Source organism: Drosophila obscura, unplaced genomic scaffold (genome assembly GCF_018151105.1).
Source record: "Drosophila obscura isolate BZ-5 IFL unplaced genomic scaffold, ASM1815110v1 contig_187, whole genome shotgun sequence".
Classification (NCBI taxonomy): Eukaryota; Metazoa; Arthropoda; class Insecta; order Diptera; family Drosophilidae; genus Drosophila; species Drosophila obscura.
In genome coordinates, this window is record NW_024542775.1 from 12,314 (window position 1) to 297,208 (window position 284,895).

General features: G+C 37.3%; 13 protein-coding genes and 3 long non-coding RNA genes across 73 annotated transcripts; 8 read left to right on the top strand and 8 right to left on the bottom strand.

The window, feature by feature from the left end:
- Positions 1 to 12,485: 12,485 nt before the first annotated feature.
- On the bottom strand, positions 12,486 to 82,540 carry LOC111070766 (calcium-dependent secretion activator). 12 transcript variants are annotated; one of them, XM_041593369.1, is made up of 26 exons: positions 82,158 to 82,393; positions 75,830 to 76,214; positions 61,047 to 61,557; positions 57,770 to 57,937; positions 54,865 to 55,040; positions 54,528 to 54,759; positions 54,222 to 54,472; positions 54,116 to 54,130; positions 51,731 to 51,961; positions 51,526 to 51,670; positions 51,358 to 51,464; positions 51,122 to 51,297; positions 50,852 to 51,058; positions 49,553 to 49,689; positions 49,294 to 49,481; positions 48,952 to 49,241; positions 48,777 to 48,889; positions 32,732 to 32,944; positions 31,074 to 31,230; positions 26,391 to 26,532; positions 25,850 to 26,017; positions 20,854 to 21,163; positions 20,414 to 20,794; positions 15,706 to 15,845; positions 15,431 to 15,640; positions 12,486 to 15,302 (listed from the first exon to the last, which is right to left on the bottom strand). In XM_041593369.1, exons 2-25 carry the CDS (start codon positions 76,171 to 76,173, stop codon positions 15,442 to 15,444), a joined length of 5,001 nt encoding a protein of 1,666 aa, XP_041449303.1. In that variant the 5' UTR covers positions 76,174 to 76,214; positions 82,158 to 82,393; the 3' UTR covers positions 12,486 to 15,302; positions 15,431 to 15,441. The 12 variants fall into 12 exon arrangements, with proteins under 12 accessions (XP_041449303.1, XP_041449301.1, XP_041449300.1 ...); XM_041593367.1 differs by lacking the exon at positions 82,158 to 82,393 and adding an exon at positions 82,447 to 82,540 and having other exon boundaries at positions 12,486 to 15,640; XM_041593366.1 differs by having other exon boundaries at positions 12,486 to 15,640; positions 82,233 to 82,393.
- Positions 67,789 to 68,708, top strand: LOC111070767. The gene is made up of 2 exons (XR_002607402.1): positions 67,789 to 68,347; positions 68,414 to 68,708. It is a non-coding gene; the product is annotated as an uncharacterized LOC111070767 (long non-coding RNA).
- A 362-nt stretch (positions 82,541 to 82,902) lies between the features above and the next one.
- On the top strand, positions 82,903 to 94,406 carry LOC111070802 (putative dual specificity tyrosine-phosphorylation-regulated kinase 3 homolog). Of its 6 annotated transcripts, XM_022361746.2 has the most exons (7): positions 82,903 to 83,294; positions 83,392 to 84,943; positions 85,009 to 85,892; positions 92,243 to 92,843; positions 92,913 to 93,290; positions 93,347 to 93,580; positions 93,641 to 94,406. In XM_022361746.2, the coding sequence occupies exons 2-7, from the start codon at positions 84,526 to 84,528 to the stop codon at positions 93,646 to 93,648; spliced, it is 2,523 nt and encodes an 840-aa protein (XP_022217438.1). In that variant the 5' UTR covers positions 82,903 to 83,294; positions 83,392 to 84,525; the 3' UTR covers positions 93,649 to 94,406. The 6 variants fall into 6 exon arrangements, with proteins under 6 accessions (XP_022217438.1, XP_022217436.1, XP_022217437.1 ...); XM_022361744.2 differs by having other exon boundaries at positions 85,033 to 85,892; positions 93,347 to 94,406; XM_022361745.2 differs by having other exon boundaries at positions 85,036 to 85,892; positions 93,347 to 94,406.
- A 2,235-nt stretch (positions 94,407 to 96,641) lies between these two features.
- On the top strand, positions 96,642 to 104,782 carry LOC111070790. Of its 5 annotated transcripts, none has more exons than XM_022361703.2 (12): positions 96,642 to 96,747; positions 100,104 to 100,204; positions 100,277 to 100,369; positions 100,515 to 100,660; positions 100,985 to 101,145; positions 102,700 to 102,927; positions 102,989 to 103,402; positions 103,503 to 103,648; positions 103,712 to 104,185; positions 104,257 to 104,399; positions 104,473 to 104,554; positions 104,606 to 104,782. In XM_022361703.2, the coding sequence occupies exons 1-12, from the start codon at positions 96,657 to 96,659 to the stop codon at positions 104,606 to 104,608; spliced, it is 2,082 nt and encodes a 693-aa protein (XP_022217395.1). In that variant the 5' UTR covers positions 96,642 to 96,656; the 3' UTR covers positions 104,609 to 104,782. The 5 variants fall into 5 exon arrangements, with proteins under 5 accessions (XP_022217395.1, XP_022217396.1, XP_022217397.1 ...); XM_022361704.2 differs by lacking the exon at positions 96,642 to 96,747 and adding an exon at positions 98,786 to 98,928 and having other exon boundaries at positions 100,070 to 100,204; positions 104,606 to 104,780; XM_022361705.2 differs by lacking the exon at positions 96,642 to 96,747 and adding an exon at positions 98,786 to 98,928 and having other exon boundaries at positions 104,606 to 104,780.
- A 1,123-nt stretch (positions 104,783 to 105,905) lies between these two features.
- Positions 105,906 to 110,444, bottom strand: LOC111070799 (phosphatidylinositol 5-phosphate 4-kinase type-2 beta). 3 transcript variants are annotated; one of them, XM_041593388.1, is made up of 10 exons: positions 110,315 to 110,444; positions 109,749 to 109,906; positions 109,588 to 109,685; positions 109,174 to 109,423; positions 108,991 to 109,121; positions 108,764 to 108,932; positions 108,367 to 108,518; positions 108,216 to 108,310; positions 106,123 to 106,187; positions 105,906 to 106,067 (listed from the first exon to the last, which is right to left on the bottom strand). In XM_041593388.1, exons 2-10 carry the CDS (start codon positions 109,884 to 109,886, stop codon positions 105,951 to 105,953), a joined length of 1,215 nt encoding a protein of 404 aa, XP_041449322.1. In that variant the 5' UTR covers positions 109,887 to 109,906; positions 110,315 to 110,444; the 3' UTR covers positions 105,906 to 105,950. The 3 variants fall into 3 exon arrangements, with proteins under 3 accessions (XP_041449322.1, XP_041449323.1, XP_041449324.1); XM_041593389.1 differs by having other exon boundaries at positions 109,749 to 109,910; XM_041593390.1 differs by lacking the exon at positions 110,315 to 110,444 and having other exon boundaries at positions 109,174 to 109,376; positions 109,749 to 109,840.
- A 6,358-nt stretch (positions 110,445 to 116,802) lies between these two features.
- On the top strand, positions 116,803 to 132,453 carry LOC111070801 (microphthalmia-associated transcription factor). 7 transcript variants are annotated; one of them, XM_022361740.2, is made up of 10 exons: positions 116,804 to 116,904; positions 116,997 to 117,391; positions 126,340 to 126,679; positions 126,734 to 126,853; positions 126,923 to 127,357; positions 128,925 to 128,945; positions 129,970 to 130,129; positions 130,184 to 130,425; positions 130,501 to 130,674; positions 131,162 to 132,450. In XM_022361740.2, exons 2-10 carry the CDS (start codon positions 117,213 to 117,215, stop codon positions 131,747 to 131,749), a joined length of 2,259 nt encoding a protein of 752 aa, XP_022217432.1. In that variant the 5' UTR covers positions 116,804 to 116,904; positions 116,997 to 117,212; the 3' UTR covers positions 131,750 to 132,450. The 7 variants fall into 7 exon arrangements, with proteins under 7 accessions (XP_022217434.1, XP_022217432.1, XP_022217433.1 ...); XM_022361737.2 differs by lacking the exons at positions 116,804 to 116,904; positions 116,997 to 117,391 and adding an exon at positions 125,628 to 126,234 and having other exon boundaries at positions 131,162 to 131,702; positions 131,775 to 132,453; XM_022361742.2 differs by lacking the exon at positions 128,925 to 128,945 and having other exon boundaries at positions 116,803 to 116,904.
- A 2,805-nt stretch (positions 132,454 to 135,258) lies between these two features.
- Positions 135,259 to 136,261, bottom strand: LOC111070753 (ADP-ribosylation factor 2). Its single transcript, XM_022361581.2, has 4 exons — positions 136,085 to 136,261; positions 135,682 to 135,944; positions 135,494 to 135,619; positions 135,259 to 135,437 (listed from the first exon to the last, which is right to left on the bottom strand). Exons 1-4 carry the CDS (start codon positions 136,149 to 136,151, stop codon positions 135,351 to 135,353), a joined length of 543 nt encoding a protein of 180 aa, XP_022217273.1. The 5' UTR covers positions 136,152 to 136,261; the 3' UTR covers positions 135,259 to 135,350.
- Positions 136,262 to 148,623: 12,362 nt separating this feature from the next.
- On the bottom strand, positions 148,624 to 151,651 carry LOC111070752 (polycomb protein PHO). Of its 2 annotated transcripts, none has more exons than XM_022361578.2 (7): positions 151,373 to 151,651; positions 150,746 to 151,019; positions 150,484 to 150,655; positions 149,570 to 150,357; positions 149,231 to 149,513; positions 149,044 to 149,163; positions 148,624 to 148,971 (listed from the first exon to the last, which is right to left on the bottom strand). In XM_022361578.2, exons 2-7 carry the CDS (start codon positions 150,861 to 150,863, stop codon positions 148,830 to 148,832), a joined length of 1,623 nt encoding a protein of 540 aa, XP_022217270.1. In that variant the 5' UTR covers positions 150,864 to 151,019; positions 151,373 to 151,651; the 3' UTR covers positions 148,624 to 148,829. The 2 variants fall into 2 exon arrangements, with proteins under 2 accessions (XP_022217270.1, XP_022217271.1); XM_022361579.2 differs by lacking the exon at positions 151,373 to 151,651 and adding an exon at positions 151,121 to 151,187.
- Positions 151,652 to 156,181: 4,530 nt separating this feature from the next.
- Positions 156,182 to 164,328, bottom strand: LOC111070751 (kinesin-like protein KIF17). 8 transcript variants are annotated; one of them, XM_022361568.2, is made up of 7 exons: positions 164,142 to 164,328; positions 162,955 to 163,179; positions 162,275 to 162,898; positions 161,393 to 162,198; positions 161,121 to 161,331; positions 157,086 to 157,221; positions 156,188 to 156,923 (listed from the first exon to the last, which is right to left on the bottom strand). In XM_022361568.2, exons 1-7 carry the CDS (start codon positions 164,232 to 164,234, stop codon positions 156,805 to 156,807), a joined length of 2,214 nt encoding a protein of 737 aa, XP_022217260.1. In that variant the 5' UTR covers positions 164,235 to 164,328; the 3' UTR covers positions 156,188 to 156,804. The 8 variants fall into 8 exon arrangements, with proteins under 8 accessions (XP_022217269.1, XP_022217268.1, XP_022217260.1 ...); XM_022361571.1 differs by lacking the exon at positions 157,086 to 157,221 and having other exon boundaries at positions 156,798 to 156,923; XM_022361575.2 differs by lacking the exons at positions 162,955 to 163,179; positions 164,142 to 164,328 and having other exon boundaries at positions 161,393 to 162,143; positions 162,275 to 162,367.
- Positions 164,329 to 166,562: 2,234 nt separating this feature from the next.
- Positions 166,563 to 174,642, top strand: LOC111070750 (glutamate receptor ionotropic, kainate 2). 6 transcript variants are annotated; one of them, XM_022361562.2, is made up of 16 exons: positions 166,609 to 166,697; positions 166,941 to 167,079; positions 167,152 to 167,565; positions 167,623 to 167,789; positions 168,014 to 168,067; positions 168,143 to 168,307; positions 168,366 to 168,527; positions 168,846 to 169,049; positions 169,121 to 169,324; positions 169,386 to 169,490; positions 169,618 to 169,875; positions 170,015 to 170,140; positions 171,263 to 171,604; positions 172,906 to 173,103; positions 173,808 to 174,198; positions 174,257 to 174,641. In XM_022361562.2, exons 2-16 carry the CDS (start codon positions 167,037 to 167,039, stop codon positions 174,532 to 174,534), a joined length of 3,111 nt encoding a protein of 1,036 aa, XP_022217254.1. In that variant the 5' UTR covers positions 166,609 to 166,697; positions 166,941 to 167,036; the 3' UTR covers positions 174,535 to 174,641. The 6 variants fall into 6 exon arrangements, with proteins under 6 accessions (XP_022217257.2, XP_022217258.2, XP_022217254.1 ...); XM_022361564.2 differs by having other exon boundaries at positions 166,662 to 166,762; XM_022361563.2 differs by having other exon boundaries at positions 166,663 to 166,806.
- A 1,245-nt stretch (positions 174,643 to 175,887) lies between these two features.
- LOC111070836 lies at positions 175,888 to 196,231 on the bottom strand. 2 transcript variants are annotated; one of them, XM_022361793.2, is made up of 7 exons: positions 196,129 to 196,231; positions 180,640 to 180,756; positions 179,638 to 179,891; positions 179,454 to 179,570; positions 178,818 to 179,222; positions 178,306 to 178,738; positions 175,888 to 177,834 (listed from the first exon to the last, which is right to left on the bottom strand). In XM_022361793.2, exons 2-7 carry the CDS (start codon positions 180,658 to 180,660, stop codon positions 177,568 to 177,570), a joined length of 1,497 nt encoding a protein of 498 aa, XP_022217485.2. In that variant the 5' UTR covers positions 180,661 to 180,756; positions 196,129 to 196,231; the 3' UTR covers positions 175,888 to 177,567. The 2 variants fall into 2 exon arrangements, with proteins under 2 accessions (XP_022217485.2, XP_022217486.2); XM_022361794.2 differs by lacking the exon at positions 196,129 to 196,231 and adding an exon at positions 191,366 to 191,557.
- Positions 196,232 to 217,635: 21,404 nt separating this feature from the next.
- Positions 217,636 to 231,133, top strand: LOC111070757 (calsyntenin-1). Of its 2 annotated transcripts, XM_022361588.2 has the most exons (12): positions 217,636 to 217,844; positions 218,323 to 218,492; positions 221,660 to 221,802; positions 221,853 to 222,353; positions 222,420 to 222,527; positions 222,697 to 223,740; positions 223,804 to 223,858; positions 224,375 to 224,926; positions 224,990 to 225,073; positions 225,153 to 225,283; positions 230,865 to 230,988; positions 231,043 to 231,133. In XM_022361588.2, exons 2-12 carry the CDS (start codon positions 218,366 to 218,368, stop codon positions 231,114 to 231,116), a joined length of 2,943 nt encoding a protein of 980 aa, XP_022217280.1. In that variant the 5' UTR covers positions 217,636 to 217,844; positions 218,323 to 218,365; the 3' UTR covers positions 231,117 to 231,133. The 2 variants fall into 2 exon arrangements, with proteins under 2 accessions (XP_022217280.1, XP_022217279.1); XM_022361587.2 differs by having other exon boundaries at positions 222,697 to 223,858.
- Positions 231,134 to 234,714: 3,581 nt separating this feature from the next.
- On the bottom strand, positions 234,715 to 265,094 carry LOC111070758 (paired box protein Pax-2a). Of its 10 annotated transcripts, none has more exons than XM_022361592.2 (14): positions 259,498 to 259,639; positions 259,316 to 259,408; positions 256,745 to 257,117; positions 255,781 to 255,921; positions 255,677 to 255,715; positions 248,668 to 248,833; positions 246,990 to 247,187; positions 244,142 to 244,623; positions 241,951 to 242,036; positions 239,333 to 239,579; positions 239,082 to 239,180; positions 237,507 to 238,037; positions 236,764 to 236,871; positions 234,716 to 235,903 (listed from the first exon to the last, which is right to left on the bottom strand). In XM_022361592.2, the coding sequence occupies exons 3-14, from the start codon at positions 257,109 to 257,111 to the stop codon at positions 235,743 to 235,745; spliced, it is 2,625 nt and encodes an 874-aa protein (XP_022217284.1). In that variant the 5' UTR covers positions 257,112 to 257,117; positions 259,316 to 259,408; positions 259,498 to 259,639; the 3' UTR covers positions 234,716 to 235,742. The 10 variants fall into 10 exon arrangements, with proteins under 10 accessions (XP_022217288.1, XP_022217289.1, XP_022217290.1 ...); XM_022361591.2 differs by having other exon boundaries at positions 259,316 to 259,413; XM_022361589.2 differs by having other exon boundaries at positions 259,316 to 259,433.
- Positions 260,044 to 260,555, top strand: LOC111070760. Its single transcript, XR_002607401.2, has 3 exons — positions 260,044 to 260,188; positions 260,257 to 260,372; positions 260,465 to 260,555. It is a non-coding gene; the product is annotated as an uncharacterized LOC111070760 (long non-coding RNA).
- Positions 265,095 to 267,637: 2,543 nt separating the features above from the next.
- On the bottom strand, positions 267,638 to 268,653 carry LOC111070829. Of its 6 annotated transcripts, none has more exons than XR_002607423.2 (4): positions 268,435 to 268,653; positions 268,156 to 268,386; positions 267,926 to 268,042; positions 267,638 to 267,861 (listed from the first exon to the last, which is right to left on the bottom strand). It is a non-coding gene; the product is annotated as an uncharacterized LOC111070829 (long non-coding RNA). The 6 variants fall into 6 exon arrangements; XR_002607422.2 differs by having other exon boundaries at positions 267,926 to 268,045; XR_002607420.2 differs by having other exon boundaries at positions 267,926 to 268,351; positions 268,435 to 268,643.
- A 4,114-nt stretch (positions 268,654 to 272,767) lies between these two features.
- Positions 272,768 to 280,706, top strand: LOC111070834 (inhibin beta chain). The gene is made up of 6 exons (XM_022361792.2): positions 272,768 to 272,881; positions 273,853 to 274,973; positions 276,204 to 277,214; positions 278,084 to 278,340; positions 278,410 to 279,055; positions 279,119 to 280,706. Exons 2-5 carry the CDS (start codon positions 273,953 to 273,955, stop codon positions 279,052 to 279,054), a joined length of 2,934 nt encoding a protein of 977 aa, XP_022217484.1. The 5' UTR covers positions 272,768 to 272,881; positions 273,853 to 273,952; the 3' UTR covers position 279,055; positions 279,119 to 280,706.
- The last annotated feature ends 4,189 nt before the right edge of the window (positions 280,707 to 284,895 follow it).

The following is a 284,895-nucleotide window of genomic DNA, read 5'->3' on the forward strand; positions in this document are numbered from 1 at the left end:
AAAAGATAAATTAAAAAAACAAGCGACCTTCTGCTGATTTCTGTTCGCCTGGTATCTCAGATTGGAATTTAACGGTTTTCTGCCATTTGAGCGGTGGAAAGTGGAGGCAGAACATGAGAGAAATTAGATCGAAAAAGAGAGCAACCAAATACAAAGAGAAACAAGAAAAAACGAGAAATTAAAAAAACCAGCGACCTTCTGCTGATTTCTGTTCGCCTGGTATCTCAAATTTGAATTTAAGAATGTTCTGCCATTTGAGCGGTGGAAAGTGGAGGCAGAAAATGAGAGAAATTAGATCGAAAAAAACAGAGGAGCGAAATACAAAGAGAAACAAGAATAAACGAGAAAGTAAAAAAACCAGCGACCTCCTGCTGATTTCTGTTCGCCTGGTATCTCAGATTTGAATTTAACGGTTTTCTGCCATTTGAGCGGTGGAAAGCGGAGGCAGAAAATGAGAGAAATTAGATCGAAAAAAGAGAGAATCGAAATACAAAGAGAAAAGAGAAAAAACGAGAAACTAAAAAAACCAGCGACCTTCTGCTGATTTCTGTTCGCCTGGTATCTCAGATTTGAATTTAACGGGTTTCTGCCATTTGAGCGGTGGAAAGTGGGGGCAGAAAATGAGAGAAATTAGATCGAAAAAAGAGAGCAAAGAAATACAAAGAGAAAAAAGAAAAAACGAGAAATTAAAGAAACCAGCGACCTTCTGCTGATTTCTGTTCCCCTGGTATCTCAGATTTAAATTTAACGGTTTTCTGCCATTTGAGCGGTGGAAAGTGGGGGCAGAAAATGAGAGAAATTAGATCGAAAAAACAGAGCAGCGAAATACAAAGAGAAACAAGAAAAAACGAGAAACTAAAAAAACCAGCGACCTTCTGCTGATTTCTGTTCGCCTGGTATCTCAAATTTGAATTTAAGAATGTTCTGCCATTTGAGCGGTGGAAAGTGGAGGCAGAAAATGAGAGAAATTAGATCGAAAAAACAGAGGAGCGAAATACAAAGAGAAACAAGAATAAACGAGAAAGTAAAAAAACCAGCGACCTTCTGCTGATTTCTGTTCGCCTGGTATCTCAGATTTGAATTTAACGGTTTTCTGCCATTTGAGCGGTGGAAAGCGGAGGCAGAAAATGAGAGAAATTAGATCGAAAAAAGAGAGAATCGAAATACAAAGAGAAACAAGAAAAAACGAGAAACTAAAAAAACCAGCGACCTTCTGCTGATTTCTGTTGGCCTGGTATCTCAGATTTAAATTTAACGGTTTTCTGCCATTTGAGCGGTGGAAAGTGGAGGCAGAAAATGAGAGAAATTATATCGAAACGAGAAGGAACGTGTGAGTCGTTTCTGGGGACACGACTCTACTTATACCCGTACTCAGTCAGTATATACATTATTGAGATTATGATTTTTTAGAATTTTAGAAAAAAAAAAAATTTTACATTTTACATTTTTTTGCTACATCTGCTATCTGAACGCGGCAGAGTGTGCGAGCGAGAAGGAAAATGAGTTTCGTTGTCGTTTGAGGGAGGGGGGGGGGGGGCAGGGGAAGCAACTGAAAATTAATTTCTTCATTCTGGCTACAATTATGATCCGATCTGATTCAGATTCGGCTGTCTGGTAGATATGGTCATTCTCTACGATACTGCGTTTTTAGTTTTATCGTATCTTTAAAACTGTGCCTGCCACAGATTTTCGTCCTTTGTGTGGGCCGAAGGGGGCGGGGCGAAATTTTGAAATACACTTGTAGCAGTGTGATATCACATGAGTCTGGAAACCAAATTTGTTTGCTCTAGCTCTTATAGTCTCTGAGATCCAGGCGCTCATCAGGGACGGGACGGACAGACGGACATGGCTAACAGACTCGGCTATTGATGCTGATCAAGAATATATATACTTTATGGGGTCGGAAACGTTTCCTTCTCTGCGTTGCACACATCCACTTTTACCACAAATCTAATATACCCCTTAACTCTTTTTTGAGTACGGGTATAAAAACAGAGCAGCGAAATACAAAGAGAAACAAGAAAAAACGAGAAAATAAAAAAAAACAGCCTGGTATCTCAGATTTGAATTTAACGGTTTTCTGCCATTTGAGCGGTGGAAAGTGGAGGCAGAAAATGAGAGTAATTAGATCGAAAAAAGAGAGCAACGAAATACAAAGAGAAAAGAGAAAAAACGAGAAATTAAAAAACCAGCGACTTTCTGCTGATTTCTGTTCGCCTGGTATCTCAAATTTAAATTTTAAAAGTTTTCTGCCATTTGAGCGGTGGAAAGTGGAGGCAGAAAATGAGAGAAATTAGATCGATAAGAGAGAGCAACCAAATACAAAGAGAAACAAGAAAAAAAGAGAAATTAAAAAAACAAGCGACCTTCTGCTGATTTCTGTTCGCCTGGTATCTCAGATTGGAATTTAACGGTTTTCTGCCATTTGAGCGGTGGAAAGTGGAGGCAGAACATGAGAGAAATTAGATCGAAAAAGAGAGCAACCAAATACAAAGAGAAACAAGAAAAAACGAGAAATTAAAAAAACCAGCGACCTTCTGCTGATTTCTGTTCGCCTGGTATCTCAAATTTGAATTTAAGAATGTTCTGCCATTTGAGCGGTGGAAAGTGGAGGCAGAAAATGAGAGAAATTAGATCGAAAAAACAGAGGAGCGAAATACAAAGAGAAACAAGAATAAACGAGAAAGTAAAAAAACCAGCGACCTTCTGCTGATTTCTGTTCGCCTGGTATCTCAGATTTGAATTTAACGGTTTTCTGCCATTTGAGCGGTGGAAAGCGGAGGCAGAAAATGAGAGAAATTAGATCGAAAAAAGAGAGAATCGAAATACAAAGAGAAAAGAGAAAAAACGAGAAACTAAAAAAACCAGCGACCTTCTGCTGATTTCTGTTCGCCTGGTATCTCAGATTTGAATTTAACGGGTTTCTGCCATTTGAGCGGTGGAAAGTGGGGGCAGAAAATGAGAGAAATTAGATCGAAAAAAGAGAGCAAAGAAATACAAAGAGAAACAAGAAAAAACGAGAAATTAAAGAAACCAGCGACCTTCTGCTGATTTCTGTTCCCCTGGTATCTCAGATTTAAATTTAACGGTTTTCTGCCATTTGAGCGGTGGAAAGTGGGGGCAGAAAATGAGAGAAATTAGATCGAAAAAACAGAGCAGCGAAATACAAAGAGAAACAAGAAAAAACGAGAAACTAAAAAAACCAGCGACCTTCTGCTGATTTCTGTTGGCCTGGTATCTCAGATTTAAATTTAACGGTTTTCTGCCATTTGAGCGGTGGAAAGTGGAGGCAGAAAATGAGAGAAATTATATCGAAACGAGAAGGAACGTGTGAGTCGTTTCTGGGGACACGACTCTACTTATACCCGTACTCAGTCAGTATATACATTATTGAGATTATGATTTTTTAGAATTTTAGAAAAAAAAAAAATTTTACATTTTACATTTTTTTGCTACATCTGCTATCTGAACGCGGCAGAGTGTGCGAGCGAGAAGGAAAATGAGTTTCGTTGTCGTTTGCGGGAGGGGGGGCAGGGGAAGCAACTGAAAATTAATTTCTTCATTCTGGCTATAATTATGATCCGATCTGATTCAGATTCGGCAGTCTGGTAGATATGGTCATTCTCTACGATACTGCGTTTTTAGTTTTATCGTATCTTTAAAACTGTGCCTGCCACAGATTTTCGTCCTTTGTGTGGGCCGAAGGGGGCGGGGCGAAATTTTGAAATACACTTGTAGCAGTGTGATATCACATGAGTCTGGAAACCAAATTTGTTTGCTCTAGCTCTTATAGTCTCTGAGATCCAGGCGCTCATCAAGACGGACAGACGGACAGACGGACGGACAGACGGACATGGCTATATAGACTCGGCTATTGATGCTGATCAAGAATATATATACTTTATGGGGTCGGAAACGTTTCCTTCTCTGCGTTGCACACATCCACTTTTACCACAAATCTAATATACCCCTTAACTCTTTTTTGAGTACGGGTATAAAAACAGAGCAGCGAAATACAAAGAGAAACAAAAAAAAACGAGAAAATAAAAAAAAAACAGCCTGGTATCTCAGATTTGAATTTAACGGTTTTCTGCCATTTGAGCGGTGGAAAGTGGAGGCAGAACATGAGAGAAATTAGATCGAAAAAGAGAGCAACCAAATACAAAGAGAAACAAGAAAAAACGAGAAATTAAAAAAACCAGCGACCTTCTGCTGATTTCTGTTCGCCTGGTATCTCAAATTTGAATTTAAGAATGTTCTGCCATTTGAGCGGTGGAAAGTGGAGGCAGAAAATGAGAGAAATTTGATCGAAAAAACAGAGGAGCGAAATACAAAGAGAAACAAGAATAAACGAGAAAGTAAAAAAACCAGCGACCTTCTGCTGATTTCTGTTCGCCTGGTATCTCAGATTTGAATTTAACGGTTTTCTGCCATTTGAGCGGTGGAAAGCGGAGGCAGAAAATGAGAGAAATTAGATCGAAAAAAGAGAGCAACGAAATAAAAAGAGAAGCAAGAAAAAAACGGAGAAAAAAAAACCAGCGACCTTCTGCTGATTTCTGTTCGCTTGGTATCTCAGATTGGAATTTAACGGTTTTCTGCCATCTGGGCGGTGGAAAGTGGAGGCAGAAAATGAGAGAAATTAGATCGAAAAAAGAGAGCAACGAAATACAAAAAGAAACAAAAAAAACGAGAAATTAAAAAAACCATCGCCCTTCTGCTGATTTTTGTTCGCGTGGTATCTCAAAATTTGAATTTAACAGTTTTCTGCCATTTGAGCGGTGAAATTGGAGGCAGAAAATGAGAGAATTTACATTGAAAGAAGAGAGCAACGAAATTCAAAGAGAAACAAGAAAAAACGAGAAATTAAAAAAACCAGCGACCTTCTGCTGATTTCTGTTCCCCCGGTAGGTTAGGTTAGGTTGAGGCGGTTGTCGGGATCCGTGATCCCTCATAGATCGTTCCCTCTTCCCTCGTGAGACACTATGTTATCCATTGTCCCATCCGGATGCCCCTATGAAGCCTGCGATCCGTCTGGGACTGATTGTAGACATGTCCGAAATGTCAATTAGAAAAGGAGCGCCCAAGTATTGCAGTCTCCTTCTACTGAGAGCCGGACAGGAGCAGAACAGGTGTTCTACAGTCTCCTCCTCGTCCTCATCTCTACAGCTTCGACAGAAGTCGTTATATGGGGCGCCCAGCCTGCTTGCATGTGTGCCTATTAGCCAGTGTCCCGTGAGGGAGCGTATGACTGAGCTGCACCTACTCCTACTGAGTTTGCAAAGCTCATCGGTGCGCTTCCTATTAATGTTAGGCCATGTTTGCTGAGTTATGCGACATAGTGACACGGTTTGCCATCTGTCATTTATTAATCGCTTAAAATGTTCTTTTATTTTGAGCTTGCAGGTGGCCATTGGCATACGAATATCCTCCTTATCATGGAGAAGGGGGATTGTTGTGCCAGCTCTGGCCAGCTCGTCCGCTATGCAGTTGCCTTCAATGTCCTGGTGGCCCGGGACCCATATTAGGCTGATGACGAACTGATAAGCCATCTCATGAAGAGATTTGCGACAGTTTGCCACGGTGGCCGAGCTTGTTGTTATCGCATTCAGCGATTTGATCGCAGCTTGGCTGTCACTGTAGATATTTATATGAGTTGCCGCAGGGGCTGTTTCCTGAAGACAGCTCAAAGCCTCCTTGATCGCTATGACTTCTGCTTGGAAGACACTGCAGTGATCCGGGAGCCTGAAGGACTGTCTTATGTTCAGCTGTTCGGAGTAGATTCCTCCTCCGACCTTGTTGTCCAGCTTTGAGCCATCAGTAAAGATTCGAATGGCTCCCTTTGGACCAGGTGGTCCCTCAAGCCAGATGTTTCTGTGAGGGATGATTGTTTCGAAGGGGGTATCTGTATACTCCCTCGGAACGCAGTAGTCCGTTTTTGTGGGGACGATTTTGTTTCCATTTAGGATGGACGCATGACCGGTGTGATGTGTCACCCATTGGTCAGAGTCTCTAAGACGGATTGCTGCCATTTCTGCCTGCTCCTTACCTGCAAGGTCAAGGCTCTGCAAGCATAGGATAGCATTTAGCGCATCCGTTGGTTTTGTGCTTAGAGCTCCACTGATGCATAGGGCTGCAGTGCGCTGCACCTTGCCCAGTTGTTTAGTGATGGTCCCCTTCGATAGGGCAGGCCACCACACTGCGACTCCGTAGAGTAGTATTGGTCTGACTATTGCCAGGTAAATCCATTGGACTATTCTTGGGTTCATGCCCCATTTTAGCCCAATGGCTTTCTTGCAAGTGTAGAGGGCTATCGTAGCCTTCTTCACTCTGTCTTTGATGCTCAGGTTCCAGCTAAGTTTTTTGTCAATTACCAACCCTAAGTAACTGGCACTGTCGCTGAAGGAGAGCCTACATCCGTTTAGTATTGGGGGGTTGAGGGACGGGATTTTGTATTTGGTTGTAAACAATACAAGTTCCGTCTTAGAGGGATTGATTCCCAGTCCACGCGACTCTGTCCATTCTGAGAGTCGCGCGAGCTTTGCGGTCATTAGATCGCAGAGTGTTTGAGGGAATTTTCCCGAGAAAATAATGTCAACGTCGTCCGCGTATGCTACCACCTTGCAGCCCCCCCTTCCAGGTCACACAGTATCTTATTGACTGCTATGTTCCATAGAAGGGGAGACAGGACACCATCTTGCGGGGTGCCTCTGTTGACATACCTAGACTGAGTGGACGATCCCATTGATGATGTCACTGTCCTGCATGTGAGCAATTGATCTATGAGCATCATCAAGTGACGATCCACTCCCAGGTCAGTCAGGGCCTCTGTGATGGCTCCTGGTATGACGTTGTTAAAAGCTCCCTCAATGTCTAGGAAAGCGATTAAGGAGTATTCGTTGACTTGTAGAGATTTCTCTACCGCCGAGATTACTTCATGGAGTGCCGTTTCCGTAGATTTACCTTTCCGGTAGGCATGTTGTGGGCCTGCCAGCCACTGCGGATTTATGGTTGTTTTCAGCTGCAGCCCGACTAGTCTCTCAAAGGTTTTGAGAAGAAAGGACGATAGACTTATTGGTCTGAAGTCTTTTGGGGTTGTGACTATTTTAGCCTTGAGCCAAGCGCGGGGGATTTTTCCCACTGTCAGTATCTTCCTGATACTTTGCAGATACTTTGCAGCCAGTTGATGGCCATGTCCCCGGCTTTTTGTAACTGAGCCGGAATGACTTGGTCCGGGCCAGGCGATTAGAAGGATTTAAAGCTGTTTACTGCCCAGCTAATATTCCGTTTTGTGAGGATGTGAACCATCGAGGTTTCCGGGCCTCCACTAGGGGGGGGAGTAATTCCTCCATTTTTGCACTATAAATATCCCAGTTGGCTTTTCTGGGGTTAATATAGTTAGTAGGTTTATTGGTTTTGAGAGATAGGACTGTCTCGATATACATGTGGTCGGAGAAGAAGTGGTCCCCTAGGACTCTCCAACTCTTCATTATGTCTAACAGTTTGTGAGACAATAGAGTGGGGTCAATAACCTCTTGACGGTTTTTTTATAATGAATGTGGGGTCGTTACGCCGATTACCAATAACTAGGTTGGAGTTTAGGATGAAGCTGAAAAGTGACTCACCCCTTATATTTGTATTCGAGCTCCCCCATTGGATGTGGTGAGCGTTGGCATCGCAGCCTATTATTAGGCCTGTATCCGACCTTTCGCTGTCGCTGGCTACCTTGCGAACGAGGTCACTGGGAGGATCACTTTCCTCGTGAGCCATTTAGGACGACACCAGGTTCAGGCGTGTCCCCTGTAGCTCTAGGCTAGCCGCCGTGTTGTCGCCATTGCTAAAATTGTGGAGCAGAAAGATATTTAGGTGTTTTCTTGCTAGAATGCAGGTTCTAATTTTACCTTCAGTTTGGGCTACAATCAGCTTGTAGTTCTTCGTCCTTGCCTCCTACCACCCAAGGCTCTTGGATTAGGACTATGTCCCCTCCGCTCGCGACTAAGCGGAGTATTAGGGCAGCGGATGCTGCTTTACAGTGGTGGAGACTTATCTGCAGAAGCCTCAGAGACTTCATTAGAGTTGTTCTCCACCATTGTTATGTCGGCGTCAGAGTCGTCGAGAATTTCGTCACGACACAACGCCTCAAAATCGAGCATCAGCTCCGTCTCCCAGGAGTAGCTCTCCAGGGCGGGCTCCGGGTCTACGTCGGGTGCCTCGATCTCCGGGGCAACGTCCTGCTCAACTGGGTTGTTGACAGGACGCGCCTCGGCCGCTGCATCCGACTTGTAGACCTTGATGGTCACCGAGCTGAACCCGAAGTTGAGCTCTCCCTTGGCTGCCTCGATCGGGGCTAATGACTCCTTATTTAGGATTATCACTGCCTGGTTAGTGGGGCCTTTTGATGCCTCAACTTTGACCACCTTCCAGTCTGAGGTTGGCAGTGCTGGGTTGCATCTCTGCAACATCCTGAGGATCCGTTCGGGCTCCTTAAAAGTGGCCGGCACCCATATACGAGCCCTTGGTCTGCTGCGCACCTCGATCCAGTCAACAGCGACGAGCTTCGCCCCAGCGTAGACTTCTCCGATTTGCGCCACCGCAGCTTTGTATAGCTTCACGGAGAGCTCATCTTCGCAGGCTACCACTTTGATGCTTCCCTGGAACCATCCCATGTCTTTGCAGACTGGAGGTGGCCCGGGATCCTTCTCGAGAAGCTCGAAGCAGCGGTCGGCCAGTGCCGCTTCCACCCACTTCCATTGGCTTCTGGGTATTTGCCGTTGTCGAGAACGCCTATCAGAGTCCTCTCCTTGGCAATCTGCGCGAAGGATACGTTTGGTAGCACTCTGGAGCGCTTCGCGGCAGGTCCGGGCGTATCTTGCGAGCGCTGCCTTTTCGGTTGTGCAGCCACCTTCTGTGGCTCCACACTGAAGTTGGGCAGCACCGCCTAGGCCCATTCCACCTTTTTCAGACAGTCTGCTGTTGACCTGACTTCTGTGCTGGCGTTCTGCCGACCGAGTATGTGCCCAGCACTCCTCTTTTCGGCATAACTAAATTTTTTGGCTTGGACACTGGTTGATGGCAAGCCATCACCCGCAGTTTCACCGGAAGGTTGGGCAGCCGCAATATTGCTTAGCTGCCCTTCAATGGTATCAGTTTTGGGTGTTGGCTTTCCACCCATCCCAGATTTGGGATGCAGGGGTCTTTCCTGCATCTGAGCGGATCGGGCCAGGCCTTTGGGCCGCTGCCTTCTCCCGCTTGGGATTTCTCCCAGCCGGCGTTTGGGGAGTGCCTTTCTCGTTTTTGTTTTCGTTTTTATTAGTATTTACGTATTTATCCATATGATTCCCACGAGCTGCAGAGAAGGGGAACGGTCCACCCCGGCAGAGCTCCACTTTACCCGGGTAAGGCATAATTAGAACAGGGAGCTGCCAAGTCCCTGAGCTCTCCGTTCACGACTGGGCTAGTTTTTGTACCGGGCCCCCAGCCAGGCTAACTCTTGGCACGGGTCGAGTGACACCTTAGTCCGGCCCGGTGTGAGGTGAGTGTTGGGGTTGGGATGTGGGTAGGTAATGAGTAGGGATGGGAGTGTGTGAGCTCAGAGCCAACTTAGTTGCTTCTCTTTGGGATGCCCGCTTATTCGCAGCTGACCTACCCACTAGGGTAGGTTCGCTATCCGCAACCTGCGACCCGTCCGGTGGCCTCAGCTAGGCCCCCTCTGAGCCACCTCAAAGCCCAATAGGATCATCGGATTTCCCTGGTATCTCAGATTTGAATTTAACGGTTTTCTGCCATTTGAGCGGTGGAAAGTGGAGGCAGAAAATGAGAGAAATTGCCAACATCATGTTGTGGCGGGTAAAATAGTGTGACCATGTCAGAGGTACTGGAAAATACCGAACAATTTGAATTTGAAATTGGCGGGTAAAAAGTGTGACCATGTCAGGGTTTAGTTTTTTTTTTTTAATTCTTTTAAAATCTGGTAGTTAAGTTATGTGAAAAATAGAAGCACTACCTCTGAAAAAAACCATGAACAAAAATACCAGATTTTAAAAATTCTTTAAAAAAATTACACCATAAAAAAAAAATAAAGTACTACAAAAATTGTCAAATCCCGAAATCTATCAGAAAAAGTAATTTTGGTTCACAGCCTAAATAAAAAGTTTAATTTTGTTGAGTAGTGTTATCAACCCCATCTGCATCCGGTTCGAGGTGCACCTGAAACTTTAAAAGGCTGCTGCTGTTGCTCCTCCTGCCGCGATTGCTGTGCCCAAGCTCATGCATTTTAAATCCTGGCGTAGGACTCAACTGCTTGGCCACTCCACCACACGCGACCTCGAAACAAAATGGCGAACGGCCGCAGACAATGTATATATATTAAAAGAGGTATCTAAATAAAAAATTAAAAAAAAAACAAAAATATGCTGAATTCCAGACCCCTAACTTATGTGCCGTTGAAGAGTCCGGAAGCTGACGTACTTATACTAAATCACTTCCTGTGAGCAGAGACTAGTTCGATGGCAGCGAATGACGACAGGTGCACGATCGGAGTTTCACTTGCTAAGAGTTTTCGCATTGCAGGTCAGATTACGGACAGTTTCAGAAATCGATGGCAGAAGGAATATCTACCATGTCTTACTTCACGAACCAAATGGCATCCGAATTGCTTACTTGGCCAATTGTTAAGCTGGCCAAGTTAGACGTGAAGACGTAGAATCAACATGCCGATCAAGACGTAACAAGAAAATTGGCAAACATCACGAAAAGCGACGAAGTTTGCAAAGGGTTGCCAGGTTAAGTTGAAGGGCGCTACAAGTTTTTTAGCTCATGTGTATATTGATCACATTATCATTTGTAAACTTAAAAAATCATAATTATCCACCCGAAAAACCTGTGAATAAAGAAAATTGAATTACCGAATGATCGACTGCAAGAGACTTATTAAACGTACTGCCACCAGACTTCGGGGCGTTGCCCGGCGCGGCAATAATTATTCTTAGTTTAAGTCTGTTACAGTTTAATATATATAGTGAATAAGTTTTTGAAATTTACAACTCGTTTCATCAACAACGCAATTTTTGGTCCTACGATCCGGATTCATTACTGAGAATAGTCTGGAAATAGTCTGGTTTGGATCTCTATATCTTCGGTTATATCCATTTTATCGACACGAATCAAATATCTTGTGAAAGGCCGTTTCATTGGCCGTCCTGTGCATTAAAACTAGATTTAAATGCCGTTTAGTTACCTAAAAATCATGCATAGCTGTTAGTGGTTCTCTTTTTATACCCGTACTCAAAAAAGAGTTAAGGGGTATATTAGATTTGTGGTAAAAGTGGATGTGTGTAACGCAGAGAAGGAAACGTTTCCGACCCCATAAAGTATATATAGCCGAGTCGATAGAGCCATGTCTGTCTGTCCGTTTTGTTTGTCGGCTGGATCTCAGAGACTATACGAGCTAGGGCAACCAAATTTGGTTTCCAGACTCATGTGATATCCCACTGCTACAAGTGTATTTCAAAATTTCGCCCCGCCCCCTTCCGCCCCCACAAAGAACGAAAATCTGTGGCAGGCACATTTTTTAAGATACGATAAAACTAAAAACGCAGTATCGTAGAGAATGCCCATATCTACCAGACTGCTGAATCTGAATCAGATCGGTTCATAATTATAGCCAGAATGACGAAATTAATTTTCAGTTGCTTCCCCTGCCCCCCCCCCCTCCCGCAAACGACAACGAAACTCATTTTCCTTCTCGCTCGCACACTCTGCCGCGTTCACTGCGCGAGCAACCCCTAGCGGAGGAGATGTAGAATCTAAATGGTACATGTACATTGTACAATCTACATGTTAGATGTAGAATATACATTGTATTGTAGATGTAGATATCAGATGTAGCAAAAAAATGTAAAATGTAAAATTTTTTTTTTTTCTAAAATTCTAAAAAATCATAAGCTCAAAAATGTATTTACTGACTGAGTACGGGTATAAGTAGAGTCGCGTCCCCAGAAGCGACTCACACGTTCCTTCTCGTTTTTATTTTAAACGGAAGTAAAATATATGTTGAGGTATTCGCATAAAGATATCTCGATATTTCCAGCTTTATGTTTCTTAAATGGTTTGAATAATGAAAAACATTTGTAAGTAAGAGTACATATGTATGTATATATTTTATCTACCTATATTTTTTTAGGCTTTTTTTATATAAAGATTTTTTAGTATTTTTAATAAAAAAATCATTGAGCCGTAATCACGACAAGCAATGAAAACATTTTTTTTTCAATTAGCTTATACATTTTTCTTTATTAGCCTATGGTGACTGAGAGACAACATACATACAGATAAACTTTCGTAGCCCTTAAAATTTGTTAATTATGTAATTACTATTTAATCTATATGCTAGTTAATTCGGTAACATTTTCAAAAACTCTATTAAGTGTAATTATATGTCTTTTATGGAATTTTTCAGCTCTAAATTATGTGTCTTGTAATGACAGTTGTTTTATGTATAGCACTGTAGACTTTTAAAATTGTAATTAATATTTCTCATAGCAAATATGAATCGAAGAATCCCACTTTTTAATATGGTGCCATCAAAGTAAGCCGTCTAATTATTATTTATAAAGCAATTTTTTTACAAAACTCAAATGTAAATTTGTAAATCTTTATTAATAAGGTACATTTTGTTGTGTTAAATATAGTGCGAACCAATATTGAATATAACATATTTGCATACAGTCATTCGGTATAGCGTGTAATATAAGTAAATAAAGTACATATAATAATGTCATTAATAAATTTTTTGTTCTTATGGTTATTTTCTGAATAAATTATTTTATTTAATTATATTCGTAAACATTTTGTAATATCAATATTTTTAAATGTAATTTAAGAAAGTTTTATAAGTTTGATTAGTTATTAGCATGCTTTTTTTGGGATAGAGATGGATAATTCAATGGATAATTGCTAAAAGCTAATGGATAATTCAATGGTAAAGAGATAATTAAAACTCATCCAATTTTTATGGATATCAATAGCTTATTTTACACGCTTTCATAAATAAACATTTTTTAGCATTAAGAGACATCAGTTAAAAGATTGACATTCATGTCATATATTGTTTACCTTCTTTACTAAATATTTCACGTAAGGTTTAGCTTTCTGGCGTAAAATGACTTTACGTATACATTTTTGGAATCGTCGATGTCAGGTATATATGATTTTTTGTTAGATTTCGTGTTCTATATTTGAAAATTGTTTTTATTATACTATGATTAAGTACAAAATAAATCTAGGACAAATTCCCATTTCATTGATACAGGGTATAGTGTCCACGAAGGTATAAGCATGATACATACAAGATGGCTTTATTTTATTTTATTTTATTTTAACATTGTTTTAATATTTCGTACATTGCCGATTAATTATTTGACATTACAATCTAAAGCCGTGTGTCAAATTAAAAGTGAATTGCAAATATTACATAACATAAAATCAAGAAGTTTTAAAAATATTCTTCAATAGCAATACGTAGAAAAAGAAAGTCACTATCCGGAGTTGGCAATAATGAACCTGTTAGATGATATATTTGACCATGAATCTTGAAAGTTGTCATAAAATTGTTTTGAATAACTTTTGTTGTGCCAACTGACGTCATCTGAAAGCAATTATTATATTATTACATGAGTCAAAAAATGATTCGAATATGGCCCATTTCCTGAAACCAATGAATGCAGTGGCTCTGGTGGCGGTACCAATGGTATCAATTTGACTTGACCGCTCGCGCAACACAATCCAGTAGCTTGATTTTTAAGCTTAAATGCCTTGCAGTATTGGCACACAACGTTCATTTGTCTAATAGCAACGATTTGCTGTGAACTATAATCTATGAATCTATAACCACGTTATAATTGAATGCAGCTCGATAGGGGTCTAAAGCAACATTTGTATGTTGTTGATTTCGATTCCATCGATTCCGTTCAACTTCATTCCTCGCTTCGCGTTGCTCGTCGGTTTGACGTGCTCTTCTATATCTGTGACTTGCAGAACTGTGAGTTCTGCTACTTAAGCCTGCACGTCTAATTGCTTTTTTAAAAACGAAAATTCTCTTGTAAATTAAAGAAAACTATTTCAACGCATCATATGATAGAAGTGTTTTGTATAAAAAGCTAGCGTTTCTACTGATAGGTCACTCTGTGAAAGCTATAACCATTTGTTTTTAAGGTTCTTAACCAATATATCGGGGATTCTAGACCCTAAACCTTTCTCCTGACAATAACCAACACAAAAAAAAAGGATTAGCGAAATCGGTCCAGCCGTTTATGCGTGATGCCGGGACCAAAAAATTCTCGCAGAAATTATATACTCTCACAGTTGGACGAGCAAGGAAGGCTTATTTTGCCTTTTTTTCGCTGATTCTCCGTAGATGAAATTAATAAATAATATTAGCAGGATTATTCATTGGTAAATGGTACCACAAACAGTTGAACGAATCGTAGAAGATAACGGAAATGTGCGTAAAGAAATGTCGCAATTGCGTGAAACTTAATCATTCCGCACATCAGAAGGTGTTGATGGGAGCTATGGACCACATTGTCATGCCTTAAAATTCAAACATGAGTCAGATGGTATGTGTTGCACATATTTAAATTGTGACACCCCCGGAACCATTGAACAGTTTGCTCATCGCCACGGATCCAGATTCAAACATCTTTCTGAAGTCCATTCGCATATCTAATTCCAAATTAAATCGTTCGGAGCAACAGAAATAGTCAATTTTACTGCAGCAAAAACAGCATGATGTAAATAAAAGTTGAAAGATATGACACATACCGTGTTAAGAGAAGAAACATCTTCTTGAAGTCCATTCGCAAATTCAATTCATGCTTTCAAATGACATCGTTTGAAGCAATAGAAATAGCAAAGGCAGCCATTTTTTTGAATGGATATGAAAGATATTTTAAACACCAAAATACGAAATCTTTTGTATATAAGTTGAGTGGTTTCATTTTCTATTTTTTTTAAATTAATTACGAGCATATGTTTTTATGGATATGAATAAAATGATGCAAATTAAAAAACAAAACCTTTTTAATACAGGTGATATAGAAGACCTCGGGGTTGGCGAACGTATATATAAATATCTCGTATATTTTTAAAAATTGACTTTTAATACATCAAATAAGTCGCTTGTCCGCTTAATAGAAACGAAATATTAAAACACTTCCAATACTGTCCAAGTTCGAAAAATGACAATTCTCATACTTTTCAAACCTTTTCCTCAAGCCAATAAATTATCCACAATAAAACGTTCATCACTTATTTTGAAACATATTAAAATAATAATATAAAGAGCAGAGAAATAATTTTGTTAAGTGAGTAGTTGAAACAATTTGGGAATGAAAGTTTAACTAATATATTTTCTCAAATAAATAAAAGAAAATACCCTTCCGTTGTTTAAAACCAACTTCCGCTTCCCAGCTTCGAACTTAGTCCTCCGATTCCTTTTCCCAACAAATTTCCAACACGTCCAGCAACAACATTGGTGACAGCAGCAGCTTGAGCGGCAGCTACTTTTGATTTGGGTAAGCCCCTAGACATATTGGATTCTTCTCCAGTATCTTCATCATCCGCTTCTCGAATATCATCACAGGTCCTGTACATGCGAGAATATCTTCTAAAATCTAAACTATAACTTTCTTAAGTAAAGCCACTACTTACTCATCTCCTTCGCCTACTTCAGGCATCGTTAGAGAACAGGTTGCCTCTTCAGTAGCCATACGAACAGACACCGTCTGATAAGCTTTAGAATTTAGCTTGTCTTCCAAAACGCCTTGTAGTTCAAAGTCGGAATAAATTTTCTAAATATAAATATAATATAATAAATATAATATAATATATGACCAAATTTTCTTGTGAATATAAGCGTAATTTTAAAATCCTCTTTCCTGATTCCTTCCTATCTAAATCACTTGACCCGTCAATATGACCTAAGCATACAATTATGCACGAGTTCCTAAATAAAAATTCTAACCAGAGTTAGAAAAAAAATATGCGGTACTGACACTTCAAAAAATTGAATAACATTTTTTCCATTCGCCATCTACATACGAATAGTTCTTTTGATTTCGACGCAATTGCTTTAACTGAAACTGGCTTAATTCTTCCGTCTATGATCATAATATTCTTTCCAAAGTTGATCACTTATAGACTGGACCACCAATCTTTTGCTGGTGGGGTTCTGATAGCGGTCAAAACGGATTTCTGATCTGAGGAGTTCCCATTCAACAATATCTACGGCATTGAATTTATTGCAGTCAAAGCTTGCGTTGGGTCTGTATATATCTATTTGACTTGCTCTTACATTCCTCCCAAGTCTGATGCTGAGGTTTACCTAAGCCACCTTTCATACTTTTGAATCTGCTTTAGGTTGCAACGATCGTATTATTTTCATGGGTGATTTTAGCTTAGCCTTTATTTCTTGGTTGCCTTGAGATGAGTCTAACCTGTTGGCAATGTTCTCGTTCGTTAACTCCAATGAATTTCCTCCATCCCTTTATTATCAGGATAACACAGAATCCTCTGCTGCTGACATTGAAAATGTATTTGCCATCCCTACCATTTACCTCATGCTAACAGCCGTTTTCTATCTTTCTTTGAGGAAGGCAATGTTCTAGACGGTTAATTACACTACTCGACAAAATCGTTCTTTTTTTTTCATCAAGGATCCAAACCGACTTTTTCTGATAGATATGGGGATTTAAAATTTTTTTAAAGAATTATAGTTTTTTTTCTATGGCAGAACTTTTTTTTGAAGAATTTTTGAAGTCTGGTATTTTTTTTAAAGCTTTTTTCAGATGTAGCGCTTGTTTTTTTCACATAGCTCTAGTATCTTACGTCTGGTTGTAAAGAACTTTGCTATTTTGAAAAGATAATTAAAACAGCTAGAAGTTAAGCCCAAACACTTTGTGATTACAGCTTACCGTCTGGGAAATATAAAGCATTGAAATGCAAAAATGATGATTTTTGTGCGGTATTTTTTACGAAATTTTGACTTTAAAAACTCAGGAAAGGTCGAAAAAAAATTATATCCTGTGTCCTCTATTTTTTTGTGTATAGGTGCATTAATTTGGCGTCGTTCAAGGTATCGCTCATCAAAATCTATGGAGAGACTTTGGAGCTAAAATTCGTTAACTAAACCTAAAATAAGGAAAAAATGAACAAAAAATACCTTTTGGAAGGTTGCGAGCTCAACTGCCAATTGGGAACAAAGCAAACGAACCTTTCCTTAGTTTTTAAAGTCAAAATTTCGTAAAAAATACCGAACAAAAATCATCATTTTTGCTTTTCAATGCTTTATATTTCCCAGACGGTAAGCTGAAATCAGAAAGTGTTTGGGTTTTATTTATAGCTGCATTTCTTAGCTTTTCAGAATGGCAAAGTTCAGTAAAATTTACGATATTTAAGCTATGTGAAACGAGAAGGAACGCTTCTGGGGACGCGACTCTACTTATACCCGTACTCAGTCAGCATACACATTTTTGAAATTATGATTTTTTAGAATTTTGGAATTAAAAAAAAAAATTTAGATTTTTTGCTACATCTGTTATCTACATCTACATCTACTATGTATATTTTACATCTAACATGTAGATTATAGATATACCATTTAGATTCTACATCTATTTCGCTAGAGGCCGCTCGCGCACTGAACGCGCCAGAGTGTGCGAGCGAGAAGAGTAGAATGAGTAGCGGGTCTCTTCCTGTAGGAGGCAGGGGAAACTGCTGAAAATTTCTTCATTCTAGCTATAATTATGATCCGATCTGATTCAGATTCGGCAATCTGGTAGACAGATTTCTCTACGATACTGCTTTTTTAGTTTTATTGTATCTTTAAAATTGTGTCTGCCACAGATTTTCGTCCTTTGTGGGGGCTGAAGGGGGCAGGGCAGTGTGATATCACATGAGTCTGGAAACCAAATTTGGTTTCCCTAGCTCTTGTAGTCTCTGAGATCTAGGTGCTCATCGAGACAGACAGACGGACGGACGGACAGACAGACATAGCTATATCGAATCAGCTATTGATGCTGATCAACAATATATGTACTTTATGAGGTCGGAAACGTTTCCTTCTCTGAGTTGCACACATCCACTTTTACCACAAATCTAATATACCCCTTAACTCTTTTTGAGTACGGGTATAAAAAAGAATTACAAATTATTTAAAAAAAGTTCTGCCATACGGAAAAAAATGATTCGAAGCTCCCAATCTATTAGAAAAAGTTGGTTTGTTTCGAAGCGCAAAAAACGATCAGTTTTGTCGGGTAGTGTAGTTCCAATATTTTTTCATTTTTCAATTAGATTAGGTTTTGTGACATAAAAAGCCTTTTACTTTTCTTTTCGATGATAAATTTATTGCGAAAGTGAAAACGGGAGCCAGCCTGATTGTTCTTGTGTGTGGAGTCCACAGTACAAGGAGCAACAGGCCATTATTGAATCGGTCCAAAAACAATTTTTGCCCTAATTAACTTGAACTGGTCCTACCTTCATTAAGCCATTGCTGAATATGTAATGGCGCAATGTTTGTACACAAGCTCTGAATGGGGATTGTGGACTCAGAATCTTTTCTGGGCAAGATTGAATTGACTTTTCCCCTTACACCTACCTGTACCTTCGTTCGCTTCGTTTAGCCTTCTGCAGGTCGAATTACGCTCAACACGATTCTTTCCGATTCTATGTCATAATTATAAAAATTTGTAGCATCCCTATCCCCCCAATTATACCTTAAACATATTTCCTGTAATTATACCATTATCTACAATACTCTAATTCTTAATTATTTATTTTTTTAGTTTAATTACACTACTCGGCACGAGTTTTCCTCAAGGAACAAAATCAACTTTTTCTTAAAGATTTAGGGCTTAGAAATAGTTTAATAATAATTTTTTTCTATGGCAGAACTTTTTTTTAAGAATATTTGAAATCTGTTTTTTTTTTGTAAAGCTTTTTTCAGAGGTAGCGCTTCTTTTTTCACATAACTCTAGTATCTTACGTCTGGTTTTGAAATAGCAAAGTTCTTTACGTAAGATACTAGAGTTATGTGAAAAAAAGAAGCGCTACCTCTGAAAAAAGCTTTACAAAAAAAATACCAGAATTCAAAAATTCTTCAAAAAAAATTTTCTGACATAGATAAAAAACTATAATTCTTTAAAAATAATTTTAAGTCCCATATCTATCAGAAATAGTCGGTTTGGATGCTTGAGGAAACAAAATTTGATTTTTTTCGAGTAGTGTTATTTTATACCTACATACATATATATATATATAGGCAGATTATTTTAAATCATGAGAATCATGTCGAGAATAAATCCAATTGTTCAAGTTTATACGAAGCCGCGTTTTTAATTCTTTTTGAGGATTTTTTCAAACGGTCGGAAAAGCCAGACAGCTCAAAGCCAAATTTTGAACTGTCGCAAATTACACGTGGAATTAATACAGATACTGCCGCTTCAATTACACTAGGCAAACAATTTAGATTTTTTTTCTCCCCCGAACCAAAGCGAGTGGTCTTTGGTCTTTTTATAGCAAGATTCAACAAAACGAGGGGGTGTTGTGAGGCGTGTATAAAGCCGCGCCTCTACTTTTATACCCAGTACTGAGTCAGTTCGATTTTAAAATATTTTATCTGTTTCCATTTTTCTTCTTTTGTTTTTTATTCCGATACATCTGTCTTAGTTGATTTGACAAAAACTCCATAGATTTCTATGGCAGTCGAAAACACCCCGATATTTATATACCTTGCAAGTCTCTTTTCAATAAATTTATATATTTCATGCAGTGGTTGGGCTTTCATCCATTTAGGGCGCCGTAGATGAACCCTTCGTTACGTTACTTCTGACTCATTTTATTGATTTTTAAATATTTATTTATAGAGCTTTTTATTTTGTTCTTTTTTTTTCGAATCTTTGCCGGTCTAACTAGTCAAATTTGTCTATGAAATAGAGTTTTCTTGGGCGGTTTCAGGAAGCAACATGTTTTGAATAGCTAAGAGAGTCTTGTATATTCCTCTGAAACTGTTTTTGAACTGCAAACAATATAGCTGAGACTGTTACACACATATTTTTCTCCACAAATATATGTACAAATAGATATAGGCACACACTGAATCATTTTGTAACATATAGTCGAAACTATTAGACATAGCCGAAGGCTTTCGAGGACAGTGCTACTCAAAATTATTTTTTTTAGTTTAAGTTTAGGACTTAGATTATAAATAATAATAAATAAATAGATATGACTTTTGATCAAATTTTCTGACCATAATTATATGGTTTTGGATAGATACTTTGCTGGAGATACTGCCTTAGCTTTCGTTGTGTACGTGCTGGAAGAGGAAAAAAAACATTGCCGAAAAGAACAAAAACGTTACCTTGATTATATGAGATATAGATGAGACTTGCGCATAGTGCAGGGCACAATCTGAACGTTCCGACAGCCAATTATTGAGCATAATAACTTGATGCGTATACCATTGCTCGAAAAAATTTAGTGTCCATAAATCGTCACCAATTTTGCCACGTATTTGGTCCATGTTATTTCGTAAGAAATTGACGTAGCCCTGTCCCAGATCCTTTCCGGAGCTTGAAACATTCGTGAAACTGAGAATTGAACCAATCAAGCTTCCTTCGTCGTATCGAGCTAATTTTGACAAAGTCGACTCTAGCACTGACATAAGTTTACCACTTAGCCCTTGTGTCATCGCTACATTCGCTTTATCGATTTGGTCGTCAATTTTTGCATGGAATTTATACTGATAAAGAGTTAAATTTAATTTTAAAGTTTCCAGCAATATTTAATAAATTAACTTACCAAGTCAATGCCATCAATAGTCGTCAGTTTAAAGCTTTGATTTTTAGCATCTAATATCACATTAACCATAGCGCACATCTCTGAAGGTATAATATAGTCCGTTGATATGAAAGCAATATTTTTTTTCAGCCATGACTGAAAAGACGAATCAGTTCGTTGTATACACTGCTCAATCATATCAACTGCCATCATTTTAAGCCGCTGTTCCAAATGTTGTCGAAACTCCACATCTGGCCAGTGCAAATCCCTTATAAAGGACTGTAGAGCGTCTAGCTTCCAAAAGAGATCCTCGGAAGTGGCACATCCATTTCTAAGCAGATAAAATTCAAAATTAAAAATAAATCTTGCTATTTAATAATTAAAGGGAATGAAGAATATACTGTATTCTACACACATACTGATGTGTAAAAAAAGTTAAATTAGTTGTAACCTCTAAAAAAAGTGTCTTTATTTATTCGAATCTAAAAGAGCAGCATTCGTTTTGGAAAAAGATTCTATCGCACTTTTGTGTATTTTATTATAATACAAGAGCCCTGCATAATCCACAAAGAAAGCTGGTTTACTCTTTTGCTTTTCCGTTACATCTTCTCAACAATATTCCTTTTTCATTGATAAAAAAAATGTAACTTTCCTAAAAAATTATATAAAGTGGATTGTGGTACCAATGAATCAACATGAAAAGCTTTTAAAAATGCAAGGCTCTTTTTTATACTAAATATATAAAAACATATTGAATCCGCAAAAATTTAATCAACTCAAATCTATTTATCCCTTATACATATAATTGTTGAATGTGTATAAAAATAAAGTCTGAAAATGCGCTACTAAATTCACTTAATTTTTCTATCACCCAAAAAAGTGGACGAAATAAAGCTTTTATAGTTATTTTTCTTAATATTCAGCTGTATACAAAATGTAGCAATGAAATGGATCTAAATAGATACCGGCTGCTATGAAATGAAACCACAGGAATCGAAGATTACAGCGATATTTATGTATATGGATGTACATCTAGTAGAGATTTATCATGACGTAATTCCAAAATGTATATGCTCGTTCCTAAATAGTAACCTTGATTTTAAATATTTATCATTCGATAGCTGACTAAGCAAGCAAAAACTTGTAAAGTAAGTATGAATCTAATAAAAATAAAAGCACGAAAAACCTTTTTTATAAAGCAAATTCTTAATTTTCATTGCTTTATTGTCATTAATTGTTATTGTAAAAGCATTTTTCCTTTAATTTATCCAAAATATGAGCTCAAACAAATCTAGCATAAAGCAACTTAGGTACCGGATATAAAATATTTGTTCGGCCTGGTACCTCATTTCTGATATTCTGCGCACACTTATAAAAAATTCTGTTGTACAATGATATGGGATAAAAATTGACTAGCGATCACGCAGCCGCCGACCCTTTCAATTCCTTCGGTTTCCAGGTTCGCTGATACGATATTTACTTTTACTCAAAAACAAATATAAATAATATAAAAAGTAATAATAACATTGTACTTTGGACGAAACAAAAATAAGGTTGTAGGCCTGTAGGAAATTGTGAAAATTGACAAATTTATGTGGCATCCACAATATTGAAGATACGAGCAATCGAAAAACGCAGTGCCGTAGAGAATTAGGTTAGTCAAAAAAAATGTTTGTTTGGTTACACAGCCAAATAGTGGAAAAATGCATAGATTATCGCCAGTGGTGCAGCAGTAGAGTAAATCCTTATTTTTGTTCGATGTTTGCACTGCCCACTGTACTAAATTGTCATCTACCTACAAACTCATGCACGCATTCATGCTCCCGCCCGGCAGCAGCCTATGCATCCGTTCTCTTTCGCCTCTTCATCTCGCGCCTTTCTTTCTTTCCTTTGCTTTGCTATCACTCTCTCGATCTGTCGCTCTCTCGCTCGCATTAGGGTACGGGCGATTCGGCCCGCCTGCCCTTTAATTCAGTCTGGATCTAGCAACCACTGCACATCGTCTTGGAATCGAGCTATTCAATCCGACACCGTCTTGTACCGACCCCCGCGTCTACAATCTGACCCCGTCTTGAATCCAGCTTACTCTCCAACCGACTCGTCATCAACCTAACTCGAACCTTTCGATATTCCTTTGACTCTGTATCGCCTTCCACAACAATAAACCATATTTAATCTGAACAACCATCGTCTCGTTAATAAACATATCCAAAAACTACGCTATTGAAAAAGCTCAGTAGCTCAAGAATGTTTTTTGAAATTTAAACAGGACACACCCAATTTTGTTTTTTTGGGTTTGATGGTAATATTAAAGTTTAAATTTTTATTTAAAAAAATTTGTTTAGAGGTTGCTACCGAAAATTTTGTAAGCAAGCAAATTTAACAAACATTTGTTTTGCGGAAAGAATTTGATATAGCGGTGAAATCTATTGCATATACATATATTGATACCATTATTATCGTCATTAATCAGTTATTGGCAGTAAAAAACCTGCACAAGTTTTTGCGAACGAGTTAAATAAATATATCAACCTCAGCTGATCGTTAACTTTTTAACAGTAACTAAAAAAAACCCAAAAAAAAAACCAATGGTATTATCATTATAAACTAGTTTCTAGGTTTCAATATAATTAAAAAAAAAAAACGACGAATTCACCAAAAAATGTTATTTTCTTTTCGTGGTAGCAGCCCCTAAACATTACAATACAAATTTTAAAAAAATTGTTTTCCGAAATTATTTGGGAACTACTCTTCTGCTACCGCTCATCAGACAGGAATTAATTCCTGAAGAAGAAAAAATATAATTTTTTTATGTGTGCATGTATTGTTGCAATTTAACGGGTACAAGCTCTGTAAGAATTTCGTTTTAATTGCTGTCAATCGGTCAAATGTCTTTTGTTTTTATGTTATAGATATATATGTTGACTGGTAGCTCGACGATTAACGTGAATTCGCATAAATGGTTATAAATGTCCATTTTATTCGGGACTTTTTTCAAATGACCTTTCTGTTCGTTTCTACCACTGCTCAGTAGTATATATTTTGGCAGAAACAAAATTTTGTTTGTAATTTAAAAAAAAAAAAATGGTTAGTTGCAAACACGTCAGCCGATTAAAAACACATTTTCCAAACAAATTTAATTGCAGCCGTGTGAATTTACGAAAAATAAATTTCGAGTAAAGAAAAGGGCGATCTAGAGCGATTTATTATCTATTGTGAAATTAACCATTACAAGTTTTTTATCGACCAAAAAATAAATAAAAACTGATAATTTTCATAGGAAAATAAAACGAGAAGGAACGTGTAAGTCGCTTCTCGGGACGCGACTCTGCTTATACCCGTACTCAGTCAGTATATACATTTTTGAGCTTACGAATTTTTAGAATTTTAGAATTAAAAAAAAAATTTTACATTTTACATTTTCTTACTACATCTGTTATCTACATCTACATATTCTATGAATATTCTACATCTCCTCCGTTATGCGCTTGCGAGCATAACGAGGCAGAGTGTGCGAGCGAGGAAGAGAATGAGTAGCGGGTCTCTTGCCGGAGGAGGCGGGGGAAGCAACTGAAAATTAATTTCTACATTCTGGCTATAATTATGATCCGATCTGATTCAGATTCGGTAATCTGGTAGATATGGACATTCTCTATGAAACTGCGTGGAGGCGGAAGAAGGCGGGGCGAAATTTTGAAATACACTTGTAGCAGTGTGAAATCACATGAGTCTGGAAACCAAATTTGGTTGCCCTAGCTCTTATAGTCTCTGAGATCCAGCCGACAAACAAAACGGACAGACAGACATGGCTCTATCGACTCGGCTATATATACTTTATGGGGTTGGAAAAGTTTTCTTCTCTGCGTTACACACATCCACTTTTACCACAAATCTAATATACCCCTTAACTCTTTTTTGAGTATGGGTATGATTACCCACAAATCCATTCGTTCTTTGTTGCTCTAGCTCTAGCTCTGAGATCAAGGCGCTCATCTGGATGGACCTAGCGACAAAAAAAAACTGCACTCTGAAGCTTCATGCATTTGTGACTTCTATAACTATTCCTAATATTCGTCTAAGTTTTTTTTTTTGGCGTGAGTCATAGATAGAATAATAAAAGGGGATGTGTTAGAGAAAGAGGAAGAAGAGGCAGGGGGCGTCACATATTTAATAATACTTTTCGTAAATTTCATTCTGCGACGTATTAAAAAAATCGGGTATAAAAACCGTTAAACATGAACATTACAATGTTCATTAAACATCAAGAACATCTCAATGACGATTACTATGCAGATCGAAATGGTTAGGTATTGAGACTCTGATATCACAATTTGCAGATACAAAACTCTATCATTGCACATACATATGTGGTCGTATACACAGAATTATCCATCGATCCGTTCAAAGCACGGTTCAAATTATGTATCAATCTTAGGGGTATAGAATGTGCAAGTTTGGTAAAAGCTTTTAACATACAAATAAAACGAAGACGGCCTCCAAAATAATTTTCTGCACCAAATTTGAGCAATCCTTCAGATAAATATATTAAAAAAAGCGAACAAATTAAATTTTTTTTGTTGCACCTGCCACAATTTCTAGTACATATATGGTATATGTATGTATGGTTATTTTAAAAAAATGCTTGCTTATGTTATCATGCCCTTGTCAGGGAAATATTAAGCAATAGTATTCGGATTTAAAAAATGAAATTTCAAAAACAAAAATATGTATTTAAGAAACTCTGTAAAAACTAAGAACAAGAATTTGTATATACTATATATATTTTTTCGGTTATAATGAATAAAATTGTGAACGACTAGTCAGCTACAATGCAATTGACATTGGCGGTTTTTTATTTAATTTATATTTTGTGATATGCATATGAATTATGCTGGCAAGTGGCAAGAAACTTTTGGCAATGCATACAATTTGGCAGAAAACAAAACGCAAAACGAAATGCAAAGACAATATTTTAATCTACGTATATTTATAAATGGAGTTTTTTTTATTTAAAAACCTCATATCGTCGGTGGCAGCTGTTGCAACTGATTGCCTTGGTAGCTTCGGCAGGTAAAAATTTACTTGATCTTTCTTGCCGCTGAGTAGCGTTGATGGGTTGAGGGCCGCTGTATTGAGCGCCTGGGCTGCATTGTTTAATGCTGCAGGGTTCAAAGCAGCGTTTATCCTATATATTCATAGAATAAAAAATAAATAAATACAACATAAACTCTCCATTTAAAAGATGAATATAAAATGATTCAAAGCAAGACGGCCCTTAAACAAAACAGTCATTATTAATTTTTGTGCGAAAGCCTTTCGACTTTTCAATCTAACTACCTGTTTTACCAATTACTTCCAATCCCAAAGTAAGATTTTTATGTGTAATCATATAAATAATAAGCTTCTGCATCTGTGTGCATATTTATACTTTTTAACATTAACATTAACAAATTGTTAGTAAAAATAGTTATTTTGTGTAATTGATTCTTAGGTAATTGCGCCTTGGTTTAAATATTTTACTAATTGGCATGGGACATTGAAATTTGTTTTATACATACCCTTTGCTCTCCCAGCGTTCTTTCTCAAATCCTTTATGAATAGATTGGGCTATTGAAGATTCCATAAGATCCACATATCTCACAACTAATGGTGCAAAAGTATCGCGAAGGTGTTGATGAAAGCGACCATTGCGCAAGTTATCTGTAATCGGACTTTTTGTATTAATAATACTCAAACCTCCACTATATTACAGATTTGCGGGACTAATTTATGAAAATATATATACACCAGCGGGAAAGTACCCTGCACACTCGCTTAGCTCAAGCGATCTGTTGATCAAAGCGAGCGAACCGGGTGTTGACGTGAATCTAGTGCGCAGGGGGCTTGCCCCCTAGTTATGTTATATAATAAGAATATCTATATATATATAACTCGTGTCACGGTGTTTGTGGTTGAACTCCTCCCAAACGGCTCGACCGATATTAGATTAGTTGTCAGTGTTAATTTCTGATATAATCTCGAGCTAATATCTTTCTGTGTGTTTGTTACGTTTGTTTGTAAATTTTGTTATTTTGTAATTGTGCTAAAGTAAAAAATTCCAGCCAGACGGATGGGGGCTCAGTTGCACCGTCGAACAAATAATGATACATTCATGCGACATAGTAGAGCAGAAAGAACAGTCGAACAAGTCGAAGAAGATAACGAAAATGAACGTGAGGGCATATCACTTGAGTGAATCTCAATCACAAGAGGTACGAAATGAACACGAAGACGTGGGCGTCGCTACATAGCTGAGAATATCAGAGAAAATGACCGACAACGCCAACAAATACATAGAGAATTAACATCCACTTCGTTCCTTTGTATCGCATACGATCCAGATATTGAATATTGCGCACATCAGAAAGTGTTGATTGGTGCTATAAACAAGGAATGTCCCCATTGTCAAGTATAAACATGAGTCAAGTGGAATTTGTTGCGCATCAGGAAAAGTACAAATACCTGCAATTGAGACACCACCGGAACCATTGAACAGCTTGCTCATAGGCACGGATCCAGATTCAAACATCTCTCTGAAGTCAATTCGAAAACTCAATTTATGCTTCCAAATGACATCGTTCGGAGCAACAGAAATAGTTAAAAATACAGCGGTGAATGGTCAACAATACAATTCCACATTTAAAATCAAAGGAAAATTGTACCACATAGTAGGATCTTTAGTGCCAATGCCAAACGAAGCACATGAGTTTTTACAAATATACTTCATGGGTGGTGAGGACATAAATCGCGCACTCAACATTCGCGTAGATGCACGTTGCGGTTACCATAACCTCAGTTCGGCAATAGCCAGGCGCATAGTTGGAGAGGTGGACGAACTACTTAATCATCACAATGAATTATTGAAATTATTCATCAAGATAAACGAGAAGGAACGTGTGAGTTGCTTGTGGGGACGCGAATCTCTTTTTTTATACCCGTACTCATTCAGTACTTATATAAATCTTTGAGCTTATGATTTATGTAGAATTTAAAAAAATTTTACATTTTTTTTGCTACATCTGTTATCTACATCTAAAATGTATATTATACATCTAACATGTAGATTATTTATTCTGATCAAGAATACATATATACACTTTATGGGGTCGGAAACGTTTCCTTCTCTGCGTTGCACACATCATCTTTTACCATAAATCCAATATACCCCTTAACTCTTTTTGAGTACGGGTATAATTACACGTATTCAGTCAAACAAAACGTATTCAGCTTAAATGCAAAAACGTCGAGGGAGCAGCGGGCTTGCCCCCTAGTGTATATATATTTTTTTGCAATAAGAGCGTAGAAAACTCATAAACCAAAGATATGGGTTTATCTCTTTGTTGAGCATCTGATCTTCTTCAGAAGCTTTGCTTCGAGTCGCAATCTATTTTTCAAAGTCGGTGATTGATTGCTCAGTTTAATCGTTCGAATAAGTTCGATTTTATTCTTGGCTTTTCGCTGCATTGAGTTTATATTTGATGTGTTACCGTTGCATGTTTCACTGGTCTAAATAACCTAGCGGGCACCCGTTCTGATAGCACGAAGCAGCCCGAAACTTGGACGGACGGTCGATCTGATCTGCAGCATCGATCGTTTTCCTCGACATTTCCTGTCAGATTTTTTTTTTAAGAAAAAACGAGAAGGAACCCTTGTGTCGCTTCCTAGACGCGACTCTAATTTTATACCCGTACTCAGAATATAAATTTGTGAGCTTATAATTTTGAAATATTTAACATTTTACATATTTTTGCTACATACATTATACATCTAAAATGAGTTTCTACATACACAATGTAGATTCTACATCTCTGCACAGGGCAGAGTGAGTGCGAGCGAGAAAGAGAACAGGCAGAATAATATAGCGTCAGCAGAGCCGGAGGAGGTGGGGGAAGCAAATGAAAATTTATTTATTTATTGTAGCTATAATAATAATCCAATCTGATTCAGATTCGGCACTCTGGTAGATATGGTCACTCTCTACTATACTGTATGGCTGGTTGGGGTCGAAATTTTGTAGCAGTGCGATATCACAGCAGTCTGGATACAAAGTTTGGATGATCTAGCTCTTATAGACTCTGAGATCCAGGTGACAAACAAGACGGACAGACGGACGAACGGACAGAGAGACATGGCTCGGCTCGACTCGACTCGACTCGACTCGGCTGTGGTGATCACTTTATGGGGTCGGGAATGTTTCCTTCTCGTTACACACATCCACTTTTACCATAAATCTAATATACCCCTTAACTTTTTTTGAGTACGGATATAAAACGAGATACTAAATAATTTTTCAGTTTTATTAAGTCTAAACGTAATTCCTCCCAATTTCCTTAATCTCTACACCATTATGACATTAACGCTGTAACGATCGCGATATTCTTCTATTCTCACATCACCTAATGTCTTTTGTTCCATGCAGTCAAATCCTATTATCATAAATTGTTCAAATTCCATCTATCCCCCTTCATTGATTATACATAATGGCCTCTCGAACAATTTAAAGTCATGAAATTGTTCTACTGGCCCGATATGGTTTCCAGTGTTGTTCTTTAACTTGTGCTGATTCTCTTTCCGTACCCTTCCTCAAACTGTTTAACCTATCTCTCGAGCTCGGTGATTTTCCCAGCGTCTGGAAAGTGTCATACATAATTTTTATTCACAAATTTTCCAATTACCGTAATATTTCCAACTTATCTGCCGTTACTAAACTCTTCAAAAAAATTATCACTTCTCAGCTCGGACACTTTAGTAGTTACTTCTATTCTGAATCTCATTGATTTCTCCACCTTCGTAAAAGCGTGTTTCGCAAAACAGTGTCGAACTGATGTTGTTTAAACTGAATTTTGTAAAACCTTTGGTTCGGTATCTTTTTCCACAAACTTCTACCTGAATTCCATTGCCTGTAGTAGCCTTATTAGCATCGCTATCCCGTCCCAACCGACTAGGGATTTCTTTCCTCTTTATCTTTAACTCTGTCTTACTAATTTCTCTGACTGTGAATATTTCCGTAGCCTTTGCCGTAACAACAATACATTTCTCCATTTTTTTTCCTTCGACCTGTACTGTTAGGTTCAAACCTTTGTTAATGAATTTAATTTATTCTTTGTTTTATATATGCTGTCGGCTATTCCCTGATCTCAACTTGCCTGTGAGTTAGACCATAGCGTAGCCAATAAATCAGAACCATCGGTTCACGGGTAATTGCCATAGTCAGTTTGATTTGTATTTAGCAATTTTTTTCATTTAGCTTAACTCACCATAGTTGAACCTTAAACTATAAACAATATAAATATAAGTTCGTTCGAACTTATGCTCTTTCGGATAAAACTAATCTCGTCAGAATAGTTTGGTTAATAAGAAATATTTCACATTATAATAAATAATCGTATTTTTGATTAGTTTTACATAGGATTGTAGAAACAAATAAACGCCTTTTGAAAAAAAAATTAAGACCTCAGATTATATACAATGTTGAAATATTGTTTTGAGCAACTGAACTAAACATCCTATTTTTCTTTGAATAATGTGAATAATTCGTTTTCTAAAATGGCATATTCAATTTTCAGATTCATATGTATTGTTTGGTTACGCAGCCAAATAATCAGTAGATCAGTCAGTGGTGCAGCAGTAGAGTAAATATCTATTATTGTTCAGAATTTTTACTGCCCACTGCTTAGCTTTGACATCTACATACATATGTACATATTCATGCTCCCGCACGGCAGCAGCCTATGCAACCGTTCTCTCGCGTCTTCAACTCACACCTTTCTTTCTATCGCCATTCGCTATCACTCTCTCGCTCGCATTAGGGCACGGGCGATTCGGCCCGCCTGCCCTTTGATTTAGTCTTGATCTTGCAATCACTGCACATCGTCTTGGAATCGAGCTATTAAATCCGACACCGCCTTGAACCGACCCCCGCGTCTTCAATCTGACCCCGTCTTGAATCCAGCTAACTATCCTTTCGACTCTGTATCGCTTATTTACTTCACCACAATAAACTGTGAATATATATAATGAACAATCATCGCCTTTTTAATAATATCGCAATACAACGCTACTGAAGAAGCTCAGTAGCTCAACAAGTATATTATTTATAATTATTATTATTTCTTAGATGAAAGACACCGTTAGAAAATGCGGTTCTTAAACAGTTTTTATTCTGTAAGGGCTATTCAAACGTTGGACAATGTACTACTTACCATCTGCCCTTAAATAATCATTAAGAATTTGAAATAAGGGAAACGAATCCCACGTATCAGGAGCTTGCTCTGATAAAACGCGATCCATGTCAACCGCGAAAAGAGACCAAAATATTTCCGCATGTTCGACTAGCAGATCGCTAAACCAAGCAAATGCCTAAAGAAAGGAATAATGATTAATGTTTTTTATATATAGAAGATATGTCAAAACAAAATTTTTGTATATCTCTTTGAAATTTGTTTTGCAAACAAACACTGAAGCTGCGTACTAAAACTACATGGAATGATATAAAATTCGTAGCTCTTAATTGGAAGCTAATCAAAAAATTTCAATCAACAATTTTATTTAATTCAGTAGAATATTAACATTATTAATATTAACCATTAAAATACCCATATTGAAATTATAATAACTAAAAAAAAAATCCGTCTGGACAAATTTTAAAAACCATTGCAGGTGTATTTGGCAAAACGGCTAAAATTATTATAATATCAAAATAAGGTAAAGTATTTTAGTGCTCCACTTTCAGCTGTGAAAGTATTACAAATAAATATGAAAAAATTGTTTGCCTTAATTAAAATTTAAAGGATTACTCCTGGGTTCCAATTTTAATAACGTATCGCTGATCTTCAGCAATATTTAAGTATTCCGTTAGCCATCGAACATTTAATATTTAGTGTTAAATTTTTTTCAATAAGGAAAAATCTAAAATCTAAAAATACCATATTGTTGTAGATTGAATAAGAAAAACTGTATGGTTAATTAAATAATGAAGAACCAAAACGAATCAAGGGAATATTTGGTGTATTCTTTTAATCTATGTTGTATAGTTGCTGCTGAAAGCGTGGCGTGAGACCGAAGCATACTCATCCGAGTATGACATGGTATTTATGAAAAAGGGGATGAGTGGCAAAATCAGTCTGAAAGTCAGTTAGAGTTAGAGAGACGAACGAAACAATTGGATTTACAACGCTACTAAAAAGGAAGAAATGAAAAGTCAAGATGGTTCGCGAAAAGAAAAATAGAACCGACTCTCCGACACACAAAAATTAAAGTAAATAATGCAAACCAAATAAATTGGGCGAAAGTAAAAGATAGATTGATCCAATTGGTCCAAAGTTTTCAAATAAAAAGCGTTAATTAAGCAAAGAAAATTTTCACCAGACAAGAACGGACTTTTGTGATTTGAATTAAATAGAGATCCAACGGACAGGAGAGAGAATATGAACAATATTGCTATGTATGTAAGTATATTATTAAAATTAACTCAGATAGCCAACATTTATGGACACAGATAAACATACATTTTTGTATCAGCGGACACATGCACTAAACTTTGTACAAATTTTAAAATAGAAAAACATTCAGTTTAATCTAAAATGATAACGAAAGATAATGCATGCAGTGCATTTGTCAGTTTTTTAATAATATACCAATAACAATTTTTTAAAATAATTTTAAAAAAATTATAATGATTAAAAACTTTGAGCAGAAAAATTCGCTTATGTTTACAGTACAGTGCTCTGTAAATAACAATGCGAGCTCATGGATATTCGCGTGTATGTATGCATGTGTATATAATATACTTATATTGTATAATATCACGTTGATTTAATCCCTATCCCTAAAAACGTATTTTTAACTGGTTTGTACGTGCCGTTGGTACTGGCGATGTGTAGACCGCGTGTGTTGGCATACAGTAACGAAATGATGATCCATCAGAAGAAGTTCCTGCTGCTATAGCCTGTTCAGTTGTGCCAATGATTCCATGACTGACGGCGCAACCAAGCTCGCTGATATCGTGTTCTCCTGAAACATCACCATCTTCCTTACGCGTTCTAATTTTTTCCACTTTATCGTGTCTGCGCAGCTAAATAGATCGGGCATATGGTGTTAAATAGTTGTATGTATAATAAAAAGGCAATCCTTTCACAAAGTTTTATTTATATAACATATAAATACATATGTATACAAATATTGTTATACATTGTTCTATGTAAAATCAGGATGAGGTCTTTTGTTTATCATTTAGAAAAACAAATAAAATTAACGATTGATTTACCGAAGAAAACTGGCATAAAAGTGACCCCTTAGACATGATAAAATGGCGTGAGCTGCTATCATTTTTTGTGGAAATTGAAAAATCTTGTACATCGTAAAGAATAGTCTAGTTATTTTAATTTTTGTTAATAGTTTAAATATTTAGTTAGCATCTGTAAGTTAAACATAGTTTATATTTAAATTTTTTTTTATGTATGTATATGTATATTGCTCCAAAAAATATTTGATAGTTTTTTTCAGGTATGCGAATAGAGATGAAATCTGTTACAGCAAATGCCACTTACATACAAAATAAAAGACTATTAGAAATATAAGACAATATTGGTATATATATCTATTAATCATTCATTAGTATTCGGCATATTTATATACAGAAAATAAAACATACATACATACACATTATTATTACACACATTATTAAGACAAATAGCAATCGTAAAATACACGTGATACACACATGTTTAAAGTATACAAACCAAGATTTTAGAGTAGTGTTAAGTGATAATATACATCCATTAATTTAAAATATATATTTAAAAAAAAATTTTAATTAATTGCAGATATATATACAAGTTAACAGGCCCACCAGATTAGGAATGGGGATTCGCGCTTTTTAATTTGAGTGCATGTATGTACAGCCCAGTTCCAGATTTCACATTTAAATATAGCTTCCTTTTGTATTTGACAACTACTCCCGTTTTTTAAAATCCGAATTATTTTTTAAAATTAGATAATTAAAGTTCAGGAGCTCACTAATAAGGAAAGTACCCGACGGCTGAGAAGCATAAGTTTGTTTTAAAGTGGGTAGCAACAGAAGAATTGGTTCGAAGAAGTTGCTTTTCAGAATACACATTTTTCTTTCTGTCTATCAAAACTCGAATTCTTTGAACACAGCAGATTCGACGAACAAATTCGACAGTGGACACTGACCATTACTTATTCAAAGCAGTGTGATTCGAAGCGAAAACTGGACCTCTTCCAACCGAAGCTATTATTTAAATATTTTAAGACATAAACGAGAAGGAACGTGTGAGTCGTTTCTGGGGACACGACTCTACTTATACCCGTACTCAGTCAGTATATACAGCTTATGATTTTGTAGAATTTTGGAAAAAAAAAAAAATTTTACATTTTACATTTTTTTGCTACATCTGCTATCTACATCTACATATACAATGTCTATTCTACATCTAACATGTAGATTGTACGTGTTCCATTTAGATTCTACATCTCCTCCGCTAGGGGTTGCTCGCGCACTGAACGCGGCAGAGTGTGCGAGCGAGAAAGAGAATCAGTAGCGTCAGCAGCGCTGGAGAAGGAGAGGGAACCAACAGAGAATTCATTTCTTCATTCTGGCTATAATTATGATCCGATCTGATTCAGATTCGGCAATCTGGTAGATATGGTTATTTTCTACGATACTGCGCTTTCAGTTTTATCGTATCTTTAAAATTGTGGCTGCCACAGATTTTCGTCCTTTGTGGGGGCGGAAGGGGGCGGGGCGAAATTTTGAAATACACTTGTAGCAGTGTGATATCACATGAGTCTGGTAAACAAATTTGGTTGCCCTAGCTCTTATAGTCTCTGAGATCCAGGCGTCAAACAAGACGGACAGACGGACAGACGGTCAGACAGACATGGCTCTATCGACTCGGCTATTGATGCTGATCAAGAATATATATACTTTATGGGGTCGGAAACGTTTCCTTCTCTGCGTTACACACATCCACTTTTACCACAAATCTAATATACCCCTTAACTCTTTTTTGAGTACGGGTATAAAAAGCTTTTCCCACAAATACTGGGTTTTACCCGATCCGATATAGGCCGTATTATATAGTTAGTGATTCGATCTTAGCAGTTCGAACTCATTTTCTAAAGCAAAACTAACGGTAATACTTGCGGTATTAAGTACATTCAGAAAGAGTAAAACAGACAATGGCGAATATTATGCCAACTTATTGGATCGATTTAATGAGAATGAGAATTCTAAAAAAGAATTTGTCGAGTTCCTCAAAATAGGGTTTTTTGGGACTCCTTGGATTCATATCTCATTCCGCCGAGCCATTTTTTCAGGTTTGGAAACAAGAAATAGTCACTAAGGACTAAATCCAGAGAATAAAGTGGGTGCCTAATTCATGGATTTTCGTAAAGGAAACTGCATATGTTTTTTTTTTAAATCCTCATTAAATCGATCCAATAAGTTGGCATAATATTCGCCATTGTCTGTTTTACCCTTTCTGAATGAAGTTAATACCGCTAGTATTCCAAAAACATTCGCCAAGACTCTATTGCCTAAAAAACCCCAATTTGGCCTTCTCTTGCCTAGAATCATCCTGAGGAACCTAATGTTTTTACTGTTTTGGTCTCTGGTGTGCTGTGATGGATCCACGCTTTATCCACGTTTACGAAACGGCGAAAAACCTTTTGACAGAAAAATGATTGCCATATCAATTAAGCAGCGGGAAATTCAAAAGGTCTCGGACTTGTTAATCCACCCTAGTAACATTGCGAGCTCATGGATATTCGCGTGAATGCATGTGTATTTAATATCCTTATATGCATAATATCAAGTTGATTTAATCTCTATCCTTAAAACTTATTTTTTGCTGGTTTTTTATACCCGTACTCAAAAAAGAGTTAAGGGGTATATTAGACTTGTGGTAAAAGTGGATGTGTGTAACGCAGAGAAGGAAACGTTTCCGACCCCATAAAGTACATATATTCTTGATCAGCATCAATAGCCGAGTCGATATAGCCATATCTGTCTGTCCGTCCGTCTGTCCGTCCGTCCGTCTTGATGATCGCCTGGATCTCAGAGACTACAAGAGCTAGAGACACCAAATTTGAGTTTCCAGACTCATGTGATATCACACTGCTCCAAGTGTATTTCAAAATTTCGCCCCGCCCCCTTCCGCCCACACAAAGGACGAAAATCTGTGGCAGGCACAGTTTTAAAGATACGATAAAACAAAAAACGCAGTATCGTAGAGAATGCCCATATCTACCAGATTGCCGAATCTGAATCAGATCGGATCATAATTATACCCAGAATGAAGAAATTAATTTTCAGTTGCATCCCCTGCCCCCTCTTTCCAACGACAACGCAACTCATTTTCCTTCTCGCTCGCACACTCTGCCGCGTTCAGTGCGCGAGCAACCCCTAGCGGAGGAGATGTAGAATCTAAATGGTACTTGTACAATCTACATGTTAGATGTAGAATAGACATTGTAGATGAGATGTAGATAACAAATGTAGCAAAAAAATGTAAAATGTAAAATTTTTTTTTTAATTCTAAAATTCTAAAAAATCATGCTCAAAAATGTATATACTGACTGAGTACGGGTATAAGTAGAGTCGTGTCCCCAGAAGCGACTCACACGTTCCTTCTCGTTTTTTTTTCGTTCGTTCTCTTTCGTAGTGACCAGACGTGTTTTTGTTTTGCGCTCCGCATTTTCCTTTTGTTTAACTTAAACAGCCGGTGTTTTTTTTTTTTTTTTTTTTTTTTGTCTGGACGTTGATATGCAATGACTGCACCATCAAGTGGCCCATGCGACACCAAGCCGAAGCCTGTTACGCGCGGAACCCAGGCAGAAACGCAGCCCTCCTCCCGCCCAACCGACCGAGGGGCGCTGCCGCATGACGCGCGACGCGTGTTACCGAACCGATCGCGAGCATGCAGGAAAGATAGGTGTTAGACTAAAATTCGAGGAAAATTAGAGCTAAACACAACTCAAAGAGCTAAGCATGCAAAGATAGCTAAAAAATATAACTAATTACGGGAAAGGTATGTTAGTATTAGTGATTTAAGAAGAGGAAGGGAATTAGTAGTTGATATTATGTGGTAAAGGGAATTGAAGTCCGAGCAAAGTACCCTAAATGGTTCGTGCAAGGAATAATTCGATCTACAAAGCGGAAGGAAAAGAGGAATGAAGTTTCTAGTAGATCTAATAGGAATCGTAAAGTTTATGCGGCTCAACAAGTCAGGGCTATCTACATCACCCTTGATCAGGTTGTGCATAAAAATCACACCAAGCATTTTTCTACGACTAACTAAGGTTGGAAGGTTTATTAAAAGCAATCTACGAGGATAAGATGGCAGTCTCACACCTGCATCCCAGTTAAGGCCACGCAGAGCAAAAAGTAAAAAGTTTTTCTGGACTGATTCTATACGGTCCTGGTGTACTTTGTACTGGGGGCACCATACACAAGAGCCGTATTCTAAAATCGGACGAACAAGCGAGATATAGAGAGTCTTTGTTATATAGGGGTCGTCAAATTCCTTTGACCACCTCTTTATAAACCCAAGCACACCCATGGCCTTATTTACCATGGTAGAAATGTGTTCAGAAAACTTCAACTTTGGGTCTAATTTAACACCAAGATCATCAACCAAGGTAATTCTCTCAAGAGAACCACCGCAGAGGCTATAAGGAGCCAATAGGGGGCTGGAGCGATGAAATGTCATTACTTTGCATTTCGAGGCATTTAGGTGTAACATATTTGCACAACACCATGACTGAAAGTTATTGAGATCGGATTGCAAGCGAGAGTGAAATGAAATGTCCTTATACTGGACACAAAGTTTAACATCATCCGCATACATGAGTACTCGAGAGTTTGTTAATACTGAAGGCAGATCATTAATAAAGAGTGTGAATAGTAGGGGGCCTAGATGGCTGCCCTGTGGTACTCCAGAAGTAACCTTAACAGGTGAAGAGAAGGAGTTTTTGAAGAGGACTCTTTGAGACCTAGAACAAAGGTAGCTAGAAATCCATCTCAAGAGATTAGGCGGAAACCCTAAAAGGTCAAGTTTTTGTGCTAAAAGGGAATGGTTTACAGAATCAAATGCTTTACTAAAATCAGTGTAAATGACATCCGTCTGCAAGTTACCTTGAAAGCCTTTAATGATAAAAGAGGTAAACTCTAATAAATTTGTGGTTGTTGATCGTCGCCTTATAAATCCGTGCTGGGACGGAGATATAAGTGATTTGCAGAGATGTTGCAAGTGCGGAGTTAAAATTTTTTCAAACATTTTAGGAATAGCGGATAACTTAGATATACCCCTATAATTATTTGCATCAGACTTGCTACCTTTCTTATGGAGCGGAATAATAAAAGATTCCTTCCAGATGGGGGGGAAGCATGAAGAGTTAATAGATAGGGTGAATAGTTTAAGCAAGGGTCCACACAGAGCGTCGGAACAGTACCTGAGTACACAGCCGGGAACTCCGTCGGGACCTGGTGAAAACACCGGCTTAACTAGTCGAAGATCATGAAGCAGTGAGCTTTCATTTAACAAGGGGCTGAAGATGCCATTCGACCTTGGTAAACTGTATGGATACGGCTGACCAGAGTAGCTTTCATGAGAATAGGTTGTTTGGAAAAATTTGGCAAAAAGATCGGCAATTGCCTGATCATTGTTTGCTGACATATTGAGAAAAGATAACGAGGATGGATGTACGGACGTTCTACGCTTACTATTTACGAAGCTGTAAAACTGTTTAGGGTCCTGTGAAAATCGTATCCTGCATCGAGATAGGTAGTTCTTATAGCATTGAGCGTTAAGAACGGAGAAATTTGACCGAGCTATTACATAGTGAGAAAGAGAAGAGGGAGAACCAACTTCTCGAAATTTTTTATAAAGTCTTGATTTTAAATTTTTTAGACTGGATAACTCCTTGGTAAACCAAGGAGGTTTTCCAGATCTAACCGGACAAGAAAGTGGGACACAAGAATCAAAAAATGTGTCAAGTACATTGTAAAAAATGTGTGTGCCTTTCATAACGTCAGTGCACAAGTACAGAGCGGACCAATCAAAATCCCTAATAAGGTTATTAAGCTTCGTAAACTCGGCTTTACGAAAGCAGCGGACACGTTCGGATAGCCTACTCATTCGATCCAATACAGTAGGGCCAATATCGACTGACACTTCGAATGTAGGATGGTAGGAGTCTTCAGGTATACTGAGCGGAAGGGCTCGGGTTAACAACGCTATGGTCGGATCCGAGACAAAGCACAGATCAAGCAATCGACCCAAGGAATTTTTCACATGGTTGACTTGAGACAGGGATAGGTCTAGCAAGCCGTCGATAAAGTCATGTCGTGACATGGGCACAAGGTTATTAGACTCGTTTACCGAAGACCAAACAGCACCTGGCAAATTAAAATCACCAAGAACTATCATATGGTCTTTATCTGATAGCGAGGAAGAAACAGTTTTTAAAGCGGTCAGGTGATGCTCGTATATTAAGATATCCGAGGAAGGTGGAATATACGAGCAAGTAATGAAAATGGAAAAGCCTGGGAGAATCAGTTTTACGCACAGGAATTTATCTATAATTTAACTCTCTAACTAACTTACATTAAATTCATACTTTTACCGCGGGTGCATGCCTGATAATTGTGTAAAAACACAACTTATTTAATAAATTTTGCGTCGGTTAGTCGTGTGTTTGTGTTGTTGCTTTTCGTAAGTACGCCCTCTCATTACATTTAGCCGCTCTTTGTCGAAGTTATTGCCATCTATCACTCTCTCTATCACCTAACTCTCAATAACTGTTCTTTCGCTCTCGCTCTTGTAACTTTTTGTGCAGTAACGCTCTCACTTATAAGCTGTTGCTGCAACCACTCTCCTCTCTCATCTTTTACCGATTTCGCTTTAAGCATTGCCTAAGCATTTGCTCTGCACAGTGGTCTGATTGCTATTTGTTTTGAACTTTTTTTTCCCAAAGTAAAAAAAAATAAAAGACATAAATATGGAATTTTCTGTCGTCTGTGCCAAAAAAACCTGCAAGAAGCAGATCACCCATGACCAGCCCAATATCCCCTGCTGGCTTTGCGAAAGCGTAGTGCACGCAAAATGTGTAGGGATCTCGGGCCGTGTAGGAGACGCCATTTCCCAAAACAACGGCCTACATTATAGTTGTGAGGAATGCCGTGCTGTGGAAAACGACATGCGTTCGTTCATGAGGCAGACGCGGAGTGGCTTCAAAGAGCTGATCGTAGGCTTTAAACAGCAATATGATCGGCTCTTGGCCATGAACACTCAATTCAGCAGTTTACAGCTGCTGGCTGAGTCTCCGAGGCGCAAGAAGTCTACTCCGCGGGACTTGCAAGTGCCGACTGCCTCATGTCCGCCGGCATCTGAAAAACTTACTCCTACCACTCCCTTAGTGCAGCAGTTGATTACGTTTGCTACTCCAAGGGCAACGATCGCTGCTGGTGATGCAGATTCGCGAGCGTCACTTCGGAGAGTATGCAGTTAGAAATGTCTGTAGAGTCCGTGTCCATCGAGTCCGCACCCAACCCCTTAACTATCCCCTCAGTTTTGCTCCCACCAGCTAATAGATGTCCAGGACCACCGGATACTGCCATCACAGGTACTAGGCCTGTGGTGCTAAGACCACTGGAGGAGTCCCACCAAAGCGACAAGTTTTTGTCTCGCGGCTAGCCCCTGACCTCACATCCAATGATGTGACCGCTTTTATACAAAGCAAAATAAAAGCCGTCGGCTTAAAGGTGGAAAAATTTAACTTTTCTTACGCCAGGGAGATATCTTCCTTCAAGATAAGCGTCTCCCCAACTTAATTTGAAACCATTTGTTCCGCCAAGTTTTGGCCAGAGCATTTGGTGGTTAAAGAGTTTAAGGCTATCCCATATCCCAGGCTTTCCCATTTTCATTACTTGCTCGTATATTCCACCTTCCTCGGATATCTTAATATACGAGCATCACCTGTCCGCTTTAAAAACTGTTTCTTCCTCGCTATCAGATAAAGACCATATGATAGTTCTTGGTGATTTTAATTTGCCAGGTACTGTTTGGTCTTCGGTAAACGAGTCTAATAACCTTGTGCCCATGTCACGACATGACTTTATCGACGACTTGCTAGACCTATCCCTGTCTCAAGTCAACCATGTGAAAAATTCCTTGTGTCGAGCCCTTCCGCTCAGTATACCTGAAGACTCCTACCATCCTACATTCGAAGTGTCAGTCGATATTGGCCCTACTGTATTGGATCGAATGGGTAGGCTATCTGAACGTGTCCGCTGCTTTCGTAAAGCCGAGTTTACGAAGCTTAATAACCATATTAGGGATTTTGATTGGTCCGCTCTGTACTTGTGCACAGACGTTATGAAAGGCACAAAAATTTTTTACAATGTACTTGACACATTTTTTGATTCTTGTGTCCCACTTTCTTGTCCGGTTAGATCTGGAAAGCCTCCTTGGTTTACCAAAGAGTTATCCAGTCGAAAAAATTTAAAATCAAGACTTTATAAAAAATTTCGAGAAGTTGGTTCTCCCTCTTCTCTTTCTCACTATGTAATAGCTCGGTCAAATTTCTCTGTTCTTAACGCTCAATGCTATAAAAACTACATATCTCGATGCAGGATACGATTTTCACAGGACCCTAAACAGTTTTACAGCTTCGTAAATAGTAAGCGTAGAACGTCCGCACATCCATCCTCGTTATCTTTTCTCAATATGTCAGCAAACAATGTCAGGCAATTGCCGATCTTTTTGCCAAATTTTTCCAAACAACCTATTCTCATGAAAGCTACTCTGGTCAGCCGTATCCATACAGTTTACCAAGGTCGAATGGCATCTTCAGCCCCTTGTTAAATGAAAGCTCACTGCTTCATGATCTTCGACTAGTTAAGCCGGTGTTTTCACCAGGTCCCGACGGAGTTCCCGGCTGTGTACTTAGGTACTGTGCCGACGCTCTGTGTGGAAACTAAACTTAAACTATTCACCCTATCCATTAACTCTTCATGCCAAGACATCTGGAAGGAATCTTTTATTATTCCGCTCCATAAGAAAGGTAGCAAGTCTGATGCAAATAATTATAGAGGTATATCTAAGTTATCCGCTATTCCTAAAATGTTTGAAAAATTTTAACTCCGCACTTGCAGCATCTCTGCAAATCACTTATATCTCCGTCCCAGCACGGATTTATAAGGCGACGATCAACAACCACAAATTTATTATCGTTTACCTCTTTTATCATTAAAGGCTTTCAAGGTAACTTGCAGACGGATGTCATTTACACTGATATTAGTAAAGCATTCGATTCTGTAAACCATTCCCTTTTAGCACAAAAACTTGATCTTTTAGGGTTTCCGCCTAATCTTTTGAGATGGATTTCGAGCTAGGTCTCTAGGTCTCAAAGAGTCCTTCAAAAACTCCTTCTCTTCACCTGTTAAGGTTACTTCTGGAGTACCACAGGGCAGCCATCTAGGCCCATTACTATTCACACTCTTTATTAATGATCTGCCTTCAGTATTAACAAACTCTCGAGTACTCATGTATGCGGATGATGTTAAACTTTGTGTCCAGTATAAGACCATTTCATTTCACTCTCGCTTGCAATCCAATCTCAATAACTTTCAATCATGGTGTTGTGCAAATATGTTACACCTAAATGCCTCGAAATGCAAAGTAATGATATTTCATCGCTCCAGCCCCCTTTTGGCTCCTTATAGCCTCTGCGGTGGTTCTCTTGAGAGAATTACCTTGGTTGATGATCTTGGTGTTAAATTAGACCCAAAGTTGAAGTTTTCTGAACACAATTCTACCATGGTAAATAAGGCCATGGGTGTGCTTGGATTTATAAAGAGGTGGTCAAAGGAATTTGACGACCCCTATATAACGAAGACTCTCTACATCTCGCTTGTTCGTCCGATTTTAGAGTACGGCTCTTGTGTATGGTGCCCCCAGTACAAAGTACACCAGGACCGTATAGAATCAGTCCAGAAAAACTTTTTACTTTTTGCTCTGCGTGGTCTTAACTGGGCTGCAGGTGTGAGGCTGTCATCTTATCCTCGTAGATTGCTTTTAATAAACCTTCCTTAGTTAGTCGTAGAAAAAGGCTTGGTGTGATTTTTATGCACAACCTGATCAAGGGTGACGTAGATAGCCCTGACTTGTTGAGCCGCATAAACTTTACGATTCCTATTAGATCTACTAGAAACTTCATTCCTTTGTTCCTTCCGCTTTGTAGATCGAATTATTCCTTGCACGAACCATTTAGGGTACTTTGCTCGGACTTCAATTCCCTCTACCACATAATATCAACTACTAATTCCGTTCCTCTTCTTAAATCACTAATACTAACATACCTTTCCCGTAATTAGTTATATTTTTTAGCTATCTTTGCATGTTTAGCTCTTTGAGTTGTGTTTAGCTGTAATTTTCCTCGAATTTTAGTCTAACACCTATCTTTCCTGCATGCTCGCGATCGGTTCGGTAACACGCGTCATGCGGCAGCGCCCCTCGGTCGGTTGGGCGGGAGGAGGGCTGCGTTTCTGCCAGGGTTCCGTGCGTAACAGGCTTCGGCTTGGTGTCGCATGGGCCACTTGATGGTGCAGTCATTGCATATCAACGTCCAGACAATATGAAAAAAAAACTTCATCTCGTTATTCCCTAAATGTCGTTTTAATGGCCGGTCCTGTAACCCAACCGAAGCTTTTCCATATTCTTACTCGATTTCGGTCACATGCAGTTGCGATTACGGGAGATATTTGCAAGATGTACCGATGTGTAAGGGTCTCACCTGAGGACAGTAACTTGCAGTGTATTCTATGGAGGAATTCCATACAAGAGGAGTTGCGTGTGTTCAAGCTGGACACCGTTACTTATGGGACGAAGCCTGCCTCGTATTTATCTGTGCGTGCGATGCATCAGCTGGCAATGGAGGAACAGACAGCGTTTCCTATTGGGGCTGAGATTCTTCGCCGTGACTTCTACGTTGATGACCTGATATCTGGAGCCAGCTCTCAGGAGGAGGCTATCCGCATTCGTGAGCAAACTGCAGGAATTTTGACTATAGGCAAATTCCGGCTGAGGAAATGGTGTTCTAACGTCCCTGCTGTCCTCGATGGGGTTCCTGAGGAGGACAGGGAAACTTATTTGAAGTTCGTGGTTCGTGCTTATTCCGAATTTTGAGCTAGAAATTCACGGATTTTGCGACGCCAGCATTGAGGCTTATGGTGCCTGCATTTATGTTGTGTCTAAGGGTCAGCGGTTCAGCAGCCACTTACTCTGTGCAAAATCTCGTGTGGCTCGATTGAAAACACTTACTGTACCAAAGGTGGAGCTTTGTGGAGCGGAGTTGCTAGCTAGACTCATATCTGAATGAAGGAATGAAGGTATTCAAAGGGAAGTGTTACTGTTGGTGTGATTCGTCTGTTGCGCTCTCTTGGATTCGGGACGAACCGTCCAGATTCAACGTATTTGTCGCAAATAGAGTGGCAACGATACAGGAACTTACTGCTCAAATGGAATGGCACAGCATTTCCCACAGCATTGAACCCGGCCGACATTCTCTCTTCCAGTACAGTTGAGCGAGTCACCTCTTTGGGCTCATGGACCTTCCTTTCTTTGCGGATCCTGATGACTGGCCACCCACTGTACTACCTGTTAAGCCAACCCTGGAGCTTCGTCGGAAGGTTCTCCTGGTAAAATCGCCCTACGTAGAAATCGTATCTGAGTTCAAGTATGCGAACATGAAGATACTGTGTGCTAAGGGGGGATCTTCTAGTTCCCTCGTATCGTTGAATCCTTTCATTGATCATTTCGAACTTCTAAGAGTTGATGGCCGGCTGAAGAACTCGTCGTTGGATTTTGATGGCCGTCATCGCATCATCCTGCCCAGCAGTCATAGGCCAATATTGGCCTATTGGGGGGAGGAAACGGTAACCAAGGCAGTAAACAAGTGCGTAAGATGCTTTCGAACGAAGCCTAGAGTATTGGAGCACATCATGGCGGATCTTCCGAAGGAGCGGCTAGACGGTTCTCATGCCTTTGAGATCACAGGCGTCGACTTTTGTGGCCCTTTTTTCTACAAGCCAGAGGCACGCAACAAGGCTCCAATCAAATGCTACGTCTGCGTCTTCATTTGCTTTGCGACTAAGGCTGTTCATTTGGAGCTGATCAAGGATTCGTCTACAGTCTCCTTTCTGCACGGCCTAAAGCGGTTCATATGCACAAGACGAAGGCCGCGACAAATTTGGGCAGATAACGCAACCAATTTTGTCGGCGCCAGGAATGAGCTTTTGGATCTAAAGCGCCTATTTCTCAGCGACGACCATCAGAAGGCGGTCCTGGAATTTTGTTTGGTTGAGGCACTTCATACCGCCACGCTCCCCGCACTTTGGAGGCCTGTGGGAAGCTGCAGTGAAGACGGCCAAGTATCACTTCTATCGTGCTATAGGCACCTCGGTGCTTGGATTTGAGGAACTGCCTACGCTGTTATGCCACATCACGGCAGTTATTAATTCAAGACTCTTAGTATCCATTTCAGAGAATCCTGCCGATCTGGACGTTTTAACTCCAGCTCATTTCTTGAATTCGATCGCCTGAACGAATGGCAGTGCGTTTCATATTTGCAGCAGATCTTCTGGTCCCGATGGAAGGAAGAATACATCACATCACTGCAACAGCGCTCAAAGTGGCGCACGCCGAAGCCTAGTTTGGCAGTCGCAGATGTGCTCCTTGTTAAGGATGAGAATCTGCCTCCCATGAAGTGGCCACTAGCTAGGGTGGTCGAACTATTACCCGGAAGAGATGGCGTCGCCCGAGTCGCTGCTCTGAAGACTGCATCTGGAATCCCCAAGCGAGCCGTTAACAAGCTTTCCCTTAAAGATGCTGTTGAAAGTCAAGCTTTCAACGGGGGGAGTATGTCGGGTCATGCATCATAACGCATATGCCTACGCCCGGCAGCGGCTGTTCTGGCAGCTGTCTCCCGCTGCCTTCGTGTTGCTGCTGCACCTGCTGCGTTTAAGCAGCTCTATTGCTCTACTCGGCTCAGAAGTCGATTCGAACTATGCCATAATGCTCTCACGCTCTCGTTATGCATAGGGCACGGGCAGTCGGCCCATTTTGCCCTGCGAGTCAATTATTGATCTTCAGAACCGTCGGTCTATATACCTTTAGCAACCATATTAAATACGCGTACTGCCGCTACTAAATACTAATAAATTGATATGATAAATTTCTCGGCTCTGTTCTTAAAGTTAATTAAAATAGCTATTAAAAACGCTTAATAGCTCAAACACTAGGACTCTTTTATTTCTATATGCTTTTTCCAGAATTGTTCCCATTTTTGTATCCTTTTTCAAAACTATTACTTTTGTGATCCCCAATAGGCCAAATGGTCAGTTAATAGGGACTAAATCCATACAACAAGGTAGGTGATGGAGCAATTCGTAGCCTTATTCATAGATTTTTTTAATGGAAGCTGCACCCTTTTGGTGGAAAACATTTTTTTTCTTGGCCAAATGCTGTCGTTTCTTTTTTTAAATATTCGCCATTGCATGTTTTACCCTTTCTGAAGTCAATGTCAAGTCAATGCGAGCATTCCAAATAAACGTTCACCATGACTTTATGGTCTGAAAAACCCACCTCGGCCTTCGTTTGCCTATAATCACCCTGAGAAACTAACTATTTGACTGCTTTTTTTTCATAACTTTTTCATTACAAATTTTCCGGTCAATATGCGATGTACAGCGCTTTATGAAATACCTACACATTCAGCTGCGAAAATGTAAGCAATGACTAACAGGCTTCCACACGCTGTTGGCTGACAGTCTTCCGACTGTTCTGTACTCAGAAAAAGGCCACAAAGTATACAATGCTATGGGATCATACAAAACGTTTAAAAACGTCTAGTTTTTTTCAAGTACAACTTTCTCCCCAAAATTTCCATAACAGCTTCTATGAAAAACATAGCCAATATATTTGTATTTTAAGCATTCATTGGATTTAGTAGAAGCAGTCACAAATGACCACGCTTCATTGTTTTTAAAACAGATATCCATTCTAATATTTCATCCATGTACATGATTATGAATATGTACAATATTTTGATGCTGAATCACATTCACAACCATTGCAAGAAAAGTAAACAAGTTTTCCGCTTTACCAAATTCTGTGCATCAGCTGTTTTTCATAGATGGTGCCAGTGGGAATCGGAGTTTCACATTTGTCAAAAATTCACAACGTTTCCCCCCATAGATGTGCTATGCGGGAAAAGGCAATAAGGTAGAATCCAGCTCAGCTTTAATTTTGGATGGACTAAGACCTTTCAAATGAAAGTATTGAATCACATAACGATGAACAATTGTGTCCAAGTTTGCAAATCAATTTAGAGCTTTTTTTTATCAAATCGACCCAAAAACAACTGCGCAAGGTAAAAGCACCAAACTTTAAACTGAAGCTTTTAATAGTCGGTACGGTACTTCCCCTTTTTAATATTTTTTGTGAAAATTTTCCAAAAATACTATGTTGTCCCTCGTATCAGGCTTTTGAAAAAAATTATTTTCTTTCATTTTCCGCTCGTTTTAATATTTCTGCATAGCCACTATGACCCCTCCCTCTGAAGTAGAAATCCCCAGCGGCAAAAAACGACTAAAAATAAGTATATACATTTTTAACTTATTAATATAAACTTACTATCCAAATATAATAATCGAATGATTTTGGTGTAGTGTTGAGATTTAAAAAAAACCTGGTCGTTATTTCGATTTTCCTACTAATCCAGAAACTATAAATCCCTTCATTTGTAGCGTTGCACCAAAATACCGCCTAGAGTATTTGTACTCTAACCCCCTACTGCAGAACCACTATATCATCGTAGTATTTAATTATATTAATTAAATTTTTGTATAACTTAGCTGTACGTTTTCTGTACAGTTCTGGTTGGTTTGGTTTTTTACCATTTATATAACTTTTGTCATTGTGCGTCCTAACATACAAAAACTTATTCGAATCGACATACGTGAAACCGGAAACAGGCATGAAACATACATATACAGGCAGGCTCCGGCTTTCACTTACTTCTGCGTTTTTAGCCAAAAGTCATACTTTTCATTGCAAGGCGCTCTGATATTCGCAAAAGTAAGGTTTATTTCCTACTGTACTGTTAAGCGAAAAATTGTCTGCTGTTATACCCACGTGTTAGTGCCAGCTCATACAAAAAGTCCTCTGTTATGTTTAACAGAGATTAATTGATAACCAAATCGGGCTGCCACAGCTATTTGGATGAATACACTATTTGTTGTTGCAATGCCCAATTTTTTCAGATCCTGTTTTGAGTTTGGTTTAAATAATAATTTTTCATAATAAAGGCACAGGCTCAATCGCCCTGGTAATGGTGTCAAATTCATATCAATGCTTTTTTAAATATGACTCGTTTTCTTGTATTAAAAGCCGTTTACTTTTCAGTTCGGCGAGGAATTTGTAGCCGTTTTGAAAATGGAAAAAATTTGCGTTTTACGATTGCCGGAGCGACTAACTTTCCGTTTTGAAAAGTAAATCGGAATTTTTTGCGGAAGTGAAAACCGGAGCCTGTCTGATAATTGTTTACCATTTTTTTTCATATTTATTAAGAAAATTCGAACCAGTTTTTAAAATTCAGCAACTTTTAGACTGAAACAGGCGTTAAACAAAAAAATTCAATGAATCTCTCGCTAGTGATTCATCAAGTATAAATTTTACACTTAAAAGTATTTATGTATGCGTGTATTTATCTAAACATATAGATGTGGATGCATTTTTATACTTATCATTGGATAATAAACTGAAGACAGTAGTGAAACAAAGTCAAGCGATATATTTGACTTGACAAAAAAGACAACTTACTTCTCCATAGTGTTCTTCGTTTTGTTGTAGCAAATCAACGCAAAGTTCGGCTAGGTGTATTAAGTCCTCTAGTTTTTTTGGTGGCGGTACAATAATTTCTCCTCGCAAGTCATCTAAAGGCGGAATATTTTATATAAAATTTCATGCATACATTCATTTATATGCATATAAACACCTTCAATTTTTGCTTTATTGGAGAGTCGTGTGTAATTAACAAGGGCAGCTGTTTCTAAGCTTTTTTTAATCATATGTCGAACTTCTTCAGGTGGAACAGGAGTGACTATATCTTTCATCAGTACTCTCTCTAACAAAGATAAGGTAGCTTTTAATGCACCTTCGGGACGACCAAAAGGAAAGCAATATCTAAAATTGGTTATTTGAAATTCGAGTAACTGACGCAGGCGTTCTTTGATCTCGGAAAACTTCTCTTTCTCTTCATGAGTAATGCTTCCCACTCCATCAGGTCTATAAAAATGTTTGAAATTGTATTAAATTACAACCAACAACGCAATCTTACCTATTGCCGTGGACATGACTAGCGCAGAATGCAAATGAATAATGAATTAGCGTCGGATCAATCATATGCTGTTTTTCAGCACGATCCAATAGGTCAGAAAGATAACATAAGTGTCTATAGCATCCCCTTACACCATAGCGAGCGCAATATTCATCTAAAACAAAAACTTGACCAGGACTAAACCATCCCTGCACAGATAATTGCATATTTTTATTAAAATATTTCATAAATAAAATAAATATATAGTTAATCTACTTACCAGAGATGCATACGGATCGTTAAGACGGTACTCAAGTGTTAAGTTTTGTAAAGTTTTAAAAAGCGTAGCATGGTCATAGGTACAAGGATCAGCACTTATATAATCCTCCATGCCATGTTTTCGTGCTTTATCTGCATCTAAATGTAAGAAGAAAAAAAAGGAATAAATTAAGATTTGACGTTATTTCTTTCTGTTTTTGTAGGTACTCGGCAACATGTAAGGAATGTGCCGAAAATAAACTGCACAATCGACAGCATCGCACTGCAAACTTTTGATTATACACCGTTAGAAAGCTTGTAAAATTCTGCGTTGCTTGCATGTTCTCTTTTTACTATTACTATTTACTAGCACTGTTTAGTTTCAATGTCTCGAATTGAAGAACAAGTTCCCAAAAAAGTACACAACTTCTGTACGGCAAAGAGAAAGGTGTGTCGTACAGACAATTAGCTAAACGCTAAAAAAATTAGTGTTAATAGTGCCCTAAATATTATATTTAATTTTGGAGACACATGTTCTTTAAATGATTTGCCAAAAACTGGAAGAAAAAAAGGTACAAGAGATCAAGGTATGTATTAAAAGGTGTTGGCCCTAATCCACATCCGATATTGATATCCGTTCAAAAATGGGCTGAAAAACCGAAACAAATATTTGAGTGGTTTCAGCAACAGTATAACATAAAGACATTCAAAAAACAAAAAGTAGAAGTTGGCAAAACGAACGATCAATGATCCAGCTGGATGCATTTCTATGAACGCCAGAGCTAATGTTAAATTGGACTTTACACGACCATCAGTTTTATACAAAAATATAAAGATGTTGGTGTTGGTGGAAAAAGAAGATAAATTTGGCGAGAAAGATCCGATACCTTTGCATCTCTAGTCGGTGGTTTTCTCAAATGTTATTTTTGTCGATTAATTTAAATTTTTGCTATCACTTAATCAATTAGAAACAAAATTCCATTCTAGTTTTTGCTATATCATTGCCATAGCCATATACATATATTTAGAAAACAATTATTTTTAAGGTCAAACTTTTGAAGCTCCTTTTCGGTAACTTTAAATTTTAGACTCGTTAAACTTATTTAAATAGACAAACGGCTTTTTACGACAAAGACAAAATTTTTTCCATAAGTGCAGGATAGCTTACAAAATGCAGGACGAAGAAAATTTTCTGTTGATGGTAATCAAAGCGAGAAGGAATTTTTAAGTCGCTTCTATGGACTCGAATCTACTTTTATACCCGTACTGAGTCAGAATCTATAAACGATTTGAACGTGCTTTAAATAGTTGTAATACATACCACCTTGTATTTTTGACATGGCTGAATTTTTATCCTGAGTAATGGGTGGCGTAGGTTTATGGGATTGCCCTGTGGCTCTGTACATTGCCATGACCCACAGGCTACACTCGTTCTCATCATCGCAGGCAAATGAGATACTATCACCCTCGCGAACAGCGTTAAAGAAATAACGACCACCATTTAAATCGATGCCGAACATAAGATTTGCTATATAAAAATAGGGGAAAGTTTTATTTTCTTGTACATTCTTGGATTTTAGTTTAAATATACCGCTAGCTGCCTCGATGTAATCTACCGTATATCCATCAAGCTGCATCATCTCAGACGGCTCCGATTTTTTTTCTTTGTAACTGCACATTGCAAATGTATACTGGGAAACTTGAACTAACACAAAATAGCGCCGCTTCCACTTTTTCCAAACAGATTTTCCAATTGCATAAAGATGCCTGAGTGTAAAAATGTATTTCAAATCGAAATATATGTCATTACAATAATATCTTACATACCCACAATGTTTCATATTTAATGGTTTATCGAGTCTGCATGCTATTTTAATACGTATATCTTGATCTGGCAAGTTCTTCGGTATAATCATACGGTGCCATTCTGGTGACTTGTACCAAACAAAAAAAAGTTTTATTTACGATAATTGTTTATGTTTATGCAATGCTTACTTTGGATGAAAGTGGTGTAGGTTTCAGGGTTACTTTTCCTAGTTCTTTATCCTCCAACGCCAGCATTCCAGGGTTTTCTGTATAAAGCTTCACCTTTACAACAGGTAATGGATGTGTAGTAGTAAAATCGCCTTGAGTGTCCCACCTATTTGCAAAAATGTATTAGATCAATTCACATCAGATCGCATAGTTGCCATTTTCTCACATTGGTTTTGATGCTTCTGCTTGATCCGTTTGAAGCTTTTCGCCATTTTCAACTTCCATCGTGCAATAAACAATACGATTGGGAGCTAGCGATTTAAGACCCTTAACTTCCATTACAATGACTTCTAGTTGAAATGTAAGTACAACGTCCAACTTTGTTAATTGAGTAGAACCATCCTCTGAGTCGCCCTCCAGTTTAGATAGGGAGCCATGGGAGCGCAATATAAGTTTCCTTTTTTTTTTTATAAATTATGGAAAAATACATATTTAAAACAAAAAAATTCTTTGCGAAATATCTAAGCATGACATTAAGAATTGGATTTTCTTTAAAGTAGTTGTTCACCTATTAAAAACTATTTTTTTGGTTTGATTTTATGTAAGGATTTTGAAGAGCTCGCAAAACTACTACAAGGTACACCAAGCCCTCGGTTAAAACGATTCCTTCCTATAATACGTCGTTTTAAGCGAACACGTTTTAAGCTGATATATGAATTCAGTACAAAATAAGGGGTTAAAAAGGGTGGCTGGTTTATCAATTAAATCAGTAATTTTAGACGGTTTATTGGTCGTACTCAAAAAGTGTTGTTGGTTATATTAGATTTGTGGTAAAGGTGGATGTGTGTAACGCAGAACGGAAACGTTTCCGACCCCATAAAGTATATATATTCTTGATCAGTATCAATAGTCGAGTAGACTTCTGTCCGTCTTGATGAGCGCCTAGATCTCAGAGATTATAAGAGCTAGAGCAACAAAATTTTGTTTCCAGATTCATGTGATAATACACTACTACAACAGTATTTCAAAATTTCCCCCGCCTCCTGCAGCAAGAGACCCGCTACTCATACTCATACTCATACATACTTTCTCGCTCGCACTCTCTGCTTCGTTATGTACACAAGTGCCTCTAGCGGAGGAGATGTAGAATCTAAATGGTACATGTATGATCTACATGTTAGATGTAGAATATACATAGTAGTAGAACATAAGCTCAAAAATGTATATACTGACTGAGTACTCACGTTCCTTCTCGTTTTCACATAAAATAAGTATCTGAAAAAAATTTTCGATTCTAAAAAGCTAGTGCAGCTAAAAATTAAACCCAAGCACTTTGCGGTTTTAGCTTACCGTCTGGGATATATGAAGCTTTCAAATGTAAAAATTATCATTTTTGTGCGGTATTTTTTACGAAATTTTGACTTTAAAAAGTCGAAAAATTAATTCGGCGTCGGCGGATCTAATATAGGTTGATCAACCCTCCGAATATTAAAAATACCGCACAAAAATCATTTTGCATTTGCATCTCCCAGACGGTAAGCTAAAATCACAAAGTGTTTGGGCTAAACTTCTAGCTGTTTTAATTATCTTTTCAAAATAGCAAAGTTCTTTACAATCAGACGTAAAATACTAGAGTTATTTGAAAATAGTAGCGCTACCTCTGAAAAAATCTTTAAAAAAATACCAGTTTTCAAAAATTCTTCAAAAAAAAGTTCTGCCATAGAAAAAACGAGAAGGAACGTGTGAGTCGCTTCTGAGGACGCGACTCTACTTATACCCGTACTCAGTCAGTATTTACATTTTTGATCAAATGATTTTTTAGAATTTTAAATTTAAAAAAAAACATTTTTTTTGCTACATATTTTATCTACATCTACTATGTATATTCTGCATCTAACATGTAGATTCTACATGTACCATTTCGTTTCTACATCTCCTCCGCTAGGGGTCGCTCGCGCACTGAACGCGGCAGAGTGTGCGAGCGAGAAAGAGAATGACCAGCGTGTCTCTGGCTGAAGTAGGCGGGGGAAACAACTGAAAATTGATTTCTTCATTCTGGCTATAATTATGATCCGATCTGATTCAGATTCGGCAGTCTGGTAGATATGGGCATTTTTTACGATAATGCCACAGATTTGCGTCCTTTGTGTGGGCGGAAGGGGGCGGGGCGAAATTTTGAAATACACTTGTAGCAGTGTGATATCACATGAGTCTGGAAACCAAATTTGGTTGGCCTAGCTCTTATGGTCTCTGAGATCTAGGCGCTCAACAAGACGGACAGACAGACAGACAGACGGACGGACAGACATACATGGCTATATCGACTCGGCTATTGATGCTGATCAAGAATATATATACTTTATGGGGTCGGAAACGTTTCGTTCTCTGCGTTACACACATCCACTTTTACCACAAATCTAATATACACCTTAACTCTTTTCTGAGTACGGGTATAAAAAAAAATATCATCAAACCAGCCCCAAATCTTTAAGAAAAAGTTGGTTTTGTTCCTTGAGGAAAACTCGTGTCGAGTAGTGTAATAGATAAATAAAATGAAGCATATGTTCAACTTTAAATATTATGTTAATTTATGTAAAATATGTAAACTTACAAAAATGAAGGTGTACTGTAACACAATAAGTGGAAGATCAAGAGACAGAGAAAAATTATTATAAAATCAATATGAGATTATAAAATTTGATATTAAATATATTCACCTATGGTTATAGCGTTTCAGCTTTTGTAGTCCATATTTACTGTCCATATTACCTTTCGATACCGGAAGTGACTCAAGATTTGCCATTAATAGATTTATAGATGACTTTAACTCCTCAATATAAAGAGACTCCATTTCTTTAAGAACAAATTTGGGCATAAGTTTACGGTTTTTTTCCATTTCTCCAACCCGTTGCATTCGTCCATCCAATTCCCGTCGTATTGCTGCTGCTTGTTCATCTGCCGAGTCCAACTAAATGTTTTGTAATATGCTATTAGTTGCGTTTTAAAATTGAATTAAAACATACCATTAAAGCGTTAAAAAGAATCTGATGCTCAAATTTTTTTACAGACAATATTTGTTGGAACATATCATACAACTGCTCCTTAGAAAGTATTAACTCGCTGTTTAGTGACTGCTGCATGCGTGTAGGTCTCTTCGAATCCTCTTCGCCACTTCCCTTTAATATAATGTCGAATTTTGCCATCCAAGAAGTTAAAACTGTTTCTTTACTAAGCCCATCTATCTCTGGTAAAGATCTTAAAACGGAAAAATTAATTTAATTTAATTGTAAACTTATCATTATCATTAAAATTTAAAACTTTAATTAAATACTGCTAAAGCAAATATTTTTTTATATATACCTCACACGTTTCTCAATATTATTGCGGAACACTTCTCGAAAATCGTGTTGCGAAGATGCTCCAGATTGAACCATTTTTAATACACGCTCCGATTTTAAAAATACATCATGATAACTCTGCACAGCATTTTGAAATGCCTCATCAGCCATTATTTGTGTTTCCCCCTTAAGAAATGCCTGGAAGTTTTAAGAAAAATATATATCTATACTATACATTTTTAGAAAAAAATGTGTGTGTTCTCCGTTCTCTGCAATGTGTGGACCAAATTGCATGCAAATTATATAATAGCCAGGGTATGTGGCATGGTTTTTATACAAAAATTTGTTATTTAATGTGTTTTTGAACGCCTCTTTCATTTTGTATCATTCTGTAGAACGCAACATTTTATGATAGATTTTGTTTGTATGTACCGACGGCAACAAAACAAAGAATATTGTTACTCACAAAGCATTGCAATAAATAAAATATGTCATTACATACAAATTATCATTGTTTAATTTCGATGAATTGCTTAACATTAAATTCATATATGATATTTTTTTTTGGGATACAAGACTCATACTATATTACACTACTCAACCAAATTGAACGAAATTGAAATTATTTACGCTTAGAATATATTATAAATAAATATAAATAAATAAAAATATAAATAAATATTATAAATAAGACCTTATCTTTTTGAAGTTTCAGCTTACCGTATGGAAAATATCAAGCTTTCAAATGCAAAATGTATAATTTTTAAGAGCTTTCTTTTACTTAAAAAAAAACTTTAAACTTTAAATAAAATTATATGGAGAACCGGCTGAACAAAAATTGTTTGAAAAACCCTCCAAAAACCACATTTTACCGTTTGGAATAGAGCTGGGAAAGTCTACTGACTTTCAGTCGAAGAACTGAGGCACTCCTTGAGAAAAAATTATCTTTTCCAGCACACAACAACCGAGCCAGCAAAATTATATCCTCAAAGTAAACCATTCGATACATTCTGCCGCAGCACTGCTCCTAGCTCAACTGTAAAGTCAGCTTGATGCATATATGTATCTCGCTTTGACTGCAAGCATTTCTCATAAGGCTATACCTTATTATAAGGTACAGATCCCATATAGTGTTGTGACATTACACTTGGCCAATTTTTCTGCGTAGAGACGTTAGCATCAAGCGCGTACAAATGAGTAGGCAGGAGGTCCAGCAAGTTTTAATACTTCAAAACAAAGACAACACTTAAATTTTATTTGTTTTTCCCTTTGGAAATTATTTTTTCATGAAGTTTAATAACTACTCGACAAAATCGAACTTTTTTCCCCCAGGAACTATACCTACCTTTTCTGATAGCTTTGGGGCTTTAGGTATTTTTAAAAAGAATTATGTTTTTTTTATAGCAGAACTTTTTGTTTTAAGAATTTTTGAAACCTGCTATTTTGTAAGCTTTTTCAAATTTAGCGCCTTTTTTCTTTACATAACTTAAGTATCTTACATTTGGTGGTAATAACCTATGCCATTCTAAAAAGTTAACAAATGCAGCTATAAATTAGACCCAAACACTTTGTGATTTCAGTCTAATGTGTGGGAAATATTCAGTTTTCAAATGAAAAATTATAATTTTTGTGTGGTATTTTTAAAGACATTTTTACCTTACAAACTGAGGAAAATTCGAAAAATATGTGATTTTTGGGTTGGTCAACCAATTTTAGATAAGCCGTCTCTCCATAGATTTTAATGAAAACGAGAAAGAACGTGCGAGTCGCTTCTGGGCACGCGGCTCTACTTATACGCGTACTCAGTCAGTATATACATTTTAGAGCATATGATTTTTTAGAATTTTAGAATTAAAAAAAAATTTTACATTTTTTTTCTACATCTGATATCTACATCTAAAATGTATATTCTACATCTGTTTCGCTAGAGGCTAGGGTCTCTTCCTGTAGGAGGCAGGGGAAACTGCTGAAAATGAATTTCTTCATTCTGGCTATAATTATGATCCGATCTGATTCAGATTCGGCAATCTGGTAGATATGGTCATTCTATACGATACTGCGTTTTATCGTATCTTTAAAATTGTGCCTGCCACAGACTTTCGTCCTTTATGGAGGCGGAAGGGGGCGGGCGAAATTTTGAAATACACTTGTAACAGTGTGATATCACATGAGTCTGGAAAGCAAATTTAGTTGTCAACAAGACGGACAGACAGACATGGCTATATCGACTCGGCTATTGATGCTGATCAAAAATATATGTATATACTTTATGGGGTCGGAAACGTTTCCTTCTCTGCGTTACACACATCCACTTTTAACACAAATCTAACTCTTAACTCTTAAGGAACAAAACCAACTTTTTCTTAAAGATTTAGGGCTCAGAAATGGTTTGATGATAATTTTTTTTTTCTATGGCAGAATTTTTTTTTAAGAATTTTTTAAATCTGGTTTTTTTTTTAAGCTTTTTTCAGAAGTAGCGCTTCTTTTTTCCACGTAACTCTAGTATCTTACGTCTGGTTGTAAAGAACTTTGCTATTTTGAAAAGATAATTAAAACAGCTAGAAGATATTCCCAAACACTTTGTGATTTCAGCTTACCGACTGGGAAATATAAAGCATTAAAATGCAAAAATTATGATTTTTTTGCGGTATTTTTAACGAAATTTTGACTTTAAGAACTCGGGAAAAGTCGAAAAAAAATATATCCTATGACCTCTATTTTTTTGTGTATAGGTGCATTTATTAGGCGTCGTTTAAGGTATTGTTCATTAAATTTATAAAGAAACTTTGGAGCTAAAATTCAAACCTAAAAAATGAACAAAAAATACCTTTTGGAAGGTTGCGGGACCAACTGCTAATTGGGATCGCGATCAGGTACCAAAAATGCAACCTCTTTTCGTTTGCTTTGTTTCTAATAAATTTCCTTACCTGGAATCGTTGGATAATTATCTCTAATTGTTGTTTCGTAATTTTTGCTTGCCGTTTTGTCATATCCGTGGGCTGTTTAGCATTAAACGGATATGAAATACATCGCGATATAAATACATATAGCTGAATTCGGCGTTTGCGTTCTTCCTCCTCGCGTTCATGTTTATCCTAATAAATATAAGTTGTTAATTTCATGGAATAAAATACTTGGGTCTTTTAGATGTATTTAGTAAGTAAGTAATTAGTATCTTTACTGAGTGTACCGAATGTATTTTTATATAGAACTAGCGGACCCAGCGAAAGTTGTCTCGTCCCTTTTTAATGATTTTCAGATAAACTCCAGATTGGTAATAACAAAAAATAGTTAAAATTTCCATATTCGAAATTTCATAGAGAAACGAATACTGGCTCCAGCGGATGAGTCAAAACGGGCAATTTTACCTTTCCACCAGCGCAGCATATGCCGGGGGTTTCCGATTGAAACTTCAATGCATTGCAATGCTGGCATACGACAGACAATGAACCGATATCAACGCAGCGAAGATAGGCTATTCGCAATCGTATTCGAAAACAGCGCGATTCAACAAGCAGACCCGGCGAACGTTGCCTCTCCCCTATTTAACGCCTTTAGATTGATAATAAAAAATAGTTCTGTCATTTAGAGTGGGCTGTTATGTTATAAAAGCAATTACTTTCGGTAATAGCTGCGCGGATTGCATCGCACACTATGTGTGCGTAGATCGCCAGAAGCACCCACGAGTATAACAAGGTATTCAAAAGGCACATTATGTTGATGATTATATCGACACCATAGACAACGAACGAGAGGCTCTAGAAGTATCAAATCTCGTTCGCGGAGTGCATCAGGCCGGCGGCATCGAAATTCGAAACTTGGCTTCAAACTCTGACAAGGTTCTTAACCAACTCATTAATGTTGTCTCTGCAGTGCATTTGAAAGTCCAATTCGGTGACACAGAGAAGATCCACGGTATGTAATGGAAACACCTTAAGCTCTGTACGACAGCTGGCGACAGTGGAAATGCCTTTAACCAAAAATCAAGTCCCTTGAAATACCCATACAAAATATATACAACGAGAGAGAACGTGCGAGTCGCTTCTGGGGACGCGACTCTACTTTTACCCGTACTCAGACAGTAAATACATTTTTGAGCATATGATTTTTTAGAATTTTAGAATAAAAAAAAAACATTTGACATTTTTTTGCTACATCTGCCATCTACATCTACAATATATATTCTACATCTCCTCCGCTAGGGGTTGCTTGCGCACTGAACGCGACAGAGTGTGCGAGCGAGAAAGAGATAGGTATAGCGGGTCTCTGGCAGGAGGGGGCGGAAGAACCAACAGAAAATTAATTTCTTCATTCTAGCTATAATTATGATCTGATCTGATTCAGATTCGGCAATCTGGTAGATATGGGCATTCTCTACGATACTGCGTTTTTAGTTTTATCGTATCTTTAAAATTGTGCCTACCACAGATTTTCGTCCTTTGTGGGGGCGGAAGGGGGCGGGGCGATATCACATGAGTCTGGAAACAAAATTTGGTTTCTCTAGCTCTTATAGTCTCCGAGATCCAGGCGCTCATCGAGACGGAAAGACGGACGGACGGACATAGCTATATCGACTCGGCTATTGATGCTGATCAAGAATATATGTACTTTATGGGGTCGGAAACGTTTCCTTCTCTGCGGTGCACACATCTACTTTTACCACAAATCTAATATACCCCTTAACTCTTTTTTGAGTACGGGTATAAAAACGTTGTATAACGTTTTCTAAATAAATCATTTATAAATTCTTTTATATTAAAGTTTTCAAGTGCTTTTGAATCAGAATCAAAGGTTTTTCCATTTAAAGAATTGTGAAGAGTGCAAATGAAAAAATGAGAAGGAACGTTTGAGTCGCTTCTGTGGACGCGACTTTACATTTATACCCGTACTCAGTCAGTATATAAACTTGTAAGCTTATAATTTATGTAAAACTTAAAAAAAAAATTAAATTTTACATTTTTTGCTACATCTGCTATCTACATTTACAATGTCGATTATACATCTTATCCGCAAAGGTAAGGCACAGCACAGGGCAGAGTCCGAGTGAGAAAGAGAATAAGTAGCGTCAGGAGAGCTGGAAGAGGTGAAACTGAAAATTACTTTCTTTATTCTGGCTATAATAATGATCCGATCTAATTCAGAATAGGCAATCTCGTAGATATGGTCATTCTCTACAATACTACGTTTTCACTATTCTGGTATCTTTACAATTGTGCCTGCCACAGATTTGCGTCCTTTGTGGGGGCGGAAGGAGGCGGGTCGAAATTTGTAAAATACATTTTCGACCAGTCGCTGATCTCAAAATCTTAAAAACGAAATTTTTGCACAAAATCCTTGACATTTTCGTTAATTTATTGCAATAAAGTAGATGCCGAGAGCCATCATTGGAAAACGCAAAATAGCGAACACAAAACGTTATGCGGTTCGTCCAAAATTTAAAACGACGAGGAACTCCAGAGGCTACCATACTAAGAGACGCAAACAACTTTTAATTTTTAAAATTAAGCTTGTTCTGTAACACCTGACGTTATACGTTATAAATATACGACATTGGGTATATTTATGTTCTGTAACACCTGACGTTATATTACTTTCTTTATTCTGGCTATAATAATGATCCGATCTAATTCAGAATAGGCAATCTGGTAGATATGGTCATTCTCTACAATACTACGTTTTCACTCTTCTGGTATCTTTACAATTGTGCCTGCCACAGATTTGCGTCCTTTGTGGGGGCGGAAGGAGGCGGGTCAGGTGTTACAGAAATTAATGTCGACCTAATGTCGTATATTTATAACGTATAACGTCAGGTGTTACAGAACAAGCTTAATTTTGTTGGGTTACAAATAGAGAATTCAAGTCCATCTTAAAAGACAACTTCGGCAGTTGTCTCCAGTTTCCAATTCTGAGAGACAGGAAACATGTTTAACGCTAATTGGGTATAACTTTCTATTGCCGTAGATATGTAAAGGCTTGTTGGCTCCTTACTCCCTCTGCGTAGTTTCTCTTGAACACATTTCTACCATGGTAAATAAGACCATGGGTGTGTTTGGGCTTATAAAGCGGTGGCCAAAGAAATTTGATGATCCCTATACACCACTCCCACCCCCTTTCTTTATCTAAATCACACACAAAGAAATTATTTGAATGTAAGTTCTCGCGATATGCCAGTTTATATATACTTTACTTTTTATATGTACTTACATGTGGGTCTCCTGTTTCAGGCTTCTCGCTGTTAACGGATGGTGATGGTGACAAAGGTCGTGGCAGTGAGTTGGCCCTCGACGATCCAATGCTCTGATTTAATGTTTCTTGCGAAACACCACTAGATGATGATACCAACAATTGATTATTACTTTGTATTACCTCCTGGAATTGAACATCCACTGATGACCGAACACGGGTAATGCTGCTACTGTACAGGTGTGACTGAGTTTTATTCCCAGGTATATAGGATACATCAGTCACACCCCTAGCAGCAACAACTTTTTGATCGGTGAAACTTTTGTGCAGGTATGGCTCTTCAATAGTGAACTTTTCATGTGAATTGTTTATTTGTTTCTGCTGATGATGGTGATTGTGATAAGGAGAAAATGTTGATTGTTGTCTTTGGAGATTAGCTGACGGGCTTAACTGCTGTATTATGATTCTATTTTGTCCAGAGATGTGTTGCTTGTAGCTGGATTTACATTCACCAAATGAGCTAACCAACTGACTGTGTCATTCAATTCACATTTCAAATATATATTGGCAATGGAATGTTACGTTCATTAAGTGTTTTTCACGCAAACATATTTCATAACCATACATGCGTTTATATTTAAAGCCGATTCCGTTCCATCACAAACCATTCACTCAATTGAGTTCACGAATTTTTGTTCACGTAGATAAGATAGGTGCGGTGCATAATTAGTTTCATGAATTTAAATAATCAAATTAAATTTCGTTGTGCCAATTATGTGTTTTTTTTTAGATTATAGATATACACATGTGCAGTTATTTATGATTTGCATGATCGTACCCAAAAGAAAAATATTGAAACGAATACAAGTTCATTATTGACAACAACATATGTAGGCTAACTTCGACAGACCGAAGGTTTCAATTTCCTCTCAAATAAAATTAAGCGGTATCACAACGGATCGAAACCGGCCTAAGTGTTTCGGGATCCTATACGTACAAAATTGCAAACTTTCAAAATGCAGCTATTTTACGGTATTAAAATCTTACAAACTCATTCTTTCAAATGAAAAATTTATCATTTTTTTAATGTTGAATTTAAAAACTCAGGAAAAGAAGCAGCTAACCGACACCATTTTTCAACAAGAAACCGAAGCGACTTTTTCTGATAGATTTCTACGGCATAACTTTTTTTAAATTAATCTGTACCATTATGGAAAGCTATTAATACAGCTATAAATTTGACCCAAGCACTTTTAGGTTTCAGCTTACCGTCTGGAAAATACTAAGCTTTAAAATTAAAAGAGAAGAAACGTGTAAGTCACTTCTGGGGACGCGACTCTACTTATGTATACCCGTACTCAGTCAGTATATAGATTTTTGAGCTTATGATTTTTTAGAATTTTTGAATTTTACATTTTTCAGATTCAGAAATCTAGTAAATATGGACATTCTCTACGATACTGCGTTTTTAGTTTTATCGTATTTTTAAAAATGTGCCTGCCACAGATTTTCGTCCTTTGTGGTGGCGGAAGGGAGCGGGGCGAAGTTTTGAAATACACTTGTAGCAGTGTGATATCACATGAGTCTGGAAACCAAATTTGGTTGCCCTAGCTCTTATAGTCTCTGAGATCCAGGCGTCAAACAAGACGGACAGACGGACAGACAGACATGGCTCTATCGACTCGGCTATTGATGCTGATCAAGAATATATATACTTTATGGTAGGGGTCGGCACACAGACTCACACATTTTTTTGGTGCGTTTGTGTGCGAAAACAACAGACACGAAGTCAAATACGTTACTTATTTCTCTGCCGCTGCGAAAGCCGAAGAATTGTGCATAGGGCACACGAATGCTTCTCTGCCGCTGAGGCAAGCGGGCAGAATATGAAGCCGTTTGTGCATAGCCCGAAACATGTTTCTCTGCCGCGACGTCAGCAGAGCAGAATTTTCTCTGCCGGTACGTCATCAGGCAGAATAACGAAACCACACGAAGTCTTTACGCTGTGCGTGTGCCGACTGCGCTGCCCGAAATTTTTTCCTATGCACAGTGCATACGACGCTGCCGACCTCTGCTTTATGGGGTCGGAAACGTTTCCTTCTATGTGTTATACACATCCACTTTTACCACAAATCTAATATACCCCTTAACTCTTTTTTGAGTACGGGTATAAAAATGACATACTGGCCAACGAATATGTCGCGAACTAGTTTGTTGGATTGACTACCAGGTCTTCGGTTCTGGCGTTCGGCTCGTGCCGCGTCACCATGAGCCAGCCAGCCAGCCCAGAACCGCATTTAGAAGTTTGTATGACACACACAATATGTCATATGTGATTGTATGCATTTTTTCATCGTCCGCGCTGTTTTGTTTATGTTTTCTCTTGAAGTTCCTGCGTATTTTAATGCATGGGTGCTTACGTATTCTCACATCAGCGTTTATAGGTTTTACGATTGCTGGCATTTGTGGACTATTTCATTTTCGCTTTCTGCGGTCAACCTTTTACTTCAGCATTTTAAGAGTATTATGACACTTTGAAGAAGCTTTCCCAAAAAATCAGAAGAACTGTTTTTTTCCTAAGTTTGACATTGTACGAAATCCATTCTCGGATAACATTTCCCTTAAAAGAATTCATGGAGTTAACAATTTATCGGCCATTAGAAATTAAATTTTCCGAACTAGAGATAGCATATTTTCAACTCTCAGTACGGAACACTGCTTTCGGTATTTTTCATTCAAATCTTTTGAGAAACTTTATATAATAAAAGAAAAATCTTTAAAAATGTAATCTGCAAAAGTACATGCTGATACAATGTCTAGAAGCAAAGACTATAAAATACCAAGATGCTGCATGAGGACCAAAGGCCCATTAATTTTTCGTTTGACGCTTCATGGTACGGGCGCGCGGGGCTATTAATTCGATTCTCTTTTAATCTTTGAAATGCTGCTGGCTTTGACCATGCTAAAGCCATTGGCTGGGCACAGCGGGGACTGAGCCGAAAAGGGGTTGCACATGTCAAAAAATTGTGGAGAAATTTTCAGAACTTTCAAAAATTGTATTTTAAAGATAATTATACCCGTACTCAAAAAAGAGTTAAGGGGTATATTAGATTTGTGGTAAAAGTGGATGTGTGTAACGCATAGAGGGAAACGTTTCCGACCCCATAAAGTATATATATTCTTGATCAGTATAGATAGCCGAGTCGATATAGCCATGTCTGTCTGTCTGTCCGTCTTGTTGAGCGCCTAGATCTCAGAGACTATAAGAGCTAGGGCAACCAAATTTGGTTTCCACACTCATGTGATATCACACTGCTACAAGTGTATATAAAAATTTCGCCCCGCCCCCTTCCGCCCTTACAAAGGACGAAAATCTGTGGCAGGCACATTTTTAAAGATATTTTAAAGATAAAACTAAAAACGCAGTATCGTAAATCTGAATCAGATCGGATCATAATTATAGCCAGAATGAAGAAATTAATTTTCAGTTGCTTCCCCTGCCCCCTCCCGCAAACGACAACACAACTCATTTTCCATCTCGCTCGCACACTCTGCCGCGTTCAGTGCGCGAGCAACCCCTAGCGTAGGAGATGTAGAATCTAAATGTTACATGTATAATCTACACGTTAGATGTAGAATATACATAATATATGTAGATTTAGATAACAGATGTAGCAAAAAAATGTAAAATGTAAATTTTATTTTTTAATTCTAAAATTCTAAAAAATCATATGCTCAACAATGTATATACTGACTGAGTACGGGTATAATTAGAGTCGCGTCCCCAGTAGCGACTCACACGTTCCTTCTCGTTTTATTTTATGAGATATAGCACTCAATGTTGAAAATTAGGTCAATGTAAAAAAGTTTACTGAACTCTTGTTCGCTTAATACAAATCAACGATGCAACATCGCTGACGAGTCGTTGTCGAAATTATTTTTTTTTAAATTAAATAATATTAAGTAATTATACGTAACCCAAAACATGGCACCAAAACCGAAAAACGTAACATTTAAGCGCGGGGGTTAACTTTGTGGACCCTTTACAAGGATATGACATAATATTGGTGAAAAGTCAAACGCAGAGACCGTTATTTACTGTTGAGTTTTTTTTTATGGAAAAAAAATCATTTATAATCATTATTTTAAGCGTACACAAAAAGAGTTAAGAGGTATATTGTATTTGTGGTAAAAGTGGATGTGTGCAACGCAGAGAAGGAAACGTTTATAATGTATATATTCTTGATCAGCATCAATAGCCGAGTCGATATAGCCATGTGTGTCTGTCCATTCGTCTTAGTGAGCTCCTAGATCTCAGAGGCTATAAGGGCTAGAGAAACCAAATCTTGTTTCCAAACTCATGTGATATCACACTGCTATTCTGGTCAGCCGTATCCATACAGTTTACCAAGGTCCAATGGCATCTTCAGCCCCTTGTTAAATGAAAGCTCACTGCTTCATGATCTTCGACTAGTTAAGCCGGTGTTTTCACCAGGTCCCGACGGTGTTCCCGTCTGTGTACTTAGGTACTGTGCCGACGCTCTGTGTGGACCCCCGCTTAATCTATTCACCCTATCCATTAACTCTTCATGCTTCCCCCCCCAAAATCTGGAAGGAATCTTTTATTATTCCGCTCCATAAGAAAGGTAGCAAGTCTGATGCAAATAATTATAGAGGTATATCTAAGTTATCCACTATTCCTAAAATGTTTGAAAAAATTTTAACTGCGCATTTGCACCATCTCTGCAAATCACTTAGATCTCCGTCTCAGCACGGATTTATAAGACGACGATCAACATGTATTTCTACTAGAAACTTTATTCCTTTGTTCCTTCCGCTATGTAGATCAAATTATTCCTTGCACGAACCATTTATGGTCATATGCTCGGACTTCAATTCCCTCTACCATATAATATCCACCACTAATTCCCTTCCTCTTCTTAAGTCACTAATACTAACATACCTTTCCCGTAATTGGTACAATTTTTTAGCTATCTTTGCATGTTTAGCTCTTTTAGTTGTATTTAGCACTAATTTTCCTCGAACGTTAGTCTAACACCTGCCTTTCCTACATGCTCGCGATCGGTTCGTCATGCGGCTGCGCCCCTCGGTCGGTTAGGCGGGTGGAGGGTCTGCGTATCTGCCTGGGTTCCGCGCGAAACAAGCTTCGGCTTGGTGTTGCATGGGCCACTTGATGGTGCAGTCATTGCATATCAACGTCCAGACAAGTGTATTTTAAAATTTAGCCCCGCCACCTTCCGCCGAAGGTACGATGAAACTAAACTACGATAATAATCAGTATTGTAGAGTATGACCATATGAGTATGACTACCAGATTGCCGAATCTGAATTAGATCGGATAACATTTATAGCCAGAATAAAGAAATTAATTTTCAGTTCCCTCACCCCCTCCAGCAAGAGACCACGACCACTCTACTCATTTTTTTTAATTCTACATAAATCATAAGCTCACTAATTTATATACTGACGGAGTACGGGTATAAAAGTAGAGTCGCGTACAAAGAAGCGACTCACACGTACCATTTCGTTATTAAGTAGAATTTTTGTTGATAAAAAAAAATGATTATGTGTAAAGTTTATTAATTACTCAAAAATAATGATTACACTAGTCAACACGACATTTGGGCTGTTCCCCAAAATGACTTTTTCTTATAGATTTGCTTTTATTTTTCACATAACTTAAGTATCTTATATCTGGTTGCATAGAACTTTGCAGTTCTGAAAAGCTTACAAATGCAGCTTAAAATCCGACACAGACACTTTGTATCTGCAGCTTAACGCCTTTCATTATTTTTTGCAATATTTTTTTTGTTTTTTGAAATTTTAAAACTCGGGAAAAGTCGAAAAAAAATTCTTGGCATGCATTTTTAGTTTTAGATAGACGCATTAATTAGGCGTTTAAGGTATTGTTCATTAAAGTTTGAAATTTGAAAGCTTAATATCACAGGATATAATTTTTTTTCGACTTTTACCGAGTTTTTAAAGTCAAAATTTTGTTAAAAATACCGCAAAAAAATCATCATTTTTGCCTTTCAATGCTTTATATTTCCCAGACGGTAAGCTGAAATCACAAAGTGTTTGGGCTTAACTTCTAGCTGTTTTAATTATCTTTTCAAAGTAGCAAAGTTCTTTACAACCAGACGTAAGATACTAGGAGTTACGTGAAAAAAGGAAGCGCTACCTTTGAAAAAAGCTTTAAAAAAATACCAGATTTCAAAAACTCTTCAAAAAAGCCATAGAAAAAAAACCATAATTATTTAAATAAAATTTAAAGTCCCATATCCATCAAAAAAAGTTGGTTCGCATCCTTGAAAAAAAAAAATTGGATTTTGTCGAGTAGTGTAATCATCTATACTATAAATTTGTAGAAAAAAATCAGTGTGTAAGCGGCTATCTCCGCAACGCGTGCACCAAATTGCATGCGGTTTTTTTTAAATGATAGCGAGAGTATGCGGCATTCTTTCTTTACAAAAGTTTTCACTTTTCTATAAATAGGTTCCACAAAAATTTAAAATTAATAAAAAAAAAAATCTCAAATTTGGTCTAAAAATGTGTGTTTGAACGCCTACTTCATTTCATTTTGTGTCATTCTGTAGAACAAATTTGGTCTAAAAATGTGTGTTTGAACGCCTATTTCATTTCATTTTGTGTCATTCTGTAGAACAGAACATTTGATGATAGATTTTGTTTTTTTATAACTATATGTGTGAAAATTTGTTTTCTGAAAAAATTGCAACTTGTGTATATTTGTTGCTTTTGAAAATGTGTGCGTTTTAAACCAACCTGTGTGGTTTTTAAAGTTAAATGTCGAGACGATTAAATTTGGGTCGGCGAACGAGAAATTCGTTTCAAGTTGTGGCTTCAAGGATCCGTGAAAGTAGCCAAGACATAATCGTCTACGCACAGCAAGGTCCCGTTCAAATCAACGGAACAATGATGCAACAACAACTGCAAATGAACGTCGTGATATTCAAAATCTACAAGGTGTTGCGTTCGCGTTCAGTAGTGTCACCGATTACGCTTCTCATAGGCAAATTATAATTGGTCCAATGAACGACCGTTGTCGCCATTGTCAGGATTTAAAATTTAAAGGTGAAGCAGATGGGATGTGCTGTGCGGGTGGTAAAGTAAAATTGCCTGAATTAGGCAGCCCACCACAACCATTGAGCCCATTACTTAATGGATTGACACCTGAGTCTAATCATTTTTTGAACAATATACGAAAGTATAATTCGAGTTTTCAAATGACATCATTTGGCGCCACAAATATTATAAGAGACAACTGCATGCCAACGTTGAAGGTAATTAAATAGTTTTGTTTATGCAAATTGTACGTTTGTTCTCATTCTATCATATATTTTATTCAGATTCAAGATCAAATATACCATCGAGCTGGCTCTTTGTTACCTTTCGACAACGCAGACCACCAATTTTTGCAATTATATTTTATCGGGAATACGGAAGACGAAGCTGATCGTCGGTCTGCCATTATTACCAACACGCGGAGACAAATTATTTTCGATTTGCAAAATATGTTCCATGAGCACAGCGAATTGGTTCAGGTTTTCAAAACATCGCTTGATCGAATGCCATCTGACGATCATAAAATTGTTATTCGAGCTGATAAAACACCGGTTGGCGAACATGCAAGGCGTTTCAATGCACAAGCATTTGACGAAGTGGCAATAGTCATAGTTGGTGAGCAATTTTATAATCGTGATATTGTGCTTCATCGTAGAAATAAACAACTTGAACGTGTATCCGAGACTCATCGCTGTTATGATGCACTACAATATCCCATATTGTTTTGGAGCGGACAAGATGGCTATAATTTCAACATTAAAATGATAAATCCAGTAAACGGTCGAGAAGGAACAAAGAAAATTAGTGCAATGAATTATTACGCATATAGGTTGCAGATACGGCAAAATCAAGACAACCACATATTGAGGTGTAGAGCACTTTTCCACCAGTACATGTCAACAATAGTATGCAAAAATTGAATCGGAACGGTTAAATTTTCTTCGATTCAACCAAGCCAAATTACGTTCCGAAGAAAATGTTCATTTGCGTGATGCCATTAACAACGATGGTAATGCACAAAACGTTGGAACTATGATAATATTACCGTCATCGTATGTTGGAAGTCCACGTCATATGTTTCAGTACGCGCAAGATGCGATGTCATACGTTCGCCGTTACGATCGACCAGACCTCTTCATCACCTTCACGTGTAGTCCGCAATGGGAAGAAATCTCGGAATTATTGTTTGTTGGCCAAACATCGAAAGATCGCCATGATATTTTAGCACGCGTTTTTAGACAAAAATTGAAATCACTCATGGATTTAATTGTCAAACACGGGCCTGCTCAATGTTGGATGTATTCAATTGAATGCTGAAACGAGGTTTTCCTCATGCGCATATTTTAATTTGGCTGATTGAAAAAATAAGGCCGAATCAAATTGACGATGTGATTTCGGCAGAAATTCCAGATCCGACAGTGGATCCTGAATTGTTTGAAGTGGTCACCAAAAATATGATTCACGGTCCATGTGGTGCGTTGAATTTGAATTCACCCTGTATGGTTGAAGGGAAATGCTACAAACGTTTTCTTGGCATTTGGTTGGCATTTTTAGTTTTAGATAGACGCATTAATTAGGCGTCGTTTAAGGCATGAAAATACCAGATTTTAAAAATTCTTTAAAAAAATTACACTATAAAAAAAAAAATAAAGTACTAAGTCCCGAAATCTATCAGAAAAAGTCATTTTGGTCCACAGCCTAAAGAAAAAGTTCAATTTCGTTGAGTAGTGTAATCATTGTTTAATTTCGATTAATTCCTAAACATTAAATGCATTTTGTAAGCAGAGAAGCGCGCGGGTCTGCTAGTTACCATATAATTTTTTAAATATAACTTATAATGATTACGGTCCTTGGTTGAAATACAATGGCTCTGGCGGATGAGTCAAAACGGGCAGTTTTACCTTTCCACAAGCGCAGCATCTGCCGGCTGTTTCCGATTGAAACTTGAATGCATTGCAATGCTGGCAAACGACAGACAATAACCCGACAACCGCAGCGAAGATCTTGGTAGGCTATTGCGGAATCGTATTCGAAAGCAACGCGATTCAAGTCTAGTGGTCGAATTTGAGGTGGTAATTGTGCAGAGCGAACATGTGCAATATGGGCATGTCTGCATTCATTTACTTTTGCACGTTCCTCTTGCGTTAATAGCGACATTCCGATTACTCATTGCCTCTTCACCTACTTAGCAGGCATTAGTCAAGCAAATAACTCAATTTATCAATAATTATAATCATAATCAATAATCAATAATAATAATCATAATCAATAATCAACTATGACAATTTCCTCTTCGACTACTTCCATCAAAGAAACAAATACAAAATCACTTTTTTCGCGATCGTAATACCATTCTTCTGGCATTTCGTATTTACGAACACTGAATAAAAATTTAAGCCAAATCTGCCCACCCGTTTTCACGTGCTGATGCACTATACATTTTTTATCTCTCCATTTTTATACCCAAAAAGAGTTAAGGGGTATATTCGATTTTTGGTAAAAGTGGATGTGTGTAACGCAGAGAAGGAAACGACAAAAGCAGTATCGTAGAATCGCGAGAGAGCATGAGTAGCGGCTGCTGCATGAAAGGCGGTGGGGTAGGTAATGCAGATTAAGTTTTTTATTCTGGCTATAATAATGGTAATTTTCTACGATACTGCTTTTGTCGTGTTCTCGTATATTCAAAGTTGTGGAAACCACGGATTTTCGTCCTTGACGTGAAATTTTGAAATACGCTTGCAACAATGTGGTATCACATGAGCCTGGAAATAAAATTTGGTTCCTCTATAGCTCTCACAGTCTATGAGAACTAGGCGCTCATCAAGACGGACAGACAAACATGGCTGTACCAACTCGGATATTGATGATGTTCAAGAATATATATATCTACTTTACGTGGTCGGAAATGTTTGCTTTTTTTGCGGTACACACATCTACTTTGACCACAAATCCAATATACTCCTTAACTCTTCGAGTAGGGGTATAATACCGTATCATTCCAAAAAAAAAAAAAATCGATTTTGTTTTCTGGTGTTATTTACATTAGGTGGCAACGTTCAGAGGTACTCTGTGTGGTTTAATTTCTCTTTATAAAATAAAAAACAATAGTTAAGGCAAATGTAAAAGGATTTGATTTTTAGGTTTTTGGTTATAATTGTTTAATAGAGGAAGGCACGTACCAGAGCCAGTCCCAAAAGAATGTATAAACTTTTTACCCTGGTTTGTTCTAATTTCTGAAAAGTTATACAGACAGGCTGTTACATTCACTTTGCGTTTTACTTTTCACTAAAAGTCATACTTTTCATTTCAAGGCGCTCTGGAATCCACAAAAGTTGATTTATTTACTCCCTGTACTGTTAAGCGCCAAATTTACTGCTGTTATACCCACGCGTTAGCTCATACAAAATAGCCTTTGTTATGTTTAACAGACATTTATCGAATTCACTATTTGTTGTTGCACAGACCAACTTTTTTTAGATCCAATTTTGAGGTTACTTTAAAAAAATTATTTATAAGAAGGGCACAAGCTCAATTGGTAATTGTTTCAAATTCATGTCAATGCATCAATAAGTCATATTTTTTTTCTTTTGCAATTAATATTCCTTTTGTTGTATACTTTTCATTTCGTCAGAAATATGTAGCCGTTTTGAAAACGTACCTATAGCCTTTAATTCAGTTATCCGATATGTGTTTAATTTAAGACGTTTCGACCATGTGTCACACCTGACTAATAAAATACTTGATCTTAACTTAACCACTTGGATAGATTTAAGAACCTTGGTATACCTTATTAAATTTGTGACGACCCAAGAACCGATTTACCATTACCGCAAACTTAACCCTGCATCGCAAAGAACTAACAACTATTTATGCCTTCGAACTCAAAAGCTTTGCTCTCAGAGGTAGTTCAGTTAGTAGTTACTAGTAGTAGTAGTTATCACTGCAATCCGCTTATGGAACGGTCTTCCTCATCAACTTAAGGAGCGCAGCTAAATTTCAAAATAAAACGAGAAGGAACGTGTGAGTCGTTTCTGGGGACACGACTCTACTTATACCCGTACTCAGTCAGTATATACATACACTTTTGAGCTTATGATTTTTTAGAATTTTAGAAAAAAAAAAAAAATTTTACATTTTACATTTTTTTGCTACATATGCTATCTACATCTACATATAAAATGTCTATTATACATCTAACATGTAGATTGTACATGTTCCATTCATATTCTACATCTCCACCGCTAGGGGTTGCTCGCGCACTGAACGCGGCAGAGTGTGCGAGCGAGAAGGAAAAATGTGTTGTCTCGGCGGGAGGGGGAGGGGAAGCAACTGAAAATTAATTTCTTCATTCTGGCTATAATTATGATCCGATCTGATTCAGATTCGGCAGTCTGGTAGATATGGTCATTCTCTACGATACTGCGTTTTTAGTTTTATCGTTTCTTTAAAATTGTGCCTGCCACAGATTTTCGTCCTTTGTGGGGGCGGAAGGAGGCGGGGCGAAATTTTGAAATACACTTGTAGCAGTGTGATATCACATGAGTCTGGAAACCAAATTTGGTTGCCCTAGCTCTTATAGTCTCTGAGATCTAGGCGCTCATCGAGACAGACAGACAGACAGACAGACGGACAGACAGACATGGCTATATCGACTCGGATATTGATGCTGATCAAGAATATATATACTTTATGGGGTCGGAAACGTTTCCTTCTCTGCGTTACACACATCCACTTTTACCACAAATCTAATATACCCCTTAACTCTTTTTTGAGTACGGGTATAATAAAAAACTTAGAATTAAGTAAAATAAATAAACTCAACATTAATAATAAACATAAAAATAAATGTAGGAAAGAAAAAAAAAATCAAAAAGTAAATAAAACAAAAACAACAAAGTTAACAAAAACGAGAAGGAACGTGTGAGTCGCTTCTGGAGACGCGACTCTACTTATACCCGTACTCAGTCAGTATATACATTTTTGAGCTTATGATTTTGTAGAATTTAAAAATTAAAAAAAAAAATTTTACATTTTAAATTTTTTTGCTACATCTGTTATCTACATCTACAGTTGTGTTCAATGAAATAGTAGTGCCGCACCTCACTACTTTCAAAACTCTTTTTGAGATATTTCCAGTTATCCAAATTGAACAAATGATACCTTTTTAAATAGACTGGACTGTTAGCATTAGAAAACTGAAGAAATATCAATACATTTGAATTCCATTTTCTTGTTTAACATGACATAAGCCGAATACCCATGAAATTTGCTGTTCAATGAAATAGTAGTGTTTTTTTAGAACATTGAAAAAAACAACGAATCTCAAATAAAAACATATATTTCATGATCTTCATGTTTCTTGAGCTTTAATATTTAGTTTTTAATCAAGTTGGTTTTCATTTCGAACTTGCACCGGCCGAACATGAGTCATTAATCTTTTGCCAACGCTTCAATAGGATTTGAGCCAATAATCCATGAACCACTTGATAAAACTTGGCTCTGGTTGACGAATTTGAAGTTGCAACAATGTATTTGGTATTCTCCCATAAGATTTCGATGAGATTTATATCCAGTTGGACAGTTGGCCATGGCAAAACATCGATCCGTTCCGATAACAATTAATTCCTAGCGAGCTTTTATGAGTGTTTCAAGTCATTATCAGGTTAAAATATCCTTTTAGCAGGAATTTTTCAACTGTAATATGAATGTAATTTATTCTAAAGTATGCCTACATTCACAGTTATGCTCAAACCCATACTATACTCAAACGCCAGGCCAGAAAGTACTAGCTCATATGAGCTGGGCCCCATAAGGCTTAGCCTAGCATGCCCAATGCTATATTTTTCATGATTTTAAGTGGTCATCGGATTTCTGTGAATGTCAAACATATTCTTTTGAGTCTATCTTACCAAATAATACAACTTTACTATCATTAGTCCAAAGTATTTTTGTCACTGTGACACAGGCCATTCCACATGCGTTTTTCCAAACTGAAGTCGTGCACCTATGTACTCTCAGATCCAAACGCGGATCTTTCTGGGACTTCTTGCATTCAAATAATGTATAATAGACCGTCTAAGAACTGTCACATCACTGACAGAGCGATTTAAAATTTGTTTCATAATTTTTGAGGATATTAAAGGCCTGGTCTTGCCTTCGACCATCGCCGACCATCCTCTAAAAAATAAGTTTTTCGCATACAAAATCGATTTCCAGTCTACTTCTTTTAGTTAATTGGGTTAAATACAGTAGTGAGAGTGCCTACAACTTAGTTTTCAATCCCATTATACCTCCCCTTAAGTTTTTAGTCTAAATCTTAGATCTCCTCTTCTGGACGGAGCAATGATTTCTTCAACGCTTCAAAATCAAAAGTACCGCTATGTCCAAAACTTTCTTTCATCAAATTATTCAATAATCAAATTGAGCTTACGGGTGGTGACTTATTTAAATTAATTTGCTTTGTTTTTTCATTTTTAAAAATTAATTTATCCCAGCACTACTATTTCATTGAACAGCAGATATCATTGGTAGTTGTCTAAAGTCATGAAAAACAAGAAGATGGAATGCAAATGTAACAGGGTTTCTTCCAGTTTGTAATGTTTACATTCCAGGCTTTCCGTAAAGGTATCACTTGTTCAATTTGAAGGACTAGAAATATCTCAAAAAGAGTTTTGAAAGTAGTAAGGTGCGGCACTACTATTTCATTGAACACAACTGTACATCTACAATGTATATTCCACATCTAACATGTAGATTGTACATGTACCATTTTTATTCTACATCTCCACCGCTAGGGGTTGCTCGCGCACTGAACGCGGCAGAGTGTGCGAGCGAGAAAAAGAATGAGTAGCGTCAGCAGCGCTGGACAAGGAGAGGGAACCAACAGACAATTAATTTCTTCATTCTGGCTATAATTATGATCCGATCTGATTCAGATTCGGCAGTCTGGTAGATATGGGCATTCTCTACGATACTGCGTTTTTAGTTTTATCGTATCTTTAAAAATGTGCCTGCCACAGATTTGAGTGGAAACCAAATTTGGTTGCCCTAGCTCTTATAGTCTCTGAGATCTGCTGATGATCAGCATCAATAGCCGAGTCGATTTTCAGATGCTTCCCCTGCCCCCTCCAGACGACGACAACACAACTCATTTTCCATCTCGCTCGCACACTCTGCCGCGTTCAGTGCGCGAGCAACCCCTAGCGGAGGAGATGTAGAATCTAAATGGTACATGTATAATCTACATGTTAGATGTAGAATAGACATTGTATATGTAGATGTAGATAGCAGATGTAGCAAAAAAATGTAATATGTAAAATTTTTTTTTTTCTAAAATTCTAAAAAATCATAAGCTGTATATACTGACTGAGTACGGGTATAAGTAGAGTCGTGTCCCCAGAAACGACTCACACGTTCCTTCTCGTTTTAGATATATTTTTTAAAAACAATAAAGATTGACAAAAAATTTCTTTTCGAAAGACTAAAACTTTTCACTTCAATTTTAAAATTTCCGCGTCAGCTCCGAAATAACGTGTCCGAAAAGGAAATTTCCTAAGACCCTGTATATCATGCGGATTTTTCGGGGGATTTAGTCAACCTTTTGAGTCAAAAATTCTTATATATTCTTTGGCACCCCCGGATTAATTAATAGAAAAATTTGTGTATTTAGAAAATATTTTGTTTGCAAAATATATACGAACCTGGGAATGCCATTGTTTGGAACCTCAAGGTTGCCACCGTCAGTGCGACTACCATGTAATTGGTCATTTTTTGATGGCCCTGACACCATTCCCCCCGCGACAGTAACATTTCCAGCATCAGTGCGATTGCCAGCAGCAATGACATTAGATGGCTTATGGTTTCCATCAAAATCACCGTTAGATCCAGGTACGGGAATGCTAGATCCTACTGCGGGACTTGAAGTACCACTTGTTAGGGGAATGCCAACCGCAGGTTTAGGTGGTACTGCATGTCGGCCTTTAGTTGACACATTTACAATGGGATCTTCTTCGCCCTCCTCTTCGCTAGAACTAGGATCAATCATGATACGAAAGAAAGTCGGTGCGTCAGGCGTTGTACTCAAACCTGTAATTTAGATTTTTTAAATAAAAATGTAACGGTTAGTTGGATTGGTAGAAATTTGTATTATAACATTAAATATATACATATATCGAGTGAGTGTCCCTAATATTATTATTTCTTATACTAGTCACTAGTCAACACTAGAATTAGGCAATAGATTCTTATAGATTTCGGGGTTTACAATTTTTTAACGAATTATGTTTTTTTTTATGGTGTGGTTTTTAAAGTCAAAATTTCGAGAAAAAAAATACCGCAAAGTTGAAATTTGAATTTGAAAGCTTAATATCTTCCAGGCGTTAAGCTGCAGATACAAAGTGTCTGGGTACGATTTATAGTTGCATTTGTCAGCTTTTCAGAACTGAAAAGTTTTTGCAACCAGATATAAGATACTTAAGTTATGTGAAAAATAATAGCACTAATTTCAGGTAAAATTAGTTTTCAGTCGTTTTGGTCAAACGGCTGCAAGTTCACCGTTTATCCATAGATTTTGATGAGCAATACCTTAGACGTCGCCTAATTAATGCGTCTATCTAAAAACAAAAATGTTGGCCAAGAATTATTTTTTTTTTTAACTTTTCCCGAGTTTTTAAAATCAAAATTTCGAAAAAAAAAAAATACCGCAAAAAATAATGAATAATGAAATGAAAATAGAAGCACAACCTCTGAAAAAAATACCAGATTTTAAAAATTCTTTAAAAAAAATTACACCATAAAAAAAATAATAAAGTACTACAAAAATTTTTAAATCCCGAAATCTATCAGAAAAAGTCATTTTGGTTCACAGCCTAAATAAAAAGTTCGAGTAGTGTAATTATCGAACCTGCAAGGGTAGCAGTTATCTTTATTCTGCCTGTAAAATCCTTCCGATTGCAACGATTGTTAATATGTGTTAATTTATGACCACGTATCAAATTTGTGGATCCCACAGAACTTCAGAATTCTAGGAGGCCAAAGGGATTCAATATTTAAAAAAAAATATGTACGGGAGATGTCCCGGCTGTGGACATAGTTTTGTTTTTGCCTCATAACTTTTGACCAATTGCATAATATACAAACGCCCCAATTTAAAGCTTAAGGTAATATCTAACTATTCAGAAAAATTTTATCAAGAATTTAGAGTATTTTTTTCGAGAAAAAAAATATAGACCCTGTTGTGGACACCCCTGAAAAATCCGCTTAAAATTAAAAAATATGAAAGAAAATCACCACAAATAACGAGAAATTATTTATTTTAAGAGCCACTGGCATAAAGAACAAGAAGGATGACACTTTTTAACATCAATCATCGGAATCAGAGTCGCAATGCTTGCAAGTGAAATTACTGGCACGCATATTAGCGCACTTCATATGCACCGGACCATTTATTGCCATTTATTGCAATCGACGGAATAAGCGGCGGTCAATTTTCATAACAGAAGGTGCAGACAGATGATGCAAAAATCCTGATCATCATCCGAAAGAGGGGTGTCACAGTCCCCGGTCCACAACAGAGACCTCTCTCCTACTTACAGGGTGGCTAATAAAAACTGTCGCACTTGATTAAAGCGATTCTACTCAAAAACAAATATACTCAGACATGCAGCCATTATGAATTCTTATTCTTACGTTTATTGTGAATTGATTCCACATAGATATTTTTTGACCAGTTCATATTTAAAGCTGATGAAACAAAACTATCCTTTGTTCAGAATTTACATTGCAAGGCAAAAAAATATCCTAATTTAATCCTAATCGTAGGATCTATCACTCTATATAGGTTCAAGGCAACTAGAAGAGTTGAAATATTCCACATAGCAGATCAAAAATTTACCGTTACAAACACTGAGAGGATAAAAGTATCTAGAATCAAATATGGACACATTTTTTTAAAGTTTTTTGAAGAAAAATTGTTAAAAAAGCTAAATTTGAGCCGTATGACCTTAAGAAATTGAATTCAAAATTAGCTTAGGATGAAAGCTTACAAAAACAAGTATTCAAAGTCACATTGAGGGTAAAAAAAATATGCTTCTGTGGCACCCAACACGATAAAGACAAGGAGTTTTTTATGCTGCAGAGAAACCACAGATCAGAAAATGATAAGATTTATCCGAAAAGCATGGTAAATATTCTAACAAATAAGAAAGCAATTGAGAGGTATCAAAATATGATATCAGTTATTTTTTCGGGGCCATATACGTTATATGAAAAACACATTATACATGTTTTTCAAAAGCATCTCTTTTTTTGTTTTGGAACTTTTGGGAATATTTAAAAATCTATAAAACATGAGTTGCAGTAATTCAACCGCCAATTAAAAAAAAAAAAAAAATGGTCTACGAAATCCCCGATAAGGGGCCGTGCCGCTTGCATCTATATTTTTAAACGCATAAAGCTATTACGTATAGCTAACGGGGAAAGACCGAAAATTAAAAATTTGTAACCAAAGAATATTTATTAAAATACAAAAATAAAACGAGAGGAAACGTTGTGAGTCGCTTCGGTGGTACTTTCGGTACTTTTATAACCGTACTCAGTCAGTACGTGGATTTTTTTAATATTTAAAAAATGTAAACAGTTCTTTGCTATATTTATATGTCGGATCATAATAATATTCCCAGTGTATTTTGGTCTGTCGGTTGCCTACGAATCCCCTTTTTGATCGTTTTTGATACTTTTTTTTTGATACTTCTCTCTTTGTCGTATGTCTCATCTGCTTGGTCGAGTTGCACTTGTTTCTATGTCGGCCCAGGTGTTCAAGAGCGAGTGTGGAACTCGCTCAGAGAGGATCAAAGGAGCGAGAGAAAGTGAGCGTACGTCGAGCGTGTTCCTCTGCGGTAGTGAGTGTAAGGGGGGCACATATAGAGACCAGTGGAAATTGCGTGACGAGCAATAATTGTCTCAGAGCTCTGGTTTGCAATACCGAGAATGTAGATTCTCAGTGTGTAAGCGAGAGAGAGAATGAGTAGCGGCTGCTGCGCTGAAAGGGGGTGGGTAGCCACTGAAAATTAATTTCTTCTTTCTGGCTATAATAATGGTAGTCTTCTACGATACTGCGTTTGTCGTTTTCTCGTTTCTTTAAAGTTGTGGAAGCCACAGATAACACTAGTCAACACGACGCCTAATTAATGCGTCTTTCTAAAAGTAAATATGTTGGCCAAGAATTTTTTTTTCCGACACTTCCTGAGTTTTTAAAGTCCAATTTTCAATGAAAAAAAAAAAAATTATGAAATTTGAATTTGCAAGCTTAATATCTTCCAGGCGTTAAGCTGCAGCTACAAAGTCTGGGTCGGATTTATAGCTGCATGTTAAAATATGGAGCACTAACCACTAACCACTAAAAACCATGGAAAAAATACCAGATTTTAAAAATTCTTTAAAAAATAATTAAACCAATGAAAAAAAGTATTACTACAAAAATGTTTAAATCCCGAAATCTATCAGAAAAAGTAATTTTGGTCCACAGCGGAAAGAAAAAGTTTATATTTGTCGAGTAGTGTAATCGTCCTTTGTTGGGGCTGAAGGGGGCGGGGTGAAATTTTGAAATACGCTTGGAACAACAAAATTCCAACAAAATTTGGTTCCTCTAACTCTTACAGTCTCTAAGAACTAGACGCTCATCAAGACGGACAGACGGACAGACAGCCATGGCTATACCGACTCGGCTGTTTAAGAATTTATATACTTTACGGGGTCGGAAATGCTTCCTTTTTTGCGATACATAAATCTACTTCGTTCCAAAAAAAAAAATCGATTTGTTACCTTGTGCTATTTACATTAGGTGGCAACGTTCAGTGGTAGTGTGTGTGGATAAATTTCCCTTTATAAAATTTAAAATTCTACGAGTATATACGAGGGCGGTCCCAGAAATAGCCGACCTAACCACTAAAACACAGATATTTTGAATTTTTTATTTTTCTTTCTTCTTCAACATAGTATCCTTTAAGCTCTATATGCCTTTTCCAGAATTTTTCCCATTTTTGTATCTTTTTAAAAAATTATGATTTGTTAAGGTCTTCAAAATAGTCATTTTTTAGTGTGATGACTTCATCATTGGACTTCAAATCGCTTTCCGCTGAGCCACTTTTTCAAGTTTGGAAACAAGAAAAAGCCACTAAAGACTAAATCCAGAGAATAGGGTGGGTGAGGGATCAATTTGTAGAATAATTCATCGATTTTCGCAATGGAAACTGCACCCTTGCATTGATTTGGTGGGAAAGCCAAATGCTGTCGCTTATATTTCAAATCCTCATTAAATCGATCCAATAAGTTGGCATAATATTCGCCATAGCCTGTTTTCCCCTTTCTAAAGGTAATCAATGTGGTTAATACGGCGAGAATTCCAAAAAAACGTTTGCCATGACTTTATTGGCTAAAAAACCCTTCCATCTTTGCAGCTTGAACGACCTCGCTTAAGCTAGCTATTATTATCAGCTATTATTAGACACCCTGTATATACTGACTGAGTTACATTGGGAGTTCGGTAACACTAGTCAACACGACAATTAGGCTGTGGCCCAAAATGACTTTTTCTTATAGATTTCGGGGTTTAAAATTTTTTAACGAATTATGCTTTTTTATGTAGTTTTTTTTTAAAGGAATTTTTTAAAATCTGGTATTTTTTTGATGTTTTTTTTTCAGAGGTAGTGTTTTTATTTTTCACATAGCTTCAGTATCTTATATCTGGTGGCATAGAACTTTGCAGTTCTGAAAAGCTGGCAAATGCAGGTATAAATTGGACCCAGACATTTTGTATCTGCAGCTTAACGTCTGAAAAAAAAACAGATTTTTAAAATTCTTTAAAAAAAAATTTACACCATAAAAAAAATAAAGTACTACAAAAATTTGTAAATCCCGAAATCGATCAGAAAAAGTCATTTTGGTTCACAGCCTAAATAAAAAGTTCAATTTTGTTGAGTAGCGTAATACCAGATTTTAGAAATTCTTTAAAAAAAATTACACCATAAAAAACAAAAAAAAAGTACTACAAAAATTTTTAAATCCCGAAATCTATCAGAAAAAGTCATTTTTGGTTCACAGCCTAAATAAAAAGTTCAATTTTGTTGAATAGTGTAATTAGAGCCCCAACAAATTAGAACATTCCAGAAATTAGAACCGGACATTTCATTGCATTGGCGACTCTGAAATTAGAGCCTGTGATGCGCCTGTGGAAATTTGTATTAGTTAATGACTAAAGGACAAAATAAACATTAAAATTAAAAAATTTAAAATAGCTAAATTAACTTTTTATATGTTTAATTAACTATATTTTAATAAGTTAGGTTAGGTTTTGTATAAAAATAAAACTTGATCAATTTTTTTTAATGTAGTTTTATCATTTTCTGAAAAAAAAAGTCCAGATATTAGAACTTTTTAGAAATTAGAAACACCCCAGAAACCAATGTGGTTATAATTTCCGAACTTCCACTGTACTGTGTATAACGTTCCCCCTCGTTTTGTCCTGTGTCAGTAATCAGAACATTTAATTATAATGTTTAATCGAAGGAAGCTTTTCCTGAATTCAGTTACACCTGCATGGTTTAGTTAAATTTTGTAGGTATGTTTGTTTTGTAGGTATGTATTTCTTATAAAATTAAAAATTGGTTTTTATTTGAATGTATTTGGAATGAATGAATAAATAATGAAAATACTTTACCATAGCTAATATTTTTGTTGATAAAATTGACTATTTGTGGTTTGGGAATGTAAATGATAATTTTCAAATATTTTCATATGCTGCCATCCACATTTCATACTTTAATATACTTAATGCTTGGTTCTTGTTAATTTTTATAACCAATATAATTTTTTAGTAACGGAATAAAACAAAGGTACATATCCATATATATGTACATATATGTATATACATTTTTATATATTTACATACATGTATGGATTTTTGTCACCCTTAAACACGACTTGTCAAGCAATTTTAAATACAGAAATAGTTCAATATTTTTAAAATCTTACATCCTATTGTTGCAACATTTTAGACCTGATATTCACTGAATGGGTGTGTTACGAAATTATGTTTAATTCACGTACATATGTACTCATTGTTTGTATGTATTGAACGATTGTAAGCAAGGGCGAATAGGGTGGTAAGGCACACACACTTCACGATACGCTACTGTCAACATATAATTTATCACTTCATGATTTATAATTGTAGACATATGTATATATACTTTTCTTTCGGAAATTAACAAAACGTTTAAACCTTAAACAAGTTGGCATTTAATATATACAATCACCGTACATATTAAATTTCAAAATACTCGGATTTTCTTTTAGTAAAGAATAATCTTTAAACGGAGAACATTTTTTTTAATTTTTGGGTGCAACGGCACATAAGTAAGGTTTCATGCAAACATATCGATATATCGTTAAAAATTAAATAAGACATGTAGGGTATTCCTGAAACAGATTTGGATTTCTTACATTTTAATCACCGTGGACATTATTTATATATTTTAATGAATTCAGTTACGTCAGCATAATTTAGTTCATTTGATGGTAAAATTTTGTTTTATTTTGTAAATACATATGTATTTTTTATTCATTATTCTATGTATGTATGTATTAATGGTATGGTATGTAACACATTTCATACAAACAATATGAAATATAAAATAGATATTTATTTACTCCCAGTTCATGAAGTTTATCCGGCTCAAAAAGTTCTGTATTGACGTGGGGATACTGACGATATTTCACAGCAGCATTGTTGTCGGTGCCCTCTATGAAATTTTCGTTTTTGTGCCACCCTATATTAAACCATTCAGCAATCTTTGCTTGAAAATTATGTATACAAACGTAACTTGAAAGAAACAATATTAACTAATAATATTAAGCATAACTATATTACTACTACATTTGTCAAAAAAGAATCGGAAACTCTTTAATTCAATATCGCTTGTTAGTCCCATTTTTTTTTGCAAATGTCATTTTACGTTTGTCTATATACGTGTGTGGAATGTATTTAAAATAATCGGAATGTACATGCATTGAATAAAATATCCAAGCTGAAACCACATTCTTCGGGACTGCACTCTTGCATTTGGGACCACTCATAATGGATACATAAAATGGTTGGGGTCTTTGTAGGTACTTACTTACATACATATATACATATGTTCCGTTTACAAAGAAAACAAACTAGCCTCAAACTGAATAAAGTTATATTTTTCTTTTCGTATTTCAGAGCACACTCAGTAGAAATTATATATATGTATGGAGTCTGGATTGCCCCGAAATAGTTTAAGACGTGAGCAACTAGCTGAACATATTTTTGTAAATGTTGAAGCTGAATAAGAATGATTGGATGCCACGGAAAGGCTTTCATTGAAAAACGGCAGAACCAAAACGGATAAGGTTGCAAAAAACTTGATAATTTGTTAACCAATGCGTCAACAAACAATATACGCAAGCTATCCGATTTCAAAGTCGTCTTATGCTTTCTTCAATACTGCATTACCATTAAAATCTTTTAAACGAGGCACTACTTCCAAGGTGCGACATTGAAAACAGGCCCTTGTGGTAGAAATAGGCACATCAAATCCAATAATATATTACCACTCCCGGTTTGTATTATTATATCTGTGATCGGAAATACGGAGTCTCGAGAAGTTTCATATTTTACCTATTAATTTAACAAATTATTAGATTTCGTGAAAAAATCCTTCCTATTTAAGGGTGCGTCGACCTCGAACGTACCTAAAGACAATCCCAAATTGCCGTTCCTCAAAATTTTCAAAAAACTTCATATTGGCCTTTTTGGTCTTAAAGAAAGAATGCCGAATATTTGCCTAGTGTAATGCAGATATAGAAATTGCTATTGATTTATCAAGCAAAACATTCCGTAAAAAATGTTGAACTCGTTCCAATGACACTTAAAAAATGGCTTATTAACATTAAACAAAATATATTTAATGCCTAAATCAAAACTATCCATTGGCTAACATTTGCATTCAGTAGTGAGAAACTAGTAATGCCAATATTTAATGAAGCAAATCTGATAATACCATATCTTTAATATCGCCTGAGGGTATAGATTTGTTATACAAATTCCTGGCAATGTCTTAAGAGAGAAAAATTCTTCATATGCATAAACGAAGCCCTGAAAAATGAAAATTTAATATCAGCTGTATTGAATAGTTTGGCAAACAACGAACAATGTGCAACTGAAACTGTTCATCTCCTACTCAGTTAGACCGCACAAGTCGGTCCATTTCTGTGTTTTAGCTTCAGTAAAACTAAGTCCACTTATAATCATAACACGAACAGGTTGAAATAATAACGGAAATTCTGATACAAAAATACAAATATATTCGCCACTATGGTTGGTACACAACAAAAAAGTAGTCATATTCAATTATCTGGAACGAATGCAAAACGTGATGCCAACACTTTTCCCGGGAAAAGCGACATAAAAGCAGCGCCCGTTGTACCTCAAATCGGAAAAGCATCTTCACCTACAATATCAATACCAACACCTCAGCCCAAAGTCAAGATGATCAATCAAAATCCGAAACAGGCTGGGATCACTCATACCAATTCACATAATTTAAGCCATCACTCTTGTCACGGAAACATGGTGCAATATTATAGTAGTAGCTATGGATCACCGGGAATTTTTCATGATAGTAAAAAAGAATTGCAACCCACAGAGAAACTCGCCAATTATACTGGAGATGACAAAAATATACAACGTAGTTTAACCATAGATGGATGCGAAATTTTAGGACCCATTCAAGGTGACTATATATGTGCATATTTATATTGAAAATAAAAAAAACATGCATTTTATAATATATTTTAGCAATCTCTCTGCCTAATGTTACAGCAGTCTCGCCAAAACCCGATTTTATTGCTGGCCTAATTTCCAAAGATTTGCCTTGCAGGGGTGCTATTCTACCCAATTATAAATTACAATCGGAATCAGAAACCCTCGATTTATTAAAGGAAAAAGCTCAACCTGTCATAGAAAACGACTCTTTCACCTTTCATGAGCAAATAATTATGTCTGGCCAACAAAAAAGTGCATTACAAGAAAAACCAAAAGTACTCGTTGTTTCCCCACAACAAGTAATGATATTGTACATGCATAAATTAACGCCCTATGAGCGAACTGAAATACTCGCGTATCCACAGATTTATTTTATTGGTGCTAATGCAAAGAAACGCCCTGGAGTGTACGGACCAAACAATTCGGACTATGATAATGAACAAGGAGCTTATATTCATATACCGCACGATCACGTAGCGTACCGATATGAAATGCTCAAGATAATTGGCAAGGGCAGTTTCGGTCAGGTGATAAAGGCCTATGATCATAAGACTCACGAGCATGTTGCCTTAAAAATAGTGCGCAATGAGAAGCGGTTTCATCGGCAGGCACAAGAGGAAATTCGAATTCTTCATCATTTGCGTCGTCACGATAAATATAATACTATGAACATCATACACATGTTTGACTACTTTACATTTCGTAATCACACTTGCATAACATTTGAGCTTCTCAGCATTAACCTTTATGAATTGATTAAAAAAAATGGATTTAAGGGCTTCAGCCTACAGCTTGTGCGAAAATTTGCACATTCGCTACTCCAATGCTTGGATGCACTATACAAAAATGAGATTATACATTGTGATATGAAACCAGAAAATGTGCTTTTGAAACAACAAGGTCGTTCTGGTATTAAGGTAAGCCTATATATATATCTATATATATTTAAAATCTCGTGCCACGGTCCCAAACAGCTAAACCGATTCTTATGACATTTTTGGTGTATATTAAGTAGGTCTGTGAATAGGTCGTGCAGCAAGACGCAAGTTTTTTTTCAGGGTTTATTATGTAGGTTTATTGTATCAATTATCACAGACAATAAAGTAAAATTACTTAACTGTTACTGTTGATTAGCAACTTTTGTTAAGGGTCAATGACAATTTCTATTTACAATTTACTATTTTAAGTTAAATGCGAGACCAACGGACGAAAACGGTGATTGTGCAACAATAATTTATTTGTTCCTGGTGGCCAAGTCGGACGGATGGATGCCGTTTAACCTTCGCCTGGTTCTGCTCCTTACCAATCTTCTAGCGAGGACGTTCGAGTGGCTCTTTAGTTTGGTGAAGTATCTTGCGGCTTGTTCATTAATATTGTCACCGACTGAGAGGACTCCAAGGCGATGTCTCTATTACGGACATACCATTCAGCACCTTTCTAGCCTTGCTTTCTAAGGCGCTTCTGATTATCCTTGTGTGGTTGCCAAAGGTCAGGCGGGTGTCCAGCATAATTCGCAGGTACTTATGTTCCTTCCGTTGCTCCAACAGCTCGCCATCAAGAAATACCCCAGGGCACGTTCCTTTCCTAAGCGTGTGTGTCACTACCACACACTTCTCAGGGTTCACACTGATATTCCACCTACATGCCCAGTTCTCAAACCTTTAAAGGTACCGCTGGAGGTTTTCCGTGGCGTCGTAAATGCAGTTGTCCTTTGACAAGATTGCCGTGTCGTCTGCAAATGTGGCAAGTTTCACATCGATTGGCTGGAACGTATTGTCAACACTATTCTTAGGCATGTCGTGCGTGAAAAGGCTGTACAGCGTTGGCCCTAGCACGCTGCCTTGCGGGACTCCGGCTTCAATCACCTTCACCGTGGAAACTGCTCCGCTCTGTCCAACTTGGAACGTTCTGGGGGTTTATCAGGGGTTTTATCTTCGCAAGTAATCCGATGTGCCAAACTCTGTCGAACAAGGAACAAAACCAAATTTTTCTTAAAGATTTGGGGCTTAGGAATGGTTTGATGATATTTTTTTTCTATGGCAGAACTTTGGGATCAAAGCAAACGAAAAAGGGTTGTAAATTTGGTACCTGATCGCGATCCCAATTCCCAATTGGCAGTTGGGCCCGCAACCTTCCAAAAGGTATTTTTTGTTACATTTTTAATTTTTTAGGCTTGGTTAACGAATTTTAGCTCCAAAGTCTCTCCATAGATGTTAATGAGCGATACCTTAAACGACGCCAAATTAATGCACCTATACACCAAAAAATAGAGGACATAGGATATAATTTTTTTTCGACTATTCCTGAGTTTTTAAAGTCAAAATTTCGTAAAAAATAACGCACTAAAATCATCATTTTTGCAAATCACAAAGTGTTTGGGCTTAACTTCTAGCTGTTTTGATTATCTTTTCAAAATAGGAAAGTTCTTTGCAACCAGACGTAACCGCTACCTCTGAAAAAAGCTTAAACAAAATACCAGACTTCAAAAATTCTTCAAAAAAAATTTCTACCATAGAAAAAAAACCATAATTCTTTAAAAATATTTTAAAGCCCCATATCTGTCAGATAAAGTCGGGTTGGATCCTTGAGGAAAAAAAAGTTCGATTTTGTCGGGTAGTGTAATCTGCAAAGAATGCAGCGCTCCAGGAGCTTCCCAAAAGTGGGGAGCAGGCTGATTGGCCTGTAATTGGCCAGGTCGTCCGGGGATTTTCCGGGTTTATGCAGCATGACAACCTGCGCGGCTTTCCATGCTTTGGGGAAGTGTCCCAACCTCAGCGTTGCATTCAGTATTTGGAACAGGTACAAAAGCGCTCTGAGTGGCAGCACATTTGTCACTGTTATCTATATTGTCCTTTCCTGGGGCCTTTTTATCTTTGAGCATCTTATCTTTGTCTTTAGTACCCGGTGGCCCCAATCACACTCCAGGAACTAAAGACGCAAGGTGAAACAAACATGCGAAATAGTATAACATAAAGAACAGGCGAACGAATTCAGGAAGATAACTAAACTGTGCGTGTGGGTATGTCGCAATTCAAATTCAAACATGTGTCCTATGGTAAGTGTTGCGCATCAGGAAAAAGTGAAACTGCCTGAAATTGAAACACAACCAAAGAACCATTTGCTTTCTGATCGGCACGGAACCAGATTCAAAACTGTTCCTGTTCTGTTGAAGTCCATTCTCTAAAGCAGAAGAGTTTGCCGGGCCAGCTATGAAAAATTTAAAAATAGTATTTTTTGTCTAATTTTTTCCTTTTTGAGGTTTGGTTAACTAATTTTAGCTCCACCGTCTCTCCATAGATTTTAATGAACAATACCTTAAACGACGCCTAATTAATGCGTCTATCTAAAATGCATGTCAAGAATTATTTTTCGACTTTTCCCGAGTTTTTAAAGTCAAAATTTCGGGGAAAAATACCGCAAAAAAATGATGAAATTTGAATTTGAAAGATTGATATCTTCCAGGCGTAAAGCTGCAGCTACAAAGTGTCCGGGTCGGATTTATAGCTGCAATTGTCAGTTTTTTAGAACTGCAAAGTTCTATGCAACCAGATATAAGATACTTAAGTTATTTGAAGCACTACCTCTGATAAAAAAACAATAAAAAAAATACCAGATTTTTAAAAATTCTCTAAAAAAAAACTAAACCATAAAAAAAACCAGAATTCGTTAGAAAAATGTAAACCCCGAAATCTATAAGAAAAAGTAATTTTGGGCCACAGCGTAAATGTCGTGTTAACTTTAAACTGCGATTTTAGTGGTTTTTTTCATTAAGTATTGCTTTGATTTAGCTGTCAGTGTGTTTTGTGACATAACATGTTAAATATATTTTCAAAGTAGTGCCTTGATTTAGTTGTCAGTGTTGATTTGTGATATAATCTTGATCTAATATATTTCTGTGTGTTTATAACGTTTACTTGTGAATTTGGTTATTTTGTAATTGTGCTAAAGTGAACGAGAAGGAACGTGCGAGTTGCTTCTGGGGACGCGACTCTACTTATACCCGTACTCAGTCAGTATATACATTTTTGAGCATATGACTTTTAAGAATTAAAAAAACATTTTACATTTTACATTTTTTTGCTACATCTGATATCTACATCTACAATGTATATTATACATCTAACATGTAGATTTTACATGTTCCATTTAGAATCTACATCTCCTCCGCTAGGGGTTGCTCGCGCACTGAACGCGGCAGAGTGTGCGAGCGAGAAAGAGATAGGTAGCGTGTCTCTGGCTGGGGAGGCGGGGAAAGCAACTGAAAATTAAATTTCTTCATTCTGGCTATAATTTTATCGTATCTTTAAAAATGTGCCTGCTACAGATTTTCGCTATTATGTGGTGGCGGAAGGGGGCGGGGCGAAATTTTGAAATACACTTGCAGCAGTGTGGTATCACATGAGCCTGGAAACCAAATTTGGTTGCCCTAGCTCTTATAGTCTCTGAGATCTAGGCACTCAACAAGACGGACAGACAGACAGACGGACAGAAAGACATGGCTATATCGACTCGGCTATTGATGCTGATCAATAATATGTATACTTTATGGGGTTCGGAAACGTTTCCTTATCTGCGTTACACACATCCACTTTTACCACAAATCTAATATACCCCTTAACTCTTTTTTGAGTACGGGTATAAAAATGCCAGCAAGACGCAAGGGGGCCCAGTTCCACCGGACAAACCATGCAACATTAATGCGACATAATAGAGCTGAAAAGCAGACTAACAAGTCGAAGAAGATAACGAAATTGTGCTTGAGGGCATATCGCAATTGAGTGATTCTCAATCACAAGATGTATGAAATGTATGGTATGAGACGTGTGCGGCCGCCGCTGGGGCCGCATCATGTTGCAATCTTTAGAGTGGTGCTAAAATATATTAGGCCAAACACACTGCATGAATACACTACAATCCGCTTCGTTCCTTCGTATCGCTTTCGCATACGAGCCGGATATTGAATATTCCGCACATCAGAAACTGTTAATTAGTGCTATGGACAAGGAATGTCCCCATTGTCAAGTATAAGTCAAGTGGTATGTGTTGCGCATCAGGAAAAGTACAACTACCTGAAATTGAGACACCACCGGAACAGCTTGCTCATAGGCACGGATCCAGATTCAAACATCTTTCTGAAGTCAATTCGAAAATTCAATTTATGCTTCCAAATTACATCGTTCGGAGCAACAGAAATAGTTAAATGGTCAACAATACAATTCCACATTTAAAATCAAAGGACAATTTTACCACAAAGTAGGATCTTTGATGCCAATGCCAAACGAAGCACATGAGTTTTTACAAATATACTTCATGGGTGGTGAGGACATAAATCGCGCACTCAACATTCGCGTAGATGCGCGTAGTTGCGGTTACCATAACCTCATTTCGGTAATAGCCAGGCGCATAGTTGGAGAGGTGTACGAACTACTTAATCATCACAATGAATTATTGAATTATTTACATAATTACACGTGTTCAGTCAAACAAAATGCTGGATGGCAAAAACGTCGATGCATATTATATATTAAAAACAAACAAAACGAGAAGGAACGTGTGAGTCGCTTCTAGGGACGCGACTCTACTTATACCCGTACTCAGTCAGTATATACATTTTTGAGCATATGATTTTTTAGAATTTTAGAATTAAAAAAAAATTTTACATTTTACATTTTTTTGCTACATCTGTTATCTACATCTACATATATTATGTATATTCTACATCTAACATGTAGATTATACATGTACCATTTAGATTCTACATCTCCTCCGTTAGGGGTTGCTCGCGCACTGAACGCGGCAGAGTGTGCGAGCGAGAAAGAGAATCAGAGGCGTCAGGAGCGCTGGAGAAGGAGAAGGAACCAACAGAAAATTAATTTCTTCATTCTGGCTATATTTATGATCCGATCTGATTCAGATTAGGCAATCTGGTAGATATGGGCATTTTCTACGATACTGCGTTTTTAGTTTTATCGTATCTTTAAAAATGTGCTTGCCACAGATTTTCGTTCTTTGTGTGGGCGGAAGGGGGCGGGGCGAAATTTTGAAATACACTTGTAGCAGTGTGATATCACATAAGTCTGGAAACCAAATTTGGTTGCCCTAGCTCTTATAGTCTCTGAGATCTAGGCGCTCAACAAGACGGACAGACAGACAGACAGACAGACATGGCTATATCGACTCGGCTATTGATGCTGATCAAGAATATATATATTTTATGGGGTCGGAAAATTTTCCTTCTCTGCGTTACACACATCCACTTTTACCACAAATCTAATATACCCCTTAACTCTTTTTTGAGTACGGGTATAAAAACAATATTGATAATGGTTGACGTGATAAAAATCAACAACGTAGACATTGATATTGACAATCGTTCTGCAGTTCAGTGCAATCTCTCAAATATATTTTCAAGTATGTGAATAAAGGCAGCGATATGATTGTGTTTCAAACTTTGATATGATGCCACTCGATTAAATGCAAATAATACGAGACTATGTTTTTTATGGATATGAATCAAATGATTCAAATGCAAAACAAAAAAACTTTTTAAGAAAGATCTATAAAATTTTTATTTGTGTTTTATTGGTGTTATATACAGGCAGGCTCCGGATTTAACTTTCACAAAAAAAAAAATGTGATTAACTTTTCAAAACGAAAAGTCGAGCACTCCCGCGAAAAACGCAAGACTTCTGTTTTCAAAACGGCAACAAATTCCTCGCCGAAATGAAAATTATACAACTAAAAAAATCTTAACTGCAAAAGAAAAAAAAAAAGATTGACATTAATTTGACACCATTACCTGGGCTTGAGCTTTTGCCTTATTTATAAATAATTTTTATTTAAGCCAACCTCAAAATTGGATCTGAAAAAATTGTTCAGGTCAAAAAAAAAGTGAATTCATTTTAACAGCTGTGGCAGCCCGATTTGGGTATCGATTTGGCTTTCTGTATGAGCTGGCACTACCGCGTGGGTATAACAGAAGTAAATTTGGCGGTTAACAGTACAAAGAGTAAACAAGTTCAGAAAAGTCGATTCGAGAAAGCCATGCAATGAGAAGAATGACTTTTTGCTGAGAAGTAAAACGCAAAGTGAATGTGTCCGGTGTCCTGCCTAATAATTTTATTTTTGCAATTCGCGTAAATGTGTGTAACAGCCAGTTGTAAGCTTTTCCGATCCCATAAAGTGTATACATACATATGTACATATATTCTTACAAGTATCTTTACCATCTAAACCAATTCCATTTGTATTTTTGTATTTCCAAAAGGTTATTGACTTTGGTTCGTCATGCTTCGAAAATCAACGTATATATACATATATACAATCACGATTTTACCGTGCCCCTGAGGTTATTTTGGGAGCAAAATATGGCAGAGCTATTGACATGTGGTCCCTGGGTTGCATTTTGGCGGAACTATTATCAGGGCACGCACTGTTTCCGGGTGAAAACGAAAGCGACCAACTTGCTTGTATTATTGAAGTTCTCGGCATGCCCAATAAAACTTTACTAGCCACCTCAAAGCGATCCAAAACGTTCTTTAGCCCAAAAGGCTATCCACGTTATTGCACTGTACGCACCATGTCGGATGGAATGGTTGTACTAATTGGTGGCCAGTCGCGTCGAGGAAAGCCACGAGGTCCCCCATGCTCAAAAAGCCTTTCTAAAGCCCTGGATGGATGCAAGGATCCGCTCTTTCTTAACTTTATACGTGGTTGCTTGGAATGGGATGCAGATAAACGATTAACTCCATCGGAGGCTCTCAAGCATCCGTGGCTGCGCCGTCGCCTTCCCAGACCGCCAAGTAGCACAAGCGGCTGTGTTGGAATAAACGGAGCTAGCGTCAGTGGTGATCAGTCACCGGTAACAGGTAGATAGTTAGCTGGCTAACTTTTTTTTACCACTTTGCGCCTGCACGTGCTAATGTCTATATTTTCAGGGCTCAATATAAGTTTGGCCAATGAAACGACTGGATCTTCAACCTCTGCTACATTTGCCTCATTAACAATGGAAAGAGAGAACAGCAATTGCAGCGGTCGAGTAAACCATGGCGGAATTTCTGAAGAAGAATTTAAACGTACAACAAGCCTTAACGGCTGTGACGGATCGTTACCAGCGTCAACAGCACCTATATTAACAGCCGACCTTTTGGCCGATAGTTTTAAAAATACTACTGTTATATCGCCACATTTGTCATCGTCAACGCATTCAGCTGATTCCGGTGGTCTCAGTACAGTCGCTCGCAGTGTCGTTACATCCAGATATCCTCCGTCATCATTATCGTATTTGCCGCACATGAATAATAATGGAACTGAACGTAATATTGAAACTCATAATTAATTGAAACCAAACTAATTCTGCAATATATTTCAGGTTTATCTATTTTTTCTGCTTCGTTAAACAGCTCTGCCCACTCATTAACGCAATTGGAACCAATCACAAACTTAGATGTTTTTACCGTATATTCAGGTTCAACCACACCTAATTTAACAGCGACCGATACGGGTTGTGGTTTTGTTTCAGTTTCGGTTGCAGAAGATATGGACATGGCAGCCTCGGCCTCTTTTGTTAATCTCAGTAACACCTGCGCAGTGGATAAGTCCATCGGTAACAATGAAAATAAAAACTTTTCACAGCACGCTCATAAGTTTAAAGTATCTTCCAAAGATATGTAGCAAATTGTTTGACGATATATAGCTTTTTGCCATCTAAGGGATTGGAAGCAGTACGACTTGTTGTTATCTGATTTATTAACAACACTGCCATAGAAGTGATAAGCTGAAGACGTCTAGATCGTTGGCGCTGATTTGCATTGTACTTGCTTCAAATTGTACATGCACATGCTGCATAGATCTCAAGCATCTCGAAATTATGCACTTGAATTATAAGCAAAAAATATTGCCATTATTTCCTTTAAACTCACTTAACATCTAAAATATACTAGTGTGGGAAATATACAAACTAATTTAAAATGTATAGTACGAGTTTTGAATCAAGTGTGGCAGTGAACTTTGTTAACTATTCTTTGTACTAAGACATCATTAATGATTGCTTTTATACCTTTTTCAGAGGGTAATGTACATTGGTTCATATTTTATATTTTCAATGAACAGATGTAAGCATTACCGACCTTTTATTAAGATGAAAATCTGAGTATTTTGTCAAAAAGATTTTCGTTACTGGTTTCAAATAAAAATTTAGTTTTCAAAACTTTCCAAATTTAAATAAAAATTGAATCAATTTATCATAAAGACGATAGAAATGCAACAATTGATCGAAAAACTATAATTCTTTGTTTATTTAACTATAACCTGACTTAATTGTAGACATCGGTTGACAAAAACGTAAGCGCTTTTGGCTTTAAATATATACAAATCAATAACTCATGCATATTTTTTAATTAAAGTGCCATTAAACATTTTCATAACATTGTACAAATATATTTTTCGGCTTACCATTTTAATAATAAACAATACATTTTTTTTTGCATATTTGATTTTAAATGAGTCAGCTTTGTTGCACAGAAAATTAATTTAATTTACAATATCCAACTTAATCTTACCGTGTGGGAAATATTATATTTTAAAATGCACAACCTATCATCTCCTTTCAGTATTTTTCCTTAAATATTTCAGACTTAACATTTAGGAAAAAGTAAAAAAAAAAAATCGTTTCTTGTGCTTTTACATTCTTTTTGTATAGGTGCGTGCATTAATTAAATGTCGCTTAAGGTAAAAATAATTATATTACAAATTTGTGAAGCCCCATATATCAGAAAAAGTCGGTTTGGTTCATTGAGTAAAAGAGTGTGCAGAGTGCTTTTATTTGTGCAACATACTACGGAGACTAAAAGTAAATAACGTTTGTAAGGTATCTTCACATCTATAATCAAATACTTAAAATTCCTTTATTTTATCTGCTTGTGGCGTTTTTTTTTCTAAATTACTTTAACGACTGGCCAACAAAATAAAACTACAATAATGCGTGTAGTCAGGTATATGGTAATTATATTCTTCTCATGACTTTATAAAGAATATTAAGTTAACTCAATTCAAATCTATTATAAATTAAACTTTCTGTTGTTATTTATAAATAATTGCAAGTAGCAAACGTAAAGAAAGATTGTGTATGCAGCTGATCGTTTTTGTAAACCACATACTACCACATTTCTACCAATGATTCATCAATATTAATGTACTTAATTGCCTAAAATTTAAAGCTTACGTTATACGGTTTCCCCATAATATCACAATATTGTGGTTTCAATATGTATGTGTGCACATATTACATTACTTAATTTGAAGAAGCTTACGCAAGTTTGAAGGTAGAAATGGTTAAAAAGTTGATTTTAAATATTACTAGTTCCTATCTGTAACCGGCAAAGTCTACATCGAAGCACCCATGAATATTAAAATATACACAATGTAATAAGATTTTTAAAGTTTTTTTTAAGTTCAGTATTTTTTAAGATTAAGAAAATCTTGGCACAAAACATATAACATTGAAATACATTACAATAGTTAATAAAGCGTTTACGATCAAATGTATTATTTAAGAAATTAAATATACATCTATATTAATGATGTATCTTCAATATCGTCTTGTAAAGGAGTTGTTTTTGTTACAGGATTGAGCCCATAATGGAAAATAAAATCGAAAGTCAATGACTGTGACCCTACTGAAACCAATACGAAGTTTATTAGCCGCGGACGCGGATCTCAAAGAGTACTTCAGACTAACAGTCCGACGCGGCTAAATACGACAATAGTCATAAAAAAAAAATTGGAGCAGAACAAACAACAAAACTATTACTACTAAGCAAGGCAAGGTTTGGGTTTTTAAAAGCACAGTGTTTGTATTGCAGATATTGTGGCTAGACAGTTATCGCTAGATCATTAAACTTTATGCAAGCCATAGACTGATCAACAACGCGAAAGATTCAACGTGTTGTGAAGTTGCAATTGAATCTAATTGATAAAGTGAACTTTATGCGGCTTATCAAGTCAGGAATGTCTACATACATAACCCCTACATAAAGAAACCACTCTAACTTCAGTAGTTTAAAACCCAACCTAGAAAATTGAGCGGAAGGAAAAGGGTTTTTCTAAGATAATAGTCCCCTGGTAAGTTACTGGTGCGTGGATCAATTGTTAACAGTTCATTAAATAACTATGTTCATTATATGCGGTACTCAAAGAGTATATAATTATACTAGATTTATGTAGATGTGTAAGAGGCAGAAAAAAGCCATAGAGGCCCGAATCTCTTAAAATTCATAAACAACGTAAATTTCCAATGTAAATTCTATTAAAATTTTTGTTTCTTACTAAAAAGTATTCTAAAGTATGCTGCCTTTCCCTGGGTAAGCCCTTGTAGCCATGTCTTTTTGTCCGTCCTTCTAACTGTTCGTTTTGATGACAGCCTAGATCTCTGACTCTATATAGGTAGAGCAACCAAATATTGTATCCAGACTCTTGTGATATCACACTGTTTAAAGTGTATTTCCAAATTTCGACCCGTCCCCAAACGCTTCCACAAAGAGCAAAATTCTGCGGCATCCAAAATTTTGAAGATACTAGAAAACCCAAAGCGCAGAATCATAGAGAACGTCTGTATCTATAGATTACTGAATTTAGATCAGATCGGATCACCATTATAGCCAGAATGAACAAAACAATCTTTTATGCACAATCTCCGCGGCTCTCTCAAACTTTTTCTTGTGCAATGGTGTAGTGAGCGGTATATAAAGTCTGGTGTTGGTGTGAAGAAAAAGGGTGAGAGATGTAGCGGACAGTATAGAAACCGGTAGAAATAATTATGATATTCTAGGCCATTATATGGAAAGAGAATAAGCGAAGTGCAAGAAAAAGCATTATAGCACCACCCTCGAAATTTATATTCCAGGTACTTAGTTTAAGCATTCCATTAATGTATATCCAAAGACTCTATAACACAACAAGATGCGTAACGGGGAAGAAAAAAATGTATGACAGCAGCACAATTTTAAAAGAAATCTAACACCACACTTGCGTATGTGTGAGTGCGCTACACAAAATGTATTCTATTTTTAGAATTTCGTTGTTAGTCTCGGGCATACACACACATATGTACATATGTATGGATGTGTGTGTTCTACAATTTTTGCCGTCTGAAATTCTGACTCTGAATCCAAATTTCGTATTTCGTCAAAGCTGCACAATTCTTAATGATGAAAACGAAATTAAGCTACTGCAACTGCTTAGGAAAAGAAATACGGACGGTGGTGCAGTGGCGAAGTTGCTTGCGTACGGAAAGTGTGAACCAAGTTCAATTCCCAGCGAAAGGTGATAATTTTTTTTTTTTGGCGTTATCTTTATTTTAAAGTCAAATTTACTTAATAATGAATGCCATGAATAAAACAAAATTCCAAATTAAAAATAACAAATATAATAGCCACTGAAAATTAACAACAAAAAAAAAATACAGAATAATCAAACAAGAAAAAAGTTATAAGTTATTCTAAATGAAAAAAGCAGGGGCGGGAAAAAAAAGGAGGGGCCCCCAAATTGATGGTTGCCTAGGGCCCCGTTGAGGCTTGATCCAGCCCTGCCCTACTCCGTTTAAAAGATATTCAACAAAGTAGATTTGGAAGGCATTGTTGAAATGATTTTTAGCGTATATTAATTTTTGTATATTTTGGGAAAATTAGTTAATTTTTAGATAGAGTTGGTTAAAGAAAAAAAAAAAAAAAAAAAGATAAAAATAAATAAACTTGCACTGAGTGAGGCTTAAGCTCGCTTAATTTCGCTTTGCAGTCAGCCACTTAGTACGCTGCGCCACGGGCTTAGGAGAAATAATGTCGTCAATATGTCACGTTGATTCCTTTGTTGCGACAGAACATACGAAAAAATGCACTCACACAACCAAGCGCTCAAACACGGACAAGACAACGCACACATAGACAAATCGAAAATCCACATCGAAAATCCACGATAAAAATTTCGTGTGCTTTTCAGCAGTATGGTCGTTACGCATCTTGTTGTGTTATAGAGTCTTTGGTATATCTATGGAAAAAGTAAAAAAAAGCCAGGAAGGCGAGCAGCTGTGGAGAGAGAGTAAGAAATTAAAGTAGTTCGTGGCTCTCTCCTCGAGTACATGAAAACAGATTATTTATTGGTAATCCACACTGGAAGAGAGACAGAAATCGCGACGCAAGAGTTTTTTGGACGGGTTAATTACGTATCAAGTGATAAACGGCGAGTCAACTTCATTAAATTTTGTATATAGTCCAAACTTGTTTTGTCAACCAGGAAAGTTTTCTAGATATACTCGGACCAGATTACAGAGCTGAAATACTAAAAAACGTGGCAACTAATTGGAAAATATTACTGAGTAAAATTTTCTAAATAATTTTAAGTTCATGGTAGAATATATGTTGACTTTCCCCACGTCAGTACAAACTCTGAAACATAAAATATTCCTATGAAACATTAAAGAGAAAATGTGCCCCAAAAAGCACCTGAGTTTGGGAAGCTTTTCGGTCATTCTGCAACGAATCGTACTGTCTCTCCGGAGCTGTGACTGCTGCATCCGAGAGTGGATAGAGTAAAGTACATATGGCTCCCATGTACAGGTACTACAAAGTGGCAGCTTACTTTAAAAAAAAAGGTGTATTCTTGCACAAATTATAATTTTACAAATATGTGTACCTGAATATCATTAAAGCTTTCAAAAAACTTTTTTTAAAAAGCTTGCATTCCTATTTTTTAGAGTATGTATATAGTACAATTAGACAACACTGAAAAACCTCTAGCATTTACTAATAGTCACCTTAGTTCGGTCTTTAGCTTCAGAGCGACGGTCGATATTTCTTTGAATTGGAGCCGTTAGGTTACGAAGTTATATTTAATTCAATATACTAAATTTCAGTTTTAATATTCAGTAATATCCAATATTCTAATAATTATAATTACAAAGTAAGTGTCACGACAAATTATTTTCAGGTATATTTTTATAAAAGAATTCAGTGAAAATAAAAAAATGTATTTAAGTAGATATCATATACTGTGCGTCGTAAATAGCAGGAGGCGACCCACATATTTAATATTACTCAAGTAGCAATATGTATATTTTTATATTACCTCAAAATCAAAGAAATTTGTTCATTCGTATTGTAGAAGCAAAAGCAAAAGGCATCTGTCCTATTTATTTTCCTAACCTCGTTCATCTCCATTTAAACAGTCAAGTTTTTGTATGTAGTACATATGTACGTATGGGTCACATAAAGAGAAAATAACGTAAATACATGGCATAAATATGTGCATATGTACTTAGTATGTATACGTACGAATGTAATTTATTTACATTTAATCACATTTTTCTGATCTATGTATTACCCAAGCTCTATAAATATATTAAAAAATGTATATCGAACATACGAAATATGTACATCTGATATAAATACATAGTTGAATGTGTATTAATAAACAAACAAAAAAGGCCATTCATATACAATTCGAGTAGTCTGAGCATTGGTCGCCGATTTATAAGTGCCAAAAGAAGTCAATAGGCCGGTGGAAAATAAAAAGGTTTAAGATAATTACAATCATACTTTGCTTGAAAAAGTAACATTATATTTATTATGAGCGCTGACGTACTTGGCCCACTATGTACATATGTCCACGAGACCCAAAGCACTTGCCCTAAATCGCGGCCATGTAGAAAAACTAAGCAGTATTTTAGCCTCTTCAACTAGATTGTGCAAAAAATTACATCAAACGTATTTATACTATTATGGGGTATTTTTTAAAGTTAAACAATAGCGGGACTTGGGTCACAATAGAATTCAGAATTCATTAAGATTTATTGTATTTGTGGTAAAAGTGGATGTGTGCAATGCACAGAAGGAAACGTTTCCGACCCCATAAAGTATATATATTCTCGATCAACATCAATAGCCTTATAATAACCCGATTGCCAACCGAACCTTTTGCATTTTTTTGTACAAGCGAGATTTAGTTTTATAAAACGCAGAGTAAACCAAATATGGCTACTTAAATTTCTCGAACGGGAAACTAAAGTGACATTAGTATTGAAATTGGAAAACAATTTTTTTAGGAGAATAAAATGGAATCTGAAAATGATATTTTAGCAACACCATCGATACCTTCTGGAAATATTACAATGCCTACTAAAAAGGCAAAATCGAAAAGACCGAAAAAATGTGAATATGATAACCAAAACATTTCAATGGTAAGGTTCTACTATAATGATAAATACAAATATATAACCTACATAAATATAACAATTTTCAATTTATTATAGAAAAGAAGTTTTAGTAAATTTGACGATCTACAAAAACGCAATCTTATTCACGTACGTTCACGAGATTCTAGTAAAGCAAAAGAAATTTTTCGTGTAAGCAACTCATCAATTAATACATTCATCTCATAATTTTCTCTTAAAAAAAATTTGTAAACTCCAGGGACTAAGTAGATATACACATAATCATTTACTTCCTGTTGGAAACTTTTTTCTTAAATTTTGTTTAATTTTTTTTTAGAATCCAGGTAAAGAGCAGCGGGAAAACTGTCGACAGTGCAGTAAACCTGTATACAAAATGGAAGAAACCATCCTTCAATTTAAAAACGAAAAAGTTATTTTCCATAAAATCTGCTTACGTTGCAGGGACTGTTCGAAACAACTAAAGTTTGTATTCCTTGTTTTTTAACCGTGTATAAAGGTATGGAAATTCGACCTTAAAAGTTTTAAAAGTTACTCTTTGGCATAATTTATCGCAATAGCAATAAAACCATTTCAATCTTTCCGTCTGTTTAAACATGCGTCTTGGCAAATATATAACAGAAAGTAAAAAACAGTAAAAGTAAAAAGTAATTATAGATATATAGAATGAATATTTGGTCAAAATTTTATTTATGTTTACCAACGATAAAACTGTAGCTTGCATTTATTATTTAAATAACTTAATAATACTCGTTTGCTAATATGGTTCTACTTTATTGTTGTATCTAGACCTGAGAGCTATCATGTTTATAATGGCAACCTCTACTGCACCGTGCACTTCAAGTTAATCTTTGCGCCTAAAATAGTTCATGAAGAATCTAAGCCACGCAAACCTGAGCTTATAATACGTGAGAATCAACCAATTGAATTACCCCCTGATGTCGCTCGAGGTAATTGTATTACAGACTTACGGGAAACCCGAACAGGGCTCTAACTTATAGCGATAAAAAACCAACACTGATCAAAAATGCATATGATTAATCGAAGATGGTTCTGTGTATTACAAACTTCTGCCCAATTTTAATATACCTTTTCACGAGTATAAAAAGATGGTCTGCACTAGTCCGTCTTGATATTCATTAAGCTCACCCCAAAATTTTGCCAGACCCTTCAACCCTCAGAAATTGCAAAATCTTGTGTCGTCAGAGTCATTTATTATACGAGACCCAAGCTTTAGATATCTGAACCATGTAGAAGAATATGTTGTGGGTAATTGGCAGAATTTCATCCACTGACCCATAATAGAAAAGGCAATTATTCTGAATGCTCTAATGCAGGGCTCGGCACCCATACAGTGAAGTGCGCTTGTGTGCGTAGCTAAAACACGAAGATGCCTACGCCGAAACCGGTTTCTTGCTTTACACTGCACGAATCTATTTGTGGTTGATGCTGCAATTATTTCGTGTTGAAACTTTCAAGGAAAACAAAAGTTTAATCCCCCTTATTAAGTTATAATCAATATGGTTTAAATTGTAATGTCTTTCAATGACATATAAATTACAGCGGTACGCAACATAATCGCAAATTGTGCATTGCGCATCGCCATCCATATTTTGGACAAAGAAAAATTTGTTTTCCCAATTCCCATCGAACATTTTTTGTCTCAGTGTATATTTCAGTAGTTGCGTAGCGTGGTCTCACATTGATGACGGCTGATCAGCAACTGCTGCCATTTTCGTTCTGTATCTGGTGTGAAAACGAGACAACAAGTGCCGAAGTCGCATTGCCGAAGCCATACGAAGCGCCGCTGCTTTTTTATACTGTCGGTGTACCGGCAGCGCAGCAGCAGCGCCTTGTCCCGCACCCATGGGATAGGGCCGTGCCGAGCCCTGCTCTAATGAGTATGCATCGGATATGATAATATATTCGACATGTGAAATTTATTACAGTTCCGTCGACTGACCTATTTAAAAATTTGGCGAAGAGCAAAATCTAGTGAAAAGATTGCTATTTTCAACAAGCTCCAATTTTTTAGACGGTCATTTTAATGCTTCTTTTAAAAATAAAGAAATGTCTTTTAGTATCATTAAAAATGACCAAAAAAGGTCGAAAAAAGGTGGTGGTGCAGAAAAGAGTTACTTTTACACATCCGCTTTCAAAAGTGTCAACGAGTGAAGCCGCTTGGTAGTACTACTATAGATTATAGCCAAAATTAAGAAAACACAACGCCGTGGCTGACTGCGCTGCCTCGCGCACGCTTTCTTTTTTTCCAATGTGTCTTAATAGCTATGGGTGAGTTTTAAGACCGGCAAGTACACCTCTCAAAATACATATATGTATGACTATATCAGAAAGCTATCGTAACTATGCGCTTCGTAAGGGTTGGTAAAGAACGACCTCTTGGAGCTTTCTTCATTGTTTATACATACTTATTCATATTAACTAAATGATATTATTTTACTTTATTTCTTAATTATACTGAGAAAATTAATTTTAATACTTAGCATCCGATAAGCCGAATCTTGGACTTGAGGAACTTCAACAACTAAATGTCCGCTCAAGATTTCAAGTCTTTGAAAATAGAGGTAAAACTGATAAGGAGGATGACCATATTCAAACGCAACAACGTCAAGATGCAAACATTTCGAAAAGTATGTCCATATCAACCAAACTATCTAAACTGCATAAAAATGGCCTACTGGACACTGGTGAAAACAAGATCCTAGATTCAGGTAAATTTGATTATTCTGTCCAAGGTGAAAATATTACACGTAACAAATATAATCTGCAAAGATGATGATGATGACAGCGACACGGCCCTAATGCGTGTTAAAAAAGATACCGAAAAAGAGAGGCCAGTCGGATTGGGCGATGCGATGAACGATATTAAAACCAGATTTGAGCAAGGTCATATGATGTCAAAAGAAGAACGACGCGAAGAACGAAAACAGGAAATTCAAAACATTCGTTCTCGGTTATTTATGGGTAAACAGGCAAAGATAAAGGAAATGTACCAACAAGCTGTAGCTGAATCAGAACAAGGAATCACTTCAGTGGGTAAGATACCGAATTCGGAAATCGGTGTAGCAGCTCGTTCAATTAAAGATCGATTTGAGAACGGTGAAATGTTTAGTGAAAACAGTATTCAATCGAAAGAAAGGACCCACAGTTTGGGATTGCTAGAAGATGCAGATGTTTTCGAGTCTGGTATGAATATTTACATTTTGTTAAATAAATTTTGAACTGTACCATTTTGTCAATTTACAAGTAATTAATTTCTAATTCAATCGTTTAAAACCAAATTCAGCTATTAGTAAAACATCGCGTAGCATCTTCATGGAACTAGATGCAAATATCAATACGAATGTCAATGGAATGATTAAAATTCAGAATAATAGACCAGATATCTATACAAAAATTCTGATCAACCCTAATCTTAATGTTGAACAAGAGGTAAGATTGTGAAAATAATATATAAATGTTTTAGTAAACCTAAAAAAGTATATATGTATGTAGAACGCTGATATAGATATTATTAGATCCGACGCAAAGGAAGAAGACGTTAAAGTAACTACAGCTGAGTTAAGTGAAAGGTTTAACTTTTTCGAAAAATTTCAACCCATCGAGAATGTAAAGCGTCAGTTTCGCATGACGCCACCACGTGAAGGGGTTGTCAAATTACCAATGTCGGACTCAGACGCTGAGTTGTCAGATACAAAGAAAACTACATGTTTTAACGACACCGTTCTGCAAAAAACTCAAACCGCTTCAAACATTTTAAACAAGTTTCGACAATTAGAGGGAAAAAACACTGATGATATCGATAAGCCGAGGAAACCCAATCCACTTAAATGCTTCACTCCGCCACCCGAAAATATTTATAATTCTGATAGATCTGAAAGCGAAGAGGAGCAGGACAGTGAAGACGATGAAAGTGACTTTGAAAAAGATACTCCAACATCAAGCTGCAGTGACCAGGCACTCAAAGAGGTAAGATTTATATGGGTATTCTTAAGCCTAGAAAATGGACACGAATAATGGACAATCACACTAAATTGCAGGCGCAAATCGCAGCTCGAGCTAAAAAATTGCGCGCAAAATTTGAAAAATGGCAGATCACCGAAATGGAACGTGAGCTCAGTGAAGGGCGAATAGACATTAATTCTCAACAGGTTTCGAATGATTCACTAGAAAGTGCAAAAACGTGAGTATCACGACATTAACTGACATTAAACATTAAATAAAATTACGCACCTTATAAAAATATATAATTTCAGTATTCGAGAACGCTTTGAAAATATGAACAACAGTGAAATGTATCCTCTCCCTACCCCACGGTATCAAGTAAACCGTTTTGTGGTATGTATTAGCCATAAAAATATGGTATTTGACTGATTTGTCTCATTTTAGTAATGGAGTTTTGGAACAATTGAAATTTACTATTTCGCTGTTAATCAAAAATTTTCCTTGCGGATTCAAATTCACAGAAATAGTGGTGTATTTTCTTATATTCGACGTATTTAAGGAATTAATAATTATTATTTTTTAAATGTCAAATAAAACAATATGATGTATATTTACTTCAGTTCTGCATAAAATTCAAGCATTTTTGTACATTGATTTTAACTGATATTTTATTTCAGAGATTAATTTTATAGTTATTTAGAACATCAAAACGAAATACTATTTAAAGAAGATAAACTAGATCTTTTCACCTCTATCGATCGTTAAAGAAGTTACCGAAAAAGTTTGTTTGCCCTATTTTCTCGCTTAAAAGTGTAAAAGTAAAAGCCATGAATTCTAGCTACAGTGTCCTCATAATGTCCGATTGGTAATTATAATTATAACAGTGAAATAGCTTGGCACGGAATGTACGTGCATCTCAATGAAACCACTTTCACTCCCGAATTTAGATGACATGCTAGCTGAACCTCGCCTGTGAACTTTCTCACTTTGGATGTACGCCAACGACAATTTCAATTATGCTCTTCCGATTAATCATATACGGCCAGAGAAGGAAACGTTTCCGACCCCATAAAGTATATATATTCTTGATCAGAATCAATATCAGAGTCCATAGAGCCATGTCTGTCTGTCCGTCTTGTTTGACGCCTGGATCTCAGAGACTATAAGAGCTAGAGAAACCAAATTTGGTTTCCAGACTCATGTGATATCACACTGCTACAAGTGTATTTCAAAATTTCGCCCCGCCCCCGTCCGACCACACAAAGGACGAAAATCTGTGGCATGCACAATTTTAAAGATACGATTAAACTAAAAACGCAGTATCGTAGAGAATGACCATATCTACCAGAATGCCTAATCAGATCGGATCATAATTATAGCCAGAATGAAGAAATTAATTTTCAGTTGCCATCCCTGCCCCCTCCAGCAAACGACAACGCAACTCATTTTCCTTCTCGATCGCACACTCAGCCGCGTTCAGTTCGCGAGCAACCCCTAGCGGAGGAGATGAAGAATCTAATTGGAACATGTACAATCTACATGTTAGATGTATAATATACATAGTATATGTAGATGTAGATAGCAGATGTAGCAAAAAAATGTAAAATGTAAAATTTTTTGTTTCTTCTAAAATTCTAAAAAATCATAAGCTCAAAAATGTATATACTGACTGAGTACGGGTATAAGTAGAGTCGCGTCCCCAGAAGCGACTCACACGTTCCTTCTCGTTTATATCTTATATGTATAAATTTAACATTTTTAATGTGGCAAATACAATGATTATGATATCTTATTCTATTGCTTTATCCATAAATTCCAAGAATCGTTTGGCATATTGTTCTGGGTCACATGTCGATATTCCATCAACGTTACTACCATACTTAACGGTCTTTGCTGCTTTTGCTGCCTGAAATTTTAAAGTATTAGGCGAAAAAATCAGTATTTAATTCCTTTTAAATTACCTGTTTCTTGACACCGTATTGTGTTAGGACATCAATAATAGCTATAAAGTAGATTTCTCGTTTTTCTGAAATAATTAACAAAAATATAGATGAATAAAAAATAAAATTGTTAAGTACATCTCTCTATTATATAAAATAAGTTGTTTTTTTCAGTCACCACGCGATATTTTATTTTTTGTGCCTCGTCTTTAATGAACAATACCTTAAATGACGCCTATTTAATGCAACTATACAGACGACACAGGATACAATTTGCATCATTTCATCATCAATAAAAAAATTAAACAGGTATGTATACATATATCAAAATATAAGACAACAAAAATACATACAAACGAGTAGGAACGTTGCCGCGTCTACTGATTCTATATGGTACCATGTACAGGAGCCATATTCTAAAATCGGACGAACTAGTAAGATGTAGAGGGACTTCGTTATATAGGGGTCAATAAATTACTTGACCACCTCTTTAAAAACAACAGTACGCCCTTGATCTTATTCGAGAGAACCACCGCAGAGGGAGTGGCTCCTCCAACAAGGATCTGGAACGATGAAACGTCATTAATTTGCATTTTGATATCGAAATAAAACGCCTTATACTGGACACAGAGTTTAGCATAATCCGCATACATGAGTCCTCGAGAGCCATTAATGAAGAGTTGAATAAGTAAGTGGCCTAGATAGCTGCCTGAGGTACTCTTGAAGTAACAGGTGAAGATAAAGACTTTTTTAAGAGGACTCCTTAAGACCTAGAGCTAAAAATCCACCTCAAAAAAATGTGCGGAAGCCCTAAATTGTGGTCTTATATCTTATAGATATAAGTGATTTGCAAAGATGTTGCAAGCTCGGAATACAATTCTTTGCGTCAGACTTGCTACCTATGGAGAGGAATGATAAAAAAAGACATGGCTATGACTGATCCACTTCGTAAACTCGCCATCCCGGACGATTTAATACAGTTTATGCAACATCGACTGCCACTTCGAATGTAGGATGTTATGAGCTTGGGTTAGCAAGGCTATGGTCGGATCTGAAGCAAAGCATAGATCAAGCAATCGACCCAAGGAATTTACTGCAAAAACACTGACTGTTTAGGAACAAAAAAACAAGTCTGGTCACTACGAAAGAGAACTGACGTTATTTTATGATTTTTTTGGCTGAGATATGAATTTACCAGTAACACAATACAAACGAGAAGGAACGTGTGAGTCGCTTCTGGGGACTACATATACAATGTATATTCTACATCTAACGTGTAGATTGTACATGTTCCAATTAGATTCTACATCTCCGCTAGGGGTTGCTCGCGCACTGAACGCGGCAGAATGTGCGAGCGAGAAGGAAAATGAGTTGCGTTGTTGTGGGCGGGAGGGTGAGGGGAAGCAACTGAAAATGAATTTCTTCATTCTGCCTATAATTATGATCCGATCTGATTCAGTCGGCAGTCTGGTAGATATGGATATTCTCTACGATACTGGGTTTTTAGTTTTATCGTATCTTTAAAACTGTGCCTGCCACAGATTTTCGTCCTTTGTGTGGGCGGAAGGGGGCGGGGCGAAATTTTGAAATACACTTGTAGCAGTGTGATATCACATGAGTCTGGAAACCAAATTTGGTTGCCCTATCTCTTATAGTCTCTGAGATCTAGGCGCTCATCAAGACGGACGGACGGACGGACAGACGGACATGGTTATATAGACTCGGCTATTGATGCTGATCAAGAATATATATACTTTATGGGGTCGGAAACGTTTCCTTCTCTGCGTTAAACACATCCACTTTTACCACAAATCTAATATACCCCTTAACTCTTTTTTGAGTACGGGTATAAAAAAAAACCAATAAAGCAATATCCGACTACCTTGCATTCGGAACATTCGGAACGGACATGGCTATATCGACTCATCCTGATAAAAAATTAAATACTGTATGGGAATCGAATCTTCCTCGAGAGTGTTAGAATAACAAAACACCGAAAGTGACTCTACCTTTTTTTAGTCTTTGACGTTATTTGAGCATTAACGCAAATTACGCTTTAAGTCTAAAAATATGTATATTTATTTACAAAATTCCATGCACACAGTGCAATTTACCTTCAATACTTGGAATGGCGTATATATCTACTTCATAGACGACTTCTTTATACTGCGCACCTCTTGGTGAATCTGGAGGCGTGTTGTACGTCCAGCTTAAAAGAAATTTATTCATCAATAAAGCACAAAGTAGTTAAATATTTTCAATTACCGTTCACCACTATCGCACTCCTCGCTCTCGCTATTTTCACTGCGTCCAGCAGCTTGGATATTATCTCCCTGTAGGGCTTCCTCTTCCGCTCGCACACAGTCATGTACACCGACCAACAATGAATAGTCCATGATGTGCAACTTGGTAAGAAGCTATATTAAAATACATACATTCAGTTTATTGGTTAGTTTGATAAAATATCATATAGCATTATGTTTTGAGTTTGCATGACAATATTTTTTGTATACCTGGTAGAGTATACATATTTATTTTTATTAGATTTAAAATTAAAACTTGATTGTTTAATGATAAAAAAAGCTGTGAAATCACACATTTGCAGGAGAAACACTAAATAAAAATAAAATTTGTGTAAGAAAAAAAAAAAAAAAATGCTTACATCCACATCATTATTTAAAGTATCCATTAACTTTTTTTTTGCTTCGTCTCCAATTTCCAGCTTGACTTTCTGTTTTATAAAGTCATTATCCTTGAATGTTGGCAAATGTTTTTCGAGCTCCTTTTCAGATGCTTCACGATCCACAGTACTACCTTTTAAATCAAACTTTCTATAAAAAATATTTATGGTTACGAATAGGCGAAATAACGGTCTATACGTTTCCATACTTGTGAATTGTCAAATGAGAGCTGAAAACATTACGCATGACAACAAAATAATATTGCACGCTCTCTACGGTGATCCGATACATTCCCAAATATTGTGGCAAAAGAGTTTTTCCATGTCTTTCAACAACGTACTAGAAAACAAAAACGATATAGTTTTTTAATAATATTAAACATTCTACTTACCGGATGATAGTGCTTTAGAAAGGCATGCATACGCTCTATTTCTTCTGATGTTAAGCTTTTAATTATAAAAAACTTGTCATAGCTCTGGTAAAACTGGGCCCCTGACTTTCCGGAAGAGTCGATTTGTATCGGCTGTGACCGAGTCAACGACTCGCGATAGTCAACATCATCAACATTGAATCTCTCTCGCAAATTGCGAAACACTAGGGGGCAATATTCTTTTACTTTAAAATGTGACGGCATATTTTCCCTTAAAATGTAATAGATTCAAGATTTGGATAACTTATTGGCTCTGTTAAATAACTGTTTTCCTGTACGGAAAGTCATAAAGCTTTAAGATTTTAATGGATTAAGTAAACTGCAAGTTTGAAGTACTAAATATACCAAAGAATATAATTTTTACGAAGCTCTTACTTGTTAAATAAATGATTATCCACTTTAATTTTTGAATAAGCCCGAAAGTCATCTGGGAGAAGCATCACTGGTATATTTACATGGCTTAATTCATTTATCTGAAAGAATACATACTAGCTTTTAATACAAATTTCAACCACATTTTTAATTGGATAACGTACTGTGTGGTTTATGCCCCACATAAATACACTTAGAATCGGTTCATTAGCTCTGAATAGTTTTACTTTTTGATGTTTTACTCTAAAATGCTTCTTTTTTAAAATTCGCGGTTGCGACGTTGAAGAGATCTTTTTATCCATGTTCCGGGTGGCTAATGCGTCTATCTTAAATCATTAAAGTAAATTAATTAAGAATAATTTTATATTTATCCAAGAACATACACATACACATATCTATACATATTTGTGCATATTAAATACATATATGTGCATATCCATGATATATTTATCAATAAATAAATATACGTATGTATGGACATAAGGTACCCCAAAACAGGGACTCATCTATATACATATGTACACGCCTATTTTTCGATTTTTATGTGTAATATACATATATTGATATTTAAATCATAAGTACTTACATACATATGTATTTACATATTCAGACATCCAAATGTCTGTATGCGTACATATGTATGTGCGTGTTTCCTTTAATATTCTCTTGCAGAAAAATACCGGGAGTTAGCGACAATTTTTTTTATTTATAAAAAAACTGGTACACTTACGTTAAGCTACGATTAGCAAAATGTCAGTTCTTTCATGTGGAATTCAATTGTCGAATCACTTGCTGTCAAACGAAGAAAACCCTAGTCTACACAATTGTAGAAGGAAATATCGACTTGAATGCACATACATATCTAAGTATGTTCATGTATATATGTACATATATGCATAACTATATCGATAGGTTAGACAAAATCCAATCATATTTTTCACTAAAATGACTTTCGATATTATCTGTAGGGTATTCATTAAATTAGAGCTTGATATCAAAACATTGTACTTCAATATATGACTTTCGTTAGTTATTTAGAGTTTTAATTTCTATATATCAGGGGTGCCACAGAAATCGCATCCGCATGAATTTCTCCTCAATTACATTCAGCAGTGCAACACACCAATTTTTACACTGATTCTAAATCGCGCATTATTCATCCATCGATTGGATTAAATACACCCATAAAACTTATTTAAAACAATTCGAATCTTACTTTCCCATAGAGGTTGTTCAATTGGTGATTAGCTCTCATCCAAATAATTTAACAGTATACATGTTAAGTTAATAAAATATGCACTTTAGTAAATCGCTATCCAATCCGATGCCTGAATTTTCATTTAACCATTCCGCGTGCAGTCCGCGATTTGATTAAATACACCCATAAACACACACTCAAAACGATTCGAATCTTACTTTCCCATACAGGTTGCTCAATTGGTGATTAGCTCTCATCCAAATAATTTAATATTGTACATGTTAAGTTAATAAAATATGCATTTTAGTAACTCGCTATCCAATCAGATGCCTGACTTTTCAGTTAACAATTCCGCGCACAGTACGCGATTTGATTAAATACACCCTTAAAACACGTTTAAAAAAATTCGAATCTTACTCTCCCATAGAGGTTGTTCAATTGGTGATTAGCTCTCATCCAAATAATTTAATATTGTACATGTTAAGTTAATAAAATATGCATTTTAGTAAGTCGCTATCCAATCCGATGCATGACTTTTCAGTTAACAATTCCGCGCACAGTACGCGATTTGATTAAATACACCCTTGAAACACGTTTAAAACAATTCGAATCTTACTCTCCCATAGAGGTTGTTCAATTGGTGATTAGCTCTCATCAAAATAATTTAACATTATACATATTTAGTTAATAAAATAAGCATTTTAGTATATCGCTATCCAATCCTATGCCTGAATTTTCATTTAACCATTCCGCGCGCAGTCCGCGATTTGATTAAATACACCCATAAACACACACTCAAAACGATTCGAATCTTACTTTCCCATACAGGTTGTTCAATTGGTGATTAGCTCTCATCAAAATAATTTAATATTGCACATGTTAAGTTAATAAAATATGCAGTAAGTCGCTATCCAATCCGACGCCTGACTTTTCAGTTAACCATTCCGCGCGCAGTACGCGATTTGATTAAATACACCCTTAAAACACGTTTAAAACAATTCGAATCTTAGCCGGCTTACTTACCCTTAAAACACGTTTAAAACAATTCGAATCTTACTTTCCCATAGAGGTTGTTCAATTGGTGATTAGCTCTCATCAAAATAATTTAACATTATACATATTTAGTTAATAAAATATGCATTTTAGTAAATCACTAACCAATCCGCTGACTGAATTTTCACTTAACGATTCCGCGCTCAATTCTCTGGAGTCCGATATGGCCACCTAGGGCCAAAGAGATATTTAATATTAATTGTATTGAAAGCATTCTGTTTTTATTTAATTAAGCATTACAAAAATCGCTCATTGCAGTAAAACTTCCTTAACGTCAAACGTGTGCATACTTTTTGTATAAATTGAGAAAACATTTGTAGCCATTAGTAGTTCTACCAAGTGGCACGCTTGAAAATGCCAAAACATAACTAAAAAACCATTTCGACACATTATTGCCATTGCACACAACCTTTCTCTTCAAAAAGCGAGCAGCCGACGAGACCACCTTATATGATTGGCACATGGTTGTGCCCGAAAAAATGTCTTATAGATTTCATACGAATATCAACCCTGATTCTGTCCTCGCGCTGTTATTTCGGAACTGAATACTAGGCTTTAGAAACAGAAATCAGTTAAAAATTTCAAATATTATATTAAAGCAAGTAGAAATGTCTTTATTGTGGGCGCTGTATCCTCCTCCTCCGAAAATTTCACAGCAGGCGTTTGGCAGACCGGTACCACTAACCATACAGTATATAGATGTGCCAGTTCATACATCGAAAGGGGCGCAAGCTGAGTGTTCTGTCCCGGCTCCCAGCGCTTCGGCTCTGTGAGGCTGAGACACTCGGGTCGGGAGCCAGGCCATTCGGGTCGGGAGCTGGGCCGTTCGGCATGTATGACTCATGTCGGGAAGCGAAAGCAAGCTGAGAATTGCAAATGTATGTGTGTAAACAGACACGAAAAAATTTTGTATCAATTCTTATTTTCCGAAACCGTTTTGAGTTTCGTTTCCAGGTTACGTAAATGTGTGTGTGCCATGTATTCACACATACTGTGCTTGTGTGTGGGCTCTACAATTGTTGGCCGCTTGAATTGGTTTTTCGTTTTGTTTTGAGGGCTGATGTGATGTAGCGACCTATTCAGGGCCGGATCAACCCTCAACCGGGCCCTGGGCAACCATCAATCTGGGGCCCTCCTTTATTTTGTATTTTTCTCAGTGGCCATTATATTTTGTATTCATTATTTGGAGTTTTGTTTTTTCAACAAAATTGTTCTGTTATTTCTAGGAGGGCCCTAGGCAACTGCTAATCCGGCCCTGGACCTATTCCCGTCGTAAGACTTCATATTTTCTTGGTGTGTTCTGTCGCTCGACTCGACGCGGGTTGAGGCATTGACGAAGCCGTTCATAAAATATTTTTTCGTTTTGTTTTGAAAAGCTGTTGTTGCGACGGGCGCGTGGTGTATTTCTTCCATTCTCCTTTCGGCTTGCCTTTGCCTCTGCTTTCGGCTTCGTCAATGCCTCGACCCGAGGTATTGAGCGGAATAAAGAACTATTCCATCTTTCGTAGTCCAAAAGACACACACACACACATTAAAAATAGATGGAAATAAGTGCAAGCCAGCTACAAAAGTGCAATAGTGAAGACAAAATATATATAAAAAAGTAGAATGACTACAGATTATATGGATATTATTATTAATTATTTTTAATCATATAAAAGGAGATAATAACCGTGTTGATTTCATATCTGTCCTGCAGGATCGTATTTATCCAATATTGCAATATGCATTGTCGCCCGCCAGCTCCAAAACGCCGATAAATAAGACATTTCTGTTTGCTCTAATACAGCAATTCAAATTTCAACAGATTTCTGTTGAGCATTCAGTTTGACCACTTTGGTCACACTGGGCACCGAGCGAATATGTAGCACTTTCGGTCGATGGAAAATTTAGCGCGCCTGAGTACTAGGATAAACCATAGCGCATCTGAGTACATCCGAAGTCGATAATATTTTTATTGAAATTGTAATTTTATAGCCTTTTTACACTGGGCGCGTCTGCTATCGATATCGGCATAGACGCAATGAAGCAGAAAAGGCGTTTACATTGGAAGACGTGCGTCTTGAATTTGGATTTGGGTGTTTGATGACAAGGAAAGATACACAAATTTTTGAAAATCAACAGAATTAAGCAAGACGTCAGGAAAATGGACGAAAAAGAATTGATTCTCATATTTATTTATTATTTTCAGACATTTCTTTGTAGAGTTTGTGGGAGTTCTTCTTCAAATTATGAAAACCACCGAAGTTCGTCTCCAGCAGTGTCTTAATGGCATCAGGGGGTCAAAAAAATTTCATATGATAATAATACAATCAGTTTCAAGTATTTTATTTAATGACTTTATGTATATTTTCACCTTTTTGCACAATCATACATATTTAGCGCCAAAATTTGATTTTTGATCTACAATTTGTTGTTGTTATTAGTGGTGATAGTTGCGCTGATAGGCAGAAAATCCCAAAAATGAGCAAAAGCAATCGAATATATCGAATAGACGCACATGAATCAGAAACTGACGCAACTTTTTGCCACCACTAGGGCCCTATGCTTAACCTATGTAAAAAAAACTGCGTCTCCGGCAAGACGCAAAGAAGCATGACGCAGCCCCAATGTAAACAGCTTATGAGATACCCTAGTAAAATGGATATATGTATGTGCAAAATTTGTTTTCAATTTTTCTAGTAATAGCTGCCTATTTGTTTTGAATATGCAGTTCTTATCTTTTATGTTTGTGCTCAGCTACTATAAATTCTCGTCTTCTTTGAACTCCATCTGTGGTACCGTTAGCTTAAATAAGAGATCAAAGTCGAGCTATACGTAGAAAACGGTTATATGTGCATTGTGTGGCTGTGTTAGCATCGTTTCAGAAAAAGTGACAAGAGGATTGATTTAGTACGTAAATACTCAATTTTGCATCAAACCATCGCAAATATTACATAAAATTGCAGTTTTAGTTGAAAATGCCTCGTGGTACTGAATTGTCTGAGGAAGAACAAGGAAGGATCAAGGGAATGAAAATAGCCGGCACGAAAACTGGTCGAATCGCTTCACTAATGAATCGACATCGAAATACTATTTCCAAATTTTTGAAAGATCCAGATGGTTACCGCATAAATCGTCGCCTTGGTCCAGTGCCAACCATCAGCAACCGGACAAAACGGCACATGCGTCATGTAGCAACCGAAGACATGATGAGCTGCAACAAAATCAAAGCAGAACTCGGATTAACACACACCTGGCAACGTGTGAGCCAAATTTTGCACGAAAATTTGAACCTCTCATACGAAAACAAAGTTGTCAAACCCCGTTTAACTAAACGGCATAAAAATGCGCGCATGGCTTTTTATGAAAAACACAAGTTCTGGGACGTCGAATTTGAAAATATAATTTTTAGTGATGAAAAAAAATTCAATTTAGACGGTCCAGACGGCCATCATAAATACTGGAGGGATCCGCGTGATCCACGAGCAACTTGTCACAAGCGGAACCATGGCGGTGGATCGCTTATGATATGGGCTGCCTTTAGTGCTAAAGGCAAGTCTCTTGCATCTGCTGAGCCTTTCCATGGTGACCAATGGACATTCCAGCAAGATAATGCACCGATTCATGTTGCCCGGTCTACAATGGGTTTTTTCGACACCTACAACATTCCATGGATGAAGTGGCCGGCAATGAGTCCGCACTTAAATCCCATTGAGGATCTGTGGGGCATCCTTGCAGCAAAAGTTTATGCATGTACAAGGCAGTTCGATACCTTGAAAGATTTAAAATAAGCTATCCTTGCAGAATGGGCCAAGATTGAACTATCAACTCTACAAAACTTGGCAGGATCAATGCCCCGCAGCCTGCAGAAACTTCAGGAGAATAAGGGCAACTCTATTAATTATTAACAGAGTTCATTTTTCTAAATACTTTTTCCCTGGATATTTTTTTCGATATAAAATATGTTTTTGATGTTATAACCATTTTCTATGTGAAACATACAACATTTTTTTTTTGGTACTTAAAAAATGTATATGGAATTTGTTTATGCCTTTTTGTTTTGTAGTTATAAGCAGCTAACCAAATAAAAATATAAAATAAACCAAGAAAATATGTGTTGAAAAAAAACGCCATTCAAAACAGTGTACATATAGCCATTTTACTAGGGTATGTATATTCTTAATTTCTATCAACAATTAAAAATAATTTACAGTTATAGGCTGTTTACATTGGGACTGCGTCATGCTTCTTTGCGTCTTGGCGGAGACGCATTTTTTTTTACATAGGTTAAGCATAGGGCCCTAGTGGTGGCAAAAAGTTGCGTCGGTCTCTGATTCAAGTGTGTCTATTCGATATATTCGATTGCTTTTGCGCTTAACTGCACATTTTAGCACTTTTCTGCCCATCAGCGCAACTATCACCACTAAGAACAACAACAACTTGTAGTTCAAAAACAAAATTTTGGCGCTAAAAAAAATGTATGGTTGTGCAAAAAGGTGAAAATATACATAAAATCATTAAATAAAATACTTGAAACTGATTGTATTATTATCATACGACATTTTTGTGACCCCCTGATGCCATTAAGACACTGCTGGAGACGAACTTCGAGGGTTTTCATAATTTGAAGAAGAACTCCCACAAACTCTACAGGGAAATGTCTGAAAATAATAAATAAATATGAGAATCAATTCTCTTTCGTCCATTTTCTTGTCGTCTTGCATAATTCTGTTGATTTCTCAAAATTTGTTTACTTTCCTTGTTATCAAGCACCCAAATCAAAACTCAAGACGCACGTCTGCCAATGTAAACGCCTTTTCTGCTTCATTTCGTCTAGTCCGATATCGATAGCAGACGCGCCCAGTGTAAAAAGTCTATTAGTCATAGCTATCATGTGTAATACATGTAGTTCGTAAGTATTTTCTCTGCTAAGCTAACAAATATTATATGTTTTATTAGCCAGACTGCAACCCTGAATGGCAAATGGCATGCGAAAAATGTGTTACATTCACCGTAAAGATTTGGTTTAGTACAATTTTTTTTTATTTCTTACTTTATCGTCTTTACTAACATAGTTTAGTTCATAGGTAAACAACATTTTTTATATTTTTTGGAACACAATAAAAAGCTAACCTAACCGAACGATGGTGCGATCACTTACTCCTATTTTTTCGTTCAGCTCACCGCTATTGAAAGCTCCAGTCGGTTATGGAAGTTGCATGTATTCGTATGTGGATCCGTTTGTCTTTTGGCTGTGATGACGCGCATGTGCGTAGATTTGCGAATATGTGAAAACGTATTCTAATAGTTACAATATAATTACATATGCCGAAAACAATTTACACTTGAAAATAATTCGTGTGCATACGTATATATACGTATTTCTGTCGCCAACATGACTGAGTCGGGAATTGATCTAGGCTTTGATATGGAGTTTGACGAGTTAAGTCTTAATTTGCTAAACGACAACGATAATATGGATCTACTGCCAAATGTAACTGTAGCAGGCAGTTCGGAGAATGTGGAATTCTATGAATTAAAATCATCAACACGATCTTTGCGATCTGACGAAATGTAAGTAGTTTTAAGAATTGAAAATTGGAAGTTATGTGAAATAATTAAAATTATATTTTCATTTACTTGTACATACATATATATCCATGATCAAATATACGTGTGTACGTGTATACGTATGTATGTGTATAACGAACATCCACAAACCATGCATTAACATACATACATGTATCACGATTTTATTTGGTGTATGATTAGCGCTATTTTATTATCTTATCAGACATACATTTATACATAAATATATAGCTACATTGGTATGTATACATGAACATATATTCATGTTTGTGTGTATGTATGCGTGCATATGTAGAATTGAAATATATTACGTACATTTGGGTAATTAATTTGTATGAATAGACACCAACAAAAAAACAACATACTATGTCGATTTTTTTTTGAATGTTGACAAAACTACAAATTTTACATTATGTACACATTGCATTATATACACAAAATGTTATCAGCACGAGTGGGCCTATTGCCAATAAATGTTCAACAAGAAGCAAATCAAGATTTTGCCGGTAACCATACATACATATGTACATAAATATGTATGCGTCCAACTTTATATATTATATATATATATATTTATATTGACTCATCAGCCATTTACCCAAAACTTTGTTTTTAAAAACTTTATTTATTCTTAAAATATTTTTGTTTGCTATTACACTACTCGACAAAATCGAACTTTTTTTTCCTCAAGGATCCAAACCGACTTTTTCTGATAGATATGGGTCTTTAAAATTTTTTAAAGAATTATGGTTTTCTTTTCTGTGGCATAACTTTTTTTTTTGAAGAATTTTTGAAGTCTGGTATTTTTTTTAAAGCTTTTTTCAGAGGTAGCGCTTGTTTTTTTCACACAACTCTAGTATCATACGTCTGGTTGTAAAGAACTTTGCTATTTTGAAAAGATAATTAAAGCAGCTAGAAGTTGAGTCCAAACACTTTGTGATTTCAACTTACCGTCTGGGAAATATAAAGCATTGAAATGCAAAAATGATGATTTTTGTGCGGTATTTTTTACGAAATTTTGACTTTAAAAACTCAGGAAAAGTCGAAAAAAAATTATATCCTGTGTCCTCTATGTGTATAAGTGCATTAATTTGGCGTCGTTTAAGGTATCGCTCATTAAAATCTATGTAGAGACTTTGGAGCTAAAATTCGTTAGCCAAACCTAAAGTATGGAAAAAATGAATAAAAAATACCTTTTGCAAGGTTGCGAGCCCAACTGCCAATTGGGAACACAGCAAACGAAAAAGGGTTGTACATTTGGTCCTTTGTTCCCAATGGGCAGTTGAGCTCGCAACCTTCCAGCCTTCTAGCTGTTTTAATTATCTTTTCAAAATAGCAAAGTTCTTTACAACCAGACGAAAGATACTAGAGTTATGTAAAAAAAACAAGCGCTACCTATGAAAAAAGGTTAAAAAAAATACCAGTTTTCAAAAAGTCTTTAAAAAAAAAGGTCTTCCATAGAAAAAAAAATATCATCAAACCATTTCTAAGCCCCAAATCGTGTTGACTAGTGTTATAGGAGCTTCAGATTTGTAGTTCTTCTCACGGGTTCTTCCCCCCGAAAAATACCTTTACGAAAGTAAAATGCCATTCAGCATGTCTAGTAACACTAGTCAACACTACAATTAGGCTGTGGCCCAAAATTTATATTCTTATAGATTTCGAGGTTTGAAAATTTTTAATGAATTATGGTTTTTTTTATGGTGTAGTTTCTTTTTAAAGAATTTTTTAAAATCTGGTATTTTTATACCCGTACTCAAAAAAGAGTTAAGGTATATTAGATTTGTGGTAAAAGTGGATGTGTATAACGCAGAGAAGGAAACGTTTCCGACCCCATAAAGTATGTATATTCTTGATCAGCATCAATAGCCGAGTCGATATAGCCATGTCTGTCTGTCCGTCTGTCTGTCTCGATGAGCGCCTAGATCTCAGAGACTGTAAGAGCTAGGGCAACCAAATTTGGTTTCCAGACTCATGTGATATCCCACTGCTACAAGTGTATTTCAAAATTTCGCCCCGCCCCTTTCGCCCCCACAAAGGACGAAAATCTGTGGCAGTCACATTTTTAAAGATACGATAAAACTAAAAATTATTATCGTAGAGAATGCCCATATCTACCAGACTGCCGAACCTGAATCAGATCGGATCAGCCAGAATGAAGAAATTAATTTTCAGTTGCTTCCCCTGCCCCCTCCAGCAAACGACAACGCAACTCTTTTCCTTCTCGCTCGCACACTCTGCCGTGTTCAGTGCGCGAGCAACCCCTAGCGGAGGAGATGAAGAATCTAATTGGAACATGTACAATCTACATGTTAGATGTATAATATACATAGTATATGTAGATGTAGATAGCAGATGTAGCAAAAAAATGTAATTCTTAAATTCTAAAAAATCATATGCTCAAAAATGTATATGCTGACTGAGTACGGGTATAAGTAGAGTCGCGTCCCCAGAAGCGACTCGCACGTTCCTTCTCGTTTTTTTTTTGTTTTTTTTTCATAGGTAGTGCTTCTATTTTTCACATAACTTCAGTATTTTATATCTCGTTGCATAGAACTTTGCAGTTCTGAAAAGCTGACAAACGCAGCTATAAATCCGACCCAGACCTTTTGTATCTGCAGCTTAACGCCTGAAAGATATTAAGCTTTCAAATTCAAATTTCATAATTTTTTGCGGTATTTTTTTTTTCGAAAGTTTGACTTTAACAACTCGGGAAAAGTCGAAAAAAAAAATAATTCTTGGCCAAAATTGGTTTTAGATAGACGCATTAATTGGGCGTTTAAGGTATTGCTCATTAGAATCTATGGATAAACGGTCAATTTGGAGCCGTTTGACCAAAGCAACTCAAAAATAATTTTACCTGAAATTAATGCAAACAGTTTTTGGATCTGAGTACTAGGCTTAATGCTTAATACACTTTTGCATTCGAATTAACCAATTTTCGTAGCATTTTTTCCAGCCCGAATGAGACACCTTACATACATACATGCATTTTGAACGCACTAACCGCTTCTTCTGGCGTCGAAAACCGTTGACCGCGAAGATATACCCGTAATCGAAGTGTTAAGGGTTGTTTTAGATTTGTGATAAAAGTGGATGTATGTTACGCAGAGAAGAAAACGTTTCCAACCCTAAAAAGTATATATATTCTTGATTATCAATAGCCGAGTCGATATAGCCATGTCAGTCTGTCCGTCTTGATGAGCGCCTAGATCTCAGAGACTATAAAAGCTGATATCACATTGAATCAAGTTTTTTTCAAAAATTGTCCACGCCCCATTCCGCCTTCACAAAAGACGAATATTTGTTGGATCCACAATTTTAAAGATACGATAAAATTAAAAACGCAGTTTAGTAGAGAATGACCATATTATCTACCAGATTGCCGAATCCGAACCAGATTATTATAGCCAGAATAAAGAATTAATTTTCAGTTGCTTCCCCCACCTCCTCTAACGCTGCTGACGCTACTTATTCTCATTCTCGCTCGCACACACTCTGCCCTGTGCAGTGCGCGACCTTTCGTGGAGAAGATGTATAATCTACATTTTAGATATATAATCTACATTGTGGATGTAGAATCGACATTGCAGATGTAGATAACAGATCTAGCGAAAAATTCTTAAATGTAAAGTATTTTAAAATTGTACATAAATCATAAGCTCAAAAATGTATATGCTGAGTGAGTACGGGTATAAAAGGAGAGTCGCGTAAACAGAAGCTACTCACATATTCCTTCTCGTTTCTTCTGAATTGCTACTTCATTACTACCATTGACAGTAGATTTAGTTACGCCCAGCATGAAGAAGAATTGTTAAGGCAACAGAAAAATGGATACTAATGATGCCATTTATACTGTTTTTGTAATGTTATTAGAAGTAGTTATTAATACAGTAGTGACATATCGCAAGATATATCGCCCCTAGTACAGAAGAATGTGCAAAAAAAAAAAATATTTGGCGGTGACCGAAAAAAACGCTTATTATTTTATATAATAGAGATATACATAGTTTTCAATTTAAGTTTCTAACCATGAAAAACCCAACGTCATTAAAAAATGGCTATTTACCACGCAGAATTGATCTACCTACTTTTCCTATCGAAAAAGTTTCTATAAGACCAGTTCTTTTTGGCCAGGCGACCATTTGATTTAACCCATCCCATTGTACCCAAGCTAGTACAAAAAAACGGCCACTTTCAAATAGTCGTTACTTTACGTTTTAATCACATACATGTCTAAGAGATGGGTAAAAAAGCGACAACGAATACGTTTGTTATTATTTTACATCTGAATACATTTTTTTAATGATATTATGTTCCTTGTACTTCAATAAAATAAATTTATTTTAAAGGTTTGAAACACACTCGGCTATTAATTGTCTGTTGTATTTTTTGACTCACTTTAAAAAATCCATACCGTCGATTGCTGTTTTTTTTCGGGCTTATATGTATATATCCATGATTCTTCATGTGTGTAGATGCGAGGGTTGTTCGATAAGTTTTCAGCCTAACAATGATACAGTAGTTAAAAATTGTTTTTATATATTATTTATCAACATAGTCTTCTTCTAAGTCAACTTCTCCCAGCGATGCTCCTACCTCTTCAGCGTAACTTGGAGCTAGGTCTGGAGAACATGGACGTTGATGAAGAAATTTAAAGCGTAATCCATGTATTTTTGCCATGCCAACTGCGGATGAACTTTTTTTCTTCTGCAAGTGGGGTAATTTTTGTCATTTGTAGTCTTCTGTAATCGTTTTTCCTTTCTCTAGATAATCGGCTTGTAAAACTCCTTGACTATCCCAAACAACTTTTGCCATCACTTTTCCAGCCGAAAACCCGCAATCCACCGTTTTTATTCCAATTTTGCTTCTGGAGTATCTATTTGTTATCCACATTTATAAGTCGGCGCCAAACTCTGGATTATTACGCTTTAACATCGCCAAGAGAGACTTCCAACAGTTCATTCGAATACGCTTTTGATCAAATGTGAGCAAACGCGGCAGCCAACGTGCTTAGAGCTTTCTTGTGTCCAAATTGTGGTTCAAAATATAATCCTTTGATTTGGCGGTCGTCCAGAACAATTTTGGCGATGTTTTCGTCAGTGGTCACAGTTGTTGAGTGTCCCGGAGGTGTCTCATCTTCTAAGCTCGTACGTCCACGCTTAAATTCAGCAGAGCTGACCTTACAATGAGAAATGATAGGAAAGAGTCCTAATCCCGGTTTTGACTTGTGCAGGTGCCCTTAAATAAAAAATAATAACAAAAAAAAAGTTGAATACCGTGCGGTCCAAACGCACGGTATTCAACTTTTTCCATATTTTAAAAATCACTGATAACGCCTGGGTTAATCGATTGCTCAACGATGACTACAATATCGATGGGGCTGAAATTTTGGCGGGAATATATTACAAGTTGCCTAATTAAGAATGCTAAAAATTGGTTAACGTAGGAAGTCGGCTTCATTGTCAGGATGGAAACTTATCGGAAAACCCTCGTATTAAAATCATTTCGATATTTTTGGCACAAAAATTGATTTTAAACGACCTTCACGAAATTCGTCCTGCAATGAAAGACATCCACGATTAAATTCGCGATACTAGTATTTTACATTAGCAATGCAAAGTGCTTCATCAATAAAAGTTTAGCTAAGCTCATCTAAGCGTTCTTGTCTAAAAATCCACCTCATATATGGTGACATAATGATAGTCATATAAAAATATCAAAAATACATTATTATTTAAGCGCACACATACTTAATATACTTCAGACTTTAATGAAAACGAGATTATTATAAATATATGTAGATAAAAATAAGAAATATCCTTACACTCACAATAACTTTAGCTTTGCTGTGATAGTGATTTTGCAATAGCTGCAGTACACTTTATGCTCATCCGTGTCATCTGTACGAATCCAAGCCTTAAATACTTCGCTTTTTAGCCAAGCATCGCGGCACTTTGTTTGGCATTTCGAAAATGTTAATGCATGGTAATCCACTGATGCTTACATTTGGTATAGAGATGATAGTTTGCTTAAAACTAATGGGAGAGTGGCAAATTTCGATAAAAAAACGAGAAAGAACGTGTGAGTCGCTTCTGGGGACGCGACTCTACTTATACCTGTACTCAGTCAGTATATGCATTTTTTAGCCTGTGATTTTTTAGAATTTTAGAATTACATTTTACATTTTTTTGCTATATCTGATATCTACATCTACATCCACAATGTGCCACAGATTTTTGTTCTTTGTGGTGGCGGAAGGGGGTGGGGCAAAATTTTAAAATACACTTGTAGCAGTGTGATATCACATGAGTCTGGAAACCAAATTTGGTTGCCCTAGCTCTTATAGTCTCTGAGATCTAGGCGCTGAACAAGACGGACAGACGGACAGACAGACAGACAGACGGACAGACAGACATGGCTATATCGACTCGGCTATTGATGCTGATCAAGAATATATATACTTTATGGGGTCGGAAACGTTTCCTTCTCTGCGTTACACACATCCACTTTTACCACAAATACAATATACCCCTTAACTCTTATTGAGTACGGGTATAAAAATGTATATACTAACTGAGTACGGGTATAAAAGTAGAGTCGCGTCCCCAGAAGCGACTCACACGTTCCTTCTCGTTTTTGCGACATCTGTTATCTACATCTACAATGTAGATTATACATGCACCATTTAGATTCACTCGCGTACTGAACGAGGCAGATTGTGCGAGCCAGAAAGAGAATGAGTAGCGGGTCTCTTGCCGAAGGAGGCGGGGGAGCAACTGAAAATTAATTTCTTCATTCTGGCTATAATTATGATCCGATCCGATTCAGATTCGGCAATCTGGTTAGATATGGTCATTCTCTTCGATACATCGTTGTATCGTATCTTTAAAATTGTGCCTGCCACAGATTTTCGTCCTTGTGGGGGTGGACGAGGGCGGGGCGAAATTTTGAAATGCACTTGTAGCAGTGTGATATCACATGAATATGGAAACCAAATTTGGTTGCCCTAGCTTTTATAGTCTCTGAGATCTAGGCGCTCAACAAGACAGACAGACAGACGAAGCGACAGACATGGCTCTATCGACTCGGCTATTGATGCTGATCTAGAATATATATACTTTATGGGGTCGGAAACGTTTCCTTCTCTGCGTTGCACACATCCACTTTTACCACAAATGCAATATACCTCTTTTTGAGTACGGGTATAAAAAATGCAGAATACAGCTTCCCGCAATTCGTACATTTTTCCCGCAGTTGGTCTTAAAAAATAGCATGATTTGACGGGGAAAAAGCCACTTGATGGTGCAGTCATTACATATGTATATACATACGTCCAAATAAAAAAGAAAAAGTTATAAAAAAATATAAAAAAAAAAAGGTCTTTTGAGGTCTTTCCCATCAAAGTTAATGAAATTTACATATGTACGTATAAGTCAAGAGAGTAAATTAGTTATTCTTTGAATAAATTAAGAAATATTAATTTTCGGGACAGATGTTTATCAGTACAGAACTATATGGAACTGTGTTTTTATTGACTTTTAATGTTATTTGGAATGATGTACATTTTAGCGGAAGTGCTCGTGTACACGTGCAAACATAGATGTAAGTATATAGTTGTATTCATACAGAATTGGTTGTACTATAATTTTACATACGTAACTACGTATAACTCTTGACTATGTACACATACTTATGTACTTGCAGGTACATGTATATACCAAATTTAATGATCGCCAATTTACCATTCTTAAACGCACCCTGTTTGCGCATATAATTCTATTGCGCAGCTATACATACTTAAATATCGCTATATACGTACCCATGATGCGAATATTGTAAGGTGTCGTAAAGACGTGGTCGAATTAATTCACTCATCGGACAACATTGACCAATTAAAACGATAAATCAACTTATTTTTTTTTATTTATATTATACTCCGTTGGAAAATAAATGTAAATTTAATTTTTTCACCCGAATATTTTTTAACGGTTTATGAATTTGCATGGTTCACGGTTGAATTTTTAAAGAATAGCAACTCACTTATATTTATTTTGCAACCTTAGACTATTTCCGCCATACACATAAATGGTATTGGAAAGCATGCGTACAAAGGCGCTCTCATTCCTCATTTGCTTATTCGAATTAGACACAAGATCAAGGTCTTTGTAATACCTAGCGAATGGGGGGACCAGAACTAATTTGGCTTGTGAAATACGTCTGCGTGTTCTTTTATGATATACAAATAACATTAACATGTTTTCGTACTGGAACAAGAAAAATATTCAAAAAGTTGGAAACAAACGCGAAGAAAAACAATCTGTAGCATTTAGTTCTATAAACGAAAATCATTTAAAAAGTGACACAGGTGCACCAACTGAAACAATTATAAATAGTTTAACAGTTGAAGACATGGAAGAGGCAAAGTTGGCACCGCTGAACTCGGACAATCATTATCAGGAGTTTCAAGAGTTTGTAAGAAGAGTTCAGACGTTGCAGATGTCACCGACAGAGGATAGCGAAAAAGAATATACAGATTATACAGCTAATCCGAGCACGGACTCCAGTTCGTTTGCAATTGAAGTCGGCGTGGAACCTTCGATGTTAATGGAACTTGATGAAATTGACAGTGTAGTGCCTTTATCAGGGCCCTCAACAAGGGATAGTCAAACTAAGTCCACGACGACTACAAATATACGAGTAACTGTCGGTATAGATAAAGATTTAGAAATGATTCTTGAAATGGATCCGAGCATCGTAGATTTAGGCGATATTAGCACCGAAACTACAGAGCCACGAATAGTGGGTCTACCGCCTCTTTCGGGTGGGTATGTATTTTAGTCCGTTATGAAAGAGTCTGCACATAATATATGTTAAGCTCCTTAGTTAAGCTTTGAGAGACATTTTATTTATCGTAAATCTCTTACTTATAGACCAACGTTTAAAACTGCCACTCCTACCTCGCGGACGCAATTAAAACTACAGTTGCAACGGGAGCAACAGCAGCAGGAACAGCAGCAACAAATGATGGTGCAGCAACAAATATTGATATCGCCAGATCCAAAAATGCAGTTGTTGTTTGGCATGGGTCAGGGATCGACCGAGTCAGAATTTATAAACAGCAACAGTACCAGCGCTTGTGGGAGCGGATCATCGAGCCTGGAGCAGATGTCTCATCTTGTGCAAAGGGATCGTTTGCCTTCATCAAGTCCAGTTAAGTTGAAAGTTCCCTTACAGAGTATTGGTGTGGATGTACCACCTCAAGTGTTGCAGGTAATTGCCAGCTACCGCTTGAGTTAAAAAAGTTTTAAGCAAGAAATTTTACAGGTCAGCACAGTGCTTGAGAATCCCACACGGTATCATGTTATACAGAAGCAAAAAAATCAAGTTAGACAATTTCTCAGTGAATCGTTCAAGCCATCTGTTTGGGGTTGTCATAACAGCGATGTAAGTTTTTTTTACACACTTTTAATATATTCATAAATAAATTGTACCTCATTTTTCAAAAAATTATAGACGAAAGCAGCAAATACCTCGGTATCCACTGGAAATCTACACAATTCCTGTTTAGTCAACAGTTGCCCTCCTATGGAGCGGTCAAATAGTTATAGATGTGAAATGAATTCCAGTGGCAAACGAACTATGCATTCCGATGAATCCATGCAAATATCTCCTTTTGGCGCCAGCTTTTTAAGAAATGGAAGCTGCAACCCTAATGAACAAATTTCATCGGGAAGTATTAACCCCCAAAGTTCAGAAGAATCCACAGAAGTTGTAAATAAAACACAAGGATATTTAAAGAGGAATTCAAGTTTAAATTCTCCTATTACTACACTTACTACATCTGGAGTAATTAATACGATGCCCACTTCCAGTACAACGAGTTCATTGCACTCCACTTCAGCACCCATATCCCCAAGTCTAAGCTCTGTAGCTACAAGTGCTTCAGAGGTGAGTAAAAATAGTATTTTAATAAATTAAGACAAATTTGTTGTGCGAAACTGTACTGTCCATACGTAAGTGGAGAAAAAACGTTTGGGACAGAACACCATTCTTATACTGATCCTCTTTAGAAAGTTGACCGTTTCTCAATTTTCAGCACTTATCTTCAAGAGTTGACAACCTTGCCTGCAATATATCCCTGTGATTGTTCAGAGACTTTGCCCATGAACTGAAACTATGCTATGCAAAAACTTGGGACATGGCATGTTTTTAAGTTTGTACGGTAAAATGTGATTTTAAGAGAATGGTCAAACGGCTGTTAAAGTCTATTACAAAAAGTCGGGTTGATGCCAAGAAAAACAGTTCTAAAGCCGCTGAGTGTCCTTCTTAAGATCATCCTCGTCATGGTCTGTTTGGCAGCTCTGATGCAGATGCTTTAATATCTTCTGGTGCTTGGTATCTGCGATCAAATTAGATTTTTTCCATCTCCGTATTGGTCTTGAATCACAGACTATCGTTTTGCATCGCGCAAATCATCCAAATCGGTCTCGTAATAGTTCTGAAATAAAAAACGAGAAGAAATGTTGAGTCGGTTCTGTTGCCGCGACTCTTTTTAAACCCTTACTTAGTCAGTATATATGGATGTGAGGATGATATATGATTTATGTGGAATTTTTAAATATTTTATCAGTTTAAATTTTTTTCCCTACATTTGTCATCTACATCTACAATGTAGATTATACATGTCCTCCGCCAGAGGGCGCACTCACAGAGTTTGTGCGAGCGAGAAAAATAAATTATGTTCTTCATTTTGGCTATAATAATGATACGATCTGATTCAAATTCTGAAATTTCTCTACGATACTGCGTTTTTAGTTTTATCGTATCTTTAAAATTGTGGATGCCACAGATTTTCGTCTTTTGTTTTGCAACAAACTTGATTCAGTGTGATATCACATGAGTCTGCAAACAAAATCTAGGCGTTCATCAAGACGGACAGACGGACATGGTTATATCGACTCGTCTATTGATGCTGATCAAGAATATATATGCACACATCCACTTTTACCACAAATAAAATATACCCCTTAACTCTTTTTGAGTACGGGTATAAAAAGTCGTGTACGGTTTTCAATGTCCTGCCATGACCGGTATAGACATCCGTTTTTTGAGGTGTAAACTTTTCCACTGAGTCTATTATTCTAAAGGCCGGTTTCTCGACTTAAAGTTACGTTACCGACTAGTTTCGTTGGGACAAAGTTAACCACCAGATAAAGTTGTGGAATTTTTTTCTCGGCCGTTTAACATTATATTATTATTATTCATTTTGTATTATATATCGGTTCCGTTCCGTATCCCAAAGTCGGTATCTCGGCCTTAAATGTAAAAAATATTAATATGCGCGAAAGAAAATATCTCACCAAAATTGACACGTAAACACCCTCTCTAGTAGCTAATTAATTTCTCAAATCAATTAATTAATTAGCTAATTAATTTCTCAAATCAACTAATTAACTTTTAGTAAACTGATCTATATTTTAAAGTACCTTAATATTTAATTATGATTTGTTTCCAGCTCCCATCATTCGACAGCGATGTAAGTAGATATTACATGTTTAATAAAAAGCTAGTTAAGTAGTAATCTCCTTTGCATTTAGATGACCTGATTTATCCATATATAAAAATAATTTGATTCATTAGTTATATATAAACTATATCAAAAGCCTGTGGCCATAAACTATAGTATTTTACAACACTCAAATTAAAAATAATATTGTAATAAAAATAATAATAAATATATGGGAATTTTATAGATTATGAGAATCAGGCAGGCTCCGGCTTTCACATTCACTTTGCATTTTACTTTTCATTTCAAGGAGCTTTGTAATCATAAAATGCGATTTATTTACTCCCAGTACTGTTATAGGCTGTTTACATTGGGGCTGCGTCTTCTTTTCTTCTTCTTTTCGTCTTGCCGGAGACGTAGTTTTTTTTACACATGTAGTTTAAGCATAGGGCCCTAGTGGTGGCTAAAAGTTGCGTCGGTCTCTGATTCATGTGCGTCTATTCCATATATTCGATTGCTTTTGCCATTGAAAGAAGATGGCAAAAAGTGCAGAATCATAGGATGTGGCGATCCGATAGGATTGAGGAAAATATAAAAGCGTTGGTGTGAAGAGAGATAGATGTAACCGACGCATCGATATGAAAACAATCAGAATATTGGTCATTAGGTGAAAAAAGAAAGACGGATTGCAGTAATATATTGTGGCGAATTGGCAAATCCAGTAGAATCCAGTCTAGTCAGTCTAGCTCAGAACTGTTTGGAACAACTCATAAATTCTCTCGAAAATATGTTGCGCCTGAAACAAAAAGAAAAATTCTTTCTCCATTCATCAACTCGCATTTAAGAAGCGTAAAAATATGGAGATTGAATATATAAAGCAAACTGAGTACTGTGTAGTATAGTGTCGCGGTACGTGTGCCGCGCCTCTCAACTATTAAACCACTTAAGTCTTGACTTTTGGGATAACACTTTTGCAAGGACGACTATAGGGCGACTTCTACAAATTTAGATTAGATTATAAATTGAAAAAAAATGTTAAACATTTAAATTGCAGGCGGAAGATCTCTTTGATGATATACTACAAAACGATTCGTTTAATTTTGATAAAAACTTCAACTCCGAGCTTTATATTAAACAGGAACCACACAGCTTAACTGATGCTGAAATAAATGCTATGGCTAAAGATCGACAAAAAAAGGATAACCACAATATGAGTAAACGAACCATATTTTACTAATTAGTAGTTACTTATATCTTTTGATTTGCAGTTGAGCGCAGACGTCGTTTTAATATTAATGACAGGATCAAAGAGCTGGGTACCCTTTTGCCAAAAGGCAGTGAAGCTTTTTACGAAGTCGTCCGTGATATTCGTCCCAACAAAGGAACAATATTAAAATCCTCTGTAGATTATATCAAATGCTTAAAACATGAGGTTACTCGCCTCAGACAAAATGAGTGTCGGCAGCGTCAGATGGAGGTTCAGAACCGGAAGCTTATGTCTCGCGTTAGGGTAAAGTATAAAAATAAACTTTTCAAATTAATATGTTCACATCCATTAATAGATACATTTAAATTTTTTTTTAAGGAGCTGGAAATGCAGGCCAAGACACAAGGTATTACTCTATCGGACTACCATGTTACATCAGTATCGGCGCCCACCCCAGCAAACTTATATCTCAAAAGTTCAAGTCCAACGCCGCCATCTGTTTCTCAAAGTCGTCGTTCGCTTGTGAACGAATTAATAGTTGTTGAAAGAAAAGTAAGTTTTTACACACTCAGGCAGGTTTTCACTTTCACAAAAAATGTGCGATTTACTTTTCAAAACGAAAAGTCAGGTGCTCCCACATTCGTAAAACGAAAGATTTTTTCGTTTTCAAAACGGAAACATATTTCTCGCCGAAAGTAAACGGCAAACGAATCTTAATTGCAAAAGGAAAAAAATAGATGGCAACAACAAATAGTGAATTCCTAGGAACAGCCCTATTTGGTTATAGAAATCTCGGTTAAACATAACAGTGGCCTTTTTGTATGAGCTGGCACTAACGCGTGGGTATAACAGCAGTGAATTTTGCGCTTAACAGAACACGGAGTGAATAAATCGACTTTTGTGGATTCCAGAGCGCCTTAAAATGAAAAGTATGACTTTTTGCTGAAATGTAAAACGCAAAGTGAATGTGAAAACCGGATCCTACCTGACATAGTAGATTTTTTGAGAACAAATTAAGCTTACATTTTGTTCCATAAAGATACCAGTAATAAATACCTGCGACGCCAGTATGGGGATGAATCAGATCGATGAGCTCATGGAAGATTGCAAGCACCCGGTACAAGGGGGCGATCCGATGCTGTCTTCTCATAGCCACATGCTATCTGCTTCACATTCGCCTACTGCTAATCAGTTGAATTGTGCCAGTTATGCACCAAAGAGCAGCTCGGAAGCGAATTCTGGACTTTTTAACGAAACGCCCAGCGTCAACATATCAGATGATCTTACCAACTGCTGCAATATCGCTTGCAGCAATTCATGCTGTATTCATCGCCAGATGAAAACTCCTAAGCGCCACACAAATCATTGTCATATAAATAGTCAGCAAAGCCACATGGAGTCTGATTCGGTTCAAAACACAGGGTTTGGTAGGCTTGGACATTGCAATGGTGATCACGATCCACTATTTTCATCATCCCAACGTCCACATGACCCGTTGGACGACGATCAAAACCATTCTGTTGACTTGTCTGCAGCGATGATAAACGATTCGCTTACTTCCTTAGTAGACGATAGTCAAAGTGAGTCTATGCTTCTAACTTCTGATAATTTGGATATTGACTTATGAATCATCAACTTTTGCAATACATCAGCAGTCCAAAGTACATAAACAAGTATTATGCAGTAGGCGATACTGAAATCATCGCACTCACACTATATAAATTTGTTATAAACAGATGTACATATTGATTATCCACAGTATTGGAAATTTATAGAAGGAAAAATGGTTGCTCAACGAACGTGTACGTTTAAATTTTGACTTCAATGATTTAAAACTTTTTGGCTTTTATACAAAAACTTGATTCATAAATTAATCAAATGTCAATATGTTAGTAATTAATATTGTTATGCATGTTTTTAACGATTATTAGAACTTCTAACAAACTGTACAGCAATTTTAAAATACTTCTTCCAAATTTACCTAGATCTTAGATCTATCAAATGTATATATAAAAATATACAAACATAAATTAACCATGTTACATTCCAATTTTGTAAGCAATTTTACTGTTTTAATCGAGCCCTGTATAGAATATGTATGCAATTATTACGTTTCTAAGATTTTCAGAAGAAATTTTTTTTGTTTTAATATTTAAATGAATACTGATGAGCAGCAGAAGAAATCAAAGTCCTTGTGTTATTGTTATATGAATCATTATTATATACATATATTATAATAATACTGAGTACAAGATATGTACATCAAACCTTTGTTATATTTAGTATTTGACGCCGTATTTTTCTTGTTTAATTGTTATACTTGTTGATTTATATAATTGATTAAAATGAAAATAAAGTTGTCTTTTATTGGATTCATTCCGGAACGTAAGGTATACACTAGGCATAAATATTCCAGGTACCATTTTAACCATCGAAAGTATCCTTGTCCCTCCCTGAATCAATGGATCAATGATCAATATCACAACGACATCGCCACATGAATGCTGTTCTAAACGAGAAGGAACGTGTAAGTCGATTCTGGGGACGCGACTCTATTTTTACCCGTACTCAATCAGTATATACATTTTTGAGCATATGATTTTTTAGAGTTTTAAGCCTAGTACTCAGATCGAAAAAAACACCTCGCGAACAGAGTCAGGGTTGATATTCGTATGAAACCGATAAGTTTTCTAGGGTCTGTACGGAAGGCAGTACTCAGATCAAAAAACAAAAAGGTCGGTATATACAGGAAAAGTATCCGAAGTATATCCTTGTTATACCCGTACTCAAAAAAGAGTTAAGGGGTATATTAGATTTGTGGTAAAAGTGGATGTGTGTAACGCAGAGAAGGAAACGTTTCCGACCCCATAAAGTATATATATTCTTGATCAGCATCAATAGCCGAGTCGATATAGCCATGTCTGTCTGTCCGTCTGTCTGTCTCGATGAGCGCCTAGATCTCAGAAACTATAAGAGCTAGGGCAACCAAATTTGGTTTCCAGACTCGTGTGATATCCCACTGCTACAAGTGTATTTCAAAATTTCGCCCCGCCCACACAAAGGACGAAAATCTGTGGCAGGCACATTTTTAAAGATACGATAAAACTAAAAACGCATTATCGTAGAGAATGCCCATATATACCAGACTGCCGAATCTGAATCAGATCGGATCATAATTATAGCCAGAATGAAGAAATTAATTTTCAGTCGCTTCCCCTGCCCCCCCTCCAGCAAAAGACAACGCAACTCATTTTCCTTCTCGCTCGCACACTCTGCCGCGTTCAGTGCGCGAGCAACCCCTAGCGGAGGAGATGTAGAATCTAAATGGTACATGTATAATCTACATGTTAGATGTAGAATATACATAATATATGTAGATGTAGATAACAGATGTAGCAAAAAATTATTTTTTTTTTTATCATAAAATTCTAAAACATATGCTCAAAAATGTATATGCTGACTGATTACGGGTATAAGTAGAGTCGCGTCCCCAGAAGCGACTCGCACGTTCCTTCTCGTTTTTTTGGTATGTTTCGACCCACCTCGAAAAAGATATTAATTTGATATAATTTGCCAGCAAACACGAAGCAAACATTGCAATAAGAGAACAAAACATTAAATGAAATATTTAAATAATGAAGAAAAATAGAATCTAGCTAATGCAGTATTATATGAATGACAATTATATGGACATTATAATTTATTATTTTTATTAATTTTCATAAATATAAAACATATATTGTTTTCAAAACATTTTTTCTTCACGGTGTCCGGCACGGGAGCCGTCGCCATCTGCTGCTGCTGATAGTCAGATACATTACCTTGCCAATAAAATATTGGGGAGCCCAGGATATGGCTGGGGAAGAGCGGCCCCAGCCGAAGAAGTGCATTTTATTAACTTTAAACAAAACCAAGCAGCTGTCTGAGCAGAGTAACCGTTCGGAATGCAGTGCACACCTCTGGTCACACACTGGCTGCTCGAAGAATATATGATATTCGTTCGAAAACAGTTTTTCGATCTAAGTACTAGGCTTTAGAATTAAAAAAAAAAATTTTTTCATTTAACATTTTTTTGCTACATCTGTTATCTACATATACATATATATTCTACATCTAACATGTAGATTGTACATGTACCATTTAGAATCTAAATTTTAGATTCTACATCTCCTCCGCTAGGGGTTGCTCGCGCACTGAACGCGGCAGAGTGTGCGAGCGAGAGATAGGTAGCTGGTCTTTGCAGGAGGGGGCGGAAGAACCAATGGAAAATTAATTTCTTCATTCTAGCTATAAATATGATCCGATCTGATTCAGATTCGGTAATCTGGTAGATATGGGTATTCTCTACGATACTGCGTTTTTAGTTTTATCGTATCTTTAAAATTGTGCCTGCCACAGATTTTCGTTCTTAATGGTGGCGGAAGGGGGCGGGACGAAATTTTGAAATATACTTGTAGCAGTGTGATATCACATGGGTCTGGAAACTAAATTTGGTTGCCCTAGCTCTTATAGTCTCTGAGATCCAGGAGCTCAACAAGACGGACAGAGAGACATGGCTATATCGACTCGGCTATTGATGCTGATCAAAAATATATATACTTTATGGGGTCGGAAACATTTCCTTCTCTGCGTTACACACATCCACTTTTACCACAAATCTAATATACCCCTTAACTCTTTTTTGAGCACGGGTATAACCAGAGCTTGCTTGTATGAATTAAATTTATGTGTTCTGTGAAACAGTCAAAACGAACAGTTTTCCAATTACTTATCTTTACAAAAATTAATTCAAAATTGTAGTGTCTGATGTCGGATAATACATATATAGTATGTTCTTTTATCTTCAGTTTTGGCCGGATTTGAATGTTTGTTCAAAAGAGAACAGAGTCTCGCTGGATAGAAACAAACCATTAAACAAACAACCCGACGGACATATACAATTTAAGTAAGTAAAATATTTAAATTTGTATAGGTTTCACTTGAGAGACTACTGAGCCTGTCTTACTACTGCCAGTAAAAAAAAAGGGGAAACCAGGTGTATTGCAAATAATCTCCCATTAATATTCCCTTGCCACTATTGTAGCGTTCTTTTGCACAAACCCAACATAACTATCTTGTTCTAGAATTTAAAACCGATTTACATATACATATTTATTAAGGATCTAATCAATAATTTTCAGCGTAGGACAAAACGAATTCCTTTGTTACACTTTAGGTTCTTCAATCAATTATTTTTTTGCCAATTCAGCCGAGAGCCAATCTAGCCCTTCATATAGTCCATGACCTTGTGTGGCGCAAGTAGCTTGAATAAACCACTGGAAAAAACAAGTGTTAATACTATTCACATGCTAAAAAAAAATAATATATATACGTGGCGGTTTCTTAGTTGGTTCAGCCGCAACTTGTCTGTGAGCTCCGCGGCAGTCATGGCATTCGGTAGATCTTGTTTATTAGCAAAAACTAACAGCACAGCATCCTTAAGCTCATCTTCTTGGAGCTAGAATGGAAATAGTGTTAGTGTATAAAACTATTGAACATTTTATAAGGATACGTAAATACCATATTCTGAAGTTCCTTTTCAGCTTCATTGATGCGATCACGGTCGTTCGAGTCCACAACAAAAATTAAACCCTGCGTATTTTGAAAGTAATGGCGCCACAAAGGTCGAATTTTATCTTGACCACCAACATCCCAAACAGTAAAACATATGTTTTTATATTCCACGGTTTCTACATTGAAACCGATGGTAGGAATGGTTGTCACAATTTCTCCCAGCTTTAGTTTGTAAAGTATGGTCGTCTTTCCAGCTGCATCTAAGCCAACTGCGTTCGGAAACATCGTTTAGTGCACATAATTATTCCAAAATCACATAAAAACACAGTTTAGATGGTATATATGACTGTCATGACTATTTGTAGCATAGAGCCACCGCCTAAAACAATTCACACCGTTTATAACATACCCATTAGAATACGCATTTGCTTTTTTCCAAAAAGACGTGTCAAAAGACTAGATATAGTTAAACCCATCTTGTTTATTTTTTGCTGAAGCAGCGATTAATTTTGTACTAAGAAGTAAAGAGGAAGTCGTTCTTTTTTCTATTTCAATTGACGTGTAAGCAATTCATTCGATTAGTGTAGCAGTGAACTGTCAAAAAAAAAATATATACATCTACTTAAAATACTAAAAGTTATTCGGTATTTTCTATTTGTATATTAAAGCCTAGTACTCAGATCGAAAAACGTTTGCTAGGAAACAGATGTCATATATTTTTCGAGCGACCAGTGGTGTGACCAGAGGTGTGCACTGCATTCCGAACGGTTACACTGCTCAGACCGCTGCTTGGTTTTGTTTAAAGTTAACAAAATGCACTTCTTCGGCTGGGGCCGCTCTTCCCCAGGCATATCCTGGGCTCCCCAATATTTTATTGGCAAGGTAATGTGTCTGACTATCAGCAGAAGCAGATGGCGACGCCTCCCGTGCCGACCACCGTGAAGACAAACTATTTTGAAAGCAATATTTGTTTTATATTTATGAAAATTAATGAAAATATAATATAATATCCATAAAATTGTCCTTTATATATATGCTGCATTAATTAGATTCTATTTGTCTTCATTATTAAAATATTTCATTTGGGGTTTTTGTTCTCTAATTGCAATGTTTGCTTCGTGTTTGCTGGCAAAAGATATCAAACTGATATCTTTTTCGAGGTTGGTCGAAACATACCAAAAAAAAAAAGCAAATACTTCTGATACTTTTCCAGTATATACCGACCTTTTTGTTTTTTGATCTGAGTACTTCCTTCCGTACAGAGCCTAGAAAACAGTTTTTGCCGGTTTCATACGAATATCAACCCTGATTCTGTTCGCGAGGTCCTTTTTCGGATCTGAGTACTCGGCTTTAATAGGCTCTGCACACTGAGCCGGGAACGGTGGAAATTTTTGAAAGATGTGAAACACCGATTCACACCGATTCAAACAGTTGAATGAGCATAAAATAACAAAGATTTTTGCGGAAAATGATATTGTTTATTAAGAAAGAATGGAAAATAATTTGGTAATCGTCTTTGCTGTCGTTCAACAGCAACATATTTCTTGGCACCAGCTAATAATCTTGTTACAAATGAATTAATGAGTCAAAAATTAATGAATTCGGCGAGGTGGGGATATATGAATTAAATTTTCGATTCCAGCCGCCAACATGGGCCATCTCCATATAAACATGGGAATTCTTCCGAGGTCCCTGCAATGGCTGTAAAATTCATAACGCATGGTAATACAAAAAAATATATCCAATCATATTTTCTCCTTCTTCAAATGTTATTTATTCTAAAAGAAAAAATTTGAAAAAGCTGATGGGGTGTGTTGTGTTGTTGTTTTTGCCCATTTTCCTGTCTGTCACTGTCTTTTCAAAATGCCAACAGGCCACCATTCACCATCCATATCGTTAATATTGTCTGAACGTTGATATGCAATGACTGCACCATCAAGTGGCCCATGCGACACCAAGCCGAAGCCTGTTACGAGCGGAACCCAGGCAGAAACGCAGCCCTCCTCCCGCCCAACCGACCGAGGGGTGCTGCCGCATGACGCGCGACGCGTGTTACCGAACCGATCGGGAGCATGCAGGAAAGATAGGTGTTAGACTAAAATTTGAGGACAATTAGAGCTAAACACAACTCAAAGAGCTAAACATGCAAAGATAGCTAAAAAAATATAACTAAATACGGGAAAGGTATGTTAGTATTAGTGATTTAAGAAGAGGAATGGAATTAGTAATGGATATTATATGGTAGAGGGAATTGAAGTCCGAGCATAGGACCCTAAATGGTTCATGCAAGGAATAATTTGATCTACAAAGCGGAAGGAACAAAGGAATAAAGTTTCTAGTAGATATAATAGGAACCGTAAAGTTTATGCGGCTCAACAAGTCAGGGCCATCTACGTCACCCTTGATCAGGTTGTGCATACAAATCACCCCAAGCATTTTTCTACGACTAACTAATGTTGGAAGGTTTATTAAAAGCAATCTACGAGGGTAAGATGGCAGTCTCACACCTGCATCCCAGTTAAGGCCATACAGAGCAAAAAGTAAAAAGTTTTTCTGGACTGATTCTATACGGTCCTGGTGTACTTTGTACTGGGGGCACCATACACAAGAGCCGTACTCTAAAATCGGACGAAAAAGCGAGATATAGAGAGTCTTCGCTATATAGGGGTCGTCAAATTCCTTTGACCACCTCTTTATAAACCCAAAAACGCCCATGGCCTTATTTACCATGGTAGAAATGTGTTCAGAAAACTTAAACTTGGGGTCTAGTTTAATACCAATATCATCAACCAAGGTAATTCTCTCAAGAGAACCACCGCAGAGGCTATAAGGATCCAAAAAGGGGCTGGAGCGATGAAAAGTCATTACTTTGCATTTCGAGGCATTTAGGTGTAATATATTTGCACAACACCATGACTGAAAGTTATTTAGATCGGATTGCAGGCAAGAGTGAAAAGAAATGTCCTTATACTGGACGCAGAGTTTAACATCATCCGCATACATGAGTACTCGAGAGTTTTTTAATTGAAGGCAGGTCATTAATAAAGAGTGTGTGAATAGTAGGGGGCCTAGATGGCTGCCCTGTGGTACTCCAGAAGAAACCTTAACAGGTGAAGAGGTGGAGTTTTTGAAGAGGACTCTTTGAGACCTAGAACGAAGGTAGCTAGAAATCCATCTTCAAAGATTACCCTAAAATGTCTAGTGATCGGTAAGGTTTTGTCTTTCCAAAAATTTCCCAGTTATTCCACCATCCATATGGGATGTTCCTAATTCGCGCGTTTCTGTGTGGTATTTTTTCGATCATTTTCAAATGCAACAATAAATATTTGACATTCAAAACAAAAAATCGGAATTCACTACGAAAATGTAAACAAACACATCAGTGATTTCAAAACAGATATCCATCATCATCCATGTCCAGTAATATTAGATTGTGCAAGAATATATTTTGATGCTGAATCACATTCACAACTATTTCAATATTATTAATATACATTTAAATTATAAAAGTAATTTTCCGCCGCACCAAATTTTGTGCATCAGCTATTTTTCATGGATGGTGGATGGTGCCAGTGGGAATCGGAGTTACACATCTGTCAAAAATTCCCACCGTTCCTCATAGATGTGCTGTGTGGAACGTGAAGACGTACCCATATTGCACATGTTCGCGCTGCACAATTACCACCTCAAATTCGACCAGTAGACTTACCATTACGCAATAGCCTACCAAGATCTTCGCTGTGTTGATATAGGTTCATTCTTTGTCGTATGTCAGCATTTCAATGCATTAAAGTTTCAATCGGAAACGCCCGGCCTATGCTGCGCTAGTTGAAAGGTAAAATTGTCCATTTTGACTCATCCGCCAGTGCCATTGTATTCGTTTCTCTATAGAAGCACAATCCAATCAAAACATTTCCTGGCGAATACACAAAAATATAACGAAAGTTTTTAAATGACGTCATTTGGAGCCGAAGTTGCTGATCAACCCGGCTACAATCCGAGCTATAAGGTAATGGCATCATCATGAACAACTCTCATATTTATTTTTTTTCAAAATTGCTTTAAAAAATTCAGATTCACCAACGAGCGGGCGCTTTGTTACCACCATCAAACGAAGATCATAAGTTCCTTCAGATCTATTTCGTTTAAGATTAAGCAATAGAACTATATAAGCGTTGTGCAATTTTTACTGACAGTAAACGTTTTAATCAGTCGAAGTTACGATCAGAAGACTACATCCATGACGTACGTGCGGAATGCTTCTATCTTCGCTTGCTTTTGGTAGACATAAGAGGCCCTACAAACTTCGCTTCCTTGCGTAGTGTGGAGTGTGTGCTTTTCGGGATGCTTGCCAGCGTTTGAATTTGCTCGAAAACGATGCACATTGGGACTCAACGCTCGCCGATGCTACTGATTCTGCGCCAGCAAATCAAATTCGTACATTGGTTAGGTTAGGTTAATAGGGCTGCTCGACCGAAGTCGAGGTCACTCGGAGGCAAGTCTGCCCATTGTGATGCCCACACTCGTCACGGGATATTGTCCGGTGCCTAGGAAGGTTTCGCGAACCATCCCGTGGCTTCTATAAAGAGCACCGTTTCTCTAGAGGCATGTTTGCCAGGCTGTCCAGGTCTTCGTAGAAGGCGCCGCCGAGTATTCGGTGATGATGATGTCTCGTAGTGGCCTCCGTTTGTCCCTGACTGTGCCCGCCATTGGCTTAGCCGATCCACACTAGTCCGCACTCTCGTTGCCCGAGGTGTCGTTTTGACCCGGAACCCACGTAAGTGTGATTGAGTGCGCGCTGATCTGGTTTAGTGCGACCACCGTATTACGTATGAGTCTGCTTGTGGTCTTGCACGATACAAGGCATATATCTCCGCCTGGAATACACTGCACCAGTCTGTTAGTCTTAGGGATATGTTGGTTGCTAGTTCCTCAGAGAAGATTCCATCTCCTGTTTCTTCGGCCTTCTTTGACCCGTCGGTGAAAATGGAGAGCTCGTTCTCCCTGTCCGGTATGTGTCCTTTAAAGTTTCTTTTCCATGAGAACTCTGAAACATAGTACTCCACCCGGCCGTTCCACTTTCCTCCTCACGGAGTATAGTGGCGTGACCATTAGGCGATGGCTTGAAGAACTGGAGGTCTGGTTCCAGGCCTAGCATGGTGTCCAGAGCTGCCTGTGGGGTAGATTTGAGAGATCCAGTGACCCCGAGGCATGCTGTTCGTTGGACTCTACGGAGGTTCGATAGGTGGGATTTGGCTGTAAGCCCCATGTTCGTCCAAAAGCCTTCCTAGAGGTGTAGAAAACTCGGGAATGGCAGCTTTTCTTCCTTTCCTCTGTGTTTCTCTTCCAGGAGAGATTGGAGTCAAGAATGACACCAAAATACTTGGCTTCGCTCGATAGCTCGAGTGTCGTCTATCGTCGTCTACCAATTGCTGGTAGTTTGAATCTCGGTATCTTATATCTTCGTGAGAACAGAACAGCACCAGTTCTGTTTGTTGAGGATTGACCCCAAACCGTTCTGGCGTGCCCAGCTGTCGGTAGTGCACAGTGCAGATTCAAGAAGGTCACTGATTGTGGGCAGCAATTTACCTGTTACCAGTATTATTGATCATCCGCATAGGCGGTAACCTTAATGCATGCCTGAAATCGTCGTCTTTGTGGCAGCATGTCAAGAAGTTGGAGTTCACCACAAACGTGAAAGTAGAGTTGCAGAACAAGCCATCGGCTACTGACAACTGCTGGCGCCTGGCAATGGCCAAATTCCTGTTGATTTTTCGACTGGATTAATATCGTTCCCGTAAAACTTTTGCGAGTTTACATCGTCGAAGGAGGATGTGTTAAGTGTTCCCCGGCACTGCACAAAATTATAAAAATCATGATTGGATTAGTGTTCGGGCAATAATAGCAGCGAAAAATAACGATGTCGATCGCTTGAATTCCATTATTCGAGATAAAATCGCTGGAGAGCTGCATTCATACAAATCCGTCGACAGCGTGACCGACGAGGATGAAGCGACAAACCATCCCACGGAATTTTTAAACTGAATTGAAGGTGGGATCGATCATAATATTGTTGCGGAATCTGAATCATTCGAAATTGTGCAACGGTACGCGGTTGTCCGTCAAGAAACTGATGAACAATATGATTCAAGAGACGATCATCAATGGGCAAATTTAAGGAGAGGTAGTCCTTATCCCATGAATTCCGATTATTCCAACTAATCTTCTATTCCAATTCAAGAAGATTCAGATCCCCGTTCGATTGGCTTTTGCGATGACAATCAATAAATCGCAAAACTCACAAAAATAAAGAAAGATAACATTTTGATCTCTTCATTCTGCTTTTATTTTGTATTTTACTTATTGCTTTGTGCACTTTGCAATATTTATTGATCTAGATTGTGATAATGGTGACATTAGACTTTGCCAACTGACTAGCTGCAAAAATAGAGATAGCCTTAAGGGAAATGCTTGCAATCAGAGCTAGAGAGTCCAGTTTGCTCCCCAGTTAAGGTAGGAGCAGCGTTGCGCAAAAAATCTCGAATGTTGTATTTTTCAGAAATCCTAGCTTTGCTAGAACAAGGCGCCATTATTGGCCACACTTAATTTGATATCCATGATTTTCCAATTCTTCCCCTGTAATTTTTGGTTTTTTGACATACGATACTTTCGTGAAATGCCTTAATGACATCAGGCGGTCACAAAAATGTCGTATGATAATAATACAATCAGTTTCAAGTACTTTATTTATTGATTTTATGTATATTTTAACCTTTTTGCACAATCATAAATTTTTAGCTCCAAAATTTGTATATTTGATCGACAAGTTTTTGTTGTTATTAGTGGTGATAGTTACGCTGATAGGCAGAAAAGTGCAAAAATGTGCTGTTAAGCGCAAAAGCAATCGAATATATCGAATAGACGCACATGAATCAGAGATCGACGCAACCTATGTAAAAAAAACTGCGTCTCCGGCAAGACGCAAAGAAGCATGACGCAGCCCCAATGTAAACAGCATATTAGTCTAAAAATCCCCTAGATCAGACCAGACGCGACCCTGTCATTTGCAGCAGCGGATTCATCAGCTTTCGCCAACCGCATTCTTTCTAATCAGAGCTAGTCTTATGGTTTCCATCCAAAATCCATTTCTGAAATGCGCAGTGGAATGCTGAGATGGAAAATCTCTCTGTACACATTTGGCATGATAATATTGCGGCCACTTTTGAGGACCTATCTCAGGCTGAGTTTGACTCGGTCCGACCATGATTCTTCTACAAGAAATATATATTCGCAATACTGTAGGAATACTGTAAGAAATATATATATAAAACCAGCGGACCCGGCGAACTCCAGATTGATAATAAAAAAAATTTAGTTAAAATTTCAATATTAGAAATTTTATAGAGAAACGAATACAATGACTCTGGCGGATGAGTCAAAATGGGTAATTTTACCTTCCCACTAGCGCAGCATTGGCTGGGCGTTTTTGATTGAAACTTCAATGCATTGAAATGCTGACATACGACAGACAATGAACCGATATCAACACAGCGAAGATCTTGGTAGGCTATTGCGTAATGGTAAGTCTACTGGTCGAATTTGAGGTGGTAATTGTGCAGCGCGAACATGTGCCATATGGGTACTGTTCGGCTAAGCGCCGGCCCATGGCAGCACAATGAGCAAAGATATGTAACATCTCTTAAAAGTAACGTCTCTCTTTATTACTGTTTTGTTTGCTTTGCTTATGCTCTGTCTGGTGCTTTGCTCTCTGTCGGCGTTCGACAGCCGCTGTGGTGGAGGCTCGTCAGAGAAAGCAGAAGACACTTCAGATTCGATCATCTCCGTAGTTAAACGTTTTGCTGTTTGGCACAGTGACCTGCCTGCCACATAGTTCTAAACTAAACCTTACATAAATCTAACAACTTCAACAGTCTTGAACCGGCCCCCGCGTCTTCAATCGACCCATCGTTAACTCTCGTTATCAAATCCGCACACCTTTCGCTAGTTTTGGATAAAACATATATATTAACTTAAGTACAATAAACTGTGAATACATTAACTGAACAATCATCGCCTTTTTAATAATATCGCAATACAACGCTACTGAAGAAGCTCAGTAGCTCAACATTTGGTGACCCCGACGTGATAGAAACATAAACTTGTTAAATTTTATCACAAAAAACATAACATTTTCGTTGGATAAATTGGCTTTGAACCACGGTTTTTTCGGTTTGTCGTATGTGCACAAGCAACAGAAACGGTTCTCGCGTCATCTGCTTTGCGGTCTGCTTGCTTGCTGCTGTTTCGTTTCGGTTTGTGGTCGCTTCGTTCAACGAGCACCATAATGCCCTGGAGAGGATTGATCTCGATGAGATTGGCAGTCCCTTGAGGGAGGAGTTTGACGAATGCGTGGTCATGCTGGAAATTCGTATGAAGCGCGAGTTGAACAAGCGGCAGCCCACAATGCTCCCATGCTCAACAATGCGGACGGATCATGTTGGAGAGGCCCCAGCTACAGTCATAGTGCAGAGTCGGCCTCGCCTGCCGGAATTAAAGCTTCCCGAATTCAGCGGGGGCTACGCGAAATATGCTGCGTTTTGGGGCATGTTTGCCTCCATAATTGACAAGGATTCTGACCTAACGAATGTGGAGAAGCTGCAGCACCTACGATCCTGCCTGAAAGGACCTGCTCTAGACACAATCTCTTCGCTAGAATTCAGCCACGCCAGCTATCCCATCGCCCTAGACCTTCTTAATAAACGATTCAATAACAAGCGTTTAATATTTCAGGCACATGTCACCGACATTTTGGGTGTGCAGCGTATTGAGACCTCGTCTGTGTCCCAGCTCCGGTCATTGTCAGATACTGTAAATGCCAATCTGCGGGCCTTGCAGAGTATGGGGACAAAGGACCAGATAGCTGACTGCATTCTGATACATATCCTGCTACAGAAAGTGGACAGCGCCACACAAGCCAAGTGGGAGGAATGCTCGTCAATGGATAGCATACCCACAAGCCAGCAATTTACCGCTTTTCTGGAGCAGAGATGCCAGAGGTTGGAGACTCAGGAGCACGCTAAGGAAATGTACACTAATAGCAATCGGAAACACTGCCTAGTTGCAACTACCTTCAAGCCGATTGCCTGCGCGCTCTGCGGCGACACCGGACATTCGATATATCGATGTTCTCAATTCAGCAACCTTTCTCCTCGACTTCGGCTCCAGGAAGCTAATAAGCTATCCCTATGCACCAACTGCCTCCGATCAGGCCATCAGCAAGGTGAATGTCGGTCACGATCCTGCCGAGTATGTGGTGCTAAGCATAACACACTACTTCATTCCGAGTCTTCGTCCTACACTTCTCAAGCCATTCTGCCTCAACTCGTCAAATCAACATCGACTCTACGAATTCCCGCGATACCCTCTGTCGCTGAACATGCCGTAACATCGTCAGCCACGTCGCTCTTGGCCCAGAGTCATCGACGGGACGCTGTGATTTTGCCCACTGCCATAATCAGCGTAAGGAGTCGCTCCGGGATGTTGATTCCTTGCCGTGCCCTGCTCGATTCTGGATCGCAGGTGCATTTCGTCACTTCTCGTCTGGCTCAACAGTTGCAGCTACAGAAGAAAGAGTCGGAAGTTTCCGTTTCTGGTCTAGGCGATTCGTGTGCCATATCCGAAGGATGCTGCGTCGATATCCAACTGGAATCATACGCGTCCAACTATGCCGCGACCATTACGGCACTTATTGCTCCAACCATTACGGGTAACCAACCCAACGGTATCCACGACATTAATCGCTGGAACATGCCCTCCAACATACCTCTGGCGGATCAGAAGTTTCACCAGCCCCAGCCAGTTGATATTCTGATTGGAGCGGCTCTGTTCTTCGAGCTTCTATGCCCTGGCAATATCAAGTTGGGAACTGGACTGCCACGTCTTCAGGAGACCAAACTGGGATGGATAGTTGCAGGAGAGGTTTCTCCGTCTCTCAAGGCAGCTCCACTTTTTGCTTCTCTATTTTCAGGTAGCTCATCTGAAGTGGCCCCTCGCTCGACCCAGCATAGGGTCAGAAATAAAGTCCGGAGTAGCGGTACTGAAGACGGTGCTGAAGACAACAACAGTGCTGCAAAATAAGGACGTTAAAGATCCGCGCTCTTCAACGGGGGGAGTATGTTCGGCTAAGCGCCGGCCCATGGCAGCACAATGAGCAAAGAGACCATATGTAACATCTCTTAAAAGTAACGTCTCTCTTTATTACTGTTTTGTTTGCTTTGCTTATGCTCTGTCTGGTGCTTTGCTCTCTGTCGGCGTTCGACAGCCGCTGTGGTGGAGGCTCGTCAGAGAAAGCAGAAGACACTTCAGATTCGATCATCTCCGTAGTTAAACGTTTTGCTGTTTGGCACAGTGACCTGCCTGCCACATAGTTCTAAACTAAACCTTACATAAATCTAACAACTTCAACAGTCTTGAACCGGCCCCCGCGTCTTCAATCGACCCATCGTTAACTCTCGTTATCAAATCCGCACACCTTTCGCTAGTTTTGGATAAAACATATATATTAACTTAAGTACAATAAACTGTGAATACATTAACTGAACAATCATCGCCTTTTTAATAATATCGCAATACAACGCTACTGAAGAAGCTCAGTAGCTCAACAGGTACGTCTTCACGTTCCACACAGCACATCTATGAGGAACGGTGGGAATTTTTGACAGATGTGAAACTCCGATTCCCACTGGCACCATCCACCATCCATGAAAAATAGCTGATGCACAAAATTTGGTGCGACGGAAAATTACTTTTATAATTTAAATGTATATTAATAATATTGAAATGGTTGTGATTGTGATTCAGCACCAAAATATATTCTTGCACAATCTAATATTTTGGGTGAAAGATGTACCTAACAAGTAATTGTATCGTAATTGTAATTGTATTTTGTATCGACTTTGAGGTCTTTTTTAAGTACAGAACAGTCGAAAGGCTGTCAGTCAATAGCGTGTGCAATATCCTGCATGAGTTTTGCAGAGCATTCATAAAAGAATTCCCAGAGGATAGTCCACAAACAGAGCTTTTGTGCCTGATATAATTCTGACATATCAGATGTTTCGTCGTTTTTTTTTTCTGCGAAATATGAACGGCAAAATCTTACGGACCATTCCCGAAATGGATGATGGATGGTCGCCTGTGGGAATAGGCTATTAAATTAATAAGGACATTCCGATTACTCTGTTCACGACGTATACGTCGTCCAATGTTTGATCGTCTAATAGGAGGCATAGTATAACTCAATTGATGAATCAAATCTCGAATTTAGAACTAATACATCCAGAATTTTTTTAATTTGGACTGAAAATTTGTTGTTTTGTAATGAATCTAATTAAAGACTTGGTGGTTGAATAATTGCAATAATTAATTGTGCTGATTAAGTAGTTCGTCCAACTCTCTAAATATGCGCCTGGTTATCGACAAGTTAAGGCTATTTCAAAGACAATATAAGTATAAGATGCGTAACGCTCATACATTTCAATTGCCATATGTAAGCCAATTTTTCGTCATGCGACGAAATTCGCGACATCTCGCTCGCACAAATTTCAGAGCGTACGAATCTAAAAATAGAATCCGCTTGCATGTGTGAGTACACACAGAACCAGCAAGTGCGTAGGGGTGCGTACTTGTGCGAAGCGGACGATATTCGAGACGAAACCCTTTTTATGAGTTGAGAAACGAATTTATTTACCGTCGTTGAATACGTCGCACGCTGAATACCCTAATGATAATTACTCCAATGTGAAGGCATGCATTAAATATATTATGTATTTTTATATAAGTATATCCGATCATTATTATCGAATATACATACCATGTTAAAAGAAATTATCATTGGAGGGATATACAATATAAGAGTTTTTTAATAGTGGCGTCTTGCAAAATTAACTTGCACTTATTAAGTGTATATTTCGACAGCGCTACTAAAAAATTTCAAGAGAGCCTGGAGCCAGCTCTAAAGCCAGCCTGCAAAATTCGTGTGCAAAAATTTCGTATGGCGCTATGTATCTTATTCTTATATTGTCTTTGGCTATGGTAACCGCAACAGATGTACGTTGCGGTTTACGCGATTGGAATTGTATTATAGATCATTCTCCGCTGTATTGTTGACTGTTTCTGTTGCTCCGAACAATGTCATTTAGATGCATGAATTTTCGAATGGTCCTCAGGAAGATGTTTGAATCTGAATCCGTGTCGATGAGCAAGTTATTCAATGGTTCCGGTGGAGTCTCAATTTGTAGTAGTTGCACTTTTCTTTATGCTTTCATCATACAATTTGACTCATGTTTATATTTGAGCGCGTGACAATAGGTACATTCTTTGTCCATAGCACAAATCAACACATTTTGATGTGCGGAATATTCAATATCTGGCTAGTTTGCGAATGCGAAACGAAGGAACGAAGCGGATGTAAATGCTCTATGTACTTGTTGGCGTTTTCCGTAATTTTCTCTAATATTGTCAATTATGTAGCGGCGCCCACCTCTCCGTTCCAATTGTCTTTGTACATTTCGTACCTCTACTGATAAATATTCATGCAATTATTTTCTTCGAAGTCGCACTATGTACTATGTCGCATTAATGTTACATTATTTTTTCGACGGTGCAAATGTGCCCCCTTGCGTCTTGCTGGCATTGTTCACTCTAACACACAAATGAACCGAATTCACAAAAAAACAGACAAATATTAGATCGAGATTAAGTCGCAAAACACACTGACAACTGACAACAAAAACAGAAAATATCAGATTATGTAAAAAAAAAACACACTGACAGCTAAATCAAAGCACTACTTGATTAAAAAAAACTAAAATCGCGATTATGAGTAAATAAGTGGTATTCAAAATATCAAAAATACCATGCGACGTATGCGTAGACCTACTTAATATACGACAAAAATTTCATAAAAATCGGTCGAGCCGTTTGGGACGAGTTTAATCTCAAGCACCATGACACGAAATTTGTATACATATAATTTTCTTTATACATTTCTTAGGGTTGTTAAAAACACGTACTTCATGTACGACGTTTGTTGAAGATTCTTACATTCTAAATTATAAACATAATCTTAAATATACATGTTACATAGTACAAACTTGTCAGTCTGCATACACTACAAAGGGAACATTGTTTTCTGAAACATTATCTCGCAATTCTACTTTAATATAATTTGTTTCATCACTAGGACTATTTGAATCGTTGTTCGAACAAGTACTGTGGCGCATAGTACTTGTGTTCCTCCTAAAATATAAGAATTTCGTTAGATGTATATTTTCCACTGACATTTATATTTAAATTTAAAAAGGCACTTACTTCGCTTTTGCGTGAGTCAATATGTGTGATTTTAAATTTGTGGACTGAGCAAATTTTTTATTGCAGGAATCAAAGGGGCAAACAAATGGCCTGTCTCCGGTGTGTATTCTTACGTGTGTCCTAAAAAATTTTTAAATGTTTTTATTACATTACTATTATTTTAAAAAATCTTTTTGGTATTAATAACCTTAAGTTAAAATCGAGTGAAAAACGTTTCCCACATCCTTCGAAGGTACACTGAAATGGTTTTTCTCCGGTGTGAACGAGCTGGTGTCTTTTTAGTTTAGAACTTTCTACGAAAGCTTTTCCGCACTCTGCACAAACATGCACACGAGGACCATGCGTATGTAAATGTTTGCGCATTGCAGACGAGTCTCTGAAATTTTTATGACATCCTTTATGGGGGCATGCTATTTTTTTATCGTTTGGATAAGCCACTAAGTCCACATCATTGGTTGTAACTGAAGCTCCTAAAAAAATAATTCATAATTTTCATGTTGGAATATTGGCGTATATTGGTCTTTACCCAGGTTTTCATTGTATGCTAGTTGGGGCGGAGTTGACGAGCTATCTGATTGTAAGCTTCCTTGGAGAACAAGACTAAATGGCAGTGTTCCTGCTGTCTGTGAGTCACAGTCATTATCATTATCTAATAATCTCTGATTTTCAATTGTAATAGCTTCAGACCGATTTATAGCCTGTACATTTGTAATGGAATTAGTTAGTAAAGATTGAGTTTCACAACTGGACATTGATTTTGTGAGGTTTTTGTTGGAAGAATTCTTTGTTTGCGCAAGAAGCTTTTTCTCCTTTGGTAACTGTCCCGTTAACGGAACGACGTTTAATTGTTGCTGCATTTGCAATTCTTGATGAAACAAAATCTGTTGCCGCAACAGGGTTTCCTCCTGTCCAAATTCTGATTCTGTTTCATGGCTTTGTGAAATGACCATTGCGCCATCTGATGTGCTATGTGTTTCTTTCAAAAATTCTGTTTCGCCAATATTTTGCTCCGACCCAGAGTATTCGTCGTCGGATGTTCCAGATGCCCACATAGTTACACTGAATTCCCCTTCCATAGTTTTAATTTGAACCAGTTTTTGTTCCCAGCGTCTCGACTTTCCAGATGATGTTATCCCAATTGTATCGGAAGTTTCAGTAATGCGGTCTCCAATACCAGACTCTTTTATTTCTCTTACATTGTCTTGAAGGCAATTCACCAACGCCTTTGAAATTTCGTGCTGTTCGGAGCAATCGATGTTCTTAAAACTGTTCGCCATTTCAAAGTTTGTCAAATAGTTCTTGGCATTCTTCTTTCTACGAATAAATAAAAAAAAAACCTGTTAGAAACAATTTACGCAAGAGAACACACATTTTTATATATTGTATGTATGTACATATATACATTTGTAAATTTTGTACTGTTGGAATGATTTGGCTTACATTTTAGATGGGCAAACGTTCTCCGATGCTTTCAGTAATTGTTTTCCATGCATATTTGCATTCATTATGTTTTCAGTATATTGAGTTTCGGACTGAAGGAACGAATCAAACATTTTATTTCTTTGTGAATTTATTTGACCGCTGCTGGAAATGCCGTCCGGAATAAAAATGGCTTGAAAAAAAAAAAAAAACATATATGTATATACATGTGAATTGTGCATATGTAAGTACAAATTAGAAGAAAAAACCGTGTACAACTCACCATTGTTAATATTAATTTTTTGAATATCATCCGGCTTTGTTATGTCTTCATCATATTGCTCATTTTGGACTAGTATTCCATAACGTTCGTATGCCATGTCAACGAAGTTTGTATCCATTATACCCTTTTTGTACTTCACAGGACGTACCAAATCATTTCTCACATGTACCAAAGTAGGAATATGTATGTGTTAGGTAATTATGTATCTTATTGAATTTCCTGAGTTTAATTCCCTGAGCTAATTTCCGAAATGTAGCTATGTAAGGATCCGGATCTGAAAAGTGTCCTGATAAATTTAAAGCTTTCGTGGCCAACCCAAGTGCTTAAATATAAAATCTAAATAACGTAAGGGCTTTAGAGTGTTTGTGTACATACATATGTATGTACGTTCCAACAAGGCATGTGTAAACAACACAACTATATCGACAAAGAATTAGCTTACACGGATGTTTTTAATGAAGTTATCGATTAAAAAAAAGGAAATGTTTGGCCTCAGTTTAGTACTTTACCAAATTAGACGCAAAATAGTAATAAGTAAAACAGTCTTAATAGGACAATGAAATTAAGAAAAAATAAACAAGGCCACACCAATTTAAATACACTTTTTTATTTTGGGTGCACACATACTTAACACTTAAATATATGTAACCATTTTTGTGTGAATAGTCTGCTTTCTTATGCACTTAACAATTTTAGTTTCAAAATATGTTTCCTTTAATTTATTTGTGGACAAAAATACTGAAAACTAAAAGCCATGTACATATAACCGATAGCAGGCGACCACTTTCCAAAATGTAACTTTACAATTCTAGAGATGAACTTCTGTTCATAGATGTTAAGAAATCACATTTTTTACGCAAAGTGTATATATAAAAAACCATTTCATCAATATTACAATTAATTCAACAACAAAATTAAAAAAATGTCACGTTACTTGCTCATAAGCCAATAAAATTACCTTATCCAAAAATTAATGTATGTAAACAAAAAAATATTCAGGGTACTCATGTAACAATTTAAAAACTAATATATAGGTGAAAATCTGTTCCATATAAAAATTTTAACATTTTAAACCTGGCAAATCCGATGATCCTATTGGGCCTTGAGGTGGCTCAGAGGGGGCCCAGCTGAGGCCGCCGGACGGGTCGCAGGTTGCGGTCAGGCTGGCTGGGGGCCCGGTACAAAAACTAGCCCAGTCGTGAACGGAGAGCTCAGGGACTTGGCAGCTCCCTGTTCTAATTATGCCTTACCCGGGTAAAGTGGAGCTCTGCCGGGGTGGACCGTTCCCCTTCTCTGCAGCTTGTGGGAATCATATGGATAAATACGTAAATACTAATAAACACGAAAACAAAAAAGAGAAAGGCACTCCCCAAACGCCGGCTGGGAGAAATCCCAAGCGGGAGAAGGCAGCGGCCCAAAGGCCTGGCCCGATCCGCTCAGATGCAGGAAAGACCTGCACGGTGGAACCGGGTATGAACCCGGTTGGGTCCCATCCCAAATCTGGGATGGGTGGAAAGCCAACACCCAAAACTGATACCATGGAAGGGCAGCTAAGCAATATTGCGGCTGCCCAACCTTCCGGTGAAACTGCGGGTGATGGCTTGCCATCAACCAGTGTCCAAGCCAAAAAATTTAGTTATGCCGAAAAGAGGAGTGCTGGGCACATACTCGGTCGGCAGAACGCCAGCACAGAAGTCAGGTCAACAGCAGACTGTCTGAAAAAGGTGGAATGGGCCTAGGCGGTGCTGCCCAACTTCAGTGTGGAGCCACAGAAGGTGGCTGCACAACCGAAAAGGCAGCGCTCGCAAGATACGCCCGGACCTGCCGCGAAGCGCTCCAGAGTGCTACCAAACGTATCCTTCGCGCAGATTGCCAAGGAGAGGACTCTGATAGGCGTTCTCGACAACGGCAAATACCCAGAAGCCAATGGAAGTGGGTGGAAGCGGCACTGGCCGACCGCTGCTTCGAGCTTCTCGAGAAGGATCCCGGGCCACCCCCAGTCTGCAAAGACATGGAATGGTTCCAGGGGAGCATCAAGGTGGTAGCCTGCGAGGATGAGCGCTCCGTAAAGCTATACAAAGCTGAGGTGGCGCAAATCGGAGAAGTCTACGCTGGGGCGAAGCTCGTCGCTGTTGACTGAAGCGAGGTGCCCAGCAGACCAAGGGCTCGTATATGGGTGCCGGCCACTTTTAAGGAGCCCGAACGGATCCTCAGGATGTTGAAGAGATGCAACCCAGCACTGCCAACCTCAGACTGGAAGGTGGTCAAAGTTGAGGCATCAAAAGGCCCCACTAACCAGGCAGTGATAATCCTAAATAAGGAGTCATTAGCCCCGATCGAAGCAGCCAAGGGAGAGCTCAACTTCGGGTTCAGCTCGGTGACCATCAAGGTCTACAAGTCGGATGCAGCGGCCGAGGCGCGTCCTGTCAACAACCCAGTTGAGCAGGACGTTGCCTCGGAGATCGAGGCACCCGACGTAGACCCGGAGCCCGCTCTGGAGAGCTACTCCTCGGAGACGGAGCTGATGCTCGATTTTGAGGCGTTGTGTCGTGACGAAATTCTCGACGACTCTGACGCCGACATAACAGTGGTGGAGAACAACTCTAATGAAGTCTCTGAGGCTTCTGCAGATAAATCTCCACCACTGTAAAGCAGCATGAAGCGGATGCTGCCCTAATACTCCGCTTAGAAGCGGGCGGAGGGGATATAGTCCCAATCCAAGAGCCTTGGGTGGTAGGAGGCAAGGTCTGTGGATTAGCGACGAAGGACTACAAGCTGATTGTAACCCAAACTGAAGGTATTCAGTTTGTATTCTAGCAAGAAAGCACCTAAATATCTTTCTGCTCCACAATTTTAGCAATGGCGACAACACGGCGGCTAGCCTAGAGCTACAGGGGACACGCCTGAACCTGGTGTCGTCCTAAATGGCTCACGAGGAAAGTGATCCTCCCAGTGACCTCGTTCGCAAGGTAGCCAGCGACAGCGAAAGGTCGGATACAGGCCTAATAATAGGCTGCGATGCCAACGCTCACCACATCCAATGGGGGAGCTCGAATACAAATGTAAGGGGTGAGTCACTTTTCAGCTTCATCCTAAACTCCAACCTAGTTATTGGTAATCGGCGTAACGACCCCACATTCATTATAAAAAAACCGTCAAGAGGTTATTGACCTCACTCTATTGTCTCACAAACTGTCAGACATAATAAAGAGTTGGAGAGTCCTAGGGGACCACTCCTTCTCCGACCACATGTATATCGAGACAGTCCTATCTCTCGAAAGCAATAAACCTACTAACTATATTAACCCCAGGAAAGCCAACTGGGATATTTATAGTGTATACTCCCCCCCCCCTAGCACCAAAATGTCCGGACACACATCTTAATCGTCTTGTAGACAGTTTCACGGAAGCTTGCAATAAGTCCTTCGTGGCAGCTTGCCCCTCAACCAAACCAAGAGTGAAAAAGAAACCTCCCTGGTGGTCTAAACAAAGAGGGTACCGGAAAGACTGCAGGACTCTCTTTAACAGAGCCAAAAGCAGCGAGGAAGCGAACTGGGATAATTACAAAAGTAAACTAACCCTATACAAAAAAGAAACTAGGAGAGCAAAAAGGGCCTCTTGGCCAAAATTTTACTCCGAAATTGAAGACACGTCAGAAGCCGCAAGGCTACGCAAGATCCTGTCAAAAACATCCCCCTCGGTGGGATATCTCAAGAGAATAGATGGTACGTGGGCAAACTCTAGTGAGGACTCCCTACAGTAGAATATCGATACTCATTTTCCTGGGTGCACGACCATCGAGCCGGCAGACACCCAAAGTGAAGGCCCGGAAACCTCGATGGTGCACATCCTCACAAAACGGAATATTAGCTGGGCAGTAAACAGCTTTAAATACTTCAAATCGCCTGGCCCGGACCAAGTCATTCCGGCTCAGTTACAAAAAGCCGGGGACATGGCCATCAACTGGCTGCAAAGTATCTTCAGGAAGATACTGACAGTGGGAAAAATCCCCCGCGCTTGGCTCAAGGCTAAAATAGTCACAACCCCAAAAGACTTCAGACCAATAAGTCTATCGTCCTTTCTTCTCAAAACCTTTGAGAGACTAGTCGGGCTGCAGCTGAGAACAACCATAAATCCGCAGTGGCTGTCAGGCCCACAACATGCCTACCGGAAAGGTAAATCTACGGAAACGGCACTCCATGAAGTAATCTCGGCGGTGGAGAAGTCCATAAACGTCAAAGAATACTCTCAATAGCCTTCCTCGACATCGAGGGAGCTTTTAACAACGTCATTTCGGGAGCCATCACGGAGGCCCTGACTGACCTGGGAGTGGATCATCACTTGGTGATGCTCATTGATCAATTGCTCACATGCAGGACGGTGACATCATCAATGGGATCGTCCACTCAGTCAAGGTATGTCAACAGAGGCACCCCGCAAGGTGGTGTCCTGCCTCCCCTTCTATGGAACATAGCAGTCAACAAGATTCTGTGTGACCTGGAAGGGGAGGGCTGCAAAGTGGTAGCATAAAATTCCCTCAAACACTTTGCGATCTAATGACCGCGAAGCTCGCGCGACTGTCAGAATGGACAGAGTCGCGTGGACTGGGAGTTAATCCCTCTAAAACGGAGCTTGTATTGTTTACAACCAAATACAAAATCCCGTCTCTCAACCCCCCAATACTAAACGGATGCAGGCTCTCCTTCAGCGACACTTACTTACTTACTTACTTAGGGTTGGTAATTGACAAAAAGCTTAGCTGGAACCTGAGCATAAAAGACAGAGTGAAGAAGGCTACTATAGCCCTCTACACTTGCAAGAAGGCCATTGGGCTAAAATGGGGCATGAACCCAAGAATAGTCCAATGGATATACCTAGCAATAGTAAGACCAATACTACTCTACGGAGTCGCAGGTGGTGGCCTGCCCTATCGAAAAGGACCATCACTAAACAACTGGGCAAGGTGCAGCGCACTGCAGTCTTATGCATCAGTGGAGCTCTAAGCACCACACCAACGGATGCGCTAAATGCTATCCTATGCCTGCAGAGCCTTGACCTTGCAGGTAAGGAGCAGGCAGAAATGGCAGCAATCCGTCTTAGACTCTGACCAATGGGTGTCACATCACACCGGTCATGCGTCCATCCTATATGGAAATAAAATCGTCCCCACGAAAAAGCAAAGTAGTAAGCAAAACATAAACTGTTGTCATTATCAACATTTTTATTTTCTATGGAATTTTTCGAACAAAAAATAATTTTCTTTAAATATCCTATGTCGTATGTCGCACAGTGGCTCGTTTTCCGAAAACTCGTTGCAAAAGTCGGATATTGCGTTGTTGAATTTGTCAAAACTTTTTTGCAGTTCAACTAGGAATTGATCTAGCTATTCAAAACCAAAATTTTATAACTTACATAATTTTTTTAAGATTTATAAGCGTTGTTCAAAGTTTTTGAAAAAAATGAAGAAAAGCGTGCTTAAAAGGCAAAGTTAAATGCATTTTAGTGTTATCGATCAGGACTTTATCTGAAGGCCTTAAATTGCGGCGAGAAAGCATTCGCTGGGTCCGCTAGTAGTTTTATAAAATTATACTAAAAAAGTAGTTGTCGGAATATTGCAAGTAACCGATAACTTGATTTCCTATGTATTGTGTATAGGACGTCTGCAATAGATCAATCTTAAAATAATGAAGCCATGACCATCACCTTGCAAATAATCGCAAAGTTCGAAATTTCTTTTACGATCAGGAGATTAACTGCTGATCCGATCGTATTCAGATCTAGTAGCTATAGTCATTCTCTACGATGCTACGCCTTATGGTTTTTCGTATATTCAAAATTTTGGAGCTCGAAACCCAATAAGTACATTCGAGACGGTACGATTTTTCGACAATTTTATTTCGAACTATGCATTGTAAGGCATGTTTGAGGTTAATTGACAATGCTTAAAATTAATCTACAACCGCATAGGATGTATCTACAATATTATTTAATTAAGCTGAAATTACTTCATCTTGCATTATCAAATCCGTTCCTGCATTTCTATTATGCGTAGGGTGTATTCATTTTTCCAGTCCAAAACGATTACCAATTTTTGAAAGATCTGTTGTACCTTTTACGGGAAAGATCAGTTTTTTTAGTTGAGTTGACATAGGAATATTGGTTTTTGTTGATATAAGATCTGCGAAAACAATACAACGGATTATTGTTTAATTACTGAAGTATTCATAAAACCTTAATCTCAATCTTAATCGTAAGTTAAATTAAAATATTCTTTTTATGTACATGTATCTTTTTTGTACATTGATATGTATGCATATAAATATAACGGTTATTTAAGTACCTGTTTCTACATGAAACTTCTTAGTCCGATGTGTACTTGGTTCATAGTCCTTATTTTTTTGACGGCTTGACCGAAAGTAATTTTGAAGTATATTTACATTATACGTTTCTTTGGTTATGTCTGAGTTTTCGAAGTCCTTCATAAACAAAAAATGATTAGTACATACAAAGCTATAAAATAATATATCAGTTTTGCATTTGAAAGCTTAATATTTCCCAGACCGTAAGCTGAAGATACAAAAGGTTCAAATCTACGTTAAAGCTGCATTTTTCAGTTTTAAAGAATAGAAAAGTTCATTACAACCTACCTACCTCTGCAAAAAGCATCAAAATAAACCATTTTTCAAAAATGAAAAAAGATAAATTTTTGAAAAAAATTAAAAACTCCCAATTCATAAGAAAAGTCGGTTTGGTTCGAAGTTCAAGTTCATAAGTGATACATTTGGTTTGCTAATGCTTGCTAACATTTTTTAAAATAATTTAAGTTTTCTGGCTGTCTTCTTTTTGTATTCGAACCAGATTCTCTTACGAGATTCCACACATAGTCGCCCATCATGTTCTCATTCCCAACACCTTGATAACGTTGTTCCATAGATTTAAATTGTTGATGAAATCTCTCTCCGTGTTCATCACTAACGTCGGCTAGGTTTGTCGGAAAAAAGTCCAAGTGGGAGTGCAGGAAATGGACTTTTAGTGTCATATTTGCCCCGATATTTTTATAATTCTTAATTAGCTCTTGGACGATATTAACATAATCATCAGACTTGCTGTTTCTAAGAAAGTTTGTTACTACCATTCGGAATGAGTTCCAAGCTGCTTTTTCATTCTTAGATAACATATTTGGAAATCCATCATCTTTTAGTAGTTTTTTTATTTGGGGACCATCAAATACTCTTTCTTTCACTTTTTCCAGCGATAGACGTGGAAAAACAGCTTTTAGGTAACGCATTGATTCGCCTTCCTTATCCAGTGCTTTAACAAAATTTTTCATTAGTCCCAGCTTAATGTGTAATGGTGGTAAAATAACGTCTTTAAACTTCACGAGAGCTGAATTCTGTATGTTGTAATTTTCCAAAGTATGTTCCTCCCGTTTTGGCCAGAGCTTTCTTGAGTAATGCTCTTCTCTAGAGCTACTATCCCATAGACACAGGAAGCAGCAGTATTTTGTGTAACCACCTTGCAATCCAGTTAACATGGCTACGACTTTTAAGTGGTGTTCTTTATATATAATATTTTCAAACAATTTAGCCATTGTTTGATATGTTTCCTTCATATTAACAGCATGTGCTGTTTTTTTCCACATCATTGGACTACAAAAAATGTACAAAAAAAATAATGTTTAGTATTTTGGGTAAAGTTAATAGTTTGTGGATTAGAGTTACTTACTTTTCGTCTTTTATATGCTGTTAAATTCAATCTACACATTTGACATATACAGCTTTGTGCCCACTCTTCAACAAAACTTTCGGGTTTGATTTTAAAGTTTCCTTCATACTGTTTTTGGAGAGTTTCGGTAAAAGCGATTTTTATTTCGTTGATCATCATGTACTTACCACATATGTATGTAGGAAAATGAGTCTGCTTGGAAAGCACATGAAAATGATCGGCCAGAGGTATCCATGACAATTGATTTTAATTAATTGTAAGATGTTTTGGTAAACACACCACACGATCGTATTCTGAGGTCAGAACTACACTAAGGCACAGACACTATAGGCACAGAGTTATATATCCATGACTATGATTAGGTAGACGCGACGAGATCTAATTTGTGTGGACCTGCACTTGTGAGAATATAAAGGAAACATTTGACCTGAATAGGTATCCTACCTCAGATAACGAAAAAAGTAACTGTCAACAACATTTCATACCAAAGAAACGCGATCAGGTACCAAATGTACAACCCTTTTTCGTTTGCTTTGTTCCCAATTGGCAATTGGGCCCATCATAATTTTTGCAGTCATTGCTTTATATTTCCCAGACGGTAAGCTGAAATCACAAAGTGTTTGGGCTTAACTTCTAGCTGTTTTAATTATCTTTTGAAACCACATCTTTTCTTTACAACCACACGTAAGATACTAGAGTTATGTGAAAAAAACAAGCGCTAACTCTGAAAAAAGCTTTAGAAAAAAAAAACCAGACTTCAAAAATTTTTCGAAAAAAAGTTCTGCCACAGAAAAAAAACTATAATTCTTAAAAAAATTTTAAAGCCCCATATCTATTAGAAAAAGTCGGTTTGGATCCTTGAGGCAAAAAAAGTTCGATTTTGTCGGGTAGTGTAATAGAAAACATGACTCAAAACAAAAAAAACATAACAAAAATACCGAAAAAGTGAACATTTGCTTATTTGAATAGGTTTTCACATCAAAGTTAATGAAATTATATGTCAATTGGGTAAACTAGTTGTCGTTCACTAAATTAAGACTATAATATCGGAACAAATTTATATAGAAATGTGTTTTTAGAGACACTCAGGCAGACTCCAGTTTTAACTTTTACATAAAAAATTTGGTTTACTTTTCAAACCGAAAAGTCAGGCGCATACGCATTCGTAAAACGCCAGACTTTTCCGTTTTCAAAGCGGCAACAAATTCCTCGCCGAAATGAAAAGTAAACGGCTTTTTATGCAACTAAACCAATCTTAATTGCAAAAGGAAACAAATAGATGATTTGACACCATTACCTATGCAATTGTGACCTTTTCACAATTTTTTTAAGCCAATCTCAAAACTTGAGCTGAAAAAATTGGTCAGGGCAGCAACAAATTCCTCCGAATTCCTCCGAATAGCTGTGGCAGCCCGATTTGGCTATCGATAAAGCTCTGTTAAACATAACAGAGGCATTTTTTATGAGCTGGCACTAACACGCGGGTATAACAGCAGTAAAATTTGCACCTAACAGTACACGGAGTAAACAAATTAACTTTTTTGGATGCCGAGAGCCTTGAAATGAAAAGTATGACTTTTTGCTGAAAAGTAAAACGCAAAGTGCATGTGAAAACCTGCGTGATTGAGTCTCGATGGACCTTTCAGAGAAATTCCCATATGTAAATGTACATAAAACTAGAGTTTGGTTTCAATATTTAAAAAAAGTGTAACAAGATCTTCATTTTTGATCAATATTTCCGGCGCTGCCGGAGTGCTTCACCTGAATGCATTGTTTCTTTGAAGGAAAAAGCAGCCAGAAAGATGCTAAGCTACAAAACGTGCAGTTATCTGTTTCTCCCCTGAAAAAGCGTGGACGGAAGGCAACACTAGCAAAACCATCCACTAAGCTCACTAAGGAAACTTTATCTATTACGATGATTATCTTCATTGTTCTTTATACCACTAGCCTCATAAAATAATTAAACTTCCAGTTTCTCGTTATTTGTGGTGTTTTCTTATCATATATTTTTAGTTTTAAGTGGATTTTTCAGGTGTGTCCACAACAGGGCCTATCTTTTTTTCTCGAAAACACGATACACCTCACTAAATTCTTGATAAAACTGTATGAATGAATCGGTTCAGTTCCTGATAGTAACTGATACTTACCTAATACCTCTACCTTTAAATTGGTACACATAAGCTATGAGGCAAGAACAAAACGGTGTTCTTCCGTACAAAGTTGTATTATGATTTAAGCCAGTGGTCGGCACACACACACACGCACAGGTTTGCAGTGCGTTTGTGTGCGTATAGAGCAGGCAAAACGGAACATTGTATTGGTGCCAAACACTGTGATACACGTGTACGTGAGCGGCAGCGCAGCAGCAGCGCTTTTTCCTATGCGCAATAGATAGGGCAGTGCCGAGGCCTGATTTTACCGACGGACAATTTTGGATAGGACGACGGACTGACACGGCTCTATTGATTGGTTATTTCATTCTGATAAAGCATCAAAATACATATAGATTTGAGATGTCTCTCGTCTTAAAACAATAAAATTCTGTTTGATTTGAACAAGGAATGATAGCAACTATGTACATACATATGTATATGAAAAGGTGTATTCATAAAGTGGTATAGTATACAACATAGCATTTAAACATAGTTACTTTTTCGTCAGCTTGCACCTCCACACTGGCGATATTGGGATTTTTTTCCATATATTTTGAGCTTTTAATACCATTTATTCTTGAGCTATTGATTCGCTGAAAATCAGGGATCAGATGAGCCGGTGGTAGCTTTAAGGTATCTATATCAGGAATCCTCCAAACTTTAAGATCATCATTCCAAACAGAGTTTTCTAGAATAACGGTGGGACACCTAGTAGAAAAATTGACTTTTATATATTGATTGTTATTGTATAATGTTTAACTACTATTACCAATTTTTACCATTTCTTCGAAGAATAGGCTGAACTTTATTAAATAGTTGCTGAAAGAATTTTATATTACGTCCGAGATTTCTAATTTCATCTAAATAGTCCTCTCGATCTAGCTGAAACTCGGAGTTTAAATCAGCAACTTCTCTTTCAAGCATTTTAATTTTTTGTCTGCAGATTCTTATATGGTCATTTTTTATGTTAATTTCCTGTGTAATACTGGCATAATGACCTTGCAAAAGGTCTCGATCATCGCTTTCGACTCTACTTAATGCGTTCGCGATGGCACTTAAATGGCGTTGTGCTGCTACTTTTCTTACCCTATGCCGTTCCCTTAGCTGCAAATCATTAGCACGTTCACCTCCGATCAAAGTTCGTTTAATAAAATCGATACGATTTCGTGCTTGTAATTGCAGCTCATCGCTTGATTCGTTAATTGATTTATTTAGCTCAGATAGGTTTTCCTTTTCAGGTTTTGATGCCGGAAAAGTTAATTTGGCAATCTCAACGTCTATTTTTGCACTGTGCAAATCAGAATTTGTATAAGATAATTGTACTATTTTATTATCTTCGTCTTTCTTACGGAATATTTTTTGTTCGGATTCTTCGAGCATTCTTTTTAAATGTAAAATTTCACTTTGATACTGACGAAGCTGAGCATCTTTTGGATCTTCATTAATTTTTGGTTTGTTTGAAATATTTTTTGCCCTGCTAGCGTAACGCAGTGTGGATAAAGTCTCGTCGTAGTTTGAGTCTGCTGGTGAAATACATGATATCATGAGAGTTTTTGTATTGCCTCCTAAAGAGTCCTATATATGTATATATTTATATATATTATGTAATAAAAAAATTACATTCCAGATTTTTATTTTTTTTTGTATTTACCTGTAGCAGACGTGTAAGTTTTGAATCCCTATATGGTACATGCTTTGATTTGCTATCGACCAATGATGAAATTACGTTTCCCAAAGCAGAAAGCGATAAATTAATCTTTGTAGCTTCTTTAAAGCGCTCACCCTGAGCTCCAGTTTTACGCTGTCTTTCAGAGCCTGCTAAATCGACCAAGCTTAATTTTCCTCTCCGAATTCCTCCCATAATATCGCCCGATGCAATACTCGATACTGCTGGGGAAGAAGGTCCTTGAAATTGCTCCAAACTTATTGTAAATATTGTGTGTGAGCGGGAGCTTTGTTCATTCATTAGAGTAGTAGCTGTAACACGGTTTTTGTTGCCTAATTTTAGCCAATAATAGCATTGTTTTGCATTGATAACAGGTTGTGTGGTTAACGTTGGCACTGTCACTCCCACGCCTGGCATTTCTTTGAGCGGATGATTTATAATACCCGTAGAATCAGACAACAGATCTCGAATATTTTCATTGTAAATTTCCAAATAACTTACTAAAGCCAAATATCGAATATTAGTGGCCATAGATATTGTTTCGAAAATATGTTCAAAGCATCTGGGTATTATTCCGCAATTATAACCGTCTTTAACGTTATCATCGCCCTTTTAAAGAGTTAAACTATTGTTACTCCACCAAAACAAAAACAAAATTCCGTTACCTGCATCGTATGTGTTTTACCACAGCCAGTCTGGCCATAAGCAAATATAGTGCCATTGTATCCATCTAATGTGCTCTCCACTAAAGAATAGCACATTTCGTTATAAATAACTTCAGTTTTTGAGATCATGTCGTACACACTATCGAATGTGAACATTTTTTTTTGACTATTACGTGCCGTCGGATTAATCACAGATATTGCGTATTCATTAATTTCAACAATGTTCTGTAGAAAACAAAGTTGTATATATTTTAAAGAATGATAATATATTTTTATAAATTTTTGTTTTAAATTTACTCGTTATCCTTTTTGCCTAAACACACTCAGTTCTTTTTTTTATCTGATACTCAGAAAGTATGGGTATTTAATATGTAAAAAAGGTATGTTATGTAGGACTTCCTTCGTAGCAGGACAACCGGATGTTGTAACAGAAAAATATGGATTGTCTATTAGAAGATATTCCGTGAGATCGAGGTCCTTATATTAATGGGTCCAATATACATATATATATATACATATACATATATACATATACATATATATACATATATATATATACATTTGGCGGACAAGAAATTTCCATGTTAGAATTAGCATAATTTTTATTCGATGCAAAAAAATGGTGATAGGTACTCAAGCCACGTTTTTAACATCGTAAAAGGTTTTGAGCCCGAAACAAAACAGCAATTGGCGGCAAGGAACCAACGAACAATTGGTTATTTCGCAACTTTTTCGATAAAAAAAATTATGAATATTTTTGACGACGATGTAGCTTTGTTTTAGAGAAAATAAGTTAAAAGTTTATACTTCACTATTAGGCTATGGAAAAAGGCATTCTTCGCTTGTTAAATACAAGTTTTTGTTAATCCATTTATGGTATGAGTTGACCGATGAGTCAGTCAGTGAGAAACAAAATTTTCAATGCGTATATTGATTTTCAACTATCTAAGGTTGATATCATTTGTTTTGCTTTATTGTTTTTATTTGAACAGCTTTTTTCTTTTTGTCTATTGAGTATTTTAAAATATTTTAAGTTTACTTAAATTTAGGAGTTCGGTACATTGAAACATAGGTTACAAAACGTTAGCTATGTAAGAAAGTATTTTCAATCAATAAATCCATAAAAATTTTACGTATGAATTTACTAAAAACAGTAGCTAAAATTATAGTTACTGAACTGAACTTACTTCACATTTACTTTCATTTTCTTTTCGGTTCATAGGGCGACACCGCACTACAACTTTTACATTTTCACTCATTTTCGCTCGGTAGTCAAACATCAAATAACGACGCGTCCAATCACCCAGAATATAACTATTATGTGCAACACATACACACGTAGGTTGCTAGGGCGAGTCCCAAAACCCAACTAGGGCGGCTGAAAATAGTTTTATTGTTTTTAACAATTTTCCCCAGGAATATACAATTTAGGACGAAGGGCGCTACGACTGAATTCGCGATGCCAGTTAATTTACATTGCCATTGCATGGTGCTTCATCAATAAAAGTTAAGCTCAGCTCATGGTTTAAAATTTCACCTCAAATATGGTAGAAAATCATGAAGCGGAAATTTTAATGTCTTAGTTTAAATTTTTGACTGAGATGAAATTTTCATTTATCGGTAATAGATATAAAACGTGGCCGAACAAGAAAATGTTATATGGAGGTTTATCCGAAAAATAAACTTCTTGCAAATGACCATTGGGTCCTAATCAGGCTAGAACTTACCTAGGACAGAAACTTAAATAGCAGCCCTCGTACAATAAATAGAAACTAACAAGGTAATCACAACTTCGTTGTTGCTGCAGTCTGATGAAAGGACATACATATGTACAATTTTGAAGCCAACATTTTTCAAAACACCGCTTTAGCTTCGTCAGAAAAGTAAGATGGTGAGAAAATTTCAGCTATGCTTTTTTAATTGCCATAAAGTCAGGGCAAAGAGTTTTATAATACCTCCCCGCTGCAGTCATCCATTCAATCATTCAATATATCTCTCTATTATGTAAAAAATTAAAAGGGTTGTTTTTCGGTCACCACCCGATACACCCGAAACGGGATACACCATATTTTGTTACCTTGGTTTTAATAGAAATTTACATGTTTTTATTTTTTTAATTTTTTAAAGGTTGCTACCAAATTTTCCAAAAAATTTAATCAAGAAAATGCAAATTTTTTGTTGAATGAGTTGGATAATTAGGGAAATCTATTGCATATATATTGATACCATTCATATCGTTATTGGCAGTTATTGGCAGTAAAAAACCTGCACAAGTTTTTTCGAACTATTTATCTAAATATATGTATATATAGCGGTACGATTTTGGAAAATTGGTATGAGCTTTGTACATATATCTTCATTGTTTTACATTAATAAATTGACGAAGTAACTTTTCTGTTGTTTCAGTATACATATCTCCTAATTATAGAATTATATTGAATATAGAATAAAACGAGAAGGAACGTGTGAGTCGCTTCTGGGCACGCGACTCTACTTATACCCGTACTCAGTCAGTATATAAATTTTTAAGCTTATGATTTTTTAGAATTTTAAAATTAAAAAAAAAATTTTACATTTTACATTTTTTTGCTACATCTCTTATCTACATCTACAATGTATATTTTACATCTAACATGTAGATTCTAGATTTACCATTCATATTCCACATCTCCTTCGCTAGGGTTGCTCGCGCACTGAACGCGGCAGAGTGTGCGAGCGAGAAAAATAATCAGTAGCGTGTTTCATGAAGGGGGAGACGGGGGAAGCAACTGAAAATGAATTTCTTCATTCTGGCTATAATTATGATCCGATCTGATTCAGATTCGGCAGTCTGGTAGATATGGGCATTCTCTACGATACTGATTTTTATCGTATCTTTAAAATTGTGCCTGCCACAGATTTTCGACTTTTATGGAAGCGGAAGGGGGCGGGGCGAAATTTTGAAATATACTTGTAGCAGTGTGATATCACATGAGTCTGGCCTAGCTCTTATAGTCTCTGAGATCTAGGCGCTCAACAAGACGGACAGACAGACAGACAGACGGACAGACAGACATGGCTATATCGACTCGGATATTGATGCTGATCAAGAATATATATAGTTTATGGGGTCGGAAACGTTTCCTTCTCTGCGTTACACATCCACTTTTACCACAAATCTAATATACCCCTTAACTCTTTTTTGAGTAAAAATGGATATCTTATTTATGTCTTAGTTTAAATTTTTGACTGAGATGAAAAATATTTGCCATAAAAAGGAGGGTATGTGAGTTTAAAAGAAAAAAAAAATAAATTATATTAAAACGTGGCAGCGTTGCTGTTGCTCGGCTTGCGGCATGTAATAAGCTGAACACGACGACATCAGAGCCGAATCAAGTCCCAGACCTGGGAGCTAATCGTTCAGTAGTAATTAAAACAAACGCAATTTACAATTGAGTAGAATGATCTTTAACTTCACTTGTAAATGGGATAGCGATAGGAATAAATGATTTAATAATAGTCATATAACAGGGGAAGTGTCCTCATAGCTCAGTTATTTCTTTATTCTCTATTTCTGGCTTTACCGGTATGCATGACTCTGGTAACAACCACCTTAATAGCTCCACGCACATGGGAATCCCTGCATGGGTGGGCCACCAGCAGACGTTTTAAATTTGACGCACGCGCCTCAGACATCAGTCGGAAGCCACACTAATTGCGATGGGGGTGAAAAACAACGAGCTTGTGACCAAAAATTGACTTATGTATGTATTTTTCCTGATAAATTTAACGTGTTGTATTTACGTGAAATCAATAATATATTTTAATGGTAAAGAAACAATACCAAAACAGAATTAATAAATTAGAATGATGGTAATATGAAAAGCAAAATCATATTTTTTTAAAATTACATTCTGCTCTACTTCCATTTCCATGTGGTTCAGATTCATGTTATGCCTGCATTGTAATGCAAATAATTACAAATAATGTTTTATTGCTTTTGTAAGGTACTACTACGATACAAACGGGAAATATTTATCAACGAAACGAGAATCGACGTCAGTACCTTTACCAGAGTATGTTTTGTATATATATTATTATCAATGGTTTTTATTGCCAATGCTCTACCACCAGTTATTCGAGTAGGTAAGTTATACCTCACATTTATGACACTGTCGTGAAACCATCAAATATTATTCATGTTATTTACATTGCCAGGTGCAATATTTACGGAAGATGAGCGCGAGAGTAGTATCGAATCTGCATTTAAATACGCAATATACCGCATCAATAGAGAAAAGTCTCTATTACCCAATACGCAACTTATATACGATATTGAATATGTTCCGCGTGACGATTCTTTTCGGACAACAAAAAAGGTTTGCCGACAGTTGGAGGCTGGAGTTCAAGCGATTTTTGGTCCAACAGACCCATTGCTTGCTGGTCATGTACAATCTATATGCGAGGCGTATGACATACCCCACATAGAAGTTCGCATTGACCTTGAAATGAATTCCAAAGAGTTTTCCGTCAATTTATATCCATCCCACAATGTTTTAACATTAGCATATAGGGACTTAATGGTGTACCTAAATTGGACAAAAGTGGCCATTATTTACGAAGAAGATTACGGTAATTAGCATTATATTTTAAGTACTAAAGTTTAACATTAACGTTATTTGTATTTAGGTCTTTTTAATTTGATGCACTCCTCGAATGAGATGAAAACCGAAATGTATATAAGGCAAGCTAGTCCGGAGTCCTACCGAGGAGTATTACGCGCGATTCGCCAAAAGGAAATCTACAAAATAATAGTTGACACTAGTCCATCGAACATAAAAAAATTTTTCAGATGCGTACGAAAAATATTTGTTATTTGATTTTGACATACATATATGTATATATCGCACATTATAGGCACTTACAAAGGGTACTAAATATTTTTTTAATTTGTAAAGTATTAGATGGCGATACAGTCGTCTGTTTTTTTAATACTTTTATTAATATATGTGCATATACATATATGTCAATATGTCTCTTATATTTGCTAATACTTAAATACTTATAAATAACATTTCAGATACTACAGTTGCAAATGAATGACCACCGATATCACTATATGTTTACAACGTTTGTAAGTTTTTATTTATATGATTATATTCTCTTATTAACATAAAAATATCAAATGACCAAAAAACAAAAATTATAGGATTTGGAAACGTATGATTTAGAAGACTTTAGATACAACAGCGTAAATATTACGTCGTTTCGTTTAGTTGATGTCGGTAGCAAACGATATTTGGAAGTTATTGATCAAATGCAAAAACTAAAACACAATGGATTGGACATAATCAATGGAGTCCCATATATACAGGTTAAATATGAAGGCTCGTTTAAATTCGTGTACAAAAGTAAGATTTGATTACTTTCAGACTGAGTCTGCGCTGATGTTCGATTCGGTGTATGCATTTGCAACTGGATTACACTTTCTTTATTTGGATGATGGTAGCCCAAAAATATCAGTTAAAAACTTGTCTTGCACCTCTGACGAAACCTGGGATGATGGTCTTTCATTGTATAACTATATAAATTCAGTAAGCCCAATAATTATTTCATAATAGGATTCTTGAAAAGGAGGGTGTCGTTATTATTCTAAATGTCGCAAACAGTTCTGAAAAGCATCATCACATCCAACAAAAATCAAGGCGATATGAGGAACACGATTAAATGAAAAAATTGCATATTTCTAAGTCTTGTTTTTGGATTTAGTCTTTTTTTTTTTTTTACTAATATGCGGATCATTTTTTGGATCGTACTGTACTGACTGTGTACGGGTATAAGTAGAGTCGCGTCCCCAGAAGCGACTCACACGTTCCTTCTCGTTTTAAAGTTAGTTTGCTAATTTTTTTCAGGCTGCAATAGATGGGCTGACTGGTAATGTCAATTTTGTGGAAGGTCGTCGAAACAAATTCAAAATTGACATTTTAAAACTGAAGCATGAAAAAATTCAAAAGGTTGGCTTTTGGGAACCAGATATGGGAGTAAATATATCCGATCCAACAGCATTTTATGACTCTAATATCGCAAATATAACTCTAGTAGTGATGACAAGAGAGGTTTGTTTTGACAATTACGTGTACAAATATATACGTAAATATGTTCATTACTATACGTTCATATATTTTAGGAGCGACCATATGTTATGGTAAAGGAGGATACAAATCTTACAGGAAATGTAAAGTTTGAAGGCTTTTGTATTGATCTTCTTAAAGCGATTGCTCAACAAGTTGGATTTCAATATAAAATCGAGTTAGTTCCCGATAATATGTATGGGGTTTACATACCGGAGACCAATTCATGGAATGGAATTGTTCAGGAGCTAATGGAAAGGGCAAGTATAAGGACAATACTAAAATTGTTTTCTTAAATCAAAATAGTTTTTAAATTTTCAGCGTGCTGATCTAGCTGTGGCGTCAATGACAATTAATTATGCGCGGGAAAGTGTTATTGACTTTACAAAACCTTTTATGAACTTGGGCATAGGAATTCTATTTAAGGTAAATTTTTTTATCATTGCGCCAGTGTATATTAACATATAGTATGTAGATGTAGTCAATAATTCACGTCTAGTTCTTACCATTGCCGTATACTCACTTCATATATATGTATGGCAAAATTTAATAGGTGCCGACAAGTCAACCTACAAGGCTGTTTTCATTTATGAACCCATTGGCAATCGAGATATGGCTTTATGTGCTAGCTGCTTATATATTAGTATCCTTCGCACTATTTGTGATGGCTCGATTTTCGCCATATGAGTGGAAAAACCCCCATCCCTGTTACAAGGAAACGGATATTGTGGAAAATCAGTTTTCCATATCAAACAGTTTTTGGTTTATAACAGGAACATTTTTACGACAAGGATCAGGACTGAACCCAAAGGTATTAATAAAAAAAAAGTTACATTACTTAATCACATATAAAACATAAAATTATAAATATGCATAAAATTTGTGTGCTTATTTCCCCATGGATTCGTATCTAACCTAGTACAATTAATAAACAAATTGTTATATTTCAGATTTCAGATCGAGCTCAAACGAAGTTTTTCTCGTTTATGAATCCACTTGCTATTGAAATATGGTTCTATATAGCATTTGGATATATTTTTGTGTCAATCTGCATTTGGATAGTCGCCCATTTATCGGTAAATTGTCGCCCATTTATCGGTAAATTGTCGCGTCGACCATTTTATGTCAAAAATTGGAATTTCGTAAAAATTTTAAATAAAAGTGCAAAAAATTGGAAATTCAATATAAATTTTAAATTTTATATGAAAGTGACAAATATTGAAAACATATATATATTAAATTTTATATAAAAGATGCTAAATTGGAAATTTCATATGAATTTTAAATTTTATATATAAGTGCCAAAAAAATAAGATAAAACATAACGGCAATATTTGCTACATTTCTTTAAGATATCAGTTATTTAATAATAGTTTAAATAGAATATTGATGAATTAAAGATAAAAATGAAGATATATACATTCTACAAGACAGGGTAGGGATATTACAAATTTCCGCGAACTGCTTTGTATTTTTTATCAGGAGAAGTCCAGCAACACGGGGCCATAAAATACTTTTGGTTCTAATCCTGCTCTTTTCAACGGGTTTTTGCCGAGCAGAATATGCCATGATTTCTCCCAGTTGATGTACATTTATATTGAATGGAATCCTCCAGGGCCTTGAAAACTATTTTGGTACCATTTTTTGTATGGCATCGACCCTATTTTTGTCTGTTCGGATTTCGGCAAATACATACATTATAATTTTCTTGGGAATGACGTCAAGGATTACAGAGTATTTGTTTGATGCCGTTTTTATGACAGAGATTCAAAATTTTATGGTCCGATTTTTTCACTCTTCTTATGACCTTTTGATCTTAGATTGATATAGATTGGTATCTGTTCAAACATTATGTACTTATGTTTCAAACTTACCACTCTAATATAAAGATATTGGAAATTTTTTACGTCCGTCTGCAGCGCTGCAATAACGAGCACCTACCAAAATTAAAAAAACTTGAAGAAAAACATAAAACTGTTTTAGCCGAAGGATAGGCAAGTAATGTAGATCTGGTAGATTATAGATCTTATTTATGTAATCAAGACTATTAAAACTATTGAATTTTTGATTATCTTCCACTCAATTTAATTTCATTAATATCTATTAAAAAAATGCAATTATTAAATAAATGTAGCAAATATGCAGTTACCATGTAGTCCGAACGTATTTTATTGCTACATTTTCATTTTCATTTTCAGCCAATCGAATGGGTAAATTGTAAGCCGGCCTGCTCTATGGCCTGTGACCATGTTTTAAATAAAATTCGAAAAGCAAATCAAACAGATGAACAATTGGAATTAGCAGACTTGACAGGCATGTCAGAAAATGAGCAAGATAACAATTGCATTGAAAATGAAACCGAAATTAAGACAAAAACACAAAGCGTCCTTCCCTTCGCACTATCGAATGATGTCGATGACGATGCTTCGGATGATAATACAGTGGAGTTAGTTAGCATTCAGAACAACTTTACATTAAAAAATAGTTTTTGGTTTGCAATCGGCGCTCTTATGCAGCAAGGTTCCGATTTATATCCTAGGGTATGATCCATGATTTATTTAAAACTAAATGTGCATATGAGGCACCATGCATAATGGTTTACTCTTTTTATTTTATAAAAGTTAACTTTTTAAATCGACGTTATAAATTCCCAGAGCCTAAAATGTTCTATTTTTTTATTTATCGGCTTGACTACTTTGAATAATGCTGTGAATCTGATGACTTAATACGTGCATGTTCCCCCATATACACATATGTATATATGTACGTACATTGTACATAGTACGAAACAAATACTCATAAAACACATACAATTTCTACAAAATCAAACAGTGTGGTCGTATATTGCGAATTGGATTAAAAAAGTGGCGATTTTTTACAAAGCCAAATAATTTATCAGGCGCCTTCGTATGTTGTACGTCGTGAACTTTATAATTCCTCAATAATAGTATAATATAATATAATATAATATAGTATAAAACACTAACGCTGTGTTTTTTAAACAGACCAGTATTAATTTATAAACACGCCACTATTTCAATCCAGGGCTATAACTAAAACGTAGTTTGCGTAAAAATAGGACAAGAATGTTTTTCAAAAGAGTAATTCAAACTATCAATTTCAATAAATCCAAAGTTAACGAGAAGGGACGTATATATCCGTACTCAGTCAGTATATACATACATATATATGTGGGGCTATATGGAATTTAAAAATTTTTTTATCTGTTGACATTTTTTACTGCATCTGTTATCTAAATCTACATCTACCATGTAGATTCTGCATCTCCTCCGATTGAGGACGCACGCAAACTGAACGATCAACTGAAAATTAATTTTTTCATTCTGGCTATAATAATTAATGATCTGATCTCAACCAGATTCGGCAATCTAATAGATATGGTCAAATATGGTTGCTCTAGCTTTTATAGTTGATGAGAATTCGGCGACAAACCAGAGGGACGGTCTATATTGACTCGGCTATTGATGCTGATTAAGAATATATATACTTTATGGGGTCGGAAACGTTTCCTTCTCTGCGTTATGTTTCATAGAACTACAGATCATCAGAACATCAGATTATGGGTCTATCAGAGGGTCTAGGGCGTGACAAAATAATATCCGTTTAAATAAGTATTATAATGTATTATATTATATTATAATGGTATTATAAAAAACTTTTTTTTACGCAGACATTGTTAGATACATTACAAAAGATTTTTGTATTATTTAAAAATAACTAATTGGTATTAATCAAAGAGTAAACGATAGTGGGGAAATTGGAATGCACAATAATATGCGTTTGTTTTTAGATATACATTTATAATAACTTTTTTCCTTAGGCAACATCTACAAGAATCGTCGGCGGATGCTGGTTCTTTTTTTGCTTAATTATAATATCCTCATATACGGCCAACTTGGCTGCATTTTTGACAGTCGAGCGAATGATTTCACCTATAGAAAGTGCTTCAGATTTGGCAGACCAAACGGAAATTTCATATGGTACTTTAGAAGGTGGATCAACAATGACATTTTTCAGGGTAAATATTTTAAATCTTTATTTTTAATACTAAAAAATATAAATAGTAAAAAGTAGTATAAAGTAAACTTAAAAGTATAAGAAAACAAAAAATAAAACCGGTTTCATTATAGTTTTTGTTAGCCATTGCTGAAAATTTGTTTTCAGAATAAATTAAAGGGTAAAATAATTATTTCTGATTTTGCGCAGTGATTTTCCAGTATCTTCGAAATTTAACAATATCGCCAGATTGTAGTAGCTGCAGCCGGCGCTTTAAGTTTAATGATAAAGTCTATAAAGCTGGGTACCATTACGTCTATAGGGTTGGTCGTCATAAAAAGAACTCTAAGCAGTTAGGCTGAGCGACTGAAATGGTAACCTGCTATCTTTACTTAAGTGGCTGACGACTCAGCGATAGCCCTTGATGAATTTGATGGAAAATAAGGAAAATATTGTGTGGACGTATATCATGGAACGAATGGAAAAATTTTCTATTATAAAATGGTACACATAATGTGTTTAATAGTTTGGCAGATTAGAATCAAAAATAATTGCATAGAAAAATCACACTGGCTGATAAACTTTATAAGGTCGGTCGCATCTTTGATTGCTTAACAAAGTTATACTCAATTTTATAATTCCCTATTACACCTTTTCCACTTACCATTAAGTTCTTGGATGCAAATCTATTATGGTTGTAATAAGTATTTCAAGTGTTTTTTTTAGGACTCTAAAATTGGAATTTATCAAAAAATGTGGCGTTATATGGAGAATCGAAAGGCGGCTGTGTTTGTTAAAACGTACGAAGATGGAATTAAACGTGTAATGGAAGGAAACTATGCATTTTTAATGGAATCCACAATGCTGGACTATGCTGTTCAGCGTGACTGCAACCTGACGCAAATAGGAGGCCTTCTTGATTCAAAGGGCTACGGCATTGCGACTCCTAAGGGCTCTCCTTGGAGAGATAAAATTTCACTTGCCATTTTAGAATTACAAGAGAAAGGCATTATTCAGATATTATATGACAAATGGTGGAAAAATACTGGGGACGTTTGCAATAGAGATGACAAAAGCAAAGAATCGAAGGCTAATGCACTGGGAGTAGAAAATATTGGTATGTTACTTTAATATTGACGCCCAAAAACTATGGTGGAACGACATTTTTCCTTCAGGTGGCGTGTTTGTAGTTCTCCTTTGTGGACTTGCACTTGCAGTAGTTGTGGCCATTTTCGAGTTCTGTTGGAACTCGAAAAAAAATGTACACATGGAAAATCAATCGCTTTGTTCAGAAATGGCCGAGGAGCTTCGTTTCGCTATGCACTGCCATGGATCCAAGTCAAAGCACAGACCGCGAAAACGTAATTGTCTGAAATGCTCTCCCCGACCCACATACGTGCCGTGTAATATAAGTACACAAAATGTGGGAGTTCACTATAATTATTTTAGCTAAATAATGAACTATTACAATGGAAAATGGTAACACGTATATTATATGATACATATGTTTGTACATGTGAATAAAAAGAGAACATATTTTTGTAATACCTTTAAAATTATAATTGGTAATAAATATATAAACGACTCTATATAATAATAAAAATAAAGCATTGTGGTCGCTTTTTACATTTATTTCAAAAATTTGATTATGAAGTTTTTTAGTCGTCACTTCCATTTTTGATGTTAACGTTTCTTTGTCAACATCACAAGCCCATAGAGAATCTAATAGTCTACAGAGATATTTTAGTTTTGTGGTGAAGTCGATGTGGAACGCCCAGATGGAAGCGAGTCCGGCCCCATAAAGTATACAAATATATATTATTAATCACCATCAATAGCCGAGTCGATATAGCCATGTCTGTATTTGGTATCAAAGTATTAAAGATTAAAGATTGATACAAAAAAACGGAAAACTCAGTATCGGAGATCATTTTTACCAGAAATATAGAAATACAGAATGAAGAAACTAATTTTCATAATTGATTAAACCCCAACCCTTTCAGCGCTGCAACTGCTACTCATTCTCTTTCTCGCTCGCACACTCTGCCTCGTTCAGTGTGCGTACGTCCCCCAAGCGGAGGAGATGTAGAATCTACACTGTAAACGTAGATGACAGATGTAACTCACATATATACTGACTAAGTTCGGGCATAAAAGTAGAAAAAATACAGAAACAAGAATCAAAAATAACATAGTTTACTCTTCGGCATGAAAGATGCATTAATTGCGTCAAAATTGAGTAAATTACACCTAACTTAATAAATGGTCTTTAAGTGCTCATATCTCCTAAGAAAAAAAAATAAAACTGATTTTCTTATAGTTTCCATGTTTGAAAGCATTTTGTCAGATGATTTGTCATTCAAATTATCCAAAGCCCTTCCTCAAAAAATGTCTTTTGCCACCGCTTTTCGTCTTAGGCCCCACTGTGCGACAGGACAGGCAAGCGACTTGGGCAGGCCTGGTCCCATGACAGTATTAATTTTGCCATAGTCCCATGTCGTTGATTCGTAGAATAGTTTTTTTGGATAGTTCCTGCAAAAAAATAGAACCTTTTATTTTATGAACTCTAAAATTCCTGAAACACAATGAGTTCTGTTTTTTCTTCTTTGAACGTTGATATTCAATGCCCGATCGCAGGCAGAAACGCCATCATCCCGCCATCCCATGCAGGAAAATTAGAGCTTAATACAACTAAAAGAGCTAAAACCTTAAATTTGTACTAAAGGTTTTTTAAAGAGAATTAGTTTAAAAGAAATTTTCTGAGCATTCATCGTACGTATTTTTTATTTTCAGATTCTTTACTATTCCATATACATTATTATATTTTACAAATAACTTCTTAATACATTCTTAAATTAAACATTTATTAATTCGGTTAATTTTGATTTTGAAAACAGCAACCATGCGTAGACAATTAAACTTTTTTGAAGGGCAATACGTATTTTATTGCTGACATTCAAAAATATATTTATTTTGATTTATAAATGTATACTATGACTTCTATATGTATAGTATATATTAAAATTATGTCATTATTGTCACGGAACTCACAATTTAATTTATTGTCAATTTCAATACAAGCATGTATGTATAAGACATGCTTAGGTATATTTTTTATGAGTACAAGTGGTTATGTACAAGCATTTATTTACCATAACAAAAATGAATTGGGTAACGTACTCCAAATAACGTATATGTATATATTAATATTTAGTTTGAAATTTTTGCATTTTTTTACTCTTTACAAGTTTTAGTACAAAATATATGTACATACATATGTACGTAGTATATGTGCCTTAATATCGATTTGAATAATATCCATATTCCAATTGCGGGAATATTTTTTGTAAAGTCCGATATGTTAAATAAGTGTACACATGTGTCATTTGTCATATGTATGTACATATGAATGTTTTCCAAAAAACAAGTAATATAGAATCATAATAAGAATAATTGGATCTGATAGGTATTATTTTTTCGCATAATCATGCTTCTTTTCCTGTCAAGACTTTTAAATGGTACGTTATAGTGCTGATTGTAGTGTTTTTTTTAAGTCAACGCATTTTCTTACATGAATATGTAAATATTGTTAATACATACATACATACATAGTTAAGTACATACGTACGTATAATTTTCAAAAAAGGTTATCTAGTTTTCTTTATTATATATCGTGATATGTTTTCCACAACTAATTAGTAAACTTTTTTTTGTATAATCCTCATGTATGTAGGTACTTTGGTGTGAGTTACTAATGTTCTATTTTATTTTGGCTCTATACATGTTTATGATTGTAAGCAACTGGATGATATGATAAGCCCTGGACTCTGACTTTATACACTCATAACTATGCTATTTGAGTTTTGATTGTTTTTGTTGGAAGTATTTGGTTAATTCCAAACGTTGTCATATTATTGTATACAAGATAGTAAGTATGTACATTTATTCGTTAATATGCACGCACATCAATCATATACATATGTATGTGCATACAAATGTACATATGAATGTATGAACATAAGAAAACAACAAAAATATAAATTCGCTCAATTTTTAAAAATCAATAATTTTGCCATATACTTTTAAACTTTTCTGAAATTGACTATAGTTTGAAATGCAAACTTTTCATGATAAATATTTAGGTATGCATACTTATGCATATCAGATGGTTTTTTTTGTTGATGTAAAGAAATAAGAGTGTGATTAAATTTAACATCAATTTGTTGGTATATCTAGAATTGTGAATTAATGATATTTATGTAATTATAACAAGCTACAATTACAAAATTTTTGTATATGTTTAAGCATAATAATAGGTATTTTTTTTTTTTTTCTTTCTAGTTTTTCGAAACACAAGGAACTTTAATTAAATATAATCAAATAATATATATGTTAATAATGTGCAGAATCCATACATGTAAGTAAAGCAAAGTTAGTTAATTAAGTTACGTTCGAAAGAAAACTGTTGAAGCTATTTTCAGTGGAACTAATAGCTGACGTATTCGGAGAATTCGTTATCAAGTTGTTCAGGTTTTGGTATTTGTTGCGTTAGGAAATTTAACTGACTGTCATTCACTAAGTCAGCTAAATAGTTGACATAACTAGGCTTGGAGTGAAGTCCGAGTATGTCCAATTGGTTAAAATGGTTTCCATTAGAGTCTATTTGATCTTTTCGTAGTTCTGTAGGTGACCCCTTCAAGGGCCATGACATCAATCCTCTTATAAAACGTTGGAAGTGCTCGTTGGGTGTTTGCTTAAAAATAAAGTTAGCTAAGTTTAATATCATACGACCAAAAGAACAGTTCTGTAATTTTAGATCTTATTTTTACTTTTTCCGATGTAATCAGGCAGTCTCCGGTTTTAGCATTCACTTTTCGTTTTAATTTTCAGCTAAAGGTCATTTATTTACTCCCTGTACTGTTCAGTGCAAAATTTATTGATGTTATCCCCAGTTATGTTGTTATGTTTAAAGAGAATTATCGATAACAAAATTGGGCAGCGACAGCTGCGAGAGAGCGGCGAGAGTTTTGTTACGAGTGTGGTAGCGGCGTTTTGGAAAGTAAAAAACACCAATTTCTTTTTTGTGAAGTGAAAACCGGGGACTTTCTGAATGTAGAAAACGGTTCCTACATTCCCCACCATAAAGAAGAACCAGAAAAACTTTATTTAAATTAAAACCTATTTGGGTGTGGATTGGGTAATTTAAGTGGGATTATCGACTCACCTCTTTTAGCAAGGACCGATTTCGTTCTCTGAAGTGGGATGGTCGAATAGGGTAAGTCCTTGGAATTCCAATAACAGAATGATCACTGTCACTTGCAAATAACTCTGTAGCAGGTATTTGAATGCGGGATCCGCGGCCTGATTGAGCTGAAGCATAATTTCCAGAGAACATACTTTCAGCTTCCTTGTGCGCTTGTCTAGCGTTACCATTGTAAAGAGCGAAGTTAGAATTACCAACACGACGTGTGGTTGCTCGGACTCGATTCCCATGTTCATTTTTATTATTTTTGTTGTTCTCAAGGTTTTGCCCGCTTAAAATTGACATGCGATTATGGTCGCTATATTGATAGCTGCCACCTTCAGGACTTCGATTTTCATCCATTAGAATAGAATCAGAGGGACTAATGGGTTGGGGCGTGTAAGACGACTGAATGCTGTTAGAGCAAATAATTTCATTAAAAATATTACATAAGCTGCAAAAGTTCGATTCACTACTTAGACTTAGGTTCTTACATTTGACCGTTAGCAATTTCTTTAAGCGCTGCTGCTCGTGCAGCTAACTCCTCATCTCGTCGTTGCTGCGTTAATTCCTTAGCACGTTCCGTCCATATGAGCTCTTTAAGTTTCTGAAAGCTGCCCTGTACAGCAACCGAGTTTTGGTTTCCATTCAAACTAGCACCCGTACCGTTGGGAACTCCCATGTATCGATTTTTACTTGACCTACGTGTGCCTGCATTTTGCTGACGTCCTTCAGCCCCATATATCCGAGCTTGGATTGGGCCGCCACTGCCACTTGATCCAAAATCCACAAATCGCTGCCTCTGCTCAAACGTCATACGTTGCGGCGTAATTGGTTCTCGGCTCACAACACGACCAAATACAGGGGATCGTGCTCTTTCTCTTGCGCTCATCCGAATTCTAATTTTTGACAAAAACAAGAAAAATAAGTTTAATATTGTATATTTAAGTTCCTACGTCTTTGGTTAAAGAGACTGAAGAAAACTTTACTGAAAAGTGAAAAATGTAATTTTGTAAATATATATACATATATATGTAATTTAACTAAATAAAAACCGCGTACCAATTGAAAATCTTTTATTTGGTCAAATATCATTTTTTGATTGATTAAAAATTAAGATAAATACTTACGATCCCAAAACTCGTGAAGTTGAATAAAGGGGATCCCAAACATTATATGTAAAGGGGTCACGATATGTCGGTATTTCATTTGTTATCTCAGCAGCTCGAGATTGCCTTTTTGAAAATCTGTTGTATGTACGCGCAAGGTAAGTAGTTTCGAGTTTCTGAGGATGAATTTCTGGTAATTACTTACATCCACATTGCCCGAAGCTGTTCGCATGTTGGCTCTTGTGAGTTAAGAGAAAATGTTTTTGGTACAAACACTTCCCCGACCGCCCTCACTCCGCCAGAATTTACTACGTTGGACGAATCTTCACTTTTGACTCCGTTGTTATTATTCGCATTTCTTTGCGAAGGATATTCGCGACCACGTGCACCTAGGTAGTTTCCATTTCCATGTTTTAGGCTTATCAGGATCACCAATATATCTATTTGAATATACTTCATCTGCAAGGAATAAATATAAAGATTTAAGTCCACTTTGTAGTTTTATCGTCAAATGGTCAACTGACACAATTAGTTAACGTTTAGGTTAGACCAACGAAATAGACAGGTACATGCATATATATGGTCCGTAGCTCCTTTCTAACTCGACTGGTGAGTTCGGCAGTTAAAACTGCAGTGCACAGTTCAAGACACAGTTCGCCCTGACCTAGCAATCGCTTAGTCATTGTTTTGTATATTATTATTTATTGTTATTAATTTTTATGAACATAAAACAAATATTGTTTTCAAAACATGTTTTCTCCACGGTGGTCGGCGGCGGTTTCACGGGAGGCGTCGCCATCTGCTGCTGCTGGCCAGGATATGCCTGGGAAAGACCGACCCCAGCCAAAGAAGTGCATTTTATTACCTTTCATTTTCTTAAAACAATTGAAATTATTGATTTGCGCATTAGAATCGGCTGATACCAAAAAGTATGTGCTAGGGATCCGAAGCCTTTAATAACGTGTCTACGTGCACGACAATGCCTAGAAGCGGGAAACACACCCAGCCATCAACTTCTGAATAAGAAACATTATGCGTAGGCATAAATTCCTCTCGTGGTTTCAAAAGTTCCGTCCGGGTTAACTTAACCTAGCCTTTCATTTCAATTAATAATAATAATATTAATAATATTCCGCCCTCTATCCGGGTATCTTAATGACAAGACAGCCTCGAATATATAAAACATAATATAAAATTGTATACGCACCAAGAGCCGGTTACAATGCATCTTAGTAATGGCTTTTTTAGAATCCGGAAGAGATTAAATCAATAGAAAACTGACTTCGTTTTTGCATCGGATTGATATGTATTCAAATATTTTGTTCTATTTATGGAATCGGAGAAAAATGGTAATTAAATTCATGAGAGAAAAAATGTTATTTTTTGTGTTAAAAAAGCATGCACATAGCTTGAAAATTATTAGCTCAGTGTTAGCATTCATTATAAAAAGCAAAATGCCGTTTCCAGTAAACATTTAAATTACACCGACACAGAGTTGACTTTTTAAATTTAAGATATTTGTATATTGTGTCATTTTTCATATGTTAATAATAAAACTAATCATAATAATATAATAAGTAAGCGTCGGTTTCTAGACTGCTGGTTACGATACCGGTTAGTTGTCGTTAGGATCAAGTTAACCACCTGAAAAAGTTGTGGAAGGTTTTCTTGAAGGCCGGCTAACAATAGGAACGAAAAACAGGGTTCTTTTAAGAGCTTAAATGGGCTGTTGAGCAGCAAATGTGTTGTTGAGCGAAAAACACAGTTTTGATTTTTTTTAATGTCGAAAGATAAAATATCTTACTTCCATATGCATTACCAAAGAATATTATTACTCATTTTGAATGATGTTTTGCAAAAAACAAACGAACTTATTCTGCTTGATCAGTGTTGATCAAATAAGGGATGATTTTGACATTTAAAATTCAGTGGTTATTAGTGTTGGATAAACAACGTTTAATTTTCTGAACAAGTTCGTTCGTTTATTTTTATTCAGTCAACTAAGTCGTTCTCTTAGCCAATTCTTTTAGTTCGTTATTTTTTATTCATCAGCTATTTTCGTTCGTTCTTGTTTTTTTGTTGGTTCTTTTCTGTTCATTTTTGGTCTTAGTTTAATTTTGAGCTCTGATTTATATTTGTAAGTCAATGTTTAAATAATGTTATACAATTTATTGACGTTCTAAATTCGTCAAAGTGATTCAAAAAATGAATATATTTACGTTTAAGTGATATTTTAAAATATATTTGTTTGCCTTTAAGCGTTCTTGCCAGAGTCCACCACAACAAAATGTGAAAAACATCGGCTCAAACAAAAAACAACACTTTTACATAAAATGTGTGATTTACTTTCAAAACGAAAATTTAGGCCATCCCGCATTCGTAAAACGCAAGAATTTTCCGTTTTCAAAGCGGCAACATATTTCTCTTAGAAATGAAAGTAAGCGGCTTTTTATACAACAAAATTTGGAAATTGCAAATCTTGTGCCCTTTTTGTAAATAATTTTTTTAAGCCAACGTCAAAATTGGATTGGAAAAAATTTGTCTGGGCAACAACAAATATAAATTCCTCCGAACAACTGTGGCAGCCCGATTTGGCTATCGATAAGTCTGTGGTGCTATTTTTAAAATATGCCATTTTATAGGAGCTGGCACTAATGCGTGGGAAACGTGATGAACAAAATCAAAAACGACAATTAGAACGGAGACAAGCGCGCCGGTACCTAATTGAGACTCACAGAGAAAATGGCAGACAACACCAAAAACCAGGGAACGTAATCATTAAAAGTTATAAATTTTAAAATTTACATGTCAATGATTATATTTGAATTTTGTATGGTTTTCATCAATGATAACACTAGAATTAGGCTGTGGCCCAAAATGACTTTTTCTTATAGATTTCGGGGTTTAAAATGTTTTAACAAATTATGGTTTTTTTTATGGTGTAGTTTGTTTTAAAGAATTTTTAAAATCTGTTTTTTTTTTATGTTTTTTTTCAGAGGTAGTGCTTCTATTTTTCACATAAATTAAGTATCTTATATCTGGTTGCTTTGCAGTTCTGAAAAGCTGACAAATGCAGCTATAAATCGGACCCATATACTTTGTATCTGCAGCTTAACGCCTGGAAGATATTAAGCTTTCAAATTTCATAATTTTTTGCGATAATTTTTTTTTTTTTTTGTAAATTTTGACTTCTAAAACTCGGGAAAAGTCGAAAGAAAAATAATTCTTGTCTTGCATTTTTATTTTTAGATAGACGCATTAATTGAGCGTCGTTTAAGGTATTGTTCATTAAAATCTATGGATAAACGGTCAACTTGCAGCCGTTTGACCAAAACGCCAAGAATTATTTATAGCCGATTTATAGCTGTATTTGTCAGCTTTTCAGAACTGCAAAGTTCTATGCAACCAGATATAAGTATCTTATATAAGTTATGTGAAAAATAGAAGCACTACCTCTGAAAAAAACCATGAAAAAAAAACAGATTTTAAAAATTCTTAAAAAAAAATTACACCATAAAAAAAATAAAGTACTACAATAATTTTTAAATCCCGAAATCGATCAAAATTCATTTCGGTTGCAGAGAACACAGATACCAGAGGCGTCATCGCGACTCACCTGTTCACGTACCAGTCTGGCTGTAGTATAACACGAGTACTACACCCACATAAGCGACTACCAACGGAGGATCGAAACGCACAGCTCCTTCGACACAACCCTCTTACCCGAAGAGCCCAGCCAGCCATTTGACTCCGAAGCCGCCGATCCAACCGAGCCAGTTCATGCACCAGTCTGGAGACAATACCACCCAAGTGTTCCGCCAGAGCTACAAAACTACTCTACCCACGTCTAACGCCTTCCTGATCATCGCCCACATAAGCGATTACCACCGGAGCATCGATCCGTCAAGCACATTTGACAAACCCATCCTTCCGAAAAACCCGAATCAAACCTTTGACCCCGGAGCCACCGAACTCACCGAAGACGACCTAGAACTACCGACGGATCCTTGGCCACCCGACATAGCACCGCAGATTCGAGAATGCCTGGACAAATAGCTACCAAAGAAAACTGCCGAGAAAACCATCGTCATATGGGATAATCGACCCACCAAGCACCAACTATAAAGCACCCAGAACAGCAGAAAGGCCACGATCACAACAGCAGTAGAAAATATAAAGTTACCGACGCCACGCTAAAGTGACGAGATTAACAGCGACGAATCCAAAAGACAGGATAACCCGGAAAAGGGCGAACCTCAGCACCCGCCAAGCAACGCCACAAATCTCTTCATCACCCACCCGGAAGAAAGGGGGGGTGTAACGAACCATGGATCCCATCCCCACCGATCACCTTACCTGGGACATTGGACACTTGTTGGGAGGCGATTGCTTAGGTAACCTTTGATAACACTGGTCAACATGATTTTTCCTCAAGGAACAAAACCAACTTTTTCTTAAAGATTTGGGGCTTAGAAATGGTTTGATGATATATATTTTTTTTCTATGGCAGAACTTTTCTTTGAAGAATTTTTTAAATCTGGTATTTTTTTAAAGCTTTTTTCAGAGGTAGCGCTTGTTTTTTTCATATAACTGTAGTATCTTACGTCTGGTTTGAAAAGATAATTAAAACAGCTAGAAGTTGATGCCAAACACTTTGTGATTTCAGCTTACCGTCTGGGAAATATAAAGCATTGAAATGCAAAAATGATGATTTTTGTGCGGTATTTTTTACGAAATTTTGACTTTAAAAACTCAGGAAAAGTCGAAAAAAAATTATATCTTGTGTCCTCTATTTTTTTGTGTATCGCTCAATAAAATCTGTGGAGAGACTTTGGAGCTAAAATTCGTTAACCAAACCTAAAATATGGAAAAAATGAACAAAAAATACCTTTTGGAAGGTTGCGAGCCCAACTGCCAGTGAAAATTTGACCCCAAACAACACCAAAATGTTTGCGTTGCTGGCTGAAAACTCGAACAATTAACTTAACTGCTGGAGAAGGAACCCCAAAAAAGCCAAGGAAAAAACGAAGTCCCGCAATCTACAAACTGCAGCTCCTGTTGCACCGCAGAACCACTAAATCACAACAGATCTTTACAAGAAATTTCCAGGAATATGGGCACACCAAGATTTACTGTACGCTACGATCAGTTTTCGTAGCTTGTGGAGTCACGACTCAGTCCTTGCACTCCTAACAAAGAAGCCCGCATTTAAAAGACTAAAGACTAAAAAGACTAAAAACTCACACTTTACCGTCAAATACCGTCTTGTTTTCGATTTTTTGTAAATTGAAGTCTACTACACTAGCAGTTGGGCCAAAACTGTACTTAACGATAAAATGTAATTCCCGTATTAGACGTGGAGGCCAAATAAATCAACTAATCAACAGGGTTAAAAGTAACATAAAAAACGAGAAGGAACGTGTGAGTCGCTTCTGGGGACGCGACTCTACTTATACCCGTACTCAGTCAGTATATACATTTTTGAGCATAATTTTTTAGAATTTTAGAATTAAAAAAAAAATTTTACATTTTACATTTTGTTGCTACATTTTTTATCTACATCTCATCTATAATGTCTATTCTACATCTAACATGTAGATTGTACATGTACCATTTAGATTCTACATCTCCTCCGCTAGGGGTTGCTCGCGCACTGAACGCGGCAGAGTGTGCGAGCGAGAAGGAAAATGAGTTGCGATGTCTGGAACGGGAGGGGGAGGGGAAGCAACTGAAAATGAATTTATTCATTCTGGCTATAATTATGATCCGATCTAATTCAGATTCGGCAATCTGGTAGATATGGGCATTCTCTACGATACTGCGTTTTTAGTTTTATCGTATCTTTAAAACTGTGCCTGCCACAGATTTTCGTCTTTTGTGTGGGCGGAAGGGGGCGGGGCGAAATTTTGAAATACACTTGTAGCAGTGTGATATCACATGAGTCTGGAAACCAAATTTGGTTTCTCTAGCTCTTATAGTCTCTGAGATCCAGGCGCTCATCAAGACGGACGGACGGACAGACGGACCGACGGACAGACGGACGGACAGACGGACATGGCTATATAGACTCGGCTATTGATGCTGATCAAGAATATATATACTTTATGGGGTCGGAAACGTTTCCTTCTCTGCGTTGCACACATCCACTTTTACCACAAATCTAATATACCCCTTAACTCTTTTTTGAGTACGGGTATAAAAAAAAAATTTTTTACGAAATTGTGTGTTTTTACATATATTTAGAATTTACATCTGGTTGTATTGAACATTGTAGTTCTCAAGCTGATAAATGCAGATATAAATTGGACCCAAACACTTTTAGCCAAATGACATTAGACTAAGACAATTTTGCTGCGTAGAGAGGGATAGCACTAGAGACAAAATGCAACATTATTGTTCGTAGCCGTCTCTAGACACGTCTAATGGCTTTTATTAGAACAACTGAGGCACTACTTGACACACAATGATGTTTTCCAGCAGAAGACAGACACCAGCCAGCAAAATTGTATCCGCAAAGTAAAATTTGCGATAAATTCTGCCGCAGCGCTGCTCCCAACTCAACTGGACAGCCAGCTTGACGCATTTCCTGAGGCATTTCCCATAAGGCCATCATTATTTCTCCGGCTAGACAGTTAGCAAAGTTTAATGTCATATGGCTATTAGCGTGCTTGATTTACAATTTGATATTTGCTATGCGTGTGAATTCAACAAATTCATTTGTAAGATGCGATAGGTGCTTTTTCAAAGAATCAATCAATAAGTATTGGAAAACGATTTTGTTCTTGAGAGTAAGCTGGACATTTGAAAATTATATTTAAAGTGTCTTCTGGTAGGTCGCAGTTATCACATAAATTGCTATTTATTATTTTCATTCATTTCATTTCAAGCGAAACTTTGTTTATTCCGTGATTTGTTTGATTTCCCAATGGTTTAGGTTGCAGTTTTTGTCTTTAAACCATGAGTTGTCCCGTATATATGGAAATAAATTTGTATAACCTTTATTTCTTTCCGTGGCGTAGGTAATATATTCTCCTTCCCAATCTTCTTTAATATTATTATAAATATGTGTTCTAGCGTCTTTAAGAGACCGGCGAGCAACAAAGAATGAGACATTATTTTTAGCATTTTTTTGGCAGCAATATCAGCTAATTGTTTTCTTTTATGTGTACATGGCTTGGAATGTAATGAAACTCCACTACGAGTAAACAGGGAGCGTTTTCCATTTTGTTTGTTATTTCTTTGGCAATGTAATTACCGGGATGTATTTTTTTTTCTTTATAAACCCATTGACACTATCAGTGAGGATTGCAGTTTTAAGAAAGTTTTCGGAAATGACAAGGTCCAAGGCCCTATTAATGGCTCAGCTCAGCTGTGAGTGACGATATTTTTTGTTGGTAAAGAAACTGAAACTGACAATCAAATTGAAGTGTCTAGATTTAAAATGTGTACATTTTTCTTGACCTAAAGAATTTATAAGAGCATTACTTGCATATTTTTTGTGTGGACATGAGCCCTTGAACAAATCTGTGTCTTTGAAATTTTACTGTTAAAACTAAATACATTTGTGATCGGTACAATTGCATTCAAAATGTCTTTAAACTCGTCGTAGACTTCGACGTAAAAGAACTGACCAAAAGCGATGACGCCGGAAGACCATAGGCAAAAACCTTAGCCAACTCCTTTGCTGCAATAAATATTAGACTGTATTCAGGTGGAAGTTCAGATGCTAGATTGTAAATTATATTTACCGCGGTGGACTTTATTAGGCCTAGTGCTCGTCTAAGATGAAAATTGATATGGACCTTGATTTTTATGATACCAAATTCTTCATTATAATTTCTAATTCTATTCTAATTTGGAGCGTACAAAGGCTTTGTAAAAATTTAAAGATTTGCTTGGATGCACTACAAAGTGACACCCACTGAGCATTTGTAAAAACATGTTATTCTAATTTGATTTTGAAATCATTTCATCAATGTGTTACTCTGAGGAATTACTGGCAGCAATTATTCTACCAAGGTAGTTTACTTTATCTAACTTTTTTAGTGTTTCATTGTTATGTACTATATTTAATGGACGTCTTCTATTATTTAAATGACTTACGGTAGGTTTTGTCGAATTGAATCTTAAGTTATTACTGCTGCATACCTTATTGAGCTCATTTATTTTCTCTTTTAGAATGTCCTTAGCCGAATTGAAGACTTTGTGAAAGCATAAAATAAAAAAAGTCATCTGCATAATGAAATAGAATACATTTTTCACCATTTATAGAGTGAAAATCTGATGTAAAGATATTAAAATGTATTGGGCTATGGCAATCGCCTTTGTGAACAGTTTTTTCCTGTTTGCCACATTTCAAAACCATTTTCTTCAAAAAACAAACTGTAAACCTAATATGGCCTATGTCAAACTCCAAATTTATTAGCTTCCGAAATAGCAGAGGTATGTTGACATCTTTTATTATTTATTTATTATTTACATTATTTTAAATACAACGCTTAGGAGGCAGATAGGTCTGTTGTTTGAGACTATGGAGGCGTCTAAATTTCTTTTTTTTTTGTATAGTGATCACATTTATTATTCGCCAACTATCAGAAATAATTATATTGAAGAAAATTTAGTTTAATAATGAAAGAAGATTTTCATGTTGGTCCAAGGGAAGAGATAGTAGCATTTTATAAAATATATTATCTATACCTTTTGCTGAACAGGGATTTTTGGATTTAAAAAAAAAAAAGTTCATCTAATTTTAGTTAGCGAAATGGTCCCATCGCTATGGGATGGTAGTATGCTCAAGAGTTAGTGTTTGGTATGTCTGCAATTTGCTTGAAGAAATCTTGATGTTCAACATCATTCCAAGCACTTGTTATTGGCTTGATTCGTTTATGTAACTTGACACTTTTTTTTTTCAACATTTCCTTTTGAGGTGATGGATTTGAAATTGCATCGGAAATTGTGTTCATGTTGTTTTTCTAATTTTATAAATAGCTTTAATATATTCTAATGCACCCATAAAGAGTTTAGTCTTGTACTATTAGCATTTCTTAATCTAAAAAGTCTTCCAATTGCCTCGTCCCAGTATTTTTTAGGAATATAGTTGTTATTTACAGATACAGTATATTTTCATTTGTCGATTTTTGCCGAAAAGGTTGTGGAGAAGCATCGTGATAAAAACTATCAACTGATTCCGTCTTGCCAAACAGCGCCGGATATCTAGTTTTGACCTCCAATCTAGATAAATTTTCCACCGTCATACATTTTTGTATTGCGTACGCTCGCTTTCTTGCAGGGAAAGAAATATATGTAGCTACGTCATTTTCTTTGCAATTCGCCCAGATCACATCAGTACAGATAGCTTCTAATGAATGCGAACGTGATCTTTGTTATTCTTATCTCTTGTTTTAATTCTAATAAATTTCTCAATAGGAACCGGAGAGTCGATGTATTCAGCTAATAATTCGACAGAAATGGATGTTGGTATATTAAAAATTGAACCCGTTTTATAACCGAATTGATTAAAAATTTTAGGTTCATAACAATGATTCTTTAAGGTAATCATCCTACATTTATTGGCACTCATTGAGTTTTAAAATTCAATTTTACATCTGCCAAAGCCAATCTTTGACAGTCATAACACCGTCAACTTTCAGTTTAATGAATATACAACTAAGTTCAATGGGGTTAATGAGACATTTTTTTCTAAATTTATTTGCAGGTTATTTTGTCCACATAAAATTGGTAGGCTTCTTTATGTTTTTCATAGGTGTTCACATTTTTTTCTTGAGCTACGTTCATTTTATTTTCTATTCTCGTTTTTGTTCAAGAAATTTCTGACACTTCTGTCGCCATCTTTTTTCTTCACACATAACCTTTCTTAAGTTTACCAAACAATTCAGATATTTGTTTTTTTGAACAGATGATTGCTGACATGCACGGATAGTTGCTACACAACTGCTAGAGTCGCCGAGTGAATTTTTTGGTTGGCGCGCGCTGTTTGGATGTTTTTTGCTTTGAAATTATAAAAGTACAGCTTTAAAAAAATCAAATATTTTAACGGCTGCAGATAAACTCCAGATTGATAATAAAAAATAGTTCAAATACAATGGCTCTGGCGGATGAGTTAAAACGGGCAATTTTACGTTTCCACCAGCGCAGCATATACCGGGGGTTTCCGATTGAAACTTTAATGCATTGCAATGCTGGCATACGGTAGACAATGCACCGATATCAACGCAGCGCAGTAGGTATTGCGCAATCGTATTCGAAAGCAGCGCGATTCAAGTATACTGGTCGAATTTGAGGTGGTTATTTTTCAGCGCGTGTGGAATAAAGGCACGTCTCCATTCATTTACTTTTATACGTTCCACTTGTGTTAGATTAATCGAGACATTCCGATTACTTATTTAACGACGTGTCGTCGTCCAAGGTTTGATCGTCTAATAGCAGGCATATTATAACTCAATTGATGAATAATATCTCGAGTTTAGAACTCATCTTCAACTATGAATATTGCCTCTTCGCCTACTTCCACAAATGTATACTAATCTGCACTGCCGATCTCATGTGATAATGCATTACACATTTGTATCTCTCCATTTATAAATATATATACAGGCAGGCTCCGACTTTCACCTAAAAAAAAATGTGATTTACTTTTCAAAACGAAAAGTCAGGTGCTTCCGCATTCGTATAACGCAAGACTTTTCCTTTTTTAAAACGGCAACATATTTCTCGCCGAAACAAAACGAATCTTAATTGCAAGATGAAAAAAATAGATGACTGATTGATGCATTGACATGGATTTGACACCATTTCGAGGTCAATTGAGCTTTTTATAAATAATTTTTTTTTAAACCAACCTCAAAACTTGATCTGAAAAAATTGGTCAGGTCAACAACAAATATTGAATTCCTCCGAACAGCTTGGCTATCGATAAATCTCTGTTAAACATAACAGTGGCCTTTTTGTATGAGCTGGCACTAACGCGTGGGTATAACAGCAGGAACAGTAAAGGGAGTAAATAAATCGACTTTTTTGGATTCCAGAGCGCCTTGAAATGAAAAGTGAAACGCAAACTGAATATGAAAACCGGATCCTGCCTGAATGATAAGAAAATTAAAACTGTGAAATTAACCCATCAATAAGTTCATCTTATAAGATGTCAACCCTAGTCCTAGTTCGAATTTGGTTTGTGAAAACGACAATAAAAATGAAATCGCTCTGAATTCTCTGGCACCGTCCCACATATTGGCCAACAGACCCTAGAAAGATTTAGTTTGTGCTCCCATCGCCATAACGTGAAGCTTTGCAAAATCCTCAAACGAAATCCTAAAAGTCATCGAAGAGCAACTTAAGTCCCGAACATCAATTGATTCTGACCTAATAAATCCGGAAAAGCGAAAACTTTTTTGTTATTCATTCTCTATGATTTTCTTCAAAACTGTGGATGACACAGATTTTCGATATTTGAAAATACGCTTATAATAGTGTGATATCACAAAATTTTGTAGGGGTCGGGCACTTCCACAACCACCATTCATCTAATAATTTGAATGCCTATATATTACCAAAAATATATTTTTGGCCGTTTTTATGTGATATTTTGTTTAGACAGAATTAACGCGATGATGTTAGCACAATGTGCAGGCGATCATACATAGCTGTAAAAAAGAAACAAAGTAACAAGATAACTAAGAGAGGTCTCTCCTTCTCCAAGTCATACGAAAATGTTCACCTGTGCTCAACGTTTCTTGTGGACCCTTGTAATTGTATTTACATTGCCTTAAAGGAATTATGTATATATATTTAAATGTAGTGAGCATTCAAAAATTTATATGTGCGTTTAATAGTGCAAGTGCGGTGCTGGTTGAAGAAATAGTAACAGTGCATTTAGCTTGAAAATGTGCAAATGTCCGCTTTAAAAGTTTAATTACTTTTTCCGGTATTTATTGGATTTTCCAATTTTACAATTACTCATAAAAAGGAAGCTGCATTTCTCCACCCACAGTCCCATTGCATCTATTATGTGGCGCATATACGTTGGATGGTTTTGTTTACGAGAATTCCAAGATTCAGAATCGTGCTTCTCCATCCCCAAATTAAAAAAGTATATAATTTGTATCATCCTGTTGTAAGAAACCCGAAAAATCATTGAAAAATATGTCAATTGATACATTTAAGAATACATTTAGTTAAAAAATATGAGTAGTGGGTAATGGACTAAATAGCAATACATATTACTTTTCCGGTTTGGATGTTTTTGTTTGGATGAGAGAGCAATGTTCGCCTGTTTCTATCCACTCTGGTCTATGAGTTTTTAATTTATGCAGTCATATGCAATTCACAGGGAAGGGACCAGTATATCATAAACAGTAGCGGACACAGAAATTCGGACATTGAAAAATAAGTGAATTTGTTTGTTTTATACAATTTTGGTATGTTTCTCAAGGAAAAAGCTTATTAAACTAAGCTTATTAAACTAACTAAAAGGCTAGAGAAATACATAAAAAGTTTAAACCAAAATTTCTTTGTTTTCAAAAGAATCCTTAAATCAATAAATAATAATTTTTCACTCTTATATTTGTATAGGAAAATTCACTCTAGGTATTTTATCAGGAAATAAAACTGTTCTGGTATAATGTTTGATTCTATGATTACACTAGTCAACACGATTTTTCCTCAAGGAACAAAACGAACTTTTTCTTAAAGATTTGGGGCTTAGAAATGGATTGCTGATATTTTTTTTTTTTCTATTGCAAAACTTTTTTTTGAAGAATTTTTGAAAACTGGTATTTTTTTTAAAGCTTTTTTCAGAGGTAGCGCTTGTTTTTTTTCGAAAAGGTATTTTTTTGTTCATTTTTTTCATTTTTTAGGTTTGGTTAGCTCCAAAGTCTCTCCATAGATTTTAATGAGCGATACCTTAAACGACGCCAAATTAATGCACCTATACACAAAAAAATAGAGGACACAGGATATAATTTTTTTTCGACTTTTCCTGAGTTTTTAAAGTCAAAATTTCGTAAAAAATACCGCACAAAAATCATCATTTTTGCATTTCAATGCTTAATATTTCCCAGACGGTAAGCTGTAATCACAAAGTGTTTTGGCTTAAATTCTAGCTGTTTTAATTATCTTTTCAAAATAGCAAAGTTCTTTACAACCAGACGTAAGATACTAGAGCTATGTGAAAAAAAAAGCGCTACCTCTGAAAAAAGCTTAAATAAAAAATACCAGACTTCAAAAATTCTTCAAAAAAAAGTTTTGACATAGAAAAAAAACCATAATTCTTTAAAAAATTTTAAATCCCCATATCTATCAGAAAAAGTCGGTTTGGATCCTTGAGGAAAAAAAAGTTCGATTTTGTCGAGTAGTGTTATTGAAGAGTATGTAATGAAGTAGAGACTAGAGGTGGGCATGGACCGTGTTTTCTTCGTGTCACGTCGTGACACGATGCGCGCCCGCGTGTGCGTGTTGAAAAATTAAATTTTGTCCAAGGGCGTGCGTGTTCGTTCAGAGCAAAATTGGCACGAAAAAACACGACGAACAAAAAATCTAAAGTTACATTGCCGGATAGAAATGTACTAAAATTTTGGAAGAATGCAAATAACATGAACTTTTACAACTTTTAGATAGAAAAATATTAAATATTCCAGCCAGCTCGGCTACAAGCGAGAGGGTGTTTTCTACCTCGGGACAAATATTAAATGAACGCCGTACACGCTTATTAAGCTCTAACCTTGATAAATTGTTATTTTTATATAAAATTATGTTAATAAAAACGTATATGTAATTGAAATCGATGTTAATAAAAGTATGAAAAATAAGTATAATATTTCGTGTTGGACCGTGTTCGGAAATTTGTTAGCCGTGCGTGCTAGATCGTGTTGAAAATTTTCATGTCGTGTTGGGTCGTGTCGGAAAATTGCAGTCCATGCCCATCTCTACTAGAGACATACTCTTCTTTAACATCCTGTGTGTTTAAGAACTAGTTTTCTACGCGAAAGCTGGGTAAGACTAGATTTCAGAATTTTTTGTTGTTTATTTTGTTAAACTGTTAAGCTTGTTTACATTTTTTTTTTTCAATTCTGATCAAGTGTTGGTGGTCTGCTTTCATATAAAAGCGTTGATGTGTTCTTGATCGGACTGAGATCAGGACCATGTCCCGGCCAGTCCAATGTCCTAGTTCCCTGCATTGCAAATATTATTTTGCTAAAGAAAACTCAACGTTTTAAAAATCAACATTTTATAATAGTTCATAGCACAATTCAATAACTAAGCCAATTTTGCACTGTGGCAAGGAGCAGAATCGTCCTAGAAGATGAGGGCATCAGAATGCGAAAAGTACAGCTTATCCCTAAAAATTTGTTTTGACCGTATTTACCTATCTGTCTATTAATGCCAGATACCAAGCTCTATAATAAAAAAATTCTCCAGACCATTCTGCTGTCACCTTGCCACACCTTTTTTTGGTCACTCATTTTTAAAGCGTTTACCATCTTTACGGCTATCATTCATCATACTACTAAACCAAACTGGTTTATCTTGATATTATTACAAACATTACGTTTCTCCACCCATTTACAGTCCAAGTATTATTGATTTTGACCAATTTGAGCTTTTTCAGGATTTTTTACTGCCAAAAGTGGTTGCTTTGCTGGCTCACGACCGTTAACTCCTGTCTTCTGAAGACCTACCGACTAAATAAACTCCCTTCTAATATCTTTGGCCAACTTGAACCGATCTTCGACGCTCTATCGTTTACAAATACGATCCTAGTTTGAAGGTCCTTTTGGGTAGTCTTTCTCTTTCTTGCTGCGGCGGTTGGTCGTTTTATCGTACAGTTTTCGATACCCTTAGAAAATTGTGCTATGAGGACTTACTCATCCTAATTTTGGTGCTAATAGCTAAATTTTTATTGAAACTCTGCTATGTCAAATGTAGAAAAGTCATCAATTAACAGCTAATAAATGAAAATATGCAATACAAATATTTCCCGACTAATTTAGACGTTTTTGAATTCGCGCCATCAGTTTAAAGTTTCATGTTAGCTAACTTTAAACTGACCGGATTTCTGTGTCCGTTACTGTAGATGACATAAGAACGAATGTTAAATTAACAACTCATAATTTATAAATAATTCAACATTAGTGTTAATATACGTATTAATTTTTTTTACTCACAAAGTTTTCTTAAAATTGAACTTTAATAGATATACACAAATTCGCTGTTCTGAAAGTAAGCTTATATGATACTTAAAATCGGACTACTATTGTCATATAGGCTGGAAGAGGAAAGGTATTAGGGTATTAATATTCATTCGGCGCACCGACGCTATCGTTATTACTGGCTCGTTATTTCACCAGGTATTTACTATAGGAGCAAGATTTTAAAATTAAAAAAGAGATGATAATTATGTCAAAAGAGAAGATAGAATTTGCGGCAACAGGAGAATCAATTATCCTCTTTTATGATGAATGCATCATACAATTTACGAACATTCAATCGGAAAAATTGGCTAGGTTTGAAAAATAGACTTTAGAAGCAGAACACCTTTTTCCACCAATATCGGAAGATTACTGCTTGCAGTAAAAAAGAAAATAATGCGAAAAAGTTTAATCACTTTACGTTATGTACATGTATATTTCATTACAGTCGTTTATTACTATGTCAACTCGAATTCTGATCATACTCGACATAATCGAATTTTTTTTCCTCAGGGAACAAAACCTACTTTTCCTGTTTTTTTTAAATCAAAATTTCGTAACAAATACTGCACAAAAATTATCATTTTTGCATTTGAAAGCTAAATATTTCCAAACCGGTAAGCTGAAATAACAAAAGGCTTGGGTCAAGTTTATAGCTGCATCAATTAGCTTTTCAGAAAGGCAAAGTTCATTACAACCAAATGTAAGATAGTCAAGTTATGTGAAAAAAAAGTTGGTTTGGTTCCTTGAGCAAAAATCGTGCCGGGTAGTGTTATCTGTTCTTTAAAGGGGTTGGAAATGATTCATTCCCTCTATGCTTCGCAAAAGGTTTTTCAAAGCTGTATTCAAATCTTATTTTATACAGAAAATACTTTAGGTTTATCGTGCTGTTAGTTCTGTTTATCTTGAGGAAAAGAGAGAAGGAAAAATCATACAATCGCTGTTGGTAAAGGCTGCCAACGGATTTAAACATATGTAGAAATTTTTTTAAAACTTACAATGACACATTTAAACCATTTAAATATTAGTTAAAGCTAAATTTTTTCATAAATTAACTTATAACAAAGGTTACATTACGCTTAATTTATTTAAAAATGGTTCATTATAGCATCGATTCGATAGCGTAGACATAGTGTAACGAGCACTCGCGCGAGATCTGGAAATTGGAATCCATTTGAAGTAATATGTGTACCTGACTGTTTCGGTATTTGGTTAATTTATGAATGGAATCTATAGAAAATCTTGATATGTGAAGGTGTATTTATATGTATACACATTTGAACATACTAAAAGCATGCGCAAAAGGTATCCTGCGAAAACCACCTACTAGCTGTATACATACATATGTATGTATGTATAGATACTGGATGTAAGACAACTAAAATATTTAATATGCAATATGCACATATGTAAGCATATTTCACTTTATTTAAATTTTCATCACATTTATTTTCTATTAGCTCGTTTCGCAATTTAAATATGCTGGAATGTACCTTGCAACGACTTTCCCGACCGTACGCTTGAACAAAAAAATCGAATTTGAATTGTAAAACCCACTCGAAACATCTAACACTACATTAACATTACATTAACATCGACGATTTTCATATCGATAAAGTAGGTATTTTTTGGTACATTTTAAGCTGTGAAAAGTGTACCCCACCAACGAAAATGTTAAATATACATATGTACATTACATTACTCAGCCAAATCGAATTTGCCCCAACCGACACTTTCTGATAGATTTGGGGCCTTAAATATTGTTAAAGAACTATGTTTTTATACCCGTACTCAAAAAAGGGTTAATGGGTATATTAGATTTGTGGTAAAAGTGGATGTGTGTAACGCAGAGAAGGAAACGTTTCCGACCCCATAAAGTAAATATATTCTTGATCAGCATCAATAGCCGAGTCGATATAGCCATGTCTGTCTGTCTGCCTGTCCGTCTTGTTGAGCGCCTAGATCTCAGAGACTATAAGAGCTAGGGCAACCAAATTTGCTTTCCAGGCTCAAGTGTATTGCCAAATCTGAATTAGATCGGATCATAATTATAGCCAGAATAAAGAAATTACTTTTCTGTTGGTTCTTCCGCCCCCTCCTGCCAGAGACCCGCTACCTATCTCTTTCTCGCTCGCACACTCTGCCGCGTTCAGTGCGCGAGCAACCTCTAGTGGAAGAAATGTAGAATATGAATGGTACATCTATAATCTACATGTTAGATGTAAAATATACATTGTAGATGTAGATAACAGATGTAGCAAAAAAATGTAAAACGTAAAATTTTTTTTTTTTATTCAAAAATTCTAAAAAATCATATGCTCAAAAATGTATATACTGACTGAGTACGGGTATAAGTAGAGTCGCGTCCCCAGAAGCGACTCGCACGTTCCTTCTCGTTTTTCCTACAGGAGAATTTTTTTAAAAGAATTTTTTAAAATTGTTATATTTTTATGCTTTTTTCCAGAGGTAAAGCTTCTATTTTTCACATAACTTTAATATCTTACATCTGGTTTTATTCATCTTTGCCATTCTGTAAAGCTAATACAAGTTATAATTTTTATAACTTTTCCTAAGATAAATATTGTATTTTAAAGGTTTATATATAGCAGAATTTTTATAAAAGAATTTTTTAAAATTGGTATATTTGTATGCTTTTTTTCAGAGGTATAGCTTCTATTTTTCACATAACTTTAATATTCATCTTTGCCATTCTGTAAAGCTAATACAAGTTATAATTTTTATAACTTTTCCTAAGATAAATATTGTATTTTAAAGGTTTATATATAGCCGAATTTTTATAAAAGAATTTTTTAAAATTGGTATATTTTTATGCTTTTTTTCAGAGGTATAGCTTCTATTTTTCACATAACTTTAATATTCATCTTTGCCATTCTGTAAAGCTAATACAAGTTATAATTTTTATAACTTTTCCTAAGATAAATATTGTATTTTAAAGGTTTATATTTTGACGGTGAGCGGAAACAACAAAGTACTTATATCCAATTTATAGCTTCATTTTTTAGTTTTCAGAATGACAAAATTAATAACAACCAGCGCTATCTCTGAAAAAAACAAAAAAAAGTATCCAGCATGTCTGGATAAACTATATAAATAGCTGTCAATATTTCCATCTTATTAACCCTTGGAGATTTTCCTAATTTTTCCAGCTTTCAGCTATTTAAATGCCTCACCTCAGGCGCATGCAGGGCCTGTTTGCGCCGCACAACGTCCTTGATCTGCTTAAGCTCTTGAATATGAAAAGCGCGCATATTTTCCAGTGGATGGTCTCCTCAATTTTATTTGTCCTTCACTAAGTCTTCATTGCGCCAAAGCCTTAAATTATTTTATTTTACAATCGATATTTCTGTTCGCGTACATCACTGCCTGCTCTTTGCCTGTGACCTTTTTCAGGCCGTGACGGATTTCCATGCTTCCTATCTGATGGACTTTTATCGTCGACACAGTCATACTCAGTGCGGTAGTGAATGCCATCTATCCGACAGAAAGCAATTGCCAGCGCCTTCAATTCGCTGTTCTGATTTAGATACCCCTGCCATTGAAGCAGCCATCCCATCTTTCCAGTTCGGGTTCAGACTGCGACAGGGGGCACCCCAGAGCAACTACACAGGGTCACTGAGCACATCCTAGACGGATTCCACAAAAAACAGTACATGCCGGCAGCGTAACAGGATATCAAGCAGGCGTCCTGTCACAGATCTCACTCCTTTCCTTGTTAATTACTTGTAATTCTAATTAATGTCAATCGTCCTAAGTCCAAGGTATAAGTTGCTAGTTAAGTAAAAATAAACTTTTTTGTGATATAAGTGTGAATTAAATACTTAAATTCCTGACCTATGGCCTGACCTAATTTTCGATTTACATTATAATTTTGTTACAAAATTCAAAATTGATGGCACTGTCGAGTTGTATTCAAATTTCAAATTGAAATGTTTCAGGGCGTGTTTGTGTCGTCCAAAGATTTTGTGAAAAATGTCTTAAAAATAATAATTAAAAACAATAATACTTATCAATGCCAAATGTCCAATGGTGTAATATATTGAAAATTATTTAGATAATTTGATCTAACATTTTTCCCATTTTAATTCAGAGGAATACCGTTACTGCAGCAGGTTAATTATGGTAAGAAATAAACCTTTTGTGAGTTTGTCCAAGCAACCGTCACCACTTACCATTATTTACAACTCACGTCTTTCCAGAGCCGCCCCAACGCATTGGGGCCTGAAACTGCCTGAGGCGGATAATGATTTTGGAGGATCACCAGAACAGGAGGTTCCAGGGACGATGTATCAATTGCCGACTCAACCAAAAACGGTTAGAGGAAAAATTCTGTCGCTCGCGGAATGTTCTGCCAAAGCCCCACCTAGCAGAAAGAAGATCATCAGCGGGCGATCTCATCAACTTACGCCAATACAAAGTCACGGGGAGAGTCCTCCGCATAATCGCATATGGACAAGATGGACCTACACATATGTATACATAAAGAGCGCAAAATGCAATATTCGATGTATAAAAAGTTCCTGCCCCCACTTGGACTTGAAAAAACAGCGCTAGGATGTTGCCATGCGCCACAGTGCCCAGGACACTGTGGTTATTGTTAGAACATAAAGGTCCAAACTAAGACGAGTACTCAGATTCGAAAACCAAAAAACTGATATATACTCGAAAGGCAACATATGGTATTTTCCCATCTCGGCCGGAATATAGAAATATTCTATCTTTTGTCTACCAAAACGCATACACAAACACACATGCAAAGAAAACAAGCAAAACACGCGCAAGCCACGCAATGAAGACAAATTCATTCTAATTAAGGCATTCGAATGAATACCGATTACATTTATTAATTGATGACACTACCCGACACCATTTCGCCGCTTCGAACCAAACCAACTTTTTTTTGTAGATTTGGGGCTTTAAGCCTAGTACTCAGATCCAAAAACTGTTTGCTAGCAAAAATATGTCATATATTCTTCTAGCGGCCAGTAGTGTGACCAGAGGTATGCACTGCATACCGTACTGTTACACTGCTCAGTTTCGTTTAAAGTAAACAAAGTTCATGAAATGCACTTCGTCGGCTGGGTCTCTCTTCCCCAGGCATATCTTGGGCTCCCCAATATTTTATTGCCAAAGGAATGTGTCTGGCTATCAGCAGCAGCACATGGCGACGCCTCCCGTGCAACCGCCGCCCACCAGAAGAAAACATGTTTTGAAAACAATATGAAAACATAAAAAGTATTAAAAATAATCAATTATAATATCCATATAATTGTCCTTCATATAGCTGCCTTAATTAGATTCTATTTGTCTTCATTATTTGAATATCTCATTTAATTTCTTGTTCTTACATTAATTGTTTACGTTTGTGTTTGCTAGAGTACCTGACGGAATTCACCCAGCCGCTTGTTTGGTTTTGCTTTTTTGCTCTCCCTTGCTCAATGTTTGCTTCGTGTTTGCTAGCAGAAAATATAAAATTTATATCTTTTTCGAGGAGCTAGCAACATACCAACGAATATCAGCAAATACCGTCGGATACTTTTCTAGTATCTACCGTTTTTGCCTTCCGTACAGAGCCTAGAAAACAGTGCCCGAAAAAATTCTTATCGGTTTCATACAAATTTTAACCCTGATTCTGTTCGCGAGCTGTTTTTCGGATCTGAGATTAAAGCTTTAAACATGCTTAGTGGTAATTTTTATTTTTTCTTTAGCAGAATTTTTTTTAGAAGTTTTTAAAACTGGTATTTTGTATTCTTTTTTCAGACGTAGTACTTCTTTTTTCACATAACTTAAGTATCTTACATTTGGTTTTAATAAACTTTGCCTTTCTGAAAAAATAATTCATGCGGCTATAAATTTGACCGAAACCTTTTGTGATTTCAACTTACCGTTTGGGAAATATTCAGCTTTTAAATCCAAAAATCATGATTTTTTATACCGGTATTCAACAAAGAGTTAATGGGTATTGTTGAGCTAGCGAGCTTTTTCACTAGCGTAGTATTGCTATATGTTTATTAACGAGACGATGGTTGTTTAGATTAAATATGGTTTATTGTTGTAAACAGTATAAAGGCGATACAGAGTCAAAGAGATAGCGAAAGGTTCAAGTTAGATTGATGACGAGTCGGTTGGAGAGTTAGCTGGATTCAAGACGGGGTCAGATTGTAGACGCGGGGGTCGGTACAAGACGGTGTCGGATTGAATATGTATGAATGTATGTATATGAATGTATATGTATGTACATATTCATGCTCCCGCACGGCAGCAGCCTATGCCGCCGTTCTCTCGCGTCTTCAACTCACACCTTTCTTTCTATCGCCTTTCGCTATCACTCTCTCGATCTGTCGCTCTCTTGATCGCATTAGGGCACAGGCAATTCGGCCCGCCTGCCCTTTGAATTAGTCTGGATCTAGCAACCACTGCACATCGTCTTGGAATCGAGCTATTCAATCCGACACCGTCTTGTACCGACCCCCGCGTCTACAATCTGACCCCGTCTTGAATCCAGCTAACTCTCCAACCGACTCGTCATCAATCTAACTCGAACCTTTCGCTATCTCTTTGACTCTGTATCGCCTTTATACTGTTTACAACAATAAACCATATTTAATCTAAACAACCATCGTCTCGTTAATAAACATATAGCAATACTACGCTAGTGAAAAAGCTCGCTAGCTCAACAGGTATATTATATTTGTGGCAAAAGTGGGATGTAGCAAAAAAATCTAAAAATTTTAAAATTCTACACAAATTATAAGCTCAAAAATGTATATAATAACTGTGTACTTATAGTAGAGTCGCGTCCCTAGAAGCGACTCACACGTTCCTCCTCGTTTTTTGTATATAGGTGCATTAATTCGGCGTCGTTTAAGGTATTGCTCATTAAAATCTATGGAGAGACGGCGGATCTAAAATTGGTTGCCCCCCATAATCACATTTCACCGTTATGAACGTTCACGGACCAACGTTCTGGGCCCTTTTATGCAGAAAGAAGAAACGTTTTGGCCTACACATGTCGAATGCAATATTTTTATACTGAATCACATTCACAACCATTGCAATATTATTAATATTCATTTTAATTATAAAATTAAACAAATTTTCCGCCGCACCAAATTGTGCGTATCAGCTGTTGTTCATGGATGGTGGTTTTCAATCCGTTTGTTTTTACCTCATAACATTTGACCAACATATAACATTGAAAACATATAGATTGTGCACCAATTTAAAACTATCAGTAAAGGAACTAAATTGATTCCTTCATTCAGAAAATTGTATCAAAAATTTAGTAAAGTTATCCGATGATCCTATTGGGCTTTGAGGTGGCTCAGAGGGGGCCTAGCTGAGGCCACCGGACGGGTCGCAGGTTGCGGATAGCGAACGGCCTACCCTAGTGGGTAGGTCAGCTGCGAATAAGCGGGCATCCTAAAGAGTATCAACTAAGTTGGCTCTGAGGGAGAGTACCGAAATAAGCAGTCCCGGACAGCCAGCGGGTGTTCGCGACGCAGCAACACTGACGATACGCTTGTGGTGCCGCCTCTCATTAAGTAGCTCACACAATCCCATCCCTACACATCACCTACCCACATCCCAGCCCCAACACTCACCTCACACCGGGCTGGACTAAGGTGTCACTCGACCCGTGCCAAGAGTCAGCCTGGCTGGGGGCCCGGTATAAAAACTAGCCCAGTCGTGAACGGAGAGCTCAGGGACTTGGCAGCCCCCTGTTCTAATTATGCCTTACCCGGGTAACGCAGAGCTCTGCCGGGTGGACCGTTCCCCTTCTCTGCAGCTCGTGGGAACTATATGGATAAAAACGAAAATATAAACAACAACAAAAACAAAAACGAGAGAGGCACTCCCCAAATGCCTGCAGGGAGAAATCCCAAGCGGGAGAAGGCAGCGGCCCAAAGGCCTGGCCCGATCCGCTCAGACGCAGGAAAGACCTGCACGGTGAAGGACGCGGGTATGAATCCGGGTGGGTCCCATCCCAAACCTGGGATGGGTGGAAAGACAACACCCAAAACTGATACCATGGTAGGGCAGCTAAGCAATATTGCGGCTGCTCAACCTTCTGGTGAAGCGGCGGGTGATGGCTTGCCATCAACCAGCGTCCAAACCAAAAGATTTAGTTATGCCGAAAAGAGGAGTGCTGGGCACATACTCCGTCGGCAGAACGCAAGCCAAGAAGTCAGTCCAACAGCAGACTGGCTGAAGAAAGTGGAATGGGCCTCGGTGGTGTTGCCCAACTTCAGTATGGAGCCACAGAAGGTGGCCGCCCAACCGAAGAGGCAGCGCTCTCAAGAGACGCCCGGACCTGTCGCGAAGCGATCCAGGGTTGCACCAAATGTATCCTTCGCGCAGATTGCCAAGGAGAGGACGCTGATAGGCGTTCTCGACAAAGGCAGCGCGGAGGGGAAAATACCCAGAAGCCAGTGGAAGTGGGTGGAAGCGGCACTGGCCGACCGCTGCTTCGAGCTTCTTGAAAAGGATCCCGGGCCACCCCCAGTCTGCAAAGACATGGGATGGTTCCAGGGGAGCATCAAGGTAGTAGCCTGCGAGGATGAGCGCTCCGTAAAGCTATACAAAGCTGCGGTGGCGCAAATCGGTGAGGTCTACGCCGGGGCAAAGCTCGTCGCTGTGGACTGGAGCGAGGTGCCCAGTAGGCCAAGGGCCCGTATATGGGTACCGGCCACTTTCAAGGAGCCCGAGCGGATCCTCACGATGTTGCAGAGATGCAACCCCACACTGCCAACCTCAGACTGGAGGGTGGTCAAAGTGGAGGCATCAAAGGGCCCCACAAATCAGGCAGTGGTAGTCCTAAATAAGGAATCGCTAGCCCCGATCGAGGCAGCCAGGGGAGAGCTTAACTTCGGGTTCAGCTCGGTGACCATGAAGGTCTACAAGTCGGACGCAGCGACCGAGGCGCGTTCTGTCAACAACCCAGTTGAGCAGGACGTTGCCTTGGAGATCGAGGCACCCGAAGTAGACCCGGAGCCGGAGCCGGCCCTGGAGAGCTACTCCTCGGAGACGGAGCTGATGCTCGATTTTGAGGCGTTGTGTCGGGACGAGATACTCGACGACTCTGACGCCGACATAACAGTGGTGGAGAACGTTTCTAATGAAGTCTCTGAGGCTTCTGCAGATAAATCTCCACCACTGTAAAGCAGCATCCGCTGCCCTGATACTCCGCTTGGTCGCAAGCGGAGGGGACATAGTCCTAATCCAAGAGCCCTGGGTGGTAGGAGGCAGGGTCTGTGGATTAGCGACGAAGGACTACAAGCTGATTGTAGCCCAAGCTGAAGGTAAAATTAGAACCTGCATATTAGCAAGGAAGCACCTAAATATCTTTCTGCTCCACAATTTTAGCAATGGCGACAATACGGCAGCTAGCCTAGAGCTACAAGGGACACGCCTAAACCTGGTGTCGTCCTACATGGCTCACGAGGAAAGCGATCCTCCCAGTGACCTCGTTCGCAAGATTGCCAGAGACAGCGAGAGGTCGGATACAAGCCTACTAATAGGCTACTAATACTATCGCTCGAAAGCACCATACCCACTAGCTATACTAACCCAAGGAAAGCCAACTGGGATATGTATAGTGCAAAAATGGAGGAATTACTCCCCCCCCTAGCCCCAAAATGCCCTGACACTCAAGACGATCTCAATCGTCTTGTGGACAATTTCACGGAAGCTTGCAACAAGGCCTTCATGGCAGCTTGCTCCCCAACCAAACCAAGAGGGAAAAAGAAACCCCCCTGGTGGTCTAAACATATAGATACCCTCCGGAAAGACTGCAGGACTCTCTTTAACAGAGCCAAAAGCAGCAGCGAGGAAGCGCACTGGGAAAATTACAAAAGTAAGCTAACCCTATACAAAAAAGAAACAAGGAGAGCAAAAAGGGCCTCTTGGCACAAATTTTGCTCGAAATTGAGGACACGTCAGAAGCCTCAAGGCTACGCAAGATCCTGTCAAAAACATCCCCCTGGTGGGATACCTCAAGAGAACGGATGGTACGTGGACTAACTCTAGTGAGGACTCCCTACACATTCTACTCGATACTCATTTTCCTGGGTGTACGACCATCGAGCCGGCAGACACCCCAAGTGAAGGCCCGGAAACCTCGATGGGGCACATCCTCACAAAACGGAATATTAGCTGGGCAGTAAACAGCTTCAAATCCTACAAATCGCCTGGCCCGGACCAAGTCATTCCGGCTCAGTTGCAAAAAGCCGGGGATATGGCCATCAACTGGCTGCAAAGTATCTTCAGGAAGATACTGACAGTGGGAAAAATCCCCCGAGCTTGGTTAAAGGCTAAAATAGTCTTTATCCCCAAAGCAGGGAAACCCTCACACACAACCCCAAAAGACTTCAGACCAATAAGTCTATCGTCCTTTCTTCTCAAAACCTTTGAGAGACTAGTAGGGCTGCAGCTGAGGACAACTATAAATCCTCAGTGGCTGTCAGGCGCTCAACATGCCTACCGAAAAGGAAAATCCACGGAAACGGCACTCCATGAAGTAATCTCGGCGGTAGAGAAATCTCTACAAGTCAACGAATACTCCTTAATCGCTTTCCTAGACATTGAGGGAGCTTTTAACAACGTCATACCGGGAGCCATCACAGAGGCCCTGACTGACCTGGGAGTGGATCGTCACTTGATGATGCTCATAGATCAATTGCTCACATGCAGGACAGTGACATCATCAATGGGATCGTCCACTCAGTCTAGGTATGTCAACAGAGGCACCCCGCAAGGTGGTGTCCTGTCTCCCCTTCTATGGAACATAGCAGTCAATAAGATACTGTGTGACCTGGAAGGGGGGGGCTGCAAGGTGGTAGCATACGCGGACGACGTTGCCATTATTTTCTCGGGAAAATTCCCTCAAACACTCTGCGATCTAATGACCGCAAAGCTCGCGCGACTCTCAGAATGGACAGAGTCGCGTGGACTGGGAATCAATCCCTCTAAAACGGAACTTGTATTGTTTACAACCAAATACAAAATCCCGTCCCTCAACCCCCCAATACTAAACGGATGTAGGCTCTCCTTCAGCGACAGTGCCAGTTACTTAGGGTCGGTAATTGACAAAAAACTTAGCTGGAACCTGAGCATCAAAGACAGAGTGAAGAAGGCTACGATAGCACTCTACACTTGCAAGAAAGCCATTGGGCTAAGATGGGGCATGAACCCAAGAATAGTCCAATGGATTTACCTGGCAATAGTCAGACCAATACTACTCTACGGAGTCGCAGTGTGGTGGCCAGCCCTATCGAAGGGGACCATCACTAAACAACTGGGCAAGGTGCAGCGCACTGCAGCCCTATGCATCAGTGGAGCTCTCAGCACAACACCAACGGATGCGCTAAATGCTATCCTATGCTTGCAGAGCCTTGACCTTGCAGGTAAGGAGCAGGCAGAAATGGCAGCAATCCGTCTTAGAGACTCTGACCAATGGGTGTCACATCACACCGGTCATGCGTCCATCCTAAATGGAAACAAAATCGTCCCCACAAAAACGGACTACTGCGTTCCGAGGGAGTATACAGATACCCCCTTCGAGACAATCATCCCTCACAGAAACATCTGGCTTGAGGGACCACCTGGTCCAAAGGAAGCCATTCGAATCTTTACTGATGGCTCAAAGCTGGACAACAAGGTCGGAGGAGGAATCTACTCCGAACAGCTGAACATAAGACAGTCCTTCAGGCTCCCGGATCACTGCAGTGTCTTCCAAGCAGAAGTCATAGCGATCAAGGAGGCTTTGAGCTGTCTTCAGGAAATAGCCCCTGCGGCAACTCATATAAATATCTATAGTGATAGCCAAGCTGCGATCAAATCGCTGAATGCGATAACATCAAGCTCGGCCACCGTGGCAAACTGTCGCAAATCTCTTCATGAGATGGCTTATCAGTTCGTCATCAGCCTAATATGGGTCCCGGGTCATCAGGACATTGAAGGCAACTGCATAGCGGACGAGCTGGCCAGAGCTGGCACAACAATCCCCCTTCTCCATGATAAGGAGGATATTCGTATGCCAATGGCCACCTGCAAGCTCAAAATAAAAGAACACTTTAAGCGATTAATAAATGACAGATGGCAAACCGTGTCACTATGTCGCATAACTCGGCAAACATGGCCTAACATCAATAAGAAGCGCACCGATGAGCTTTGCAAACTCAGTAGGAGTAGGTGCAGCTCAGTCATACGCTCTCTCACGGGACACTGGCTAATAGGCACACATGCAAGCAGGCTGGGCGCCCCATATAACGACTTCTGTCGAAGCTGTAGAGATGAGGACGAGGAGGAGACTGTGGAACACCTGTTCTGCTCCTGTCCGGCTCTCAGTAGAAGGAGACTGCAATACTTGGGCGCTCCTTTTCTAACTGACATTTCGGACATGTCTACAATCAGTCCCAGACGGATCGCAGGCTTCATAAGGGCATCCGGATGGGATAATGGATAACATAGGGTCTCACGAGGGAGAAGGGAACGTAATATGCGGTATCACAACGGGCCGAAACCGGCCTAGGTGTGTCGGGTCTCTGACAATCCCGACAGCCGCTTCAACCTAACCTAACCTTAGTAAAGTTACCTTTTTTCGAGAAAAAAACGAGAAGGAACTTCTGGGACGCGACTCTACTTTTATACCCGTACTCAGTCAGTATATAAATTTGTGAGATTTTGATTTATGTAGAATTCTAAAATATTTTACATATTACTTTTTTTGCTACATATGTTATCTACATCTACAATGTCATTGCACATCTAAAAGAGAGAGATCTTATCACAGCTGGTTAAACTACAGCTGGTTAAACTACCATCCTTTGCACCACGAGGGGCCGAAGTGCCGCCCCCAAGGACTGCCACGAGGGGACACTACAAGGAAGCAACTCTGGACATACCCGTTTTTCGGTCAGCCATAGCAGGACTAGCAGAGATGGAAGGTAAAGAAGGCGAGGTGGGCTACATCATGGGCCAGCTTAAAGGGGCATGCGAAGCCAGCATGGAGCGCAGCAAACCATTCAAGGGGCATAAGCCGGTGTATTGGTGGATCCACTCCATAGAGGAGTGCCGCCGCTGACAACACAAGAGGTGCACAAAATAGCGCAGAGAGTGCCAAATAGCAAAGCACCAGAACCTGACAGCATTCCAAATCGTGCTTTCGAACTGGCCATAAGTATGTTCCCAGAAATGTTCCAATACACCAGGTGTCTCACAGATGTCTGCTTCTGTGCAAAAGATGGTGATGATCCCAAAACCAGGGAAAGACACAGAGGTGCAGGCAAGTTGCTGAACAGCGGAAGGCTAAATAAAGCAATAGAGGCCTATATAGTCCCCATCCGACAGTCAGTACGGATTCAGGAAGGCTCGCTCAACCCTGGATGCACTGGTCAAGGTGTGTAGCACAGCAAAAAAGAAGGCACACTATGGCTCGGCGGGGCCAAAAAATACTGCTTGGTGGCCACATTGAACATCAAGAACGCCTTTAATTCCGCATCTTGGAGCAGGTCTCCCTTGGGAGACTTGGCATCCCAAGCAGTGGTCAGCTATTACCGGGATGATAGATTGCTCCAATACGATACCGACGATGGCCCACGGACATACTCCATCGGGTCCCACAAACCTGGCAGAACTTGAACTGGCCGAAAACAAAACGGATGCGGTCCTAATCAGCAGCAGAAAACAGGTTGAGACGGCATAACGATAGGAGGAACCTGCATCGTCTCAAAAAAAGCCATCAGGTACATCAGAGTCGTGTTGGACACCCGGCTCTCATTCAGAGAGCACTTACAAGAGACACACCGGAAGGCACACGGCGTAATTATGGCCGTATCCCGCATGATGCTGAACAATAGAGGCTCGAAGTCGACGAGCAGGAGATTTCTCTTCAACGTAGCAAAGTCGTCAATATTATAGCCGCGCCGATATGGGCTCAGGCCACGAGGAAGACGAGCTATGCAACAGCTGTGGTGTGGAAGAAAACGCTGAGCATGCCCTGACCACATGCGTCAGGTTTTTAGAAGCCCGCGGACGAGCACAGAGCACTCAGGGGTGCCCATCACTGTGGAAGGCCTGGTACCAGCTATGCTGGAAAGCCAACAAAATTGGACGGCGATTTGCAGCCTTGCGACGGAGATGGCGCAGAGCTAAGACGTCTGGAACGTATCAGAAACGAGCGGCCGTAACAGGCTAGCTAGCCTTGTGAAGCATTGCTTCACGGCAGTCCCGAAAGTCTGGTTCATATATACATGCTAATTATATTTTTATGCTTTACCGTATATTGTTATATATTTTTATGTATATATCCTTAGGTTACTATTATTACAAATAAATAAAAAAAAATAATAGCACACACACTTAAAATGGAAGGAAACAACACTGCATTTCCAGAAGTGAGCTCATGACAAATGTCAACTACGCATATTTCAGGCGTTTTTCTTTGCCGCTGCGGCAGCCGAGCAGAATAAGAATTCGACTTCGCGGTCGACGCGTCGACGCGTCGGTCAAACCAAACTCTTTTTTTCTCTTTGTTTCTTTCTGTTAAAACGCGTACCGTAACAGAATTCGGTTTTGCCGTCGCCGTCGACAGCGTTGTTACAATTGTGCGGTGAAAAGTGGTATTGTTATTTTTTAAAGAACAATTTGTACGTCTAAAATGTGAAATTGCGTTTTGAAACGAAAAAAAACACCCTCAATGCTAGGCTCGAGTTGAGCAGGTACATATTTTGGCAGGTGGTTTGTTTTTGGCGCAAATGCACTGCTTATCTACTGAGAGCATTGTTTACAAATTGAACAGATTTTATGAATTTATAATGGAAATATTTTAATTAACCCATCTTATTTCAGAGACGATTTAGTTGAAGTGCCCGGAGTGAGACTGTCGGTCTTACGAACATGAACACATAAACAAAAATAACAACGAGAAGGAACGTGTGTGTAGCTTCTGGGGACGCGACTCTACTTATACCCGTACTCAGTCAGTATATACATTTTTTAACATAGGATTTTTTTGAATTAAAAAAAAAATTTTACAATACACATTTTTTTGCTACATCTGTTATCTACATCCACATCTCATCTACAATGTATATTCTACATCTAATATCTAGATTGTAAATGTACCATTTAGATTCTACATCGCCTCCGCTAGGGATTGCTCGCGCACTGAACGCGGCAGAGTGTGCGAGCGAGAAGGAAAATGAGTTGCGTGGTCGTTGGCAGGGGAAGCAACTGAAAATTAAAATCTTCATTCTGGCTATAATCTGATCTGATTCAGATTCGGCAGTCTGGTAGATATGGTCATTCTCTACGATAATGCGTTTTTAGTTTTATCGTATCTTTAAAAGTGGTCCTGCCACAGATTTTCGTCCTTTGTGGGGGCGGAAGGGGGTGGGGCGAAATTTTGAAATACACTTGTAGCAGGGTGATATCACATGGGTCTGGAAACAATATTTGGTTCCTCTAGCTTTTACAGTCTCTGAGATCCAGGCGTCATACGATGTCATATGATGTCAAACAAGACGGACGGATGGACAGACGGACAGACAGACATGGCTCTATCGACTCGGCTATTGATGCTGATCAAGAATATATATACTTTATGGGGTCGGAAACGTTTCCTTCTCTGCGTTACACACATCCACTTTTACCACAAATCTAATATACCCCTTAACTCTTTTTTGAGTACGGGTATAAAAAGGTTCTGTCGCAAAAAAGAACACACAGTACAATGTTATAAGAAAACAAAAAATACAACGAGATTGAATATATTTATACACAACTAGCAGACCCTCGCGCTTCGCTGCTTAGTAAATGCACTTAATGTTAAGGAATTTACCGAAATTAAATAAAACAATGATAACACTAGTCAACACGATTTTTCCTCAAGGAACAAAATGAACTTTTTCTTAAAGATTTGGGGCTTAGAAATGGTTTGATGCTATTTTTTTTTTTTTCTATGGCAGAACTTTTTTTTGAAGAATTTTGGAAAACTGGTATTTTTTTTTAAGCTTTTTTCAGATAGCGCTTGTTTTTTTCACATAGCTCTAGTATATTACGTCTGGTTGTAAAGAACTTTGCTATTTTGAAAAGATAATTAAAACAGCTAGAAGTTGAGCCCAAACACTTTGTGATTACAGCTTACCGTCTGGGAAATATAAAGCATTGAAATGCAAAAATGATGTCGTTTAAGGTATCGCTCATTAAAATCTATGGAGAGACTTTGGAGCTAAAATTCGTTAACCAAACCTAAAATATGAAAAAAATGAACAAAAAATACCTTTTGGAAGGTTGCGGGCCCAACTGCCAATTGGGAACAAAGCAAACGAACAAGGGTTGTACATTTGGTACCTGATCGCGTTCCTTTGTTCCCAATGGGCAGTTGGGCTCGCAACCTTCCAAAAGGTATTTTTTGTTCATTTTTTCATATTTTAGGTTTGGTTAACGAATTTTAGCTCCAAAGTCTCTCCATAGATTTTAATGAGCGATACCTTAAACGACGCCAAATTAACGCACCTATACACAAAAAAATAGAGGACAAAAGATATAATTTTTTTTCGACTTTTCCTGGGTTTTTAAAGTCAAAATTTCGTAAAAAATACCGCACAAAAATCATCATTTTTGCATTTCAATGCTTTATATTTCCCAGACGGTAAACTGTAATCACAAAGTGTTTGGGCTCAACTTCTAGCTGTTTTAATTATCTTTTCAAAATAGCAAAGTTCTTTACAACCAGACGTAATATACTAGAGCTATGTGAAAAAAACAAGCGCTACCTCTGAAAAAAGCTTAAAAAAAAATACCAGTTTTCAAAAATTCTTCAAAAAAAAGTTCTGCCATAGAAAAAAAAAAAATATCATCAAACCATTTCTAAGCCCCAAATCTTTAAGAAAAAGTTCGTTTTGTTCCTTGAGGAAAAATCGTGTTGACTAGTGTAATCAAAAAAACAAATATACTTACACAAATTGTAATTTTTTCAGAAAACAATTTTTAATACATAAAGGTACAAAAACAAAATCTATCATAAAAAATTCTCTGTTCTACAGAATGACAAAAAATGAAGTGAAATAGGCGTTTCAACACACATATTTGGAGAAAAATTTGAGATTTCTTTTGATTAATTTTTAATTTTCGAGGAACTTTTATATTGAAACAATGCCACATAATTCATTTAAAAAAACCCGCAGCCATTTTGATGGACGCGTTGCGGAGAAATGAAATGAAATATGGGTGTAAACACACTCTTGGGGACAAAATTTAAGGTATTTTGTATTTGTTTGTGTAAACCATTCCACATTCGCTGGCTATCATTTACAAAAACAGCATGCAATTTGGTGCACGCGTCTCGGAGATAGCCGCTTACACACAGATTTTTTTCCTCAAAATAGTCACTGTTCTGGAATACTCCCTTTTGAGTAACTTTATTTTAGTGGACTGTACTTATTTTTATTTCTAGTTCTGTTCGCTGTCTTTTCGGTACTGAATAATGCCGGCACAGCGGCAAGCGAATACAGCTGTTTTTTCATCTCTTCCATTCTATCCTAATTTCCTTTCTTCTTCGAGATGGACTTAATATCTATAAAGATGACAAAGTAATATCGGATGCGTTCCTCAACATCCCGGCCCGCCCTGAAACATAGTTCCTGAACGGGGCCATACAGCAATCTTAGTTATTGGTCGGGCAATTTCTCCAGATGCGGTCTTGAGCCTGACTGCTCGAACCAGGTCGTCCTTTCCTGGATAGGTTTCAATAACCTTTGCGATGTGCCATGACGACGGTGGTGTGTTGGATTCCTTAACAAGCACAACGTCTCCGCTCGTGATGTTGGGACTGACGTGGTCCATTTTGGACGCTGTTGCAACGAAGTCAGGTACTCCTGATGCCATTTTTTCCAGAAACCTTGGTACATGGATTGGATGCTCTGCCAGTAGCCCAATCGGCCCACAGGGATGTGATCCAAGTCAGCCTCCGGTATAGTGGTGAATGGACGTCCAATTAAGAAGTGAGCTGGCGATAGATAGTTGACCTCAGTATCCGGTGTGTAGCATAGAGGTCGTGAGTTGACCACTGCGCTGACTTGAGCAAGTAGGGTACGCATCTGCTCAAATGTAAGCGTTCAGCTTCCGATGACTCGCCGAAGATGCAGTTTAACAGATCGAACTGCCGATTCCCACTTTCCACCCCAGTGAGGCGCACGTGGTGGAATGAATACCCATTGGATGCCATCATCCGCCAGGGTATGGGTGATCAGATTGGTGTGTTGCTGTGACGCCAGTAGGGTTTGCATTTCATCGAGTGATCGTTTTGCACCGATGAAATTTGTGCCGTTGTCGCTGTAGATTTTGCTGCACCTGCCACGTAGAGATATGAAGCGCCGCAGCGCAGCCAGAAACGTTTCAGTGGTGAGATCAGTGGCAAGTTCCAAGTGAATTGCCGACGTGACTAGGCAAACAAATAGGCTTATGTAGCCCCTACTGATGCGTGGGTTGCGACCCTTGCCATCCTTAAGAAGGATTGCCCAGCATAGTCGCAACCGGCGTTGACAAATGGCAGTGCCTGCGTTATACGACTGCTCGGTAGATCAGCCATTCGTTGCTGTGATGTGTGCTGTCGTTGTCGAAAGCAAGCCAAACAGTCGTGTGTAACTTTGCGTATGAGATTACGTGCGCCAAATATCCAGAATCTTTGTCGAACAATCACGAATAGTGCAGAAACACCTGGGTGCAGGTTGACCCGGTGCTCGTGTTCCAAAATGATTTTTCGTGACGCGATGATCTTTTGGCAGCGAAACTGGGTGTTTTGCTTCTGAGGCCAATTGCGAATGATGCAATCGTTGGATGAATCGAACAACATAGTCAACAACGTGGACGAGCTTCAGCCAGGAAGAAACTCGGGCTATTAGTTCCTCCAGCGGATTGACCGATTGGATTCGGCCAATGTGGACAAGCAATTGGTTTTGACTTCATTTTGTATGCCATTTCCTGAAAGAGATAAGTAATACCTTGAGTTGTTCAACTTTACCATGAATTGATCCCTGTCCCGTAGCCACAAGGGACCAGTCCACCACAACTGAAAGTCCATAAGGTCGGCAGCCATGAGGCCTCTGGACGCACAGTCAGCTGGGTTTGTTTTGGAGTCCACATGACGCCAAGCATGGCGAGGGATGGAGTCCAGAATTTCCGAAGTGCAGTTCCCAACAAATGTCTTCAGCTGGGCTGGTGCTTATGATAGCCATGATAGAACAATCCGTGCAACTCGATGTTGTCTGCGTCGTTGACAACCAAGCGTGGCAGCTAAAACTGCTGCAAAGTGTCGAGATCTGCTCGCCACTTCAGCCAATTGTCTGCCAGTTTGTTTGGGAGTGGATCATCCCAGTCCAGATTGAGTAGCCATAGGCGTTGAAATAGGATCTTGAATTGAACCACGACGGGTGCCATGAGTCCAAGCGGGTCGAATATCCGTGATACGTCGGACAAGACTTGTCGTTTTGTGCAGCTGGGATTTGCAGATAGACCCACATTGTACGTTAAAGTGTCCTTTCCAGGGTGCCAGTAGAGTCCCAGGACCTTTACTGGTGACGATTGAGTAAGTTGGGTAGAGGAATCGGAGTCCTCTGTTATGGAGTTGGTATTTGATACCCATTTTCCGAGCTCTAAGTTGGCGCAAGACATTAGTTGTATGAGTTCGTTTCGATTTTATAGTAGTTCTTCCTCACTGTTTGCTCCAGTAAGAACGTCGTCAACGACATTTTCGCAGCATTCGGGAATTCGTGCTGATGATCCGAAGCCAGTTGTTCCAATACACGAACTGCTAGGAATGGTGCACATGAGGTTCCGTATGTGACATTACAAAGTTGGAAATGCTTGATTTGTTCCGATGGATCTTCTCTCCAAATGATCCTCTGAAAGTCTCGATGCATGCTGCTGACCCATATTTGGCGGAATATTTTCACAATGTCAGCTGAGAATACGAATTTGTACATTCTGAAGCGGAGGCACACAGCAAACAGATCGCGTTGGATGCTGGGTCCTATAAAGAGAGTGTCGTTCAAGGCCTTTCCATTGGCGTCGCAAAATGAACCATCAAAAACTACCCGGAGTTTTCGACCCAACACAGGGTGGTGTGGCATGTAGAAATGCTGCCCAGCAGTGATTTCGTTTGACGGCAGTTCTCGCTGGGTCCCAAAGATTGATATTTTCGCATGAAATTGATGTATTGGATTCGTAGCGGCTCATTGTGTTGTAAGCGCTGTTCCACCGATTTCAAACGGTTGAGAGCTCCTTGTAGAGTGTCTCCAAATTCAGGATGTGCAGTGTTGAATGGAAGCTCCACGATGTACTTCCCCTTTTCATCTCGAGTGTGTGTCGCGAGAAAGTGTTTTTCAACCTGTTCATCGTTTCCTCCCGAAACTTCTGGAGCGACGATTCTATATCGAAGGTTGTGGTAAGTGTAATTGCGTTACGTGTTTGGGGTGTCATGAGTGACGTGATAACCCATCCGAAAACCGATGAAATGGCGATAAGATTCCTTCCTGTAAGTGTAGACCATACGTGTTCGCTACCCAATCAAATGTCGATTGGTGCGTTTGTGCAGAAGTTTGTATCAGCCAATTGTAGATTATTGAACACCTTGAGTGCCGATGCGTCGATGTTTTGCATTCCCAGTGATGACGAGATACTGCCAAGTACATGGGCGTATACATCCAGATGATCATCAGAAATCCGGGACTTGATGTGGAGTTTGCTGCATCCCCTTGTGGTGTCAGCTTTTACTGACGATATTCCCGAAACCAGAATGCGTGAATGTGAACGTGTCAAGCCAAGAGCGTGAATGCAGAGTTCCGATACATAGGAGAGTTCTGAGCCTGTATCTAATAAGAGCCGACAGGTTATGTTTTCACCCTTTGCGTTTTGAACATAAACCAAGGCCGTGGGTAATGTGCTTCTGCTCAATCCATTTGTTTGTTTCACAAGGTCACAAGCTCTCCTTTGCTCAGTTCCAATTCCTCGCAACGGTCATCCAAGAACTTGAAGAAGTCGTCGAGAGTGGGTGAGTCTTTGTCCATACTGTGTTCAATCCACCTGCGCCTCATGTCAGCGTCAAGTTTCTCCAGTGCCAGATAGATGATCCAACAGTCGCGTCCCGTTTGCTTTACAGCATCCAGACCACGAACAATATCGTTTGCACCGTCGGATACCTTTCGCAAAACCGCCGCATCAATTTTAGTAGTTGTTGACAAGCTCATAAATTGTTGCAAAAACGTATTTACAATATGACTCGGCCGATTGTACCTTTCTTTCAGACGCTCCCATGCAGTGCTGTAAGCAATGTCAGTAATTGCCAAATGAAGTACCAAGTTGGCAGCTTCATCGATCAATAGTGTTTTCAAATGATGGAACTTCTGTGTGTTCGTAAAATGCTGCTTGCTATGAATTGTACTTTCATAGATATCCTGAAAGGCTGGCCACTCTGTGTAGTTGCAAGCGAATAGCTTGATTTGAATTTTAGGCAATTCGCTTTGCATTGATGGCGCCGCACCAACTGCAGAATTCGAATTCGCCGTACCTCTAACTTCGCCGTCACCATAAGCATGCACGGACATTTTCGTTGTGTTCTGGTTTGCAGATAACTGCTCGAATAGCTGTTGTTGTTGTTGTAGCAGACTGAGTACTGCGTCGTTTTGTAGATGAAAGTCATTGCTGCCATCCCCGATGTTTGATGTAGTTATAGTTGCTTGTAGAAACTCCTTCCTCTCCAAAAGCATAGCCTTTAGGTATTTCTCCTCGTAGAGAATGTTGTCTTCCTCTGGATCCACATACCCATCCACTTGTTCGAGAAGGGCTATGAAATCCCCAAGTTGTGAGAACTCCTTCCAAGCAGTTTGGAGCAGCTCTATCCGTGATGTGACCTCTGTCGCTGAAGTTGATTCCGACCGTTCTACCCAAGCCAAGCGCGTGTGATAATGGCCTGAGTCTGCCACGGGGGTTTACCAATGCCCTTAATTGTTCCATTGTTAACAATTATCAAATGAATACCGAAGCACAACGAAACATTACAAGAATCCGTCTCGAATGACCAAAGAATGTTCTGGAATACTCCCTTTTGAGTAACTTGATTTTAGTGGACTGTACTTATTTTTATTTCTAGTTCTGTTCGCTGTCTTTTCGGTACTGAATAATGCCGGCGCAGCGGCAAGCGAATACAGCTGGTTTTTCATCTCTTCCATTCTATCCTAATTTCCTTTCTTCTTCGAGATGGACTTAATATCTAGAAAGATGACAAAGTAATATCGGATGCATTCCTCAACATTCACAGTTTTTATTGAAATACGTCCCTTATTAATGCATTACTATTACTATTTAGGGAAAGTCATCATCTATTAAGGCCTTACTTTTTAGGGAAATACATCACTTATTAATGCATTACTTTTTAGAGAAATTCATTACCTATTAGCTGGAATCGATGTTAAGGCAGTCGAATGAATACAGATTAATTGGATAATTTTATGTACTAATTTTATACCCGGTAAAGATATTTTAAATTTATGAAGAGATTAAAAGCATGTTGATTGCATTTCTGTCTCGCATGATAGACTTTATCCAATATTGCGGTGTGCATTATCGTTATCCAGCTACACAGCGTCCACAAATAAGACATTTAAGAATAAGACAAATAAGATATTAATACAAAATTTAAAATTTTAACAGATTTCTGTTTGTACACAAACCGTAGAGCATGAACTTTGCCCACTTTGGTCACATTGGATAGCGAGCGAAATGTATAACACTTTCGGTCGACGGAAAATTTTTGCGCGTCCGAGTACTAGGCTTTAAATCGGAAATTTGTTGGGAAGTAAGCCCTGGAGCATGCCTATACTTGTATATTTTGCTCGTGCCCAGGAAATACTATCGGGTTGCATTTCCAGTATTAATCGGAATTTTTCGGTTCTCACCAGCTGAGAAATATTTTTTCGATGCATATCATCCCTAAATTTGTAGATCAAATATTTCGTGAATGCTTTTTAAAAATGTCGGATAAACATTACCAGGATAGAGTGTAAAAAAATCTTAATTCACATTGCAGTTGCACATCTATAGGCCAGCATTATCTTAATTGGAATATATACTCGAAAAAAGTAATCGACAACGTTGAACTATTAATATTGATTTTTCAATTTTGTTGTGTGTGGTGAGTTGGATTTTGTCTTATATGTACAAACAAAATATTTTGTATGCTGCAGCTAAAATATCAACCACAGAATAGGATGTGAAGTTATTTATTGTAATATAACAATCTGCATTTCATTTATTTAAATTATTTATCTTCATTGTTATCGGAATAAATCTGTCACAAAATGTGTATCTCATGGATAGACAACATAAAGACATACATACAGATATAAATATGTTTTTGCTGTGATTGTATTTATGTGTTCACATATGTGTATTTTCATAAATAAAATAAAAGAATTATACATTTTAGTCCTTTTATACTGGTACATATATATGCAATCAAATGCACTTATGTAGTTATATATTAATTTATTCTGTGTGAATATCCATGTGTGATGTGACATAGAATAAATGTACCAATATATATGTGTGTATATATATATATAAATATATATATTTTGTTAAAATATACATTTTGTTTCTTACTGTTTCAGAAAAAAGATTATTTGATAGGCTATCTGTAAAAACTTCTTAGCCATGCCTTTACAAAACACATTTGAACGCATCTACATAGGAGTAGTATTCTGTGCAGTGCTGGTTTCTTTCGTAGCCACGGGACTAGTGACTTCAAATGAAAACGAGGATGAATATCTAACACAACGAGGTTTGTATAATATACCATGGGTAATAATATTTAGTTTAATACTTAGTTTCCATAGATTAAATATTATAATTATAAGAGATGTAGACCCTATCTACATATATTCTTGATCAATATAAACACCCAAGTCAATATAGCCGTCGTTCGCTTGTACAACATTTGTAGGTTGATTTGCAATAACTGCACCATCGACACCAAGCCGAAGGCTGTTACGCGCGGAGCCCAGGCAGAAACGCTGCCCTTCCTACGCTCAACCGACCGAGCGTTGCTGCCGCATGACTTGCGACGCGTGTAACCGAACCGGTCGCGTACAAGCAGGAAAGATAGATGTTAGATGTTAGATGTGCTGGAATACGGTGGCTTAGCTACTAAAAATTAATTTCTTCATTATGGTTAAAAAATGATCCGATCTCTCATACTTTCAAAATTGTGGGCGCCACAGATTTTCGTCTTGTGTGGGGGCAGAGAAAAATTTTGAAATACACTTGTACCAGGGTTTTATCACATAAGTCTGGAAAAAAAATTGGGTTGCTCTAGCTCTTATAGTCTCTGAGATCTAGGCGCGATCATCGAGACGGACGGACAGATAGCACGACTCGGCTACTGATGCTGATTAAGAATATATTTACTTTGTGGGTTCGGAAACGTTTCCTTCTCTACGTTAAACACATCCACTCTGAACACATACCTAGTATAACCCAACTGTGCGAGTCGAATATAAACATATTTTTTGGACTGATTCTTTACGGATCATAAACAATGGTAATTCTCCACCGCAGAAGAGTAAGAAGCCAATAAGAAGCTGGAACGGTGAAAAGTAAATAATTTGCAATTCGATGTCGAAATGAAATGCTGCACACATGGTTTATCTAATCCGCATACATGAGTACTCGAGAGTTTATTAATACTGAAGTCAGGTCATTAATAAAGAGTTTAAAACATAAGTGGCCTATATGGCTGCCCTGTGGTACTCTAGAAGTAACTTTAACAGGTGAAGATAAAGAGTTTTTGAAGAGGACTCTTTGAGACCCAGAACAAAAGTAGCTAGAAATCCACCATAAATGATTGGGTAAAAACCCTAAAAGGTCAAGTTTTTGTGCTAGAAGAGAGTGGTTTACAGAGTCGAATGTTTTACTGAAATCATTGTAAATAATATACGTCTGCAAGTTACCTTGGAAGCCTTTAATGATATAAGAGGTGAACTCTAATAAATTTGTGATAGTTGATCGTCGCCTTATAGATCCATGCTGAGCTGAAGATACAATATTTTAAATATTTAAGGAATCCGCTATTCCTTAATTTAGATATACCTCTATAATTCTTTGAGCCAGTCTTATTACCTTTCTTATGAAGAGGAATTATAAATGATTCCTTTCAGATCGGTGAGAAGATAGGGTGAATAGTTTGAAGGCCAGAACAGTCCCTCAGCGCAGTACTTAGAGTATGTTGTTCGAAAAAATGGAATCATATGGTCCTTATCTGATAGGAAAAACAGTTTTTAAAGCTGAAGTTTGAGTCCAACGAAATCAGAACCCCTCACCTACCTCGCACAGTGGGACATCAGACGAAAAGAAGTTGCAAAAGTCAACGAATTTTATGAGTGCTTTGGATAAAATAAATAAACTTATCTGATAGAGATCGAACTTATAAAATCGGCCAAGAAGATATTAGCACTAGGCTGGGCCAAAATTTGAACAAACAATTTTTTTTTGTATTCTCAAAACCCCCAGTCCTGTTCTTTGTTGTTTAATAAAATTATACAATTTTGTTTCAAATTTTTAGTTTAATGTTTAAGGGTTGCTACCATGAAAAGAAAATACAAATTTTTAGGTAAATATACATTAAAAAAATTTAATTCGTCGTATTTTTCAAATAATATTGAAACTTAGAAACTAGTTCATATTGATAATAAGGTGTTTTTATTTTTTTTGTAGTTACTGTTAAAAAAATAACGATTGGTGAAAATTAAGAAGTTTAGCTGAGGTTGATTTATTTAGTTAACTAGTTCTCAAAAACTTGTGCAGGTTTTTTACTGTCAATAACTGATTAATGACGATATGAATGGTATCAGTATGCAATAGATTTCAAAAATTATCCAACTCATTCAGCAAACATTTTATTTTAAATTTTCTTGATTAAAATTTTTTTTGTAAAATTCGGTAGCAACCTCTAAAAAATAAAAAAAAAAAAAATAATAAAAACATGTAAATTACTATTAAGTCCAAGGTAACAAAACTAGCGGGTGTCCCGTTTGAATTTCGAAAAAAAAAAATGTTTGGCCCAGCCTAACGAGCACTCAATGTGAAAAATTGTTCAAAAATTTATTCATCCTGCATCTTTCAAGTAGAGTAAACTGTGTAACTGAATTCTGATTCTGTTTTTTTTTTTTGGTAATTATTACTAGGTGTATTCATTTTTATACCCGTACTCAAAAAAAGTTAAGGTGTATATTTAATTTTTTCGGTAAAAGTGGATGTGTGTAACGTAGAGAAGGAAACGTTTCCGACCCCATAAAGTATATATATTCTTGATCAGCATCAATTGCCGAGTCTCATACTCATTCTCTTTCCCGCTCGCACACTCTGCCTCGTTATGGTCGCGAGCGCCCTCTAGCTGAGGAGATGTGGAATCTAAATGGTACATGTATAATCTACATGTTATATGTAGAGTATACATAGTAGATGTAGCAGAAAAATGTAAAATGTAAATTTTTTTTTTAATTCTAAAATTCTAAATAACAATACGCGCAAACGGGTATAAGTAGAGTCGCGTCCCCAGAAGCGACTCACACGTTCCTTCTTGTTTTTATTTATTTAAACTGATACCGTTGATACTTTCATCGGTGTAATTTTATTGGAAGTAGCTAGTACTACTGCAGTGACATTTGAGTCATAATAGTTTATACGCGTACATTTTTGAGAAATCGCGGTTCTTGAATGCTATTTTTTTTCCATTGATACTGTCATCCGTGCAATATTATTATAAGTAAATTTTACTAAAGCAGTGACATTTAACTCGTTATTTGATTTTCTGTGCCTCTTCTTCTAATTAATAGGCACAGAAAATAAAAAACGCGTTCAACGACCCAAAACGACCCCCCACTGTTATACTATTTATACTTTGTACTGTATATAATAGAGAGATATATATTTGTCTACATTTTTTTTTAGAAAATATTTTAGAGAAGTCCTACCATGGACTAATTCGGGAAAATGAGACTCTTGTAGAGATAACACCCTTAATTAAAGTCGATGAAGAAAAAATTTGTAACTTTCGCATTCTGAAAAAGCCATATCATGAGATACCATTCGAGGTAAGGTACTGTGACTTAGCATCGTCCCACCTGACTTACTTTAATTTCAGATTGAATTGGTCAATAATCTAGGAATTTTAAAAGCACGTCGTACACTAAATTGCGAGAAACGCAAAAGTTATCACTTTGAAATCGTAGCTATATATTGCGATGGAACGCCATCCAATACAGCCAATGTTCATATAACTGTTATCGATATTAATGAGTATGCTCCTACATTTCTAGAGCAATCGTATGTAACTGAAGTAGATGAGGGACGACTATACAATGAAATCATACGCGTCGAAGCTTCCGACAAGGACTGCACCCCTCTTTATGGAGACGTTTGCAAATATGAGATACTCAACAATGATGAGCCTTTTTCTATTGATAATGAAGGCTCAGTAAAGAATACTGAACCCCTTTCTCATAAAGCTTCCCATAACCACATTCTTTCTGTAGTTGCCTTTGATTGCGCGATGAAAGAATCCGCGCCTATCATGGTCAGCATAAAAGTGCGGCGTGTGTGTGAAGCGAAATTTGTTGGTATACCAGAGCGTATTGATTACACCGTATGTATATATAATTCTGTCGAACAAATAAATATATTTGTTTATGATAATCTTCTTTATAACTAGTCCGGCAGCACTGAGAGCCTACAATTGTTCCCTAATGCCCGCCTAGATCTGTGTGACATTTCGTGCAACAACGAAGACCTGAGCATACACGCATCTATAGCACTTAAGGTACGTTTATTTACAAAAGTTAAAAAAATATAGTTTATCTTGCGACTACGTCTACATTTGTTGTAATTACATAGAAATTAAGTCTAGTATAGAAATTCTGTATATATTCTATAATTCTATAGAATTTATATTTCGGTTTGCTATTTTACTATTTTTGTTCTTTATGTAGACGAAGCACATATCGTTTGGGTGCGATCGTGATATATCCAACTGCACCTCAAGCCTAACCATGAAGGATCTTTTACCCCAAGATGCAGAGTGGACTAAGGATCTAAATTACGATGAAGGTCCAGAACCCATATTTCATTTTGATGGCTCGGTTGGAGTGGTTGTTCCTGATGCAGTTGTGGATCACTATGATTTCTCAATGCGCCCGTTTAGCATTCTTTCAATTTTTAGACATAGCAGTCAAAGCTCAACTAACAAACATGTTAAGGAACATATATTGTGTAGTGCCGATGACCACAAAATGAATCGGCATCATATGGCACTTTTTGTTCGCAATTGTCGTCTGATTCTTCTTCTCCGAAAGAACTTTAATGAAGGCGATCTGAACATATTCAGCCCGGCCGAATGGCGCTGGAAAATTCCTCAGGTCTGCGACAACGAATGGCATCACTATGTACTCAACATTGAACAGTTCGGCAAGGTTGAGCTATTTATTGATGGTATACGATTCGATAGTTCCATTGAGGATCGTCACAGTAATCCGGAGGTAATCGACGATTGGCCGCTGCACGCTGCACATGGAGTAAACACAACTCTAGCCGTCGGAGCGTGCTATCAAAGTTCGGAAAATCGTTTAAAACATGGCTTTAATGGAGATATATCAGAGGTGAAAATTGCTCTTTATGGTATTCTGACCACGGATGACATTAAGTGTGGAACAAACTGTGCTGAACATCTAATGTCACCCAATGATGTAATAGTTGGTCAAAATAAGATTTCGGAATCGGACGTTCTAATCCAGGCCAATGTTCAAATGAATGAAATCCACATTGAAGCACAGACTAAGCACAACATTGAGCAGCTGATGCGTAAAGTCCAGTACATCAATATCAAACAAAGTCCAACAATAGGACGGCGTAATATAGAAGTTCGTACATCGCTTATGTGTAATAATCATAGCTCAATTCGCCTGCCGACTATAGAGACTTATATCATGGTTAACGAACCTATAGCCCAAGTTGGCATAAATGTCGGATCGACATCGGTAAATGAAGAAATTGATTCATCTTCAAAAATTAAAGTTAAAAAAATGAAATCACTCTTCCAGAAGGATGGATTAGATCAAGATCCGCTGATGGATACCAGAAAAATCACAATTGCTGGTATGTACAATTCTTATCCTTACTCTTGATATATTCTTGATCAGCATCAATAGCCGAGTCGATATAGTCATGTCTGTCTGTCCGTCCGTCAGCCCATCTCAATGCTCGCCTAGATTGCAGGGACTATAAGATCTAGAGCATCCAAATTTTGTTTCCAGACTCATGTACTCCAGACTCTGCTACAAGTGTATTTCAAAATTTCGCCCCGCCCGCTCCACCTTCACAATAGACGAAACTCTGTTGCGTCCACAATTTTGAAGATACGAGAAATCGGAAAACGCACTATCGTAGACTATATGGTTTACTAGATTGCCAGCTACTAGAGTTCGTCTTTCTGTTAGACTGTTTCATACAAACTAGCGTCTTGTTTTCTCTCAATTTTGTTATTTATCTGTATGTAACTTTTATACATTGTTTAACGACAAAAGATAACATGTGAAGAAACGATCGGCCAAATATAAATTTTATGTTGAAATATAATTTAGCCTTTTTAATACTAAAATTAATCGTTTTCAGGAACGTCTAATAAATTGGTATCGTATCAGGAAATAAAATTGGGTGTTCACATTTTGGATAAAATTCACATAGCTACATCCATCAAGAACAGTAAAAAAATTAATTCGAAAGAGTATTTGGATTCGTGCAGCGTGGTGGTCTTCCCCTCTTTAAATCCAGATCATGAAGAAATTCAAATAGATGGGGACGAATCTTTGTCATCAACAATGGATATAAAAACCAACATAAATAAGGATGGCGTCGAAATGATGGGATTGGACAGTATTCTTAATTATCTGAATGTTTTGCGTTCCCTTATCTACAGTAACAAAAAGCCGGCTTATTATCTAAATCGGGTGTTTAAGCTTTCTTGTGGCCAACTAAGCTCCCAGTATAAAAGTGCGGAATATACCCTTACGCTGACTGTCCTACACCCAAAACAGTCGTTATCCAAGACTACAAATGCCCCATCTTCGCCGTCTTTGTTGCAAGTAAATGATGCTGGGAATCCCAACACTGCAGCAGCTTACTTAAATGGCGGTTTGACAAGAGAAGACATCAATCAGGCATCTGGTAGGTATTACATTTTCTCTCAAATGGTAAAAAAAAAATTAGTTTACCGTTTTCCCGTTTCAGATACTAAGGTTTTTTCTTATTCACTTTTACACACCAACGATATACAGGAGCCGAAATCACACATACACTCTATTGTTCACAAAGGTTAGCGAAACAGTAACTATAAATTAAAAAAAAAAAAATTAAAATTGATAATGTATTTATACGGTATTTTTTATTTTAGCTGAAGGCTCCCATCCAACAATGCTTATAATTCTTATTTGTGTTTTTCTGGTTATCCTGCTTTGTGGAGTTTCCATTGCTCGAATCAAAAATAACCATAAATATACGGATCGACATCAGCCGTGTCCAAAGGTTTGCAAGTCTTTATATACATGTACATAAATCTATTTATTATATTAACATACATTTTCACATTTGAATACATTACACATTTGAAGGAAATATTTTTAATTTGAGCAGATGTTTGGAAAGTTCATATAACATAAACAATAGATTTTCTCGATCAAGATTAAAAGAGTCCGTCTGACTATTTTTATACCCGTACTCAAAACGAGTTAAGGGGTATATTGTATTTGTGGTAAAAGTTGATGTCGGTCTGTCCGTCTGTCTGTCTGTCTGTCTGTCTTGATAAGCGCCTAGATCTCAGAGACTATAAGAGCTAGAGCAACCCAATTTTGTTTCCAGACTCATGTGATAAAACCCTGGTACAAGTGTATTTCAAAATTTTGCACCGCCCCCTTTTGCCAACACAAAGAACGATAATCTGTGACATGCGCAATTTTAAAGATACCATAAAACTAAAAACGCAGTATTGTAGAGAATGCCCATATCTACCAGATTGCCGAATCTGAATCAGATCGGATCATAATTATAGCCAGAATGAAAAGATTCATTTTCAGTTGCTTCCCCCGCCTACTTCAGCAAGAGACCCGTTACTCATTCTTTTTCTCGCTCGCACACTCTGCCTCGTTCTGTACGCGAGCGCCCTCCAGGAGGGGATGTACAATCTAAATGGTACATGTATAATCTACATGTTAGATGTAGATAACAGATGTAGCAAAAAAATTTAAAAGTAAAATTTTTTTTTAATTCTATAATTCTAAAAAATCATAAGCTCGAAAATGTATATACTGACTGAGTACGGGTATAAGTAGAGTCGCGTCCCCAGAAGCGACTCACACGTTCCTTCTCGTTTATTTTACAAAATGAGCTTTGACCAGTTTTTTTCGTCTAAGGCAATATACAATTTGAAAGGAAAAATAGGTACAAACTTTTTTATACAAGAATATTTTCATTTGGGCCTTTAAATCAGTTTTAAGACCCATGCATTTTTAGGTTATTTTAATTAGTCGAATATTACAGTGTTTACATTTACGGCCCAAAAAAAGGGACGCTGTGAGGCATCAATACAAATCGATTATGATTTGTAATCAATACAAATCTATACTATATTGTCCTTGAACTCTACGTTGAGTTTCTGACTGCCGACCAAGTTGTTTCAAGTGCTGCCTCGCTTTGCTCTTGTGTTTGAGAAGAACGAAGTCCGGCCAAACAGAAGTACTGGTGTGTTGATTTAAGGCCGCTGGTTGTAAATTGTTCGGCTATAAAAAAAGATGGAGAAGAAGATACTATGTTGGCTGCTATTTAAATTCCTGGCATAACTACATATGAAAAGCATAACTTAGGCGTCTGAAAATGGTTCTATTATTTTGAACAACATTCTTCAGGAATAGAAATCCTTTTTTGAAACATTTGAACCTATTTTCAAAACACTTTTGGCACTCAGAAAAATTATATATAAGACAGGCCTTAATCAGCATTTTTTGCTTTAAAACATCCATACCGTCGATTATTGATTTTGTTTCGATTTAATATTTTTACATTCATGATTCGTCACCTGTTTAGATGTTAAGCACAGCTTTTAAAGCACCACGATCCTAATTTTGGAAAATATTAGATTTTTTAATTATGTGGGTTTTCACGCTAACACACCTTTTATCATCATACTAATGCCCAAGGATACCTCAATCTCACAGTATGTGACATGACAATCTTGCTCAATCACTTCGCGCACAGCATCGATATTTTGTAGCAAAAAATTCATTTTAAACTACCTTCATGAAATTCGTCCTGCAACGAAGGACGTCCACGGTTGAATTCGCGACAACAGTTTTTACATACATGAATTTTTGATTTATCGTTAATCGATATAAAACGTGGTCGTACATGAAAAGTTGTATGTATGTTTAATTCATAAAACTTCAAACTTCATTATGCAACTGACCATTTGGTCCTAGTACGACTAGAAGTGACCTAGGCCACGAACATAAATAGCACCCTTCGCATTAAACAGCTGAAACGCATTGGATTTTTGCGAACGAACGAACGAAAGTAAACAAAGCAATAATCACTGCAATCCTTTTGCGCTCTACAAAACATTTGGTGCTCAACAGCACATTTGTGCGCTTTAAAGCACCCTGTTATTCTTTTTCATTCCGATTTCTTAACTGAATTGTTTTATCGACATCCATCGATTTTCCAAACCGTGTTAACGTCTCCGATTAGATCCGATAATTCGTTTATTGATACAACAAATAACAAAGTAAGAATCTCTATATATTTAAAAATGGAGAGGTAACAAAATTATAGTGCATCATCACTTGAGAATGGCTGGGCAGATTTGCTTTAAATTTTTTATTCAGTTGACGAAAGAAAAATCATGGAACGCTAAAAAAGTTGTTCTTATTTGCTAAGAGAATGTTTTTACGAAGACAAATAAATAAATAAATACACCATCGAGCGGTCGCATTGTTACCACCACCAAACGAAGATCATACGTTCCTTCAGATCTATTTCGTTGGAGATTCAATAATAAAATAAGATAGGCGTTGTGCAATTTTTACTGCGACTAAACGTGAAATGATACTGTGGATTGTGTGCTGTTCGCCACTTTTAGGGATGCTTGCCACGTTTGAAAACGATACACATTGGGGTTGCCGATGCAACGGTTTCTGCGCCAGCGAATCAAATTCGTACATTGTTTGCGATCAACATAGCCACATTGTCATCTGTCGAACCCAACCGCATTGAGGGACAAACACAAGGACGAGATGGCTGACGACATTTTGCACAGATTTCGCATGACAAACCCGAATTTCAATCTTTAAATTAACGACGAAACGGTAGTTCTGATTGAAGGCATGTGCGTGCTCATGTGCATTGGGAATGCCAACGCCAAATCATTCCTTGCGAGATGCATTCAATCGCGACTTGCAACGGGAGCAAGACTATGATCGAGTACGATTCGCTTATGAAGGTTGTTGACGAGGGAACGGGAGGCATTTACTTTCTCGATGCTCCCGGTGGGACAGGCAAGACATTCGTAATTTCGTTGATTCTGGCAATAATTAGGCCAAGATATCAAATTGCATTGGCGGTTGCATCCCCTTGATATGCTGCCACATTGTTGGAAGACGGTCAAACTGCATATTCCGCTTTGAAGCTCCCGATAAATATTTTCACAGTTGAACAGCCAACGTGCACAGTCCCAAACAACTCGGTGACAACGAAACTAATGCGAGAATGCAAAATGATTATTTGGGACGAATACACGTTGACTTTGCTCGTCGTTATGATATCGTTCCCGTCAAATTTTTCCGAGTTTACATCGTCCAAGGAAGAACTAATCACTACAGTGTTCCCCGGTATTGCAAATTTTTCTGCTGAAGGTGGAATTGATCATAATCATGTTGCGGATTCTGAATCATCCGAAATTGTGAAACGGTACGCGGTTGTTCGTCAAGAAACTGATGAACAATGTGTTTCAAGCGACGATCATCAAGGGAAAATTTAAGGGAGAGGTAGTCCCTATCCCACGAATTCCGATTATTCCAACTAATCTTCCATTCCAATTCCAGAGGATTCAGTTCCCCTTTCGATTAGCTTTTGCGATGACAATAAATAAATCGCAAGGCCAATCTTTGGAAGTTTGAGGGATTAATCTCTAATTTCCCTGTTTTTCGCACGGTCAGCTGTACGTTGCCTGCTCGCGTGCTGGCAAACCGGCTTACTTGTTTGTTTTTGCCACGGAAAACAAATCGAAAAATATTGTTTATCATATCGCTCTCAATTGATATCGATTCCATTCAAATAAATAATATCGATAAACTTTTTTTAACTTTTTTTATTATCTATCTTGAGTTTATCTGAAGGCGTTAAATTGGGGCGTTGTCTCGCTCGCCGGGTCCGCTAGTATTATATTTAATGTAACTTTTTGTAGCTTTGGCTCAAATTCTAGTCGACTAGGATTTCTATCTAAATCATCAGTGGCAGTGGGTCAGTGGCATGTGGGTGTTTATCACAGCTATATTTTACGTCGGGTTCAGGTCCTCCTAGATCGTCCTGTTATGCAGATCCACTGGGTTTAGTCTGGTCAGCCTAGAACGGTAACAGGTGCTCGCGAGCCGTCTCGCCAGGACGATGTCCACGATGTCCCGGTATCGCATAAAACGTGTGTCTGGGGTGACGCCAAGGTATTTGTACTCCTTGCTCTGATTAACTAGCGTACCATGCAGGAAGACTCCAGGGCACGTATTCTTCCTGAGCGTGTGGGTAACTATTGCTCACTTATTTGGGTTTATATAGAAGTTCCACCTGCAAGCCCAGTTCTAAAAATTTGTGTGGTACCTTTGCAAGTTGTCCGTATCGTCATACAGCCAGCGCTAGACAACACTGCAGTGTCGTCGGAAAAGGTTGCGACTCCGATGGACTGGCTTTGGGGGTGCGGACATCTGCTGACTGTCATGGATGTCATGAGTGAACATGTTATAAAGCATGATCTAAAGCCTGACCAAACATAATCTTCAATGTCAGATTCATTTAAAAAAATTTTTATTCAATCAGCGGGAGCTAGGAATTGATTTGAGACACATAGTTTCTTGGGGAAAGATTCTTAGAATTCTTCTTGCAAAAAAAAACAAAAAAAATACCGATTTTCGGTTTGCGTAAATTTTTTCGATTACGATTTTGGAACAATTTGTACGAATTGAAATTGTGTACGCTCCGGTTTTCGCAACTCTTTCCTATCGATAGTGTTTGATTACCAAATTGTTTTGCGATATATGTCTTGCAGAAAATCTTTGTTTGGTTCGGAAATGGGTATATTTTAGTTAAATGTGCCATTCTTTTGGCAATCGCATTATATTATACCCAAAATAAAACAACACTTCGGTGAATTAAGAACATACATTTTTCCCCTGGCCAGTATTGAAATCGATATTTTATCGGTCAAATGGGAACTCGCACTTTGTTGTTGGTTAGGTTTTTTTTTATGAGGTGACCCTCCTAACCCTCTATTCTCCGTTAAATACCGTCTTAGTTTGGAGTTTTCGTGTATTGTCTGGCAGTTGGGCCAGAAACGTTCCAAACGGTATTGGTTAAACCGTTTTGGCTTAGCCTTTAATCCATAGATTTTTATGAACGATACCTTAAACGACGCTTACTTACTATACACAGAAAATACATAGAGACAGGATAGAATTTAAATTCGTTTTTTCCTAAGTTTTTAGCTGTTCAGAATTATTATTTAAACAAAACAACGCCCTTGCGTCTGGCTGGCGTTGTTCACTTTAACACACACAAATTAACCGAATTCACAAAAAACGTAACAAACACACAGACAAATATTAGATTATCACAAAACACACTGACAAATAAATCAAGGCATTATTTGATACAAAATACTAACATCGCGACTTAAAGGTATGTGTGGTGTTAGGAAGGTGAAAAATACTTTACAACCATTCGCACACCTACTTAATATACAAGATAAATGTCATAAGAATCGGCCAATCAGTTGTGGAAGAGTTCAAACACAATACATCATAGGAAATAGTTTTCCAGGGCTGACTCTCATCATAACTTTTGTTTTTAGATCGCTGATGACGGCTTGATCTGGGATGACTCTGCATTAACTATAACCATAAATCCAATGCAAACAGACGCTGTATCTGAAGATAGCTCTGACTCAGAGAACTCTGATTCTGAAGACGAAGAAGGTAAGTTATTTTATACAGATATTGTGCACATATTTACCGTTTCGTGTTTTTTAGCCTTGAAAGATGGATTTGCTCACATCAATCAACTGGAATGGGACAACACCAATATATTTTCCACAGCTAATTAAATGATGGTTTGAATGATGGAAGTAAAAATGTGTAAATGTGCTTTTAAAATCTTAAATACAGAATTAACAAATATCTAACAGCTTCTTTAGTTAATACTATGTGAATTCTTATATTTACATACCCGTACATACATACATACATATGTATATGTATTTACACAAGCATAGACTAATTAAGTAAACATTTACATATGCATGTTTCCGCAAATATTGCTTGTGCTGAGAATGTATTTATGTATAGAAACTAAGTCAATGGATATGGATGTGCGCAAGAAGCGAGTACATTACATTTATGTATATGTTATCTTGGCGCAAATACAAATTATAACTAAGGCATAGTACAATTATAATTATAACCAGCATTGCTAGAGCCATACTAAAGGCATACAGCCATAAATATACACAAACTATAAAACTATACCATTCAAATAAGACCTAAATGCTTGATTTGTATACCCTCGCAAAGAATGTAACATTAATAAACAAGCCTTGATAAACAGTAACCACATTCTGTCTCGAATGCATAGAAGGAGGTTTCTCCGTCCCCATAAATTAAGGTTCATTTTATTACGAAATGCTGCGGTGGAAATCAAAGTCCAAATTACTTTAATCATAATTTATGGCAACCACTATATCTTTTGTTAACGTTATCCATATATATTTGAAATAAAATAATAAATAGATTAGGAAACATATCGATAAATATAGAAACTTCATTAAATTTTCATATAATAAACATTGAAATTAGTTTAAATAATATTGTATTTATCTTTATACTGACCATACCATATAACCGAATAATTTAAGCATAATATTCTTTACAAAAAGCATTTATTTATTATTTATTGTCATTCAAACAAAACTTATATTTTTTGTAAATTGTTATTCGTTAAATAAAAATTTAATTTTAGAGTTGTGTTTAAATAGTTCGTGCTGTGTTATGACGACATATAAAGTGGAGTTGTAATGTGAAGTCTTTTCAATTCAATGGACAAAGGCTAGCGAACAAATTCTTGTCTATTTGTTCTATACTCACTTATGATTGGAAAATATAATTGAAATTAACTTTCTACTATATTTCAATAGCCACAAAGAGAGACGCTTGATTTTAACTAATTGTTTGCGACGAAGAGAATGGTTACCGAACCATTTTAATTCGATTCTATTTATTATCGAGTTTCATCAACAGCCGAACCGTTGGGTTGCTTTAAAAACTTTCACTTGTTCTGAACGCTATTTAACAGAAATATTGCACTGGCTCTTTTTTTCGTCTTAAGAAACTGGAAAGCTCGGGTTTTTTTTTTTTTTTTTGATGCAGAACATTGTTTTCTTTCGTCAAATATTTAATTTAATAAAAAAAAGTTTGATAAAACTTTATTTAACATGTGTTTAATAACTCTTTCATCAGAATTTACACATGCTTCACTCACAGCATTATCAGAAATATGAAATATATATATATTCATACACAAGTATTAAGGCAGCTTGAGAGCTTAATATTCGTCCATGCACATTATATATGTATCTGTATTGTAACGCAGCTCTTTAAAAATGCTTCATGTTTATCTAATGTAAGTACAGATATTTTTGAAATAGCTAATATAATCCAATGAAACGTCTAAAAAGTTTACACTTATTCACAGGTTCAATAGGTTCACAAACATCTGTACAAATTGACGCTTATTAACTACACAACAATATAATAAAAAAAAATATTAAATAATATCACACACGAATATTAGTTACATATAAATCCTATGAAATAAAATCGCCACTGATTGGTAAGAAGATTTGTATGAAACAGGCAATTTTATTCAAAATGTTATCAAATATATATAAATAGATATTTATATATAAGAACATACGTGCATATTTACTAAAAATACCTATATATAAAACTGAAATCAATAAAATCCATAAATTCATTACACAAAGGGTTTCATGACAGGAATGGAAAATGTTCCAGTTGGCCCTATCAATGCTATGCGTACATAAAAAATCAAAGAAGATCAGCTCGCCAAAACACTAGAAAACGAACCGGCATATGATTCGCGGTACACGTGTCGAAACACTACACTACCCGAAACCACAACTGCTGGTTATATTGCAAGGGTAATTTTTGTACTTCGTTTATCCTCTTTCCGCCTATTTGATTTGAATTCAAGAATATTTTATCTGTTTCCATACCGCACCGTCCACGGGAGCGCTTTGCCGGGGAGATTGGTCACCGGAAATAGTTTTCTTCATTTTGGCTATAATAACTCGATCTGATCCAGATTCGTTAATCTGGTTGACATGATTGATTCTTCTCTAATTTCTAGTATTGTTAAAATTGTATGTTCCAGCTTAAAGCCACAAGTCAACTATTAATTAAACCTTATAAAATCGAACTCTTTTCCAGCGTACGGTAGTTAATGTACTCTTTTAAATTTTTTGCTTGCCTCTGCCTGCGGTCTTTTTGTCATATATTGTCGATATACCCTTCCGCGACTCTCGTCATCTGACGAGTGACCCGAGGGACGCTGGACCTGATAGAATGAGAGAGGAGAGATAAGTGAAAAAAGGAACAGAAATAACAACGATAACAACGTTCCCGTTGTGAGCCGCGTCTAAAGCCGCGTCTCTACTTTCATACCTGGTACTCAGTCTGTCAGATTTAAGAATATTTTATCTGTTTCCATTTTTCTGCTATTGTATTTAATTCCGCTACATCTATTTCCCTTTCTCTCTCTTCTCACACATACACGTCGTTCTGGCTCGACTGGGCACACACGACGGTTAAACTGCGTGTAATGAGAAGCGCATAGAAAGCGCTTGAATTTACTACATAAAATACTGATTGTGGGTAAAAAGTGATTGTATAAGTCATGGCTAGACTAAAGTCACAGCTATATTATTATTACAATTTTATTTACATGGCCGTTCTTTCGTTTCGTGGTGTGCCGCTTTAATTCCTATTACGTTTAGCGTCAGCATTTAAGATAAGTCAGATAAGTCAAAAAATTGTATTACAAAAAATTTAATCGCCTTCTTAATGAAAGAATTTTGCCAGTTGTAATACAGACAATTAAAATATAAAATTTATTACAAAAAATGTATACAAGATGGGAAAACTATGAATGCTTTGAAATGGTTGCTGAGCAGTTATTTATGGGAATTGCATAGATCGGTTATACCCACGTGACCCACGTGACAGTGGGACTAGGAACTGGCAATAAAAAAATACAATTAAAGGGACAGGAAGTGCCGCAGAAGCCCTTACCGTAAATATAAATATGTGCAAGATTTGTGCAAGCAACTTATTGGGTTTAATATCATTTAAATTAATTGACATGTAAACATGTACCTATCCGTATGACCGTCTTTTCACTAAACCAAAAATTTCAATATTAGTCTACGCCTTTTTCCATTGCTGCTTACCCCCAGTGAGACTCGTAGCCGATATTAACGTTAGAACCTAGTTTTGCTAGTAAAGGTCGTAGTACGATAACGGAAAGGTCTTTAGTTGGACAACAGATATTGATCATAAGACCACTGTAGCTTAAATATATTTGTTTCCAGCATTTTTGTATGTTCCTTACCATAATAAGTAACATTTTTACTTGTTTTCATAGTTTTATTTTCAATTAACACACATACAATTATTTGTAAATATCTTTAATTTTGGTTTGTGCTTTCTTATAAGTAATTGGAGTTACCTATTATAAATATAGTACTAATTTTAAATACAAGTACGAGTAAAACTTCGATTTCGATATCCATTCGAGTATTTCAAAACAGTACAAATGCTTTATATATTAGCAAAACATAAAATACATACAAATAAAATAATTTTAAGTTTAAACATAATTTCACCATGCTTTCAATTCTGTTTTCATGGGTAGCATAGTGCATATAAATCAAATTAATTTTACAGTGTACGTTTCGCACACATGCATACATTTAAAAATACATGAAACTTTTGAGCGTGAACCAAATGTATGGATCCGAAGCATGCGCTTCTTAAACTTATTTTATGTTCTCGGCTCGTAGTAATAAATCTTTATTGGGGTTTAGTGCATACTATACGCTAAGATACGCTATTTATAATTATCAACGTCAATTCCCCTTGATTCATACACGCTTATGTACAATTTATACATAAATATGTCCTTAGGTTTTCAGATCTTTCCGAACTAAATATTTTGAAAGTTTTTAAAAAACTTGCATGATTTTTGGTTAAGTTGTTCCTTATTGAACATTTTGGTTTCTTCGGTTTTTAGGCTTACGTATTAGGTGAACTACTAACTTACGTTTAGACCAGTCCTTGTTTGTTCTTTAAAAAAAATACCTAGATTGCAAGCCTTGCACGTGAAAGGTCGAATCGAACAATAAATGCAAATTTGTATATCGGAGCGCTCACATTAATTATAGCCTTTTACATACAAAACAATTTAAATGTGTTTTTTTATTTATGTACATACGTACTAAATATTGCAAGGACCCTCTGTTATAACTCATTGAACGGCTAGCGATTACAAATAAAAAATATAAAATGTACGAAAACCATGTAGAAGAGAATCCGATCTATAGTCGCATTCAATCAATAACTACATACTTTAGAAGAGGTATTTTTTAGATTGGGGATTACACAAGGAATATGTCTGATGTTTCAGACTTTGTGCATGCACTACCAGTTGGCGACGCAGCTGATGCTAAAGAATTGGCCCGCGTTGCAGCTAATGGAGAACGCAGGTCCTGGCTCAATGCTGACTGTGGCTGCCCACTTTCGTAGTAGTAGGATGAGTCTGAAATATATTATAACATTAATACGAGAAGGAACGTGTGAGTCGCTTCTAAAGACGCGACTCTACTTATACCCGTACTCAGTCAGTATTTACATTTTTGAGCATATGATTTTTTAGAATTTTAGAATTAAAAAAAATATTTTACATTTTACATTTTTTTGCTACATCTGTTATCTACATCTACATATATCATGTATATTATACATCTAACATGTATATTATACATCTAACATGTATATTATACATGTACCAATTAGATTCTACATCTCCTCCTCCATTTAGCTCGCAGAGTGTGCGAGCGAAAAGGAAAATGAATTGCGTGGTCGTTGGCAGGGGAAGCAACTAAAAATTAAAATCTTCATTCGGGCTATAATCTGATCTGATTCAGATTCGGCAGTCTGGTAGATATGGTCATTCTCTACGATAATGCGCTTTTAGTTTTATCGTATCTTTAAAAGTGTGCCTGCCACAGATTTTCGTCTTTTGTGGGGGCGGAAGGGGGTGGGGCGAAATTTTGAAATACACTTGTAGCAGGGTGATATCACATGAGTCTGGAAACAATATTTGGTTCCTCTAGCTTTTATAGTCTCTGAGATCCAGGCGTCATACGATGTCATATGATGTCAAACAAGACGGACGGATGGACAGACGGACAGGCAGACATGGCTCTATCGACTCGACTATTGATGCTGATCAAGAATATATATACTTTATGGGGTCGGAAACGTTTCCTTCTCTGCGTTACACACATCCACTTTTACCACAAATCTAATATACCCCTTAACTCTTTTTTGAGTACGGGTATAATAATCACACAGAATTCACAGACAGACTTCATTAAAATGTGATTATTTACTTACTTACTAAGCCGCCGCTCGCTCCGTAGCCATAGGAACCATAAGCACCTCCATATTGTGTGTAAGCTGAACTATAGGCATATTCTGAACCTGGCACAACTGAGCTACAACCTGTAAACATAAATATTATTAAAAGCCATGCGGTGGTACATATGATGTTTAATTTGGATCAACAAAAACTATACAAATAAAAAATTAAATATACAACAATGGTTGTTAAACCGAAAATCAAAATTATACCTTTACAGATCGAAAATAATTAGATTGGAACGTAGAAAGTCAAGAAGAACATTTATAAATATATACGAATGTTTGTGGATAAGCGAAGGGCATGGGATGGAAAGGATGGACGAAAAACATGTAAACATATTTACGCATACAGTTAATTAAAGCAATTTACATTTATTCATCAAGGGTCGCCTAAGAAAGAGAAGGTACAGAGTTCAAATCCTCGTAGAGTCGAATGTTATTTTATGGGTATTTTGAACTTTGTCAATTATATTAAGTTACAAGGAAACGCTAAAAAATTGAAGATAATGCTAATTTAATATCTTAGATACTCGTTATCTTGCAATAGGTTCCTAGATCCAAACAGAATAGTACTAGTATTTCACTGTACTGTTACCGTCACCAGTATTGTGCGAGAGACAAACGTGCTGAAAAGAGAGCTTGTTTTTGTGGCTCTTCCCGTGCAGATGTGAGGCGTATGCAAAAAGGTAGACATTTTTTTTTGGTTTGCAACTTGCCTGTAGAGTAGTGATTAAAACTTGGCAGTACTGTAGGTGTAGCGTAAATGCCTACATTACTACATACATTTGTTTGAACATCTGAACGATCGTCAGCAGCGCTGACATTTAGCGAAGAAGGGCCTCCGCTCGGCTGAAGGAGTATTAGAGATGAGGTATGTGTATTGGTATTGGCAATCGGGCTGCCGTTGCTTGTTATTAGTTGCTGTTCTGTTATATGGTGCAGATTTGCTAAGGGTAAATGGTTATTCTGCTCCAAATTTCGTTTTTCAGATTCCATGTTCTTATCAGATCTGCTGGCATTCTCCTCCCTGTCCCTGCTGTCGCTTCGAACCACTGGCTCCTTTATTAGTAATGTACTGTTTATATTACTTTCGGTGTGGTTTTGCTCATTTCGCACAGTTCTTGGACATATGCTGGTCGAACCGGATCTTCCCGAAACTGCAATGACACCATGTCCCGCTGGTGAGTTTGCGCCATTATCCAAGCTTGTTATTGACGGATAGCTTCCGTTTTCAAAGGCTATTGCGGCTATATACATGGTAATAATTTTAAATCAGTTTGAAAATACTTGGCTTTGCGAGTATTATAACCTTAGGGGAATACTAGCATATATAGTATCTACACAAAAAAATCCGTTTATAATACCGTTGATACATTTATAAACGAGAAGGAACGTGCGAGTCGCTTCTGGGGACGCGACTCTACTTATACCCGTACTCAGTCAGTATATACATTTTTGATCTTATGATTTTTAAGAATTTAAAAAAAAAAAAAATTTACATTTTACATTTTTTTGCTACATCTGATATCTACATCTACATCTACAATGTATATTCTACATCTAACATGTAGATTGTACAATGTACATGCTCCATTTAGATTCTACATCTCCTCCGCTAGGGGTTGCTCGCGCACTGAACGCGGCAGAGTGTGCGAGCGAGAAGGAAAATGAGTTTCGTTGTCGTCGTCGGGAGGGGGGACAGGGGAAGCAACTGAAAATTAATTTCTTCATTCTGGCTATAATTATGATCCGATCTGATTCAGATTCGGCAGTCTGGTAGGTATGGGCATTCTCTACGATACTGCGTTTTTAGTTTTATCGTATCTTTAAAAATGTGCCTGCCACAGATTTTCGTCCTTTGTGGGGGCGGAAGGGGGCGGGGCGAAATTTTGAAATACACTTGTAGCAGTGTGATATCACATGAGTGTGGAAACCAAATTTGGTTGCCCTAGCTCTTATAGTCTCTGAGATCTAGGCGCTCAACAAGACGGACAGACAGACAGACGGACAGACGGACAGACGGACAGACAGACATGGCTCTATCGACTCGGCTATTGATGCTGATCAAGAATATATATACTTTATGGGGTCGGAAACGTTTCCTTCTCTGCGTTACACACATCCACTTTTACCACAAATCTAATATACCCCTTAACTCTTTTTTGAGTACGGGTATAAAAATTTAACAGAGTAAAGCTTCAAAGCTTTTGGCTACATTCGCGCACAACAGTGCGTTCTTCTTAAAACCATAATTATCATGTTATAACCGTTTTAACTTTATCTATCCTTACCTGCGTAGAAAGGTGCGATTGACTGTTCCTGTACTGTATTTGAACTAATCTTCATGTCATGCATACTTATGGGGACTAGTGGAGTAAGCGAACTGCTGCCTGCATCGGCCAAGTTTATAAAGAATAGGTAAGAACGTACACGTAAACGTAAATAAAATATTAAATAAAAACACATCAAAATAAAAGGAATTACTAATCGACATTTTAAACAACTACTTATCGAAAATGTTTTTCTTAGTAGGTTTACTTACCGATTGATGGACCGATAGTCTGTGTATACAGGGAGCCTTGAGCCTGCGACATTGTGGCTATACTATCGTATAGCATTGACGTATCATTGCCAGTTGGGGCCGCTCCTGACCCTGATATCGTGCTGGTTGAAAACCCGTTTGATGGTTCATAGTATGAGGGAGCATTGGTACCGCTGCCGGTTGTTAAATTTCCTAGCTCGGAAAGCAGTTTGTGTTCATCTTTAATGCACCATTTCCCTGACCATATCTTAAAAGAAATCGTATAATTAACCAGTCGCCACAAAAATAATAAATTCATGAGTTTCCGCCAAGCTCACCACCAAATAACGAATATATATCTATATACTATCGGGCAAGGCCCCTGCGCCCTCGCTTCGCTCGAGCCCCGGGTTGGCCCCGGTTCGCACGCTTCACTCACTCCGCCTAATTAACACTTCATAATTTTGCATTGATACTGAAATGGATGACAAACTACGAATTGCTTAGGAAACAAAAAAATTGATACCATTGGTGACTTTGATACTGTCATCCGTTTAATGTTATTATAAGTAGTTATTAGTGCAGGAGTGACATTCGGCACGATTTTTTATTTTCTGTGCCTCTTCTTTTTCTTTTTTCTTTCTTCTCTTTGAAAACAAGGATGGCTTCAGAGAACGAAGCAATCCTTATTATTGATAAATATTTACGCGATTATATACTTGATTGCAGCAAACTCGTTTCGATCGGATCATTATTATAGCCAGAATGAAAAAACAATATTGACGTGAACATCTGGCTCTCTAACTCAATTAATGCTAGAAATGAAAAATGCCAGTGCACCGTCGAAAAAATTATGCAACATTAATGCGACATCGTATATTAAGCATATTAAGTAGGCCTGTGCACGTTTGTTTGTGAATTTTGCTTATTTTCTTATTGTGCTAAAGTGAAAAATTCCAAAGGGATTTAAAGGTATCTCAAAAAATGTTAGAACTGGGCTTGCTGGTGGAACATCTATATCAACCCGAATAAATGTGCAATAGTTACCCACACGCTCAGCAAGAATACGTGACCTGAAGTCTTCCTGCATGGTACGCTAATTAATCAGTGCAAGGAGTACAAATACCTTGGCGTCACTCCAGACCCACGTCTTACATAAAAAAAACCATGCTAAGAACGTCAGGGGCAATTTTTGGAGCATGCCACAAAAAAAAGAAGCAATAATCTTGAGTTAATCGCCAACACAAACGGATTATAAGATTATATGCAATTTCCAATAGTTTATTGGAAGTAATCCAACGTGGAAAGAGATAACATCTTTACACGTATTCGGTCAAAAAAAATGTTGGATGTATTCAGTTGAATGGCAAAAGCGAGAATTACTTCGTGCACATATTTTAGTTAGTTGACAAAATACGCCCTGAGGAAATAAATAGTGTAATTTAAGCGGAAATTCCAGATCCGCTTACTGATCAGCTACTGTTCGATATAGTTACAAAAACTATCGAAATATTATGTTTTTTATGGATATTAAAAAAATGATACAAATTTAAAACAAAACTAATTTTTTAATTAACAAAAATAAAAAACTTTAGAAGACCTGGGGGTTGTCGAACGAGCAGAGCGAGTGAGCAGGGGCCTTTCACCCTAGTATATATATATAATAAGACGCACTAGGATCGGCAGGCCTGAATATCACTATTCAAAATTATTGTTAAAAAACTCCCCAAATTAAACTAGGCTTTAAAAGTAGGTAATAATAGTAAGTTATAAATAAAACAAGTTATAACGTTGTGAGTCGCGACGCATCGTCTTGACTCTATTAATACACGGTGCTCAGTCAGAATTTATGTATGTATGTACGTAAGCTAGGACATGAAGCAGACCGCAAATCTATATATATTTTTCATTCACCTGTCATGACAGTGGATGGGATAAGTATAAAGAGAGAGTGAGTTTCTAAGTCATGTTCTTGCAGCTCGTCTATCCACATCCCATCTAATCAGCAATATTCTAGCTGTTTCCATACCGTCCTTGGAATATCTCTCTCTTTCTTTATTTCACAATTTGGCTAGAAAATATGTTATTATACCAGGTACTTGAGGAGTTAAGGGGTATATTCGATTTCTGGTCGAAGTGAATGTGTTTAAAGCACAGAAGGAACATAGCGTATGTGTTCTTATGATTTATTACCTTATACATTAATCGTGCACTTCGTGCATCCTATTTGTAGGTAATGTCAAATGGCACATATGTATGTATATATACCGCACATTCCGTAACATCTTTCTCACTCTCTCATTTAAACTCTCCTGTGATAAATTTGATTTTAGAAAATACGGTGGACGGTGGTTGATATATGTACATATGTACCCATATATATGTATTTAAGCGTTGAAAGTGCTTCCTTATAAGCTATGTATATAAAGATATGTCCACAATTAGAATACAATGCAGGGGTATTATAACAATATTTTTAACAGTGACGCAGAGGCAAAAACTATAAAAAAAAACACCCTTTTCTTTTCTGATACGATAATACAAGTACATGTACATCACGGATAGAGAAACCTTTACATACAATCCGGTACTAAAGTAAACCCGAAAAAAATGTATAAAAATGAACGAAAAAAACTTACATTTGGGTAAATTGGATCTCCACTGTATCCCAAGCGTTGCCGCTTAGCTTCATCGTCTGAATGTATGTTTGTGTCACGGTTCTCATCTAAAAGTTGGTGAAAAATGTTCAGTTAATTTAATTAGTGTAACTGCTGATATCAATATTTTGTCAAGCTCTTTTGTTCATAGATGGTGAGTGTCACGTGCCGCTTAAGTGCATTTATGAGTAAGAGCCAAGTCGCCTGTAGCAGGCGTGTTTATTTGAACACCCTTCTTAGCCATACAATTCTTGAAGGCTCTACTATGGTATCCATTATTATAATGACGTTAAATGTAGAAACAGTAAGTAATAAGTAATGAGTCAGAGCAAGCACTTTTTAAGATTTGTTCAGAGGTATTGGCATAGTATTTACATTCATATGGTCATGCTTAGATATGTACATATTTATGTACATTGCCTGCACTAAAAATAATCTTATAAAATTTTAAGCTAAACTTCATTATAGATAGCATTGACATTGAATTTCAACGTATTTAAAATTTGTTGGTTATATTTTCAATATAACTTCAAATACTTTAAATAGTTCGCACCTGTTGACTTCCACTGAGATTTTTTTATATTTTTACTACACATCTACATAACTTGAAAAACTCAAGTGTAACATAGCAAGATCTCCGCTTTCCACACATGTAGATACATACATATGTTTAATTCGTATGTTCCCATTTCTATGCCCAAACTAGTTACAGCCCACTTTCCATCCCCCAATGAATCCATTTCACCAGCAGCAGGTCACTCGCCAGTTGTGAATCAGATTTATCTTACAAAATTTTCCGCAAATAAGGGCTACATTAGTATTGGAATAGTAGCAAGGGTGGTATTATATCAAAGGGAATTGACAACCAATTTTGGAGAAGCTGGAGAGTATTTGAAGCTATAGCAGTGAGTTGATATAAGATTTCGGTCATTGCCTTTTTATTACCCATATAGTGAGAAAAAGATGACCTGACCTGACGACGAGGGATTCATCTGATAACCCCTATCCAAACAGGCAATCCAATCTGCAATTTTTTAGAAAAACGCATGCCAAACTGAGGATGGTTTGAGGGCCGCAGTCGCAATCAAAACCGGATGTTTTTTTTTTTGCCGGCTGCGATTGTTATCGCTTATGTTGCTGCTTCATCGAGGGTGCAAATGCCATAACCATTAATGCGTAGTTATTGAAAACGACAAGTGCTTGCTGGGACTTTGCTTATTTGAACAGCACGGTATTCTTATTACATAATGCTATGCCCTATCCTATTTCAAATCCGAAACATTTTCTGCTGTGCTTTTCCTACCACCGCCACACAATTAAGATATTATCTTTTTATACAGCTCAAAATGTGGTTTGAAGATAGCCGTGATACGACCACAAAACACTTTCCGCTAATGTTACGCACTCAAAGTCTCTTCTCGTCTCTTCCCTTCCCACAAAGGTACATGTATATATGGGTCCTGACACATGCAAATTAGTTGTGTCCGGTACATAATACAAAATTAAAATAGAATACTTCTTTACTTCGCCACTTGTTTCACTTCATTTATATAACAGCCATGCAAGCCGTAGGTGAACGGTGAACAAGCAAATCTATATTAATCAACCAATTGATATTAGAACACAACTAAAATAAATAATTATTAAAAAACGAATTATTACTAAATTTAATTTTTGTTTGCTTGTATGTGCATATACATTTCTACACGGATTCGGTGTCAAAGCAGTATGCTAAGAAAACCCGATGCTAAACCCTTATACATGCATATGTATCTCTGAGATCTTGGCGTCAAGCAAGACTGGTAGGGGGACAAGACTATATTGTCTCAGCTATTGATGCTGTTCAAAAATATATATATAATACATGGACGGAGCGGAATGCGGAACGGAAGCGACCTAATGCATATACTTTCACATTATTTCTAACAGAGGAGAAAAAAATCGAAGTTTCATTATCTGATAGATGACTGGTAGAATAAAAACAATTAACTATTTCCATAGCAGCCAAAATACGGGAGCAACAGGCGAAGAAGAAATCTCCGATGTTACGAAATAATAAAGGAATACAAATTATATTGCATACACATGTTCTTATGTTATACATATTTGGCAATATCACAACTCATCATTGGAAAAAATGCATATTTACATATGTAATAAAAACAAGACGTACCATGGGCCTCGATTCTTTTACGTTTAAAGCCAGGATCTGCTGTATTATTATTATTATTGTTGTTGGTGCTGTTGTTGTTGTTGTTGTTGTTGTTCTGAGAATGATGTCCATGCTGTATACCGAGAATTCCATTTATGCTATATCCAGTCGTGCGGTGCTCAGGCCCAGAGCTGACATTCCCATTGCTTGTGCCATTACTATTATTATTCAAGTGACCGATTTGATCTTGGACGGAGTCGGCGGCTGACGTCGGTATTGGGGGGTGAGTAATTACTGCTGATGCCACAGCTGATGTTGTGGTGTTTGCGGAATTAGTGCTGCTGCTGGTCCCAACGCCAGATGCCTGCGGATCGCTATTTGCACCTGTACTACTATCAAGGCTCTCTGTGGCATTATGTCCGCCACTGAGATTTTGCTGCATATGGTGCTGCTGATGATGATGGACATGCTTTGCCTTTTCGGCTGCCTTGTTTCTTACAATTCTGAAAAAACATCAAAATAAAAATTTAAAAAGGAAAATTTTGTTGTGTCTTTATATTATCTGCAAGCAGAGCCCACAATTGTTATTTTTTAATCATCAATTGGGTAATTAAATAGACTACACACACATATACATACATAAATGTACATATGTTGAACAATGGTCTACCCAGGATTTCAGGAAGGAGCACTAGGAAATGTGTTCCTTCGTAAATTAAATATTAGATATGTGTGTTGGCCGTCATTTATTATATTCAGTAACTTATTTAATATAATGTTATTAAATTATGAGTTTTCTGGGCTTTTACAGAACTCCTCAAAGACGTGTTCTTGTCTGTATGCACTCAACAAGCACTGTTACCATTTAGTCGTGAGTCAGTCAATGTAGTTTTAGCCTCTTCTCAACGCTTTGAATGCCCGTTCTTCAGTTTCTGTGGCACATGGCAGAACTAGCATAATTTCAAGGTCCATTTAATTATTAAAAATGCTGGATTGTTTTTTCTACAAATCTACATAAGTACATATATATATATTTACATAAGTACATATTGCTATCGTGTAATAAATTGGCCCAGAGGTAAAATAATAATAATAATGTACATATTATTTGATGGCAAAATGCTTATAATGCTTTATATGTAATAGTGCTCAAGCACAGCATAATACAAAGGTATACTATCAAAACATTTTTGCAGACACACTGACTTTTCTGTTCCAGCTCATAGTGGCCTCGACGCAAATTTTACTGCAGCCATTTCTTTGTATGAACGGGCACATCTATGGTATGGTAAGTGGTTTTTCCAGAAAAACAACTACTAGTATTTAAAAAAATTACTTTGGTAATCTAATTTAATTTAATGGAATATGTTGGTATATATGTATTTCCTCTGGGAGAATTTCATCCTCCCTCTTCACCCACTGAGTGAGCCATTGTGTATAGAAATATTGAAACAATAAATAGGAACTGCCATAAGAACTACAGATATACACAACTCTGAGCATTAGAAATAATTTTTACCTAGCCAAATTAAATTAATGCTAACTGCACCGTGTTGTGGTCTCGTAATCCAGAGAGCAGACCTCCTCTACATAAACATATGTAGTGGCCATAAGAATAGGAATTTTGAGGGTTGCAAGAAGAGAAGTCCATTCAGTCCAAATTATGGGGCGCTGACATCAATTTCAGATTTTCGATTCTTTCCTGTAAGCGCCAGCTCGGAGACAGACGGGATGAGCAATTGGACATTTGGGCAGTGCACACAATTGAGACATATGTTTGGGATGTGAGTAAAGTACAACTCGTTGCTTCTACTGTTGTGTATACTCATACATTTGTAGATATATTTGATTTGACTTGACTTAGAGGGCTGAAAACTAAAATTGGTTGAGTGCTATGAAAGTCACTTTATTAAGTGTCTGTCTCCTGGGAATGAGATTCGAATAGGGGAGTGCTGCCACAGCCGTGCGCTCAATTTTGATTCGATTGAATCACCACCCTAATCATCGCTCAAGTGCTATCTCATCACACATTGTCGCATTATGAAATGTTGTTGCTGATTATCCCTTGAATTAACCCAACCCCACCCACCACGACTTGTGCCCTATCATCGGTCACATGTCAGTCATTGGATAGAGAGCAATGCATAATCGTAATACGCATCGAATTGATTCTGAATGGGTGCACGTGTCGGGTGCGGTTGCAAATTCCAATTCTAATTTAGAATTTTTAAGGCTACTTCAATAGCTGGGTGTAGGTGAAAGGTAATGTCTAGTTCGTGTTGCTCACAAGTGCGGCTCGTGCGTGCTAGCTGTACAAACCACAAAAAGATGCCACCGTTAAAGCTGGTCTCGTTTTAATTTAGTATTATAGGGCTCAGACACTTTATAGCGGTTGCTTGAAAGCGCTCTAGTAGCTGACTCTTGGTAAATTCTTGGTCGCCGCTAAAATGAATTATGGTCAAAAAGGAAGTGCGTAAATAACAGCAATGTGGGATAGCGACGACAACGCTAAGGCCACGTGGCATGGCCAAGTCACTGTGATGATGCTGTCGGCAATAAAGCCGCACCGGATGGCGGAAAGGAAAGTGCCTTTTGTGGTGGTCGTGTGTCAAGCATTGTGCCGCAATTATGAACGCTAAAAACTACTTAGATATTTTTATTAGCTGGATGGTTGGGAACAAATGAAGCTGGAGTAACATCCAGTTTCGAGGAAGCGGATGCGGATGTTAGCTGCATGACAGCAAACAAACATGGCAACACTAACTTAACGCATTGCGGACGTGCGCATGTCCGTTATGTTTTGCATGAATTTTCCATGCCCAAAGGCCCAAAGCCCTGACTCATGGTTTTCAAATGCATTCGTTCTTACCGGTTTATTGACGAAACACTGGGAACATTATCCTGTGAGCATATACCCTCCGCCAGAAGTCGATCTCGTATCTCCCAAGCGAACATTGTGGGGTTCTCCCGCTTGTAGTTAGCTATCGCATCTACCACAGGAGGTGTCGCCACCTTTGGCTTCGAACCGCCTATAACACCTGCCTTAAAGCTACCAGTCTCGTAATATCTGGAAAAAGCAGAAGAAATATTTTGTTTTTGTAAGTGTATAAATGAACAAAAAGGATCGGCAAGTTTAAGGGGACAACTTATGGTATACAGAAACAATAGCTTTCACAGGTTAAAATTTCATTTTTATCGCTTTTTAATATATAAATTTTCAACTAAAATATTTTCAAAATATACCCTTGAAATGGAACATGCCATAAAGGTACAAAGTCTTTGTATTTTATGTAAAATCACACTTCAATTCAAATGTAATAGCTTCGCTTAGGTAACTTTATAAAAAAGTTCCTATGGCAGTTATATCATATCCTGACGATTCAGACGATTGCCAAAATGCCCCAGCACACCTCAGAGAAAAAAGTATATGTGAATTTGTTAATTTGCTTATATTTTCTATTAAGTTGACGTTATATTTATTTTTGGTGTGCAAAAACCTACGTTTCTAGAAAAAATGTTTGTTGTAATTTTCATTTTAGGGTAAAATTCCACGTGGAACACATTTATCGGGGGAAGATCTCAGTCTGACAAGACCAGTTCTTATATTGCCGCCAGACTAGATCGGCATTGAATCCAATTACAAACTTTCTCAGAAATCCGGATATCTATGGAAAAATTAAGCGGAGCGGAAAAACAGGTGAATAGTCTTTGAGATCTAGTCGCCTAGCCTGAAGAGCGATTCAAAGAAATGGCTATATCAAGTGGGTTTTTTGATACTGATGTCGGGTCGATATAGACAGGTCTGTCTGTCCGTCTTGTTTGACGTTCCTTCTCGTTCTAAATCGTCTGCATTAATAACTTTTTTAAATGTATGTAGCCACTAAATGTAACTATCAAAACCTAATTGGATCGCTACCGTTTTAGAAAAATGGATACATTCCTATTACACTCAATATGTTAGGCGACTGTCATGTACACAAAACTTAAACATAAGGAATCAAGATGGCCACGTTTAACATATGCAAGCTATATCTAATTTATATTTACGAAGTTAAACCGCAGTATTGAAAATTGTTGCAAGGATCTGTACACAATACTGCTATCAAGTGAATTGAAAAATTGAAACATTTTTGAGATTACCCTACATTTTACCGTATTCAATTAAAAACAATTTAAATTTCAGCCGTCGTTTAGGTCGAGTTTCGATTCCGTGTGGCAGTCTCACTGTAGCATTTGCTTGGTTAGGTCATATCACCGCAAACGATTTATTATGCTATTCGTGGTGCAACTCGTATGTTGCTCCAGCTTGGCCCAGGCAGCCCTAATATGTTGAATGGTGCTCAAATGTAAATACATGCATACATGCAACAATTCGATAAACACACGCGAGTGTATGGGGTTAATTTATATTAAATCCAGCCCAAAGCCAACAAACTTGTACACATTATATATATTTCTGTGTTTAAAAAAGCTTTTAAGCTAATATTTTAGTTTTCTGAAGGGGGTATTTTCAATACGCTAGGAACTTTCTTTTCAAAGATAATTACCTTGATAGTATCTTTGATACACAGCCATGGCTCACACGTAACTGGCGGGATATGTCACATGGACGAACGCCATTGTGCGCCAGCTCCACGATGCGCTGTCGAACCACATCGGGTAATGGGCGTCCGTTAACAAAAACTCCTCCCAGTTGATTAACACCTCCATGACCTGTGAAAAATTAACGAAAAAGTAATTTAACTTGAATTTGTTAGAAGCTTTCTGATGTAATTTTACACAATCTTGACGAAGTCGTTGAAATTGTCTAGCGTCTAAATCGTATTTTTTAACAACATGCGACTAGCGGTAATAGGTACTTTTCAGGATTTTGAAACAATACATTAAGTAATTTAATCCGCAAGAAAGAATGCAACATATCATCCATCCCACCGTTTATAGCGGTAGTTTCTAAGAATTAAAACAACCAGATTTTGTCCACAGACTTTCTTTTTATCGTGATCAGATAATTGTTACAGACGGAAAAAGAAAATGAAACAAGTTGCTTTCTTGTTTAATTTTCATTTTCCGTCTTTGAAAATCATCTTCGGGGCCAAACATTACTTTACCTTTGCAGATCGATCGTTACAATGTCAGCTATCTGTAGGGCTTTAAGACAGGGGAGCAGGGCGGGAGCCAAATTACCGACGCTTCTAATCGAAGGGAGCCTCGTCTCAAGTACGCCCCTGGCGTCGTAAGATCTAAAGACAGCCCTGGCTAATCGATAATCGCTGGTAAGATTTTATACACAAATTTGGTGTAGCTACTACTCGTATATACAACAAAAGCTTCACACGGAATTGCAACTTTGAAAAATCAACCAAACGGAATTAACTGTATCCTTTGTAGTTTGTTTTATTGATTCTCTGCAAGTCAGCTATTAATCCTGATCATACATAAGTACATACAATTCATGTTTTTTTAAGATCACTATATCCAGTACTGTACTTATGTAAATGTTACATTTGTTAGTGTTTGCTCATTTGTAAACTTAGTAAATCATGAGCAAACAAAGTCAAAAAGTCTCGACATTTTTGCACGTAAGAGTATATGGACTTATGTATGTATGTAGGTACGTATATATGTATGTCATAAGGGCACGGCAGAGGCATATTTTTAATTGCGAAATAAAGTACACAAAGAGGCCGACCCATCAGCAGATTTTAGTTAAGAGTACTAATGATAAACATGCCACCAAAACAGAAGAGAGCACTTGGTTCCACACCATTTACAGTCTGACACTTCTCTGCGGTATTCGCAATTATATTATAAGTTTGGATTTGCTACAGCCTGTGCAGACTCCCCTTGTTTTCTTTGCAAAATTAAAAAGAAAGGACAATTCCGAATAAAATTAAAATTTTGTAAATATGTAATTAGTTTGTCATTCCACAACTAACTATTCCCTACCTATGTATACATATGTACAATGTACATACATAGGTAGCTTTATATTTTTCCTAAAAGTGAATTACTTTTTCTTAGAAATAATTTAACTAGTTCCTGGTCGATTAAGGCAATTGCACGCAAGACACAAGGCATCTAGCTTGATGAGTAGCTTTCTCAAACACTGAAATGCATTTTACCATGATAATGTTCTATACTGTTCTGATACTAAATCAGATCGATATTTGAATCAATGGATGATTGATAAATACTATAAACATACTCATTTTTTTGGAATAACTTCGATATTTTTAGTGCCGAATAAACAGCTGACATTATCCAACTGCCTGCTGATATGTACTACATACATTTATAATAACTTTCCGACTACAACGTATAATAACATAAATATACCTGAATGAGACCTTAGGTGAGAAATCTGACGATACGACACACTTTAAGGACTCAATTCAAAACGGAGCGGAGGTGCTGTTCCAGCTAGATTCACCCAGCAGGATATCGACAGAATAGAATATTGGAACAAAAGACCATTGTTTGCATCACATAATGCTTAATGGCAAATACAATTGTCATATAATGAAGTATCTATAGATCTGTAGTCACAAAGATTCATAAAATGCCTTTGTTGCACTCAACTCGTAGGTACCTAACAACAAATATTATGTACATACATTCGAGTATACACATTTAAAGTGGCGGCATGCTTGCCAGCGATCATTATTTGATTTCGCTTTACCTAAGCCAAAGTACTTTTCTCACATTCGATCCGATTTGATATACATTTTGGTCCCCTTTAGCATTACAAACGGACAATAGATGAACATTTGGTGTAATACATTATTTGCTAGGAACTGGGACGTTTCGTTTTATAATGTACAGGGTTATTACATGTATAATATTCCATCATGTTCTGATTGTAGCGGTAGGCTGTCGAGAGATCCATAGTGCGAGTTTACTTTAATATCGTCGTATTCGCTGGTGCTATCTCCAAAAGGTGGTGTACAGATTCGAATAGAAATCAAATCTAGGAGGAGCACAGGGTTTAGAATTCGAGTGCCATTTTTTTGTAACTATATATGTATATTAGCTTTTTGAACTCTACAGCCAGGACTGTCGAACGATAGCTGAATTCATATTAAAACTGGAGTCGTGACCGTAACCGCCAATGTAACGTAACCGTAACTGTAACCGTAAACCGAACCCGTAATTGATGCCGTATTCCGATTGCGTCAACGAAACTCTGATTGACGTTCCGTAGAAGAAGGGACCAGCAACAGCACCGCCACTGGATTTCTGCTGCTGGAGCTGAAGTTTGTTTTTCGTTTGTCTACTTCTCTGAAAAAGTAGACCGGCTCGAGCACTCGCGTTGCTGCTGCTTCTTTAACACTGTTTCAGCTTCTTTTTTAACCGTTATCACCGTTGCTTTTTTTTATTACAAAATTTGTTTTCTGTTTCGTTTTGTGTGCTGTAAAATATTGTTAACCATTTTTTCCGCGCTGTTTGCTGTCAGCCGCAGAGATCCTGCGCACGGGTTTCTTATTCTTATCTACCTCGAAGCATTTTTTACTTATCTGTATATCTACACCGTGAGGAAGGGCGCGGGCGTGTGAGAGTGTCCTTGGATATCCTTGGTCCTTGTTACGCTAACGCCACCGCACCGCCCACCCTTAACGTTTAGCGCACACCACTGGACTGCAGCCAGCCAACCAATGAAGATGAACGAAAAACCGAGGCCCGGGATATCCTTGGATATCCTTGTTGGTCCTTGTTACGCTTACGACGACCGACGACGACACTGGGTGGCTGCAGCCGCGTTCGTTGTGGCCAATCCAATGCTTATGCCATTGATAAGGGCGGGAAGGGAAAAAATATCTAAGTAAAGGCGTTTATATTTAGTGAAAGTGCTGTTTGTTTGTTTGTTTGTTTGTTTGCTTCAGAAGTACGAGTGTTAACCCTATAAGTGATTTCGAGATCAGTATTTAGATTTTAGTGTCTGCCTCAGCCTCCACCCAGCGTCTACATGCCAAGCGAAAAACTCTCTTTTCTCAGAACGGCTTCCAATTTCTACCAAGATTCTCCCTCTGTGGTGTATTTGTGTACGCCCATGACTTGTGCTGGCTTTGCTTTAGCTGACGCCAAAGACTTGGACATGGGTGGGAGGTGTTTTATTCCACCAATCGTCACCAAGATCAACAGGCGCGTTTATGCGGTTGCACCAATCACAGCAAACCGTTATGCCTACTACCTACCACTTAAGCACGCCTTGCAGTCTTCGGCCATCTCTCTCACACACTTGTATGTTCTATTGCCGTTGCTTCGCACTAACACTTCGGTGTTTCGGTATATCCCCATTTCGTATTTAATGACGATTGGCATTTGAATGTATGAATGTTCAAAGACAAAATAATTATGTTAGCGACAAAAATATTAACAAAAAAGTGAATTTTTCTCGCTGCATCAGAGTGTACACACACATATGAATACATGTGCATATGTACATATACATATCTAGATGTGTTCCATTAAAAAATCACGACTGAAGTAAACACAGGAACTTGCGCAGTGGTTAGAAGTGGGATATTATACGAGTAGAGATGCTCTTCACTTCCCCCTTGTGGCCTAAAAGTCACAACTACATGCAAACATATCATTAGAGGTTGAATTTTTACCAGCAATTCCCAAGGCACAAAAATAACAATTTGATTATGATTGTGCAGCGCACATTTGAATTAACATTTTCGGTGTATAACAACACACTGGGGAGGATAAATTTTGGATATGAGGTATTTCGCTTAAATTTCCTGATTATCCTTGCTGCTTTTTCTGTCTGCCAAACACGTCAAGCTTGATTTAAATGGTTTCTTCCCGCCCACGCAACTGGATTTAATAATATGATATATGTGAGATTTGATGTTTATACCGCTAGATCGCAAGATCTAGATCTTCTCCGAGGAGAAAAGTACCGCGGTCAGTTCAAAATCAAAAGCGCGTCTATATTCTTAGAGAGAATTTCGAAACATTATTACATAATTTGTTTATTTATTGGTGGAAAGAAACAGTTTTACGTCACTTACACGCACACATACATATGTATGTAAATTTCTACATATGTATATATGTATGTAGATATCTAATTGATTGATTAATATAATCGAAATCAAACTCAACAAGCTGTATTTAATTTTGTTTCTGCGTTGACTACACAATTGTTGTATTAATCAAAATGTATATGTTCATATATGTACTTATGTATGTACATATGTACATACAAGCTGCAGAATTAAAGAATTCTAGGAATCCCTTAGAATCCCAACGACGAGCAGCAACGATCCCATCCAAAAGCAAAGACGAGCATTAATTGCAATGCAGCGACGGCGAAGAGAAGAACACCGACGACAACGACGCGAGAGTTAAAACAACAACGCTAAACAAGAAGGAAGCTTGCGGTTCGTGTGGTTGTTCGTGGTGTGGAGTTCGGCCTGGTGTGGTTGAGAGAGCAAGGAGCTTATCTAAGACAAGCCGCGTGATTTCTATTCAAAAACGAATTGTTACAACCTTTTTTTTTAATAATTTATCAAACTTTACCGAATTAAATAATAGAAACCCCATATTCATATAATTAGGTACATATATATGCATAAATGTATTTTGTATCGGCTCAGCATCAATGACCGTGTGTAATCTGTGTTTTCTTTTTGTTTCTCCCTTGGTGTTCAAGTTTTTCAATGGTGAAGATATTACTTTTTAAATTTGTTTCAATGCAGAAGTCGACTAGACGTTATACATGCATGCAAACCTTGGCCGCTCTATGCCGAATCGACTGAACAAACTTTTTACCTTTTGGACTATACAGGTCAACTGTCAGTCAGAGTGAGTCCCGGGCAGAGCCCAATTTTTAATAAGATATCGTCGTTGGAAAATTATGCAAATTATGTTTGCAATTTTATTTCTTGATTCCACAAGACAGAGGCTTTAATTACAGCTTGAAGCAGTTGGTAGTATAAGGCAGAAGGAAGAGCGAAGAGCACAATAATAATTAAAGCAATCCCCCAATGAATGGTACTCGAAAAGTCAAAGCATAAGTTAAAAGCGATTTGTCAAATTAAAATTAACGTGGGTTCAAAGGAGGCGGAGGGTGGTTGAACAAAAGGATGAGGAAGCTCCAGCAACACAGTAACAGCAGTTTAATATACAATTGGGAATTCATCGTAGTGAGGCAAATTTGTAGCAGCAGTGCTTTTTCTAAAAAGGAACAGCTGGGCTTCATGAAGGGCACCCATTATGATGGCTAACATACGAGGGTGGATCATTAAGTACCTGCGTTAGCCATGATAGCTTTGTATTACATTTTTTTATTTGTTAACGTAGTCTATTTTTAGCTCAATAAATTTAGTGAAACAATTTTCAGATTTTGGTTTCCCTACCAAATATGAATTTGTTCAGTGATTTTTCACTTCTTTGAAGCGACTTTGCCGTGATTATCGGCACCCATCGAGCAATATCTTTTTCATAAAAAGTCAAACATAGCTACTTAATGCAGGCGCACAAAATGTATACATATAATACGCAATATATAGAAGGAATTAAAAGACAAGCATAGCCTTAATGGAAACCATCAGACAGAAAACGGGCATGGCTATATCCAATACAGCTTCTCATCTTGATCAGAATGCAATACTTAATAAACTGATTATGAATACACTATGAGTTCTCTGATGTCTTGATTCCATCTGTGCGTTACAAATTGCTCGAAATCATAAGACCATATTCAAGTGTATAAATTAAAGCAAGTGAAAATACATTTTCCTATAAGAAACCAAAACAATTGTGTTTGTTCTACAGCTATGGTGGTATTTAAAGTTATACATATGTATATGTACATTGGACACAAATAAATAACACAATATATTTACAATACCAATCACTTTATCAGTGTTCCCTTTATTACCTTTTATTCACACTTTTTCATTTAGTGGCAACAAAAAGGCTGTAAGAAGTCACAGGAAGCCGGAAACACTTTTAAGATTTTGTGGCTTTGGTGTTAACATGATTTGAATAGTACTGAATCTTAATCTCGTATTTGTGCGGTTATAGACTTGGACTTAAATCGCTGTCCTGTCACCTTATGAGGTATATTCCGTTACTGCGAATGTTGTAATGTAATGTATACTATCATATGTCCGATTGTGCCTTAATCTGAGTCTGATTCAGCGCTTCCATGTGAATAAAAATGCAGACAGACAGAGCCAGTGGACTTCTCCTCTCCAGTGATCATCAACCAATACAAATAAATAAAAAAAAAAAACAAAAGAAAAAACACCATCAAAGCCAGGAAAGCACCTTGCGGTCGGGATGCATTTTTTCAATTAGGCACGAAGTTATTTGAGACATTTCTTACAAAGCCACAGAAAATTGATCGGTCAGTCAGTTAGTCAGTAGTGTGAGGTGAGGTGAGGTGAGGGAATGAATGGCGTTGAAGCCAAAGTCAGTGTCGGTATCGGAGGTATCAGACGTGGACGTGGGAGACAGCTACAGGCATAGTTTCTGCACATTGTCACACGAGCGTGCAGTGAAAACAGTGTGATTGAATAGGAATATAATGCATCAACTTACCATCACCAGATATACTGCCTTGCGAACTGTGTGAATCTTCTGAAATTTCAATTGGGAATAAATTGCTTTTTCAATGTCTGTATATGAGTGTATGTTTGTGGTACCTGCCCCGTTTTGGACCTCATTCATTGCTGTTATCCATTCAACGCCTTGTGACTGTGACATGAAATTGTTTGATGACGGCGTTGTTGGGGCATCCGATATGCTTCCCAGTATACGATTCGAATATTCATCGAACTTATGCACTGCAATGTAATAATAAAACACAATAATAAGGCTGCTGATCTTGATCAAGTGCACGATTAGATATGTATATACGAAAAAGTAAGCCGGTTGATTCTTCTCTAATAGAATATCCCCATCTACCCTAAGAGTGCAGATCTAATTAGTGTTAAAATCGTATCTCCATATATTTATAACATAAAAAGGACAAAACCAACCAGGGAACAGAGGACTAACAAATATTTAGAAATTGAGGAAAAGACAGACACTGAATAAAGTCGTGGGCCATTCGAATGGGCCATGTGCTTTTCCTTTTTAACCGAGAAAACCGTGACTTAAACGAGGAAACTCTTTCATTTAATTTCTGTTGGTTATGGCATTCGTACACATCGAACAAGACGAAGAATCGAATGCGGCGACAACAGGTCGCATCTGACTAAAAATCTTAGGACAGGAAATAAAAAAATCCCAAATCGCAATCCCCACTCCACCCCAACCTTTCGGGCAGCAGAGGCAGCGACTTTTCGCTATTGTTCTTCAGTCAAGCAATGTTCAGTCCCAGTCCCGTCCCCAGCTTAGTCTGCAGTTTAGATTTAACAAGTTCTCTTTCTGCGGATCAACCTTTCTCAACTGGGAATTTTAATATATTGAAAATGTAATTTTATGTTCCACAGAAATATACATATGTATGTATGTATTGCTGATATTTTTTATATAGTTCGTATAACATCAATAAAGCACAGCGTGTTGTCGTACATATCTAATATCAAACAGGGACATACAAACACATGGATATGTAAAATTAATTGAATGCCAAATGGATACATGCATTAACATGTAACTTACATTTCGACTTTTCGTCAATTTGTGCTGAGGTATAAACAATTCCGTTGTTATGGTGGGGATGATCATTCTGATGATGATGGGTGCCGATTGTGATGCTCAGGTTGTCACCTGTCGGAGCGCTTTGTAGTGTGTGTATGGTCGGTGAGACAGCCAGATGCTGTTGTTGCTGTGAGAGGTGGTGGTGTTGCAGATGCTGTTGATTATCGTGCTCATGCTGGCTCGTGTTGGTAGTCAACGTTTGATCTTGGCCATGGCTACTGTGAACAGGCAAGGGCTGGTGGATGATGTGGTGCTGCAGCTGATGCTGCGAGAGCGTCGCAAGCCCATGGCTAAGATGTGACGATGTCTGCATTTCCATTATGATCATCAGAATCTGAAAAAAAGGCAAGCAAATAGTTCAAGCGGAATAGAAAAGTTTCTGTAGCTGCTATAAGTCCAGTATTCACTAAATCCGGGGAGTTAAGCTACCTAAAATATGGTACATCAGCGATAGGTAGCTGCTACCTGACTACCCCTGCATAATTATAGATAAGAAGCCTAGAACGTTGAACTTACTGCCACTGCAAGAACAAAGGCGAAACCGAACCTAAGTCTTGTGCTCGAAGCGTTTGACGAAAGCTACTTGTTCTTATACTCGTGCTTGGGAAGCTACGTGGCTCATTGCTAATAATAAACCTGCTTTAAGTTACCCACCCAGACTGATCAACTATTGAATACTTCGCAGAAATACGACTTACATATATTATATATATAATGCAATTAAGTTCTACACGAGTATGCTGTAGAGCACGGCTGATAAAACATGAAGATAATCATTATCCAGGTGATGTGAGCAATAAATTATCTACATAAATATGTATGTATGGATATTCGTGACACAAATTTGAGAGCAACGATATCCTTTATTTCCCCAGTGCATTAAAATGTAAAGATGTAAGAGCTTAGGTAACCAGACATTTGCTTGTACTCTGGCGACCAGAAGAGGAATAGGCAAGCAAGGCCATTAGAAGTCATCGGCATAACGTCGATAATCATAAGCAGTGGCTGGAAGCTAACCAGAGCAGTTAGCCAGAACTTCGTTGACGATGGCCTGAGCCGGTGGCAACAAATCCACATTCGAAGGGCTGGTTATTTCTGGTCTAAAATATAGGTCATGTGGATCACGTTAGAGTTCATCGGTTTGTATTTGTATACAATGGCTTTCAATTCTATTCTTCCGGAAGCTCATCCGACTAATAAAGGTCTAACCACATATAATAGGATTCATTTTTCTTTAATATTTTATACGGCTTTCCGCAGTTGAATATGTGATATGGAATCTTACTAGTCAGATGCCACAAAGCATTTCCCGCTCATTTCCTTATGATATGCCAGCGCTGGCACCGGTGCCTGTGCCCAGCAACATCCCTCGACGACCTACCCCTACCACAAGGAAGGCGAGCGCGCGCGCGTGTTTGTAGCACTCATTCACCTGTTGTTAATTGACCTTTTTGAGACTCTCACTCCCTTAAGGGTCATTGCAGTTGAGCAGTTGAGCCAAGTGCATGAGAGAGGGCACGTGTGTGAGTGCGCTAGAGTATGTGTATTCATGATCATGAAACTCGCGCTGCATTTGCTTAGCTTGGCTAGACCATCTGTTTTCCTTAAAGAGTCTCACTACCCTGTTGTCAAGAATTTTCACGGGTACGCAGTTATAGTTATAGTTATTCTAGTCTATCGTATATTTTGGGGAACAGTGCTACATGTTTTGACATAAATATTACGAGCTATGAAACTATGGAACTATTTTTCCCTTCCAGAATGATATCATCATTCATGCATATGTACGAGTGTCTACAAAATATAATTCGGCTGTAACGCCAGCGCGGGAAAATGGCATGAAACGGTGTATCCACCTTTTCGCACCCCCGACTTACAGTTCAGATGCGTTTCTGTATTTTACCATGTACGATAAAGTATAACAGAAAGAGTTAACTTTTTGAAACTTAACTTTTTTAACCGAAAAAGCTCCTTAATATGATGTCATGTATATAGTATGTATTTATGTACACATGTACATAGAAATGCAAAACTGAGGCCCAGCCAAACTGAAGTCACGGTCGGTCAAAGCCTGATGAGGGCAGGGGCGTAAGCGACGAGTTTCTGTTTCTTCGACGTTCTTTTCAAGACCAACTTACTTTTTTTTGTCGTAATACATTCAATTCAGAAAATAAAAGTGGGAAAATATAAACGCATTTTCACACACTCCACTCACATCGAATAATGGCGATGACGACTCAAACGACTCAGCTCCGGGAGTCTATGAAAACGGAAAAAAAGCAGCTCAAGGTCAGGGGCGTGGGTAAATGTTGCCCAGAGGTTGCCCAGACAAACAAAACACGATCTTACATAGGGTACATATTTACTATACATATGTATGTATGCAGATTACGGTTAGGCGTTGGATTTTTTGTATCCTTACAGAGTGTAGTACTAATATTGATAATTAAGTTGATTAAGCTCAAATTTAATTACTGCACCCAATCCTCAGACTCAGACAAACAATTTCTGTCACAGCTCAAATGTACTCACCGAAACGAACTACACATTGGTTTTCATTTCCAAGCTCAGTCGGACTTTTTGTACTGATATTCACTTTATATTCATTGAAAATGGACCACAAATCTACACTTTTTATAAGCATTCGAAACTTAAGGCATTTAATAAATATAGATTATTGAGTTTCAATAAGTTCACATCCGAAATACACATACATTCAAGCAAGTTGATTTTTATACAATACGGCACTTGGCATGGTCGGCAGAGCAGCGCGTACCACTTGTTGGGCCATATGTCCACGATACAAGCCAAGCCGAGCTCCAGGTGGATGGATTATGGACCGTACGAAACGACCGACTCGAGCGAAACTAAATTGTTGAATGACAATGGACGGCGGAAGCCGGGTTTGAACCACTCAAATTCAATGGGGATACTTTCTGTGTGTGCTTGTGTCGGCTTATGTATCATTTGAGTCGCGCTCAAACTTGGTCTAAGACGGCTTTACGGTTGGTCGATTCCATTTCCACTCACCTGGGCACCTAGCGTATTGCATGCTCGCTCGATCTGCAATATGATCAGCGCAGAGAGAGAACGATAGAAAGAGAAAGAGAGAGAGGCTCCCGTGTTTTACTTTGTATGCATACACAAAGTGTTAGGGTATTAATGTACTTTTTTTTACTAAAGCGCGCGTGGCTATATACTTCATATATAGCATGTAAGTATGTATGTGCATCCACACGTACATATATTTTAAATAATATATTTTCACGCAATTCAGACCGACACACAGGGGAGGGAGGCGGGCCCTTTCTCTCTGTCTGTCGTTATATTGTACACACATACATATGTATGTACTGATTATACATATGTAAGTACGTGGCTTACTGGGCGATGCTCAAACAACAGGTAAGCAACAGTCATATTTGCAAGTTTCTATACAACTTTCTCGGCTCTTTACTTTACATGTACGGAAGCAAGCGGAAGTAAAGCATGTTGTTCACCTGATCAACCTACCCCCTTTTCAGCAGTTTGAGTGGGTTGTGGTCGTGGCTCGCATCGAATGCCTGCACTCCACAGGTTGAGTTGATGAGTGAGTACATAGTTAACGATATACATATGTATACTCGCATTTGTTCGTATGCAAGTGGTAAACACTTTTATTTATGTCATCTTCGGTTCCAGTACAGTCGCGTATCCTGTCAATGCACACCTGCATAGGTATTGCACACTATTGTTACTTGGAACACTTAAAGGAAATAAACATATGCATACTACATTTACTTTACTCTATTTAATAAATAATTATGGATACATACAAAAATATGTATGTACATGTGTATGTATAATAAATCGAAATATCTATGTATGCGTGCATGCATGAACGTTAATATTGAGGTCATTATGTAGTCAGTATGTACATCTATGTAGGTACCTGTAGCCAAACAAACGCAGGTGCTTCGCTTCGTATCCAGCTAACAAAATGAAAACGGCGCGTGCCAAGCAAATCGTCGACTACCGTTGGAAACCACAGTGGGGCGGAAGAGTGACGAGATTGAGCACTCAACCGTCTCTGATTCAAGCTCAGAGTTCTTTGGTACTGGGTTGGAACTTGCTTAGGGGCATTTGATGTATATATGTATGTACTTACATACGTACACATGTAAGTTCAAATGAACATCCATTTGAATAGATATAAATTTCATATTACCACTACTAACAAAAGATCCTTCAAGGATTTACTTTATCATTCATACAGCTCATTATCTGTGGTCCAAAACCGTTAGAATTACATGTAACCATCGCAGTCATCGTGAGAGGGGGAAACAGAACCAGCTGTTCTAGTGCTGATGCTAGCTGTTAGGACAAGGAACAACCATCTACATATACATAGCTATGTTGTGTCTTTTTCCACCTTCCCTTTAATTTTTCTAAGCGGTGAAAACTCCTTAGCACAAACGGAGCCCGCGCTTTATTTACAGAACACCTGTTAGACAGCAGCAACCGTGGCGGTGGTGGCAGCCAACGGCATGTTGGTCAAAAACCTACCCTATGATCGCCTTTCCTTTCCTCAGTCAGTTCATTCTTGGCGCATATGTACATTTTACATGTATACATATGTTTGTTCTTTTTTTTGTGGTTTTCAGTTAGCTTGTGCGTAAAGACTAAACTTGGGGCACACATACGTGCGGGGTTCAATGATCTACAAAATGCATAACCTAATGTACCTAGGCGATAATACAAATTATGTTATTATTATGTATATTCACAATATACACACATACTATATGTATTTATACATATATGTTTATAAATTTGTGAACAATTTATAGCACTATAATTACAAGACTAACCGATGAGATTCCGACACATGACAAAATTATGCGATAGAGAGGACATGAGGATCTAATCGATACTGTGTTAGCGTTTCATCACCCGTTTGATTCAGTAGTTGCGAAAAAAAATTTGTTTCTGAAGATTTTGTTTTTATAATTTGTTGATTTATGTACATACCTCAGACAAGTTTCGAATCACAAGAACGAACATAACAGAACAAGAAATAGAGTCAGTTGGCATTAGATATATTGATTTTTTGGTGTGTTGACGAAAGACTATTTGAAAAAAATCAATTGATCGATCGAAGCCATCGGGACTGGTCATAGAACTGAAAGAGTATAGAAACTTCGGCCATACTAGTTACTAAATCAGCTGTCTTGTGTTTTATCCAGAGCCTTAACCATTCAGCAAAATAATGGTCAAATGTTTTCACATTCATTTATAAGTGCATATGTAAAATGCGTGTGTCTATATGTACATGCATACATTCCTTTGTACATTCATTCAAGGTACATATGTACTTACGTACAATATGTAAGTAGAATTTATCCATAGTGCTCGCTTACTCTTTATATGAACAATCAGTACTCATATGTTTTTGGTATGAAATTCGGTATTTCAATCGTGGCTCGTGGCTTTTCACGGTCTGCAAGCCAACCGAGACAATTTTTCTGCTGTTTCTTTTGGTTTTTGTTGACTGTAGCTGTTGCTGCTGCCAACTGCCTTTGTTTTTTTCTGTTATGTTATATACTGAGTATTACTATTACTAAGTATTTTTGTTGTTATTTTTTATACCCGATACTGGAAGAGCTTAGGGATATATTAGTTTTGTAGTCGAAATGGATGTGTGTAACGCCCAGAAGGATCAGATCAATAGCCGAGTCATGTCTGTCTGTTCATCTGACCGTCCGTCCGTCCGTCCATCCGTCCGTAAGTAATTATTGTAGATAATGACCATATCTACCAGATCGCCGAATCTGTATTCACCGGATCGTTTTTATAGCTCAAATAAACAAATATATTTCAGTGACTACGCTACCCCTTCACTTACTTACCAATTCCCCCTCTCGCTCACACACTCTTCCTCGTGCATGGTGCGACCTCTGTAGAAGGAAGCGAGATATAACGGCAGGAGTTTGTGTGAGAAGTGAAAGACAGCTGTAGAGGAATAATAACAGAAAAAGAGAAATGGAAACATATCAAATATTGTAAAACTATAATCAAATAGGTCTTTAGTCGGATAGGGGATAAACGAAGTGCAAGAATTAATATTCTTTTCTCTCTATTTTTCTCCCATCTCTTATGACAAGTCCAGGAAAAATTGAGGGAGACCGCGGTGAGATCCTCTCATTAACTACGAACTCAATTCTTCCCTTTTGAGACAGAGAAAGATATAGCATGTAATATAACGTTAAATTACGTATAAAATACATATGTGGTATGTATAAGTAACATAAATTATAAACTCATGTGACTGAGTAGCAGGTATTAACTTATAGCCGCGGCTATCTCGTTTAGATTCGACAATCTGGTAGATATGGTCATTCTATACGATACTGCGTTTTATCGTAGTTTAGTTTTATCGTATATTTAAAATTTTGCCTGCAACAGATTTTCGTTCCTTGTGTGGGCGGAAGGGGGCGGTGCACAATTTCGAGATTCGCTTGTAGCAGTCTGGAAACAAAATTCGATTGCTCTAGCTCTAATTATTCTCTGAGATCTAGGCGCTCATCAAGACGGACAGACGGACAGACGGACAGAAGGACAGACAGACAGAAGAACAGAACGACAAACATGGCTATATCGACTCGGCTATTGATGCTGATCAAGAATATATATACTTTATGGGGTCGGAAACGATTTCTTCTCTGCGTTACACACATCCACTTTTACCACATATCTAATATACCCCGTAACTCTTTGAGTACGGGTATAAAAGGAAAGAAAGACAAACTTCGGAGACCAAAAACTGTATCGTACAGTTTTGATACCTTTGATGGGGTATAACATTAACAACAAATTTATTTAAATCTCTGACCCTTTGAAGTTTATGCATATGTTTGTATGTTCTTTACCAAGATGAAAATTCAAGAAGACATTGCAATTTTCATCGGTTATCTTTTCACATTTGTTTTTTTGTCCAATCATACATAGGATGTCTGAACATTTGCTGTCTGGGTGTCTGGGCCGGGGCGAGGTCGATACTGATGTACTGTATATACATAGATACCAATTAATAGAAGAGTGGGGAGAGGAGAGAATGTACATTTTTCATATTAGTGTAAATATATTTTCCTTGTGCGTATGATAAAAATACAACCACACACGTACAAATAGGTGTGTATATACGTTCATATGTACATATGTATTTATAGAAAGGCAAGCAACGAACCGTAATTCCTAAAACCACTAACACAATCAAGCCCAAACTGCCAGAACGAACACTATGGTGTAGAGTAGGTATAGTGCAAAGAGGCCTCACGACAGCACAGCCAAGCCAGGCGGCCCAGTGGGTATAACAAAAGTTGTGGAAAAGAGAAATATTTACTGAAAATGCAAAAACTGATCGCTATAAATGTTGTGAAATTGGTTTGATTTTTGACTGGACACACCAACTATACAGATTCTTAGATCTTGCACTGCTTAATACTTCCCTCCTGTTAAACATATAGCCCAACTGAAATCTAAATTTTTTGACATAATCCATTTATCAGCCAGTGTTGCATTACGGGCTGATAACTCTTCATAATTAGCTGATTTTTTGAGCAGAGATTTTATGACAGCTCTCCTGAGAGTCGAAAAGAAGCGCCTAGCTTTTGGAGACTATAAGAGATAGCGGAATAAAATGTTGTCTCCAGAGTATCGTACTATGTACATACATACACCTAGCGAAAGAAGGTCTGAAATTTTTAATATTTACACCAAGACTTAAAACATTTTATTTTACCATGCCATTTTTGTCTGAGTGTATGTGTCTGACTGATACGAGGGTGGTCAATTATTGATTTTATTAAAGAAACAGGGGTTTTGGGATAAGCAATACATTTTAATTTCCTTCGAGCTCTGTACCCTTGTACAACGTTTCCTCATAGGATAAGTCGAAATTCACAAAATAGGCATGTTTTTGTGAGATGAAAAAAATCCCTTTCTGCCGAGCCATTTCTTTAGATTCTTCAGATCTGATCGTATTTTATTCGCGATTTTAGGGGCATAGGCTTGTATATCGAACATTTACCAAATTAAGGGATATGGTGTTGGCCGATCGGACATTTTAAAACCCGAGAAACTTCTCATAATTACAAAACAAATATTTTTCGACGAAACTTGGACTTTAATGTCAAAACTCATATAAAAATGTAAGTTTTGAAATTTGATTCAAAAGCTCACCTGATTATGTTAACATGTTATGTACATGTAATTTATGCACTTGAATTGTTGATACATCGCGGTTATCGGTTTTTTTGCTTATTTTTTTGTAGCATTATTTGTACCCTGAATTTGTACAATTGTTTTGGGACCTTTACTGGGCGGCGTGCTGCTAAACTTTCGGAATCGTTTGTGCTTGTACGGCTACAACGTAATTAAGTAAACAAATTTTTTACCCTTAAAATTTACCAATATTTCATTTTTTTAAACACAAACTAATTGACGTAGCTTCTTCAAATTTTGACAGGAGTCAACTACAGATACCTGTTGATAAAAGCATAGCTGCCCTATCAGTTAAGAGGTGGTAAATTCAAAAAGTCATGGTTTCTGAACCAAGGCTTTGAAGCTTTGTGCAAAATTATAGAATACAAATTTGCACAAAAACGGATAGGCATACATATGTATAGTGCAACAAGTCGGCCCTGCAACAAAATTCGATACACTATTAAATATGTGACTTCTGTGCTCAATAATAAGGTTCAATAATACACGAAAGGTTAAGTAAAATGAAGGGTACAGGGCACAATCAATGGCTCCACGGTGGCTCCAAATCCATTTGAATGAAGGTGCTGTACAACAACATGGAACTACAACAACCATAGGGGTCCCACCACAATCAGCCCACAAAAAGCACGTATGGATAAATTATGTACACATTTGAACTTCGCGCTTACCTCACAGAGATGAGATGCCAGACAGTCAGAAAAGTCTGATCTTTTTTAAATCATAAGCACCCGATTCTTAGTCACACCCTGTTTGAGTTGCGAGTGTGTGTGAGCGTGCCCTGTGTGAGTTGCGTTTCTATGTGCACACATGCATGTTTCATATTGTTTCATATTCATGAAATGGCCGTTATGTTTTGACACTTCAGTTTATATCCAGCAGTCTAGCGGATAGAGACAACCGATCGAATAGTGCCAACTTAGATTATCTTAAAACTAGTTTAGCCCTGCCTAAATAAAGTAGTGATTTTGGATTTAGGCTATCGATCGTGCAATTACGCGCTTTTTGTTTTATTCTCTCTTCCAACTGACACACCCACACTAACGAAATGCAAAATATTTTGTTTAATTTGTTTCAGATTTATGCAGAGCAACGTGTAAGAATGGACAAACTGTTGAGGGCCATACGATATGTCCAGCGGAAACCCTACAGGATGTAGACTCTGGACACGTAAACTTGATGGGGAATCTGCAGAAATATAAGAACCGGCCCTTTTACGTTCTTATAGATGAGCTGCATTTCAAAGATCTGGGGGTAATTAGCTAAGAATAATATGTAATATCATTAAAATAAATAAATAAGTCCATATTTCAGGGCTGCAACTGGAACCAAATGTTTAACCAAGTGTACCTTTTGGTGGTAAGTAATTTTCATTTGTATGCAGTATATACGCTACAGGGCAGTGTAAACACATCGCCCACACATGGCTTTCATTTTTTTGTCAGTGTGAGATGCAAGAACCACTCACACAAACACGTTCGTTGAGAGCGAGAGTCGCGACTCCTGTTTCAGCAATTCCTTTTGGATCCTTCTATATATGTATATATGTATGCCTGCACACGTATTCTCTCACATGATTTTGTACTTTCTCAAAACATACACTTCTTTTTAAATTTTGTATGGTGCTATGACACTTTCTGAAGATATTTGCTCGGATTCATTTATCAATATTATTATTACTTTTTTTATACCCGTACTCAAAGAGTTAAGGGATATACTGTATTTGTGGTAAAAGTGGATGTGTGTAACGCAGAGAAGGAAACCCCATAAAGTATATATATTTTTGATCAGCATCAATAGCTGAGTCGATATAGCCATGTATGTCTGTCTGTCCGTCTGTTCGTCCTGGTGAGCGCCTAGTTCTCAGAGACTTCTCACAAATTTATATACTGACTGAGTACGGGTATAAAAGTAGAGTCGCGTCCAGAAGCGACTAACACGTTCCTTTTCGTTTTAATATAGCATGTACGAACTATATGCGGATACATGTACGTACATTATATATAAGATTTAAGATATACAAATTTTGGGTCCAATTTATAGCTACATTTATCAGCCTTTTAGATTTGCAAATTTAATTATATTCATTCAATAAAAAAAAGTAATGCCTTTATGATTATATTATATATTCAATAGGGACCAGCAGTTGCCGGTTACGTACTTGGTCGGGACGAAATCCACAGTACTGTAAAAAAGGTGGTGCAGAAGGTAATTGACAATGGTGACGGAAAACTGATGATACTATTCTAAATCAATTGTACCACACGGTCTTAGAATCGGACTGGGAAGAGCAGTGCCCAACCGAAGTGAATCCGAACACGTCCGCGTTGCTTGCGAGTGGGAGTTGAGCACGATGCGAGGGTGGTGCTGAAACGAAAATTCAATGTGAGTCAAGAGCCATTCAGCTTTCAATTCTGCAAAAACAACACTTGCATCCTGAAATCTTCTTTAATCCACCTACTGCCATCCCCTTCATGACCAGAATTTTCCGAGTTCTGGTCTCTTCGTGAGTGAAGGTGGATTGGGGCCCCAAGAAATGCAGTGGATTGTGCCTATTGGGGACACCACTTAAAAAAAAAACGCACCTACATCTCTACCTCATGGGTGGTGGGGAAAAAGGATGATTTAATTTAGGTACATATGTACATACGTACATACTGTATTATATACATATACAAGTTTCTAACACTTTAAGATATTATTAGATATATGTAGCTATCCTCACTCATCGTTTTCTGCACCTTGAAGAGCCGGCTCGTTTAATGTGAACGCGTTTTAATCACCCACAGATTCGACTCGATACTCCAACTCGTCATCTGTAAAAAAAGTGCTTTGGGTATGGCGTTTTCTCTTGGAGATCAGAATTAGAGTGTCACTTACTTGAGTGCTTGGGAATCCAAGATTTGGTCATATTCAGATGCCTGGTCACTTGTATGTCGACGGCATAGTTCTTCCAGTACCAGGAGACTGAGGATATGACCGATCAGCCTCGGCGTTCTTCTGAAAGTACACGTAGGGTCGTGCTGATTCTGCCATTTCATTAGCTGCCCACAGGCAGCCGCCAAAAAAACTCTAATACTCAATGTCCGCTTAGTCTCGTTTTCTTCTACCTGGGAGCCGTCTTTGGGATCCGATCCATGTTGGCAACCGATTCAGCACGAAAAAGTTGAGCAGCTCATAGGCAGCAGTCCGATTCTCGTGCACCAGCTTGATGTTGTCGGAAGACGTTGTCGCAATATATATAGACATATAACTCCTCCATCTCCATGAAATTATTGTTTAATTTTTTCTGCAAGACCACGCACACTCGCAAATCAAACAGAGCATGTGAACATAAAGTTCTGGTAAGACTTTAGGGACGTATATTACATATTTAAAATCCAATTTACCTTATGCATTAAAATTGCGGACAAACGGTATTGGAATATATATATGAAATTCTCCTATTGAAAATGAAATTTCCAGTTCGATTTTTCCCAATTGTGCACAAACGGTATTGGAATTATACAAATCCAATTGGAGCTCACTTTTTTGACGAATAAATGAGACGCTCAATGGTAAGTTGAACTTTTCATTGCGCCGAAAGGATAAGGGTATGACGTCACAAAATCCAGAGCTTTCAAGGAAAAAACCCACCTCACCACATAACTCATGATTTTGTGCTTTCGCGCACCCATGGTATATTTAGTCCATCGGGGCTAGGGTGAGGTCCTTACGAGACACTTAAAAAAAGTTCTGGCCGTCTTAATATTCGGGCCATACCTTGCCATGACCCAGTCGAAAGAGAGCACTCAAAACGCTCTCCGGACTCATTTCTGCGTTTAAATTGTGAGCCACCTGTAGATGGTAAGTTAGAGGTGTCAAACCATCGAGGGCACTATCGATAGTATCGATATTTTACTGCTAGCCTCTACTATCGACGGTTTTGCGACTATCATGATAGTATCGAGCTACAGTCGTTGCACTTTTGATATGTTTGGATTGGCTGCTATAAAATACGAAGACACATTTGTAGACAAATCGACAGGTGGCATCTAATTTTTACAATGGACAAGTCCTAAAAGGTTTCAATGTTTTTTTGATAATTATTTGAGCCCGATACATTTACGATAGTATCGTTAGTTTTTTTTCAAAACATTCAACGTTGATATTCCTCGAATTTGATATTCGGTTTAATATTACTAGCTAGTTGGCCCTCTCAGCCCTAAACATATAATTTTTTCCGATAGATACATATATTTTCTACAAGATTGGCAAGCTTTTAGAAGTCCTTTTTATTGGATTATTTACATATTAAGGTTCAAACAAAAACAACATAAAACGAATGTGACGTCGTTTTGTGGCGTTGCCAGACTCGTGCAATTCGTAGTTGCTGCGGGCTGCCATACCATGATATTTTGTGATATGAAATTCGTCAATTTTGATATTCAGTTTAATATTACTAGCTAGTTAACACTCTCAGCCCTTAACAAATAATTTTATCCAATTCCTCAATGAATTTTGTTCAGGATTGGCTAGGTTTCAGAATTCTTTTTCATTGGATTGTTTACATAATAAGGTTCAAACAAAAACGGCCAAAGTATAAAACGTAAATTTTGACTAAATGTGACGTCAGTGTTGCTGGTCAACCAAGTTTCTTCTATGCGTATGTACTTTTGTATACCTTATTTCTTTTAATAGGTGTTAAATGTTTTGTTCCAAGCTCCATTGAAACATTATTTATGATTTTATCCTAGATTGACATGATTTTTACCTATTAATTGTAACGAATCGCATTCCAACTCATTATTCTCAGGCGCGGTGTTGGGCATGGGAGAGAGAGGAGCACGCTGTATGTTCCGGCTCAGGCTCGTCGGCTAGGGGGGTGGTGATCTTGCTCCCCTCCCATGATCGGCCTTTCTTCACTATAATATCCTAAATAAGTTGCGTGCTAGGGACAAGCGAAAACCGGGATAGAGAATCCCACTTACTTCCGACCAACAAACAACACTAAAGGGAATGGAACTACTCCGCTGCACCTGCTGGTTCTCCTACTACGACCTCAGGTGTTGATGAGGCGTAACATGCCCACCCTACCGATGGCCATTCTGCCCCCTGGCCCACATCCGAATGGCCCCTTTTTCCTCGCGCCGATCGATGCTAAGCCTTCGACTCAATTAACGGACCTATGCATTGTTTGCCGCTTTTAATCGGACCTGAGTAATAATAAAAAAAATTCCCACTCATACCTTTTATGCACCTCTAATTTAACTCAATTATCAAACTATATTTTTTTTTTCTTCAACACTTCACTTAATTCTACTGTCTTCTCATTTCTCCACTCCTGTCTTCCTCCTCTTCCTTCTTTAAGGTGGAAAGAAGACTTGAAAAAACTGTTCTTTCTTCCGCCGCCTTAAACTTTTATCCAGCAACGATCAAGACTTGGCTCCTGCGGTTATGTACTGGCCTCTTCTTCTACCGATGGTGGGAGGTGTTGGGGACGTTAGGGAACGGGAATCATACACTGCAGCACACATATATTTATGCACTCCTCGATGCACCCGCCGGTATATATGCCGACGCCTGGCTGTTCGACACTAAATCCAGCTCGACTTGATACGCCTGCGCACGCTTCTCCGCTCTGCCGAGCGCGTTTGGTTGCAGCCAACAACAACAAATAAATGCGCTTTTAATTCCGTTTGGCTTTTCTGCTGCTGCTGCTTGTTTGCCAGCTTGGACTGGTTGCATCCGCAACTCAACACAGTTTTTATGGAGTTTTTGTTAAGCGCCAAGACTAAGAAAAAAAGATTTTTTGACTTCTTTTCTCCCCATTGCTTTCCCCTGACCCTGACAAACGGACTCAGCGCTATCTGGGTTTTCCGGTGGTCACACTACCTTCACCCTCTTCAAACTCGGCACAATCACAGTAACAAATAGTATCAAAAAACTTAACAACCAGTACAGGGGAGCAAATTATCGCCCTTATTGCGGCCACTACACAACCGGCTTGATCGACTTTATAGAGGGAATTGACGAGATGGACGCTAGCGTTCTGGCGCCAAGTCCTCTAACAGGTCCACGGCATAAGAGAGAGTTGACATTTGAACCTGTTAGCGCATTTACTTTCCGCCTTGACCTTATATTCGCTAACCCACTTGAGCACTAGATGCCGCCACCACAACCCACCTATTTTTCCTACTACAAGCGCTACATAATGCACATGTTTGTGTTTTATATATACTTTTATCCCGGTTCTGATACCTATTATTGGAAACCGTAAGCTGTAAAATTTCGTCTTTAATGTCTTTAAAACAGAGACTGAGTAGTTTCTGCATTAATTGGAGCCTGAAATTACAAACAATATCTCAAGTCCATAATATCCATTTTCCCAAGGTATGCAGATTGTTGCTCATTCGTTCCAAAGTTGCACAACAATGCTGCTCTACTTCATTGCCCCATGTTGCTGAATTTTTTCCCATACAAATCAAATGTATCTTACGGGAATGACGCAACAATGAGTCTTCATTCCAAATAAAACCCGTAATTTTAAATATTAATCATTTTTAAATTTCGACGATAATAATTTGTATCAGACTCGCCGTATTTCTACCAGAATGTGGCCGAGCAACATAAAAATGTCCTAGCAACATTTTGAATATAAGTCCCAAAAGAGTAGAATGTCCCAAAAATCAGCACCAACCAATGAAAAATGGTTGAAATTTTGGTACAGTTTCAGTATTTATTGGTAAAATGGAATTGTTTTCATTTCATACCAAGCCAATTATCCAGAAATTCTGTCGGATATGTTTCCATCATAACCTGAGTATGACAGACCCCAGGGACTGACCATGACTAGGAATTTATTATTTACTATTTTACTGTAACTATTTTTACTATTATTTTAAGCTACTACTTGCTTAAGTTTTACATGTATTTGATATACAATAATAAAATTTATCTTTTTGTACCCAAAAAATACTTTTCGATATAAAATCCGTTACAAAATTAACGGTTTACCTTACGCGTTTCCAACTTTCAGCCAATCAAATCGTTCGAAATTTACTGTAAACATTTGTTGCTACGCGTTCCCGTAAGATACATGTTTCTCACACCACGAAAACGCTCTCTTCACCTCTGAAAAGAGAGAAAATTTTGAAAACCCACCACGAATTGAGTTTGGCGGTCATTTTCCAATGTACATACATATATGGAAAAATAAATAGTTCACTTGATTTGTTTTGTCGAGTGTGACTGGAACCTCAGAAACCTCAGAAGCCGAGAAAAAAAATAGATTAGACCCGCTCTATTTAATCAGGTTAGTAAACAGTAAATATCAACAAAAAAATAATTAATAATTAATATTTATTTGAGCCCGATACTATCACGATAGTATCGATTGTTTTTTTTTCAAAACATTCAAAACTATCGATTGCTCAACTATCAATCGTTTGACAGCTCTAGTCCGTCCAAAAAATGTGTGGTTAAATTGAAGCCGGTGTCACCACACAACTAAAAACTGTATTCAGAAAATACTTTTGTGCGGTCACATTATATCGGTATCGAATACTCGAATTGTCACTCTGACAAAAGCACGCCGTCATGAAACGCTCGTTTCCATAGACCCCTTAAAGTATGCAATGTCATTTAGTCAAGCCCAAACTGCTATAGTGCAAAGAGGCCTCAAGAAAGCACAGACGGCCCCAGTGGGTACAAAAAAATAAATAAATAATAAATATAAATATAAATATAAATATGTGTGATGTGATCGTAGTATACGTGTGAAAATCTAACATTATAATTGTTTTACAGTGAAAGGTTTTGAAAATGCGTATGGCTTTTTCAAAAGCCCCAATAAAGGTGAAAACACATAATTTTAAGCAATTTAATAAACATTAGGATTTCATGTTTTCGTTAAAGGAAAATACTTGCAATTAACTTTCACAACCACGTAACGATTCCTTGTCGACGCCGATATATTTTTTACTTGCTCTTTCCGCTGGCACTTATACAGCCGCCACTGGCGTCGCCTCGTCGCATCCTTTTGTCTGAGTGTCGCTTCATAAGCTTTCGCTGGTGTCTGAAGCTCGAAGCTTCTTGTGTCTGTGCGTGTCTGTGAGTGTTTGCGAGCGCGGGTCTGTCTGCTTGAACTTCCGTTATGTGATACACGTAATAAAAGGATAACTAAGGCAAGGAAGGCGACTGTCGGCTTCGCGAATTATAGCTATTCAATTTGAGAGTAGTGTAGTAGACGTATAACATTTTAATATGCTTGCTGTGGGCGGCAAAATACGTATTCGTAAACTTTTCTCCAACAAAATTCAGAATCTGTAAAAAAACGAGCTAAAAGATTGATATTGAATTCAAGAAAGAAGATTTTTTCGGCACTATTCGTTGAGCTACAATGCTTTAAAATAGACGAGCTGATGGACAGACAGACTAACATATCTTGTCACTCTGATCACCTATTGGATAATTCATAATTGATCCACTTGATAGAACCGCAAAACTGTGCATTTCAAGAATCGGACCTATTATATAACGGGGATTTGGATTTTTTGCTGTTGGCTGCAACCTTTTAAGAAATAACGAAGTTGCCACAACAACCTGTTTTTGCAGCGATCCGGACAATTTATTCTTGCATATGTATATATAGATTTTAAAATTAGGTACTAGCTTAATAAAAAAACAAACGGACTGCCACGCATGTCCATATCGCCTCACATTGCAAGCTGCAAGGTCATAATCGATTCATACATATATACATATATATTTTTTTTAGCAATTAGAAGCTATATTTCGAATATTACTCACTTTAATATTTTCTACAGACCAAGAATGGAAATTCTTTTCGATGGAAATTCTTTACCAAGAATATAAAACTACCGATGGTTATAAACTTTAAAGGAAACAGCTCCATAAGTAACCAAAATGAGGTTTGTCCTTGAGCCTCAGCATTCGCAGTCAGGGCGATTAATAAATAGCAACAGATGCTTCTACAATTGTCCATGCCTTTGTTGTCGGCAGGGATGCTGCGTCATTGTTGTGGGCTGCTGCTGCTGCTGCGTCAACATCAACAACTGCTGCAACAAATGCAGCTCGAGGACCTGCTACTCTCCACCGCCACTAGCGCGCAAAAAAGCTTGTGGTCCTGTTGGTTTGGTCGTATCCATTGTCGTGGGTACTATTATCGCGCTCGCTCGTTGGACAACGGCCATAGCCACTCTTATATCAAGCTGCATGCTAATAGAGCTCTGCGGAAAAGGAAGCTGTACCAACAATCCCGTTCCGGTCCCCGTTACAGTTCCTACTGCAGCCAGCGCCACTGCCAGCAGCAATACGGATGCCAAGCTTAAATCTCTCTATGGCCATAGTTCTTACGATATCACTAATGATCAGCAACTGAAATCGAAGAATCTTTGCAAAATGTTTTGCAACAGTCGCAATCGCAAGCGACAGCGCCGAAGGCGACGACGCCGCAGGCGACGTAGTAGGCACAGCCATAATGGTAACAGAACGAATAGCAACAAACAGCAGCAACAACAGCACCACCAAACGCAACAGCAGGAAAGTATATTCCGACAGAGACTTAGTTATAGCCTTAGCGCTGACACATGCGCTTCCATAGATGCATTAAAAGCGATTGACGCATCTTTACCAAACACGAATCGGCTCCGAAGCATGCCAACGAGAAACGTTCGAGTATCCTCTTTAAAAGCTATCATATCGTCGTGGCCATCGGCGAATAGCAGCACAATACGTCACTGTTCCAAGATTAAACGTAATCGAGCCAATCTCATCTGGCTACTCATTGGACTTGTCTGGTTTGAGGTGAAACTAATTAACTGCAATGCCATCGGAAGCAGCAGTAGCTATGTCTCCAATTTTGTGACTCATAAGGGATGTACCATATGTCATGAGGAAGGCAAAGCCAATTTCTACAGCGATAAAGGTAAGTCTCTGACTCTTAACTTGCGCTTTTACTGGTATTTCCACATCTAACATATTCATTGACACCACTGAAATGAAATCAAAGCTTTAGGGATGTAATCAAAAAAGCTTTTTTTTAACTATTGAAATTTCTAATGACAAAGAATTTTTTTATTAAAGTATTATTATTAAATTATTAGTATAATGAAATCTATAGACAATAAGATATACAGACGAGCAGTCGAAGTAGAGGTAAAGGTCAAGTGACATTTGATTCCAAGCAAAAGACCGGTTTAAAGTTTTAATACAAAATTCGAATAAAATAATCTTTAAGAAGGCACTGTACTTGTATTTTTGGATAAGGAACTAATTTGTTGTACGGTTTTGACAGTAAATATCTCGTTATTTCCCAAAATTTCAACTAATTTAAGTCACTCTTACAATCCGTTAAATAATTTCTCTCCATTCATCACTCATACCACCCCTACATTAAACTAACACTCAAACTTAATTTTAAGAATAGCTATGTGGTAAAAAACATAAGCTGGCTTCTAGGCCAGTCTAAGCCATACAGTCAGTTATACAATCACCTAATTTTATTTATTTTCGGCTAAGGCATGTACTATATCTATAAAAACAAATTTTCCAACGATTGCACTGTGGAAAAAAAGTCGAAAATTTTGGCATTTATTCTAAAAATGAAGATATCTACAAATTTGCACGAATGCTCGTTAGACTAAAGTAGAATTTCGGAAAACAAATTTAGACTTTTGAGGCTCGCCCTCTTTCTGCCCCCATACTAACTAATCCCCATACTAAGCCAATTGATTGGCTAAATTTTCGTCAGAAAAATAAAATTGTCTTTAAGCGATATGCTCTTTGACCGATATATAATATATTGAACCGATATGTATCCCTTGATACTGAGAATACCTGTACGTATGAAACTGCTCGCTTCTACTTTTGGTTAAAGTGTTTCCACACAAACATATTGCACCGAAAGTCAAAATCAAAAAAGCTCGCAACCATATCGGCGATGATATCCAAACCTGCAAATGATTCGAACGCATTGAACTAACATGCATATAGCCGAAGTGGCGATGGATATAGCCGAAGATTGTTTTCGTCTCTTGTTAATTAATGAAATATTGACTTTAAATATTATTTATCTCATACCCCATACAGTACTCATACAACAACAACAAAACGTTTTTAACTTACATAACACTTTACAATTATCACATTTACACAGATAATCCACACACAGACTACAACAGCTACAACAAGTACAATAACAACAATTATTTCTACAAAAAAACTAATCGCCCCCATAACAATATTGCACCGAGCGACCGTGTTCGCTTAGAGTCAATAAAACGGCAAATTTTGACGAAACTTGGCCTTACCCACAAGCCAAACGTATCTCATCCTTTACCCAAGCAATTTATTTGGGAAACAATATATCGGGCGGATGGTGGAAGGATGGTTTCTAACGATGCATTTGACAGCAGCAGTAGCGATTTCGATCAGCGTTCGCGATTGCGGGAATTATCCCCATCCGAAATACATAGGTTCAATGAACAAGACGGGACGGTTTTTGCTACTAGTGATCCAGATCCCCATCAGGATCGATATCGCTCTCCGGTTTCATATACATTTAACATCAGTAGAAGCCATATATATGAGAAATTCATGAGAGATCGAACAGCGATCCGAGCAAGGCAAAAGAATCACGAAGACGATGTGAAAAGTATAACCTTTAAGAATTGGCCAGATATACGCCCATTTAAAATGAACCCTCGCAGCGGGTCTACGGCTACACACCAACCCAAAAATGTCGATACCACTACCACTGCCACTAAACAGCAGAGAAATGGTCATCGCAGTGACAGCAGGAATAGCAATGGCATCAGTGACAGAAAAGGCAATTCGAATGAGTTCAGAAAATCTACATATCTGATAGATATAAATCGTAGTAGTGATAGTAGGGCCAATATTGGCATTAACGGCGGGATCAAACAAAATGATCATGTTTATTTTAACGATTACAGTGTTCAGGTCCATGATAAAATCCAGTACGACTCCCTCCATGGAAGCAGCAACAGAAACGGACAGAATCCAATAAACATCGACTTTTTCAGTGGTAATAACGAGGATGGAAAACCTAAGCGGAACGACGACTCGGTCATGTCAGACCAAGAAAACTTTGATCGTGAAGACTTCTTTGGGAACACTCAGGAAATAATTACGTTTGCTGAAGAAGGTAAGTGAACGGACAAGTGCTATCTGGCATGTACCCGATAGGAACGAGTCACTTTCTCTCCCCCGAGAGCTCACCACCATATATTATATAGAAAATTGACCATACGTAAAACCATTCTCAGCATGTCTACCATTAGTTTCAAATACAAGTAATGGTCTTGTCGTCTCATTTTCAAGGCACTCAACTATAGTGTGTTTTTTTCATTTATTATTTATTTATTATATTGCTCTTTAGCGCTATAGACCGCATCTTAATATTCTAGGTAACCAATCCATAGACCATATAAGCGTCGCTAACATTATGCAGGAACATACTAGCATATACATACATACGTCCATATGTATGTATGGGAAATACATACGAATGTATTTATGTATACTATGTCCCCATGCTCATTTCAATGTAATATCAAATGTCAGTTTGTGGCCTCTTATGTAAGAACGTCTGCGTCTGGACTAACACCGTGACAACCCTTAAAACACTTACATACGTCGTCTAAGTACTTAGTTATTGCAGACAGAGGCAGTGTCTGTTGTATGATGTTTGAAGTACTTTCACAATTGTCCCAAGAAGTGAAAGGAACACCATCCCATTCCATCCCATCCCATCCCATCAGACTATTAAGACGGTTAATAATGCAGAAGCTTACTGTACTGAATGCTAAATTCAAAACTCTAAATACATACAATTTTCGAGTATGTGGTGTAAACACATTTCCATATATTTTTGGGTGATCAAAAGCAATCAGTATACTCAGGTACTGATGAATTATACACATATGTAAATGAAACCTTCGATCTCAACACTTCTGGCATTGTACGGAATTCGTATTGAACGGTACAAATTATCACTATTTTTGTATCCTATAGGAACGCAATATAGACAATATCGAATATTGGAATTTGCTCCACAAAAAGAGCGTGTTCCTAGCCAAAAACTTTACATACGCAGCGCTCAGATACACATTCGCATCGATAAGCCACCCAGTTACTGGGATGCAAAACCTGAGGAGAATTTACAGGTTGAACATTTGACAAACGCTAAACGGAAGTGGCAAGCAAGCTCACACCATAGAATCAAAATCTGGGTGTTTCAACTGACAGCAGGAATAAATATTACTGAGAAGGTAAGTGAAGCAAACACTATACTATAAATATACCTATCTCAGATACAAAACAAAACTTACCTATTTTAGGGAATCGACCAGGCGTTCCTGTTCCGTGCATCTTTTAATGTGGACACCAAGCACCTGGGATGGCAGAAATTCGATCTTACTGAGACAATCCGCAAATGGTATAGCCAAAACAGTGAAGAAAATTTACGACTTTTGATTGACTGTACCGGCTGCGGTCGCCGGTACTCACTTCAATTATTCCGAATTTCGATGCCAAGTTCTAACTCAAAAATGGATAATTCAGACCATATAAATCCGAATCCAAATCGACCATTTCTCGTTCTTCATACTGAATCAACAAGGAATCGTCGTGTAAGGAGACGCGCCGTTGATTGTGGGGGTGCTTTAAGTGGGCAATGTTGCAAAGAGTCATTCTATGTATCCTTTAAAGCACTGGGCTGGGATGACTGGATCATTGCGCCTAGAGGATACTTTGCAAATTATTGCAGAGGTGATTGTACGGGACCGTTTAGGACACCCGATACCTTTCAAACATTTCACGCCCATTTTATAGAAGAGTATCGAAAAATGGGACTACTAAATGGCATGCGACCCTGTTGCGCCCCAGTTAAGTTCTCCAGCATGTCTTTAATATATTATGGAGATGATGGTATTATCAAACGTGATTTACCAAAAATGGTCGTCGATGAATGTGGCTGCCCGTAACGTAAGTTCCAATGAAATACTCCTATTTACAAACGTTTAATATATTTAATCTTTTTGTACATAGCTTGCAACGAGATTTGCCTTTTATTACTTCGATTTTCCGTCCGGTAAATTTAGGAGCTTTCTGCCGAATTTTATGGCAATTAATAAAACTATGTGTGCTCCTAAAATATATTCTTAAATCTGAAGAAACTTATTGTTATTCAAATAGATTAGACTCAATTGAATTGTATTGTAAGTTAGAATAATGATGACAATATATGTATGTATATATATTTAATATCTTATTCGAAATTACAAAAGTGCCTAAATTAGCAACAAATATTATACCTAAAACATGCATGCAAATTTATATTCAAAGAATTTACTGAGTTTAGTGAAAACGCTCTCTTGGCACTGAGAAGTTTAATCTTGCTGATATCTATAGCACATTGGAGTCTTAATAGAATATTGACAACAAATACTATTAAACAGCATATACAATTAAATTAATATAAACAAATCCCTGGTTTTTTCTTAAATTTGGAAATTTTCGCAAATAGCCGCAAAAAAATATCTTAGAGCCATTTACGTGTCAGTGTTTTTATCCATGAAGGCTAGAAGGGTACGGTTTTGATTAGTTGTTGTTATACACAAAAGTTTTTTTTACTTTACTTTTTCTGCATGTAGTATATTCGTCAAATGAGTACGGATATGAGGAAGCGCCAGTATATAAATGAAATATGTAGATGTATATATTAGAAGGCACTCGCTTGCCTAGTTTGCCACTCCCTGACCCGGCAAATCATTTGTCGCAATATTGTGAACTATTTCTGTTGCTTCGAAGGTTGTCACTTGAAAGCGGAATTATAATGTGCGTTATAAATTAGTTTGAACTTTTCATGACGCACAACACATTCTACTTGACTCATATCGGTGTTTGAACGCAATACAATATGGACTATGTGATTCACTATGTGTCAGCACTTTCGGATGAGCAGAATATTCAATATCTGGGTCGGACTTAAATGCTCGATTAATTTGTATGCGTTGTCAATCTAATGTTCTCGGAGAGTGTCAGTTATCTAACAGCGAGCTTGTCTCCGTTCCAATTGTCATTGTTGATTTCGTTCATTTCGTTTCTCTTGTGATGGAGAATCCCGTAATTGCGACATGCTCACACGCATATTTCCGTTGTTTTTTTGGATTCTATCTGTTCTACTATTTCGCATGTTTCTTGCTCCAAAGAGAGATAAAATTACGTGTACTTGATTCTGTTTACATTTTGTATGGGATATTTCGATATTGTTCATACAAAAATACTAAAATCCAGAATAAACAGGAGGGAACGTTATGAGTCGCAGTCTCTAATTTTATACCAGTACTCAGTCAGTATAAGGTCAAAATCGAAGACTGTTAAGTTATATCCGCACGCATATTTTAACGAAAATTGTCTCAAAAACACATGAAAATGTGTTTTTTCAATATATTAATATATTGAATTACAAATTTTAAATCTGTATTAAGTTTTTATGTCCATATACATTTTTCTGTACGCGTTGTTATTTAAGAGAACGTCTCAAATGGACTGTTACGTTAAACATTTTTGGAAGTAGGTTTTATAGGTGCGCAACACTTTCAAAAAAGTCTGCTCTTCTAGTTGACTATTTTTAACAAGTAGTACATAATTGTATACATATTTTTTAGCTTAGGGATGGAAGTAATAAAGTAAATTTCTTTAATGCCAAACCAAATTTTTCTTTTTTTGACAAGCAAAAATTTTTGGACTGTTACGTTACATGTGCAACCTTCGGTTATTAAACTTCATGAAAAATAGTTTCTGAAGTGAAAACAATAACACAATTATACAATTTTCAAATATTCAACTAATGATCAATCCATTAATAACATGAATTTGATGCGCTGACAATATTATGGACACTTTTCGTGCTATTAAACATCGCAAGTGTGTTTAAAAATTATTTATATCAGAAAAATCATAACACTAGTCAACACGATTTTTCCTCAAGGAACAAAACGAACTTTTCTTAAAGATTTGGGGCTTAGAAATGGTTTGATGATATTTTTTTATACGCGTACTCAAAAAAGAGTTAAGGGGTATATTAGATTTGTGGTAAAAGTGGATGTGTGTAACGCAGAGGAGGAAAATTTTCCGACCCCATAAAGTTTATATATTCTTGATCAGCATCAATAGCCGAGTCGAAATAGCCATGTCTGTCTGTCCGTCCGTCCGTCCGTCCGTCTTGTTGAGCGCCTGGATCTCAGAGACTATAAAAGCTAGGGCAACCAAATTTGGTTTCCACACTCATGTGATATCACACTGCTACAAGTGTATTTCGCCCCGCCCCCTTCCGCCCCCACAAAGAACGAAAATCTGTGGCAGGCACAATTTTAAAGATACGATAAAACTAAAAACGCAGTATCGTAGAGAATGCCCATATCTACCAGATTGCCAAATCTGAATCAGATCGGATCATAATTATTATAGCCAGAATGAAGAAATTAATTTTCTGTTGCTTCCCCTGCCCCCTCCTGCCCACAACATCGCAACTCATTTTCCTTCTCGCTCGCACACTCTGCCGCGTTCAGTGCGCGAGCAACCCCTAGCGGAGGAGAAGTAGAATATGAATGGTACATCTATAATCTACATGTAAGATGTAAAATATACATTGTTGATGTAGATGTAGATAACAGATGTATCAAAAAAATTTAAAATGTAAAATTATTTTTTTTTTTAATTCTAAATAATTATATGCTCAAATTATATATGCTGACTGAGTACGGGTATAAGTAGAGTCCCCAGAAGCGACTCACACGTTCCTTCTCGTTTTTTCTATGGCATAACTTTTTTTTAAGAATTTTTGAAGTCTGGTATTTTTTTTTAAGCTTTTTTCAGAGGTAGCGCTTGTTTTTTTCACATAAGTCTAGTATCTTACGTCTGGTTGTAAAGAACTTTGCTATTTTGAAAAGATAATTAAAACAGCTAGAAGTTGAGCCCAAACACTTTGTGATTTCAGCTTACCGTCTGGGAAATATAAAGCATTGAAATGCAAAGATTATGATTTTTGTACGGTATTTTATACGAAATTTTGACTTTAAAAACTCAGGAAAAGTCGAAAAAAGCAAACGAAAAAGGGTTGTACATTTGGTACCTAATCGCGTTCCTTTGTTCCCAATGGGCAGTTGGGCTCGCAACCTTCCAAAAGGTATTTTTTGTTCATTTTTTCCATATTTTACCTCTGAAAAAAGCTTAAAATAAAAATACCAGACTTAAAAAATTCTTCAAAAAAAGTTCTGCCATAGAAAAAAAACCATAATTCTTAAAAAAATTTTAAAGTCCCATATCTATCAAAAAAAGTCGGTTTGGATCCTTGAGGAAAAAAAAGTTCGATTTTGTCGAGTAGTGTAATCAGTAACCTCTTCGATGGTGATTTTCGATTCTGAGCGATTAAATGCAGCTACATATTTGATTATTGATGAAAAAGACTTACGTTACAAATTGAATTCGTCTCAGAACAAAGACAGAAATGAATATATTGCTAATATAATGTGTTATTCAAACGAAGGCTAAACATTTTTTAAATGAAGCTTACATCTACAATGTTTTTTGGTTTTTCTCGTATCTTCAAAATTGTGGCAAAAGTAGGAGGGGCGAAATTTTGAATATCACTTATGATACTTAATGGATTCGGAAACGTTTTACTTTTGTGCGTTACACACATCCACTTCGACTACAAATCTGATATACCCCTTTACTTTTCAAATACGGGTATAATGCGCAAATAGAACAAAACCGTCAAAGACTATTATATCAAGTTTTGATCCATTTTGTAAAATCTTTGGTCAAATTATTGTGTTAAACTTTGATGTTAACAATGAAAACGAGGAGGAACGTGTGAGTCGCATCTGGGGACGCGACTCTACTTATACCCGCACTCAATCAGTATATACATTTTTTGCTACATCTGTTATCTACATCTACAATGTATATTCTACAACTAACAAGTATATTCTACATATACCATTTAGATTATACATCATCTCCCCAGTGGGCTCTCGCGTACATAACGAGGCAGAGTGTGCGAGCGAGAAAGAGAATGAGTAGCGGGTCTCTTGCTGCAGGAAGCGGGGGAAGCAACTGAAAATTAATTCTTCATTCTGGCTATAGTTATGATCCGATCTGATTCAGATTCAGCAATCTGGTAGATATGGTCATTCTCTACGATACTGCGTCTTAAGTTTTATTATATCTTTAAAATTGTGCCAGCCACAGATTTTCGTCTTTTGTGGGGGCGGAAGGGGGCTTGGCGAAATTTTGAAATACACTTGTATCACATGAGTCTGGAAACAAATTTTGGTTGCTCTAGCTCTTATAGTCTCTGAGATCTGGGCGCTCATCGAGACAGACAGACGGACATGGCTATTCGACTCGGCTATTGATGCTGATCAAGAATATATATACTTTATGGGGTCGGAAACGTTTCCTTCTCTGCGTTGCACACATCCACTTTTTCCACAAATCTAATATAAACCTTAACTCTTGTTTGAGTACGGGTATAAAAATAAAAAATACCCTTTTTTGGTCAAATTTTGGCCCAGTCTAATGTATATGTATGCATGTACAATTTCTAACCCCCATAACTCACAGATTTAACTAACTTCAAAAAGATCACTTTCTATGGATACCGAAAAATCAACATCAACGGTACTACACATGCCGGCCTTGAGGAAAAAATGCCATATATCTAAACAACAGCATAAATTTGAATAGTGTACCATGTGGTATCAATATTACAAATTGCAGACTATCTTTGCTTAGCTTCCCAAAAAAGGTGACAGACTTGGATTTGGATCAACTAAAAATACACAGCTCATTATTACACCAACATACAACAAAATAATTTTTAACTAACAACTTTTACTTCAATTGATTTACCAAATACATTTACGTAATATGTAGATGTGGCAATCAGACTAAAACATTTTATTACATATAGCGCAAACATTAAGACAGCCAATATTAAAAAATCATGTTAGTTTAGATTTAGCTTTTGCTAATAAATAAAAATAGAAATTATGGGAACAGTTTTCAAATTCCATCTTTTTACTTAAATAAGCCCGTTTTTTTAAAATCTCAAACTCATAACTCAACAAGCCTTGGTTACGAATATCAATAGAAATGTTTTAATGCTCACGGATTGTGGTCGAACAAACTATACAAATTTCAGAACACTTCTTTATTCACATGTGATAACCAAGTGCACTCACTCCTAGTTTTTTAGTCCAAAAGGCAACCATTTATTTTCGCTTTATTTTTGGATGAAAAATATTCATGTGTTTGTACGTTCGAGTATTTGCTTACGACTCTTTCAAGATGTGGTTAATGCAACAGGTAGAACGTTCATCAACATATTACTATTAAAGAAAGATATTGTAGGTGAAATATAATTATACAAAATACACCATTCCAGAAGTAACATTTTTCCGAACTGTAATTTTTTCTGTCAGGTATAAACAGTCGGTCATTTTGCGGGCTTATCGAGCAGCATTTTGCTTTCAAGCAACTTTTAATTAAAGATTAAAGTTTCTTATCAGGCAATAACTGCAATTCATGTACATATGTATGTACATCATTCATCACATAAAAGCGATCTCAATCCAAGCATATGCACATACACTAGATAAGAGAACTTTTCCAGCACATATGCTGAAAATAAGGTATTTATGCATACATATGTATGTATGTTTTAGTACATAGTATGTACCTGGTACACAAAATATATTTTAAGCTATATAACTTTTAAAGTTTGTTTATATTCATTTTCCTTATAAAATAAAAAG

Bases quoted from the DNA above. Each gene is read 5' to 3' on its own strand.
- LOC111070766 (XM_041593367.1), bottom strand. From the start codon at position 76,173: ATGATTGATCCTAGTTCTAGCGAAGAGGAGGGCGAAGAAGATCCCATT. The intron at 48,890-48,951 runs GTGTTTATATGC...TTCCGCCTTTAG, and splicing joins CAATAAAGCAAAAATTGAAG to ATGACTTGCGAGGAGAAATT. The intron at 32,945-48,776 runs GTAAGTTGTCTT...CGATCTATTTAG, and splicing joins ACGAAGAACACTATGGAGAA to CTGCGCAGACACGATAAAGT.
- LOC111070802 (XM_041593399.1), top strand. From the start codon at position 84,526: ATGGTTGGTACACAACAAAAAAGTAGTCATATTCAATTATCTGGAACG. The intron at 84,944-85,008 runs GTGACTATATAT...AATATATTTTAG, and splicing joins AATTTTAGGACCCATTCAAG to CAATCTCTCTGCCTAATGTT. The intron at 93,291-93,346 runs GTAATATTGAAA...AATATATTTCAG, and splicing joins GAATAATAATGGAACTGAAC to GTTTATCTATTTTTTCTGCT.
- LOC111070790 (XM_022361703.2), top strand. From the start codon at position 96,657: ATGCACAATCTCCGCGGCTCTCTCAAACTTTTTCTTGTGCAATGGTGT. The intron at 100,205-100,276 runs GTAAGGTTCTAC...AATTTATTATAG, and splicing joins ATAACCAAAACATTTCAATG to AAAAGAAGTTTTAGTAAATT. The intron at 103,403-103,502 runs GTATGAATATTT...AACCAAATTCAG, and splicing joins TGCAGATGTTTTCGAGTCTG to CTATTAGTAAAACATCGCGT.
- LOC111070799 (XM_041593388.1), bottom strand. From the start codon at position 109,886: ATGGATAAAAAGATCTCTTCAACGTCGCAACCGCGAATTTTAAAAAAG. The intron at 108,933-108,990 runs GTATGGAAACGT...TATTTTTTATAG, and splicing joins TCTCATTTGACAATTCACAA to AAAGTTTGATTTAAAAGGTA. The intron at 108,311-108,366 runs GTAATTGAAAAT...ATTTCTTTTAAG, and splicing joins GAGTGCGATAGTGGTGAACG to CTGGACGTACAACACGCCTC.
- LOC111070801 (XM_022361735.2), top strand. From the start codon at position 125,663: ATGTTTTCGTACTGGAACAAGAAAAATATTCAAAAAGTTGGAAACAAA. The intron at 128,946-129,969 runs GTAAGTAGATAT...TTTAAATTGCAG, and splicing joins TCCCATCATTCGACAGCGAT to GCGGAAGATCTCTTTGATGA. The intron at 130,675-131,161 runs GTAAGTTTTTAC...TGTTCCATAAAG, and splicing joins TAATAGTTGTTGAAAGAAAA to ATACCAGTAATAAATACCTG.
- LOC111070753 (XM_022361581.2), bottom strand. From the start codon at position 136,151: ATGGGTTTAACTATATCTAGTCTTTTGACACGTCTTTTTGGAAAAAAG. The intron at 135,620-135,681 runs GTATTTACGTAT...TTTCCATTCTAG, and splicing joins AAAAGGAACTTCAGAATATG to CTCCAAGAAGATGAGCTTAA. The intron at 135,438-135,493 runs GTATATATATTA...TGTTTTTTCCAG, and splicing joins ACCAACTAAGAAACCGCCAC to TGGTTTATTCAAGCTACTTG.
- LOC111070752 (XM_022361578.2), bottom strand. From the start codon at position 150,863: ATGGATACAAACTTCGTTGACATGGCATACGAACGTTATGGAATACTA. The intron at 149,514-149,569 runs GTAAAGACCAAT...TTATTTTTTTAG, and splicing joins AGCATACAATGAAAACCTGG to GAGCTTCAGTTACAACCAAT. The intron at 149,164-149,230 runs GTTATTAATACC...AAAATTTTTTAG, and splicing joins TCACTCGATTTTAACTTAAG to GACACACGTAAGAATACACA.
- LOC111070751 (XM_022361568.2), bottom strand. From the start codon at position 164,234: ATGTTTGACTACCGAGCGAAAATGAGTGAAAATGTAAAAGTTGTAGTG. The intron at 161,332-161,392 runs GTAATAGTAGTT...TTTTTCTACTAG, and splicing joins CGAAGAAATGGTAAAAATTG to GTGTCCCACCGTTATTCTAG. The intron at 156,924-157,085 runs GTACTTAAATAA...TTGTTTTCGCAG, and splicing joins GAAGTTTCATGTAGAAACAG to ATCTTATATCAACAAAAACC.
- LOC111070750 (XM_022361563.2), top strand. The intron at 168,068-168,142 runs GTAAGTTTTTAT...CAAAAATTATAG, and splicing joins ACTATATGTTTACAACGTTT to GATTTGGAAACGTATGATTT. The intron at 169,876-170,014 runs GTATTAATAAAA...GTTATATTTCAG, and splicing joins GATCAGGACTGAACCCAAAG to ATTTCAGATCGAGCTCAAAC.
- LOC111070836 (XM_022361793.2), bottom strand. From the start codon at position 180,660: ATGCATTGTAACCGGCTCTTG. The intron at 179,892-180,639 runs GTGCGTATACAA...TATTCCTTGCAG, and splicing joins TGCATTGTAACCGGCTCTTG to ATGAAGTATATTCAAATAGA. The intron at 178,739-178,817 runs GTAAGAACCTAA...TTGCTCTAACAG, and splicing joins GAAATTGCTAACGGTCAAAT to CATTCAGTCGTCTTACACGC.
- LOC111070757 (XM_022361587.2), top strand. From the start codon at position 218,366: ATGCCTTTACAAAACACATTTGAACGCATCTACATAGGAGTAGTATTC. The intron at 221,803-221,852 runs GTAAGGTACTGT...CTTTAATTTCAG, and splicing joins ATCATGAGATACCATTCGAG to ATTGAATTGGTCAATAATCT. The intron at 222,528-222,696 runs GTACGTTTATTT...TTCTTTATGTAG, and splicing joins ACGCATCTATAGCACTTAAG to ACGAAGCACATATCGTTTGG.
- LOC111070758 (XM_022361594.2), bottom strand. From the start codon at position 257,111: ATGATCATAATGGAAATGCAGACATCGTCACATCTTAGCCATGGGCTT. The intron at 247,188-248,667 runs GTAATTATCTTT...TGCTTTTTCCAG, and splicing joins GTATCAAAGATACTATCAAG to ATATTACGAGACTGGTAGCT. The intron at 239,181-239,332 runs GTAAGTAAACCT...TGGCCGATGCAG, and splicing joins GACTATCGGTCCATCAATCG to GCAGCAGTTCGCTTACTCCA.
- LOC111070834 (XM_022361792.2), top strand. From the start codon at position 273,953: ATGAGGTTTGTCCTTGAGCCTCAGCATTCGCAGTCAGGGCGATTAATA. The intron at 274,974-276,203 runs GTAAGTCTCTGA...ACATTTACACAG, and splicing joins CAATTTCTACAGCGATAAAG to ATAATCCACACACAGACTAC. The intron at 277,215-278,083 runs GTAAGTGAACGG...TGTATCCTATAG, and splicing joins AATTACGTTTGCTGAAGAAG to GAACGCAATATAGACAATAT.